Consider the following 257576-nt stretch of genomic DNA (forward strand, 5'->3'; position numbering starts at 1 on the left):
TCTCTTTCTTCACCCTCCGTCTCTCAGTGCCTCCGTCTCTAGCCCCCTCCCGGTGTGTGTTGTCTCTCTCTCCCTTCTCTGTTTTTCTGTCCTTGGCTCGCTCTCCCTCTCTCCGTGGCTCCCTCCGCTCCCTCCCCCTGGAACTCTCTGTCTCTCTCTCATCCCTCGGACCCCCCTCTTCTCCATCTCTGTCTGCCCCCCTTCTCCCCCTCTCTGCCTTCTTGATCCACAGCCCTCCCTCTCCCCACCTCACAGTACCCACCCACCCCCCTTTTACCTCCTTTTGCAGGGCTCTGTCCAGGCCTTAGGCCCCCAGGCCTGGGCATCTCCAGGACCAGCTAGGCAGGGACACCACCCCCTCAGTCCCCAAGACCTGTGCCCCCATACCCCAGCCCCATAAAAGGGGTTTTATAAGTGGCAGGACAGAGGGACAGAGCTCAAGGGTGAGACAGACAAATCAGGAAAATGGAGAGAGGAACTGTTTCAAGCATGTGCCAGGCTGTGGGGCAGCCTGGTCTGCACTGGCCACACCCAGTGAGGCCTTGGTGCTTAGGGTGAATAGGCTCCTGTGGAGACCCAGCCCTGTAGACTGCTGCTCTCCTGCCCGCTACAGTTCACCAGGAGGCACTTCCCCTTTGCAGGGGAACTCTGGAAGGACCTAAAATCCTCTCAGATTTAGTGGGAGATCAGCCCCTTTAGTTAGCCCTGGGCCACTTTCACCTGGAAGGAGCAGGTAGGCACTGGGTTGGGAGGCAGGCAGCCATGATTCCCAGGTCACGGAGCCCATAAGAAGGGCCTCCGTGGCACCTCGCAATGGTGGGTGCTCCAACAGGGCTGTCCTGTGCCAGGCCCTGTGCCAAGAGCTCTATATGAATAGATTCACTTCCTCCTCCTCACAGCTGCCCTCTGAGGCTGGTACTGTAATGATCCCACTTTGCAGATACAGCACCTGAGGCTTCAGAGGTGAAGGGACTGGCCAGAGAGGCACAGCTCATAAGGAGCAGGACTGCAATGTTTGAAAGGCAAAATCTGTTGGCTTTGAAACCACCCCAACCACCCCCAGTCCCAGGCCAGCACTAGCCTCTCAGAAGAGGAAGGAAGGCCCCTATCAGACCTCTGGCTGCCACATTGTACCATGTGGCCCTTGCTCTGAGGGGGGCCAGGCCTCACCTCACTTGTTCGCACCTAGCCAGGAAGGACAGGGCATTTCTCTGGGCCCCACAGGGTAGGCAGGAAAAGCCAGGCCCACAGCAGTCCCCTACTTCCCTAGCTCAACACCCTCGCCTTCCTGCCTTCCTGCCATCAGTGTTTGCCCATCACTCCTGCCTTTCCAACCCTCTTCTTTCCCCCTCCCCCATGCCCGGTTCCTGCCATTGCTTTGATAGCCTGGAGTGTTCAGCTGTAGGAAATCAGAGGCTCTGCTTCTGGCCCCACCCCCCTGGGCTCAAGGCCACTCAGGGGACAGCCGGGAAGGACCCATGTCCCCACCTCCAGGGCTCATGTTGAACCACCTGTGGAAGCAGACTAGGGAGCCCAGCAGAGGTGCAGGAGGCTGCCTGCTCCAATGCACCTCACCCCACCCCACCCCCTCCTCCTCGCCCTCCCAGTTTAGTCTGTCTGTCTGTCTCCTTTCAGTCTTATCTTTCTCTAGCCTTCCCCACCCCATCTGTTTCTGTCTTCTTGCTCCACCCAGTTTGTTTCTCTCTTTGTCTGTCTCTTCCCAACCCCCTCTCTTTTCACTCTCTGTCTCTTTGTGTGTATCTCTCTATCTCTCTGTGTTTCTCTCTCTGTTCTCCCTCCCTATCCCCCGTTCCTCTCTCCCTCTTTTGCCCCTCCTAGCTTCCTTCCTTTCTCCAGCTCATCTTGCAGAATCCTGCAGCTCCCCCCACTGAGCCCTGAGGATAATGCTCTGTGTCCTCGAAGCTCAGCCTGGCACACAGTGGAAGATAGTTCTGGGCACTTAGAACACAAATCTACCTGCCAAACTAAGCACTAGGACTGGAGCCACCCCAGGCTGGGGGAATGCAGGACCAATTTAGTTTACAAAGAGCTCAGCCAGGGTCCAAGTATCCTGGCATAAGCTGGAAGTTGAAGGGCTATGTGGCCTAGGACAAGGCACTTGCCCTCTCTGAGCCTCAGTTTCCTCATCCGCAATATAAGGACAATCATAATAGCACACTGGTCCCTGGGAGATTGTAAGGCGTGAGGAATATAATGTACCAGGAAGCACAGTGCCAGGCACATCACAGGCACTGGGCAAATGCCAGTTTCTCTCCCCTTGCACTGAGCAATGGCACACCAGGGCTCCACTTCCTGCCATGAGTCTTCTCAGCAGTTAATGGAGTCCAGTACTGCCCTGTGCAATCTCATGCCATCCTCACAGCCAGCTGACAAAACTGGGATTATTGAACCCATTTTAGAGATGGAGAAACTGAGGGGCATTAGCAAGGTGCGGATTTAAACTCAGATCTGTCTCTAGATCCCGTGCTTTCTTCTCTCTGTCCATTAGCTGGGAGCTTCTTTTTTTTTTTTTTAAATATATCTTTATTGATTTCAGAGAGAGGAAAGGAGAGGGATAGAGAGATAGAAACATCAATGATGAGAGAGCCATTGATCGGCTGCAGCCCACAACCTGGGCATGTGCCCCGACCGGGAATCGAACCCAGATCGCCTGGATCCTAGGTCGACGCTCAACCGCTGAGCCACGCCCGGCTGGGCGCTGGGAGCTTCTTCAGACTAGGATGGATCATGGTGGCAGCACCTTGTACCCCTGGCTGGGCAGAGGAGGTGCTGATAATTCTTGGAGGGAGGGAGGGAGGGAGGGAGGGAGGGAGGGAGGGAGGAAGGAAGGAAGGAAGGAAGGAAGGAAGGAAGGAAGGAAGGAAGGAAGGAAGGAAGGAAGGAACCCACATCTTCCCTGGCTAAGATGCAGTGGGGTGTCCTCTCAGAAAGAATTTAAGAGGGAACCAAGAAGAGATGGAGGGTACTGGGGAGGTGGGGTTAGATGGCACCCAGCATTAACTAATTCTGAATTAACTCAGATTATCCAACCCTGGATTATCTACTAGCTAACCTTGGATCACACTGTGATTCAGGCCATTTTCAGTTTTTGTTCAGGCCTTCTGATTATATCAAGGAGAAGGTCTCTGTCTGGAGCTAATGTGTCTTTAATGCCTCTCTAACATTTGTCATTGTCCATTTTTAATAGAAGGAAGGTCTGAAGCTCATCGATGTCAACATCAGATTTCTAGAATTTACTCGTAGATTCTTGTTTTCTTTATATTTGCAGTTATTTTCTGGTTTTGGCAAGTATAGTACCGCTCTAAAGTTTGCTTAATAAATGCATGTATTGAAGTTTTTAAAATGTGTGTTAATTTAAAGACAAATATGAAGTAGGTCATAATCCAGGTGGTATGAAAAGCCTGAAAGTTGGGAAACACTGATTCAATATAGTGCCTTTGAAGATGAGGACCTGGCGGCTCAGATGGGGCAGGACCTTGCCTGGGCACTGAAGGGTCAGTGGCCACACTGGCCCAGAGAAGACAGGCCTGGGCCTTTGCCCCAGCCTGCATGGGGGCTCCCCATCCTGCCCTGTCCATCCTCAGCTCTCTGGCTGCCCAGAGCAGAGCTGTGAGGAGGAGGAAATGTTTTTCTTCTACAACTGGAAAAAGTAACAGCGGGGCCAGGGCTGTGCTGGAAGGAGGAGACTCCTGCCCTTAGGCCTGGCATCAGAGAATGCTTTTCCTGCAGAAAATGCTCCTGACACACTGACTGTTCTGAGCACCACCTCGGTGACAGGAAGGTGCTAGAAACAGAATCCTCCCAGACAGCTCAGCACCCCGGCCTGGGCTTCTACAGTGCCAGGAGCCATCACAGAGGCTTCTTCAAGGTTTTACTCCTGTTGTTTCCTCCTGGGAGCAGCCTGAGAGGTGGGTTTTATCAGCCCATTTTACAGATGGGGACATTGAGTATCAGGGAAGTGCCACTATTTAGCTGCAGGGACACAGCTCACTGGCCTCCAAACCCTGCTCTTGACCACTGCATCCCTCTACTCCTTGCCTTGGAGTTGAAACCTGAGCTCCAGGCCCAGCTCTGCCTCTGGCCACCTGTGTGGCCTTGGTGACCCCCCACCTCTCTTTGAGCCTCAGTTTCCTTATCTGGAAAAAAGGGAGTATAATTCACCTTACAAGGCTGCTGTGAGGGGAAAACATACACATGTCACAGCACCCAGCATGTCAGGAAGTGTGGTATCCACTGTCTTTCCAGCTCTGAAACACTGCTCCTCTCCCCGACACTCCTGAAATTCATCATCTGCACCCCCTCAGGAGAGCCCCCGGACACAGATAATGATATCATCTTCATGGCAGCTGCCACTGGGGCAAGTTGTCAGTGCCGCCCCCATTAAGGGTTCAGACGCACAAGATTACCTGTTTAATTAACCCTCCACTGGATCTCCCTCCTCTCTTCTTGTAAGCATGGACATCCAGGTTCAGAGGGGCCTAGAGGTCTGCCTGAGTTCACACAGCAAATAAGTGGCCCAAAGTCACTCCTACTCCCTCTCTAGCCCACCTTGCTCCTTCACACCAGATATCCTGTCATTGCCACCGCATCCCACTGAGTGGCCCAGGAGGAGCCAGGGTGACCCTCAAGTAGAAGCACTGACAGGAGACATGGCACCCATCACACTAATGTGTTTAAATTACAGACAATTGGTGCTGCTAGTATGGCTCTGTTGGCATTTCCCCACTGCATATGCCACAGGAAGCTAGGGGGTTTTGCCTCCTCTAGAGTTCTGGAGTGTTCTCTCCCCTGCCTCTGTTGGATTCCCCCCAGGGGTGAGGAGGGAGTAGTGGCCTCTTAGGTCTGCTTTCAGGGCTCAGGAGGAGTGGCCTGCCCTTGCCTGAGGGGACGAGTCCCCTGGTCATTTCTCTGTCTTTGTCTCCCCCAAGGCTGGAGGAAATGGTTCTCATTCTTGCGTGTGAGAGCTGCCCTCTGGACTCTGGGCACATCCTTGCCCTCTATGGTGGGGAACCAGAGGCCCCGTGCACCCATCCCAGGCGCCTGGCCTGCCAAGCCCCCGCGTGGCCCCTTTGTGCTCTGTGAGTTGGATAATGGGAGGCATTCTCAGACATCCAGTCATGGGTCTGGGCCCAGGAAAGGACCCCGCAGCTCCACACTGAGGCCTCTGTCCAGCAGCCTCCGCCCCAGGGATCCCCACCCACATTCCCAGGCTGCCGCCATCTCCAGGGGACAGCACCCAGGGCGGGCTGAGGGGCAGGCGATCCCTAAGCAGACAGTAGGTGCTCCATGAATGTGTCCCTGATGATGGGAGCCACAGGGAGACAGGAAAGCCAGAGTTGAGGAGGATGGGGAGTCACGTGGGCTGAGCACCCATTGTGCCCCAGACACTCCCCAGCCAATCCTTGCGAAAGCCCCACCCCCTTTATGTCCCAATAAACTTTTGAGAACTTTTTCCCCACCTTTGATGCTCCCTGGGACACCGTGGTGGGGATGAAGCCATTTCTGAAAGCATCAGAGCTGTTGATGGACAGGCAGCTAAGGGCTGAAATCCAAGCAAGCCCGTTTCCCCACCAGGCCTTCCAGCTGCTTCCAAACCTCACCACTTGGTTGGCAGGGATGCCCGTCTTCTGAAAACACTGCTGGGTCTGAAAAGGGAAAGGGCTTCCCTACAAGGGAGTGAGTACACATCACTGGAGGTATGCAAACAAGAGGCCCAAAAGAGGGCCATGGCCTGAAACTGAATCATTTCTGAGGTTTGCCCCCCACTCTGGCTGAGTACTTGCTATATGCTGAGCACACACATGAACTGGGTCAATCTTCACCCCTCTAGGACAGGGCAACTGAGACACTGTCCCATTCAGTCACACACAGGTCATGTGGGAGAGGCTGGCATGGATGCGCAGGGCCTAGGTCTTACTAGGCCTACACAAGTCCCTAAAAATAACCCAGTACCCAGAGAAGTTTCCTCTCTTGTTTTCTTGGTAAACTTATATGCATCCCTCAAGACCCAGACCAAATGTCACCTCCTCTGTAAAGTCTTTCCTAGTGAACTTCTAGGCATCCCTCAAAGCCCAGTCTAAAGGGCCCTATTTCTAACAAGTTTTCTTTGAGCCCTGAAGCAGTATTAGAAGCTTCTCCCATCAAACTGCTTACCACACAGTATGAGGGTGTATGTATGGGTGGGACACGTAGTGACTACCAATAAATGCTGGGATGGACAGATGTATCAAAACCCCAGGACATCTGTCAAGTAGACAGGACGGTCATATTGGCTACCAGAGGTCTCCTTCCTCGGCAATGTCAGACAACTCTGCCAAAGCTGCCTTACTGACCCCCATTTTGTCTATAGAGCCAACCTGACCAACCACCTTCACAAGACTAGGCCACATCAGGCCATCTTACTCTGTTTAGGCTTGAGAGACCCATTGACCCCCAAGGTGACCCCTCACACCTAATTCTTGGTGCAGTTCTGAGGGTCTGCCCTATCCAGGCACAACCTCAGGCAGAATAAAACACTAGAACAGAGTTCTTCCTTCTTTCTTCCTTTCCTTCCTCCCTTCCTTCAACAACCATTGACTAAGCACCTACTATGTGCCAGGAATGGGATATTATGGGAACTCCACAGGCATGGTCCCTTTTCTCAGCCCAACCTCATGGAGGAGACAGTCTTTAATCAAATAACTCCATAACTGCGAAGGGCCACCTGTTCCACGAAGGGGTGATGCCAGGTGGTTTGAGGAGAGTTTGCAGAGGGGAGCTTGAGCCCATCTTGGTGTCAGTGAGGACTTCCCTGAGGCAGCGAGGGTGGGGCCAGGGAGAGCTTTCTAATCACTGTGAGCTTAAGACACTGTAAATGGCTTTCAGAGAGAAGGGGCAGGATCAGAATGGATTGAGGAGGCCAGGCAGGTGATGACTGGGGCCTGGACAGGTGGTGGCAAAAGCAGAGAGGAAAGAAGACCTGCCAGAGAGCTATTTAGGAGGTAGGCTCATCAGGACTGGGGTGTTGGGTGTGGGGTGGGAGTGAAGAGAGGGAGGCTCCAGGTGGGGAGTTCCCAAGTCTTGGGCTTCACCAACCTAGGGGGTCTCTTTCCGAGTCAGAGAGCACTGAGGGGCAAGCAGGTTGGGGGGATCCAGAGCTCGCTTTGTAGGTGTTGAGTTCAAGGGGCCTACATGGTCACTGCACGCAGACTCCCCCCCCCCCCCCCAAGCCTGCCACACAGACTCTCTACCTGGTTTGTACACTCTTAGAGGGTGGAGCCTACCCCCTGGCCCAGGGCTCCGATGGGGGAGGGCCTCGTCACAGCTGCCAGAGAGGGCAGGGCTGAGCCACAGGCTCTAACTCGGCAGCCAGGGGCCCGATGGAACCACCCTGGCAATAGGCTTTCCCCAAAGCACCAGACTGTAGGAGCCCCTGTCTAGGGGTTGTCCCCAGTGTGTGTGCATTAGGGGCAGGTGAGGTATGGGAAAATGAGCATGGATGTGAGACGCGCACATAGTAGGGGTGTGAATGTGTATTTGTGTGTATGGAGTGCATGTCAGGGTCATGTGTACACAGACGGGGATCCAGGTACATGTGTGGGGGGGTGATGAGTGTACAAGCAAAAGCCTGCAGGTACCATAGGCTGATGTGAGGGGTTGTACACAAAGGCTGCCATGGACCAACAGTTTGCCAGGGGTTCATGCTGGGATTCAGGCCATTAGAGGCCGGCAAGACCTTCTCTGTCAAGGCCATTGGTCCTGGTCCTGCTGCCCCCAGGGTTGATAGGGGCTTTCCTCATGAAATTCCATGACTTTTATGATCAACCTTCAAGAGAATGATCTCTGCTTTGTAGGGTTCAGCCTGGCCTTGGATGGCCAGCTTCTGATGTTGGATGGTCTAGCTCTTAACCTTGGGCAGCCCAGACTATGAGTAATTAGTCAGCCTACCCAAAAGCCCCTTCTGTTGAGGAACTTGGAAGCAGTTCTCTAGGGACTTTTGGGTGACGCCATCCCTCATCTTACTCAAGAGTAGCCTTCACTGACCACAGGATGAGCATATCCATCTCCCCCTCAGATTTCCCACACCTAGTTGGAATCTTGAGTCCCAAAGGCCCAGCAGCTCCCAAAGGCCCAGCAGGCAGATTAGGTCTCACCACAACCCTGAACTTCCCCTCCCTGCCCTGTCCCTCTGGCTATGTCTCCAGGACTCGGCTCTAGCCTCTCTTCTTTTTTTGTTTCCCCACCTTTTTTAAAAAAATTATATTTATTGATTTGAAAGAGAGAGATTTTTTTGTTCCACTTATTTACACATTCATTGGTTGCTTCTTGTATGTGCCCTGACGAGGGGTTGAACCCACAACCTTGGCATATTGGGACAATACTGTAACCAGCTAAGCTACCTGGCTAGGGCTTATGGCCTCTCTTCTTACAGGCAACCTTCCCAAACCTTCGAGGCTGGGTTAGACCCCTCCTCTGGACTTCCATGGCAACCCATAATGCCACCAATAGAGCACCCATCAGGTCACAATGTGTCTGTTGCTCTGGCTCTGCCGCCAGGCAGAAGGCATCTCAGGAGCTGGCTCTTACTGGGGGCATATCTATGTCCTCTACACCACCAGGCAGAAGGTTGGACTCAAAGCAGCTCATAAGGGAGAATGAATGAATGAATGAATGAATGAATGAATGAATGGGAGAGGAGATGAATGAATGCTCTCCATCATTTTCTTGACTGCTACCCACTCTATACAGCTCCAGGGCAGCCTTGACCCTCCCTCCCACCATCTGTTGTGGCTGTCCTCACCTGCCAGGGAAGGTCAACATCTCCTGCCCTGGCCTGGGGAGGGTTCGTGTGTCTAAAATACAGGTTTTCCTATGAGGACGTGACTTGGCTTGGTTGACATTTACAGGCCCACCGTGCCAGCCTCCCCTCTATTCCCCCAGCTAGGGCCTGGACAGGGGAGGGGCGCTTCAGGGCCCCTGTGCAGCGTGATAGGCTGTGGGGCCAGAGAGATTCTGGTTCACATCCTACTTCACCACTTTCCAACTGTGGAAACTTGGACAGAGCCCTTCTCTCTCCCGGCCTGTTGCCAAGCTGCACCTCTCCAACTCATGAAAGGCTCATCACTCCTTGCAGAAGGTGAAGACCTAGAAGACCTGAGGTAGAAAAATACTTTTGGAATAACAGCAGGTAATGTTTATTGAGGCTGTCCAGAAGCAGGCACCCTTCTGAGAGCTTCGCATAGATTTTTGTATTTATCCCTCACAGCAACCACCTAAGAGGGAGGTTCTTTTATTATACCCATTTTACAGATGGGAGAAGCAAGGCATGACAGTTAAGTGATTTGTCCAAAGTCACAGAGTAAATGACTGGCATATCCTGGACTCAACCCCGGGCCCCCACTGCAATGTGCTCAAGGCAAAACATGGGAGGCACCTGGATGCCCTGTCCCCTTTCCCTACCTGTCTAGAAGTCACCCCCTAATCACCCCCATCAGTCGGAGAGAACTGTATAGGTCCGAGCCCCACCCCTTCTTGCCTGGACAGGCCCTCCTGCTGCCCTCCTGCCTCTCCTGAGTCATTTCTCCATCAGGTAGCCCGAGGGATAGCTTCAAGTTGCAAATCTGATGGCAAATCATGCTGTTTTTCTGCAACTTGAAACCCTGCGAACGCTCCTGGGATAGAGCCCTGTCCCTTTTGCTTCACTCACAGTCTCTGTGTGCGCCGTGGCCATGCTCTAGGCACACATGCACTCCTGCCGGTCCCACCAGTGGTTGGCTGTCCCTCTTGCTTCCCAGCTAAGCTCTGTGGCCAGACACCCTCACATCCTCTTTGCACAGTCCTCTGGGCGCACTAGTTGTATGATTATTTGGTTAATGCCCACAGATGCCTTGAAGGCAGGTCCTTCTTTCTCCTGTTCACTGCTGCTGCCCCAGGACAGACCCCCAGCAGGTGCTCCTACATCCCTAAATGAGCAACCAGTGAATTCTCAGGCTGGTTTGGTGTCCAAGAGAACACACACTTGGGTAGTCAACGGTGAAGGCACAGGCCTGGGCGGGGGCACGCTGGTGGAGACTTTGAGCAGCTGTCCAGGGAGGGAGCCCCCAGTGCCTGCCCAGCATCCAGGGGAAACTATTTCTAGCTCCCGGAAACAGGAAGTGAGTCATGGCCTGAGAAGGCCGGCCGGATGCTTGGCATCTCGGGTGCAATTGATGAACACTTGGACGGAAGGGCCCAGCCTCAAACCAGGGAAACAGGAAGGAGGCCTGGAGGAAGAGGAAAGGAGGGGAGACCCTCTCCCCAGCAAAACAGGCAGCCCTGTGGGCCCCAGCGGAAGGTGATGAGATCAGCACAGATTTGGCCACCCAGGTCATTATCCAGCCACACCTGGGCCTGGCCAGTGGGGCAGGGCAGGAGTGGCCACATACCTAAACCCTCCAGCCCAACTGACACTCCCATCCCTGGCCCTCCAGGCTGGGCCTGCACTTATCTCATTTACTCTCCACGTGAGCACAAGGTCTCACTGGCCCCATTTTGCAGAAGGCCAAGAAGAAGCAGGGGCTTTCCAAGGCGACACTGGCCAAGGATAGCACAAGATAGGAACACAGCTCTGTGGGACTGTGGAGATCTCTCAGGGAGTACAGGAGACTCAGGGGACTCCACATTGGCCCAGGGACAGCTGCCAAGAAAGTCTGGAGCAGGTGTCTGAATTCCTGGCTGGAACAGGTCAGGGTTCTAATCCCGGTTTAGTCTATATCTGAAAACAGGGCTAATGTGGTGCCCCTCCTCTAGCCTCAATGTCCCTGAACCCACTCAAGGGGTGTGGCTGGCCAAGCCAGGGTCAAAGCCAGGGGTCTGCAGCTGGGAAGATGCCCCCAAGCTGAAGGGCTTCCTGGGCAGGAAGCCAGGGAACCCCCTTCCTTACTGCATCATAGCCCAGGGCTGCAGGAACCCCATGGATGGTATAGGCTGGGTGGTGGGTGCACTACTCTGGGAGCCCACAGTCCAAACAAGGGGCTGTCTTGGTCCACTGTGGGCAAGCCTGTCAGAGGAGGGGGGGACTTGGGTTACTTTCACTTCTTCTACTGGACCTGCGTGACCCCATCCCTGCCCCTCCATTCTCACTTCCCCCTTGGTACCCATGGGCAGACTTGGGCACCCTCTGCCTCAAAAGGAACCAAGAACTTCTGTGGCCTGAGCTCTAGCCCCAGGTCTTGGGCTTCCATAGGCTGTGCAGCTGCAGATGGGCTCCCTGAGGCCCAAGGCCTAGCCACCTCGAGGTGTGCATCCCCAGTGACAAGGGCAAGGAGAGGCAGAATTAGGCAGCATGCACCCTTTGGTTGGAATGAGGATTGAAGTTTTTCTTTGTGTCTGAATTTTTCCCTTTCAAAGAATGTGTACTATTTGTGTTAAAGATAAACATGGGACAAAAGCCATGGGTTGGGGGATGTGGGTTCTGGTGGAGTTTTGCAGGGAATCAGAGGCCAAAGGGAATCAGCTTGCACCTGTACCTGCCAGGGGAAGCGGTGGGGCCCAGGGGCTTGGATGGGGACACTCAGACTGCCATCCACCCATGATCTGTCACCTCCCCATAGCTCCATTCTGCAGATGGGAGATGGAGGCACAGAGCAGCCAGCTACTTGTCTGAGGTCATCCGCTTGAGAAGAGTTGCCCATCCCAGACTCTCCCCTCCATCACATCTTTGGCTGGACTCACTTGGGAGGTCCACAGGCACCCCTTTGAAAACATCGGTGGAATCCCAGCTCTACAACTTCTGGGCAAGTCACTGCCCTACTCTGTTCCTCAGTTTCTCACAGTTGTTGTGGAGCATTAACATGGGGCAGAACCAGGCACACAACAAGCGCTGTGTAAAGATGTGCTGCTATCTGAGGGATGTGGGGCTTCCGGCCGCGCCTGTGTGTAGGGGAGGGTGGGATGCCCCACGTGAGTGTTGCTGGCGGCAGGCAGGCAAGCCCTCCTATTTCTTACCCAGCCAGAAGGGGGCAGGTGTTTCTCCAGGAGGTGCTTCCCTCTGCCTCCTCTTCCCCTATTCCAGTCCCTCTCACCAGCCCTCAAGGCCACCAAATGGGTCTTGGGCATGGGGAGCCTAAGTCAGAGCCCTGACCCCCTGGACCTCTTCATGTGCATGCAACACTGGTCCCTGTGTGATTGTCGAGGGGTCGAAAGTTAAGTGAGGAGCCTCAGAAAAGGCTCTTAAATGTTGCAGCCGCAGAGTGATTTACAGCAGGTTTGAGTACCCCCCTGCCTATAATTCACTTCCATTTGCAGGACCCTTGGCCCTTGTGTGGGATGCTGGGGGAAGGCAGGAGGGGGGTGGTCGTACTAATTTTAGCATTAGTAGCTGAGTAGCTAGAGGTGATTTATGGGTCCAGGGCTCCGCTTCTGCCTCCATGCACTGTACCCTTCCAGGCAAGAGACCTTACCACCTCAGTACCAACTCCAGCTCCCACCCTTGCTAATCTGGTTAAAACACCTGCAGGGCACCCCCTAGACCTTGTGCTGGGGCCATTCAAATTAATTCCGCCAGGGGGTGCTGTTGCTGTTATTCCCATATTACAGAGAGGGAACTGAGCTTAAAGAATTCACCTCCCAAAACTCACACAGCCTTTGTGTGCTGTCCCATCTGCATCTGCTCTGTGCCTATACCCCATCCCCACCCCCAACCCCCCCTCCCCCTGCCCATACCGACCCCCTGGCTCTCCCCTCTGAATCGGACTCTCCCCTCCTGCCTTCCCCCTCCCAGATCAAGGCCCTTGGACAATCAGTGAGGACTATGGTGCAGGGACTGGGTCCCTGTTTTCATGCTCTATTCAGCTGGTTCCCTCTGAGGGCCGTCTTTAGGCCCCGTGCTGAGCTCAGAATCTCATGCAGAGGAGATGGCCCTACACCAATACAACCAGGCCACAGTGGAAGAGTGATTATAACTTAATAAGAGCAGGAAGGTGCTGCTGACACCAATTCTGTCCTGGTGGGGGTGGTCAGGGAGGGCTTCCTGGAGGTGGTGATGCCTCAAGGAGGCACAGAAGCTACCGACGGGAGCAGGCGTTGGAGGTGGGGGAGACAACACATGCAATGACCCACAGGCAGAAAGGAGCACATCAGGTCTTTTCCTAATGCTTGCCCTGCCTAGACCACCCCCACCCTCCACCTCCTACCCAGGCCCCCCCATCTTCCCCGCCCACACCCATCCTCTCCTGGCAGCTCCTCAGGACAGCAGCACAGGAAGGCGAGGTGGGAATCCAGCCCCACAGCTCTCAGATGAGGAGAAACTGCTAGGAAGGGAAAAAAATTAATTCCATTGTTTCCGCTCCCAGATCCTGCCTGAAAAACAAAAACAAAATCAAACCCCAGCTGGGAGGCTTTATCCTGGCAAAGCTTTCAAGTAGGGAGCTTGAACTGTGGGCCAGCCAGGACTCCCTGTGAGGTGGAGCAGGGAGACCAGGTGTCCCTCAGCCACCGGAGGGGGGGGGGGGGAGTACCTCCCTGCACCTCCCCACAGCTCCACAGTGCTGGTGCTCCTCCCTAAGGGGTTCACTTGCTCCCCACGCAGCTGAGGAGGCAAAGCAGCGTCTCCTCATAGAACTGAGGGCCTGGTCACACAGCAGAGTTGGGTTTGAACCCAAGTCTTTCTCAACCCAGAACCTGATAGCTTGTCTACTTCACAGGGTTCTCGGAGCAATTGAGAAAATGTTGGTGAGGTCACCTCCCCCACACCTAGCTGCCTCTGCTCACACTTCAGGGACAGGGAGCTCACTCCTCAAAGTCCATTTTCACATATTTCACATTGTCAGGAATGTCCACTGCTGCCCCCATCCTTGGCCTGGTTCCTAATCTCTGACAAGGACACCAGGAGGATTTGAAGTGACAGGAACAGGACTGGGGAGGTGCAGTCCCATGGAATGCTTCAGAAAATGGGAACAAGAATGGGAGACCACAGGAGGGAAGGTAAAATCAGGCCCCTCAGCACTATGGTCCCTTGGGCTGGTCCCTTGGAGCTGTACTCCCCCAGGCCTCTCACAACCCTGTGGGGGGCCAGGCCAGTGAGGTGCTTTCTATCTATCTCCCTACAGTCGTCTGAGGTGGGTATAATTAGGCCCATTTTATGGATGGGGAAGCTGAAGCCCAAGCACTGTGCTGGTGGCTTCAGAAGCAGGAGGAGGCCCCCAGGACAGGACAGGCAGACCTCTATGCAGGGGCCTGGGGGCCTCCTCCTTCCCGCTCCCCTCCAGGGTTGACCTGAACAGCCCCCGGTCGGGCTTTTCCCAGAGCTGAGGCCAGAAGCACAGGTCCCGAGTGTTTGTTCAGGCCAGGCTGGGGCTCCGGGCAGGCGAGGCGGAAACGGCCACAAGATGTTTGTCCAAGTGGGGGTCAGGCTCCGCGGCCAGGAGGAAGGGCCGGAGGAGTGGGAGCCTGAGTCAGCACGCCTTGTGGCCTGGATTCTCAGCCCCAGGCCTCTCCTTCCTCACCCACAGGGGCAAGCTGCACACAACAGGCATTTAGTGGATTGGGGATCAGGCTGGAAGGAAGGAGAAGCAGGCACCTCCCCAGGCTCCAACCCTAATCCCCCTCATTTTCTCTTCTCTCTCCCCTCACATCCATCCTTCCTTTCTTTGGGAAACCTGCTGGTTCCACCTCTCAAACAAGAGCCTGCTCCCTGCTCCCCACCCATCCTACCGCCCACGTCTAGCTAGGAGCTTCCAGCCTGGACTATTGCAGTAGCTTCACTCCTCTCCCTCACCCTCGCAGACTATTCCTCCTGGCTTTGGCTTTAGAGGGATCCTATTAACATGCAAATCACATCTCTTCTCTTCTCCCTAACACTCAGGCCCCCACCTCCCAGGCAAAAGCCATCTATTATGAGCTGAGCTGTGCCACACCCCCAATTCATATGGTGAAGTCCTAACCCGTAGTACCTCAGAATGTGGCTGTATTTGGAGACAGGGTCCCAAGAGGTGATTAAATTAAAAAGAGGTAATATGGATGGGCCCTAATCCGATAGGACTAGTGTCCTTATAAGAAGCGATTAGGACACAGACATGTGCAGACACAGGAAAGACCATGTGAGAACACAGCGAGAAGGTGGCTAGCTCCAGGCCAAGGAGAGAGACCTCAGAAGAAACCAAACCTGCTGACACCTTGATTTTGGACTTCTGGACTCCAGAACTGTGAGGAAAGAAATTTCGGTGGTTAAGCCACGGTGCTTTGTTATGGCAGCTGAAGCCGACTAAGCAGCATCTGACCCCATGGCCTCACCAACTTCCTACTCTTCCCTTTGCTCTCCGCTCCAGCATCACTGGCCTTCTGGCTGTTGCCTTTGTGTACTAAGCATGCTTCCCCCTCCAGCCCTTTGCTGTTGCTGTGTCCTCTCTTTGCCTGTTATGTCCTTTCCCTAGGGCTGCCCCCTTGTCATCACTCGAGTCCCTACTCAAACATCCCCCTTCAAAAAGGCGCTCCCCAACAGAGCAGCTAGGACCCAGGTTGAAACCCAGCCCCATCACTTTTGACCTGGGGACTCAGTGCCAGCTCCTTCCCTTGAAGGCTGAGCATCTGGGAAGGACTGGAGCTTAGGAAGGCTCGTGGCCCCCCAGGCATGATGGGGACGGAAATTTAAACACAGCACCAAGTGTTGGCAAGGAAGTGGAGCCATGGGAGCTCATACACTGCTGTGGGGGAGGGGGGTTGTGTGTGTGTGATATGGTGCAGCCACTCTGGAAAACCATTTAGCAGTTTCTTTTATAAGTCATATGTAGCCCGGCCGGGTGTGGCTCAGCGGTTGAGTGTCGACCTAGGATCCAGGCGATCGGGGTTCAATTCCCGGCCAGGGCACATGCCTGGTTTGTGGGCTCGATCAATGACTCGCTCATCATCGATGTTTCTATCTCTCCCTCTCCTTTCCTCTTTCTAAATCAATAAAGATATATTTTAAAAAAATAAAATAAATAAAAGTCATGTGTAGACTTATGCAACCCAGCAATCCCACTCCTAGGTATTGAAATGTAATGAAAACACACCACCGCACAAAAACCCTTACACAAATGTTTACAGTAGCTCTATTAATAGTTGCCCTAAACTGGAAACAACCCAATGTCCCACAGCTGGTGACTAGACAAATAAATGGAGGTACATACAGCCATACAATGGGGTAAAAAAAAAAGAATTATGAATACACAAAACAACATGGATGGATCTCAAAGTCACATTCAAAAGTCTTCATACTGTGCGGCTCCAGTTAGATATTCTGGAGAAGGCAAGGCTGCAGAGAGAAAAAGCGATTAGCGGCGGTGAGGAGCTGGGGTGGGCGCGGGCACCGGCGGGGAAGGGGCGCCAGGCATTCTCGGGCCGGGCAGGAGCGCTGGCCGCGGTCTGAGAGTCGGCTACGGGTATCCGCGGGCGAAAACGCGTCGTGCTTCACCAGGAGATCCGTCCGTTCCCTCTTTGTAAATTACACCTCAGATGAAAGAAAAAGTTTTTAAAAGCAAACACTGCGCTTGCCAGGCCACCTGGGGACAGAGCTGGGTCGGGGGTGGCCCCTGGCCTCCAGGACAGCGGCTGCAGGAGGAGAGGGGGCGCAGCCCGGGGGGGGGGGCGCCCGGGCGGCTCGGGCTCGGCTTCCCGGGGGCGGAGAAAGGCCGGAAGCTGGCGGGGCAGGTGGGCGGGGGGCTATTGTTCGCGCGTCCGCTCCCCCCCCCCCCCGCTCCTGCCATTGTCCCGGGGGTGGGACCCGCGGCGGAGCGGGGTGGGCGTGTAGGGGCGGGGGGGGGGGAAGGGGGGGAGGAGGCTGAGTGGGGTCGGGGGTGTCTCTAGATTGCACGCCGGGAATCTCCAGCCCGCGCAGCCTCCCCTTGTTTGGAAAGGCGAGGCCGGCGCCCTGGGCGGGACCGACGGTCCTGGGGTTGTCCCGAGCCTCGGCGTCCGTGTCCCACGAGCCCCTCAGCGCCCCAGCCCCGCAGTGTCGCACTCCTTTCCCCGACGGTGCACGCTGTCCCCTGCGAGAAGGGCCACCATTGGCACCCCCAATACACACCCATTTCCCCCCTTGGGGCCTTGAGCCCCTCCGAAGCTACTGATGCCCCTGGAGGGGACACTCCCTGGTGGGTGGTGGCCTAGGAGCAAAGCTAGGGGACAAAGGAACCGGGGACAAACATTCCCGCCCTTGCCAAAGCCCCTGCTCTGCCAGGCTCTGTGGACACCCGGGAAACCAGACAGACGGGTACTGTCCACGGGGCCCCCGTTCCCGCGGGGGAAGAGGGGCGCGGCAAAAAGTCAGCGACCTCTAAGTGAATGCACCAGGGAAAACTAGCAGATAGCTTCACGGAGCGCGGCGGGCATCCAAGGCCTCCGGGAGCTGGAGAGTGGGGCAAAGGAGCCGCGTGGGCGAGGCCGGGAGGTGGGAGAAGGTGCCGGGTGGGTGCAGGCGCTTGGGGAGCGGGAGGTGAGGTCAGAGGGAGGGGGGCCCGGTGGGAGCCCAGACTCTAGCCGGATGTGAGAGTCTACAACCAGCTGCTTTTTGAGGAAAAAAGGGAGGCAGGGAAGACTTGGTTTTAGTCATGCTCGAGCACTGGCCCTCTCTGGGCCTCAGTTTCCCTCGTACAAAGCTTCTGGGTTGGAAGCCCTGAAACTCACTTCTCTTAAACCAAGATTAATGTGCCTTCACTTTGGTTGCATGAAAAAATGCGTCTGCAGTGGCTCACGAAGTCAGACAGACCTAAACACGAAGGGAAACCAAACCCGGCCGGCCAGGGGCGCTGCGGAGCGAGGCTCTCGTCCCACCCCGGCTGGACCGCGGGAAATCGTAGCCGCTTTCCAAGGCGGGGAGTTTGAGAGTCTCGGACCCGAGGGTGCACTCCCTGCAGTAGCCACCAGGAGGCGACAGAGACCAGGTTTGCCGTGGCAGTTTGTTCTGAAATAATTTCAGTTAACAAAGTTGTGAGAATAGTTCAGAGAACCCTTTCTTAACATATTTCACCAAGTTTTAGCATTTTGACCCCCTCTCTGCATGTTCAAGTCCCCCTCCAAGCATCGAAGAGTAAATTGCAGATGTGATGCGCCTTGAACCCTAAGCCATTCAGTGGGTATTTCCCAAGAACAAGGACATTCCATTACACAACCGCAGTAGAGTTTCCAAGATCAAGTGATTTAATAATGACACAACACCATTACTTAATCTGCAAAACTTTATCCAAATATTGCCAGTTGTCCCGAGGAGTTCTTTTATAGTGTTCCTCCTACCCAACCCCCCCAGTATCACATTTAATTGTTCCCTTTTATTTTAATTGAAATTAATTCCTGCCCTGGCCAGGCGGCTCAGTTGGTTGGAGTGTGATCTTGTACCCCAAGAGGTTTTGGGTTTGATTTCTGGTCAGAGCACATATCTCAGTTGTGGGTTTGATTCCTGATCAGGGCGTGTACAGGAGGCAACCAATGGATGTTCCTCTCTCTCCTTCCTCTCCCCCTAAAATCAATTTTTTAAAAAAACACCAAAAATATATCTTTTAGTGAGGATTAAAAAATGGGAAAAAAAGAAATTAATTTGCTAAACTTTCCTGGGCTGAAGTATGTTGCAAAAGACAGATGTAGAGAGTTCCAGCCTCTCCCTTCTTCAGCATATGTCCCTGGGCAGGTTCCTTGTTTTCTCCACCAAGAGGTGCCAGGTTCTGGGCAGGGAGCATGGGAGAGGCTGGAGGGGACAGAGAAGGCACTTGCATTCTGAGATAGAGTCTTTCTTTCCTTCTTGGCCTGACCCATTTCCCCAGGCCCTTGGCCAAGGGGTCCATTACACTCACCCACCACAGTCTTCAAATGGACCCACTCCTTGAGAAAGCAGCTTCTTGCTTTGGGAAAGAAAGGCAAATGCCCCAGCCTGCCTGAGGCTGACAAAAGGCCAGTTGGAAGTCTTGCTCTGGTCTGGAGAGGAAGAAAGGCTCTAAGGGCTGCAAAGACTGGGAGATAAATCCTTTAGCCAGTCAAGTAGTTTCCATTTTTTACTTGCAACAAAATTGTAAAAGAGGGCCCAATCCTCTTGTTAACTAATTAGAGATTAACCATAATTTCTTCAACTTTTACTATGTAAAATACAAACAAACACAAAAGCAGGGGAACTAGTATAATGAACCCTCTTTTACCTGTCACCCAGTTGCAACAAAAAAGAATTCTTGATGGTAGATTACTATTGACTATTGATTTTTGGCATAAAACTCAAAAGAGAGTTAAAATTCTTGAATGACACGGCTTCATACTCCCTCCATTCTTTTCCGTTGCTTATTCGTGTGACAGGACTTCTGAGTGCTGTGCCTGCAAGAACGAGAGCTAGGAAGAGAGGAAGCTGTACACTGTCTTGTCATGGAAATAAGATATTTATCTACTGGTACACATCCAATCAACTCAAAATACATTCTAATATTTTGCTGAATAAGTATCGACATTTGTAATATATTTATGATGTTTCAACCAATTGCATACTCACATTTGTAATTAAAACTTTCCAGAATAACATTTTTAAACACTTATGACTTACGCTCACAGAAAATTTTACATTTTTAAAATTTCAGTTTACATCCCTAGTTTTTGCTGCAGAGAAGCAGGACGGTATGATCAATAGAGTCTTTCAGGCATAAGGATATATTACATTAGGCTAAACTTTGTAGGGACAGTAGAACTGAACACAAGTTCCAAGAGAAAGAAACAAGGTAAAACCTCATTCATATAGAAGAGCTCGTTTGTGTACTTTCCATTTGGGTGACAGTGGGTATCCAATCACTATCTTTAGATTCACTGGCTGTGTTATAGTCATGAAACAGTTTAACCTTACAATGTCGATGTTTCAAATATCCTGGACAAGTACATCCGTTGCAACCATTTAAACTTTTATATTGTAGATGTCAATTTTAAAATGTGAGAGAGGGTACACGGTTTTCCCAAATTCTTTGCTGGTGGTGGTGGGGTGCCCATCAGTAAAAGTTTGCGGTTCTCCAACAGGTGGCACCAGAGAGCTAGATCTGAAGTGTGGGGAATCCTTGGACTGCTGGCCTCCCTCTAGACTCAGGTTCTTCTGGGTACTTGTCCCATAAACCAGATTTCTACCTCAGTCACTGATTGTTTCACACTTGGTATCTCTCTCTCCAAAGCTGGAAGCATCGTGAGGTGCCCTTGTGGGATAGGTGCCCCACAGTCCCTGCCATTGCCTATCTGTTGAGACTGTGGTGTCCCTGAGGAGAGGAGCCCCACCTTCCCTGAGCTCCCCTCCCAGCCCAGCAGGGCTGCACCACCACAACTCACCATGTAGTTGTTATAAAGGCCCAGCAGAGCTGAGAAGCTGCTTTGCTGTTCTGTTTGGGGATCATGGTGAGGGGAGGAAGGTTAGGTGAAGAAGACTTCTGAGAAGAGAGGGTCTCTGAAGGAAGAATAGAAACCCAAAGTGGACAGAGGGGCAGTGGGAACAGCATGTGCAAAGGTCTGAAGGTGACAGCAAGCATGGGAATGGCAACATTTTGTCACAGCTATAGCGAAGGACATATACATGGGAGCAGGACTTCCAAATAATAGCCACACCAGTTTATGTTAATTGAGCATTTATTACGTGTCAGGTACTCTTCTAGGTACTTTACCTGGATTCACTCATGAAACCCTCATAAGAACCCCATGAATCTCATGAGACTGGTGCTAGTATTATTCCCATTGCTCAGCCGAATTAGAGAGGGAGTGAGAGGTGAACTGATTTGCCTCAGGTCACAGGACATCAAACTTGGGCAGAAGGCAGGATGCCTGCTCTGACCACTCTGAGGGACTTCACAGACACACTGCCCTTCTCTACCCTGACCAACAGGGCTTTGCAGGACAAACCAGGGCCCCAGTGAGCTCTGCCCTTCATGTGTACTGGGTTCCACGGAGTGGCAGAGATGCTGTTACCCTGCTGTGGCTGGTCAGGGCCAAGCCCTTGCAGAAAGCAGCAGGTGGCCCTACTGTAAGCCTGCAGCAATTCTGCTCCCCCCTGGTCTATCTGCTGCACCCCTGGGCCCTCAGCCTACTCTGCTGTCACTGTTCACTGAGCAGAGGGCAGGCTGGCAGGGACTAAGGCTCTGTCTCAAAGTCACAGAGTCTGAAATCCACAAATCTGATTCCCTGTCCAGCCAATGGAATAGAAACAGCATGGGCCTTAAGGCAAACTCAGTCGAATTCAAAAGCTGACTTTGCATTTACTAGTGAAATGTATTATCCACAGGATGGAATCCAAGCACCTGAGCTCGTTTTCATCTGCAACATGAAATTTATGCCACCTCTTCTTCAGGGGAGTTGTAAGAATTAGAAGTGAAACAAGTGGCACTGTGTCTGGCACACAATCAGGATCCAATAAACAACATTTTAAAATTCCACTTTTTAACAAGCACCTATTAGGTGCCAGGCACTATTCCAGGCACTGAGGACACAGCCATGAACATAACAATGTCCTTGTTAAGAAAGCACCAGTAAAACCTATCATTAGCCAATTGCACGTGTGTCCCATTTGCAAGATTGTTCTCAATGGCTGTGATCTCTTTTGTTGTTTCTGTTGTCAGTGTGTACAGTGGTATCGGTTTTCGAATGTACTCCGTTCCAGAAGACCGTTCAAGTTCTGAAATGTTTGAAAACCGAGAGATCAACAGCCGACAGCTGGGCCTCAGGATCTTGCCCTCAGCGGAAGCCGCGTGGCATGTTCGAAAACCGAAGCATTTACCTCCAGTTTACGGCGTTCATAACCTGAAATGTTCGTCAACAGAGATGTTCGAAAACCGAGGCACTCCTGTATTTGACACAGACTGATTTGTTTGGTTTCTCAAACCAACTCAAGAGCCAGGGCTGGCCAGGGGCAGCTCAAATTCTGGCTACTGGGCCCCTCCTCAGGTAAGAATGGGAGACATGATACATTCTGAAGGGACCCAGATGAGTGAGACAAATCTCTGTCCTCAAGGAATTCTATTAATAATATTAATAATCAAGACTATATGCGAAACACTCTAGGTCAGGTGCTGGGCAAAGTACTATATAATTATTTCATTTAAGCCTCAGAAACTTCTAAGGTATAGTGTTTATCATTTATTTTCATTATGGTTTGCTGGACATTTAATAGGAGTCTCAATAACTATTGAAATTAAGTCTTCTAAAAGCATATTCCTTTGGACAGTTTAAGCATTAAGGCAGAAACCTGTGTCCTTTTGCTCTAGCTTTTAAGAATTTTAATGCCAAAGGTGACAGGGATTTTTATTTTTTTTATTTTTTAAATTCTTATCTGAGGATATTTTTTCCATTGCTTTTCGGAGAGAGTGGAAGGGACACAGAGAAACATCGATGTGAGAGAAACATGTTGATTGGTTGCCTCCCGCACGCACCCCGACCTGGGCCAGGGATCGAGCCTGCAACCAAGGTAGGAGCCGTTGGCCGGAATTTAACCCAGGAGGGACCCTTTAGTCTGCAGGCCAACACTCTAGCCACTGAGGCAAACTGGCTAGGGCTGGTTTGTTTTTATAAGAATTGAACTCTGAGCTTCCTATACCCTCACTTCCTAGATATCAAAGAAAAATTTTCAGCTCCCCCCATTATAGGATCAAAAGAGCGTCAGCCCTTGGACCAAAGGGTCCCAGGTTTGATTCTGGTGAAGGGCACGTACCTTAGTTGCAGGCTTGGCCCTGGTTGGGGTGTTTGAGGGAAGCAACCAATCGGTGTGTTTCTCTCACAATGATCTCTCTCTCTCTCTCTCTCTCTAGCCCTTCTACTCTCTGAAACAAAAAAAACAACCAATGGGAAATATATCCTTGGGTGAGCATTAAAAAAACAAAACCCCAAAACCAAAAAAACCAAAAGGCAAAAGACCAAATACCTTGGACAGCATTTCTCAACCAGCTAATTGATTTAAATGACACAAAAAAGGCTACAGATTCCTTTCTAAAGGATTATAATTATCTTTAAACACAAGGCGAGGTCATTACACCTCCCAGCACCTTTAATGGCTTCTCTTGCAGCGTAGGGTAAACAGCTCAGCATTCAAGATTTCTTGAAACCTGCTGTGCCTCCCCTATAATCTTTAACTTCGTTATTGATTCACACATTCTTCCAGGCAGCCTACCAGCCACCCAAGGCTCACGTCCATTGCTTGAACCACTCACCTTGGCCTTTCTCAGCTCCATGTTCTGCTGCTATTGTTCCTTCGATGTGGAATGCACTCCTCATTCACATCCACTCATCAAAAACCCATGGTCTCCCAGCCCAGATACCACTCCCTCCTCCCACCAGCCCAACTGCCCTGTCGGAATTGCTTCTGCCTCTTCACTCCTACACACGGTTCCGGCTCTATTTCAACATGTATCTCCTCCTGCCACGTTTTTCCCCTTGGTTTAGCACATCCCCACAGCGCAGTCTTGTATAAGGAGTGGCTCTCAAACGCTGCTGGATGAAGGGCCCAACAGGCCATCCCGGCGGCGGCCAGCACGCCTCCTTCACCTGTGCCCTCTGGCAGCAGGACGGCCAGTTGACCACCAAGCCCGGAAATCCAGGGCTGTAAGAAAGCCCAATGGGTGGTCCAAACTTGGCCCAGAGTCCCTTCTAAAACAATCCTAAAGCAAAAAGATAGTATATTATAATCTGGCATTAGGAACACTATCAACCCCTTTTCACCTCTCCTCAATGGACTTATTATTTTCTTTAAAATTTTGATTATTTTAATTTAAAAATACACAAATACATTCATATTAAGAGATTCATATTTTACAGGAGTCAAGCATGAAAGTCCGGTTTCACCACCATTATTCCCACTCCCTTTCCCACAAGTAACTATCGGGGACAGTTTACTATGCAGACTTGTTTCTGCACATTTACATATAAATATTTATTTATACAAACAAAAATATTTTAAACTTAAATAGGAGACAATTCCACAACTGGCTTTTTTCCCATTTAATGCACTGATTTACACATGAGGCTGAACATTCTTTTGAATGCTTATTGGTAATTCATTTCTTTTTCTGTGAACTATTTCTTCATAACCTTTGCCTATTTTCTATCGAGTTGACTTTTCTTCTTGGTTTGTATTAACTCTTATATACATTGTGGACACCCATCGTTTGTTACATATCCTGCACAGACCTATTTTCCATCACATTCATTTACCATTTCCTATCAGTGTAACTTTGAGCAAGCCATTTAACTCACACTTCAGTGTCCTTCCCTCCACAATGAGGGTGACATGCCTGTGGGAAGTTATGGGGGAATTAAGTGAGACCTGCATGTCAAGTACAAGCATTATGCCTGGCATTCAGTAAGTACTCAACAAATGACAGCTACTCTTCTTCACCTAGACTTGAGGTCACAAGTTGGCGAGGTGTTTAGTTTAGTCCACAGCGTTTCAAAGTTGAATCCTTTAGGTGAGGGATACATTTTCTAGTTGGCCACACCCTCCCCTCTGCCTCCCCAGTCTGTTTTCCACACCACAGTTTCTCAGATTTGTTACCAGCCTTCCAGTCTCCTAAGTTTTTAATGAATGAAAATAAAGCAGGCTTTGAAATGATATATCATCCTATATCAGGGCTCCTCTGTGTCCCCATTATGCACTGTACAAAACTAGAATATATCCTCTACAGTGTAGTTTACTTACCAAGCCTCTTGGGATTAGGCAATGTACAGCCTGCACATCTATTTCAAGACGCTTAAGGGCATTCTCACAGCAATTTTAAAAGCTTTCTCAAGAAGCCTCTCTTATTTTCACAACATTTACTAGGTAGGATCAAGATGGGTGTAATATTCCTAGTTTATAGATGTGGTAGGAGGCACAGAGCTACTAAGCCAGGAGTATGGCCCCAAATATCTTGAAATGCAGATTGGGGCTGTGAAGGTCTAGGATATCAGGTCCCTGCTTGGTACCCTGACAAAGGCAAGATTAAGCTTCTGGATTTCCAGAGGCCTCCCTGAGATCATCAAGGAAAAGCTGCAGTAGAAATTACTACCTCTACAACAAAACCATCAATGGAATTAGGCTAGATTACCCCTTACATGTATATAGAACTCCAAATGTTAAATGTTTACAAAGTATGTTTATACACCCACTTAACATTTGTTTATTAATGAAGCCTTGTAAGAATGGACAGGAATTATTATACCCACTGTGGGGTCTTCAGATGTTGAACTGGGGAGTACTGCCTCTAAAGAACTCCCTTCAAAGGATTAAAAGGTAGACTTACTTATCAGTCTAAAGGAATTATGGCAAAGTGCCACATCTGAAGTGATGTGTGTAAAATCCAGGGAGACAGTGATAGCCACCCACTATCAGTTATAGTTTCAAGATACTGGGTAAACATACACATGTGCATGCACATACTCACACAAGCAGAACACACACACACACACACACACACACACACACACACATAAGAGGTTCTAATGCACTAACTAGTGGAAAGTTTTCAGACTGACAAACTTGTCACTGGAAACCGAATATGCAAAAATAAAGAGCAAAACAAACCCGAGTCCAACCACCTCGTTAATAGCTGAGGTCTTTATTTCAATTTGTATGTACAGTAAAAGTGCTGCTGAGAATGTGCAGCAACCAGACAAAACATGAATGTAATTCTCTCTCAACAATTAGCAGCTTAAGATCTATCAACTACAGTGTTAACGTTCACACGTTCACAAGTGTCATTTCTTTACTTTTCAATTCGTGCGAGTTTTTATTCTTACACACTTTGATAAAACACACTTACAGTCTAGTAGTCAGTCCTACTGGGAGTATCACCTAGCATACATAACACACAGACAGAAATGTTAACTCTTAGAGCCACATTCAAAATCCCCAGTCTCATTTGGGGGTGGGAACCATAATTTTGCCTTTGTGAATTTGTTGACTATAATATTTGGTTTTGTTTTGGATGCATATTTTCCAAAGCTGAAAGGCAGCTCTGTACTGGAACTCACTCAGAATTCAGCATTTCATCTGACTGTACCTCAAAGGAATATGAAATTAGAAACAAAACCAAATGCAGTGAAAACCACATGAAAATATGCTCATTGTTAGGACATGGCTAGCGAGGAAGGCTTAATTCCAGTATTTTTCTTGGCATCAGATTTTTGCCTCAAATGGGTACAGGGGCTTCAGGGGCAAGAGAGAGCCCCCATCAGTGAAGTGTAAAATTTAACCTACTTTTGCTTAAGAAGCCAGTGGAGTAGAAAGCCTTCCTTGCTAGGATGCACTGAGTATATATACCAAGGAACTGAAATTGGAGCAGACAGACATGTCCTTCAATTATCATAAAAAAGGTAAAATATTAGTCATTCTATAACCTGAACAGATCACCCAGGCTACCACAGCCAGACTCAGGCACCATCACTAACAAGTAACCCAGGAATGCTCCATTTCAAAGGGAATGCATGTAGTCTTTAAAAGAGAAGAAGCATTAAAATGATGGGAATTTTCTACCCACAGAACAATTGTTAAACCATTAGAGCGAGGTTACAGAAGAGCTTTGAACAGACAAGAGAATACAAGAACAGTCATAATGCAAAGAAACTCAAAGTAATAGGTATGGGGAGCAGAAAATGGGGAAAGGCATCAAACCAGATGCATAGTTACAAATAGCATTAAATGCAGACAACTGCTGGGCCTGGTGAAAATCAAGAGACGAGAGCTAGAAGGCCATTACTGTGCCTGACCCAGCCTGAAGTTCCTTCCTAAGACAGCTTGAGAGAAGATGGAAAGTTAGCACAGGCATGTTTGGCTGGGAGCTTAGGGGGCTTTCCAGAGGTGAAAACATTCCTTAGATAGAAACCATCCCAGGGCAAAAGGAACAATTTCAATTCATCTATCACAGTGGCTTCCAGCACCTACAAAACTTAGTAGCCTCTGCAAAGTTTAGGGGACTCAAAGGTTCCATCTCAGAAAAACTAGAGGACTGTGGCTACAGCATCTATTCAATAACTTTGTGGGACTCTCTACTCTGAGCCTTAAGCTAAAGCAGAAAGGACAAACTGTGCTAGTTCAACTAGGTCATGGTATCCTTTGGCACTCCTGTCTAAAATCACTGCAATATTTTTAGACAAAGTTAACATTTTAAATACATAGGCTTGGGAACAATTTGTTTTTGGCCTGAACATGAATTGGTTCCAATTATTTTTTTAAAGAAAAATCACCCCTGTGATTAAAAAAAACAAAACGACTCAACCCTGGTCCCTGCTCTGGGCACTAATTCTGAGAGGTCAACAGAGCTAACAGGTGTGCTACAATAATCTGTGGATAGAATGAAGATTGGGGTACCTGAGTTAAAAATATCAAAATGATTATGGTAACAACATGCTGACTCTGAGAAGGCCAGCCTGCCAAAGCCATAAGAGGCTGGAGCTGTCATGTAAACCATGCTCTCAGACAGACAAGGCAATGCTAATCTAGTTTCAAAGGAATTTCCCAGGGTGGGGGAAACAGGCAAAGCATGTTTTCTTTTGGGGGCACATCATGTGCCCCTTGCTTATTACTTGGTTGCACAGAGCTGAGGCTAAGAGGGAACAACATTTTTGTGATTCAAAATGAAAACATTAGCCAAGCTTTCTAGATAAGCTCTAAAAGCCCAAGTTCCGTCAAGATGATGGGTCTGGTTATAAGATGGGGAAGAAGTCTCAGTCCATTTTTCTAAACAGTCTATAAAAGTCCACTGAGCATAGTTATGTTAATAAGTTGGTCTATATGAATAGGAAGCTGACAACATTTTATAACCCAAATGTGGGTACTAACCTGATATCTCCTTCTCTGCTCTTCAGGGAGAATCACCTTCAGTCAATTCTCTCAGGCAGATAAAATAAAGCTTTGAAATTAAGGATGCGGAGGCCAAAATGCAGACAGAAGATTCAAAATCACTTTGGTTTCAGTAATTACGGGGTGTTAAAAAATAAATTAAGGAAAAAACAAGGAATTATTTATGCCTCTCATAGTCTCAATTTTTCCTAAAGACAGCCTCAGCCCAAAGTCACTCAGTGAACATTTTCTTGGGGCAAAAAATCTCTATCTTATCATGCTTGTTTGTGGAAACAGCTTCTCCCTGCATACCCCCTTTCCTCTCCAACCAAGCCAAGCCCATGAAGTGGTGGTGGTGGTGGGGGGCAGCAAACACCAAAAAGCAGCAGCAGCAGCCAGATGAGGGAGTTTAAGCTGCATCACAAAACAAGGGTGTCAGAGGGCAGCATTTATAGCAGGTCTTCCTTTACTCAAACTATTTCAAGACAACAGGGAGCAGCACACTTAAATATCCACACATTTCTTCATTTAAAAGCATCACTTCTTTATTTCAAAGGAAAAGTAAAAGACCCTCCCAACCCTTTCAAAAAAAACCACCCAATAATAATAACAATAAAAATCCTATTAGAAACCATAAGGAAGCACTGAGAGTTTGAGTATTACATTCTTCAAGTATGCTGTTTGGGTTTTTTGTTTTTTTTAAATTGGTGACTATGCACAGATGTTTTTTAAAAAAGAACTTAAAAGTGCGGCCATGGGATTTTGCTTAAAATTAAGTATTTGGAGGGCTACTTCAAAATACTGTAGCAGGACTGTGCAGTGATCCTGTGGGGCATGATGCTCTCACACTTGTATCCTATCAAAAGTTAAGGGACCAGGTTCAAAAGCGATCATACTTCCAGCATTAGCATGAGTGGCCAACTTGGGTGAGAAAGCCAGGGAGATCCATGTGTTCTTTCACGGACAAGAAAAATCCACCCTGAATCTAAAAATTCAGACATGGAATGTGGTAGGATTTCACAGTAAAGTTAGTCTGGGAGGGGGAGAGGCGGTGAACCCAGACAAGGCAGGGTGTTAGGTTTAACTGGTTTCCCTAATCAGGTTTTCGCATCTTTTTAGTGGGTTTTAGTGTAGTCCTTCAAGCCACAATATAGATGCCCTTCAGTGTGCTCCAGATTGTTGGTTCATGTTAAAGGACTGTTTAAGATTTGCATCCCAAGGAAAATCATGCTACATAAAAATGATCCAAGATTTTTGCCCAAAAAACTTCTTGGATAAAATCTAAAAAATACTATTGCAATTGCGTCTCTTGAAGAAAAAAACATTATTCTAAATGTAAACAGATTCACTCAACTCTTGTTGTTGTAGAAAACTTCAGAGTAGGTAAGTTGCTGTCTAATTCGTTGCTGCATGCACTCGCCAGAGGGTAGGGGAGCACTGCCTTCTTTTGCCAGCATCATCTAGGGGATGAAAAGAACCGTTCCACATAGCTGAAGAGGGCATCCCAGTGCTTCCAGAGAAAGGCAATGAAAACCACAAGAAATAAAGTGCTGAACGTCCTGTTGCGAGTCTTCATAAGAGGAACGACGCAGTTAGCTACTGTGGAGACAAAGACCAAAAGAACTGCCATGACAGCCAGAAGAATGTTGATGAGTTTGCCCAGAAGGTTCCGGGCAGTGGCATTCTCCAGCCCTTCTAGCTGTACCACCTGCTGCTGCTGCTGCTGCAGCTCCATCTTGGAGATGCGGGTCTGGCACGCCTCCAGGGCCTCCTGTGGGCCAGAACAGGGAATAAGTAGTTAAGCCTTTTGCTCACAAGTAATCTAAGTAACTGACTTGCCCCTTGGGCAAGCCAGATGCATCTTGAGTTATGCCAATGATTTTAAATATTCTAGAGAGTGACCACAGCATCATGGCGTGGCTCAGCAGTTGAACATCGACCTATGATCGAGATCGAGGTTCGATTCCCAGTCAGGGCACATGCCCAGGTTGTGGGCTCGATCCCCAGCAGGAGGCAGCCGATCAGTGACTCTCATCATTGATGTTTCTATCTCTCTCTCCCTCTCCCTTCCTCTCTCTGAAATCAATAAAGACATATTTAAAAAATAAACATATCCTCGGGTGAGGATAAAAAAAAGGGACTGAATGTGCACAGGCAACTAGAGATAAGATGCAATCAGAATAAAAAGGAGTATTGTACGTATGATACTTTTTTTTATATAAACCTAACAGTAACTACACATACAAAAAAACCCTAGAGCTGAGACATGTGACATAAAAAAAGGAAACAGAAGGAAAAAGTCATAGAAAACTATCAAACTAAAACAGCAGACAGAAACACAAAGAAAAAGAAACAACGGAGAGACAGAGCAACCAGAAAACAAAAGATAAAATGGCGGTAGTAAGTCCTCATATATCAATAATCACCCCAAATATAAATAGATGAAACTTACTAATCAAAAGGCACAGAGTAGCAGGATGGATTAAAAAACAAGACCCAACTATATGTTCCCTCAGGAGACCTATCTCAGGTACAAAGACAAACATAGGCTTAAACAAAGGAGTGGAAGACAATACTCCAAGCAAACAGCATTCAGAGAAAAGTGGGTGTAGCCATACTTACATCAGACAAAATAGATTTCCAGATAAAAAAGGTTAATAACAAGAGACAAAGATGGACATTTTATAATAATAAGGGGAACAATTCATCAACAGACATAACACTTATCAATATATATGTACCTAACCTGGGAGCACCAAAATACATTAAACAGTTAAGGGAGAAACTGACAAAAAACAATTATAGTAGGGGACCTGAATACCCCATTGACAGCAATGGGTAGATCATCCAAATAGAAGGTCAACAAGGAAATATCAACCTTAAATGACACGTTAGGATAAAGGACATATTTGATATTTATATAAATTTCCATCCCAAAATGACAGACTCTACATTCTTCTCAAGTGCACATGAAACATTCTCAAGGATAAACCATGTTGTAGCACAAAACCAGTCTCAATAAATTTTAGAAGACAGAAATCATACCAAAGCATATTATCTGATCACAATGGTATGAAATTGGAAATTAACTACAAGAAGAAAGCTGGTAAAAACATGAATATGTGAAGATAAAACGACATGCTGTTGAACAACTATTGGGGTGGGTCAAAGTAGAAATGAAGCAAAGAGGTGGCCCTTTGATAAGAAATAAAACTGACAAACTTCTGGCTAGACTTGCTAAGGAAAAATGAGAAAAAGGCTCAAATAAATAAAATCAAAAACAAAAGAGATGTTAAAATGAACACCAGAGAAATACAAAGGATTATACAAGAATACTATGAAAGGCTATATGCCACCAGATTTGATAACCTAGAAAAAACAGCCTAATTCTTAGAAATATATAACCTTCCTAGACTGAGACATGAAAACTGGAAAACCTAGAGTCTGATCCCTAGTAAGAAAACTGAAACTGTCATTAAAAGCTCCCAAAAAACAAAAGTCCAAGACCAGATGGATTCACTGGTGAATTCCACCAAACATTCAAAGACGATTTAATACCTATCATTCTCATCATTCTCACACTCTTTCAAATAATTGAAAGGAGGGAATACTTCCTAACTCATTTTACAAGACCAACATTACCCTGATACCAAAACCAGACAAGAACAACACAAAAAATGAAAATTACAGGCCAATATCTCTGATGAACACAGATGTAAAAATCCTAAACAAAATACTAGCAAACTGAAAACAATGATACATTAAAAAGATAAAACATCATGATCAAGTGGGGTTCATTCCAGGGATGCAAGGATGGTTCAATGTACACAAATCAATCAATACGCCAAAGTAACTAAATAAAAGATAAAAATCATATGATCCTATCAATAGATGCAGAAAAAGTATCTGACAAAATACAACATCCATTTATGATAAAATACTTAATACAATAGGTATAGAAGAAAAGTACCTCAATACAATAAAGGCCATATACAGCAAATCCTCAGCTAACATCATACTCAGTGGTGAAAAACTTTTCCTCTAGGATCAGGAACAAGACAAGGATACCCACTCTCACCACTGCTATTCCATATAGTACTGGAAGTCCTGGCCAGAGCAATCAGGCAAGAGAAAAAATAAAAGGCATCCAAATTGGGAATGAAGAAGTAAAACTGTCATTATCTGCAGATGACATGATTCTCTATATAGAAAATCCTAAAGATTCCATGATAAAACTATTAGAAACAATAAATACAGTGAAGTTACAAAGTATCAGAAAGAGAAATGAAAAAAATTCCATTTACAATTCCAACAAAAAGGATAAAGCGTAACAATAGTAGTGAAGGACCTGTACAGTGAAAACTCTAAGACATTGTTGAAAGAAATTGAAGAAGACAGAGAAATGGAAAGATAAACTGTGTTCATGGATTGGAAGAATTAACTGTCAAAATGACCTTATTATCTAAAGCAATCTATAGATTTAATGTAATCCCTATCATAATCCCAGTGGCACTTCTCATAGAAATAAAACAAAAAAAATCCTCAAATTGTATGGAATCACATAAGACCCCAAATAGCCAAAGCAATCTTGGAAAAAAAAGAACAAAGCTACAGGTATCATATTGCCTGACTTCAAACTATACTATAAAACTATGGTAATCAACACACAGACAAATGGAACAGAATTGAAAGCCCAGAGATAAACCCACACATATATAGGCAACTAATTTTCAACAAAGAAGCCAAAAACATACAATGGAGAAAGGAAAGTCTTCAATAGTGCTGGGAAAACTCGGAAGTCCCATGCAAAAGAATGAAACTAGACTGCTATCTGACACCATACACAAAAATGAACTCAATGTAGATTACAGGCTTGAATATAAGACCTGAAACAATAAGATACATAGAAGAAAACATAGATATTAAACTTTGGGATCTTGATTTCAGAGGAGCGTTTGTGAACTTCACACCAAAGGCAAGGGAAGTAAAAGCAAAAATAAATGAATGGGACTACATCAAACTAAAAGCTTCTGCAAAGCAAAAGAAACCACTAACAAAACAAAAAGGCAACCAACCAAATGGGAGAAGATATTTGCAAAGTATACCTTTGATATGGGGATAAAATCCAAAATATACAAAGAACAACTCAACAAGAAAAAAAACGAACAATCCAATTAAGTAATGGGCACAGGACCTGAAGAGACATTTTCCTAAGGAAGATGTACAGATGACCATCAGATATATGAAAAAATGCTCAACATCACTAGCTATAAGGAAATGCAAATCAAAACTATAACGAGGTACCATCTCACACCTGTTGGAAAGGCTATTATCAATAAGACAAGAAATAAATGTTGGAAAGGATGTGAAGAGGGAACTCTCATACGCTGCTGGTAGGAATGTAAACTGGTGCAGCCACTATGGAATACAGTATGGAGGTTCCATATGACCTAGCAATCCCTCTTCTGGGTATCTACTCGAAAAATTTGAAAACACTTATTTGTAAAGCTGTAAAGACCCCTATGTTCACTGCAGCATTATTTACAATAGATGAGACATGCAAACAACACAAGTGTCTGACAGATGACTGAATAAAGAAGATATGGAGTATATACATACAATGAAATACTACTACTCAGCTAATAAAAGATGAAATATTGCCATTTATGACAAGATGGATAGATCTTGAAAGTCTTAGTCTAAGTAAAATAACTCCGACAGAAAAGAACAAGAACCATATAATTTCATTCATATGTGGGATATAAAACAAAAAGCAAACAAACAAAAAGAAAAACAAAACAAACTCACAGATACAGACAACAAAATGGGGGTTACCAGAGAGGAGGGGGTGGGGGGAGGTCAAAGAGGGTAAAGGGGGGTCAAAGACAAAGTGACCAAAGGAGTCCAGATCATTATTCACCTAAACTGTCCTCCACTGCACTCCTGTGGGATGGCTCACAAGCAGCAGTGGCTACAATTAGATTTGGCCGAACATTTCATTGACAACATCTCAAATATATAATTTTGTCTCTTTTTCATTTAAAAATTATTAATTTAAGTTGCACAAGACACATCTACTTGTTCAGCATAAAAAATTTCACTTAGGACACATACTCTCTCTTAATATTTTCAATTCCAGCCCCTGCCCTTGAAGTAACACTGCCAGTTTAGTTTGTGTTTATCCTTTCACCTATGTTTAAGTATATACATATATGTGTCTAGGGAAATGTATGGAATTATTTTTTCATTTTCTATCTTAATATAGGAACTGGTTCACAACTTGCCTTTTTCACTCAATAGAGTCTTGGCGATCTCTCCATGTCAATACACAGAGATCCACCTCATTCTTTTTAACTGCTACATAGTAATTTTATAGTATAAATATGTCAGCCAGTTCCATATTGAAGAGATTTAGGTTCTTTCCAATGCTTCCACTTTAACAATGGAGATACACCCTACCTGGTGTGTTTTTTTAAGTCAAGTAAATCCTTGACATCAGTGAAAAAGGCTCTCTGCACTGTCTTTTAAGTACACTCCCCTTTTTAAGGTTGATTGATCTCTGTAAAGAGGACACTATGCTCAAATACTAGACCAAACATTACAAGAGATCTTCTCCTCTTAAGGCCATGACCTTCACCCATGAACTTCTATGAAATTTACCATAACACTCAGGGGACAGAACCTATTCCCTTAGCTATGGTCAGATATCCTCCAAAGTTCAGCAGTGGTAGAACCCTAGGTTTTTCGGATCTTGGTTTCTATGGGTCCTGGTTTACTAGGATTTGAAGTGAAGGCCAGGCAACTTCAGACTGAAGCTAGCTGGAGAATGGACAGATAATGGATTCTTCCTAGTCCACTATGATCTTGGGGGGAAAAAACTAAAAAATAAACAGAATTCCAGGAGTCTGGAGAAAATGGTAGCTAGGCAAATAATGTAGACATTTTATTGATTCTTTTAGGTACTGTAATACAACAAGTTTCCTGGACTTTCTCTAAGACTAATTTCAAGATGCCTTCATATGATATCACCAACTGTTCCCTTAGAAACACCTCCCAACTTGGATAAGCAAAAGTTAAATATTCTATTTTCCCACAAAATAAACTAGAAGGCTACTGACTAGCCTTGAACATAGTACTGCCTTGTGGTATTCTTGCAAATTGCCTGGCAATATGCCTGTAAAAGGTTTTGACTTGGCAGCTAGGACTGAAAGCCCCCTTTGCCATAGAAGAAGATCGGCAAGATGGCCATGAGACTTGTCAGCACAGCTCTTGAAGCAGTAACTAAGAGATTTAATGCTTGTGGTTTTCCATAGATTAAGACTACTGCGATCCTTAGAAACATTTCCTAAGAACCCAAATAAGCGTACCACCTCCAAATGGTATAGATTTTTGAGAAATGCACCTCATTTGAAGAGCAGGTATATTACAGTTGGTAATGGCTTCTTTTGATACTCTACCCTCCCTATTTTTTCCCCCTAAACTTCTTTTTGTGGTGGTACAATACACATGACATAAAATTTACCATTTTAAAGTGTACAATTTAATGACATTTAGTAAACTCACAATGCTGTGCAACCGTCACTACTATAAAAATTCCAGAACATTCTCATCATCCCAAAAAGAAACCTCCTACTCCTTAGCTATCACTCCCCGTTCCCCTTTCCCACAGCTTCAGGCAACCACTAATCTAGTTTCTGTCTCCATAGATTGGCCTACTTTGGACATTTCATATAAATGGAATCATATAATATGTGGCCTTTTGTGGTTGGTTTCTTTCACTGAACACAATGTTTTTCAGATTCCTCCAAGTTGTAAAATTATCAGTACTTCATTCCTTTTTTTTTTTAAAATTATTATGGTAAAATACACATAACAAAATTTATCATTTTAACCATTTTTAAGTGTAAAGTGCAGTGGTATTAAATACATTCATACTGCTGTACAACCATCACCCCCATCCACATTATAGTTCTTTTCATCTTGTAAAACTGAAACTCTGCACCCATTAAACAACAATCCACCCAAGTCTACTACCCCCTAGCCCTTCTCAACAACCAATCTACTTTCTTTTAATCTTTTACTTTTACACCTGGATCCTTCATGCTAACCTGGATGTCCCGGGCCCGTTCATACGATTGATATGCAATTTTCTCTTCCATGCTGGCCAATTCCTGCTTCAAGTTCAAGATTTCATTCTGGTGGAGCTCTGTTAGGTCATTTAGTTGTTCTTCTAATCGTTCACATCTAAGAAGGGGAGGGGGAAGTTAAAATTTAGGCATTCTGTATTTTCCTGGTATTATTCACATCCAATGCCCCAAACTCATTCTGCAAAGGAAGAAAATAGAAGCACAAAGAAATTGAGTGTCCTGGTAACAGGGCATCCTCCTGGGTACAGCATGTCCCTGGAATGGGCAGCTTATCACAAGGCCATATCACAGTGGCAACACCGCTCTTCTACCTTCTTCACACACAGTATTTGCAGTGATGCCAGCAGCCCTGGTCAGCTTTGAGCATACCTATAATAAATGAGGCAGCTCATATTCTGTTCTGAGCAGCATATGGGAGAGGCAAAAACTAGAGTACAATTAAGCAAGTCTCATCAAAAGATAAATAGCACATAAATAGCCCATAAATGGAAACTGACCAAGCAGTCACCAGTAGCTTATTCTGACACTGGACATGTCATTCACCTGGATGTTCATGATTCAGAGCCCCATGGTCAAGCACAGTGTCTGGGACATCTGTCAACAAATATTTACTGAAAGCCTGCTGTGTGTCAGGTATGTTCAAAGTACTCGGAATACTGTAGTAACAAGATAGAAACCCTGCCCTTAGGAGTTTACGTTCTAAAGTGGGAAGAGATGTGGGAGAGGCAGAAAAACCACGATGACTTGCAGAGATGGATAGTGAATCAAGTAAGGTCACCAGGGGTATGTGGCAGAGTGCCTGGTGGCTGGTTAAGCTGCAGTAGTCAGGGAAGGCCTCTTCCCTGTTCAACAGTGAGAACTGAAACTTGAATGGCGATAAGAATAAGTGCTGTAGAGATGGCAGAGGGCATCTTAAAGCAGGTGGAACAGCAAGTATAAAGGTCTCAAGATGTGAAACAAGCCTGGCAGGTTTGAGGAGCAGAACGCAGGCCTGTGTGACTACAGCTGAGGGAAAATGAAGACAGATGAGGTTCTTTGGGAGCAGGGATAATTTTAATTTACCTTGTATCTCTGGCACTTAGGACTACATATAAGAAAGTTTATTCTACATAAAGATGGAACCTGGGTAGGGCATCTAAGGACCAACAGGACTGGAACAGGTTTAAAGGACAAGTTTAGAGATTCCAGGTAGAAAAGAACATGGGCAAAGGACAAGAGGTAGAAATGTATGAGGATAACTGGAATAGTGGATCTATGTTGAAGAAAAAAAGGGAAATTTGGTCTTAAAAGGTAGGTGGGTGAGCTGGGATTCTGGAATAGACAGTAGATAGGTCCAATGCAGACTGCTGGAGGGGGATAGGGTGGCATGGTGAATACCACGTGTTAGGAAAATAGGAGATACGGTAGAGGTGACAAGGACAGACTGGGGTGGGTTGTGTGGAGTCCCAGGCATCAAACAAAGAGCTACACAGGTAGGAGAAAGAGTGAAGGCTACACATTTAAAAAGACTACATAGGAAAGAATAAACACAGCCCCAGCTTATGGCGACTGGAATGGAAGCCTCTCGGTCAGACAGAGGGCTCATTCCCAGCAGAAGACTATACTACCACTGCGCCCTGCTCAGGCAAGCGCACATCTACCACTAGCCTGTGAGCCTCAGAGGACTTTGTATTAAAAAAATAAAAACGCCGGAACTCAAACATTTAAAACTACCCTCCCCTTTCCACAAACTTTTAACAAATACATGGAAGATTTTTGTTTAAGAAAATTTTTCTGTTGTGGCATCACCAACATTCTCTCTTCCAATAATTACATGATAAATAACTATATCTTAAACTTCACTCCTTCTGTAAGAAACAAGGATTTTTTAAAAGGCATAGTCTGCCACGTTGAAACTCTGTTACTAAAGTGAACAGAATGATAAAAAAGCATCCCACCCTTTGTAACTGTGGCCAGTTTTGTGACTCTGCCTTTTTAATTCATATGCAGCCCAGGGCATGTGCTTGAAAACAGGTACCACCCCTGGAATGGATTTTCTACCAAATTTTAATTTCGCCAAATGCCATAAGATTAACATATTGTCTTTTTATGAAATTAAGCCCACTGTTTTATGGTGTTTTTAGTGTTTGATGATTTTCATCATTCTCTCTTCTCAACAGAGAGGGGCTTTTTAAAACAGGTGTTCCAATGCATCAGACCCTTGGGATTTAAGAGAAAGACTGGTCATGTCAGCAAATAACTCTCCTAAGCTAAAGATTAATGTTGGTGGCAGAGAGGGGAGCATGATGGTAGTGACCGGCCTGCATCCTGATGAAAGCAGACCCATGTGACACCTTTGGCATGTGTTCCATAGACTACTGCCCCAACCTCTTGGCCCACAAATTGTACAGTCTTTCAGGAATGCTGGAGAATCTTTATTTTATATTAAAGATGGCTCACATATACCATTAGAACAGACTAAAAAGTAACAGCAACAGCAGTAGCAGAGCTACCATTTATTCAGTGCTTTCTATGCAAATTCATTTCCACTACAACAGATGAGGTAAAGTGACTTGCCCAAGGCACACAGAAATTAAGCAGGGGAGCAAGGATTTGAATCCAGGTTTGACTTTAAAACCCAAGTTTTTAACCTCTACACTGTGATGCCACTTTGAAACTACTCAAGCAGCTCATATAAACTAACTCCCTTTATAAGTAAGAAATCTGAATCAGGTTTATAGCTGATCCAAATCACAGAGCTACAAACAGAGATGGACAATACTGACATAATGGGTAAGAGCTTGATGGCAAGGTAGAGTCAATGGGAGGAGGGGTGTAATAAAAAGATTATGAATCTAGAATAAAAAAGAAGATAATAACAACTGTTGGTGAGGATGTGGAGAAATTCGAACCCTGATATATTGCTGGTGGAAATGTAAAATGGTGCGACTGCTCTGGGAAACAGTTTGGCAGTTCCTCAAAGAGCTAAACTTCTGAACCAGAAATTCCACTTTATGTATACACCAAAAAGAAATGAAATCTTATTTCCTCACAAAAGCTTGTACACAAATGTTCATGGCAGCACTGTTCATAATTGCCAAAGAGTGGAAACAACCCAATGTCTATCAACTGATGGATGAATGGGTAAACAAAATGTGTTTTACTCATAAAATGAATTATCATTTGGAAAGAAAAAGAAATGAGCCCTGGCTGGGTAGCTCAGTTGGTTAGAGCGTTGTCCTGATATGCCAACGTTGCAAGTTTTGATCCCCAGTAAGAGTACATACAAGAATCAACCAATGAATGCATAAATAAGTGGAACAAATAGATGTTTCTCTCCCTCTCCCTTCCTCTCTGTAAAAATCAATTAAAAAATGCATACACACACACATAAATGAAGAAATGAAGCCTGGCCAGGTGTGGCTCAGTGGTTGAGCACTGACCTAGGATCCAGGTGATCGGGGTTCGATTCCTCATTGGGGCACATGCCCAGGTTGCGAGCTCCATCCCCAGTTGGGGGCTTGCAGGAGGCAGCCGATCAATGACTCTTTCATCATTGATGTTTCTATCTCTCTCTCTCTCCCTCTCCTTTCCTCTCTCTGAAATCAATAAAAAAAATATTAAAAAGAAAGAAAAAAAAGAAATGAAGTAATGATGCATGGTACAGTATGGATGAGCCTTGAAAATACTATGCTAAGTGAAAAATGCCAGTCAGAAAGGACCAAAAATTGTATGATTTCATGTATATAAAATGTTCAGAACAGGCAAATCTATAGAGACAAAAAAATTTGTCCCTGAGGCAGGGTTGGGAAGATTGGAGATTGATGAAAATGTCCTAAAATTGATTATGGTGATGGTTGCTATATCTGTGAATACTAAAAACCACTGATCTGTATATTTTAAATGGGTGAATTGTATTGTATGTGAATTATATCTCATATACCTCAATAATTCATATACAATACAATGTTAAGAAAGATTAGGGATATCTGTAATATACTTTGAAATGTATTAAAAAATAAGACAGATGTGGGATGGATAGATGGAAAGATGTGATAAAACAATATAGTGAAATGTAGAATCTAAGGGGTAAGTAAGTGTATGAGCATTCACTATACAATTTTTTTTCCCAAGTCTGTAGTGTGCTTGAAAGTAAAAAAATAATAAACATTGGGAAAAAATGATTATAGATGTTACAGCCAGGAATACTTGCGTTTTAGTCCTGGTTCCCGCTCATAAACTGCAGAACTCAAGGGTGAAGCAAGACCTACAATGGGTCCAGTTGAAACAGCCCCATGAATTCATTAATAACTATCAGCATTTGTTTTCCTCTTCAAGTCATAAGAATTATCTAGAGAATGATGACTTTCTGAAAAAGTTACAGCTGTTATTACACAAACAGCTGTGTTTGGGTTACCATAGTAAACACCTCCAATCTTCAGGAAACACCAGGGAGGAAATTTGAGAAAGCAATAAACTTTGAGTTTTTTGCAAAATATCAACAGAGAAGTTGGTAAGATATTCTTGGTGTCTTGGAATGCAAGTTGCCTCAATACCTTGAAAACATTACTGGGCTGTCATTATTAAAATATTTTCCCTATTTTGTTCACCCAGGTCATGGAAGTTTGTTCCTCAGCTCTTTTTACAACCACACAAACCTGATTATGCTTAGCAATTCCAGTCAAACAGTTTTTCAGTGCTATTAGCCTCGGAGTGGCTTACATAACCCACATGTGAAATTATGGTCCAAAAACAGGCTAACACAAAGAGCCCAGTAAAAATGATGTGGTATTATTTTGGGTGGAGGAGTGCATGTGGGGAGGAATCTAGGGTTCAATCTAATTTACTTAATCACTATAAGCATCAAAACATCAAAACATTAGCACCAATAACAAGAACAACAAGAAGCACCTTTCCCGTTTTATGTGTAGCGTCTGCCTCCGAGGAACTTAGATTCATGAGGATATTTCTACATTAATCCTTACCTCCTTCTTCCTCAGGAGTACCTTCAATTTATAAGTAAGACATGGGAGCCCAAGAAAGATGCAGTAAATTATGTAGTTAGGATCTGAACCACTTGGCTTATGCTTTTTGTTTAAAAAACATTTTCCTGTACTATTAATCAAATGCAAAATCTGAAGAACAACAAAAAGGAAGAAAATACCCATACTCCAGTTCCCACGAACTTTCTACTATTCCCATTAATATTGTAATCTCTTTTACTTAATTTACTTGCTATTATTTATTTCCAATAGGAATTCTAAAATGGAGAAGCCAGATACCTAGGGAATTCATATAAAGAACACTTCCATCTTCTCATTAAATATTAACACCAAAGACCGGGGGGGGGGGGGGGGGGGTCCAATTGTGTACAGCCTTTCATATGTGATTTTTTTTTAAACCAAGAACTCCCTGTAAGAGATTCTAATTTTAACCCCTTCATCTGACAATAATTAAAGCTCTTTGGACATGAAAAGGGGTATTCTTTTTTTTTAAACTTTTATTATTATTTATTTTATGCTGAATTTACTCCAGGGCCATATGTTTTTATTTCTTCAGTTTCTTCTGGGATATCTTTTTCTTCTGTGCAACCTCCTCTTCTGGTTTAGGAACAATCTACTCTTTTTCAGTAGAACCACCTCAGTGTGGCAAGAAGTGCTCATTTATGGGTTAATCTGCCCAAGAGCTCTGTAAATTTTATGCCACATCTTGGGAGCTTTGTTCACCTGGATGTGCTCAATGACCAGACAATCTACATCTAAACCTTAAGTTCAGCATTACCCTCTGTGTTTTTAAGCATGTGCAGCAAAAATTCAGCACTCTTTTTGGGTAACTGACCCTGTGTCCAGTCCCACTGTTTGGCTGGGGCACACCTACCAACTCTACTATTGTTAAGGACAGAATGGCACACATTGCTTCTGTAAAGTGATATCCTTCAGATACTTGGTGGCTTTTTGAATATGCATACCCTTAATGGCCTGGGCAATTTCACAAATGTTCTTCAAGTGAACACGAAGATTTGGACCTCTGGATTTGCATGATTTTGTGGGGTTTTCTGGGTCAAGTGAATAGGGAACTATTTTCAGAGGTTACCTCTGGCCACTTTCGGGATGAGAGTAGAGCGAAAAGGGGGATTTTTGATCCTACTAGCATATGATTTTGATTAGCACATACTTTTCATGGGACTCCTTCTGGAACACAAAGTAGTGTTCATCTCATTTTAATACTTTTTCCTTAAAGATCCTTTTAAATCATTACAACTCAAAGGGAACGTAGACATCTCAATATGGTCTGAATGTAACTATTAGCAAACAGAAGCCTTAACAATGTAGGATCTTTTTTAAAGAAGTAGGTTATGTCGTATTTGGGCAGGTGAAATCCTCCCCCCCAGTAGCAAAACCTGCTTTATCTACAAAGTACAAAAACACATCTAGATTTTTTTTGGTGGTGAACAATCCATACATGAATACTGATCTTGGAAAAGTGCTTCATCCACTGGATTAATCAACACAATAGTCATCTTCCTAGATCAAAGATAAGCCAGGGCTCTTTTGGGTCAAATTCCTGAAAATGAGAAACTGGGTGAGTGACAGGTTGGGAATGCTTCACCTAATGCATCACTCTTTGGGTGTGGCTCAATAGTTTTGAGTCATCTCTGAGAGCCAGTGGTGCTTCTCTAGTTGGGCAACAGGTCACTAGGACAGGATGGCTGAAGAATCTTGTAGAGCAGGTATTGAGAGAAACAGCAAGAACTAGGTCCCAGGGCTGACCCAGATAGGTAGCTATGGAAGCAAACTAATGCATTATTTCCCAAATGTGTGCCAGGGATCTGAGGTAGCTTCTGCTAGAGTTTTGACCAGAATAAAGAGACATAGTTGGTGTAGGGGATATGACGATGTGGTGGAGCTCGAATACATTCTTGGCTGAGTTGCAGGAAGGGATTATGCCTCCTTAACTGTTTTTGCTGTTTGCTTGTTTTTAATGCTCACCCAAGGATATTTTTTCCACAATTTTTTTTAGAGAGAGTGGAAGGGAGAGAGAGACAGACAGAGAAACATCGATTCGAGAGATACATCAATTGGTTGCCTCCCGCACACCCCCCAAATGGGGCCAGGGATGGAGCCTCCAACTGAGGTACATGCCCTTGACCAGAATCGAACCTCAGACCTTTCAGTCCGTGGGAAACGCTCCAACCACTGAGCCAAACTGGCCAGGGCTTGCCTCCCTCACTTTTACCTCATTTGTGTTGAAGACCGAAAGAGGCTCAGAAACACTGAACTAGCCTTCTGTTGAAAGGGAAGAGGTTAGCCGAAGAACATATATGCATGGCCCATGGACACGATGTTGTGGTGAGGGGAGAGGGGAGAGGGGGAGGGTTGGCAAAGGGGGGGAAATGGGGGACATCTGTAGCAGTGTCAACAATAAATTTTAAAAAAGAAAAGGAAAAGTACAGAACTAGTCCCCACTGACAATTAGTCCTCCAAACTTTCAGGGCAGTGCATTCATTATCTTAAAGACAGGACACAGCAGATACCTAAAGCATATAAGGAACAAATAAAAGCTAGAGGGGTTTTCTGGGCAATTCAGAGACTTGGTAATGACAGCTTTCTAACATCCTGGCACACCCCAGACCATACTAGTTGCTTCCACATCCATTATCTCATTTAATAATCTCAACAACCCTGTACAATAGATATCATCTTGTTTTTATAGAGGAAACTGAGGCTTAGACGAGTTACATAAGGTCACACAGCTAATTAGTGTCAGAACTAGCAAGCAAATTCAGGCTCCTCCAACCTCAATTAATTAATGAAGTAATTTCTTTTCTCTCCCTTTTTTCCCTACTCTAACCTTCCTCACTCCTTCCTTCCCATTTTTCCCTCCATTACCTCTACAGTGGCTAAACTGCGAGGAGCTCATCTATAAATTTCTTTTATGAAAGGTCTTACCCTTCCTATGAGCAACTCCTAATTGGGCTTTTTTTCTCTTAGAAAAAAAGCTAATTTCTCTTAGAAACAATTTTCTCAGTTTCTATTTCAAACTTGTTGGCCAAATCTAGTCTACATACCCTCTGGAGATTCTCTGATCAGTTTACTAGATGACAAACAGGGCTAAAATCTGGAATAAAGCAGCTAACATAGCTATATCTGTCTTATGTCCAGTGATAATTAATTTTAAGTAAAATTATATTTAAATGACAATTTGTTTAAATTGTTAGAACTCCAATGGCCAGTGACTAATTGGGTTAACCTAGTTACTGACCTACTGCATGTGATGACTGCTCATGGTGACTGCCTCCTTCTATATTTTTGCTCTTATGATTCAGTGCAATTTAAAATATCTCTCAGCTTAATACAATCTCAGAAGCCAATTTCTAAAGGACAGTAATCCCCTTAAAATAGAAGCTTTCATCAACAACAGGAGGGTTTTTTAACCTGCCCTACATGATACTGCTTTATACAGGCAGTAGCTGAGTAGGATTCTGGGCCAGATCCCCTAGGGGGAAAAACACAAAAGGAACCTTTAAAACTGTCCATAAATTATTTTCCTAGTTCTCTCCTATTTTCAACGCATTTTGCCACAGCTGAATTTTTTTCTGACAGTAACTCATTAATATACTATACTCACTATGAAAACAGGACTAGTTCTCCAGTTTTTAAACAGCAAATTAAATATATGTTAAACCCTTTTACTGTGTGACCTGGCAAAAGTCACTTTATCTTTCTAGGCCTCAGTGTACTCATTTGTAGAACAAGATTAAATTAGATATCTAAGGGCTCCTTTTATCTCTGAAGTACTAAGTGAACTCCACTGACACTAACAAATCTATAATAATACTTTAATGGGATGAAGAGGCTAGCAAGACAGAAAGAATCTGAAGTCAATGTACAGATCCCATCACTAAAAAAAATTTCTAAACCTTGCCTCCTACCTTTCCAAAATATATAATCTCACTCATATCTCAGTGCCCAATGCAAAGCTCAAAGTTTAAACTCCTAGTTACTAACCCTAGTTGGGGTGGAGTTTAGATCCAAACTCTGCTACAGTGGCTTCCAGGACTAAGTGCATGTGGGTGACTGAAGTACTATTCGGTCATGGCACAATTAAGTGGCTTTTTGTCTAGGAAGGAAGCAGACTAGGGATGGAGCTAAAGTTGTGTCCTGTCTCTGAATTATTTTAAATGGATACAAAGATGGGCTTTGGGAGACCTGTTTTTCCTCTCTGATTTTCTCACATTGGCCTACATATGACTTGAAGACATAACAACTCTGTATGAATTTTAAACTCTGGAAGAATTTAAAAACTGGAATGTTTTGCTATCCATTTAAAATAAAAGGATCAAAGCAGGCAGTTGTTTTTTTGAGCAAATGGAACACCCAGGTCCCCATGGTTTAGAGGAGTATATTTTAATAGCAGCAGTAGTAGTTGCTACTTAACATCAACAGAGAACTTAATGGGTCAGGCACCAAGCTATGTGCTTTACATAAATTATGCTATTTAAATGTCTCAGTAACCTTATAAAGAATTATAATTTTTCCTATGTTAGAGATGTGGAAACCAGGACTTAGAGACGTTAAGAAATTTGCCCAATTTTCAAGATTAGTAAGTGGCAGAACAAGATTTGAACGTAAGACTTAGGTATAATATGGTACAAAGGACGAGGTGTTTTATTCTGAATATTTGTTAGATTGCTCATAGCTTTAGATCGCCTTCTAAGAATATTAAAGAATATATAAAACACTGAATTAAGAATAGTAATGTATTTACTTTTAGAACTTCATTTCTCTCTCCCACACTCACTTCTCTTTTCTTTTCCCATAAAGTCTTAAGTTAGAATTAAAGGACAGAAGAGTGAAGATAACAGACAGGGCTGAATTACTGATTAGCATTTTCACCATATGAAAGCTTGTTGCTGTAACTCCTCGCACAGCTTATTGTTACATGTGAATAATTTATTCAGACCCTGAGAATATCTCATAAAGCAAACTTAAAAAAAAAAATCACTTAAAGAAAAAAAAGAGGTGAAAGAGACCTTAAAAGATGGTCTGTTCAAACCTTGATATAGAGTTACTGAGGATACCCTCTTGTTAGTAATTGGCACAAGACCAGAACTCACATCTTTCAAGGCCTAACCCAACCTGTGGTTCCCATAAGACTACTCCTTAATCTGTATCAGTGAGATGGTCTGTCTCTTGCTGACAAAGTTTGGATCTGAATAAGTACTCAACGGGGAATATTATTTCCTATCTGCACGTGACGGAAACAAAGGGAAAAGACACACATTTGGAGATCAACTAAGAGTGGTCTAATACGAATATGGAGTATAATATGAAACAAAAAAGATATTAGCTTCTACCTTTAGTACAGACTATAACTCAAAGTATTTAGCCCTCTGAGAATTCTCTAACTACTGTAGAACCATTTCACATGTTTAAATCCACTTCCATTATTCAAATATTTGCCAATTCATAGTAAAGATAAAACACGTGCTTATCTGGATTTATTTCCAGTCTAATCTTTCTACACCAACTACCTAGATAGCTGTGCTTAAGGCCAAATATCTATAGGTTCATTACATTTTGGCTGGTCTAAATCTCTGATTTATACAGAATTCAGAGGGTTATAACAAATCTTTTGAATTCAATGTAATATAGCTATAGGCTACAATTATTTGTGATTCTGTGATTATAAATAAATAGGTGAAACACCTCAGAAAGCTTGGGATTCATTTGAAAGTCTTAAACTGGAATGGAAGACTGGAGAGCTACAGTAATTGTTACCCCTTAACTACAGTGTTTCATTGGTGTGTAACCTTGGGAGTCCTTTAATTTTGCTGTGTCTGTCTTTTGTACTCTATGATAGGAACTCAGGCAGCCATCATGTTACATATCTAAAGTGCTCTGGACATTTCAGAGAGAGACACTCTACTAAGATCTTTAAAAGCCAGCACCCTCCCCCACCCTAGCCAAAGGGAAGGGAACCCCAAATATAAGTAATTTAGGATTTTAATTCCATATAACTTACCTATATCGCTCTTCCTGTAAGGCCTGCATTATTAATGAATAGTCCCTCTGATAATGTTCCTTGAGGGTCTCAAAGGATTCCTCTAGTCTGGCCTGGGTTTCCCTGATCTCCTGGATCTCATGTAGTAGTGCATCAAATCCTGAGCTCTGCATGTCCAGAGTGTTTGTTTTGGAGCTAGATGCTCCTACAGCGATGCCTCCAGTGGTGCTGTTGGCTCCTACTGAGCCTGAAGTAGCACTAGAACAATCTTCTTCACTACCATATTTTGGGCTGGACTGAAAGTTTGAAATTACTCCCAAAGCCTTCCCCCCATCATCCACCTGCCCTTCTTCTAAAGAGTCCTTCAGGTTAGGGATGTTGTCTGCACTGCCAAATTTATTCCGAATGAGTGAGGCGATCTCTCTGGGCTTTGAGACCACAGCCCCTGCTGCTGAATGGGTTGCCTGGGAGAAGCTGGAAAGTCCACCTTTAACACTATCTACCACACCTTCACTGAAGCCAGTCACCTTCGCTCCCACATCCTTCAAACCCTGGTGCATGTCCCTGAAGACATCCTTTGGCTGCCGGGGGATCCCATTCTGCTCCACCTCTCGGAGCTTCCTGTGGTAGTGCTCAAGCTTCTTTTGTAGCTGGAGGATGGTTTGGGCAGATTTCTGGTTCTTCTTTTCAAAGACCTGCTTGATGCGAGCAGCCTGCTGCTTATCTGCACTGTTGGCAAGCTTCAAGTACTCAGCAACGTTGTCATCCCGGGCTGTTTGTGCAATCTTGATCTGTTCAGTGAGCTTCAGGATCTTCTGCTGCAGGTGAGCAATAGCAGCCTTTGTACGCTGAGGGTCTGGTGTTCCATCCACAGAATCTGTGTGGATGCTGCCATCAGTGCTGGAGGCCACTGCACTGGAAGTCTGGGCGAGGCTGCTTACTTCTAACCGCTCGATCTAGCAAAAAAGCAAGAGATGGATGTTAAAAGGAGCCCAAGAAGACTACTTTTCCAGAATCAATAGGCCAATCATGTATACTTTGCTTTAAGCAAAACAGATATATGAAAAAAGATTTGCACAAGATGTAAACTGGGGTATTTTTCCTTTGTTTGAGGATTTAGTACAGTATATCTTGAAATAACAAAGCTCCTCCAGTGGGTTTAAAGCATAAATTAATTTGCATTCTTCACACATACTTTTGTTTACAAGCATATCTATGTAAAACAAGATACGTCTGCATTTCAATTTAATTATATAAAAATCATTTTAGTATTCAGACATCACTGTAATTCCAACCCATGTTCTCAGATTATGGTCATCTAAAAATGTTGGTGAGAATAGGTATTTTACTGGCTAGATGTAAAAATCCAATTTTTATCACAGTATTTTTTTGTCCAAATCATGTCAAGGGCAATGGCATCATTCTCTCTATTCTAGTAGCAACATTTATTGGTAGCTGGAGACAGGTGCAGGTAAGAACAAGGAAGTACTGCTGAAAGTGGTAAGGATTAATGTGGTACACTTTTGAGAGTTAAAATTCTAAAATGCAAGTAACTGTGATAAACTTGGGAAACATTACGTGAATGTTAGGGACAAGGGCAGTAAAGATAAGTAATTACACAAGTCAGTAACTAAGTTCAGACCTTTTGGAGGCCAAATTTTGTGAGTTCTAACCAGGAAACATTTATTATTAGGCAAGGGACTCCAAAACACACACAATGACTATCTTCTCATATGGGTAAGCAACCATTCAAGAGATGAAGAAAAAGACATGTTGCTCATATCTGAAAACTTAAACAATCATACTTCAAAACGGTTAGCCAAAGCAGGAGACAGGTTAGTTTACCTAACTCAGGAGAAAAAAGTCCCTCAAGAAGGTGCAACTGGGTGTGGCTTCTGGTGGTGAATTAGAGTAGGGGGGGGTCTATGCAAAATGGCTTTAGAAACTGTTCTCTATTGAGCAGTAACAGAAATAAATAATGAAATAACCATCCCAGGTCATAAAAATTCCCAGTGTGTTAAGTTACAAATTTACCATCCTGGAGACTTAAGAGCACACCCTTTTCCTTGCTTCCTATCCCTAATCTGTCATCAGCAGCAATTTGCTAGAACTGTATATAGGTTACTCTCATATTTAAAAAGTTTGAATTACAGCCCTACTGGGCATGGCTCAGCGATTGAGCGTCAACCTAGGATCCAGGCGATCAGGGTTCGATTCCTGGTCAGAGCACATGCCCGGGTTGTGGGCTCGATCAATGACTCTCTCATCATTGATGTTTCTATCTCTCTCTCCCTCTCCTTTCCTCTCTCTGAGATCAATAAAGATATATTTAAAAAAATAATAAATTTAAAAATAAAAAATAAAAAGTTTGAATTACATTTTTGTAATGACAATAATATACCAATTCTGAAATGTTCATGAAATGCTAATAATTAACTTGCCAGTCTAGACATGCATTCTCTTTTTTTCATCTTGGTTGTACCTCCTCAGTTTGCCATCTGAACAGAAATTATGCTGATCCCTAATTCTAAAACACATTTAGTTCATTACTGAATTCAATATGTTACTGTTGATGTGAATAAAAACAATATTGTTTTCTTTCTAGAAGAACACATAAGAAATATTGTGCCTTTAAATAAAATCAAAAGATGATTTAAAACCAAAATGAACAATAAAATGAAATTATGCTCCACTAATAAAAAAGGATATCCAGAATAGTTAGGGCCTAGTGCAGTAACTGTTTTGCATCACTTCTTCCGTCTGCACCATTCATCTTTAGGCACATGCTAACTACCAGGGAAAGGACCAGAGGAAGGCAGCAGAAGGGAGGATGAGACAACGTTCCAGATAATCAAGTTGCCAAGAGTTTCAACAGAAGCTCCTAGAAAACTATTCTCTTCAGTGCCTTAGGTTCAATCTCTTAGGTTGTATAGGGTTCCTACTGTGTGACTTTCTTTCTGAATGGGATTTCAGATCCTATAACTACAGTATGTAATATAGATACTACTGTAATTAACTAGTTATTAATAATAGGAAAGGAACAAAGGGAAGGCCAGACATCATAGGCATGTTCCCTACAAAACATTGGGAGACAACAATAAAGATAAATTTTAAAAAAACAACAAAAAACGTTGGGAGAAGGGGACTGCACACAGGAAAGAGATTCATGCTCAGTACAGCTGGGATGACATAGGGAAGATACCTGCCTGTCAATCACACCTGGGACCGAGTTGGTTGGCCAGAATGGGTGTGGCCACTGCAAGCAAGATTCAGAATACTTAATTCCCTGAATTAAGAAACTTGCTCTCTTGTGCTCTTGGCTCTCTTGGGACTTGTATGACTCTGGGCTTGTGGGGCTCTTTTGCTCATGCTCTCCTGCATTTGTCATGGGCCATGTGGATCCCCCACACAGTGAACTAATGGACCCGGCTCCAACATGGAAAAGAAACTCTGACACTGGCTTTGATTCTAGATTTACTGAAACCCCAGCTATACTTCTTCTATGACTGGACTAAGAGAAATGGGACTTTGGGAACCCAGGGGTGTAATTCCACAGAAATAAAGCTTTCTACCATCTCTCTCCTCCTGTGAGGGCCTTCAAAAATGCTTATTTCAGCAGTACCCCAAGAACCCCACTGTCACCGATAACAACAACATGACCCTGTGTACTTATGTTTAATAGATCAAAATCTACCACAGAATAAAAGGAAAGCAAATATGAAATTCTATTAGATCCAAGACTACCAGCTTATGCATGGTATAGTTGCTTAGGTCGTTATTCATTTGAATATCAACTTACATGCATCCGTTGTCCAGAAATATAGATACGGAAATTAAGCTCAACTATTACTCTGGGAGGAAAAAAGTTGACCATACTGGTGAAAAGACGGTTTTGACACTAGAATCAAAGTTTGATTACATCTCTAGAATTAAAAAACACTAACAAACTTTCAATATAATTATTTACAAATGATCAGTTTAGATGTGAGTAAATTTCTCTACACAATAACTAAAGAAATAAACCAGACTGTCTTTAATCTGACTTCTCTCCTACCTGGGCTATGTCCTTCCAGTGCATGGCTCCCCTGCAAGAGCTCAGCTGACAGAACCTACTGTCCTCAGCTTCCAAAGAAAACTAACCCACAGCTTCACCGGAGGGTAGTTTAACACCTAAAACCATGAGTCACTGGATTACTCAGTAACTACTCCTAATTTTGGCAGGCACTATCCTCAAAAAGGAAGGAGAGAGAGAAGGGAGAAATGGTGAGAGGAAGGGAGTGGAGGGGAAGAGAGAAGAGGAGGAGGGAAGAGAAGTGAAGGAAGAAAGAGGAAGATATATTGAACTATAGAATTACAGGTCAGCTATGAATAAAGCGCTTAGAAGTACAAATACTTAGCACTGGGAGGGCCTGACTTAGCCATGAGTTATGAATACACCAGCTGAAAAGTGGTTCATTTTTCCAACAGCCTTTGCTAGCATATTAGGTTATCTATATTGTGGGGGCTAAAAAAATAATTTTCTTCTCACCTAAATTCTTCTAGCTGGGCTAATAAACAAATTAACACAGATTAAGAGAAGAAAAAGTCCAAGATTTATTATTACGTATATCGGAGTGTCATAATAATGAGTCCTGAAACACTTTGGGCTTTAGAGACTTACATACCATACAGACAAAGAAGAAAAGGGTGCAGGGGTCTGGGATTTTGAAGCGGAGATAGACAAGTCACAGGTAGCTGAGAAAGAGTGAAACACACTGCTGCACAAACAAATTCTTGTTAGGCAACCCAGAAATAATGGAATTCAGGGGAATCTAGCTAATAGGCTCCTGCTTGGATCTTTCCTACCAAATTTAATTCAGATAGGTTAAAGTGAAAATCTTTAAGGTGAATATGCTAAGAATCCCTCTCCAAAGCAGATTTTTCTATCTGAATTCCCTTAGGCAGAAAAGGGGGATGGTCAAAGGTTCTTTCTGAGCCTTTTGTATCTTAATAACCAGCTTAAAATCAATATCCCAAAAGGCACATTTGAGGTGGTAAAACTTTGGTCCCCTTCAATATATAACATAAAATTAGATTCCTACCTCACTCCAGACAAACAACTAAATTGCAAATGTGAAAAGCAAAATTTAAACCTTTTAGAAGGCAGTACTGGAAAATAGAAGATTTTCTTAAAACATACACAAAAAGGCACAGGTCAGAAAAACAAGAATATTGAATCTGACTCCATGTAGTGTAGTAGTGAAGCATGGATTCTGGCATAAACCACTTGGGTTCAAATCTGGCTTTGCTACTTACTAACCATGTGACTTTGGGCAAGTTACTTAACTTCTGTATTCATTTTATCAACTGTAAAATGGGGATAATATTAATGCCCACTCCAGAGGGCTGCTGTGAGGATAAAATGGGTCAATAAACATAACTGTGCTCAAAACAGTACCAGGCACAAAGTAAGCCGTTATTACTGGCTATTACTTTTGTATCATTTAAGTGGTTCTTTTAAAAAATTCAAATATTAAAAGATTCCAGAAATATACTTCCTCCCAAGATCTTTCACATTTCAGGCACAAACAAGGGATATATATGTAGAAAGTCTGAACCAAAGGAATAATAAAATTAAACACTATAGTAAAATAATAAGCCACATTTCTGAATAGTTGGTCTTGTGGCTAGGCAGCTGGTTAGCTTATCTTCCAGTCCTCACAACAACCCCAAGAAGCAGACATTTTTATCACAAATTTACAAATGAATTGACTGCTGAGGTGCCTCCTACTACCTTACTACAAGGCAGTTTGATAACAGCAGCAGGAGTATCACCTACTCAATAGGGCTGTCCCAATAACCTGAGGGCCTAAAAGTCTAATAATATCCATCAGTGTGGCAAGTCAAAGGCGCTTATGGCTGAGGTTAGAATTAATTTGTATAGAAAAGGCTAGGGCCAAAATTTAGTCAGTTAAATATATTTTGACTACCTATAAGCTAGGCAATGTGCTACAAAGCTATGATTCATATCTAACAGTTGCTATAACAAGCAGACAATAATGCTTTGTTTGCACTTTGTCTCTTACTATTAAGAATTCATTTGCCAAGCTTAAATTACCTATTAACTGATCTAAATTAATTGATCAGAAAAACAGCCCAAGGGAGCATTTAAACAGATACCTCAAAACATCAATTAATCAGGGACAGAGTAGAACCATCTAGGTCAGAGTATTAGACAGGCTTTATAATGGCTTACAATTTTCACTTGCAAACATATTAAAAATCTATCTACTTTCTCTAAGTGAATGAAAGTGTCAGAACATGGTAGCACCTGGCTTTGAGAATCATGTATAAAGGCAATATGGTGCAAAAAGCACAGACAAGAGCCAAAGGACCTAGGTTCAAACCTGTCTTTGTGCCACCTTACTAGGTGCGTATCTTTGGGCTACCTATTTGTTCACTTTGAGTCTAAGTTTTCTCATCTATTGAATGGAGTTAACATTGTCTCATGAGATTATCTGAAAAGATGTTAAATGTATGTTAAAAGAGATCATGCCTGCCAAACATATTCCTTACCTTGCTCATTACTCAAAATCCAAATTTGTAACTAGGAAAGATTCAGAAATCCCTGACTTGACATTACTATCTTCAAAAGATGACAACCCCTACTTAGTGTGACAAAGTCATCTTATCTATGCTTTACAGAGTATTAGCTCTCTTTCAGGAAATTTCATACTCTGCATACTAAATAATCTACATAATTTCTGAGAAAATGAAGAAGGCATTTTAGAGTAAAAGAAGGGGCTGGAGAGTGGAGAAATCTTTGTAATTAAACTAAAACAAATAGAAGCTTGACTATTTTGGTTTTTCTGAAAGTGGATGTTTTCCAGGGTCTATTCCATAGAATAAGAGATGCAAACAGATGCTGCAGACACAGTCCATTGTTCTGCTAAAAGTTTTATCTCACAGATACAATGATCACGTTTTTGAATCAAAATTGGAGTGTGTGGTTCAATTCAAGTGCACTTAGTGGGGGCAATAGGATAGAATATTTTATTTTGGGAAGACCACCCTCCAAATCCAAAACAAATAGTAATCCCTAGAGATTCATAATCTTGGCCTTAAGAACCACACAGGAATCTTCTTCTAATCAATAATAAACCTGAAGATGCTCTGGTTGGTCTTATCAACCTTTCTTTTTCTGCCAGGCCGATTGTGTTGAGAAAGTAACACAGAGGAAAGAGTCTTGCCTTAGGAGTTTGAATTTTGTGTTATCTCCTTGAGGCATCCCTAACAAAAAGAAAAGAAATCTCACAGTCTATTAGCATTTTGTGCAGAAAGTATATCTTAATCATTACAGTATTTTTCACCTGTCTCCACTGTCTCATTGTAGAAATGACATGCCCTTCCCTTCTCACTCAGTTGAGCAATTTTTTTTCATGTAAAATTCTGACTGACATTTAGTTTGCTGTGCTGTAGAATAGAGATCACAAGTGGGGTTAGTAGAAAATGAAAATGAACTAAGTCCCACTAGTCTACAGACAGCAAGCTTTTTCTCTAAGTATTCCATTTTTTACTTTGGAGCTAAAATCAAGATTCAGCTTATAGTCTAAAAAATAGACCTTTTCAGTTGTCACAAAATTTTTTTCTCACTTGATAAATAATTCTTGTACAGACTGGAGTGTTTCCTATAAGTCCCAGGAATCACTTTTTCACAGAACTTTGGTACATGGAACAACACTAAGTTCTATGGAGATGTGTTCCTGGAACCCTGATTATCTCTGTTTTCAACTATTTTATTTGGGTATGCTGGGAAATTTTTGCTTGGAAAAATAAAACAAAGTTTTATTGCTTAATTTTTGAAAAGTTTAAAAAAACACTGATACACAAATACTCCTCATAATTACTCCAATAATCCTGGTCACTTTTGAATCTGGAACTATAGTCTAGTTTGTCTCAAACTTCCTTTTTCTACTAAGAATCACTTCAGGCCCTGCTCTCTTTTCTACCACCAGCACTTTCCAGGTCTATCTTCAAAAAAACCAGTTTTAAAATCATTTCATGGTTCTGGGGCATGCATAAATTTTTTACCTGCATTAAAAGAAAATTTTCTTTGTGATAAGAGCAAAACTGTGTTTAGAAGAAAGCTTTATTAAAGCCTTTTCTGTGAACACTTTCCAAACCAGAACTATAATAATGAATTGAGGAAATAAGGAAAAAGCAAAATCTCTTGATTTCAGGTGTGCAGAGCGTGTGTGGGCAGATGAACAGTTCCCTATGTGCAGCGCTTCTGAAAAACTGGACCTTAATTTACATGTAAATAACAATGCTGTGTTCACATCCTTCTTCTACCTATTAAGTTGTCTTTATTAGTCTATATTAAGAAATAAAAATAAATAAAATCTTTTCATGGGTGATATTGAATATGTGATAATGAATAGAGGACATGCTTGCTGAAATGTGAATTCTGGTGGGGTTTGCTCACCAGCTTTGTAGCTAAAGATCCTACATATCATATGCTTCAGCAAAATGACAAAAACAAAACAAAACAAAAAATAACCCCATACACAAAAAACAAAACTCTATCATGGTGTAGCCAGCTTCCTCAGTGGTTAGCACATCAGCCTTTGGACTGAAGGGTCCTGTGTTCGAGTCTGGCCAAGGGCACATGTGGGAGGCAGGCAACCAATTGATGTGTCTCTCTCACCACCACCCCCTCGAAAAGCAACAGAAAAAAAATATCCTTGGGTGAGGAATAAAGGAAAAAAAATTAATAAATGATGCACCTGAGTAGAAGGCCACAAACCTGAGTGGAAGCATGGTTTTCAAATTATAGTTCTTAGATTCCTCCCACGGGGGTGGGGATTTAGTAGTTGTCCTAGTAGCTCCAGGACAGCCAACACCCCCCACCTTTAACCAGAGCAGTTTTATCTGTTAAAAAAAAAAAAGAAAAGAAAAAAAAGAAAAGAAAAAACCCCACACACCTCTATCATGGATCACTTGGGAATAATGGAAACCTTAAATTTAAATCCATATATTCTAAGAGTCACAACTGTAATTTGGTTCTTCTGATTTGGCATGCTGTTTCACATCTCCGGGCTTTTGCCATACAGTTCCCTCAGCCAGTCCAGGGCATGTTCTCCTTCCCTTTTCCGGTTAATTACTATTCGTCTTTTAAGACCCAGTTCAGATGTAACCTCTTCCAGGAAGTCTTTCCTGACAACCTCTCTCCCAGCTGGATTAAGAGCTCTTCCTTTATATTTCCATATATCTGTATATACATCTCTATCACTATTCTTATCATAGTATGTTGAAATGACTGTTTCTGTGTCTTGCCTCCACTGACAGTTCCTGAGGGGAGGGGTCATGTCACATTCATCTTTGACCCCAAGAAGCTAACACAGTGCCTTGTACAAAGAAGACACACAGTGAATGTCTATTTAATATAAATGTTCACCAGCATCTCCTTAACATAATCCTTCTAGATCTCATATGCCATGCAGCAACTGAGCCTATGTTACCATGAATGGAACAAAGGCCAGAATTTTTGTAAGTAAAAGCAACTTCCAATAGATGATATTCACCCTTCCAAAGCTGCTGAGTAAAAACTACTGACTGGGTTGAATATCAGTTTAGATGATTAACACCCTATCTGGCCCAGACTGCTCCAATCCAACAGCAAAATATCCATTATGGGATCTAGAGCTGCTGCTAAGAATTGCTTTGTCACTAGAGGACTGATTTTCCAGTTTACGTGAAAGACATCATTGAGGATTACCACTGCCAGATACACTTCAGGCCTGATGTTTGAACTTAATGGATCCATGTGAGCCTGGCCAGATGATTTATTGTTCTTTTAACAAAATTTTGCACAACACCTCCTATGGACATGACCTACATTAGGAATTTGAGGTACCCCTCCCCCAAAGCTCTTTAGGAGCCTGCAATCCTAGTAGTGATGGTGTAAGACAATAAGATGCTTATGCCTATCACTAAAAGCTAGAGTGTGAGGTTTGTTATAGTTCAACGTGATTTTTATAAGCTCAGGTTCTCTGAGCTTATAGGAAAGAAACTAAGGTCATTCAGTTGAGAAAGACCTCTCCCTAATACCTAAAAGAAAAAGTGACATATACTGAAATGAGGAAATAACAATTTCTGTATGCCACTGGAAGTTTCAAGTGCATACTTCATGCCTGCATGTTAAGAAAGTCATATGAGAATATACTGATTGATGGCTGGAACAGATAGATGATCCAAGTTTCCTTTTAATGTTAAGATTTTAACTTTTGTTTTTAAAAAAATAGTGACTCAGGCTATGGATTATTAAAAAATCATGACTTCAAAATGAAGAATGATAGTCTGAAGTACATATATCTGCTAATGCTAAAATTAGCTTATATTTTCTGGCACGTGCTCACCAGTAAAACGAGGTGACACAGAAATATGTTTTCACTGCTGAGGATTTAAAAATAGATATAAAATGCCCTGGCCAATGTGGCTCAGTTGGTTGGAGCATCATCTGGTGCACAGAAGGGTAGCTGGTTTGAGTCCTGATCAGGGCACATACCCAGGTTTGATCCCCAGTGCAGGGAGCATACAGGAAGCAGCCAATCAATGTTGCTATTTTAAAAAAAATTTACTATGTACAAAACTGAGTTCCTGTATCCCCCAAACCTGCTTTTTCCCATCTCAGCTAATGGCTATTTCACTGATTCCTGTGCTCAGATCCAAAGCCTTGGAGCCATCTTTCTCTCACATACCCTATCCAGTTAGCAAAAACATTAATAATTCATAGCTGCTAATACATATAGTACAGCATTTGTTATGTGCCAGACATTGTTCTAAATTCTTTGTATGTTTACTAACTTGTTTAATTCTTACAACAATACTACAAGATGGGTATCATTATCATTTCTATTTTATAGCTAAGAAAACTGAAGCATAAAGAATTTATGTTGTCCAAGACCACAAAGTAAAGAAGTGGCAAAGACAACAATTTAACCCGGACAGTCTGGCTACAGGGTCTGCACTGTTCCTCATAATGAACACGGTATCGCCTCAACAAATGTTTGGGGCTCTACTTGCTAAGGAAGAAGCAGAGTATCTGACCACTTCTCACTGAATCTCCACTGATGCTACCCTGGTATAAGCCACTGTCAGCTCTCACCTGGACTACTGCAATAGTCTCCTAACTATTAATGCAATAATATTTATAATCAATTATCTGCAGAGCAGCCAGGACAGTCCTTTTAAAATATAAGTCAGATCACAACAGTCTTTTACCCTTAAAACTTTCCAGTGGCTCCCTATTCCAGTCAGTTTTAAAACAGCCAAAGTCCTTACTATGGCTTTTAAATGACCATGATCTGGTACCTGTACCATATCCATTACCTTTCTGACTGTATCGCCTACTGCTAATCCCTTTACTCCACTGCCACCAGCTACAATGGCTTCCTTGCTATTCCTGGAATGTGCCAGGCATGCACCCACCTCAGGGCTGTTTTACTTGGTGTTCTTTTTTTTCTTTTTTTTTTAATTTTATGTATAAAGAGAGAGCATTCTGTGGTAAGGTAGATGTTTTGAACAACCCACTCATGAAAATTCACTTAGTTCAACTTAATGGAACCTATATCCTTCATGTACTAACAGAAACACTGGCAGCACATTGAGGCTGTATTTCCAGATTAGACTGTGCTGGTTTGAGCACATGTGGCAAGAACGAGAACCCTGGCCAAATTTTCTCAATGGCTCCAGTAGAGTTCTGGTGACCCATCTTGCTCACTCTGAAGCAATGAGGCAAAAGGCTACTTACTTAGTGTTCTTTGTGCCTGGAATGCTCTTTCCCAGACACCATGGCTTAGGCCATCATCTCTGCTCCAATATCACCTTAGTAGCAAGGACTTCTCTGACACCCTATTTAAAATTGAAACCTCTGCTTCCATTATGAATTCCCTATTCTCCTTCCTGGCTTTATTTTTCTACATAGACCTTTTAACCCTCTGACATATATTCTTATGTCTATCACTAAAAGCTAGAATGTGAGGTCCATGAAAGTATTGATTTGTGTTTTGCCTAACACCTAAAAACTTCTAACAATTGTGTTAAAATTGTGTTAAAATATTTGTTGAATGAATAAAAGTATTTCCTATTTACTTATCTATTCAGAGGATATTTTGGCATCTGGCCATTTGCAAATCTTTTTCATTACAATCTAAAGTGTTTGTTTAGTGTACTACCAAGAGATCTTAACAAGGTTATTTATAACTTTATCTGTGTTATACTAGGATATTATTAAATCAGAGACTGACTTCTAGTGATCTTTGAAATATCTTACCTTCATACGTTAAAAATATCTGGCTCAAAAATCAGATAGTTCTTAATTTTAAAAAAGCTTAGAGTTGGTTTCTACTCTAAGCTGATTTATGTGCATCGCCCTCATACACATTAGTATCCCCTCTCTTGTTTTATTCAAAATGTGAGTTAAATGCCCAACATTATTGCTTTCCTATGAGAACTATTTGAATATTTCTAGAATTGTCTTACTAGGCTTACTCTTCCGATGGACATCTTTTGAGGCTATGAAAGCTCAAGGATCAATCTGGTTTATATGTAAATCTGATGATGATGATGATGATGATGATGATGATGATGATGGCAGTAGCAAAAGTAGTAGTAACTGAGTGTTTACTATGTACCTGGTACTACTGTAAGTGCTTTCCTTATATTTTCTTAGTTAACCCTCAAAACAACCTTAGGAAATATATACTATTATGATCCTCATTTTACATCTGAGAAAATTGAGTCAGTAGAAGTTAAGAAACTTGCCCAAGGTCACAAAATCAGTAAGTAGCAGAGCCAGGATTTAGACCCATAGGATTTGGCTTCAGAGTCCTTGCTCTTAAATAATTCACTATAATGCTTCTCAAAACGAACACGACCATCACCACTTGGAGCAACAAAAAAAAGGAAGCATTGATGATTTCTACAAAGTTAGATTCTGGGAAGCTACTAAAAGAATTTAAGCATTGGGTGATTTAGGACTTCTTTTTTAAACAAATTCTCCAGTTTAACTGAGAGCTTAAGGGAATACAGATAGATTGCTCAGAGTGAGATATATATGGAGCAGGAAGTGAGGTACTACAGGAGATATGAAGGTGGTAATAGTATGGCACTGTCCAAAAGCAGCTTATATAACGAAAACTATAGGCAAAAAGTAATTTAACCTTTTCAGGATCTTTAAAACCTCATGACTCTTCAGTATTAGAGAAAGAGTATACACAGCAGGCATTTACACCAACTTTATAGGTGTTTCTGCTTTGTTCTATTGTACAAAAAAGCAGCTATGTTCTCAAAATCACAGATTCTAAGACAGATGATAGCCTGTAGTATCACTTGTCCAAGATTTTATATATTTTTTAATGAACAGACACTTGATCTATTGAGAAGAGTTTATCAAGTGTACAATAATGGCCCGCCAGTGTGGCTCAGTGGTTGAACATCCACTTATGAACCAGGAGGTCAGGGCACCTGCCCGGTTTTGGGCTCAATCCCCAGTAGGGGGCGTGTAGGTGGCAGCCAATCGATGATTCTCTCTCGTCATTGATGTTTTTCTCTCTCCCTCTCCCGGAAATCAATAAAAACACATATATTTTTTAAAAAGAGTACAATAATAATCTGTCCCCTCTGTTTAAATAAATTTCTCTTTATTCTTTTGAAATTATCATGTTCAGATTTGCTTAGATTTTTCTCACTCAAGATCTATGACAAAGTATGTATATAAATCAATTTGCTCAAATAGAATGTAAAGGATATAAACTAGTTTATACTTGCAAGTTACAATGCGACAACCTGTGACCAAAAAAAGGACTAAATTAAACACATCTACAAATAATTAGCATAAATATGTGACTGGTATGGATTTCAGATATAGGCCAACTGTTTCTTAGGAATCAATGCATACCAATATTAGCTGAGATAATAAGAAGGAAATTCAACTGTTCAAAGAGTTCTGGGAAGGGAAAATGAATGCTTAAGCCTCTGTGAAGTAGTCACTTAAATGGGAAAGAACCAACCTTCATAACTTGTTTCTGCATTTCTACACTCTATTGGGATATAGGGGGAGGCTCCACTAGGGGCAGTTCTATCCTATTAGGGAACACTAGGAAATGCGTGAGGCATTCCTCCTGCAACACACAGTCTTAGCCACCCTTAACAATTATCCAGTCTTAAATGTCAATAGTGACCTTACTGGAAAACTACTGCATGGATTCTGGAATTATTCCAGAAAATTGGGAAAGAGGAGACACAGAGAATAAGATCAGCTACCGATGCTGGTCCTTTCTATCTTGGCCAATTCTTTCAGATGTGGTGAGCAATAGCAAGATTTCAGTTTTTACTGATAAATTACAAATAAACTAAAGGTATAAAAGTATCTGATGAAAATGATTAGTTCAGGGATTTTGCATATGAAAGGAAGAACATTTCTACTATGTATCTAGGTATCTGCAGGTAAAATGTAGGCTTAGCCTAGAGAAAATTAGGAGCAGAGAGGGTGCTATAATAGCATCACAGTGCTATTATATTAAGGAAGCAGGTTGTAGAAAAGATCGAGGCTTGTACTATAACTCATTGTGCATTTATTCTGTTTTCCATATATAAAGCACTGAATTAAGGTAGAACCCCTGCTCTCAAGAAACATATGACTTAGTGAGAAATGGAAATGATCAACTGAAATATGGGTCCAATTAAGTAAATGATATAGTAGATGTGAAGGCAAAGTACTTCTTGAACACAGAAAGGAGTTATGTATTCAGAAGAAGTAAGAAAAGGCATTTCAGGTGACGACCTAATATGAGAAAAGGTCTGGAAGAGGAAATGTAATAACATCTTCATGGTAACTGAATGGTTCGTGAGGCTGTAAAAGTATGGCATAGGAGAGTGCTTTGTTGGGAGACAAGCTCTGAAGGTTGGTCTAACTACTATTTTGGACTTTATTCCAAGAATATCACTGAAGGCTTCCCAATAGTAAGAGTTGTATAATCTGCTTTGGAATCCAGACTTATAGACCCAAAAGGTTACTTGACTATATAAAAATCTACAAGTCCACCCCAAACACCATGATCCTCCTCTAACACTGGTTTTCTTATTGTGTTCTATATCTCAGGAAAAACACCACAATCCATCAGGTTACACAAGCCAAAACCAAACCAAAGCCCAGGAGTCATTCCTGACATATGCCTTCTACCTCTATCAAATCTAACACCAAGTCCTGTCTATTTTACTTTCCTAATTTCCATCAAATTATGATACTTTCCATCTATTTCTATTTATCTCAACTGCCACCACCTTTGGACAAACCTGTCATCTCTCTCCTGGATCACTCACTCTGAACAATCTACCTGCATTCACTTAGGCTCTCAGTTAAGCTGGTGAATTTGTTTAAAAAAAGAAACCCTAAATCACCCAATGCTTAAATTCTTTCAGTAACTTCCCACAACTCTTAAAATATTAAGTACAAGAATCTGAACAGGGTCTATAAAGTCAGCCCTACATGGTTAGGCTTTGGATCTCTCTCTAGCTTCATCTTAGCACATGCTTCCTTTACTCTGGTCACAATGGCCTTTTTCAGCGTGTCCTGCTCATCCTGTCTCTTCTCACCACAGGGCCTTTGCACATGCAATACTGCCTACTTGTCCTTTTTTCAACTTTCAGCCAGGCATTTTGCTAGGTGCTTGGGCATATACTGATGAACAAAATAAAGTATCTGTTTTCACGAGGTTTATGGCTGAGTGGGGAAAAGTGGTAGAGATAGAAAAACCAATAATCAAATAATAAAAATTGTTGAAAAGTGAGATGATGAAAAAGAACAAAGTGCTGTAAGAAAAGGAATAAAGTAAGGGAGGGAGATCTACTTTAGATTGGGAGGTCATAGAAGAATTCTTTGAGCAGGGGCATTTGAACTGAGCTCTCAAAGACAGACAAGAAAGTTAACTTTAACTAGGTCATAAATGAAGAAAAGTATTATTACTGTATGTTACATGAGTGAAGAGAATACAGAATTTACAGAATTTGGAATTTTATCATAATCAAGATGAAAATACACAGTTAACACAACAATTCAAGAATAGATAAAAGAAAAGGATTTGTCTGTTCACTCCTTCTGAGAATTCACTTGGTAAAAGTGTTATCAAAAAAGGTTAAGGAGGGAGCAGAAGGATTCTGAGAGTGCAAAAGGTCAGTAATCAGGGAGGGGACCACCTGCCCGGTAACCTATTGGAGTATATGGAGTGTATTTACAAGGCTTACATAACCAATGAGTCAGCAAAAAGTCAGGGCACAGGATCTCTTCTGTGCCTAAACATCTAGGAAGCTTGGCTCTCTCTACTAGTGAGACGAGGGGCCTGAGAACAAGATCTGAGGCAGGCTATAAAAGTTACCATACCTTCCAGCAATACTTGCCTAAGTTAGCATGAGGAAAAGTTAACCTTCATGCTTAGCAAAACATATGAAACAGGATCCAACTTAAAGCAAATTAGAGCAAGGTGATTCTGGTAAGATTTCACAGATCTAATGTTATGCATTTCTTGAACTTGTAATAAAATGTCTATTAAAAATTCTAAAATCAAGGCTCCAAGAGGTGCTGAAAGCAAAATTAGATTTTAAAGAGAATATGTCTTTATATTTTTGGGGGTCCATAAATATTTCAGGGCTACTTTCTACAACTATCTTTACTCTAATAAAAGCTAATATGTATTAACAGTAACAGAAAAAGGCTTCATAATGATAAACCTGGGTCTAGTAAACAACAATATACAAAATAGTACATAAAAGGGATTAAGTGCAGGAAAAGAAATACAGCACTAACAACCACTTGATATTGAACTGCAGTGATGATGAATCCAAGACAAACACCCATAAACGCAAGCTATGAAAATAATAGACTCCTCATCCTGCCTTCCTCTGTCTCCTTACTTATGTTCTCAGCCTATTACTGTTCCAGTGACAACAACTAAGTAAGAGCAGAAAGCCTTTATTTTTTCTTCTCTACTTCAGGCCATAAGAAAAAGCTGGTGCGTGTGTGTGGGGGAAGGGTGTAAGCATGACTGTTCAAAGAAGGGAAATAATATCTGTTAGACAGCATTCTTTGCTCTGTAAATTCTTGGCTTCTGTCCGTTCGTGGATATTTGAGAAAACTTGATAATTATCTTTGAAAGTCACAACTGAATGACCAGAAATAATGTTTTCCTTTCTGGTTCCCTTAACCATCCCTTTCAATCAAATATGAATCTGCAAAACGTTTTAATTATTGCCAAGAAGCAATTCTATGTAGCTGATACAGAAAAGTAAAACAAGCAAGCAAACAAAAACAAGAAAAAACAAAACCAAAACACAAGCAACACATTTATCTTACCAAAACCCCCTGTCAGGCAGTCTGCTGATTTTGCTTGCCACAAAGCTCATCCTTCATTTGTGCACTGCCAGCGCAAGCTTGGATCGTGAAAACAAATCACAATCTCTTATGGCTACAAGCTCTTTCCATTTGTCCCAGCTTCCAAACTGCAGAGGAGCTGTGGCATAGTCTGTCACGGCTGCACGTACTTGGTTTCCAAGAATAACGCTGTAAATGAGGACAGCTACCACTGGGAATGCATTCCCCTACCAAAGCGCCAGCCGAAATGAAGCTTCTAGCAGATCCCTGGGCCTCTCACCTTCACAGCCTCAGAGAAAGGCCTTTCACAGAACAGGCAGGTACAGCCGCACCACATCAACATCCCGCATAGCCAATCCTCCGCAGTGCCCACTTCAGCCTATGTACAGTTCCGGTTCTGTCTGCAGCACCAATTCTTAGAGCCTTCTACATCTGGGAGCCTGGGAAGACTCTGTGCCGAATAAACAGAAGGCTTCTGCCAAACAAGTGTGTGTGTGTGTGTGTGTGTGTGTGTGTGTAGTCTGCTATAGCTGCTAATGCAAATGAAGTTTGTGAGAATGGAGATCACAGACAGTATCTGTCTCTCTTCTCAAGCTCTGAGCATCTTTTATAAAAGAGAAAGGCATCAAACTGGTTGAATTTAAAGCTACAGGACATGAATTCAACATTATTTGTCTTCTCATTTAAAACCAGGTAAGATTTAGAGAATAACTTAAAGAAGGTTAAAAACATTCTAAATAAAGTAACACGGATTTGGTAGCTTGGCTTAATAAATACAAAGAAAAAACAATCTACCCATGCTTTGATAAAGGATTAATAAAAGATTGCCAGAACTGATTTCTTCCATGCTTTCCTAATGTTTTTCCTCTTACTTTCACATTAGGTTCACAAAATAATTTAAATGATTGAGCAAGAAAAAGAAAATTGAGCATGAGACCCTAAAGTCTTATTCATTACGGACAAAGAGAAAAAAAACAAACCCTCTTATGAATGAAAGGCACTGGAATTCTGTGAAGTTTAAGCAATAGATTAAAACACCACAATTGTATGCCCAGGCTCAGTCCCTGTACCATCACATACTATTTACTGAATACTTAACAATATTGCATGAAAGAACTGAACATCTTAAAGATACTATTCCTGCCCTGAAAATGTCACTTTGGCATTTAGGCAAGCTATCAGATCTGAGCTTTATTTCTTCAATTGTAAAAACAGCTTTGGGGAATGCACATAGGAAGAATTTTAATGATTATAAAATACAGGGTAACATGTAAAATGTATAATATCTAGTAACATTTTTCTCTGGTTAATATGCAGAACGGAATTGGACATGAAGGCAAAGTTTGATACAGTATAGTACAGTCCTTTCTATGAACCTAAAGCTGTGATCATTTCTGGCCTAGTTAAGTATGGAGCTGGAAGCTCAGGCCATCACAGTACTGAAAGGTCAAAGAAGGTCTTTCCAAATAGCACTCACCAGCTTCATATAGCATTCTTTCATTTAAATCAGATAAAGCGCTCTGAATGGAATCTAAAGACCCTTAAATGAATTTGAAGAAAATTCTGGGTTGAAACCATGGCTCCAGAAATTCCTCTTCTGTCTCTAGAGGGACAGAACTCTGACCATGACTCTCAAGAACAAATTAATACAAAATTTAATGACTTAATACAAGTTTTGTCTTTGCTTTCAACAGAGTAAATATTTGTGTCTATAAAAATGACCAAAAAAATCCACTAGCATCAACACTAGCTGATGTTTGCTTAATTCTGTTTATTATGTTCTTTTAAGACAATCATGTTCACTGTAAAAAACTTCGAAAACATGAATGGGCATAAAAGAAAGTAAAAATTATTTGTAATCTCACTGCTCAAGGAAAGCCAAAGCAGACACTGTTATTCTTTTCTCCTCTTTCCTAACCATTAAGATCACTGAAGTATGTGTTGAGACAAAGTGCCATAAGATCAAAATTGCCTTGACTGGATGAGCTGCCATATATATGGAAGAAAGCAGCCCTGAAGAGTTGGGAGGGTCTCAAGTAGACACTGTGTATGAGAAGTGTTCATTGTATATTTGTATGAGAGTCATGATTTTACCTTTAAAAATCATCCTAAAACAGTTTTTGGGTACCACCAAGATGCCAATGGATTTACGGTTGCGAGAGAAGTGCCCCCTCATTGGTTGCATTAGCCTGGGTATATCTCCTCTTGGCTACCTGTGATTGCTAGGCATTGTTTGTAATGAATTTACATTAATCCTCCAAGGATTGAGTTAGTTTCTGAGTTAGATTCTGCAATTATATAAAAAGTAGAATTACCAAAAACAAACAAACAAAAAAAACTTCAGAGAATTCCAAATTAGAGTTGCAAGAGTCCTAAAAAGATAGTCCACCCTATGATTAAGCAAATTTATTAGAAATGTCTGAGGGGAAAAAATCATTCACAATTAAAATTAGGAGACAAATTTCTCATATCGGACTAAGAAGCAATAAATATGAAAGACCTATGTTTATAAGCCATTATTTAGAAAATCAGTATGGAACTCTCATTTGTTCCTGACTTCAGCAGCCATTCAGGAAATAAACATTTTCTATCTTCCCACAAATATGTTCTGACAAAATTACTTTTATGTTCATATGATTTGATAAAAATTAATTTGCAAAACATTTTAAAGTTAAAATTGGGATGACAGAATTTGTAGACCACTAAGCCAGGGAGTTGGAAAGAAAAAGCCCTAATTAAAATTTCTAACTTAGTGCTTTGTCTTGCAAATTAAGGGGAAAGTTTAATAAGATAAATTTGTCCATGATCAACTGATAACAGATGTTCTTTTAGTCTTTCTGCAAACAAAACTGAGATGGGGTATTGTTAGGCATTTCATTTATCCTTTTCATTTACTAGAAACTGTTTTCTCCTTGGGTGTTTTATGTTTTAATTACATTAACAACAATGTTCCTAGCATAATATCCTAATATTAAAGTAATATTAATAATGCTTCCTTTCTAGAATTTTAATTTCAAAAAATGACTAAGACATCCTAATTTTTAAAATGTACTGCAATGTAACAAGAGCTCTGTCTGATACAGGTTAATTAAGATCTCACCAGGCAGACTCTTAGATACTCAGGTACAGTATCTAAATCACTTTTTGTTAAGAGTTAGAGATTTGCTAGAGAAACTAGCAAATTAAACAGCATTTAATATACTTCCTGTGTTTGCTTTCTCTTTCACTGAAAATGATGTTAACAATAGTTGCCCTTCAGGGGAAACGAAAGAAAAAAATGAACAAATGGGACTACATCAAACTAAAAAGTTTTTGCATAGCAAAAGAAACCATTGATAAAACAAAAAAACAACCTACCTACCGAACGGGAGAAGATATTTGCCAACGATACATTCCATAAAAGGTTAATATCCAAAATACATAAAGAACTCATACAACATAACATCAAAAAAACAATCCAATTAAAAAATGGGCAGAAGATCCGAATAGACATTTCTCCATACAGGACATAGAGAAGGCCAATAGATATGAAAAGATGCTCAAGATCACTATCAGCAGAGAAATGCAAATTAAAATCACACCTATCAGAATGGCTATCATTGACAAATCAACAAATAAGTGTTGGGGAGAATGTGGAAAAAAGGGAACCCTCCTACACTGTTGGTGGGATTGCAAATTGGTGCAACCACTGTGGAAATAGTATGGAGGTTCCTCAAAAAATTAAAAATAGTCAACTACTTTATGACTCAGCAATTCTACTTCTGGGCATTTTTCCAAAGAAATCCAAAACACTAACTCAAAAAGATATATACATCCCTATGTTCACTGCAGCATTATTTACAATAGCTGAGATATGGAAGCAATCTAAGTGCCCATCAAAATATGATTGGAAAAAGATATTATGGTACACATATACAATGGAATATTACTTGACCATTATAAAGAATGAAATCTTTACCATTTGTGACAACATAGATGGACCTAGAGGGTATTATGCTAAGTGAAATAAGTCAGAGAGAGAAAGATAAATAGCATGTGATTTCACTTACATATGCAATCTAAAAAACAAAATAAATGAACAAACGAAACATAAATAAGGCTCATAGATACAGAGAATAAACTGATGGTTGCCAGAGGCGAGGGCAGTTGGGTGACTGGGTGAAAAAGGTGAAGGGATTAAGAAGTACAAATTGGCAGTTAAAAAAGAGTCACAGGGATGTAAAGAACAGCATGGGATACATAGTCAATAATATTATAATAACTATGTATGGCACCAGGTAGCTACTATACTTACTGGGGGGACCACAAATGTCCAACCACTATGCTGTATACCAGAACTCATATAATATTAGATGTCAACTGTAATTAAAAAAAAAAAAATAGAAGAACAGTTGCCCTTTCCATAAATCACATAAATGTGGTACAGCTTAATCACATAATGTGCTGACTTCTGCTTTTCATTTGAGAACACCACTGGATTCCAATTCTATGGCTCAAATTTTTAATTATTCTTTTTAGTTGCTTGATATCTTCAATTCTGTTTAAGCATAGCAATGTCTTTTTTTAAATAAAAAACTTTTAAATTCTGATCGCCAAATTATTTAAGGCAGGTATAGAAAAGGAAAGCATTCATTATACATTTTATATACAATAAACTAGATTACAACATTAAAACAAGTAACCAGGCAATGGCATTAAAGTCTCTCTTCTAAAACTGGATAATTGTAAATATTAAAAAAAAAAAAAAAAGACAAAGAAGACTGTAGTACTATTCAGGTACTAGAACAATCACAGATGTCTCTGGTATGCAGGGTATTGGGTTATTTCCCATTCAAAATTGTCATAAAATGTTACCTCATTAATCACAGATGCTCATTATTCCCCTACTTTAATCTTTACATTATGTACAGCAGTTTTTGTGGCACTGGCAACCCCAAGCATACCAACGTCTTTAGCAAAGGAATTAATGAAGAGGTTGAAAAGGACAGGAAGTATCTTGCAGTAAATCATTTGAGACCTTGTTCCAGGCTGATATTTATCTGAGTTAGTACTCTTTTCACTCATTTCATTCACTTACTCAGTTATGAATAACCACTTATAATTTTCCCCCAAAGATAAAAAGGAAATGAGTGTAGTCTGGAATAACTTAAATTTAGAAAAATCTACCTAACACTTAATTAAGGCTTCTTTTATAAAGTACTTATTTATGTACTCCTAACACCACTGGTCTTTAATGGTAACAATTTATTGCTAAGGAGACTGAAAATGTGTCTCTTTTCCAAAGAATTTACAGTACCTAGAAAATACCCTTCTGCACCTAATTTTAACAATAAAAAAACTTAAGCATCACAGTATTACCTTAAGACTCGATGTTTCAGAAAGTTTAGATCATCAAGTAAATGTTAAAAGTACACATATATACAATATAGTAATATCCATTTCACTGTACATTTTTTTAATGACTTCAAATTCCAATATATTAATTGGTTGGCCATAGAGAGTAATCTCATGCACATTAAGATAGGCTATTTTCACTTAAAGCACATTTTGTTTCTGTAAAATAGTATGTAAATTAAAGATTTACATATGAATAATTTATTATATTTAATAATATCATACCAGACTTAAAAATGGTTACTTACGAAAAAAATTCTGAGATGTTGTAAATTAAAATTATACTGGCTAGACAGTGAGAGAAAGAGACAGAACAGTTAACCTGTTAATAGCTGTGGACCAACTCTCACAAAAGACTGCTCACATTCTTGTATATCTGTTGGAATTTAGAATTAATTTCCAGGTAGCTATTTCTGCAATTACTCAAAAGAGAGAATAGCCAGGTGCTATAGAACCCCAGGAGCCTCAGCTTATTTACACATGAACTTTCCAATGTGCTACTGCCAATCCACAGGAGTGGGCACTTCTTCCTTGGGGACTCTGATGCCTGATGCACCTAAACCAGAACTAGCCCCTCTTCACCTTATCCCATCCCCTATAGCTAACATAAATCCTTTCAGAGTGGCTTAAATCTTTCTCCCCACTGCTTAATGTATAAAAATGCTTGCTAAACTCTAGGACAACAAACATGTCTTTCCTACCTAGCCACACTCAACCACTGAGCTACACTGGCGGGGCAACCCTTTCTTTTAAAAAGACTTTCAGCTGTAAAAATTAAATTTTTTTGTTTAACACAGCCTACCAAAAATTATAAGACTTTGTATAAACCCATATTTTCCTACACACTAGGAGCTCCAGTTTAAGTAAGGCAAAATCCCTCATTTACCTTCTGTAAGGTAAATTACCTTCTGTAAGTTTGTAATTAAAGAATTATGATTAGGCCCGGTAGGGCATGGCTCAGCGGTTGAGCATCGACCTAGGATCCAGGCGATCGGAGGTTCGCCTGGTCAGGGCACATGCCCGGGTTGTGGGCTAGCCGATCAACGACTCTCTCATCATTGATGTTTCTCTCTCTCTCTCCCCCTCCCTCTCCTTTCCTCTCTCTGAAATCAATAAAGATATATTAAAAAAAAAAAAAGAATTATGATTAGTTAAGAAATTGCTTTTTTAAATTTAATAACTTACTAGAAACACAGGATATATGCAAAGTTTAAGATGTTAGTCTCTGTCCATTTCTGAGAGCCCTAGGAAAATGTATTTTATTTTTTTTATTTCTACTTTTTTAAAGTATAGAGTTTATTTTTTAGAGTTTTAGGTTCACAGCAAAACTGAGCAGAAAGTATAGAGTTCCCATTATTTCCTGCCCTGTAACATGCAGTCTCTGTGACTATCAACGTCCCCACTATGTGCATACGTTATAACTGATGAACACTGACACATTATTATCATCAACAAAATCCAAAGGTTATATAAGCATTTATGGTTTTGACAAATGTACGATGATATGTATCTGCTATCACAAAGATACTCTGTGCTCCATCCATTCATATAGAAAGAAGGGGAACTTGGAGGAGACACAGAAGAGACAAAGGCTCCTAAACGGATTGGAGTCAGGGATGGACTGGAAGATGACCAAAAGAAAAGGGTGAATTAGATTACTTCATTCCTGAGAGGAGAAATCTGAGACACAATGGTCAACACCTTTAGAAAGCCTTTCAGAATGGTGGGTGACAGGATAGGATGATCAAATTTAGATTTGGAGGACAGAGATTTTTATCTGTTTAGTTCACTTTTAAATTCCCAGTGTCTGGCCCATAACAGGTGCTCAATAAACTAGTGTTGCATGAACGAGCAAGACATAACCTAAAAAGTAAGGAATTTAAGTTGAGTGTGATGAAGGAGTTCCCAAACAATCAGCCTCTGAAATTGATTACAAAATCCTACCTCTGGAGGAAATCAAGTTTCTGAAGGTGGGTAAATCAACACACATTTCTTTTTTTTCTTTTTTTAAAATATATCTTTATTGATTTCACAGAGAGGAACGGAGAGGGAGAGAGAGACAGACAGAAACATCAATGATGAGAGAGTCATTGGAGATTGAGCCCGCAGCCCGGGTATGTGCCCTGACTGGGAATCAAACCTCGATCTCCTGGGTCCTAGGTAGATGCTCAACTGCTGAGCCAAGGCCGGCCGGGCAACACACATTTCTTGAATGCTATAAGTGTGTGTGTGTGTTCAAAAGTGAGTAACAGTTTCTTACATATTATCCGATCTAGGAGAGCAGCACATGTACAGTTAGCTATAACAATAAAATGGCAAAGCTCAGAAACAAATAAATACTACAGCAGTGATTCCTCAGGCTCCCTGAGCATGAGGCTTTCCATGAGAGAAATGCACAGGCTCAGTCCTAAATCTTCTAAATCAGACTCTTCAGGGATGACTCTGGAATCCACTTTCTTCCCCGTCTTTTTTATTTTTATTTTTTAATTTTCAAACAGTTGACATCCAATATTATATTAGCTTCAAGTGTACAACATAGTGGTTAGACATTTATATAACTTATGAAGTGACCCTACATAGAAAATGTATTTTATTTTTAAAACTAATCTATACATCTCTGTACATGTACATGATACTTACCTGAGCCTCCTAAAAGCTAAAGATCTTGAGAGGTTACCTTGTGAAACAGTCCTATTTTGTAGATGAGAAATAAAAGCTCTGGCATGTTAACTGAATTTCCCAAGTTCCTATCTAGTTGTGGTAAAGCTGGGACAATAAACCAGGTCTCTTGAGCCTCAGTCTCTCGCTAAATATTATTCTCCTTTTTAGAGACAACTGAGGCCCTATTGGCAATGTAATCTAGAGCCCTTGCCTCCAAGGTGAAAATTTTCACTCAGGTCAGTTGAAACCACAACTTGCATCTGGTCAGTGAGGATCAATAACATTTTGCTTACTCTAATGCTTTCATGCCCTAAATGAAGTAATTAATTAAGTGTAGTTTTCTAGATCTTGTTCATTGTTTGAGGTATGTACAGATGCCCCTTTGGATGTCCTGCCTTGGGTTTCCTTTCTACTTCTCCTTATCCAGCTCAAAAATTCAGAGGTAATCAGGCATGTAATTAATTCAGTGGAGAACAACATGGAGCCAAATGGTGCAAGCAGTCTACCATAGCTTGTACAGGGTGAATGTAAGATTAAACAAGTCAAAATTGAATTGTTTCATAAAAGAACCTAATTTGATAAAAATATATATGCTAAAATGTATGATAAATGTAAATACAATGATGCAGAATGTAAAAGCAGCTTTAGTTTAGGAAGAAGTATGTAATAAAAAATTTCATTTTCTTCTGCTGCTCTCTTAAATTTTGTGACCTAGTTGGCAGTTCTGTTCTTCATAATGAAAATGGAGCTTTTAGAAATTAGAAGAATTATCTGAAGACACGGAGTGATGGTAAACTCCCTCTAGACTATCGATTCCTCATTCCATTCTCACATACTAATCCAGGTAGTCTTTACTTCCTAAAGATTTGTTTTCAAATGAACAGCTTCCTACTGTTGCCCATTCTGTTCCTAATAGCTCTTTTGTGAGAATCATCATGGAGTATTAGATCTTTCATTCTGAACACCTCATCTCCAGTGACGGCCATTGAGAGACTAAATGAAAATCTTTTATCTTTAGAAAAGATAAAAAATTTCTAGAAAACCCACCTGATAATAATAAAATAGGATAATATGGGATCCAGTTCCTCAACAAGAAAAAAGGTTCCACCATCTTTGGGGAGAGAGGGGGACGTCAAAGATATTTAATGTTGAACTTCAATTGGGCATCAAAACAAATTCTTCCTGTTTTAAAAATTACAAACAATGCTATAACACACTTATGTATACAGTATCTTAGTGAATGTCTGTAAATATACTGACACTGTAAATTCCTAACAGTGTATCAGAGAGTGTGTATGCTTTACGCTTTGATAGAGTACCAAATTGCGCTCCAGAAATTACAGCAATTTATATTACTATCAACAGTGCAGGTACTGTGCCAGTACTAGGTATCAAACTTTTGCATTATAATTTATCTGATAAATGAAAATAAAATATCATTTTAATTATCAATCACATTCCTTTAATTATGAGTAAACTTGACCATTGTTTGATATGTACCTTGACCATACATATTCCTGTGAGCTTCTTTGGACCTCCATAAAAATCTCTTCTCTGAACTTAGAATCAGAGCATAATAAAACATGCCTTGATTTTTCAAATTAGACAATATACATGAGGAACCACCAGGAAAAAGAAAAGCCAATTTGAATTAGGCTTCTACATTCCCTAGAAATGATTCTTTATAAACTTTCCCTCACAAGTTTACACTGAACATAAAATACCTTCTTCCACTCAAATACCAGCCTAAACAGTGTACTCTCCTTATCCTCAGACTTCAAACAATAACTACATTTTTCATTAAGAGCAAGTGAGAATTAAAGGACATATTCTAACCGTATTTCCTGGGCTTATACATTTCAAATTTTCCTATTTTGTCTTTCAAGCCCTTCCTCAAATGTTTCTTTTTTATGAGGCTTACAATTACTATCGCATTAAAAATGGCAGTCTACCCCTAGCACTTCCCTAATCTCCACTACCCACCTTTGTTATTTTTATAGCTCATCCTTCTCCAACAGATTCCACAGTTTATTAGGCTTATATTTGTTGTCATCTTCCCTAACTACAATGTTAGCTGCATGAGGGCAGAGAATATGTCTGTATTGTTCACTGATATTTTCCAAGCCTATCTCAAACTCTAAACCCTGATGCATAGCAGACTCAATAACTGTTCATTGAACAAATGATTTGTTTACATTCCCCTCTGCTCCAGAGAGAATACAATGGAACTGACATTTAATCATTTCTGGTATAAAATAAAATAATTTATGACAAATGTTGTTAAGCTTTAAGTTGGAGTTCTTGACCTTTTCCCCTCCATCAGTCTTTAGGGATACAATACATTCACATGAGTTCACTAATTTTGAGAGTGTACAGGCATTTTGAGCACTGAAGTAGGGAAACACTACAACTTGAAACAGTCTCTTGATGTAGTGTTGTATAATTCTCATTAAATCACTCTTCTACCTATTTCTTTTTAATGGAATTCAATTAAAAAGAAACCCTGCGATTACCAAATAATGTGGGTAGGCCTTTGCATTGTTCCCCTGGGATTTGACCTTTATGTGGCACTCTGAGCACTATAGAATGATGAGATTTAGGTCAAGCAGCAGTTTGAAGGTTTAGATGTGAGGGAAGTTTTATTTTATCTTTCAAAAAGTTCATTGTTTAATATAGTGACAACCTAATATAAATAACATTTATTCAAAAAGCATAGCATCTATATATGACCAAGTGACTACACATGAATGTTCTAAATTGCCACTGTAAATTCTGGGCACTTGTATAGAAAACAGAGGCAATGTTAGCATTGCCAAGAAACTGTCTGGAACATCTGTATTACATACATGACTTTAACATGTGTAGTGTTGCAGGGTTATTAAGAAAGAAAAAAGGGGATTACTAATCTTTAGAACTGGTCAACATCTGGGGATTTTATACTCTTATGTATTTAAAACATAGATATGCTCAACATTTACAGAGTAGGTTCTATAGTGTCCCACTTTTCTAAAACTCTCATTTCCTAGAATCAAATACATTTTCTCTTCTTGAGTGTTCCTTCAAAATGTCCATTCTGTAGTTTAGAATAAACTCTTCATAAAACATGTTGCAATTTCATACAAAGAGGTCGTAGTTGAACACCAATCTACAGTAGTTTGATATACCAGATAGTCTTAAGAATTCCAGATGTTGGAGCAAGTACCTCATTTCTGAACATTTTAAAGATTGTTTCAATGAGAGTATTTTAGTTCATCAGAGTTAACAATAGTTTGAGCAAGAAAGAGAGATGTGGGTAGGGAAGCAAGGGAACAGTTTAATCTATAATTATTTACTCAGGTACTAAGTATTTTTTTAAAGCAAACTTTTTCTTCTCATGAATTAATGCAATCAATGAGAAAATAAAATCAACTAAGAATGCTTAAAGAATGATGTACATTTCCCTCCTCCCTTCGGGCTGTCAATAATGGAGAAAAAGGAGTTAACTTCTGTTTTATAATCATTCTCCACCCCCTATCCTTTTAGGGCTCTCCTAAGAATTCTTTTCTTCTGATCACTCCATTTGAACTGGGCTAGCATTCTTAATAAAACATAGATATAAGTAAATTGATCTTTTTAACCTCAGAATAAGCAAAGATGTGCCAGGGTTTTAAAATCCAAGATATAGAACAAACAATGGGGGGGGGGGAGATACAGATCAGAGGCACAAATCTGTTAACAAAGTTAACAGCAAATTTCAGAGTGAAAAATCTGTTTGGATCTTAAGTTCAATGGCTCAACAGCAAACAATATTAATGTACACTAACTTTAGAAACTATAAAGAATCTTCTTTACTATAGCATTTATCTCTTAGAAATATCCATGCATCATTTATAAAACCAAGTCAAAAAAGCATGGCAAAATTAAGCTTTAGGCTGTTTTCTACTCAAGAATATGGATGAAATGTGAAAATGGTGGCTGTGTTGCATAAAGCTGGATCCTCCTATCCAGTTTTATCTCAGGGACCTGTTCTGCTGATCTGGAGACATGAACTTAGCACTGAGATATGTGCATACTGCTTTGCAATTCATAAAATTGCCAAGTCTTTGGGAAAAATACACTGAAAACAAGTAGCTCAGTAGTAATAACCTTTTTTTAATGTGAGAAATATTTCAAATAGCTCTAATCCATATTCTTCTGTTATGCATACCTACACCTTCAAATTTAACCCAAGCTTTCCCAAGCTGCAAAAGGCAAACCAAATTCTTATTCATTGAAGAAAACTTATTTTCTGGTAACTATTTAGCCTGACTGAGGATAACACTGACTCTGCACTGAAGCAGCCCATCATACAAGAGAGTCGGGACACTCCAGTATGATCTGAGCATTCCCACACAGCCAAAGAGCACTCTGTACTTTCTGCCCAAATAGCTATGGGTAAAATGAACGGCTAGGAAACATGTAACACAATTCTCAATTATTGCGACTTCACACAAGTCGGTCCAAAAATAGCAAATGCCACGGCTGAAATCTATTGCTGAAAAATGCTAAGTTTCAGCAGCTCAAAGCATTTCCTGTGTCTGTCTATTCAACCAGCCCCCACTTAAAGCTGTAGAATTATAGAATTAAGGGAGAGATTTAAAAAAAAGACAGATACACACACATACACAACATACGGTTTCCGAGGAGAGTGAGGGTTCCATGCTTGTGGAGGAGGAGGAGGAATATGCCAAATAACCCTCGGGTTTCTCCCAGATTTGAACATGCTGTACTGTGGCATGAGGTCAGCAGAGACTGACTCCAGTCCGTGAGGCTGAGTTCTGCCCTGACAAAGCAGTATCACTGTAATATGAAGCAGGAGGATCCAAGGCATGTTGGCCGCTGTACAGAGTGGCTGTTCTAGAAAGTAATGGCAATTCCAAAACAAGGGATCTCTGCTGTCACATGAGATAATCTTCAGCCCAGTTAAGCAATAAGCACCAAAAATACTTTGAATCCCAAACATAGGCAGCTCAAAATATTAAAAGTTAGGAAAGAATTTTTTTTCCCCTGAACGCATTTTTGTGTCTAGAGGAAATAAAAAATTTGAAGAACTTTTGGCTGATTTGTATCATAAATAATATACTAATTCTAATCTGAGATGAGACACAGTCCTCCAGACACTATAATCTAACTAAAGAACCCCAAACCTTCTTTGTGTCTTTACAATGGAATAGGGAGAGTATTCTGAAAAAATATTTTTGGTTAACAGATATATGCCAGAACTGAAGATATGGTAAGTACTCGCATTTCTCACATGTGCCCAAAAGGCAAAGGTTGCTACAAACCTAATACACATTATTGTTTCTCTTTAGGTCACCGAGAAAGTACACGAGTGTCCTACTAGAAATTCTTCCTTGAAATAAGGGAAAAACTAAAAAGGTCTTAAATAGGAAAAGGAGCCAGAACATGGAATTTCTGTCAAGAAAAACATAGGGCAATGTAGATAATCCTTGACATTTGTGGTTTCCCTTGCATTATGAAAGTTCGACTCCATACCAAAAGTGACCCAATCTTTTTTTTCCCTTAAATTTATTTTCTGTTGTTAATCCTCACCCAAGGATATTTTTTTCCAGTGATTTTTAGAGAGAGTGGAAGGGAGGGAGGAAGGGGAGAGAGAGAGAGAGATAAAGAGAGAGAAACATCTATGTGGGAAACACACTGATTGGTTGCCTCCCACACACGCCCTGATCAGGGCCAAGGATCAAACCTGCAACCCAGCTACATGCACTTGACTGGGAATTGAATCCATGACCCTTTGGTGTGCGGGCTAATGTTCTACCCACTGAGCCACACTGGTCAGGGCCCCAATCTTTTTAACAAATAAAATTTAGCCAGGTTACAGCAGTAAACACAGGACATGGAGATAAAACAAAAACTGCATGACAGCACAAACAGGAAGGTAAATTTGTAATAAGTTTTTCAATAGTTAAGTATTAGCAATTCTACTACTGACTCCTCTGCATCTGTAACTGGCAGGACATTTGTATCTACTTGGTAGCCTACCAGAATGCTATGCTATACCGTCATTCAGGACAGAAAAGACTGCAGCAGTAATTTTAGCACAGTGTTGTCTAATACTTTACTTATCCCTTATGCTAGTAGCATACTGTTAGGCAAAAACAAGTCTATGCAGTTGAATCATTGCAATGAAACTTCTCCTCCTTTAAAAAATGAAGGCTGGAATAAGTACTGATAATCATTCTTTTCAATTATGAGCACCCTTTCTGTCTTTTAACTTTCAAATATAAAAAATTTCAAATATACAGAAACCCCCCAGAAAGAATGCTATAATGAACACCCATATATCTACCACCTAGATTCAACAACTGTTAGCCTTCTACCATATTTGCTTCACCTTTTTACACACACATACACACACACCACCTAAAGTAAATTACGTATGATATTCCACACCAAAATATTCAGCATACATCTCCAAAATTTGAGGCCATTCTCCTAAATAACTGTGATACCATCATTATGTCTAAGTTTGCCTTAATTGCCTAGTATCATCTAATAACTAGTGATATTAAAAGGTTAAAAAAATGTACAAACCTCCAAATGATAGAGAATACAGTTTTAATAAATATTTTTTGAAAAATACATATAGGACATATGAACTACTCACAACAGTTCCACTGTTGCAAGGGTCTAAGCCCATAGGCTGGAAACCATAGGTCTATGATTCATATGTCTTAAGCAAAAAAACAAAACAAAACAAAACAAAAAACTCAGAACTATACTTCTTTCTCAAAAGAGTTTTAATTTTCACATTTGGCTCCTCAGTTCTAATGCTATACATTTCAAAAGGCACATCTCTGCTCAGGTGATATGTTCATTAGGAAAACTGAGGCCTGTAATGGACTTCTGTAATTATTATTACTCGATTTTGTTATGCCAGTTACTAATTAATAATCTACCTTACTTCCAAAAAAGAACTTGTAAAATGTATGTATGCATTTTTCATAAATTCAATGAAAATTATAATTCAAGTACAAAAAATATATTGGAGGACAGAGAGACATAACTGAATCAGAAACATAAACTAAGACTAGTTACTGCAATTGAATTATTTTCAATTTTCTGGAACCAAAGCAAAAATTGAAATACTTTGTACTTTTTCATTAGCTATTTAAAAAGTCTTAAGAATTTATTGGCACACTTAACTGGAGAAGAAATTTGCATGTGGATTTTTATATAACAAAATCTTAAAAAAAAAGTTTTTATTGATTTCAGAGAGAGGAAAGGGAGAGGGAGACAGACAGAAACATCAATGATGAGTGCCACTGATTTGCTGCCTCCTACACGTCTCATACTGGGGATTGAGCCTCCAACCTAGGTATGTGCCCCGACCAGGACTGGAACTTTTATCTCCTGGTTCATGGGTCGACGCCCAACTACTGAGCCACACCGGCTGGGCTAACAAATGAAATCTTTAACAATGATTTCTACAAAAGATGTAAAAACACTCTTCATAGATGATTCTTATATCCATCTATAGCAAAACTCAAGGGCTTATTATAAAATCATAGTTCAGTGAATGAGTTTCTACAAGAGCTAAATGAACACAGTTCAGGCCTGCAGCTTTCTGGTAATCTGATTTAATATTGAAAGAGCGCTGGGTTAGTCTAAGAGACAGAGGAGTAGCATATCCCTTAGTATATTGTTGCCAAATATCAAGGATCTGATCTGGGTTTTTGACAGAAGTTGGTCAGCACACACTACAAGGTTCAGGTCATTGGCGAGTGGTCTGGCAATCAGCTTATAATCTCTAGGTACTAACAGCCTAAAAATATTTTTTCCAATTCCAGTTTCCCTTCACACCAAATAGTTTCAATGCGCGTGTTCACAAGGGGTGAGAAGTCTGGCATCACCTTGTAGAAAGTAGTGAAAGGAAGATGCTGAAAACCTAGGCAGTCTAAGTTTATATTCCCCGCTCTTGAACACAACATAGGAGAGGGGTAAGCTAGATTCAAGATTCGTATGTTTGGTTTCCTCGTTTCTTATTCCCCACCATTTATTAAATACACATGTACACACATGTTCATGCAAAATTAGCACACAGCATTGCCTTTCTCTCAAATAATGTTTCTCAACTCAACTGTCCTTTCTTCTGAAAACCAGTTCTGCCATTTCCGAGAAGCAGGACAGTATAAACAAAAAAAGCTCAGGCCTTTATGACCTCTGAAACTCTTATTTCATCTTCAAGTGCTTCAAACTGCCTCACATAAAGCATGGGCTCAATATATAGGGTGGGGCAAAAATACGTTTACAGTTGTTCAAACGGAAAATAATACATTAATAAATAATCCAAGAATAAATTCTGCATTTCACATACAACTGTAAATCTACTTTTGCCCATCCTGTATATTAGTTACCTTTCCTATAAATATTTCCATCATGGATCTATTTTCATAGACACCAATCATCATGGATTTCTATGCAGAAACTGAAAGTTTACAAATCAGAATTAGAGCTCAAAGTTCTTTGCTTCCCTTGTGCCAGGTGACGACATCTCCAACAGCTAAACTCCATAAAAAAAGAAGCATGTCTACTGTTTGATAATCTAGCAGCAGCAGCAAGATAACAACTAAAGCTTGAACTTTATACCAGTCATTAAGAAGATAATGGCACAGGATAAATCAAGGAATAAAAATTGTTCTGCTCCTTTCTTGTACTCTTTTTTGTACTCTTTTTCTGCTCTATTGGTTTTATATTCCCAAATAATAATGTTTCTCAACTCGACCACAGAAAAGATGAGATGAAAAGGTTCTTCAAAGGATATAAATATGAGAATTAATTCTAAGAAGTGACTGCCTCATGGTTCAAGGCAAAGTCTACCCATCTCCACAAGCTGTAGTATTATTTTGCCTCTTGTACTTACCTCTGCTTTCCGTCTTGACTTCATTACCTCACTGGTGTTGTCTTCCCCCGTCCCCTGAACAAAATTTTCAAGATTCCAGCAGACACAAGGATAAACTATTATAAGACTGTGCTTCATAACATCTAGCTCTTTCTGGGACTCACAAGTTAATCAAGTGGGAAATACCTTTGACCTTAACGTATGACACTGTTCCACCTCACCTCTGAGATCACCAATCTCAGGACTCGTCAACCCTTTGGAACTACATCTTAAGCTTATTTAAGCTTATATATGTCTAATAATTTAAATATCATTGGTGCTACCCTATTCCCTCCCCAATCCCTCCTTCACACATTAGGATCTTTCAAGCCAAAGTCAAGGAAGGTGGTACAAAGAAATCATGCAGAAGTGGATTAGAATAACTGCTCTACTTGATACAACCACTAATCCCTATGTGAGCTAGAATTGCTTAGTAGGTCCGAGAGTAGACTGATACAAAGGTAAGGAGAAAGCAATGCCCTGATGAGTTGAGATGCCAAGCCAGAATGCTAAATTCATTCACTCATACACACATTCATTCATTCAAATATTTTGAATTTTTGGCATATGGAAGGCTAGTATGGTTGGAGAATACAAAGATGATTGTGTTGCTGAAAAGCTTCATGGAAACTAATGCCTAATGTGAGAAAATATAGCCTTTAAAGGATTTAGCATAATGCCTGGCACATAATAAGCAATTAACAAATGTTAGCCACTATTACCAAAAAATCAAACAGTAATTTAGATGACATAACAATGTTCATTAAACAATTCTTATGATAAATGCTTTTTAAAAACAGCTTTATTGAGATATAATTCACATTTCACATAGTTCACCTGTTTAAAAGTATACAATTCAATAGTTTTTAATACAGTCACAGAAATGTGCAACCACCACCACAATCAACATCGTCATTATCTCAAAAAGGAACCTTGTACCCCTTAGCCGTCACCCTCCTATTCCCCCATACCTTCCTGGCCCTAAGTAACCACTAATCTACAGACTTACCTATTTTGGATACTTCATATAAATGGAATCATATAACATGTGGTCTTTTGTGATTGGCTGTTTTCACTTAACATATTTTTAAGACTCTTTCTTGTAGCATGTATAAATACTCCATTTGCATGCTTTTTAAAAGTGAAGCCTTCTTTTGAAAAGCAATTAATCACTTCCTAATTTTAAAAATAAGTATTTCAGGTTGTTTAAGGTATATTATATTTATAAGAGTTGCGAGGACACAGCTCTCCCTCATAAACCAGTTTGAAAATACTTTATTACAAAATAGAAATATTAAAGTCTCCACATCCAAACTACTTCTGAAAATCAATTTTTTTAATGCCCACATATTTAGGTAAGGACTTTAATGTATCCATGAGTTTATTATAAAACAAAAGCTAGTTTAGTGAGAAGTGCCTGGTCAGAAAGAAATTATTTAAGCAACTCAATCTATGAACTTTCTTTCTATTTATCATAAATCCCACTGATTAGATGTTTCTCCCTCCTACTGAAATCTGCCATGAGAAACTTAGACCATCTATTCTTTTTTAGCTCATGAATAAGATTTGAGAACTAAATTGCAATGAAAAACATGGATCTGGTTTAAGATTTTACACTGGAGTTCCAAATGAAATTATTTATCCTATAGGAGAAAATATAACATTGCTATTTATTTAGTTCAAAGTATTTCTAGTCTCACTTTAGAAGAGCCAGGCAAGCAGGGTTTCTTCATCAGTAAAATAAGGGGTTGTATTATGTAATTTTTAAGGTCTCTTCCATCTCTAAGAGACTCTGACTTTCTCTTCAATCCTTTCGAAAAGTGGAATAAAGAACTGTACTATGAGTTGCCCGAGGCTAAAAGAGAAGCTTGTCAGCATGACTAGCGTTAGACTCCTGATTTATCCCTGTATTCACTGGGGACATAGAGATAAGTCAAACTCAGCTCTGACCTCATAGAGTTCACAGTCTAGTGGGGGAGGAAAGATAAGTGAACAGTAATGGATGTGACAGAGTTTTAGACACAGAGCCAGGATAAGGTAAGGGGTTAAGAGCTGGGAATTTTTTCCTTTCTTCTTTCAAGTCCTTCTTATTTGTCAAATCTGATTATTTCATAAAGCAATTTGGGTTAGACTTCATACGTTTATGTTCTTACACTAACATCTGGAAATGACATGAAGTTTTGTTTTTATTCTTGACCAGGGGTAAACATGAACCAACAATTAAACCACTTTTTTTTTTCTTATGGCACATAAGTTATACTGATTTTAAAAGGAGTAAAAATTACAAAATTTATTTTTTAAATGCTCTTCATTATTAATTACAAACTCTCCCTGGATCAGTAGCAATGAAGAATATTTTGACTACCTTTTCCTTTAGCAATTAAAGGTCTTTCTAAAGTGATAATTGCCAAAGGATTATTTTAGCCAACATACTCTTTTACCTTCTCATTTTATTATGTTCGTCATGAATTCAAATGGGCCTATCCTGCATTGCATTTTTAGTGCAAATGGAACTGTTATTTCCCTTATATTATATTATATTTCCCTCCAAAAGAGGAACATTCTTTCACTGACAAGCACACAATTTTGTCTGAGGTTGTAACTATTTGGGGCTACAAGGAATTCTGTAATTACCAGAATTCAGATCCAATTAAATGAAAAACCAAAAAATTAAAACTGTAGATGTATTTATTTAGGCATTAAGAACATAGGTTTGATACAATACGGCTGATCCTTGAACAGTATAGGATGGGTTAGGGGCACCAACCCCTCCCATGCAGTTAAAAATCCATGTATAACTTTTTGACTTCTCAAAAACTTAACTACTAATAGCCTGCTGCGAACTGGAAGCCTTACCAATAACATAAACAATTAACATATATTTTGTATATGTATTATATACTGTATTTTTACAACAAAGTAAGCTAGAGAAAAGAAAATGTTATTAAGAAAATCATAAGGAAGAGAAACTACATTTATAGGACTTATTGAAAAAAAAATCTGCAGTCCAGCCGGGCGTGGCTCAGCGGTTGAGCATCGACCTAGGATCCAGGCGATCCGGGTTCGATTCCCGGTCAGGGCACATGCCCAGGTTGCGGGCTCGATGCCCAATGACTCTCTCATCATTGGTATTTCTATCTCTCTCTCCCTCTGCTGCCCTCTCTCTGAAATCAATAAAGATATATAAAAAAATAAAATAAAATAAAAAATCTGCATAAGTGGACCTACCCAGTTCAAACCTGTGGTGTTCAAGGGTCAACTGTACTTTTAAACACTAACAAGCCCTAGTCAGTTTGGCTCAGTGGTTAGAGTGTCAGCCCAAGGACTGAAGGGTCCCGGGTTTGATTCCAGTCAAGGGCACAAACCTTGGTTGCAGGCTTGTTCCCTGACCTGGGTCAGGGTAGGTGTGGGAGGTAACCAATTGATATGTCTCTCTCACATCGATGTTTCTCTCTCTCCCTTCCACTCTATCTGAAAAGCAACGGAAAAAAAATCCTCAGGTGAGGATTTAAAAAAACACACACAAAAAACTATCAAAACACTCCTAGGTTACAGATTTTAATTTTAAAAATTCATCAATTTAGAGAATATAGAGTGAAAATTTTCCCACAGTCATAGGATACACTCTGAATTTGGGTTCTGGGATACTACATAATAAAATTCAATTTGCAAATGCAATTTGTACAATTGAAGAAAAAGGGGAAGTATAGTTAGGTTAAAACTGAAGTTAAATTTCTGGCCCTGGCTGGTGTGTTTCAGTGGTTGGACAGTCTCCAGTATGCCAAAAGGTAGTGGGTTCGATTCCCGGTCAAGGGCACGTACCTGCGTTGCAGGTTCGAACCTCAGCCCCAGTCAAGGAGCATGCAGGAGGCAACCAATTGATGTGTCTCTCTCACATAGATGTTTTTTTTCCTCTCCCTTTCCCTCCCTACCCCCCTTTTTCCCCTCTTCCTCCCTCCCTTCCACTCTCTCTAAAAAAATTAATAGGAAAAATATCCTCAGATGAGGATTAACAAAAAACAAACAAAAAAGTGTATATTAAGAATCTAGAAGATGAAAGTATAATAGAAGATAGAGTGAAGCTTACAGTCTAGTGGAAAACAATGACAATTCAAAATATTGAGACAGTGCCCTAGTGGGAGGCAGTTCAGGGTGCTAAGAGAACACAAAAATGGGGCAATAACTTAGGGCTGGTGTGTCAGAAAGTCTCTCTAGAGAAATGACTTCTAAGCTGAAACCCAAGGACATTCAGGAGTTTTTGTATGTTAGCTTGTTTGTTGGGGATGGATAGTGGGGAATGGGCAGCAAGAGGGTTAGGAAAAGGGAACAAGTGCAAAAATAGCTAGAGCATGACTCACTGAGGAACAAATAGTAATTTAGTGTGGGTGGTGGATAGAAATGGTGGGAAGGGTGAAAGATGAGGCTAAAGAGGGAAGCAGAGCCCAGGCCATAAAGGCTTTCTTCAGATCATGTTAGGGGAGTTTCAACTTTATCCTGAGGGAGCCAAAAAAGAATTTTCAGGAGAGAAAAGCCTTAATTAAATCAGTTTACTGGGTAGATAGATAGAGGGAATGATACAGGAGGCAAGGAGACCAGTTAGAACATTGCTAAAGGAATCCAGGTATGACACTGGGGGGGGGGGGGGAGACATGTGCAATCAAATACCTGCTATTTGAGAGATATTGAGGAAATAGAATTAATGACTTTTATTGGTGGGGTAGGATTATAAAAGGAAAAAGGAAAGAAACTGAAGATAATGCCTAGGCTTACGTCTTAAGCAACTGGGTAAATGGGGGTGACATTTAATAAGAAACACTGGGAAAAAGAAGGTTTAGGAAAAGAAAAGTGGGGGGAGAGATGAGTTCAGTTTTAACCATGTTAAATATTGGGCAGCTGTGATACATCCCAGAAGTGGGGAACTGGCTCTTTTTCTCATTTCCCATATTCAATCTATCACCAAATCTTGTCAAGTCCACCTTCAAAATATAGCACATTATCTGTCCATCTCTCCACTGTTAATCACCCTATTGCAAAACACCATTATGTTCCTCCATGGTCTCCATGTATTCATTTCTATTACCTAGTTTCCATACTATAGTCAGAGTGATCTTTTAAAAATACATAAATCAGATGTTAATCCTTAAAGTGCTTCCTATTGAATTTTAGAATTAAATGGAAGTCCTTACCATAGCCAAAAACTTCCTCCATGATATGCACCTTTATTTATATTTATCAACCACCTTACCTGCACTGGCCAAGTTCAGCCCTGCTTTTGGAACTTTTGGACTAGGGAACTATTCCCAATTCCCTTTATTCCCTTATCCTCCTTCAACACACAAGTCTCGTTCTTTGCCTTAAGATCTCATCTCAAGTATCACCTCAGAGAGTATTTTTCTAACCACTTTTATCATATTACCTTGATTTACTGTCTTTATAGCACTTACTACAATCTGTAATCTTGTTTATCTATTCCCTACACTATAAGCTCCATGAGAATTGAAACCTTGTTTATCTTTTCCATTGCTATATGCTGTATAAAACATACAGAGTTGATCTTCAATAAATGTTTACTGAATGAATTAACAAATAAGTAAATGAATAAAACTAATGGAACTGAAGCTCAGCTCAGAAGGAAAATCTCAGCTGGAGATATTGATTTGGGCTTCTTCCACATGTGAATAACAAATGATGCCAAGGAAACAGATATTACCCAGGGGAAGTATAGTGAGAGAATAAAAGGGCTTAAAACAGTGCCGAGAGGAACATCAACATTAAAAGGACGAGCAGAAGGGGGGCACCCAAAAAGGAAGGGCTAGTGAAAAAGGAGGAAAACCAGAAAATATTCCCAAAGTGCTGAATGCTATAGAAGAGCATTCTTTATTAGAAAAGAATGGCGTGGCTCAGCTGGTTGGGTGTCCTCCCATGCACCTGAAGGTTGCTGGTTCAATTCCCTGTTAGGGAGTATGCCCAAGTTTTGGGGTCGATCTCTGGTAGGAGATGTGCAGGAGGCAGCCAAATGATGTTCAGTTCTCACATCAATGTTGCCTTCTCTCTCTCTCTCTCTCTCTCTCACTTCCTCTCTCTCTAAAAATAAAAAAAATATATATTTTTAAAAAATTAGAAAGCTTAGCATTACGGAAAAGTATGTAGTCAAAGAAGTCAGATATATGTCCAACAAACATTTATTAAGTACCTACCAGTGCCAGGAACTATGTTAGGAGATGGGACATAAAATTAAACAAGAAAACAGATCAAACACTAATAACTGGTCAAAGATTATTACAATCTCCTTTAAGTATGCTATGAGCAAGTCTCAATCTGAATCTTAATTATCACAGCTGAGAGGATTAAATGAAATCTTATTTATCAAGTGCTGAGTACAATATCTGTAACACAATAGGCACCCAATAAATCACAGCTACTACTTCAAAATGATCTTCCCCTCACTGATGAAAAAAATGTACAAAAAATAACAGCAAGTTATAAAGCAATTTACAGTAATCTTCCTAGGTGAATCATTTAATTTTTAAAATCCGTATCTATTGTGAGAATACTAAAACAAGCAGAGGGACAAAATTTGTTATGGGGAAAGTACTGAAAGGTACCATCTCAAGGTTTGCCCCCCCAGATTCCAGTTTCGTTTCAGCATAGGCACACTTCAACAGACTCACTTCAGTGCAAAGCTCTTTATTTAGTTCTCCACCCCCAAATTTGACACAGAGAAAAGACCACATACCTGCTTCTCCCTCAAAACACAAGCTCCTTGGCTTATCTTATTCCAGAACAAGACTTCCTGACTTTTCTAAAACTAGACAGGTTAGAAGGAAAAGTACAGTACCACAGGCCAGTTACATCTCATTTTTTGTGTGCTTTTATTCTGTCAGATTATATTCTTTCGTTATCCCCATGAGTTAAGAGGTTTGCCTGTTTTAAAATAAAGAACAAAAGTAAATAGAGCTGAAAGAACATTGATTTGTCAGAAATGCTAAGCAAGAGAAAAATGCCAGAATATTTCTCACTTAAATTCCAGTTGGGAACATGAGACTGAAATAGCATTAACCAATAGGAACCTTTATTTTGCATGCCATGCAATCCAAACCCCAACCAAATGCCTCTTCCTACCAGCACACACTACTTTCCATTAATTTCCCTCTACTTAAGATGTTGTCTAAACCCTAACCATCAAGGCTCCAGTGATATCTTCTAGCTAAAGGAAAATTATTTTTCTTGCCTTTTTTTTGTTCTTCTCTAACAGACTAGCTAGTTCTTTTGTCTAGACCATGTGGGCAGCAGGCCAGTCACACATGCTTAGCAAGCTAAAAGTAAACAAGACACATTCTTTTAAGCTGAACTATTCTAAAAATGAACTATAACATTTAAATTTTTTAATATCCTTAGGTAAACAATCTATTTATTAGAATATATGAATAGATGAGGGACTATAATAAAAACTAACCAATTCAAAATTTAAACATGGAACAACGTTTTCATTTAATATTATGGCCAAAAGAACATAACTTGGAAAGCAGGAGACAGATATCCTAATCATTATTTTTATCACTATGCAATTGTGCTTGTGCCTTGGTTTATTCTTTGATGAAATAAGGCTAAAGATACTCTTCCCTTTTCTGCCTTCAATATAGGTTGAATTTCATAATATCTGATCTCCATGTAGTATATAGCATAATTGTCAGAAGTACACTACTTTCTCAAGGTAATATGCTCTATTAAAAAAAAAAAATTTGAACAGCCTAACACTATCCTAACAGGGTTTTGTTTTATAATTTGTGGATTTTTTTTTCTTCTGAAAATCTTGCATCAGACAACTGTTATCTTGATTTGGCAATTCATTTGGAATTCAATGACTTACAGCAGAAGCACAACATTCTCCATCATAATATACAAAGATTACCTAGTAGCAGTAAATCAACTAAGAGTGCTCATGTGCTCTCAGAAATGAATTAGTTGGCAGCAGAAATTAAACACCAAGATATAATTTCCAGCTTTAAACTTAAACTCCCTTGTCCAATTTTACTTCTAAGGAATCATTGCAAAATTAAAAGATCTCTTTATTTTATTATTTTATTTTAAATATATCTTTATTGATTTCAGAGAGAGGAAAGGAGAGGGAGACAGACAGAAACGTCAATGATGAGAGTCATTGATCGGCTGCAGCCCGCAACCCAGGCATGTGCCCTGACCGGGAATCGAACCCCGATAGCCTGGATCCTAGGTCGACGCTCAACCGCTGAGCCACGCCCGGCCGGGCGATCTCTTATATTATAACACTTATTTTTCCACATAGTCAAGGAAGTCTCTTAAGATAATTTTTTCCTAATAACAACCATAATATAAAACAATCTTCTGGGTCTTTAACAATCTTAATTTTTTTTCTCTTTCTCCAGTTTGAATTCTCATCACTTGTACTCACCATTTCATTAAAAATCTCTTTCCAATATCACATTATATTTTAAAGATGTAAAAAAGTATCATTTCTGGTACCTTTTTGGGGGAATAGGGGGGAATCAGGGACTTCTCCCTCCCCCATCCTAGCTTTACTGATATTAAAGAACCATCTACTTTGTAAGTTAATATCATGATAACTGTCCTCACATAATGGTGGGCAGGTAACTAAAAGTTACAAAAAGAACATACTGAAAGTGTTCCTGCTAAAGATTTGCCTCTCTGAATTCCTTTTAGATCTTAGCATATCAAGTGGCCTGAAGAACAGGAAATATTATAGAGTCATATCTTTTCAAGTAAAATGCCAATCACACCAACATTCTACATCTTAAACCAAGATAGAAAAATATGACGCCTTCTGTATAAGCACAATCAGAAGGTTTGGTTATTAAATAGTTTCAGTAGATCTAAGGACTATTTCTGGCTCCACTAATGATACATCCTATAATCTTGAGTCAATTACTTCATCTTCCTAGGCAGCACTAAAAGGAAGATAATAACACTTTGTCACTTTTATCCCTGCCTATCATGCCAGAATACTTTATTCAATGATATTTCTGGAACCAAAAAAAACTCCTTTGGCTTGGGTATCCCATTTCAATCCCCTCTTTTCACTGCCAGGCTTCTCGAAAGGAAGCTGCCCACACTTCACATTTCCACTTCTCCATTGCATATATATAGTATTCCACTTTCTAATCACTCTGCTATCTAGATTCCACCTTACTCTACTGAAATTATATTTCTCAATTGTTTTGTCAACATAATGGGAAAAGCAGTAAGTTGAAGGGGTCAGCAGAGAATTTAGGTTCAAACCCTCAATCTGACATTTTTAAAACTTTGTCTTTGTCTTTATTTTTCTCCCCTGACCCCTTCTACCCCGTACCCACCCCTACCCCAGGCCTTCACCACACTATTTTTTATGTCCATGGGTTATGCATAATATGCATATAAGTTCTTTGATTAATCTCTTCCCTCCCACCCACGCCTTCCTCTAAGATTGGTCAGTCTGTTCCATGCTTCTGAGTCTCTGTATCTATTCTGTTCATCAGTTTATTTTGTTCATTAGACTTCACATGAGTGAGAGCATGTAAAACCAATTCAGGAAGAATTGGAAAATCCGAATAGGCCAACAACTGATGAAATCAAACCAGCAATAAAAAACTCCCAGCAAACAAAAGCCCTGATCTGGACAGTCCCACAGGGGAACCCACCAAGCATTCTACTTTTTATTACTGCAGTCCCTTTAACATTTCTTGCAGTGCTAGTTTGGTGGTGATAAACTCCTTTAGCCTTTTTTTGGTCTGGGAAACTCTTTATTTCACTATCTATTTTGAATGATAGTTTTGCTGGATAGAGTAGTCTTGGTTTCAGATCCTTGCTTTTCATTTCCTTGAATACTTCATGCCATTCCTCCTGGTCCATAGAGTTTCTGATGAGAAATCAACTGAGAGCCTTATATAGGAGCTTCTTTGTAGGTAACAATTTGCTTTTCTCTTGCTGCCTTTAAGATTCTCTTTGTCTTTAATTTTTGGCATTTTAATTATGATGTGTCTGGGCGTGGGCTTCTTTGAGTTCTTCTTGCTTGGGATTCTCTGTGTGACTTTTTGTGAACTTGTGTGACTTTTTCCTTCACCAGGTTAGGAAAGTTTTCTGCCATTATTTCTTTTTATTTTTGTTCAAAATATTACAGATGTCCCTTTTTCTCCCCAATGACCCATTCCACCCTGTCCTACCCCCCCCCCCCAGTCCCTCTCCACACCATTGTCATTGTTCTTGGGTTGTGTCTGCCATTATTTCTTCAAACAGGTTCTCTAGCCCTTGGTCACTTTCTTTACCCTAAGATCTCCTATGATGAGAATATTGTTACATTCCATTTTGTCCCACAGTTCCCTTAAGCTGTCCTCCTGTTTTTTAATTGTTTTCTTTTTGGTTCTCTGATTGATTTTTTTCTACCCAGTCTTCTAATTCACTGATCCAATCCTTAGCTTCCTCTAATCTGCTGTTTATTCCTTCGAATGTGTTATTACAGCTATGTCATTCTTAATTTCCTTCATAGTTTCCAAATCTTTTCTCATGCTGTTGAGCATCCTTACAGTCAGTATTCTGAATTCCATAGCTGATACATTTCTTATCTCCATTTCATTTAGCTCTTCTGGAGAAGTCTCTTGTTCTTTCACTTGGGGCTTGGTTTTTTGTCTCCCCATTTTGGCTGCCTGTTTGGATTTGTTTCTATGTATTAGATAGATCTGCTACATCTCTCAGTCTTTTTGGAGGACCTCTGGTGCAGGGCAATGTCAGATGCTGTTTGTGACTGGCCCTGAGTACCCTTTTTGGAAATTTCAGCAATCCACAGCTTGTGGCTCCCTCTGCCGAGCTGGGTGCATTTGGAAAGGACTGAGACGCGTACCAATATCTGTTTTTCAAACCCTGGGTCAAGAAGCAGATCAGGCAAAGACTCAAAGTATCCAGAGATCTACCTCTGCCTGCAGGCTGATTGTTATTCTCAGACACTTAATGAACCTCAGGCTGTAGACCACAGCAAGGTGTAAACTTCACGGAGTGGGGGCAATTGTTGTCCCCCCCAGGCAAAAGCTGCCCGGACAGTAAAGGTCTGCCTGAGAAAGATGTCCTCTGCCATATGGGGGAATGACTCAGCACAGAAATCCAAGCTCTATCCCCAGAGCCCCAACCCTTGATTCTCCTCACAAAGCTCTAGTCCACTACTGCCCTGCCCTCTGCCAGAGCTCAAGGTGAGTGGCACCCGAAATTTTTTATGTTGGCCTTTTAAGAGGGTGCCTGCATTTCTGGCCATCTCTCCCTGGTGGACAGAAACTCTGCTGCTTTTCACAGCCAGATGTTATGTAGGCACCTTTCTCAGTTCTGGTGCTGTGGAACCCAGCTTGGGGTTTAAACCCCAGAGTTCTCAGTGGGAACCCCCCACAGCTGAGATATATCTCTGGAACTTCAGCTGCTGTCTATGGGAGCCCAGCCAGCCCTCTTTCATCTCTGCACTTCCTACCAGCCTCTCTGCAGTCTCCACTTTTTGTCCTTGATTATAAGGGTTCTCTCCAACTAGTCTTCAGTTGATTACTCAGGATGGTTTTTCTGTATTTTTTCTCAATCTGACATTTAAAAGTTGCGTATATTTAAGCATTTCATTTCACATGACTGAGCAACTCTTTCCTCATTTGTAAAATGAATGGATTAGATGACAGTCCTCTACTAAATCTACAGCTATAAATTCAGTCTTCTTTAATTTTTCTTTGGCATTTGACACTAACCACCACCTTCACTCCTCTATTACTTGCTCAAAACTCTTCCACTCATGACTTCAAGGACTATCTCTAAACTAATATTACCACCATAGCTAACCCCAAATTCTGTATTTCCAAATACAAAATCTCTCTACTTAGCCATTCTGACTTCACCAAAGACATAATATACCCCAAACTGAACTTACATCCAAACCAATAAACCACCCTTCAGCTTGCTCCAAATATTCCATTTCCTTAACAATTCTTTTCCTTGTTACCCACAGTCTTGGCTTAAAATACAAATATTTCATCTTATTTTTATTAAATTCTGTTGATTCCTTCTAAATAATGGATAGTCTTCATTTTTAAATTTTATCATTCATGGCTGGTTTACTCTAAAACCCTACTATTTGTTCTCTCAGTCCTGCTCTGTTCACTCTCCAAACCATCCAATATTATCTTGCACTGTTCAATATGGTAGCCACTAACTACAGGTGGCTATTTAAATTAAATAAAATTTAATTTAATTTAAAATTCAGTTTCTTAGTCACACTAGCTACAGTTCAAGTGCTCAACAGCCACATGTGGCCTGTAACTATTATACTAGACAGATAGTACAGATGCAGATACATTCTCATCCTTGCATAAAGTTCTATTGGAAGGAGCTATAATCTTAAAACAAAACTTCTTAGCACATTATTTATATCATGAGTTTCCTTCTATTTAAAAACATGAGCTGGCCTACAAACACTTAACCAAACTAGTCCGAAATCTCCATCCTGGCATTGAAACCCTCCAAAGTTGGTTTCACTAAACATCTTTGTATATTTTCTTTGCCAACACATACTCTGTTGTCCTGACCGTCATCACGATCATGTAGGGCACTATGTTCTCATTATCATATTCATTCATTCTATAAATAAACTATGTGTGAAATACTTCCTTGTTCTATGGATACTGCTGAAAAAAAAACAGGCAATTTTAGCTGTTTGTTTCCTCTCCTCTCACTAGCTCTCTGCCCACCTATCTTTCAAAGCCCAGCTCCTTCATGCTCTCCTAGCTTACCTTCCCCTCTTTAAGTTCTCAGAGGACTAGTATATAGCCTACATTTAAATACAATTAAATAGAACTTAGTTTTGTCCTCTTTTGTGCTTTCCTTCCCAACTAAAATTTAAACTACTTAAGGAGCCCGGCCAGGCGTGGCTCAGCGGTGGAGCGTCAACCTAGGATCCAGGTGATCAGGGTTCGATTCCCGGTCAGGGCACATGCCCGCGTTGTGGACTCGATCAATGACTCTCTCACCATTGATGTTTCTATCTCTCTCTCCCTCGCCTTTCCTCTCTCTGAAATCAATAAAGATATATTTAAAAATAAAAATATATAAAAATAAACTACTTAAGGAATTGGTACTTGCTACCAAAACAGGAGATACTTGCATTGTCTATTAAATTTAACTAAAATCAAAGTTATAAGAAATACTGAAATTTTATACAAACTGGAACAATAACATTTGTTCTATCTATTTCATAGGATCAAACTGAATAAGAGATGTGAATAACTTTGATTTTTCTTGTTGGTAAGAGGAAATCCCCATGGATTTATTATTTATAAAAAAGCTAAAAATAAAGACTAGGCAAAAGATTTGGGTTTTCTTTTTTGGTCTGTTTGTTTTTACATACAAGGGAAATGATGAAATCACTTCAAAATAGTTAAACACTAAGATTCCTATTTGATAATAAAATATGTTCCATGGAATATTATAGTCTTAATTCAGGATGGCTCTTTTATTTCCTTCCATTTTTTTTCAAATAAGTGATTCATTCATGTGTTCAATAAGTAGGAACTAAGCATCCACTATATTCCAGGTTCTGGAGATACATTAATAAGCAAAACAGACAAAAACACTCCAAGGGCTTACATTCTTGGGCTGGGATATGAAGAATGAACAAACAATATAAATTAGTAAATTATAATATATTAGACTTATAGTATATTAGAAGGTAATAAATGCTGGGGATAAAAATAAAAAAAAAGCAAGGGGATACTGTAATTTTATATTTTAGAGTGCTCAGGGAAAGTCTCACTGAAAAGATCTGAGAAGATGACGTTTAAGCAAAGACTTGAAAGCAATGAGCAAACGAGTGATAGGGTTATCTAGAGGAAGAGCATTCCAGGCAAAGGGCAAAGGTTCTGAGAGAGGAAGAAATATGCTTGGTATGTTCCAGAAACAGTAAGGGGGGTAATATGGCTGGAGTAGAACGAGCAAGGGGGAGACTAGAATATGAGGTTAGAACAGTTCATGGAGAAACAGATTGTGTAGGGCCCTAAAGACCACGTAAGAGTGAGTGGAAAAGGAAAACACTGGAGGGTTTTGATCATAGGAATGTCATTATCTGGCTTCTGTTTCTTGTGATAAGGATAAACTTTAGTGGGCTAAGAGTGGATACTAAGAGACTAGTTAGGAGGTTAATGCAAAAATCAAGGTGAAGGAGGATGGTAGTGGAGACCAGAAATAGGCAAATTTAAGATATATTTAACAGTGGACCAAGAGGACCTGTAGATACATTGGGAGTAAGAAAGAGGCATCAAAGACGGCTCAAAAGGTTTGGGGCCTGAAGGATGGAGGTGCCATTAATTGAGAAAGGGAAAACCAAGAGAACCAGGGAGGGGAGAGGATACTAGAAACTTAGTGTTTCACTGAGGACAAAGTGACAACATGCTAAATGTTGCTGAAAATCAAGACAAGAACTAAGAACTCATAATTGGATTTAGCAATATAGAGGACACTGGAGACCTTGGCAAAGCACATGCAGGGCAGTTCCATAGATGAAATTAGCAACAACACTACCAAAGTGATGGTCTATATTTTGAAGTATCCAAAGCGGTAGAATTAGAGTGGTACTCACAGACATAAGTCTCTCTCGCTGCTTACTCCTTCTTGACTCTTATGGGGAACACTTTTACTGGATTAGAAGGAACTGGAAAACAGGAAGGGGCATCTCTTGGGCATGTGTGCCATTATCTTTTCTATGACTTTTCAGGTGGTTGCTGGGTACTATTTGTTTATTATATGACTTGCAATATGTTATTTCCTTTTTTTGTTTTATTTGGGGATAGACACAGGAAATAGAAGCTAGTGGTAGAAAGAGCTTACTTATATTTATCAGCTAAAGCACTATTCCTGACAACTATAATGGTAGAAGATGAAAAGTTGTTTAAATACTCAGCTAATTTAGTAACCAGAATGGGAAATTCAACTTAGACTATCCATTAAGATAAGCTATTTTAGAGCAGTCTTTTGCCCTTTCCTTGAAAAATAGGCAAGGTGGCTCTTGAAGCCACTATATGTATTTAAATCTTTACCAAGTCAAACACAAACATGTTTTTGTTGTTAATATATAATAGCTGGGTTAGGTTTGTCAAATCCAGTGACAACTCAAGTATTATGTCACTATTCTCTTCAGATGAATGAAGTATGAGTCTTTTTCCCGGTTTAGCAAGATTCTGAAAGATGTCAGATCCCTAGTAGTCTCGACATTATCTAAGTATCTAAATGTATTTTCTCACTGAATAACAGGGAAAGGAAGTTTATCAGGATATTTTTTTAAGAGAGAGAGAAAGGGGGAGAGAGGGAGAGAGGGGAAAGAGAGAGTAATTTATTGTTCCATTTATGTATTCATCCATTGGTTAATTCTTTTTTAATGTTTTTTTATTATTTTTTTAAATATGTATTTATTGATTTCAGAGAGAGGAAGGGAAAGGGGGAGAGAGATAGAAACATCAATGATGAGAGAGAGTAATTGATCAGCTGTCTCCTGCACACCTCCTACTGGGGATTGAGCTGGCAACCCAGGCATGTGCCCTGACTAGGAATCAAACCATGACCTCCTGATTCATAGGTCGATGCTCAGTCACTGAGCTACGCCAGCCAGCTGGGCTCATTGGTTGATTCTTGTATGTGCCCTGAACAGGGATCAAAACCGCAACCTTGGCATATCAGAATGATGCTCTAAACAACTGGGATACCCAGCCAGGGCAATTATCAGGATGTTTCTAAGCAATGATGTTTATGCAGGAATCTAAGTGACAAAATCAATATAGAAACAACTTCCCAAATCTCCAAGTTTAGGAAAAATGCAGTCAGAATACAGAAAACTTTCCAAGTTATTACAGCTCTAGCATTTATTTTGTGATAATTTTTTCATATGACATAGCACTTATTAAAAGTGGTAGGTTATCACCTCTTAACACAGAGCTTTATTTAATTGGAGTGTGTGTGTGTGTGTGTGTGTGTGTGAAACTCTACTTTCAAACATGCATCCAAACAGAAAAAAGTACTGAAAGCCACTTAGTGGCCTTAAACTATTTAAAAGTACTTGATAGTTGCAAAATGTGATCTGGAATATTACCTCATATTTAAGACTTTTAAATACCATTCCAAACATATTCACACCTATTGTTTACTTGTTCCTTTGTGATAATAAGAGTAAATATCATTATGTCATTTTAAGATTCAGGAACTGAAACTCAGGAATATTTGTCTAAAATCACACAGAATAGAAAAATTCTGGGTTTCTACTACTGGGTTCTTTTCATCACATCGAAAAGATTAATTTAGAAATGTGGGTATCTATAATTCAAGAACCAGAATGAGGTTGCCAATTTATTGCTATTTCTGATTTTTAGATTTATCTGATATCTGGGAAAGAAGATAATATTAGCAGAAATTCAACAATTATTTATTTGGTGTCTACTAAGTGGCAAGTTTTACCAGACATAAAATTACTCTGCAGCAGAAAGGAGGCTGGATTAGAAGTAGCCAGACGTGAGGATGGTGGCAGTAAGTAGTATGGGAACAGATGGAAGAAAGTAGACAAAGAGATTAGCCACTTTTTTATTATTCTTTATATTCAAATTCATCCATGAAACAAATATTTATTTAGCACTTACCAGGTACCAGACACTATTCTATGTTCTTGTCTATAGGAATTAACAAACTAGAAAAATGTCCTTTTCGTAAGGTTGACATGGGGGCAGGGGCAGGGGACAAAAAAGTAAAAAAATATATATATAGTATATCAGATGATAATAAATACATTGGAGGGGAAAAAGAAAAGAAACTGAGATGAGAGATAATGGATGCTAGGGGAAGTATGTGTAGGGAGTGGTTCCGTTACTTTAAAGTAAACAGTCAGTCAAAAGCTTAATAAAAAGGTGACCTCTGAGCTGGGATCTTGAGGATATATGAGAGCAATCCATGCAGATACTTGGAGAAAAAGGCAGAGGAAGAACAAGTGCAAAAGACCTGAGGCAGAACTGTGGTGCACTTGAAAAACAGCAAGGAAGGGGTCCAGCTTGAGTGGTAAGACAAAGGAAAAGAGTGGTAAGAAATAAAGTAGATGCTGTACTTATCTTCATACACGACCTACTACCTCCATTTACTATGTTCTAACTTCTTTCCAAGTTAGAATATACATAGACTATATTATATGCTCTAAAATGTCTTGAAGTCCCAAAGATTGGGTGTTATTTGAAACAGTGATCAATAACATCACTTCATAGGACTCAAAATTCAAATAATCATTCACCACTGAATAGATACTGAACAGACTGGGTCAGATTTCCAACTGTGTCCAAAGCGAATTTGTTAAACGAGACCAAACTTTGTGACTAGCTTCTTAAGTCTCAACATATACACAAATACTACACCAAAAAGAGAACAGGGCAATTACACTCAGATGTTGTTTATATCATTTCCACATCTAGCTTCAAATGATTAGAAAACAGGGAAAGAATGTTAGACAAGTATTTTTAAAACTTTGCATTAAAATTCCATATAGTAAGAAGTGATATTAAACAACCCACATATACTATCTAGAAGAGTGTTTCCTAGATTTACCCCTCTGTTCACCCCACAGACGTTAAGGCATTTAGTTTTGCAACTCCATCACCTTGTTGAATTTCACCACAGAACATATAAACCAACTTTTAGATTAGATTTTTGAAAGGATGTTCATTATTAGGACTCTCTAAGTGTGATATTAAATGTGACATGCTTCTCCCTCTCAACAAGATCATATCTGGTGATCTGGTCCCTTTCATAGAATATTTTCCTTGTCTTCCATCTATATTGATGATTTGCAAAAGAATGGAGTTCCTCCAGAAGTATACATCAAGACTGTGAGGGGCTGTTCAAGTAACCTCCCAAATGATCACTACCTTGAGACTAGGTCACATTCTTGAGGTATACTGGGGATATCAGGGGAAGGAAAAATTCAGAACCACTGACCCAAATCCTTTAGGTCCAGCTAAAATCCCACTTCCTCTACAATGCTTTTCAAGCCCATCTCAGGTTCAAAGGATAAGTTAATTCCCTCTTCAAAAAGTGTATTACTTAGTATTAATTTCATAAAAACAAAAAGTTTATTTTAGTTTTTATCTGTCTTATCTGCTCAGTTATGATGACCTTTTCCTTAAGAGTAAGAGGAATGCTTTTTGTCTAAGAAAAAGGACTTGAGTTCCAATATAATATCGCATGAAGAAAAACTTATACATAAGGTAAATTTCCATTTGAATGTCTGTTTTCATAAAGAAATTTCAAAATTTCTCCTGAAAAGGAGGTAGAAGAAATATATATCTTTTTAGTGCCTGGACTCTAACATGTAGGTGTATGACTAACTCACTAAGTTCACTTGCTATTCTCAAATTAGAATTATTAGAACTGGCTAGAGACTAAACTCTAAGCCTGTCTATTAAAGTCATGAATTTATTTATTTACTTTTGCTAAGAACAACTGTATAAAATTAGATCCCTCCTGGTATAATATGGAAGTTTTCTCTGGTGTTTGCTATCTAAAGTCATTTTTCTTAGAATTGTAACCTGGCCCGCACACAACAGATCATTACACTTTTTTACATTTCAAAGGGATCCTAGCGATACCATTGTAATGAGCTAGTTATTAGTAATAAAAAGAAGTAAAAGGAAGGCCAGACATTGTAGGCATGTCATTTGGGCAGCTACACCAGGAAGCTGTAGCTCTGCACTCCCCAGGGAACTGCCCGGCCTATTTGCTGCAAAACACTGGGAGCAGGGGACTGGACAAAGGGGGAATACACGTATGCCCAATAAAGTTGGGGTGACATAGGGAAGGTATTTGCCTATTAATCACACCTGGGAACAGAGCTCATTGGCCAGAATGAGCATGGCCACTGCAAGCACAGGAAAATTTGGGAATACATAATGTCCTAAACAAAGGAGTTCTCTCTCTTGGCTCATTTGGCTTTGACTCTTGCTCATGTGGCTCTTGACTCTTGGCTCTCTTGCATTCTCCTGTATGGCCCACGGCGATGGGAACCCCACATGCAATGGATGAATGGAGTGCAGTGGGAACAAGCTAAGCTAGTCTGATGCTGAACTGGACCTAGCTCCAAAATGGAAAACAAATTCTGGCCACCGGCTCTGATTTTAGTTCTGCTAAAGCCCCAGTTACACTTCTTCTAGGACTGGGCAAAAAGAAATGGGGTTTTGAAAACTCAGGGATTTAATTCCACAAAAATAAAGCTTTCTACTATATCTCATCCTCCTGTGGGAGTCTCAGAAAATTCCTTTTCTTGGGATACCACAAAAAATTCACCCCCACTAGCAACTAGGGGAGATGAGGCCCTCTATCCTCCATTAACACTAGATTAACTTTTCAATTGAGGAGCAAGCTTCAGAAAGGTCAAATTACTTGTTTAAAGGCATATCCAGCCATAGTTTAATCAATTTCAGTGACAAACACCTTCGAGATAAATTTTATTAAATGAAGAGGAAAGCTATGAAATGTTCATTACATGTGCTACCTTTGGATTTTAGATACCAATGCCTTTAAGATGGATTGTTTTCAAACACTAAACTTCCAGTAAAGACAAAGCGATCTGCTTCTTACAAAACATTTAATGGAACAGATGGAGATTTAATGTAAATTTCTTGTGCTACCACAAGACAAGTTCCACCTGCATTGTTTTATTTATTTATTTATTTATTTATTTATTTATTTATTTATTTATAAATATATCTTTATTGATTTCAGAGAGAGGAAGGGAGAAGGAGAGAGATAGATAGAAACATCAATGATGAGAGAGAGTCACTGATGGGCTGCCTCCTGCATGCCCCTGACTGGGGATAGAGCCCACAACCCCAGCATGTGTCCTGACCAGGAATCAAACTGCAATCTCCTGGATCCTAGGTTGATGCTCAACTGCTGAGCCACGCCCGGCCAGGCTGCATTGTTTTATTCTTATTCAACATGTTTTGCAGGATTCTGTCAAATGTACATGTATATCGGGGAGATTAAGTCCTAACTAACCTACGATGTCCAAAAGAGCAAATTCTTTTCATTTTCTTATATAAGCCAAGATGATTAAGAACAAATAAGAATATTTCATATTAGTATTACATACAACTTCTATATATAGGTATAACAAGTGAAATGTGTTCCTGCTTTTATACACCATTCCCAAAATGTGCTCTCAGAGTAGTAGTGTTAACTTGCTGCAAAGAGGTTCATTTAAGGACTTTTTAAAGAATTAATAATTCTATACCACAAACTTATGTGTTACACACAAAGGTTATCTTCAATCTGTGAATAATATGGATGGTTGGGAGAAAGTACCAAGCCCAGAACAATAGCATCTTGCAGTCATTAACCTTTAAGTAAATTATTGGTGATGGTTTCTACTGAATAATAATGAGCCTAAAATTCACTCCTACATTGTGAAGTTTTAATAAAAAGCAAGACTCCCTCACACATCCAAACCAGGTCTCCCAGATCCTCTTTCCAGAGGCAATTACTGTTACCTATCCAAAGACAGCCTATGTATGTGTGTGTGTTTCATAGTATAGTTTTAAAAACAATCCCTTCTTTTCAAAAGTACTTATAGAATGGCCTAATAATGAAAATATCATCACTAAATTCTTAAATTAATATGGTGCCTTTTAGTTTTCAAAGCATTTTCAAGTATATAAGCTCATTTACCTTCAAAACTAATGACCCTTGGTAAACATATTTCAACTTCAAAAAAATCACCTAATTGAGTTATTTTATAAAGTCATCTCTCTCAAGAAAATGCTACTCAAATCAACACCAAATATTAGTTGTGTACTGTCAGAATGACTACCATCAACAAATCAAGTAATGACAAGTGTTGGCAAGGGTGTGGAGAAAAGGAAACCCTAGTATACTGCTGGTGGGAATGTAGACTGGTGCAACCACTATGGAAAGCAATATGGAGTTTCCTCAAAAATTAAAAACTAAACTGCCATTTGATCCAGTGATCCCATGTCTAGGAATATATCCTAAGAAACCCGAAGCACCAGTTAGAAAGAATTTATGCACCTCTATGTTCATAGCAGTGCAATTTACAATAGCTAAGATCTGGAAACATCCCAAGTGCCCATCAGTAGATGAGTGGATTAAAAAGCTGTACATTTATACCATGGAATACTATGCAGCTATAAAAAAAGAAGGATCCCTTTGGGGCAGCATGGAGGGAACTGGAGAGTATTATGCTAAGTGAAATAAGCCAGTCAGAGAAAGACAAGTACCACATGATCTCACTTATATGTGGAATGTAATAAACAAAATAAAGTGATGAGCAAAATGGATCCAGAGACATAGAAGCATGGAACAGACTGAGGGATCTCAGAAGGAAGGTGGGGATGGAGGAATGGGGGGGAGAGATTAATCAAAAAACTTATATGTTTATAAGCATAACCCATGGACACAGACATTCGTATGGGGAAGGCCTGGGGCTGTGCTGGATATGGGGTGGAGAGGATCAATGGGGGTAAAAGGGAGACATCTGTAATATTTTCAACAATAAGATTAAAAAAAAAAGTTGAGTAGTTAAAAAACAAAAGAGCAACACACTTCCAAGGAAATATAACTATCTTCTCTGAGTAGCATATTCCACTCTCAGATCTACAGTAACTTATTATTTTTAAAATTTAAACTGGAATAAATATTGCAAAAATATTTCAGAGTTATAATACACATATTTCTAAATTAGTTTCTCTATTTTAACCTATTATTGCCAATATATCTGAATAGGAAAGCTATTCTCTATTCCTTACCTATTCCCACCACATCTACAATATATGCTGATCTTATTAAGGGTCTCATTTCATATAAAAAAAGAGCATCAGTCTTCCTATATTGGTTATTTAATATATCAGAATGACCCTATATAATGCTGATGACACCACTACCTAATTTAAGCCTCCTAAAAGTGGGTTAATGATCAACAGGAAGATGTAACATTTAATTGCTAGCAAAATATAAATATAAAACATTATATTTCCAAGTATGAAGCTAGTCAATGTCTGAAGTAACTTCGAGAAAATTAATTAAATAAAAACAGCATTAAAAAAGAGATGATATATACATTTAAATATATATATATCTTTATTAATTTCAGAGAGAAGAAAGGAGAGGGAGAAAGAAAAACATCAATGATGAGAATCATATATCTACTGCCTCCTGCACACCTCCCACTGAGGATGGCGCCCGAAACCCTGGAATGTGTCCTGACCAGGAATCGAACCTTTATCTCCTGGATCATAGGTCAATGCTCAACCGCTGAGCCATGTAGGCTGGGCACATTTTTATTATTTAAAAGTATCAATCCAGTACTGACTCCCTTGACTATGTATTTGAGTTAATTATGTATACTATTACTTCCCTGTACCCATACAGTACTTACCATTAAAATGATTCAAAATATATTTTTTAATTGTAAAATATACATAAATTTACTATCTTAGCCATCAAAATACTTTTAAAAGACCCTAATTAATTTACTTAAGATGGAAATGAGATCCCTCTTCCTTTTACTAATATGAATACAGGGTAAAAAGTAGGTTTACAGTTGTGAGTATATAAAACACAGAGTTTATTCTTGTTATTATTTATTAATTGTGTTATTTTCCATATGAACAACTGTAAACCTATTTTTGCCCCACCCTGAATATTCACAAAAAGGATTAAGCCAGTCACGTATATTATCACAGGTCATAAACCCAAAAGAAATCAGGTAGAAATGAAAAGAAAACTATTTTTCGAAAAATAGCAATTTTTATTAAGATTCAAATTATGATGAAACACTTCTCTAAATCTTAAGTTTCTTAAGCTGATATCAAATTGCTACCAAATATAGACACTATCAAATATAGAAAGGGGAAGAATAACATTTTTAAACAAAAATATTTTCAAGTGTTCTACAAGTCTGGATTAAATGATTTCAATAAATCAATAGCAGAACTACAGGGAAAACCTCGTAATTCCTATTTCTTGGCCATTAATCTCTTCAAAGCCCAACTCAGGATACACAAGTATGATTTTTATCTTGTATGCTTTTTTACCATATTAAAAATTTTAATATAGCAAAACTGAGTAGGAAAGAAAATGTGGGATAACTGAAAATGAATTAAGTTATCATTGACTTGCTGTTATTTTAATTACCTTTGATACAGAAAGTGAATTCTGGGTAGCTATACCTGTCCTAAAGAAAATAAGCCTCCCAAGAAAATGTGAAAATACATGTGAACCCCAAACTGAGATAACTATTCAGATCCATATCTGGAAAATTAAAGTTCAAGCTATTTTCTTAGAACACACTGTATAGTATTTATCTTTCATTTTAGAAAGGTCAGAAAATTTCTGTTCACATTTTCTTACATATGCATAAACAAACAATGGAAGGATAAACAAGAAACTGATTACTTATGGAGTGAGGGATATGAACTAGTTGAAAAGGCATGGTTGGAAGCAAGCTTTCAGTTATGTAATTTTAAATTTTTGAACTATGGAAATGACTGCCATTCAACAGTAAAATAAAAGAATATAATATTTTAATGACATAATCACTTTTAAAACCATTTCTCCAAAGCCTCCTCAGCTTTTATCATACCTCTAAAAAACTCAAGTTCCTGGACAAGAAGGAAAAATTACTGGTTTTCTATTATTACCCATTTAAAAAACTTTGGGGTGGGGGTGGGTAGAGCTAGAGTGAGTAAAGACAATACTTTCTGAGTGTCTAACTTACTGTATTTCATCCCTTAAACAGAAACCCAAGAGTAAATTTTCCTCCTTAAGAGTGTTTTAATAGGCAGTACAGTTTAAAGTTTCATACAAGTGCATGCAGTTAAGCTTCAATTAAATTTAATATGGCTTTATTAAATCAATTATCTTATTCCAATCAATGTTTCTCTGACCAAAGAAAACAACTTTAATTGCTAGAAACGAGTTCGACTAAAAAAATTTAAATCTTATCAGACACTAATTTCAACTCTCTGGGAAAGGGCTGCTCTAAGGAAGTTACCCAAGTTATTTACTATATTGTTTTCTATAAGTATGGATAAACATATGGAGCAGTATCAGAGAATGATTAATATACCAGAAGTTTACAGAGGCAACTGATGTGGGGAAAAAAAATAGGGTTGGAGTTAGACCTAAGTTTGAACCTGACTCTATACCTTCTGCTGATCTTGGGGAAAAACTTTATTCTTCTGAAACTGTTTAATGACAAAATGAAGCTGATACCCATTTAACTTGAAGGATCATTAGGAGAATTAAATGAAATGTCCACATGATCAGGTTTCTAACTATATTGGCTGGCTCATACAGAGGCCTTAGGACAGGAAGAAAAAGCTTTCCATAGTGAATATTTTTGAAGTCACATGTAAGAAAACAATAAAGGAAGAAAATAATTTAAAATGACAAGGAAAAGAGAACACTTTTCTGGGAGTCAGGTAACTGGGATCTAGTCAAAGAGAATAAGCATCTCTCTTTAAAAGTGAGTTTTACTTCATTTATTTCTTAATTTGCGTCCCCCTTTTCACTTATTTCAGATGTGACTCTCCATTAGCCTAGGAGAGTGATTTTCAACCTTTTCCACCTCATGGCACATATAAACTAATTATTAAAATTCTGTGGCGAACCACAAAATATATTTTTTGCCAATCTGACAAAAAATAAAAAGGTATAATTTTGATTTGTTCACACCAGACGACTATTGTTGTGTTGGCTGTTGTCATTTTTTAATTTGACAATTTAAAGGAAAAGAGGTCAGTAACCCTGACTAAACAGTCAGATAGTGCATATTTTAAAAATTCTTGCAGCACACTGGTTGAAAATCGTTGGCCTAAAAGAATCATTAGACTATTCCAGGGAAAATATCCAGTGTAAGTAAACATGACTTATCAAATTTAAGATTAAAATATCTAAATTAGATAATAGGTGTAAAATCACTGGAAGCATTTATAAATATTTTCTTTCAAAAAGTTTCCAACAGAATTTAAAGATGACCACATGAGTACCTTTTTGTTAAAAGAGGCCATTTCCTTTTGAAATATGAGATCATCTTAAGACTGCTCTATACTTGTGGAAGATTTATTTCATTGGCAAAAATACTTGTTACTAAAGTTGGAATCATATGAAATTGCCATTGTTCAACTGTTACTGATCTACAAAACACCAATTTCACCTTGAGTGTTCAATGTGTGTCAGAAATACCATACACTGGGATACAACAGGTCTTCTGTTTTCAGGTAACATGGATTTAGCTGAAAAGACAGAATAGAGGCATGGTGCATTCACTGCAATTAAAAAAACTTACTGACATAACTTTTGGGTTTCTTATTCATATTTCAGTGCCATACGGACTGAAACAATAATATTTTTTTAAATTCACTACTGAACATATACTTTGTTAAGGGCATTTGACAGAAAACAAATTTCCTTAGATTTGGTCCTGACCATCCAGTATGGGACCTGGAAATTACCTTTAAATGGAGGAGAGAGGATGTTATAAAAAGAAACTAAAAAGAGGTTACCTGTCTTTGAGAGTTGTTGTGTGTGTGTTTTTAAATATATCTTTATATAGAGAGAGGAAAGGAGAGGGAGAAAGAGCGATAGAAACATCAATGATGAGAGAGTCATTGATTGGCTGCAGCCCGCAACCCGGGCATTGCCCTGACTGGGAATCGAACCCCGATCTCCTGGATCCTAGGTCAACACTCAACCGCTGAGCCACACCCGGCCGGGCGTCTTTGAGAGTTTTTATGTAATGTACCTTTTATTTCTTCATGTTATAGAGAAGACATGCTCCTAACTCCCCCAAAAGTGTCTTCACAATAATACACAGAGTACAGAGTGAAGAGTAGTTAAAGTTCAAAAAATAATTGGGACAGAAATATTGGTAGTAAAATATCTAGAATGCAGTTATTTTCTAATTAGAAAATTATCATCTGGTTCTCAACTATTTCAGACACTCTTGTGCAGAAATGTCATTGCCCTGATGACAATCTACACATCAGCTTTTTAAATGTACTGCATACTTGACAACAGATGAATTAGAGGTTGTTGAAGGAGAAACAAAAATCATTATTTTTACTGTTTAGGAGAAATCTGGGGTATTCCTATCTCCCTCCCTCCCCACCTGGAAAGGGGAGAAGAAGGGAAATTTATTTTAATGCACCTAACTAAGAAGTCCCTGCTAGGGTTGGAGACCCAAGAAACGAGATGCAATTAGGCACGGAGACAGAGGGGCAAGAGCTTTGTTCATTTTCGCTTGAATGCACACATTCTACATTGAGGTCACCTGCGACGAACTACAGGTTTTTCCCTTAGAATTAGATAACAACACATTTCAGGACTTAACAATTTTGACTAATAACCAAGGAAGTGACGAATGCCTACTGATTTTACTATTTGTTTAAGCTTCTGTCTGCAGGGAATGAACTGTGACACAATTTAGCCATCAACTGCTACATTTTTAAAATAGAGCTTTTAAGGAACAAAATTGTTTTTGAAATAAATCTCAATTCTCAGCATACCTCTTTCCAAACTAGTTTCTGCACTTGCTAAAAAGAGAGCTCAATCATTGAGTCAAGAGAAGGCTGGGTACTGCCAGGGCTGATTCATAAAGGGCTTCCCCCCCCTTTTTTAAAAAAATTTTACATTTGATTTTCTTAGATTAAAAGAACTCCCCCTCCCCAAAGGTGCACACAGGAAACCTGTTTTTCAAGCAGAACTCTGTAAAAACTGATTTCTGAGCATCTGGTTCCTGCTTTTCACACACTCTTTTATTAAGTATGCAAGTTTCTTAACACAACCACTTATTTTAACATTTTTAAGCGGGTCTTGCTTATTAAACTATTTATGGTAGCTCTCCCTAGTTCAATACTAAATTTTGTATGAAAACACTGATTCCACAGATCAATAAGGTTTTCTCATCTTGGTCAACAAGCTACTTAGATTAATTGCTAATTAAATGTGCACTTTTTACCCACTATTCACTTTTTCACACATACCCTCTGGAAATTGTATCTGAGAAGCAAACTACAACTTCCTACATATTCAAACATGAAAGTTCTAGTACTAGGGGAACACAATTTGGGGCTGCCAGTGCAGTCAGCCTTAAACCTTTGTGTCTGTCAGAGGAAAGAACAAAAGGCAGCGCTTCCTCCCTCAGCCCCTCCTTAGCGCTGGAGGGAGGCAGGCTTGACAGAACAGTTCCTGAGAAAAAGGAAGCCATGCCGAAGGTAGTGAGTTTCCCCTTAAACACACACACAAAGCTACCCAAGCTACCCACCTTGGATAGCTGCCTCCTCAGGCTAAAGCGCTGGACCATCGTCACCCTGAGCAATCTTCAGACAAAGCAATCCACGAAGGGACGAGTTTTTTAAAAAACAGCTTCTTGGGAAAATCGGTGGCAAAACATTTTGAAGACTGTCATAGTAGTCCAAAGAATTTCCTTGGGAGTCTTAGCAAACTTGAAACCACTTCATTGTTCTATGGGGAAATACTGCAAAGCCTCTGTCAGACAGGGCGGGTGGACCGAGGCAGGGAGGGGCAGAATGCTGGAGTGGCTTCGCCCAGTGCCAAGCTCTGCTAGCACTTCCTGTGAGTCAGCCGTGAGGGGTCCAGACCGAAGGACCACCCCTTCCCTTTCCACCAAAACATTAGCCCAGGATGTCGCTGTGGTGCCACCTGAGACTCGGGGACGACGGACCTGATGTTCTGGTCTGTGTGGGAGGAGGAGTACTGCACTAGGCTCGGAAAGCTTCTACCTCTAGCAGAAAACTGGCAACTGCAACAATTCCTCCCACAAGAAAGCCCTCCCAGTGGAGGAGGGGGTCCCCTGCAAAGAGTAATACCCCTTCTCAACCTTCAACTCAGGTAATCCACTGGGTGAGATGGTGTGAATAGAGGACGTGGCAACAGGCCCCCCAACTACCAGCTCTGCTTAGAGAAGGAAACTCCTCCCAGCCGGCTCGGCAGCTGTCCGGCTTTGTCTATGGTAATTGGCCAAGCCTTTCCTCTTATTCACAGGGAGGGGTCCTGCCCAAGGAAGGAATGTCAGGTGCAGAGAGGCATACTCCAAGGGTGACTTCAACTTCATTAGGAAGTTCAACATATTAAAGCTGCCCTTTCTCATAAGAACAATGTAATTTTTTAAAAAATCTACACAAAAGGAACAGCTCAGAGTGAATTATGCAGGTAAAGAGGTATGAAAAATGGCAACTTTGAGGGCAGTTCCAAAGATAAAGCTTCATTTTAATGAAACTTTTCACTCTACATGCTCCTCTCTGAATTATTACTTCCGAATGAATTTAATAACTGATTAGGGAAGAACATGTTGGCATTTATTAATTTTTCCCTGCTACAGTGACTCTCAATTCCCTGGAAACATGATTACATCTTATGCTGCACACAGCCTTTGGTGAAATGAACCTACTATGTGCAGTAGCTGTGTTAGGCATTTCACATCTGTTATCCCATTGATTTCTCAAACCACCCCGTGAAATGTGTACCGATACCCCACTGTTCATATAAGTAAAGCAATAATCTTCTCTCTAAAACCTCAATGTTATTATGAGTAAACCAGTGTTACAAAAAAGTTTTTTTAGGCAAGAAAAGTGAAAAGAGAATTGGGAAAAAAAATCCTTATTCAATAGTTATTCTCAACTATGTTTATATCACACACTACTAGTTTCCAATTATCAGCAAACATGATGTACAATTTTTTTTTAATTCACCTAAATTATGACACACGTATTTCACACTTAGGAAGATAGAGAAGATATACCAAATTCAAACAAATAGGATGCCAAGACTCCAAAAAATTACTCTAATCAAAATGAATATATAAAATTTTTATCCCAAAAACCTTCACTGGAAAAAGATTTAACGTATTTAACTAAACTTTTAAATGAAATTCTAACGCTAAAAAAACTTTTAAATCAAAAACTATAACTTAAAGTGAAGACTCCTTCACATCTAGGTTCAGAGTAAGAGATGTAACCTAATATTTAAACTTATTGAAATTTATCCCAAGTGAAAAGTAGGTTGGCAGAAAATCTGAGTTCTGTTGGGTTTTTTGTTTGTTTGCTTTTTAAATGGTAAAGGTATTTTCTCCTACACAGAATAAAACCAAGTACTCAGAAAACTTCACCTGCAAATGCAGAAAGAATTAATGAGATGCTGTTGTGGAAATAATGAAATTCCTTATAGAAAGGCATGCCATCTTTAAACATAAACATGAGGTGTTTCTGATACAAGCAACTAGAATCCCAGATCATTGGTGATTCTTTCTAACTGCACTTCCCTCAAAAGGAAAGAGGAAGATAAAAGGAATTAGAAAAAAAATGTCAAAAGTCTACCCACTCAGTACACATTTAAATATCAATCATGAACTAAACAGGGTATAAATCCTTAAAGTTCCAGACACACAAAGAAAGACTTATAGATTAAAATGACGGTGTTTTCATTCTAGAAGGAATATACTCATTTTTTGCATGTTAAAATAAAAATAAAACTCTAATTTTCATTTAAATGATACAAAACCTGTTAATAATCATTTGATAAAAAAACTGAAAAGATTCTCTTTTCCCTATTTTGTGGAGTATGGCAGCTTTTTGGATGAAAATAGTAGACCAAGATCAAAGGTTTCAAAAGAGTAGCAGGGAAGACAGAAATGCATAACCTAGAGAAAAATCAGCAACTCTGAAATCATTCCCTTAGGCTGTGACTGGAAATCCACATCATATTCTTATATTCTATGTGGAGGAGGCAAGCAAGAACTGTCTGTGGGGTTCTTTAGTCCTTCTTAGATCATGCGCTCTTTGTGAATTTGTTAAAAGCTATGGACTCAGTCACTGGAGTGAAATGCATGAATAGCCATATACAATATTTTTAATATAATTCCAAATAATCCATGGATTCCCCTAAAACTCATCCATAGACACCATATGAAGAATCTTGTTCTGGTCATGACTACAGAAGAACTGTCTTCTGCTTTCCATCATAGGTAATAGTTCTTAGTAAAACTGGGAAACAAAAAAAAGCCTGTCTTTGGTATGTTGGCTCCAACCCCAATATATTTTCTTTACTTGTATATAAAATAATAATCTACTTCCAAAGCTACAAATGGTATTTATGAAGTGGTATTTTAAGTGGTTTTAGTTTTTCTTCATTGTGTAGGAAAAAAAGAAAATACTACTTTATTCTTGTTTTATCCATGACATATAACCCCACACTAGAGACGACATTAATATTTCATCTTACTGTATGGTTTCCTGCACGTTTGTTTCACAAAACTAGGACAATACTATTTTTTGATTTATCACTAAAAAAACAGGTCACAAGTACCCTGGGTGAATACTTATAAAATTTAAACAATCATCCCAATTTAGCTGGTTTCTATACACAAAACTCCCTTTGTTCTAGCTTTTCTTAAAATTCTCTATAAACACATTTTTAAAATAAACTGACATTAAAGTTTTGTATTTCTTTTTAAATCCTCACCCGAGGATATGTTTTCATTGATTTGAAAGAGAGACAGAGAGAGAGAGAGAGAGAAACATCAATGTGAGAGAGAAACATCAATCAGTTACCTCCTGCACACACCCCAACTGGGGATCGAACCCGCAACCTAGGTATGTGCTCTTACTGGGAACGGAACCTGCAACCTTTTGGTGTATGGGATGACATTCCAACCAACTGAGCCACCAGGCCAGGGCTAAAGTTTTGCATTATTAAATATCATGTACTACGAACTACATTTTCACGGAGAAGGAAAACAAATCACAGAGTTGGTATTTGAGTTGGGGCTAGAACCTCAAATACCCAGATTTTACTACATTGCTTTTTCCATTACATCATACTTCCTGTTTTTTAATAATTTAAAATGCACTAAAAAAAGAACACTACTTAAAATACTTGTGGTAAATTTTTCTCTAAATTGAATAATTATTCCATTTTAAGAACTTGAGTTTCCCTATAGCCTGGCATACCTAAAGTAGTAATATGCTTATAGTTCCTCCCTTATCTCTTTGGTATTCAGTCTTGTAACAGATTTATACTAAATAAATCTTACTGTTCAAACACCCCTGTGGGTTTTAACCAGTTTCCTGTGATAACCCAGTAGAAATAACTGTGTGGTGCCAGCTACCAGTCAATCAATAAAGCTGTAAGCCTTTACCCTTTAATAGGCTTTTTAAAAAAATCCTCATCTGAAGATACTTTTTCCATTGCTTTTCAGGGAGTAGAAGGGAGACAGAGAGAGGAAGAGAGAGAGAGAGAGAAACATTGATATGAGAGAGAGCTATTGATTGGTTGCCGACCATACCCCAACCCATGCTGGGGATGAGGCCTGTAACCTTTGGCCACAGCTGAACTCAGGACCCTTCAGTCTGCGGGCTGATGCTCTAACCACTGAGCCAAACTGGCTAGGGCCCTTTAATAGTCTTTCATTATGCAACACCACATCACTTCAGAAAGCCCCCTTTCATTCATGCTTAACAAGGACTTTTGACACCAGACACTCAGTATGGAATGAAACATTCCCTTTACTTAAGGATGTCACAATCTAGTATAGAAAAAGAAAACAACTGCCATAATGTGGCAAGTGCTGTAACAGCAGAGACAGTAGTGGCATGAAGAAAGGAGTGACGAACTTTCTGTGGGACAAGAAAAGTCTTATAGTTGTTGTCTTTAAGGTTGAATAGGAATTCTGCAAATGGATAAAAAAAGGGAAAGGGCATTCCATGAAGTGGGGGAAAAATACAAATTAAAGACAGAGGTGTGGTAAGTAAAATTTAGTTTTTTTCACATTATTGAGACAACATGTCATAAGCCTGGAATGTTCGGAATATTATTTTGCTTGTGGAATGGGAATGTAGATTGTAACAAAATTCATTTATTCCTCCTTTCTAAATTGCACCTGTTAACTATTTTTCTACAAACTGTCCAAAGGGAAATAGCCCATCATTTATAAATAATAATGTGATAGATTCTCTCTTTACAGAAGTTTTGATTCTTTTCATTACTGTCTACCTTTAAAATCAAGATGAAGGAAATCCATTTTCAAAAAGTTTAGTAAATAGTGTGCCAGCTTCAAGATTCCCTGCGGCAATTCAGATCCCTTAAATGATATGAGATTTCTGTCTTGCAAAAATGAATTTCTTTTAGGAATCCCACAACAGATAACATTAAAGATACCACATTTTATCTACTGTAAGATGAAATAACTTACACAGTTCTCCAAAGATGACATACAAATGGCCAACAAGCATATGAAAATATGCTCAATATCACTAATCATCAGATAAATGCAAATCAAAACCACAATGAGGTCTGTCAAGGTGGTGAAGTAGGTAAATTTGGTACTTGCATCCTCCCATACCACATCAAAATTACAACTAAACTACAGAACCATAATTCAGAACCACCTGAAATCCAGTTGAACAGAAGTGTTTAAGAATATTCAGAAGGCATATCAAGACTGGTAGGAGGGGCAGACACTCAGAGAGGGCTGGTCACACCCACATATGGTGGTTAAATATTAGGTGGGATATCTCAAGCTATGGAGGTCTCCCCTGAGGAGCCAGTGGTCCTAGCTCCACACCAGGCCCTGAAGCCCAGGGCTCCAGTGCTAGGAAGAGAAGTCCCCAAAACTTCTGGATATTAAAACCAACAGGGACTGTGGATGAGTGAGAGAGCACTGCTGGAGTCCCAGGCATTACTTGCTCTGAGCTCCAGCACTGGGGCAGCAGCTCAAAAGGCTCCAGGATGTACAGGGAGGAACTGAATTGTCCAGTGAAGCCTGGAGGGGCAGCTTTCTCCCAGACAAAAGTGCTAACAGAGGCTACTGTTCTTTTACTGAGCCCTCCTCCTACAGCTGGACAGGTGGGCGCCATATCTGAGTCCCCATCAACCTGGCTAATGCTGTTTGCCCCACCCTGGTGATTTCCTGAGACCTCGCCCTGTCCAACTTGTAGGCCCACCCAAGCCACTTCCAATGGCTTTTCCATACAAACGGCCTATCTTGGCCCATGCTGTGGACTTTCCTAAAATCTTTCAAAGGTTCACCAACCCCAAACACACAGCATCTGGCCTCAGTGTGCTCTGTATATCTTGCTAAGTGGACCTAGGCGCAGCACTAGTGGCAGCCCAAACTTGGTTCACAGCTTGGCCTCTCCCAGGCACCTCAGGCCCAGCACAAGTAAAAGCCATCTGCAGTTCACTTTGTAGCTCATGCTGGGGTAGGCCTGGGCAGGCACAGGCAGTGGCTAACCTTGGCCTGCAACTCCCAGAGGACCCCAAAGCCAGCATACCCAGTAGACAGCTTCATCGCACTAAAGCACCACCCAACCACTTCCATGAGCAGCACACTCAAGGGGCAAACTCATCAGGCACCAGAGCCCCACTAAAGCAAGTCCTGCTCTGTGGGCTCAGCTCCTAAACAGCAGATCCTCTGCTGTGGTTGCAGCCAGTCCTTGCATCCAATCGGCCTGGGGTTAAATCCCTCCTATTGAAATGCCAACAGCAATCAGGCTCAACTACAACAGGAGAGTGCACACAGCCCACATGGGAGGGTCAGGGTGAGGAGCACACCTGAAGCATCCAGGTCTGGTGTCTGGGGAGGCTACACCATTAGGCCCTACAGGACACCTACTGCATAAGGCCACTCTACCAAGACTGGGAGACATGTGTTTCTAATACACAGAAACAAACACAGGGAGGCAGGCAAAATGAGGAGACAAAGAAACAGGTCCAAAATGGAAAAAAAGAACAAAAACTCCAGAATATGAACTAAACAAAAATCAATCTACTAGATGCAGAGTTCAAAACACTGGTTATAAGGATGCTCAAGGAACTTAGGGGAAGAGTAAATGAACTTAGTAAGAACTTCAACAAAGAGACAGGAAACATAAAAATGGAGAGAAAAGAGAACCAGTCAGTAATGAAGAATACAATAACTGAAATGAAAAATACATCAAAGGGAATCAACAGTAGAGCAGATGAAGTAGGGGGTCAAATCAACGATTTGGAAGATAAAGAGCAGAAAACACCCAATCAGTACAGCAAAAAGAAAACAGAATCCAAAAAATGGAGGATGCTTTAAGGGGCCTCTGGGACAACTTCAGTCTTACCAACATTCACATCATGGGGGTACTGGAAGGAGAAGAGAGAGAACAGAAGTTGAAAACCTATTGGAAAAAATGACAGGAAACTTCCCTAACCTAGTGAAGGACACAGACATAGAAATCTAAGAAGCACAGATACCCAAACAAGATGAACCAAAGAGATGCACACCAAGACACATCATAATTAAAATGCTAAAGGTTAAAGACAAAGAGATACTCTTAAAAGCAGCAGGAGAAAAGCAATTAGTTATCTACAAAAGAGCTCCCATAAGACTGTCAGCTGATTTCTCAAGAGAAACTTCACAACCCAGAACAAACTGGCACAAAATATTCATAGTGATGAAAAGCAAGGATCTAAAACCAAGATTCATCTACCCAGCAAAGCTATCACTTAGAATCAAAGAACAGATAAAGAGCATCTCAGACAAGAAAAAGCTAAATGAGTTCATCACCACCAAACCAGTATTACAAGAAATGTTAAAGGGTGTCCTTTAAGAAGAAAACATAATAACAGTATGAATAATAAAATGGCAATAAATACCTATCAACAACTTTAAATACAAATGGATTAAAGGTTTCAATCAAAAGACACAGGGGACAGAATGGATAAGAAAACAGGACCGTTACATATGTTGTCTACAAGACACTCATTTTGGATCAAAAGACTCACAGAGACTGAAAGTAAAAGAATGGAAAAGATATTTCATGAAAATGAAAAGGAAACAAAAAAGGCTGGGGTACAATACTTATACCAGACAAAATAGATTTTAAAACAAAGGCTATAACAGGAGACAATGAAGGACCCAGCAATTCCACTTCTGGGTATTTATCTGAAGAAACTCAGAACAGTAAATTGAAGAGACATATGAATCCCTACGTTCATTGCAACATTATTTACAACAGCTAAGATATGGAAGCAACTTAAGTATCCATCAATATATGAATGCATAAAGAAGCACTACATATATACAATGGAATATAACACAGTCATTTTAAAAAAATGAATGAGCCCTGGACAGTGTGTTCAGTAGTTAGAGTGTCAGCCCCACTCACTGAAGGGTTGGGGGTTCGATTTCTGGTCAAGGGCACGTACCTGGGTGGCAGGTTCGATCCCAGGCCCCGGTCAGAGAGTGCAGAAGGCAATCAATTGATGTCTCTCTCTCTCTCTCTCTCTCCCTCCCCCCATCTCTCCCTCTTGCTCTAAAAAGCAATGGAAAAAATATCCTCAGGTGAGGATTAACAAAACAAAAAACAAAACAAAACAAAACAATGAAATCCTGCCATCTGCAACAACATGGATGGACCTAGAGGGTACTGTGTTGAGTGAAAGAAGTCAAAAAGAAAAAGACAAAATGCCATATGATTTCACTTATATGTGGAATGTAAATCACAAAATAAATGAACAAGTAGAACAGAAACTGACTCATAGACACAGAGAACATTTTGATGGTTGCCAGGTGGGAGGGGGTTGGGGGATGGGTGAAAAAGATGAAGAGATTAAGAAGTACAAGTTGGCAGTTACAGAACAGTCATGGGGATGTAAAGTAAAGCACAGGGAATATAGTCAATAATACTGCAATAGCTATGTATGGTGTGAGATGGGTACTAGATTTATCGGGGTGACCACTTCTTAAGGTGTATAAATGTCTAATCACTGGGGAGTACACTTAAAACTAATATAATGTAGTACGTCAACTGTAATTGAAAAATAAAATTATTTTTTTTAAATATATCTTTATTGATTTCAGAGAGAGGAAAGGAGAGGGAGAGAGAGATAGAAACATCAGTGATGAGAGAGTCATTGATCAGCTGCAGCCCACAACCCGGGCATGTGCCCTGACCGGGAATTGAACCCCGATCACCTAGGATCCTAGGTCGACGATCAACCGCTGAGCCACGCCCGGCCAGGCGAAAAACAATTTTTTTAAAATATGATGTCAATATGAAAACCCCCCACAATGAGCTATTATCTCATACCCATTAGAATAGCTACTATTAAAAAACAATCATAGCCCAGCCGGCGTGGCTTAGCAGTTGAGCATCAACCTAGGATTCAGAAGATCGTGGTTCGATTCCTGGTCAGGGGACATGCCCGAGTTGCGGGCTCGATCCCTAGTCAGGGGTGCGCAGGAGGCAGTCAATCAATGACAACTCTCTCATCATTGATGGTTCTATCTCTCTCCTTCTCCCTTCCTCTCTCTGAAATCAATAAAGATATATATTTTTTAAAAATCCAATAACAAAAACAAAAAACAGAAAATAAGTGTTGGCAAGGATGTGGGAAAATTAAAACCTTTGCATACTGTTCATTGGATTGTAAACAGTGCAACTGCTGTGGGAAAATGGTATGAAAGTTCTTCAAAAAATTAAACAGAAGTGCCATATGATCCAGCAATCTCACTTGTGGGGTACAGATCCAAAAGAATTAAAAGCAGGGTCTCAAAGAGATGCCTGCACACCCATGTTCATAGCAGCATTATTCACAATAGCCAAGAGGTGGAAGGAAACCAAGTATCCATCAACAAATAAATGGATAAACAAAATGTTATATATACATAAAAGGAAATATTACTCAGTCTTAAAAAGGAATTCCTTGCTACAAATTGGATAAACCTTGAGGACATTATGCTAAATGAATTAAGCCACTCAGAAAAAGACAAATATTGTATAATTCCACTTATATGAGGTAGCTAGGGTAGTCAAAATCTCAGAAACAGAAAGCAGAATGAATGGTGGTTACCAGCGGCTGGGGGAGAGGGAAAAAGGGAGAGATTTTTAATGGTTATAGAGTTTCAGATTTGTAAGATGAAAAAGTGTGAAGATCTGTTTCATAACATTATGAATATACTTAACACTAATATATGTGTACATTTAATATGGTTAAATGGTAAATTTTATGTGTATTTTAATACAATTTTTTAAACAGTTAAACGAATTCTCTCTCTCTCTCTCTCTTCCCTAATCCTCACCCATGGATATTTTTCCATTGATTTAGAGGGAGAGAAAGGGGGGAGAGAGAGAGAGAGAGAGACAGACAGACAGACATTGATGTGAGAGAGAAACATCAATCGGTTGCCTTTCAAACACCCCCACCAGGGACTGAACCCGCAACCTAGGTATGTGCTCTGATGGGAATAGAACCTGCAACCTTTTGGTGTACAGGACAATGGTCCAATCAACTGACCCATGTATTTCTATTTCCAAGTATGCCCCTTGATTTGGCACTCTGTTTCCTTAAACTACTTTTTCCTTGTCTTGCATTTAGATATGCAGATCAACCAACAGATGTCTTTTTCCAGAAAAAAATAAAATATTCTCAAAATAATAGAGCATTCTCTCCAGAGAGAAATGAATAGTTTGACAATGACACATCACTGCAGAGCTTTAAAGACCTAGTACCAAAAAAATGGCTTATTGCCAAGAACCCTTATAAATGAACAAAGAGCTGCTCCTTTCCAATTTGTCCTTTATAATACCTCATTGCTCATGATCACATAATGTTAAAAAATTATCCTTTAAAATATAATCAACTTCTTTAGTCCTCATCTAAATTCTATTCCTCATACATGGCTTTTTAAAAAGGAAAATAATTACATAAAAATAACTACAACATTAAATGAAATAACTGTAAGTCTGAGGTTTTGTTCTCTCAAGTGGTACCCCATGCAGTTGCTTACAATACCGAGTATGTTGAACATGAACATCACCACAGTCAGAGAGACAAAGGAACAACTTTTCCTCCCAACTACAGAAACATCTCTAGCAGTAAAAAAGGACATCAAATGATAACACTGGTCAAAAAGCCCAAAGACCACACATCACATATGGTGAGCAAACCAAGCAACAAGAGGAGGTTGTTTAGGATTGTCAGGTCTTCCTATTGAGAGAACCATTTTAGCATTATGAAATGCCATTCTCTCACCTTTAGTATCTTACCTTAACATCTAATGTATCTGATATTAACACAGCTTTATCATCTTTCTTTGGGTTAATGGCTGCACAGTACTGCCGTTTCCTATCTTTTTACTTCCATCTTGCGTGTTGGGAGATACAATTCTTTTACCCATGTTTTCTTTATTCCTTTATTCCTTTCTTGTTTCTTTTCTATTAATCCAGTATTTTTAATATTCCATTTTATCTCTTATGTTAGTTTGTTATACATTTTTCTCTTTTTCTTTTGGTTACCTTGCAAATTATTATATATTGCTAACTTATTACAGTCTACTCGTAAGCACATTCCAAACAAACTAAGACCTTAACAACAATTTAACTTCATTAACTCTTCCTCCATTCTTTATGCTATTGTTGTATATTTTATTTCTACAATGTTTTAAACCTCAGGGACAGTAATATTATCACTTTAAAGCTCAACTATTTACTAACCTAAGGAAATACACATGAAAACTGTATTCAGAGTAAACAAAATTAAGTAATACTATTCCAGCTAAATTGATAGTTGCTGAATCCTCCACAGATATATATACTCCAGCAGTCAGTGCTCAGAGTATGTTTTAGTGTCCAAATTCACAGGCATCCTGTATCTTAGTGGCACTCCACGGAATTTATAGCCTCCAGCCTCAGTAGTGTGTAGCTTCTAGAATATCACAGGAACCCTGATATAGCTCTAGGACCTAGTGGTTATAATAGGAACCTCAACTCTCCCACTTACTTAGCATGACAATGTCATTTTACCTCATCCACCCTTTCTACTGAAACGTTTCCAAGTACGCTATAGCATGGATTCTTTCACTGGGCAGAAGGATCTGTTATCACATAGTTAAGGTCCTTTAACTCTGTTATGTTAAATCACATAAAATTACCATTTTTGTAGTCTAAATCTGCTCAAATATTGGCAATTTCATATGTTATGTTTAAGTATAAGTCTAATAAAAACCAGGATTTAATAAAACTTAATCCAGGTTTCCTTCACCCAAATCAAGATTTGGAAGACTAAGCTTTAACATCTAAAATCAAATTTTAAAAAGATTATTCTGTCCATGATAATCTAGGCCAATGAAAAGAGAATAAAGTTCATGTTTAGCTATTCAGTAAAGAGAATTTGAGACAGAAGATAATTACAAAAGTGATTTTGCTATAGAAACGCTATTATTTTAGCAGCTACAGGAAGAAACAAATGGATTCTAGTCTTTGTCTTTTAACCTTCACAACAGTGGCTCCCTATATTTCAAGAAGTTCTATTATGTGCTGGAGAGAAAAGAAACAGAAATGAAATTTTCTGTGATTTCCACTTGGGGGCAAAGGAGACTTTGGAGGGCAAGTTTATATCAAAGTCCCCCAATTTTCTATTCTAATAAAAGCTTCCTTAGAGGGCAATTAATGGATTAAAGGACTGAACATATTTATCTTGGCTTTCTACTAAAATTGAATAATAAAAGGTATACACCCACAAAGGCATAGAGAACTGGAAATAGCAGTAGGTAGATGTCAATAAAATTCTGGAAAGTGAGAAAAAAAAAGGTCCAGTAATAAATGACTTACCTTTCTATTTTTCTCCAGTCAGATAAGTACCTGGCAAGTAATGGATGGTGTGGGAAAATCAACAAGAAGCAAGGCAGTTTATGGCAGAACTACAGAAAGGTCAGGACTTGGAATTATCAAGGGCTACTCTAAAAAAAAAACAGGGGCATAAGGCTGGGCCTGAAAACAGAAGGAATGGATAAAAGTATTTATAATGAGCAGTTAGATCAGCAGGTCATTCTCCTAACACAGAGTAAAGCAATCAGTCCAGAGGTTTACTTTCTGGTGAGACTGAAACAAAGGACCAGAAGGATTCTAGACTGAGGTACGCAGTTGAGGGCTGCGGTGAGGTCCCATTCTGAGGGCAGAGGATTAAACTGACAAATGAGAATTTCAGTCCTTTCCTCCTAGTCTTCCAGAACACAGGCAGCCAGGTTTATTACCAACGTCATCCACCAACCCCCAAGGCAAGACTTTGAACAATTCCTCTGGAAAAATAAAAAAAAGACCTACAAATACTTACAATTTGAGGGGCCTGCAATAAAAAGGGTCTCTGCTCGATTACTCTATGGTAAAAACCAACAGGCAACAAGCCCTCACAAAGGAGAGCTTCCTAGAGCATTTTTTAAAAATTCTTTTTTATTTAAATTGATTTGAGAGAGGAAGGGAGAGGGAGAGAGAGGGAAACATCAATGTGAGAGAGAAATATCAATTGGTTGTCTCCCATACACGTCCTGACCAGGAATGGAACCTGTAACCTCTTGTGTACGGAACAACGCTCCAACCAACTGAGCCACACTGGCAGGGCTTCCTACAGCATTTTACTGCATCTCTCAAATATGAAAAGAAAGCCATAGATGAGCGGACACTTGAGAAAAGCCTCTAACAAAAAAGAGAGAGACTAAAACAAAAATCCAGGAAAAAAGAAACTCCAAAGAGACAGAGACAATATAGGAAGCATATATGTATATATATAAAGATATATATAAAGAGATATATATACACACACACACACACACACATATGTATATATCCTCAGAGAAAAAAGAAAACAAAATCTATAAAATAAGAACAGGATGTCATAAAATTCACAGAACAGGGAAAGAAAAAGTACTTAAAAATTTAAAATAGAAATAAAATATTTAATAGAATGATTGGAAAATAAGTTTTAAGAAAATTTCCCAGAAATTAGAATAAAAAACAGAGACAAAAAAAAAAAAAGAAAACTAAACTAAACTAAAGGTTATGTACCAGAATATCCAAACTCTGACTAACAAGAGAATAGAAATATAAATGGGGGAATTGTATGTCATCTGTAAATAAAATTTAAAAACAAGAAATACAAGTGGCGGAGGAAGATAATTAAATAATATAAATGAATTACAGCTATGTAGAATAAACTGGATCAATGTTAGGAACATATTTTTGCATAAAAAAGAAAGTCATAGAAGACTATATAAACTATATATAATACCATTTTCTAAAGCTCCCAAACAAGTAAAACTCAACAATATAGTGTCACATACATATATAATCAACTGTTTTTAAAAAGTGAACAGAAGAAGAAAAAGTGAACAAAACACAAAATTTTGTACATTGGGAGACCACATGCAGGGGTGGGCTAAAGTAAGTTAACAGTTGTTCGTATGAAAAATAATACAATAATTAATAAGTGATAATACAAGAATAAACTCTGTGTTTTGTATACTCACAACTGTAAATCTACTTTGGCCCACCCTTGTATATTTTCAAGGGCATGGAGATAGTAATGTTCCCATTCTTAAGTTGTATGGTAGGTTCACAGGTCATTTGTTTATCATTGTGTCAGAGTTTATATAAGTAAAATTTATTTTTACATAAATAAAATATTACATAATAAAAAATTTAAAACAAAATCGGTTTTTCGCCAGTCAGGTAAGTGCTTGACAGGTTAGTGGGAGGTGTGGCAAAAACAAATTTTTTGAGTTTGATAGAATAAAAATTAATATTATAATAGTTTCCTAAAATTAATGTTTCCAGCCCTGGCTGGTGTGGCTCAGGTTGTTGAGCGTTGTCCCTTGGACCGAAAGGTTGCCAGTTTGATTCCCAGTCAGGGCACATTCTGAGGTTGTGGGTTTGATTCCCAGTCGGGGTACTAATGAGAGGCAACCAATCCATGTTTCTCTCTCTCATCAATGTTTCTCTCTGCCTCTCTCTTCTTTCCTCTCTCTCCAAAATCAATAAAAACGTATTTTTTATTAAAAAAACAAAACACTAATGTTTCCAGGTCAAGTCTTGAAGTGTTCCAGATTGAAAGGACCCACAAGTATCCAGCCCTACAGATGCCAACAAGACTCATACCAAGGCACGTAATTGTAAAACCTCAGAACAGAAGATAAGGAGAACACTTTTTTAAATTCTTGAGAGAAAAACAGGTGCTACCCAGAAGATCAACAATCAGTATGGCACCAAATTTTTCAATAACAATATTAGCAGCTAGAAATTAAAGATAAAATGCTTTACAAAATTCTATGGGAAAATTATTTCCAACCTAAAACTTCACACTCAGCCAATGAAGTATTAAAATAAATGAAGCATCAGAACAGAAAAAAGAAATTTAGAAATGGGAATTATCTCCCATGCATCCTTTTTCATAAGCTTCCAGAGAGTGCTTCATGAAAAGAAAGGAATAAACGAAATAAACAAGATGACGTGAAATCAAGGAAACAGGAGATCTGATATTTATTAACAGTTGAAGGACTCCCAGGACAAACGGTGTGTAATAGTCTTGGAGAGTAATCAATTCAGACCAGAGGAAAAGTGAGGGATCCATGAAATATATCACTAAGAAAAAGATGAAACAGAAGACTATGTGATGTTTCTGAAAGTCTTGCGAGAAGATCTGGAGTTCCTTCAGAATATGGACATGACCCAATTATAGCTATAAAGAACAATAAAAATTGAAGCAATTAACTCCAGAGATGAAATAATGTATAAAACAGGAAATGTAATTATAATATACTATAAGGTACAAGAATTTACATTGGCATAATATAAACAGTATATTGAAATTTAACTAAAATTTTAATAAGATGTCGGCAGGAGAGATAATAAGAGATCCAAATCATCACTTTCATTGTAAGAAATCAACAGATATCTAAAACAGAAAAAAAATGGCATAAGCATATTATTAGAAAATATTTAGATAAATTCCAGAATAAAAAGTTAAAAGTTTAAATGTCTGCTTGTGAGAAGGGGGAAATAGGATAGTATTCAGGTTATTAGAACCCTACTATAGTTTAAAAAAAAAAATGTTTTATACCATGTGATGAAAATAAAAATTAAAATAAAATTTCCTTGGTTTAGATATGCTGACAGCTTTGAAAACCTGGAAGATGGTAGGTGGCATGAGTCTATGAAAACTTCACAAAAACTTTAAAATAGTAGATTCACAAACAAGTAGAATGTTTTATACTTCCAGTTGTGTTGAAAAGAGATGACTTTTAAATTCTTAGTTTCAACAATTCTCTGAAGGACTAAGGAAACAGACACATATCTGAAATAGTATTAATTTCTTAACTTCTTTGTTCTTGTAGCTTACTGTTGGCCTAAAGTCACAATTCAGTCTTCCTTTGTCAGAATGCTTTTCAGAGCTTCCAGCTGTGATTTCAAAAATGGTACTAGGACAATACAGAATTGTGAAGCCACAGACAGTGAATGATAAGAGATACAAACAGGAAGAAAAAAAATCACAAGGGTACAACTCTTTAAGGAGAATGATAAACACAGTATCTATAAAAAAATATATGTTTAAAATATTCAAATTACACACCAAAAAAATGGTTTTTGATATTTGGAGGCCACTACACTAGATAGTGACTTTTATTTTAAAAAAAAATTAGGTCATAGGGGGCCTACCTATATAATTAGGGATCCTCAATAGATATTAAATACTCATAATCAGTGTACCATCAACCAGCTATAAGTAGTTACTTAGCATCAGAACTTAATGGAATGTAAATAGTCTTTCAAAATAATAAAGTGATTTTCTTGGTATGAAAGTACAGAGCTAGTGGCAGAGAAATGGATTATCCAGCTCTCCATCTAGTTTACAAACACACACATTCATACACACTCCCAGAGGGAAATAAAAATCTATGAGGACATCTTTAATTAACCCTCCAAACTAAATCTAAATTTAAAAGCCTAAGCTGGAGTTTTCAGAATATTAACATTGGAAGTGATCTCAAGAAGATATCAATGGGAATGCAGACTGCTGCAGCCACTATGAAAAACAGTATGGAGTTTCCTCAAAAATTAAAAATGGAACTGTCATTGGACCCAATGATCCTACTTCTAGGAATAGAGCCTAAGAATCCTAAAGCACCAATCAGAAAGAATATAAGCACCTCTATGTTCAAAGCAGCACTATTTACAATAACTAAGATCTGGAAACAGCCCAAGTGCCCATTAGAAGATGAGTGGGTTAAAAAACTGGTGATACATTTACACAATGGAATACTATGCAGCTGTAAAAAAGAAGGATAGCTTAACCTTTGAGACAGCATGGAGTGACCTGGAAAGTATTATGCTAATCAAAATAAACCAGTCAGAGAAAGCCAAGTATCACATGATCTCACTTATACGTAGAATCTAATGAACAAAATAAACTGACAAACAAAATAGAACCAGGACATGGAAGCATGCACTAGAATGATGAATGTCAGAGGGAAGTGGGGGCGGAAGGAGATTAACCAAAGAACTTATATGCATGTATGTATAACCCTTGCACAGAGGCAACAGTACAGTGAAGGCATGGGGAGAGGGGAGAGCAGAGTGGAGGTGGTCAATTGGGGGAGGGGCACATCTGTAATATTTTCAACAATAAAAATAAATTTAGCCCCAGCCAGTCTTGCTCAGTGGTAAGAGCATTGGCCTGTGGACTGAAGGGTCCCAAGTTCGATTCCGGCCAAGGGCATGTACATTGGCTACAGGCTCAATCCCTGACATATGTTGAGGCACGTACAGAAGGCAACCAATCGATGTTTCTCTCTCACATCAGTTTCTCTTTCTCTCCCCCTTCCATTCTCTCTGAAAAGCAACAGAAAAAATATCCTCTAGTGAGGATTAAAAAAAAAAAATTATCTAACAGTTTCAACAAAAGTGTCAGCACTTCAGAATACTACTTTATTAAAAAATCCTACGTGACGACTGAATAAAGATGTGGTTTTCCTTTCCCTTTCCTTCCACCATCTCCTTCAAGCCTAAGCTCAAGCTAGGTGCCCACCGGCTTAGTACTGCTTTTGTCATGGCCCTCAGTGATGCTGATGCGCAAAATCAGATTAAGCATATAACGGCTTTTATTGAACAAGAAGCCAATGAAAAAGCAGAAGAAATAGATGCAAAAGCAGAATAGTTCAACATTGAGAAAGGTCATCTTGGGCAAACCTACAGACTGAAGATTATGGAATACTGGAAGAAAGAAAAGCAGAGAGAGCAGCAGAAAAATATTCAGATGTCCAATTTGATGAATCAAGCAAGACTCAAAGTCCTCAAAGCAAGAGATGACCTTATTACAGGCCTACTAAGTGAAGCAAAACAGAGACTCGTCAAAGTGGTAATAGATACAACGAGGTACCAAGTGCTGCTGGACAGACCGGCCCTCCAGGGTCTGTACCAGTTATTGAAACACCAATAACTGTTCCAATAAGTGTTCCTTATTTGTTGCTGGAAACAGGATTTCCCTCTGGTAAAGGCTGCAGTGCAAAAAGCAATCCCTATGTACAAAATAGCCATCAAAAAAGATTGATGATCAGGAGGCCTACCTGCCTGAGACAGCTGGTGGAGTTGAGATCTATAATGGGAATGGTAAAGTAAAGGTTCCAATACCCTAGAGAGCCAAATGGATCTCATAGCTAAGCAGATGATGCCAGAAGTATGGGGAGCCTTGTTTGGTGCAAATGCCAAGAGGAAGTTTTTGGACTAAGCCCTTGAGAGGTGGAGTTCATGTACTGCTATGATGTCGATTTTTCTGATATTTGAACAAACAAGATTATCTATGTAGCTTCCTCTTTGCTGTTCTAATATTCTGTATCTATTAGTAGATATCCATCTGTACTAATGCCCTTAGCCTAACTGTTAACAATGGGAGAAAGTTTCATTTAATATGATCAGGAAACCTAACTCTAGTTTATCTAAAAGTAACACAACTTTCAGCTGGTTCTGCAACATAAAGGTGAAAAAATCAGGTGGTGGTTGCATGGACTTTACCCAGTCTTCTGCTCTTCCTCTGCTTCTAGTTATCTAGTCTAGAGGTTATGTGTATGGTGTCCTCTGCCAGTAAGTCTCTGCTCTTTAGGCTTAACATGCACGTGGTACATGCATTCCTTCCAGCAGTAGTAGCTTCCCTATTATCTGTCTGGGCCTAGAAGTGTTCCTTATCTGTAAATGTGATCTAAAATATAAGCCATGATGCTTTATTAAAACAAAAGGTTTACGTTAAAAAAAAGAAAAAAAGTGGTGTGTGTGCGTGCGTGTGTGTGTGTATATGTGCACACAATGGAATATTACTTGGCCATAAAAAAAGAATGAAATCTTACCATTTGCAACAACATGGATAAACCTAGAAGGTATTATGCTAAGTGAAATAAGTCAGAAAGAAAAATACCCTATGATTTCACTTATATGTGGAATCTAAAGAACAAAATAAACAAACAATACAGAAACAGACTGTAGACAAAAAAATAACAAACTGACAGTTGCCAAATGTGAGGGGGAAAGGGAGCTGGGTGAAAAAGGTGAAGGTATTAAGAAGTGCAAACTGATAGTTACAAAATAGTCATGGGGTGTAACATATAGCACAGGGAATATAGTCAATAATACTGTAATAACTGTGTGTGGTACCAGGTGGCTACTATACTTATTGGGGAGATCACTTTGTAAGTTATATAAATGTCCAACCACTACACTGTACAAGTGAAACTAATATAAATATTGAGTGTAAAAAAAGTCGATGTGAGGTCTAAGAAGATCCTGAAACCACAAATATGACGGACAAGCAACATTTGCTATCTTACTATACTAAAAAGAAAGAACTTGCTAATAAGAATTTCTTCCTGTTAGGTCTCAATAGACCAGACCATTCCACATCACCATATCTGATTCCCTGAGAGATGCTGAATTATAATTTCAGAGGCTTTTTTTACCCCAGTAGGATAAAATTTCTATTATTTTGAGCTGGGAAAATTTTTTTTAAAGACAAAATTTCTTTGGATTTTAGAGATCACAAACATTCATTAAAGAAGACAATGCTTTGCAAAATAAATAAATAAAAATTGAGCACTGATTAAAAAACAAAAGTACCTGAAGATCTAAATGTAATAAATGACTGGATTCTTAAACATGCTGCAAAATTTCTTCTAATTACTCATGTAGTGTTGGAGGTAGGAAATGTTAAGTGACATTTTGCTTCATCTTTAACACCATATCAAAAGAAGGCAGAAGTTGAAAGCATCTCACTCTTAAAAGCAAATATTTTAGAAATAAGAGATAAGTTCTCTAGAAAAGTCTTTTCTAACATTTTCAAATTACTAAGAATCTTTTCGTTGTTAATCCTTACCTGAGGATATTTTTTCCATTGATTTTTTTAGAGAGTGGAAGGGAGGGGGAGAGAGCGAGAGAGAGAACCATCAATGTGATAGAGACACATCGATTGGTTGCCTCCTGCACGTGCCCCAACCTCGGCCAGGAATAGAGCCTGCACCGAGGTACATGCCCTTGACAGGGAATCAAACTCAAGACCCTTCAGTCAGAGGGGCCGACACTCTAAACACTGAGCCAAACTAGCTAGGGCTAAGAATCTATATTTTAAAGCACTATCTATAAAAATTTCAATTACTCCAAATTAAATTCTATGACTTCCACCAAATAAAATTAAAGATATGGAAAATAAGTCAGATTGCAAAAAGGAAAAACAACTTTATAATGAAGTTGTGCATATTAAAAGCATATAGTACTTTAGAATAAGAAAAGTGAGACTTCAGCTCTAGTTACCACTCTAACCATATCTGGGCATTGTAGTCTATTTTGGAGACCACAATTTAAGAGGAATACTGAAGAACTGGAACAATCAAGAGTTGATGTACCAGTATGACTAAATATTCAAAACTGTGATATGAAAGAACATACCACTGCTTGCTTCAGCAGCATATATACTAAAATTGGAACAAGACAGAGATTAGCTTGGCCTCTGCATGAGGATGATATTCAAATTTGTGAAACGTTCCGTATTTTTCATGGACCTCTGGCATCCTTAGTGAATTGCTGAAACCACAAGTTTAAATCTGTGACTGCCAACAATCTACTTGATTTGGAGTTTCCCGGTGGAACCCAGGCTCCTAATTCATTTAGTGTCCCAAGGAACCCCAGAATCTTACAGCTGGAATGTAATTTAAGGCATTCTTTAGGTCAGCTTTCTCCTTGAGCTATCTACTCCAAGCCTTATTGATGGCTACAAGATTAATTCTTGGCAAGACTCACAGTAGCAAAGAACAGTGGTCAAAAGCACTGTTCTGGAGTTACAAAGGCTTGGTTCTGACATCCAATAAACTTCTTACCAATTGGGTGAACTTGAAAAGTCACTTCAACCTCAATTTTCTGTTTCCTCACTTATTAACTAATTTATGAGATAGTAATACTTCACAGTACAGTGTAGTGAGGATTCACTACTGCATTCTAACACACAGAATGCTTGGATCAATAAATATTTGCTGAATTAAAAATAAAAAAGAATATCCCAAGGTCTAGGTATTATTAGCCTAGAGAAGGAACTATTCAGAGATACACATTGTGAAAGCTATTCATGCCTGCAGAGGGATTACATACATTCTGATTGACTTTTACTGGAGAAATACAGGGAACCAGATTTCAGTTTAATATGTTGAATTTGCCTAATAGAGAGATCCACAAATAGAATGGCCTTCTCTGAGAGATTCTGAGAGACCAGACAACCACGTGGGGAAAATGTTATAGAGCTCAATAAAATGATTACAGAAGTCCCTCCCAACCTAAGATGTTATGTTAATGAAAGCCTCAAAAACATAAGTGGAACTTTCTTTCGACAATGCTCTAGCACTCTTGTCTTACCCCTCCAGGTGGCTATATCAACTTGGCAGGGGAAAAATAACTAAAAACACAGAATTAAAAATAATCATTGCTACTAACTGCCAGATTACCTGAAAGCAAGGATAAATCTGCCAATTACCTAATTACCTCTTTTTTCCTACTTTAAAGTACTGTTGGAGGTTAGGAAGACTATGGTGACTTCTGGACTTCTAGCAATTTTGTTGCAGCCTTTTTTAACAATAGATATAAAAAGCAATGGGAAACTTACTTCTTTCTTTTATCTAAACTTCTACTTTATTCATTTCTACTACAAGAGTTAGTTTTGGCCCAGCCGGGAGTGGCTCAGCGGTTGAGCGTCAACCTAGGATCTAGGCGGTCGGGGTTCGATTAGCAGTCAGGGCACATGCCCGGGTTGTGGGCTCGATCAATGACTCTCTCATCATTGATGTTTCTATCTCTCTCTCTCCCCCTCTCCTTTCCTCTCTCTGAAATCAATAAAAAGATATATTTAAAAAAAAAAAAAGTTAGTTTTGGGGCTTCAAATCTTGCTTTAACTGTTATGGCAGATAGTTTAATTTTTTTTAGGTGTTTTAGAAAAATTAGTCTAGTTAGGTGTACCTTCCAACTAGTTGGCAGGTTACCAACTTTTTGGCAGTATAGATCCTTCTAAGATATCCTACGTTCTCTGCTTTTATATTACACTTTTCCCACTAAATACATGATAAAAACTTACAATATTGAGGCATCTGTGCTGTAATAGAATGACCAAAGACCTTAAGACTCAGCCATGTACTAGCTCTCTGGTCTTAGGGAAATTTTTAAATTTTTAAATTTCCCTAAGCCCCAATTACCTTGTTTGTAAAAATGAAGATCAGACCTACCTCAAACAGCTAACATGCAACTTAAATTATACTATATATATATATATATATATATATATATATATATATATATAAAGGTCTTGCACACATTTTTATAGTCAACAAGCTGAGTATGAGCCCCATATAATGACATTAAAACAAATTCACTTCCACAAAACATTCTTGCAAAGATTACTACCAAGTACATGGAAAAGATTCTCTATTATCAAATGAGTCATTAAAATTCAGTATTCTCGCCCAGCTGGGCGTGGCTCAGTGGTTGGGCATCGACCTGGGATCCAGGCAACTGGAGTTCGATTCCCGGGTCAGGGCACATGCCCGGGTTGCGGGCTCAATCAATGACTCTCTCATCATTGATGTTTTTATCTCTCTCTCTCCCTCTTTTTTCCTCTCTCTGAAATCAATATAAGATTTTAAAAAATAATAATAAAAAAATAATAAAATAATAAAATTCAGTATTCTCAAGGCAGGTTTCTTGGTGTTTTATGGCAATCAGAAAGATGATACAGGGATAGTTCTCACTGTCATCCACCTTTCTTAACTATAATTATGCAACATTATGTTGTGGTTAATGTGAGACTTTAATCTGAGCTCTCTTTTCCAACCCCCCCGCCCTCAACCTTACAATGCAGAAACAGTTCCAGGAAACTGTTTATTTAACTGGCTATCGCATTAAACAGAAGAGGCCTTATATTAGATAACTGTAAATAATTATTCTTTTTTCTTATTCTGTTTAGGTATCTGAGAATACAGAATGTCATTGCTACATTTTAATGAACAGTATTAAATAACTCTAGAGAATTATTATAGTATTTTATTTCCACTGCTACTCACTGGAAAAAGAGTAAGAAGTAATATAAGAAACAACAAAAAAGAAACCAAACAGGGGTAGTGATGAAATCAGCCTTTGTCACTGCTCTTAGATTTCTGCCTTCATTCAAATGAGTTGATCTAGTTACCAATATTTGTAAATATTATCCCCAGCTTGACAAAAATGGTGTTCTTTGCTTCTCTGAAATGGTCAACAGGGTAAAGAAGCAAGAATGCTGAACACAGAATCAGAGATAACCCAGGGACCTGTGGTATCCCTCAAAATTAGCGTATAACCTCAGGCAGGTTTTAACGTCTTTAAACCTGTAAAATGAGGAATTTGATTAGGATTATCCCTATGAGTTTTTGCTAATCACTTGGCAACAACCAGTGATCTATTGCTAAAAATCATTTGCGCTGCAAGGGACTCATTTTGTAACCCAAGGTTTCTTAATTCTTAGCTTCCTCATTATTATAATTTTGACATCTGTGTCAGGGCTCCTTATGCCAGCAAGATGTTACTATGATAAAATGTACTTGTCAGTTCTTAATAAATATTTGACTTGATCTTCGGGAGGAAATATGAATATTTTTATAATCTGTAAACCAACAAATCCTTATTAATTCTCTTTACAAAGCAAGTTGTCATAAGATTACTCTTAAACATCAAACACCTTTTATATATGTAAAATGATTCTATTAAAGAAAAAGATATTTCCAAAAATCTACCTATATATAAAAGGAGAGACATAAATTAATGCATACACACACACACACACATTGACTCTGAAGTATGAAAGTTTGAAAGTGAAATCTAGTCTGCTCCCACTGACTGACAAGATCACAGGTCATGATGATGTAACATCAAAATAAGTCAATTTTTAACAGATAGTTACTAAGCCCAACATTGTGCAAACTTACCAAAGTTGCCTCTCGAGATAAAATGCTGTACTATGATCTCTGAAGAAAAACCAATCCTCTCTAGTGATTACCTCATATAGTACATAATCCTGGTATGTCCTCCTGTCTGTCTGTATATCTACCTACCTACCTATGAGTTTCTGGAAGCTAACAGTCACAAGGCAAGACCCTGTAACAGTGTTCTGGATAAACAAAAGAGTAGTAGACTTTGGATGAGAAAATTCTCCTCCCTCACTCCTAAGAGTCAAGGCTACTGATGAAGTACCCAATCTCTTGTGAATAAAAGGGGAAAGCAGAACTTAGGTCACATACTATATTCCTTTAAAGTTCTAATTACTCTAAAGTCTGTATTTTTACAATATAAAGGAAAAGGAGGTTAAATTTAAATAGTAAACCTGACTTTGCATTATGTTCAGCCTTCATCATAAAAGCCACTGGTTGGAACAAAAGGAATGTAACTCAGATTTTTTAAAGTTTTTTTTTTTTTTTTTTAATGTCTTTATTGATTTCAGAAAGAGGAATGGAGAGGGAGAGAGAGAGATAGAAACATCAATGATGAGTCATTGATCGGCTGCCTCCTGCACATCCACCACTGTGGACAGAGCCCGAAACCCGGGCATGTGCCCTGACCGAGAATCGAACCTTGATCTCCTAGATCATAGGTCAATGCTCAACCGCTGAGCCACACCAGCTGGGCTCAATTTTTTTTTAAAAAAAAAACAACAACCCAAAAACTTTAAGAAGCATCCCTATGATGATCAACTTTACATGACAAATTTACCAAGGTCAGGAAGCCCCTAGTTATACCTTCAATTTTACTCATAAGACAACCATATTAAATGTCTACATAAGATAATTAAGGATAATCATAATATCTTTTGGACCACAACATAAATATACTGTATTAAAGGAAATATGCATTCTAGACCTCTGAGCTAGAAAAGTTACATGCTCTATAAAAAACTAAAAAACCAAAAATACATCCTCATCTCTGACTTATTCCCACTTTGCCGGTCTCATATTATTTCCTTGACAGTGAATAAAATAGTCCCTTGACATTGTCAGCTACCTGGCACTAAATATACAGAAAATAAAGATATCTTTTGGTTTGCATCAAAAAATATAATTTTTCAACTGCTTTGTGAGAAAATAAACATTATCTTACTAGATCTCCCAAGCAAATCTGTAGGTTTTAAACTTTATTTTTTATTCTTACATTGCCATTAATTCCTACCTACTCTTCTATTTTCTACTCCATATCAATTCAGTTACAAGAGCACCTAATGTCTGGCCGGCGTGGCTCAGTGGTTAAGCGTCGAGCCAAGAACCAGGAGGTCATGGTTGGATTCCTGGTCAGGGCCTGGGTTGCAGGCTTGATCCCCAGTCGAGGGCATGCAGGAGGCAGCCAATCAGTAACTCTCTCTCATCACTGATGTCTCTATCTCCCTCTACCTTCCTCTCTCTGAAATCAATAAAAACATGTATTTTTTTTTTTTTAAAAGCACCTACTACTACTACTGCTACTATTACTACAATTTTCAACCAGTGTGCTGCAATAATTTTTAAAATATGAAATATCTGACTATTTACTCAGCGGTACTGACATCTTTTCCCTTAGACTATCAAATAAAAAAATGACAACAGCCAACACAACAAGCCATTGTGTTGGTGTGAATGAATCAAACTTATACCCTATTTTTTTTGGTCAGATCAGCAAAAAATATATTATTTGGTGCGCCACAGAACGTTAGTAATTAGTTTATGTGTGCCATGAGATTAAAAAGGTTGAAAATAGATGTACTACTATGTCATGGTCACTGTACTCAATTCAATCCAGCCCATATCCTAATGATCTCCTGTACGAGTTACTTCTCAAGTTATAATCCTCCATTTATCAATGTCCTGTCAGTAGGACAGTCATACCCTCTCTTCCACCTACTGATCCTAGCCTGGTGCACCACCTGGTGGTCAGCAACAGGACTTACCCTTCCCACCACCTCATTTCTTCCCCCTTGGGAGAACAGTACACCTGGGCTTTCTGGTTTTGCTCAGTTCAACTAATTCAATCTTAGAACTTTCTGTTTTCCTTCCTTCCTTCCTTCCTTCCTTCCTTCCTTCCTTCCTTCCTTCCTTCCTTCCTTCCTTCCTTCCTTCCTTCCTTCCTTCCTTCCTTCCTTCCTTCCTCCCTCCCTCCCTCCCTCTTTCTTTCTCTCTCTCTCTCTCTCTCTCTCTCTCTCTCTCTCTCTCCCCCCCTTCCTCCCTTCCTCCCTTTCTCTCTTTCTCTCTTCTGATTGCCTCCCTTACACACCCCACCAGGTTCAAACCCACAACCTGAGCATGCGCCCTGACTGGTTAGGCTCTAGGGTTCCATGTGAGATATAAATAAAGATAAATAGCACTTGGTCCTAGCTCTCCAGAGGCTCACAACTGGGTTTTCTTTTGTTTTGTTTCCTTCTACCTTTTTAATGCAAATATAAGCTATTTTGAAACTTGAAATTTGCATGTACTGTGTTATCTTTCAGTGTAGAGGATCTCTATTGACTGTGCCTCATACTCCTAAGACATCCTCCACGGAGCATATTCTCTATAAAGCCCGTCAATACTTGACCTACTCAGTTCTCCCTTTTCTGAACTTCTGTCCTTAATTTCAGTAACAAGTGATTTTATATATTGTTCTCTATCCAAGCTTTTAACTGCTAAGAATGCATTATAAGTGTGCTGTAATATTGATCTTAGCCCTCCAGGTAGCTGAGCAGAGCCTAGGATCAACTACCTCACGGTGAACATAACATCACTTTACCCTGCTGTGCTGTACAGATATTTTAATTTTCTATGTGTGCCATGAAAAAGACTGGAAAGTACAGCAGGTTTAATCTGTAGCAGTTTCATATTAGAAGTAACATTAAATATTATTTAGTACAATAACCTCATCGTGATGGAAATGAAATCTAGAAATTTTATTTTGTGTGAGGTAACCCTGATACTTAATAACAGATATTAGACATTCTAAGAATCTAAAACCGGAGGCTCCTAGATTCTGTGCTTCATTATACCACATTGCTTCTTTTAATTGCCACTTATGTAAATCCTGCCACCCCAACAAGACTGTAAGGTCTTTGAGAATAAGGATTTAACATGATTTATATGTAGCTCTCACTTAAAACTGAGGTGGGCAAAGTACGGGCAATGGCTCAGATGGTATCTACCAGAGAGAAACCCAAGCATGCCCATTCATTTACATATTGTGGGTAACTGCTTTCATGCTTCTGCTGCAGAGTTGGGAGCTGCAAGAGATCATATGGTTAAAAATATTACTATTTACAGAAAAGGTTTACAGACCCTGACCTAAAACAATGCTAAACACTCAATATACATTATTAAACAAATGTGTGAACAAACACTGGGGGAAAACATTTCTGATCCCATGGTAATTTATAAAAGATAAAAGAACATGTAAACTGAGATATCACCATGAGAGCTTTCATTTGGCTTAACCAGGTTTGCACTTTCGTCTGTACCAATTTTTCATATTCCACATCATAGACTCAAAGAACAAAGTTGGCAGGGACCTAAAGATCAGGTAGGTAGTTAATTGGCAAATAAACTCAGCTGATAAATGACAAATCCAAAACAGAAGGCTTTTTAAAAAGAATTGTTTTCTATTATAATCAAACAATTTTTTTTTAATCCTCACCCCGGGATATGTTTTCATTGATTTTGTTTCTGTTGTTTTTTTAGAGAGAGAGAAAGGGAGGGAGGGAGAGAGAGAGAGACCATATTATGAACTGCCCGCAGGGCTTGCAAGACAGGTGTCATGTATTAAAGTTATATCCTTCCCAACACATAGCAGGACATTTTGACACAAATACCTCATGGAAAAATAGCATTTTAGTGTATTTACTGAATGATGAGCAAATCATTTTCTTGTCCACACCCTAAGTGTTGTGTCCCCTGGAGTTTTAACCATAGCCCATACCACTCTTTTCACTCCTATGTGAGTTTAAATGTCATACTTTCAGCTTCCACCAAATTTTGATCTCCAACTTGACCAATCCTATGATTCTCAGAATTGGCTGTCTATCTGTTGGTTGTCTGCACAGGCAATTCAAACTCATCATTTCCTAATTTAAACTCATTATCATCTCTCATAAACCTTTTGTCTTCTAATATGTTTTCTGTCTCCTTTATTTTTTAATCCTCACCCAAGGATATTTTTTCCATCAATGTAAGAGACACATCAACTGGTTGCCTCCCGCACTCACCCTGTCTGGGGCTGGGGATTGAGCCTGCAACCAAGGTACATGACACTTGGCCAGAATCGAACCCGGGACCCTTCGGTCCATGGGCCAATGCTCTAACCACTGAGCTGGACCAGCTAGGGCTCTCTCAATTATTTTTAAACTTGAGTGAATGCAGCAGAAATCACTTAGGACACTAGTTGAAAATAAGCTTTCCATGCCCCAGAATTCCTGATTTAGGTCTGACATGGAGCCTAGAAATGTTATTATTTATTTATTTATTTATTTATTTACTTATTTATTTATTTACTTTATCCTCATCCAAAGATGTGTTTATTGATTTTGGAGAAAGAGGGGTAGGGGTAGGGTTAGATTTTGGAGATTCGAGCTAATCACCAATGGTCAATGATTTACTCAACCAGGCCTCTGTAAAGAAGTTGCCACATAAAACTTCTACAATGGCAGGGTTCCGAGGTTCCAAGGGCTTCCGGGTTGGTGAGAACGTGCCTGGAGAGGACAGGAAACCTCTGCACCACGAAAACTCCCCCTCACACCCCACTCAAGCTCCTTGCCCTAAGCATCTCTTCCATTTGGCTGTTCCTGAGTTCTAGCCTTTATAGCAGGGGTGGGGAATCTTTTTCCTGCCAAGGGCCATTTGGATATTTATAACATCATTCACGGGCCATACAAAATTATCAACTTAAAAAATTAGCTATGAAAAAAGCTCCTAGCCCGGCCGGGCGTGGCTCAGCGGTTGAGCGTCAACCTAGGATCCAGGCGATCAGGGTTTGATTCCCAGTCAGGGCACATGCCCGGGTTTCAGGCTCGATCAATGACTCTCTCATCATTGATGTTTCTATCTCTCTCTCTCCCTCGTCTTTCCTCTTTCTGAAATCAATAAAGATATATTTTTTAAAAAAACCACAAAAACATTAGTTAAAAAAAGCTCCTATTTTCTGAATTTCTAGTCCCGCCTGCGATTGCCTTGGCAAGGCCAAATCAAATGATTTCTCAGGCCGGACGTTCCCCACCCCTGCTTTATAATAAACCAGAAAACATAAGTAAAGTGCTTCCCTGAGTTCTGTGAGCCATTCTAGCAGATCACCCTACCTGAGAAGGAAGTCGTGGGAACACCAGAATTTATATAGCTGGTTGGTAGAAGTACAGGTGGCAACCTGGGACTTGTGATTGATGTCTGAAGTGGAGGAAGTATTGTGGTACTGAGTCCTTAACCTGTGGGGTCTATGTTAACTCCAGGTCATTACTGTCAGAACTGAACTGAATTCTAAAACACCAAGTTGGTGTCACAACTGGTTGTTGGTGTGGGGAAAACCCACACAGTTGGTGGCAAAAGTATTGTGAGTAAAAACAGGGCAGATACATTTACCATATAATTCAGAGAAACAGAAATGTCTATAAGAACTATATACAAAACTTCACAGCAGTTTAATTCCTATCAGCCAGAAACAAAAATAATCCAAACATCCATCAATTGGTGAATGGATAAACAAATAGATGCACAATGGAATACTACTTGGTAATAAAAAGGAACAATACAACAACACAGGTGAACAACACAAATGACTATTCTGTGTAATCCTGTTTACATTAAATTCTACAAAAGGCAAAACAATAGTGATAGAAAAGCCAATAACTGGTTGCCAGAGGCCTAGGGTTCGAGAAGAGGACTGACTGCAGTAAAGGGGCATAAGAAATAATTCTGGGGTGATGGATATGTTCTATATCATAATTACTTCACATGACTATACATTTTTCAACTAATCAAATAGTACATTTAAAATTGGTGAGTTTTATTTTAAGTATATGTCAGAAAAGTTGACAAAGAACATTAAAGAAACAATTTTATGAAAAAAATGTTCTCCCCTGGCTCTCTTTCCATAAAGTTTTCCAAAACAAAAAACATAAATGCACAAAATATGCTTTACTTTCCCTGGGTGGTATGGCTCAGTTGGTTGAGCATCATCCTGTGCACCAAAAGGTCTCTGGTTCAATTCCCAGTCAGGGCATATGCCCAGGTTTTGGGTTCAGTCCCCAGTGGGGGTGGATACAGGAGGCAATCAACTGATGTTTTTCTCTCTCTCTCTCTTGCTCCCTTCTTCTCTCTCTAAAATCAATAAAAACATATTTTTAAAAATATGCTTTACTTATATTTTTTATTTTTAACATAGAAGTCTATAATCCCAAACTCACTCAATGTTCTCTGGCATAGATTAAGACAAATTACATAGTTGCGATGTTAGTTTTTATTACCAACTAGATTGTATAATCCATGACCAAATGTTCTTTTTATTTCAAAGATAACTATTATGCACATAAATACATGCTACTTTTCCTCATTTATACTTTTAATTTTTAATGATGTGAATGATTCTGTTAATCTGATGATTCTGTTATTCTGATGAATGTTATTCTGACAGGTTTAACTTCTTAAAGTGATTTACTGTCCCTTACATTTTTATTTTTAAAGTTACAATTACATAGAAGTTTAAAGGTTAAAGTTCTAGGCTAAATATCCAGTAAAATAAACTTACCTGAGACAGAAGCAACACAGAATGAAAATGATGGAGTTTAATAAAAACCTTAAGGAATACATAAAAGTAAAGCCAAAAGATAGAAAAATGGTGACTTATGGGACAGACCTGGCCCACATATGTGCTCTGTGTGGCTTGCATAATATGTTAAAAATCAAGAGTACTCATTTAGGCTTTCTAGTTTCTCTAAGACTGGGCTCACAAACTTGAATTACAAAAATCTGCTAAAGCTAAGAAGATACTGTCCCTTTAGACAAGGCATGTAATCTTCCGCTTCTCCAAGCCCCATAACACTTGAGTTTACTCATTTTCACTATCTGCCTGGCTACATGTACCTGAGTTTTCAAACCCTAACAGAAGTATCTCTTCTATGTACCTCAACTAACAATAATTAAGAAGTGAAGTGAAAATCATATGAAAGGAGTTCCCCCTAAATTTGTTATGCCTAATTCTCCCTTTCAGGCAGACGCCTCAAAAAGCTGTTTATTAAGAGTAAATTATAAGAATGCATATGCTCTGCCTGGCTGGTGTGACTCAGCTGGTTGAGCATCGCCGCATGCACCAAGAGGTCACTGGTTTGATTCCCAGTCAGGGCACATGCCCAGGTTTTGGCCTCCAACCCTGGTAGGGGGCCTTGCAGGAGGCAGCCGGTAGATGTGTTTCTCTCATCATCGATGTTTCTCTATCTCTCTCTCTCTCCCTCTCCCTTCCTCTCTCTCTAAAATCAATAAAAACATTTTTTTTTAAATAACGTGTGAAAACCACTATTTAAAAAGAAAAAAGAATTCATATGCTCTACTGCAGAAAGCAAAATGTATATTGAATGGCACAGTGTATATGAAAATTATAAACAATTTATATTTCCAAACTAAGCACAGACACACCCAAATTCTAAAACTTTATTACCTTCATTAATGTAAGAAAGCCAATTCACATGCAACAACAAAGCAACAACAACAAAGCATCTTTGTTCCTCTACCATAAAACTGAGACTTAAAGAGCACATAAAGTATACTGAAGATTTTAGCAAAAGGGTAAAATAAACAAAATAGAGCAATAGGCTAGGAAGCAAACAGGAATATAATTATAAGCATGCATTCATTAGCTGTAATAATTATTTGTCCCCTTAATTTAACAAAAACGGAAACTATCTTTTACCACAATTTTGAGGTATCTCTTGCTGAGATATCTCTTTTTAGTTACCAAAGAAAAGTTTGAAGAACCCTAGATAGAAAGAATAATACGTTAACAGAAAAAAAGAAACTCTAACAGACTTACCCGCTCTACAGTTGCCTCATCCCCTGGTTGACATGCAGCAGCAGCAGCAGCAGCACAAGCTATTTCCATCACAGCAGAGCTGGTAGGAGCATCAGTAGTGGATGAAGACCTGGGTCGGCCAGACTGCATAACAGTTGCCATCTCCTGGCCAGATTTCCTGTTGATTTGGGGACTTCCCTTTGGGGCTTCTGGTTTGCCCCGCCTACTATGCAAGCTTGTCCCTCTCTTCATCTTGGGTGGCACTCGGATCTGTTGCAGGACACGATTCAGAGCTGTGGGGTGGGTGGGGACACCATCAATCTCTGCACATGCGTTCTGGTTTTCCAGATCCATTTCAGGCTCTGCATCTGCCTGAATTTGCTGCACATCGTGTGGAGACACAGATGACCTCCTGCGCTGGTGCTGGAAGAGATGCTTCAAGCCTTGGCCAATCACATTAATGTTCTCCAAAGCATTGTGGGTCATTTTAGACAACTTTTGTTCTGATTCTGTCTGCTTTCTGGCTTCTGCATCTTGGGATTTGCCTCCAGGATCAGGGTCGTCATATAACTGTTCACTGCCCGAAGGCTCCATCAGTAGACTTAATATGCTTATTTGCAAACTCAAAAAATTTTAAACACACCAAGACTGTCAAATTAGGTAGGCATTTGCTTCAACAGTAACTACACATGCAGCTGTGAGATGAAGGCTTCATGCCTATCTAATGTTTAAAAACAAGAAAGAAAGAAAAAAGAACCTATTATAAATCCATGCAGAAACTCCAGTGTTAAACCAAAGAAAAGCATGCCACTAGCCAAACAAATGGGCACTATCATTAAGCAATCTTTAATCAGAAGATTAAAAGACAGTTTTTTAGATAGTGGGTAATGATTATTTTCTAGAAGAGAAAAAGCTCAGAAACAAGTGCATAGGAAATGAAAATAGCAATGTTTAAAAAAAACACACAACCCTACAAGTTTTAATATATGAAGAATTGAATACTAGAGTAGTCATCTTGGAATGGAAACCACAATAGCTGACAAACAGCCATTGCTTGAGAAATCAAGAGAGGACAGAACATTCAATATGTATATATAGTCTTACTGAGGCAATTTAATTCCTCTCATTCATAACCACAGTTAATTATTTATATGCTGAAACTCAGTAAATTCAAACAGTAATAAGAAGTAGATATCCCAACCAAATTGTGTGTGGATTTTAATGGAAAAGAGGAATTTGTTATTATTCACATTGATCAAGGTCACTGGTAACTAGGGGTGACAGGTTTGCCCTTTTAAGAAGAAAATAGAAATAAAAATCCTGTAAGTTGAATTATCTGTTGAAACACAAATGACGTTGGGGTACCACATGAGTGAATGATCCAGAAAGAGTCTGTCTTCACAGAGACTAGAGCTTTGCTCAGTACCAGCTATCAAGAAAAGACATTCTAGCCCTGGCTGGGTAGTGCAATTGGTTAGAGCATTGTCCTGATACGCCAAGGTTACGGGTTCGACCTCCAGTCAGGGCATACCAGAAGCAACCAGTGGATGCATAAATAAGTGGAACAATAAATCAATGTTTCTCTCTCTCTCCTCCTTCCTTTCACTCTCTAAAATCAATAAATGAAAGTATTTTAAAGTAAAATAAAAGATATTCTAAGAACTCCCTTTCTCTGCATAGTATCATCGCTGACAGAAGCTTCCCATATATGCACAAAAATTCAAAATCAAAGAATACAGTAACTGGGGTATAACAAAAGAGTGGAGAAAAAGAAAGGTCAAATAGCAACCACACACCAATATTAAACACAGGAAATTAAAAGGAAGCTGAAACTAAGAAATGTAAGGTCAGCACAACTGCCACGTTTACAGAAATCACATGCACAAAAAGAGAAGGGGAGATGGTAGGCATGGGATTTTTCATAACAGAAAGTGTTTATTTTTATACTGAGTTTCTGCAAATATATAAAACACAATTTCATTAATGCACAGAACCTGCTAGAGAGAACAAAATATGGTGTAGGAAGAAGTTCTGTATGTTCATATCTTCCCTCAATTTTTTGTTCAAAGGACTTTAAAACTCCCTACACTACCAAGTACTTTGAACAGTCTAAGTCACTGTCAATGAAGCACTATGGTGGTCTTTGTTGTACTATGTTCTGGGGAAATGAGGACTCCCTGCCACCAAGTAGTAATAATCTAGAAGGCATAAATTAGCTGGATGTAATAAGAGTTCACTATGAACTCAAGGCTATTAGAGTTCAGAGGGACAGGAATGTAAACCCACTACAGTTTTCTTCCTGGTAGCTACTCACAGAAAACCTTCTTACCATGTATATGGGCACTGTCATTGGGGCTCTGCTGTCCATATTCTTTCATGCCTATTTCCCCATCTCCTGACCTCTTCATGAAGCATAAATAATGTGACAAGGTAAAAGACGTTGTCTCTCACTAGTATTTTCCTCTTTCTAAATAACACAAAATTCTTTGCCCCCAACTAATCAAATGAGTAGCCACCACGAGAATGGGAAATTTCAGTGCCTTTCACTAAAATTCTTTGTGGTCACACTAAAATCCTGTCACACCCTTTTCCTGACTGTACATTGCGCTTCTGTTAAAAAAGAAACCCTGAATCTTTATTAGATTAATGACTGTCTTGGCTTCTACTGGAGTTTTCTGGGGCTCCTTGTGGGTAAAAATGTTGCTATAGTATATGTATTTAACTATCCTCACCTTCCCTCATGAGTTTGTAGGGCAGACTAATAGTTACTGAATTATTTCCATTCTGCAAAGCATTGAGCTTCTCAGAGAAAATTTACCAAAATAATCCAGTAACACTGTCCGTCAACTAATCTTTCTTCTTGCACTGGGCTATTTAGACCCTGAGAAGATAGGAGGATGTGAAAGCAGCAGGCTGATAATGAAGAAGTAATTTACTTTTTTCCTTATTTGTATTTCATTACCTAAATAATACAAATTATTTTCTTGTTGGTTTAGAAAGTAAAATATATAAAATAAATTTATCCCATGAGAGTAAAAGATACCATGAATAAAGAAACAATGCCAAGGTTAGCTGGAAAACCTACTTGTTTCATACATAAAGGTATAAAGAATTATAAGAAATTTATCATTAAGCAAATCTATTCCTTTGGGCACTGTTATAAACTAATCAAGTGGCCATCTGCTTCTCTTTTTTTATTAAATGAAAAATATGATACATTTTATTTATTTATTTAATTTTTTAAAAATATGTATTGATTTCAGAGAGAGGAAGGGAGGGAGAGAGAGAGAAAGAGACAGAAACATCAATGATGAGAGAGTCATTGATCGGCTACCTCCTGCATCCCCCCTACTGGGGATTGAGCCCACAACCCAGGCATGTGCTCTGACCTGGAATCGAACCTTGATTTCCTGGATCATAGATCAATGCTCAACCGCTGAGCCACGGAGGCAGGGCAAATAGGGTACATTTTATATGTCAGTAACTTCATTTGAGATTTCACTAGCATTTATTTTCATATAATTCAAAGTTGATGATTGAATGATTACAAGAAAATGCCAGCAATCCTAGGAAAATCTAGAAATAGGATGTTAATCTCCAAGCCAAAGCTTGCACAGGCTATCTACACAAATGCAATGATTATGTAACAGTACAGTAATAAATTCTGGAATTTTTAAAGGCAAGACATAACCATATTAACCGGCAGAGGCTTACCTAATATGGCAACCTAAGTTGAGCTTTAAATATCGAGTAGTAAGATAAGCATTTTGAAAAACAACCTATTGCACTGATGATAAAATGTAATCTGGTACTTATACTAGTAGCTATCATCTGCATTACTGCTGTTACATCAACAAGAAATATGGTCAAAATTTTGATGCTTGCTAAAATTTTCTGTAGGCCAACAGAAAATCTTTAAGGCCACCTTCCAATATAAGCCAAATATTAAGGAAGGTCAAATGCTGTAGCAAAAATACCAAAGACAGAAATGTTGCAATAATTAACTCTATAAAATAGCTGAAAGTAAGAATGAAAGCACTAAAGAAATGCAACAATAGCAGAGTTTTTTAGGAATCCCTTATTTTCTTCTATAAAATTCAAATTAATAATAACTGTTGCTCAGTTTATAAAATTTCCCAAATAATTATATTGAGACCCCTGGTTTAACACAAGTTCAACTGCAAAATATGTGTACTATTGTAAGAAGGAAATGTTGGCTTCTCTTTTATTCACTCAGCTTCTCTGAAAAGTAGAGTTCTTATAAATAAACCAGAGGAAGTAGGGGAAGAAAAAGGAACAGAAGGACATGGCTGAAAGGGGGTGGGGTGAAGGAGTGAAAAGCAGGAAAGAGGAGAAAAAGCCACCTACAGACCAGGCATTTAAGATAATTTTGTTAAATTGTCACAATTTTTAACAATTTTTATACAACAGTTTTGCCAGACACAATACGTCATTAGTTCACATTCAAGAAACAAGTTGTTCTGAATATCAGAAATAAGTTAAAAAATTCTGTTTTATAAATCTGTCAAATATTTATGAGGGTGCTCTAAAAAAACCATTTCAAATGATATACAAATTCTTCTTCTTTTTTCCCCTTCCATTTTTTTTTTTTTTGGAGCCAAAGCTTTTTGGTTTGGTGATGAACCAAGATTTCAATGACTATAAAGAGTTGGATACTTGCCTTTATCACTCTTCCTCAAGTACTTCTAATGTATACAGGAATCCTTTTAGGAAAAGCTGAAAAGCAAACATTAAGAATTACAAAGTGAGAAACTTAGAGGGAGAACTTATCTATTATATATACACAGAAAAAAACTGAGTATATACATAAAATGTTAACATTTATCTCTCACTGGTAGAAATAGGGTACTTTTTTCCAGTATTTTACATTATTTTCTAATTATTAAAAATGTAATCAAGAAAAATTATAATCAAAAAAGATATTTTTGGGGGGAAATAACTTGTCAATACTTAAAAGAAAGTGGCACATGTCATAAGTAGCAATGAATATTTTTACACTATGATATGGAATTATAAATGGACATTCCATTAATTCTAATCTTAATGTAACATGAAGTGCAAGTACATGAAAAAATACAACTTTATAAGCAAATATTTTTCAAGTAGCTTCCAATTATGTATCTGTAACTTTGCATTTGAAAGCAATTCTAAAAACTATATCTACCATACACAATAGAGATTCAAGTTGCACCAAAACTGAATTTTCCTGAAAAACCAGCTTCTGACAGCCATTACCAAGAAGCAATTTAATTAGACAAGAATTTTGGGGACATCTGCTGTGCACTCAGCATTATATAGACTAAGTCAGACATATTATCCTGCCCTCAAGGAACACACAATCTAGCACTGAAAGTAAGAGTCACATACTTCAAACTTAAAAAAAACACACAACCCAAAACAACATAATTAAGTGCTAAAATGTGTGAGGAAAACTGCAATTACCATCAGAAGTCCAGAAAACCAGTTAGAATTAGATTTGTTTGGGAAAACTCCATGAAAGAGAAAGAGACTTTAACTGAGCTTTAAAGAATAACATGAATAAGCAAGAAGATGTAAACCAAGACTTCCAGCTTAGAGAGCAGTATATACAGTATGTCTGGGGGCCAGGAAAGAAGCCAGGTGACTGTGCTGGTGGATACACATGTGAGTCGTCTGGAGAACTGAGCAGCTGGTGGGGAGGTGTGAGAGAGGACTTTCTATCATATAACCTTCGGAATATTTTGAATTTTATACCTTATAACTATATTATGTATTGAAAAAATAAACTTCCATACTTCAAAAAAGAAAGAAAATACATGTTTTAATTTCTAGGATAAACATTTAGTAAATAGTAAAAGAGTATATAACTGCTATGAGTATATTTCTGTTAACAGAAAGAAAAAACAGAATTAAAATACCCAAGTAAATGCAAAAAAAGGAGCACAATCACAAAAAAGCAGAACATATAAATAGCAAAATGTATGATGTCAAATGTAAGCCCAAATATTCCAGTAATTATATGAAATGTAACTGGACCAAAAGATAAAAAATTATTATACTAAATTTTTTAAAAGGTGGGTATCAGAAATATCATGGGGAACACTTTGTAAAGTATATGATCATCTAAGCACTATGCTGTACACCTGAAACTAATACAAAATAATATTATATGTAAACTGTAATTGAAAACAATGAAAAGTAAACAACCAAAAATAAACAAACAAAATTCAACTAGAATGGTGCTTATAAGAATCACATCTAAAAATAAAAAGTATAGAAAAGGTCATACAAACATAAACTAAAAGAAAGTTGGTCTAGTTATATTAATAGTACACAAAGTACACTTTAATGCAAAAGCATTAAGAGTTATAATTCATAGGATAAAATGTATATTTCATTAGGAATATATAAGAATTTAAAATATGTATTCATATAATAATATAGTCTCCAAAACTTAGCAGAATTACAAGTGAAAAATATCCGTAAGCATTTTGAGGAAATTATTATCAGTAGTTGAGAGAACAAATGACCCGAAAAAAGGGGGGAAACAGAGAAAAATATATATCTAAATAGCATGATTAACAAACTGGACCTAAACAGACATTCATATGACAAAGCACCCAGTAATTGCAGAATACTCTATCAATTACAAAAAGATCATTTATAAAAATTGATCATATGCTGAGTTCTAAGGCAAGCCTCACAAGTTATTCTCTGACAATATGTATTCCTAAGGTTTAGAGAGTGGAGGAAATCACTCTCCCCTCCCCCCCCATTTTCTCCTAACCCAACCTCTAGGCAATACAGTCTGGATGGAACTACACAGAGAACCAGACAAGCACCTAAAACCCTGAAGGAGGAAAAGCCTTCCCTCTGACTAAAGGAAATACTGTCGTAAGAGCATTGATGAATCCCACTGCAGTTAGAAAGATTAAACCACAATGTTGACAAATTGCTTAAGACTGAATCTGAGCTAACATGAGAATGTGAAGTCCCTGGGGGATGCAATCATAGGAGAGTTCCCGCCCTATTACAGGCCTCTCCTCCAGGAACCTCAAAAGGCTTTCTAACGGGGGGATGGGATGGGCTGTGGGAGAAATCAAAGAAAATTCCTCATTCTCGCCCTCATACACCCCTGTGGAGCTTGGAGAGTAGAACAGCAGCCAATGCCAATCAGCCCAAACCTATTTCCCTTTCTCCCCCTATGGAATAAAAGGCTTAATCTGCAAGGAAAAATTAATCAAGGCCTGTACCCTCAGAACACAGGTAAGAATCCTACTATAGCAAGAGGAAAGAAAAAAAAGGAGACTGGCATACCCAGTCTTCACTATCTCTCTAAAGAAAGAATAACCTTAATGCAGATGGGGGAAAGGGCTTTTAAAATCTTAGCTAAAAAATGGCTTAAAAAAAAACTATTTTAGACACTGCAGTTGGGGAAAAAGGAAGAACAATAGAAGCTCCACCCCTGGAAGTGAAGTGGAAAGTCTTGTGAAGGCTACACTTCCAAGACCCAGGTTCTAACACCTGCCTAAATCTGAGGCTTAATAGATCATCACAGCACTCCCCTCACTCTCCATTACCAGGTTAACAAGCTTTGAGCAAAAATAACAGTGGAACACAGCTGCAAGAGACTCACTCTGAGAAATAGCACAAAGGAAAACCCAAAGCCAAACAGGGAGATAAGAGAGATTAAGGAAATTTAAAGTCTCTGGTTCTGATGGCAATTACAAATGTCAACTCTGATAACCATAGCAATAATAAACTTCAAACACAGCCCAGCCCCTAACAGAGTAACACAAATTCCACACTAAAGGAGTAGAGAAAACCTGTGGTCTCCTACAAGCATATCAAATATTTATCTCATTATTTCCTGTGCTATATAACATGTTCAACTTTCAACAAAAAATTATGAAGCATACCAAAGGCAGTAATAAAAACACAGCTTGAAGAAGCAATCATCAGAACTAGACTCAGATTTTGGAACTATGAGACAGGGAATTTAAAACATGATTAGTATAGTAAAGACTAATGGAAAAGGTAGACAACATGCAAAATCAGACAGGCAATTTCACAGAGACATGGAAATTATAAGACTCAAGTGGAAATGCTAGAAATAAAAAGAGTAACAAATAACAAATGATTTTTTAAATTGATTTTAGAGTGAGAGGAAGGGCGGGGGGGGAGAGAAGGGGGAAGGGGAGGAGGAGAGAGACAGACAGACAGAAACATCAATAGGTTGCCTCCTGTACTCAAACCAACCAGGAATCAAACCTGCAACCTAGGTATGCGCTCTGACTGGAAACTGAACCCACAACCTTTTGGTGTACAGGGACGACGCTCCAACCAACTGAGCCACCGACCAGGATATAAAAAATGATTTTGACAAGTTTATTAGTAGACTTGAAACAGCTGGAGGGAAAAAGTGAACTGAAGATAGGCTAATAGATATTACCCAAACTGAAATGTAAAGAAAAAAAAGTAGGAAAATAAAACAAGAGAGAACATCCAAGAAATGTGGTAAAATATAAACAGTGCAACATACACATAATGCCAGAAGTAGAAAAGAGAATGAAGCAGAAATATGTGAATGGCTGAGAACTTAACAAAATTAGTGACAAGACACCTCACTACAGATTTAAGAAGCTCAAAAACACCAAAAAAGACTGAATACCAAAACAAAACAAAAACATACCTAGGCATATCATATTCAAGTTGCTGAAAAGCAAAGAGTTAATCTTGAAGGCAGCAAGAGAGGGGAGAATATTATATAGAGAGGGGCAAGGTAAATACCACAACAAACTTTCTGTGAGAAAGTTTGCAAGTAATAAGACAGTGAGTGGAGTGACAGTTTTAAAATGTTGAAAGAAGGAAAAAAAACCTGCATGCCCTAGCCGATTTGGCTCAGTGGTTATAGCATCAGCCCAAGGACTGAAGGGTCCTGGGTTCGATTCTGACCAAGGGCATGTACCTTAGTAGCAGGCTTGATCCCCAGCCCCGGTTGCGAGAGGCAACCAATCGGTGTCTCTCTCTCTCTCACATCAGTGTTTTTCCCTCTCTCTGCCCCTTCCACTCTCTCTGAAAAACAATGGAAAAAATATCCTCAGGTGAGGATTAAAAAAAAACCCAAAAGTATAAGGAGATACCACCCCATACCAGTGAGAATGGCTATCAAAAACAGAAAATAACAAATGTTGATGAGAATGTGGAGAAATTGAAACCCTTGTGCACTACTGGTGATCATGTTAAAACAGTACAGCCACTGTGAAAAACAGAATGGCAGTTCCTAAAAAAAATTAAAATTAGAATTACCTTATAATCCAGCAATTCCACTTTTAGGTGTATACCCAAAAGAACTGAAAGTAGAGTCTCGAAGATAATATTTGTACACCCATGTTCATAAGAGCATTATTCACAATAGCTAAAATGTAGAAGCAACCCAAATATCTACTGACCAATGAGTGGATAAGCAAAATGTGGTATATACACAACAATGGAATATTATCTGGCCTTAAGAAAGGAAATTCTGACACATACTACAACATGAATGAATCTTGAGGACATTAGGCTAAGTAAAATAAGCCAATCACAAACTCAAATATTGCATGATTCTAATATGAGGTACCTAAAGTAATCAAAATCAGAGAGACAAAAAGTAGAATTACTACTAGGGGCTGAAGAAGGTAAAATAGGGAGTTATTATTACTGTTGAATAGGTATAGTGTTTTTTAGTTTTATAAGATGCATAGAGTTCTCGAGATTGATGATGGTAATGATTGCAATGGTATTATTGTACTTAAAACCACTGAAATGTACAGTTAAAAATAGTTAAGATAGTAAATTTTATGTTTATTTTACCACCATAAAAATAAATTTAAATCGTTTTTAAAAAACCCAAAAGAGTTGGTTGGAGCATCATCCTGTACACCGAAAGGCCATGGGTTCGAATCCAGAACAGGGCACATGCCTGGTGGGTGGGTTCAATCCCCGGTTGGGGTGCGTACGGGAGGCAACTGATTGATGTTTCTCTCTCACACTGATGTTTCTCTCTCTCCCTCTCCCTTCCTCTCTCTCTAAAATCAATGAAAACATGTCCTTGAGTGAGGATTAAAAAAAACACACAAAAAAACCTAAAAAACCCAAGTCTCCTGACTCCCAACCAGTGCTCTTTCCACTCTACCATCCTATCTCACAGCTTATAAGTCAAAAAAGCAAACATGGACATCAGCTCTAAGAAGCATTGTGCTTACTGCCTTACACTAAAAATACACAATAAATCTGATGCCAGGCAGAAGTACTTGCAAATACAAATGCCCTAAGATAGGAGAGAGGCTTATGTCTTCAAAGAACAGAAAAAATATCAAGATAGTCCTTGATTACGTAGATTTTATAAAGCAAAAGGAAAGGATAAAAGAGTTCAACAAAATATTCCATCTAAAATTCAAGATGCACAATTAGATCTTTTCAAATACACTATGTAAAATTATATACTTATGGCACTGGATCCAAAGCCCACAGTACTATATGGTGTGCAGTTAACAGTAACAGAGATTTAATCAAATCAGGAGCAGGTTCTTTCAAAGAGCCCAATACCTGAAAGCAGAAACAAATAAAGAGGAGTCTTTCCTGACAAAGACAAAATGCCTATTTGAAAAGAAGTTCTCACTAGACATACTGATTCCACATAGACACATCCCAAAGTGAGAATAACCAGAAAAAAACTAGAGATTGAGGAAGAACCTAGTTGTATCAGATATTGAAAACTATTATAAAGTCTCAATAATTAAGATAGTGTGGTACTAGTACATAACTAGAAAGAAAAATCAATAGAACAAAATTTAAAGTTCAGAAATACACCCAACACATTGAAAATTTAATATAAATGTGGCATCTCATAACACTGGGGGAAAAGTAATTACTCAATTGAGTTGGGGACAACAAGTAACTAGCTAGAAAAATAAAGCTGAATCCATATCTTGTACATTACACAAGGATAAATTATAAATGGATAAAAGATTTAAATGTGGTGGGAAAATACCTTAAAAGTATTAGAATAGAATTTTTTTGTTATCACAAAGTGGGGAAGGCCTTTCAAACTGATATATATATTTTTAAATTATATATAAATATATGTATTTCCATTTAAGTTATACACACACACATATATGTATACGGTATGTGCACGTGTGTGCGCATATATCAAGGCAAAAATCACCATAAGCAAAGTCAAAAGACAAATTAGGAAGAACTATCTGCACTTCATTTACAAAGAGCTAACTTCCCTAATGGAGTTTAAAAAGCAACAAGTTAGTAAGAAAAAGTAACACTAATCAACAAAAATAAACAAAGAAAATGCAGTTTTATCAAAAGTGAACCAGCCCGGCAGGCCGTGGTTCAGTGGTTGAGCATCGACCTAGGATCCAGGTGATCGGGGTTCGATTCCCGGTCAGGGCACAGCCTGGGTTGCAGGCTCAATCAATGACTCTCTCATCATTGACATTTCTATCTCTCTCTCTCTCCTTTCCTCTCTCTGAAATCAATAAAGATATATTAAAAAAAAAAAAAGTGAACCATAAATACCTCTTAGTATATGAAGAGATGCTTAATACCACTCATAAGAAATGCAAATTAAAACTATATTGAAATATCATTTTTCTTCCAAATTGGGGGGAGGGGGGAGTTTGGTAATACTGTTTTGGTAAGGATATGGGAAATAGCACCCTCTGATGGGAGTATAAAATAATACACTCTATGGATGGTCGTTTGGCAGCATCCAAGATTATTCATGGCAGCCATACTTGTTTAAAAAATGGGAACTATATAAATGTCCAACAATGGGGATATGATTAATGAGCATATAATTAAATGATATGCAATCATTATAAAGAACAAGTAATCTATTTAAGAACTTATATGGGTGCCAGCCCCTTGGTCTCAAAAAGGCTGGGTGATGCTCCAGAATGGGAGACAAGCCAATTTGGGAGCAGACTGGATCCAGCTTCATTCAACATTATTACCAGTTATTCGACAACTGGTGCAATTTACATTGATGCTTCATGCCATATGTGGGAAGGACAGCAATTCCAAGGGAAAGTTGCCATTGTGAAGTTGTCTAGCCTTTTGTTCCAGAAAATCCAGCACAGCATCATGGTGCAGGACCATCAGCCCACACCAAATAGCTGCATCATCAGCATGGTTGTGGGCCAGCTTAAGGCTGGTGACAACCCCATCATGGGGTTCCACCAGATGTTCCTATTAAAGAACATCAACAATGCTTGGGTTTGGACCAATGACGTTCACGCTTGCCCTGCACAACTTCGGCTGACCTCCTCCCAACCAGACACTCATGCTGTTTCCTCCTCCCTTCTCTTCCCAATACCATTTGCACTCCTCCAGATGCTCCAAATATCATACACAAACGAGCAGAGCAGAAGTGGGAGTGGGGGCAGTGCACTGCTACTACCTAGGTATTGTGCATGATGTCTGGATGCTAGACTAGTTATATCTGAAAGGAGAAGTTTGTGTTATATCAGCGCATGCCTTGGAAAGACTTAAGTAATGCAAAAAGTTGTTGTTGGTTTTTTTAAATCTACTGACAAGTTGCTCTAGTAACCCAAAGTAAAGGAAAAAGCAGCTGCCTCACCGCCCAGATATTGATTTGTTTAGATGTTTCAATGTCTCATGATACAATAAAACCACAAAAATTTTCTCAAGAAAAAAAAAAAAAAAAAAGACCGTTTATGGAATAATCTCCAAGATACATCACCAAGTTAAAGAGACAAATGTAAAACATTTTGTAGAGTATGCTGCCTTTTGTGTAAATGGGAAAGGGAGAATATACAGGTGTCCCCCAAAAATGTATACATACTTTAACAGCTGATTTCTATTACATTTTGAAAATGAAATGTATTTTAATAAACATAGCCTTTATAATTATTCAAACTGTTTATACATTTTTTTGGGACACCCTCTCTATATATATAAACTTTGTACATGTATAAGTATATTTAAACAGGTTTATTAAAACCTACTAACATTGATTGTTTCTAGGGTGGAAAACTAGGGTAGGAGGTATTTTACCATATAACCTTTGGCACGTTAAAAATACAATTTTTCATGATAATTCTAAGACTTTTTTTTTTTTGCCTTTTTCACTTTCAGTCTCTCATGAGGGTAATAACATGATATTGTCATTGGTCTTGGGACTAATGAGATATAAGAATCTAGCTGTCTTCTATTAAACCAGACATTAAAAATATTTGCAAAAAAAGTAAAATAATCCCTCTTCTCATTAAATATTATTTTAGAAAATGTAGTTGTGTTATTTATGTTAACATGTAATGGCTTTATTATTTCTTAAATATTTTTTTTAATCTCAGTTTTAACTAATACAATAAATATCAATAGATATATATCAACAGATATAACCCAAATAAACAAAAGCTTTTTGGGGTCCTCAACAATCTGAATATAAAGGAGTTCTAACACCAGTTTAAGAACCACTGGTTTAACTCATGAATGACAAAGACTGAGGAATGGTCCCAGATTAAAGGAGACATAAGGCGACATGACAACTAAATGCATGTGTGACTCTACACTGAATCTTGGACCAGGAAAAAGAAAGTGAAATCACTGGCAAAATCTGAACAGGATCTACAGGTAACAGTATTGTACAGTGGTGGGCAAAAGTAGGTTAATAATAAATAATACAAGAATTAATAATACAAGAATAAACTTACGTACGCACAACTATAAGCCTACTTTTGCCCACCCCTGTACTGACGTTCTTTCCTGACTTTGATCACTGTACTGTAATAAAATGTGTACTTTTGGGAATCTGGGTGCAGAATATGGGGAATTCTTTGTACTAGTTTTGCAACTTTGTAAATCTGAAATTATTTCAAAACAAAAGTTAAAATTCTTTTAATTAAAAAAACTGATTTAAGATTGATCAAACTAAGTATTGAAGAGAATGTGGAGCAACTGGAGCTCTCAAACACTGCCAATGAGAATGCAAAAGGGTACAACCACTTTGGAAAATAGTACAGCACTGTAACAGATGCCAACCCTCACCCCCACCCCAAGATGTCCCTAGCCTATGCATATGTTGCCTTAAATGACAAAACAGACTTTGCAGATGTGATCAAGTCAATGATTTTGAGACCGGGAGACTATCCTGCATTATCCAGGTAGGCTCGATGTGATCACAAGGGTCCTTATCAATGAAGGAAGAAGGCAAAAGAAGTGAGAGTCCGAGAAGATGGAATAACAGAAGCAGAGGTAGGTGTGATGTGATTATGGCTCTGAAGATGGAAAAGGATCAAACTCGGAGTGTGGGCAGACTCCAGAAGCTGCAGCAGGCAAGGAAATGGGGTTCTCCCCTAGTCCCAACCAGAAATACACTTACCAACATCTCACTGTTAGCATCGTGACACCCATTTCAGAATTCTGATCCCCAGAAATGTAAGAGAATAAATGAGTGCTGTTTTAAGCCACCAAGTTTATGGTCATTTGTTACAGCCACAGAAACCTAATACAGCAGTTTCTTTTAAAATGTGCACTGGCTGGTGTGGCTTAGTTGGTTAAGCACCACCCCATGCACTGAAAGGTCGCCAGTTTGACTCCTAGTCAGGGCACATGCCCAGGTTTCGAGTTCATTCCTAGGTTTTTACCCAAAAGAAATGAAAACATGAACCCACGCAAAGACTTGTATAGATTTTATAGAAGCTTTATTTGTAATAGCTCCAAAACTAGAAATATCCCAAATATCTATTAAAATAGGTAAATGGATAAACAAATCCATACAATGGAATACCGCTCAGCAATAAAAAGAAAAAAATCCCAAACAATACATGTAATAATATGAATGGACTTCAAAACCATTATGCTGAGTGAAAAAAGCCAATAAAATTATTTACATAATATATATATATAGATGTGTGTATTCATATAAAACTAACCTATAGTGGTTACCTGTGGATGGAACTAGAGTGAAGACTGGATTACAAGGGTTACAAGAGACAGGAGGAAATTTTGTGGGGTGATGAAAATGTTTGATTATGGAGATGATTTCAAAAGTATATACCCAGTTGGCACTCCATATCCACGGGTTCCTCATTCACAGATTCAACCAATCCCAGATCAAAAATATTGGGAGAAAAATGTTATATTGTTGTTGATAATGTACTATGTAGTTAGGCCTACTTTGGTTACATCTGTACTGAACACATAAAAAACACACACACATTATTTTTTCTCATTATTCCCTAAATAATAAGAATAACAACTATTTATATAGCATTTACATTGTATGAGGTATTATAAGTATTTTAGAAGTGATTTAAAAGTATACAGGAGGATGTGCATGTTATATGTAAATACTACACCATTTTATATAAAGGACTTGAGCACCCTCAGATATTGGTATCCATGGGGGGATGTGGAACCAATCTCCCTCAGGTATCAAGGGATAACTGTATTTATGTCAAAACTCATTAAACACTTTAAATATGTGCAATTTATTGCATGTTAATTATACTTCATTAAAATTGTAAAAAAAAAATTTAATAAGGTGATCAAGAAATAAACATTAGTTTTAAACACCTACATATTCAACACTGGGCCAGGAGCTGTGAAACAAACAGGAAAAAAAATACAAGCAGTGCAGAATTGTAGATAAGAATCTAAGCCTTAGAATCAATTTGATAATCCTAAATTTGAATATGTTTCAATAATTATTAGCAAAGACTGTCTTGGCTCTCATTTTCTATAACAATGGGATAATAATATCTACCTCATATGGTTGTTATAAGGATGAAAAAAAATAACATGAAAATCATGTCTGCTACTTAAGAATACACAATTAATAGTAGCTACAATAATATCTTTTTTCTAAATCTGGTGAATTTCATGCTTCTTTATAGGTGAGTCCTATTTAACTCTTGATTTACATATAACTGACAAGTTTAATTATTTAAATAAAGAGAGGATTATAAGCAGCAGTGTAGACAAATAATATAGCTTAAAGCAAGGAAGGAAAAAAATACTGCATTACAGAATAAATTGACTGATGGTCCTAATGAAAGCCCTGAGTTATCAAGAGCGAAAATACTATCTTTAAGAGGGTTAAAAAAAAAATTTTCTTACAAAGCTACAAACACACATTTCAGAAAATTTACTATTCTAAAATGGTTAATTTCTTTGAAAGTTGCACTTCTTCAAGAGGTATACTTTACTAATCTGGAAACATTTGCAACACTTTAATCCCCTTTAATATTGAACAAATGAAATGTAAATTACCATATAAGACAAAATAGATTTTCTGTAGCTCTTAAGAATTTACTTTGTATGATTCTCAATAATCCTAAAGATATAAATTCCTTCAAAGCTGAAACAAAATGGTGTACTGATACAGCAGTACATTCTGCAATTATGGCTTACTTGCCTACTAATATGGGCACTAAGCAAATTACAGCAGGTCCTCAAGTAACATCCTTTTGTTATACCATTGATGGGGGTGGGGAGTGAGTAAATCAGTTCCCAGCCAGGGCCATTGTATGTGGAGTTTGCTCATTTTCCCCATGTCTGCATGGTTATTCAGGTTTCCTCCCACATCCCAAAGATGTGCATGTGTCTAAACCTACCAGTGTCTAAACTGTCCCAGTCTGACTGTAGAGGTGTGTGTGTATGAGAGCAAACTGCAATGGAAGGGCATCATGTTCAGGGTGGGTTCCAGCCTTGCTCCCAGAACTGCCAGGATAGGCTCCTGCCACCAGACCTTGAACAGGAAGAACGGGTTAGAAAATAATTATTTTATTTGTTTTTATTTGTCTTTCTTAAATACACGTATAGCTCACACTTATTTTAATGTTTAATATTAGAAGTGATTGGGGTCTTTACTTAGATTTGGTGATGTTTTTGTGACCAGAAATATACTGCAGGAACCTAACTCTTGTTTATATCAATTAGTCTATGGTAAAATTGGTTTCATTACACATCATTTCACATAAAGTCAAAGCTGCAGTTTCTAAGAACCTATCCACAATATTAAGTGAGAACTTACTGTGCTTACCTTGATCTCTAAAGGGTAGATAAAAATATTTCCCATTCCACAAGATTATTGAAAAGAATGAGACACTGTATGCATAGAAAGCACTTCATATAGTGCCTGGCACAAAGCAAGGCAACACTCAACAAGTGTTAGCTATTTTTTTCTATTATTAAACATGCACCATATAATGATCATAAAATAAATTCAACAGAGTAAGATTTAGAAAAGATTATATTTAATACATACACACACACAAATATATATCCATTAAAAAAAATTACATTTCATGCAAAATTATAAATTCTATTCTAATTAACACCCAGATTAGATATCATTTGAAAGCTGCTAGTACTTTACTGAAATGTCTGTCTATCTGTTACAGATGCAAAAATCAGTAAAAAGTCTAGATTCTGATAGAAAAAAAAATGTGGAAGTATACTATACCTCATCAACTCATGTTCTTCTACTTACACTGTTCAAATATGGAAAGTCTTATTCTTTTGTCTACCTGTTACAAATTCAACTAACAAATGTTTGAGTGCTTTAAAAACATAAGACATTGTAATATCCTAGCTGGATCAATAGAAATTAGAAAATGATCCTACTTTTTCTCCCCCTATACTTCCCTGAAACCAGGAGAGCTTATTTTATGCTAACATACTGACGTTAACAATATCTTCTTAGGAAAAAAACAATCTATTTAGGCTAGAGTTAAGATGTAGATATTTAATTTCACATTTTGTCTATCATACAAAGTCCCTTCCATGAAATAATTTGCATCCAAAATAGTGGCATTTGCTACTGAGATGAAGCAAAGGTTTAATCACTGGAGAGCATTCACAGAAAATTAAACCAGTGAACCTAAGACCTGTTCAACAGTGGGGTTTCTCAGTGTTTTTTTCCTTCCCCAAGCAAATCTATACAACAATTTTCCAAACTGTACTTATATTACACTCATTCCCATGAATCACTACTCAGAAGCACAAAAATAAACCATTTTACAGCCAGAGTTGACCAAACATGCTTTGATAGATCCAGGCCAACCAACTGCAAAGCTTCTAAATATGTACCCCCAAAGACCTATATAGCACCAGCCTGTGGCTCCAGCATATTCCTTTCCTTCCTATAGGCCTACTTCTGGCTTTTGAGGAAAGACAAACAAAGCTGTCAGTTGAGTGGATCAAACTCCCAGCAGGGTAAATTTTAAAAGATTGTCATATAAATACCTTCAAACAAACATCTGATGAATAGAAATGAAGGCAATTTAGTTATAAAAGACAATACAACAAAAATTCAATATATTTTAATTTTTTAAAGATCAAAAGAATAAGAAAATACTCAGATGTGCTCCTTTCATCAATTATAAAACAGCTAGCCTAAATAGAGAATATAGCTCAAAGCCAAACAATACCATGCAGAGGGCTGTTTTTAATTTTCTGTCTCATGTTGATTCTATTAAATAACATGCTTCTGAATCCTTGCCGTGAGGCTCAGTTGGTTGGAGCATCGTCCTGTGCTCCAAAGAGATGCAGGTTCAATTCCTGGTCAGGGCACATACCCAGGTTGCTGGTTCGATCCCCAGTTGGGGGAGGCAACTGATAAATGTTTCTCACATGGATGTTTGTCTCTCCCTTCCTCTCTCTCTAAAAATCGATTTAAAAAATCGATTAAAAAAACAAAAAACTTGTACACAAATGTCCATAGCTGTATTACTGGTAATACCCCATACTGGAAACAACACATATGTCCCTCAATAGGAGAATAAACAAACTCTAGTACATCCATACCATAGAATACTACTCAGCAATAAAAAGGAACTACTAATATTGATATATGTAACAACATGAATAGATCTGAAGGGCATTATGCTTACTTAGCAAATCTCAAAAGGTTATATATTATATAATTCCATTTATATAAAGCATCCTCAAAATGACAAAACTAGAGATGGAAAACTGATCACTGGTTGCCAGGGGGCAGGGAAAAGGATAGGGATTCAGGTGTGTTCCCAAAATAAATCAATATTTTTTAATTTATCCAGTAAACATTAACTGCCCTTGGATTTTCAAATTTTAACCCTGTCTCCAGTGAATTATCTAACTTTCCCCCTAACTAGTTGATTCACTAAATTAGTAGCAGCTAGTAAGGCAAAACATGAAGATGAGGTACTTCTGTCTGAGACATCAAGATATTCTTACAGGAACTCTGAAAAGAAGAGTAAGTATACAAAGTTAAGTTAACCCATAGCAACTCCAATCTTAGCTGGCTAAAAGAAAACCTAGCTGTCAGTATCCAACATACAAAGACTATGTATAGGAGCGAAAAATGGCACACTGATAGTGGATGTTAGCTAAAAATAGTCAAATGGACTAAACATTACTGTATTTTCTTGATTCTAAAGCTCATCAATTGATTAAAAAAAAAAAAAAGCACACCTTTACTTGCATAATAGCTTTTTGAGAAATATTACCCTATTAAATGGACACAACTTCAAAACATTAAAAGCAAAAAAAGCATTTCTCTTAGAATTGACAAAATAGGGGTTTTATGAAATACCACCAGTGTGCCTAACCAACACCTATCATTTGGTCCAAATTTTTCTAACTCAGGTTGGACCAAAATATTCCTCCTGGACCTTAACGTATCCTCAAATCTGCCATGACTTCTAGAGGTAGTCAAAGATAAAATTTACAAAAACCAATTGCTGAAAGCTAATAGTAATAATTTGCAAAGATGTGGTCAGAATACAAATGTGCGACTTGCAACCATAACAAGCCTGAGCTCTATCCAAAAGAAAAGGCTTCAAAGATATTGCAGGGCCAACAACCACAGAAACAATTTGCTAACCTTCAGTTCCTCGTGGGTTATAATAGTACCTACCCTTATAGAGTTATTGTAAAGATTAAATATAAAACATTCAGAACAGGGCCCGGGATGCAATAAGGACAACATAAAACACATATTTTAGGAAATACCTATGTAGGTAGTGGTGGCAGCATCTTGGTTCCCACTCAGAATGCTGCAGCAGATGTTTCTCATTAACCTGGTATAACAACTTCTATGAGAGGTTCTTGCCACTCACCGTTTTTGGCTCAAACTGGTAAGAAAAGGAAACCACCAATTGAGCCAAATTATAAACAAATTTATAAGAAGCAGGAAGAGTCAATAAATTTAAGACAAAGGCCAATACTAATATGAAACTACTGTTCTTTATAGATTTAGAGACCTCTAATAGCACCACCTCACATCTGTACAGTATGTTATAGTTTTAAAGTACTTAACACATCTCATTTGATCCTCACAACACTCCTATGAGGTCCTTGCTATTATTTCACATTTTATAGATGAGGGAAATGAGGCTTAAGTGACATGCTGAAGGTCACACAGCCAGCAAGCAGAAGAGCTGAAACTTAAAACCTCCCAAGTACTCTACCACAGCTGCCTCTCCAAATGGGGACAAGTTTTAAAATGCTAAAACTACAACTTTCTGAAAGCCATCCTCCATATCTCAGCAAACCATTAAAACAGCTTCAAGACATATTAAAAGATTAGAATAAATCCAACAATTACAGGACCTTAAGGACCATTTATAATTGTAATCTCTCATTTTACATACACTCTTATGTAAAGGAAATGTTTTTAGTACTCAAGATATGTCTGGTAGCATTTGTAATAGATAGGAAAGGAAGTAAAGGCTAAGTGAGTGTTAGAAAGTTTTGGCTATACTTTTTTTTTAATCTAGAGAAATGATATCAAATTTATGAGTGGTACCTGGTGGATGAAAAAATCAGAAGTCTCCCATTTTCGGTGTTATACATTTAGCACTGAAATGTTATACATTTAACAAGGGTTATTATACAATAATCCCTGCACTTCTTAAAATAAGTATGTATTATAATTATAACCAGAAAAAATAAGAAAGGCTATCACAATAACTCAAAGGGGATGCAGGGGAAATGATAAAAGCTTGGATTACAAACTCTACAGGAGCAGGAATCTGACCTTATTTACCATTATATCCCTAGTACCTTGTGCAGTGCCTAGCACATATTAAGTGTTCAATAACTGTGTCAGAATAAATGAAAGAATGAATGAGTGAACAAATGAACATCCTAAAAGCTCAATGAAGAAGAAACATTTAGAAGTAAAATATGTATTTGCTGATTAACATAAAGGCCAGGAACATGAAGAAATCAAAGACAACCTTGAGTTTCATGGACTAGTTGGCTAAGTGAATGATAAGCCGTTAATCAAGATAAGTAAAACTAGAGTAAGAATAGGAATATGGAAATGCAAAGAGATCATGGCAAAATGCTAAAGAATCTGGTGGAAATCATTAAGTTTCAAGAACCAGTAGGGAGTCTAGGCTGAAGATGCAGATTTGGAAGTCAACATATGAAGCATATATCAGAGATCAGAGCTACTACACACTAGTTTATGGACTCTCATGCTCTTAATAGCAGAATAGGATATGCATATCAAAATGAAATAAACCCCCTATTCTGGTGTCCTGATGCCCAACCTGATCTTTGCCCCACTAATTCTTAAACAGATTATGAAATACACTTTATGCTTTAGAGTCATCTTTCATTTGCTTTCTAATAGGATACAAAGGCCCACAGTTTTATTTTCACTATATGCTACAGACAGAATTCTGGGCTCACAGATCCAAGGAAGATCAGAAATTCAATACATGTTGCATTATTTACTATAAACATACAAAATTTATATACTTGTTTTATTCAATATTATTCACTGGGGAAAAATCATAAAATAATGGTTTGCCACATTCTACTGACTTTTTAAAGTTTCAGTTTGAAACTTGAAATATTTTTGATAAAACAAATGTTTGATAGAGCGCTCTTTATCAATAGACAGTGTTTTTACAGATGTTTATTCTCATAATAGGACAGGAAAAGTTATTTTGGGACACTTCTTTCCTCTTATTCCAGAATTACAACATGATACTTCCAACAGTCCTTACCTATGCAAGTCTCTTTCCCCCTCCAATTCATTCTACCTATGAATTGGGGAAACTTGGGGGGAGGGGGGACCCTTCCTATTTTGTTTCAACTCTACCTCTCTAAATTCATCTGTGATATCTTAAACTGACCTTACTCAAAACTAAGCTGGAAATGTTAACAAATGGATTAGGCTAGTCTCATAAATGCAGAAACATACAACATAAGGTTAATTTGTTTCCATGCTTTCATTCACGTTATTTTTCATACCTTCAGTGTTATCCTTTTTTCCCAACATTTATCCAAATAGAGGTCACAGATCAAATCCTCCTCTAACCACATCACTACTCATCTATTGTCTCCTTTCTTTGAATTTACATACTACAAATTGAGTGGCCTTCAAAAGTTAAATGTTTTCCTCCATGTTGGAAAGTTTCCTGAACAGAGGTGTCATATCAAAGTCTGTAACAATAATGAGCACACAATTGGCATTCAATAAATACTTACTAACTCAATGGTAGGTCTGAATATGTGTATCTTAGATTTTTGGCTTCCTAATCGTCCTTTGCCTCCACATTGTTGTATACCAGGAAAAAAATGTTATTTTGCTTTTCATTTTACTAGCAAATATTAGACCATCTAGAAAAATTGGGGGGCCAGGAAACATTGACATCAACCTTAAACTTAAATTTATTTTACTTTTTAAATGGCCACGTCTATCATCTCATTTCAGGAAGAAACACCTAATTATTAAAACAATGGAAAAGAAACACTTATTTTTGCTAAGTAAAAGAGAAAAAGGCAATTGTTACTTCAGAATTCTTGAAAGAGCAATGCAAATTCTCTAGGTACAGAAAAAAATTAAGCAAACTCTAAATAAAATTAGATTACAAAATTAACAATCATAACAGTATACTTACATTCACTGTCGAAATGTGACACACTACTTAAAACATAGGGAAGAATATATGAACATTTTGAAAAAGTCTGGTCACCCAGCCAGATTTTTCTAAACCTACTTCAAGAAAACAATTTAAAAACAACAACGAAAAGCTTAAATAGTATTTCTCTGAACCTAAACTATACTGCACATGGTACCATTTAGGGATATATATGGAAAAATTATCAGTCATTCCATGAAGCTCCTAATGGGGGACCTCAAGAAGTTAAAGAATTTTAGCTTTAGTTATATAGTTAATAGACTTGGCAGTTAAGTTAATGCATGTAGAAAGCTATTGTTCCAGGAACCTCTGTGCCCCAGAAGGACTGTAAGTGATCAAGATGGTATCTGAGCCATTGTGCTCCAGGGAGAGAACCGCTGTCTACTGCCAGGACACAGCCAAAACATCACCCCTCAGCAGATGAAGGGATGCTAGAAAGAAAAAAAAAATCACTGAACTGCCGCTTTTATCTGATTAACTTTTTCCCTGAATTCCAAACCCCTTACCTACTTTTCCCTGAATTCCAAACCCTTTATTTACACTTTTCTTCTCCTTATAATATGATATGTAAGATGGTATTTAGGGTATATAACCCACCATCTTCTCAGATCACCAGCCATCTGAATATAGCACCCATAAAGATTCAATCCCTGTCTCTACTTATTGGTTCTGGTAGTGACAAGTAGCACAAACGTCAGCATTTCCAGTTTCACTCCCACTCTGTCCTCTCCTCTTTCAGTAGATGCTAAGAAATGTGCTTGTTGATAAGTATCTACTCCCAACCTAGTATGAATAGAAAAATCTCATGTAACTCTACCAGAGTAAAGAAAGAGCACATGACCAAGCAAATTAACTGAAGCCAGAAAGTGGGTTATTTCACAACACTTGCCATTCAGCCTATCTGGTGATTTTGTGTTTGTTTTCAAGAAACTGACTCCAAGGCCACACTGAAACTAAACTTTAAAAAAAAAAAAAAAAAAGGCTAAGAATGAACTAAATTATTGAATCAGAGTTAGAAGAGATTCTAATGATTTTAAAGATGAGAAATGAGATTTGAATTAGGTCACACAGGTATTGGTAGCAAAGGCTAGAACTAAAGCTTCTAATTCCTAAAAAAGCAACACGTATATTTACTGAGTGGTAGGCACTATGTTAGACTAGTGCCCACTCTTGCATACTATGATACTTCCCACAGATGTTCAAAAACATTTAAAACATTAATTTAAAACTTACATTTACTCTAAGGAAACTTCTGTATTAGGACAAGACAGTATATACATCTCTAACAAGCATGTTAAAATAATCAGGCAGAGAGAAAAAATTTTAAGTAGGAAAGAATTTGGAATTCCAAATAATTTATCCTTCCTATCTTGGCTATAAAAATGTGCATGTTGTTGTTTACAATTAAAAAAAGTAAGACCATCAAAAGACATCTCTACCCAAGTTTCATGAGCCTATAGTTTCAGAAAAATGAGCTTTAACCTGTTGGGAAAATGATCTCTTTTTGTCACATCACACTAAAGAATTAGCTCTGTCACAGGGTTCAAGTAGAGCCATCTGAGGACAAAAGTCTAGGCAGAAAAAGAAACAATACTGAAATTTGATAAAGACCCCTCAGGAATAAGGCATTTAGCTGTTTCAATGGCACCTTTCATCTAAGGATCTCAAAACAAATGTTATTTACATTACCAAGAATCAAAACCATGGCCATGATACCCAGTAAAAAAACATATCAATGACCTAGAGGGAATTCAATACTGTAGTTCTGAATCAGTCCTCTGCTCTAAAAAACTAGATCTAGTTTTATGTAATAGTAGTGTGGTATAATAAGAAATATATATTTGGTCTTTGTCCCTAGTTCCTGGTACAGAGCTCCTAAAACCCTTGGAATTTCCTGAGGGATAAGTCCCTTTTGTTATTCATAAAAAAAAAATCCCTTTCAACCATACCTGAGTTTATGCTAATGTGGTGACTCTTGGTGGGCTCCAAGATAGTTTCAGAATGGAAGCTGGTTGCCTTAGGAACCACGCACATGAGTAGAAGGTTGGAATTTTTATACCCAGTCTCCAATCTGGGAAAGGGAGAGAGGCTGGAGACTGAGTTAATCACCAATGCCAGTGATTTAACCAATCATTCCAAGGTAATGGAACCTCCAGAAAATCCCCTAACAAAGCAGTTCAGAGAGCTCTGGGTGATGAGCACTCCAAGGTACTGGAGGTTGGTGGCCCAGAGAGGGCATGGAAGCTTCCCATACCTTGCCCTATGCATTTCTTACATTTGACTGTTTGTGAGTTGTATCCTTTATAATAAACCTGTAAACATAAGTAAAGTGTTTTTCCCAATTTTTGTAGTCATCCCAGGGAATTATTAAATCTGAGGGGGGGGGTGAGAACCCCCCAAATTTGTAGCAAAGCCAGAATTTGTTGCAAAGTACAGGTGGCCCAGAACTTGCACCTGGCACCTACAATGGAGACAGTCTTGCAGAACTGAGCCTTTTAATTTGTAGGATCTGAAACTAACTGCAGGTAATCAGAACTGAATTGTTGGACACTCAGTGATACAGAATTGGACAACTGGACAATTGTGTTATTGGTGGAGGTGGAGTTCTTGCGACATCACAAGGAAAAGAATTTCCTGAGACTTGAAAAGGGAGGGTGAGTAATAAACCCCGGGGTTTTCAATGTCCCATTTCCCTCCATCCTGCCATCGAACATGTCTTCAGCAGGGCCAGAATAAAGACCACTAACCATAGTTTCCGCTTTATATTAAAGTTCAGTCCAGTCCAGCATCCTGCATGTGAAGTCCGCCAGCCATGGGCCATGCACCTGCTAAGGCCACATGGTTACGGAGAGAGAATGTGCGAACCCACGGGCAGGTGCGGGTTACAGAGCAAGAGAAAAAAAAGAAAGGGGGAATTCTTTGTCTGAGGATTTTAACCAGGAGCTTCTTCAAACTAACCAATTAACTTTCCAGGATTTCCCGGGGTTCTGGGTCCACCCCTTAACCAATCCACAGTTCCCCAGGCTAGTTTGAGGACAGGTAAGCACCTCTCCTGCACCACCCTGACTTCTACTGTGCATGTGCTTATCTCCCCCTCTTCACCCCCAACAATCCAGTACTGGATGGGGGAAGGGAGGGGTATTAATCCCCTTGGAGGAACAATGCTGTGTGAAGCTGTAGCTTCCTTGTGAAACTTCCCAGGTGACCATGCTTACAATGTCTGACTTTCCTTCCTTCATTAATATTAACTAGCTAATTACAACGATAAGAATGGTGGTGTGGAAAAAAACACACACACCAGTTCATTCCTAGTCTATATTTAGAAAGCTTGGAGATACAGATGGATTTGTTGACATAATGGCATATCATTATGAAGACCCAAAAATTTAAGCAATGTTGTCAGAATAGTTACTATTAATAATAATTACCATTAATTTTATGAAATCTATGTGCCACCTTTGTGCCAGGCATTAAACTTAAGATAAGTTATTTCTAGTATATACAATTCTAAAATGTAGATACTGCCCCCAATAGATGTGAAAATTAAATCACATTAAATTTGCCATTGCATATGACAAGTGGCAGAGCTGAAGACTAAACCTAGTTTTAACACACAAATTCCTGTCCTTGATATTATAGCAAGCTTTACTTTTTATTAATTATATAAAATTATAAACTCTCTAACAATCCTTGAGGATAACAATCCCAAATTATGCCCTTGAAAGACTTTTCTTAAGAGATGCTCTGTTGAAAAAATAATAATATAAAACCTCTAAATTTGGATCTGCTCCAGAGTTAACTAAGTTCTTCAACTTCTTTCCTCTGTTTCTACTCACTCCCTTAGTGATCTCATCCAGGCTCCTGGCTTTAGATACAATCTATGACAACAACACCTACAGGTATATCTCCAGTAGATCCTTTCTTCTGAATTCTAGATTCATAAACCCAGCTACCTATTTAGCACCTCTACTAAATCTAATAGGTATCTATAATGTAGTATGTCCAAAACTGAACTACTGTACTTTCCCTCCCCATTTATTCCTCTTTCAAGCTTCTGCATCTCAATAAATGGCAAAAGCATTCCTTCCAGGAACTCAGAGCAAAAACTCTGGAGTAGTCCTGAACTCCTTCCTTTCTTTCCAAGCACACATCCAATCTATCAGCAAACCTAGTTGTCTTTACTTGAAAAATATATCCAGCCCAGCCAGGCGTGGCTCAGTGGTTGAGCATCTACCTAGGATCCAGGAGATGCAGTTCGATTCCCAGTCAGGGCACATGCCCGGGTTGTGGGCTTAATCCCCAGTCGGGGGCATGCAGGAGGCGACCCACAGGAGGCGACCCATCAATGACTCTCTCATCACTGATGTTTCTATCTCTCTCTCGCCCTCTCCCTTCCTCTCTCTGCAATCAATAAAGATATGTTTAATATATATATATATATATATATGTGTATATATATATATATCCAGAATCAGACCATGTGTCACCATTTTCACTGCTACCCTTAATGTAAACTGTGACCTTCTCTCACTTGGATTACAGCAATAGCCTCCTGCCTAACTGCTATTTCTACTTTTGCCCTTGCCCAATCCACCACCAGCCTATTACCAACACAGCAGCCAGAGTAATGATAATGTCAAATTGGAAATCAGATCATATCACACCACTGCCAAAACCCTCCAAGGCTTCCCATTTCACTCAGTGTAAAAGCTAAAGTCCTGCAAAACACCAACAGGACAAGCAGCAACTGGGAGCTTATTAGAAATGGGCCCCACCTCAGACCTACAAAAATACAACCTGAATTTTAACAAGAACAACCTAGGTTATTCGTGTGAACATTAGTTTGAAAAGTATTTGCATAAAGCACCACAATATAAGCACCCACCCTCCCCAACCCTTGGCATTCCTCAGGCAAGCTTCTGTCTCAGGACATTTGCACTTGCCATTTGTTACTGCTGGAATGCTCTTTTCTTATATCCTTTCACCTCTTTCAAGCCTTTATTGAAATGTCACCTTATCTGTAAGGGTGTCTGTGAATATTCAGTCCCTCCCCTCAATATGTCCTATTCCTCTTTCCTGCTCTTACTTTTCCATTAGAACTTGAGCTGCATTTTTACTTATTTATCTTGTCTAGTCTATCTCCCCATATAATATATAATATAAGCTCTATGAAGGCAGAGATTTCTGTCAGTTTTCTTCCCCAGTGCCCAAAACACAGTACCACTCAATATTTTTAAAGGCATAAAACAATAAACAAATAAGGTTTCTTTTCAAAACACTACCTAATAGGTTGTGTAAAATGGCCCCTTACCACGGAAACTGACGTTTTCTCAGCATCACATATGACAAATCTACTTTTTAAAATATACTGCGCCCCTACTATGTAATTAGACACTGTAAACACTACTGTTTATCCATGATTAAGCACAGAAATTTAAAAATCTGATTCACAATTCATGACAGGACTGTATCATCAAAAAGTTGCAGAAATAGCCCAGTCGGCATGGCTCAGCGGTTGAGCACTGGCCTAGAATCCAGAAGATTGTGGTTCAATTCCTGGTGAGGGCACAAGCCCGGGTTTTGGGCTCCATCCCCAGTGGGGGGCATGCAGGAGGCAGCCAATCAATGACTCATCATTGATATTTCTATCTCCCTCTCTCCCTCTCCTTTTCTTACTCTGAAATCAATACAGATACATTAAAAAAAAAAGGTTGCAGAAATAAAAAACGAGTCTTTGAGTGAAAAGAAGAGATATGCCTACAGCTCTCCACAGTGCAATAACAATCCTTTATATCAGCGATTTTCAAACTTTTCCATCTCATGGCACACATAAACTAATTACTAAAATTCTGCAGCACACCAAATGATATATTTTTTGCTGATCTGACAAAACAAACAGGTATAATTTTGATGTACCAAAAAAAACAGTAATAGTAATTACCTACTCTTTTTGCTCCAAAGTAACTTTATAAAAAATCAGGTGCCTATACTTGTATATAAGGATTTCTGGTACCAAGAATTAACCAATCAGATGCAACCTTATTATGCGACATGACCAATAAGATGCAACTCTATTATATGACCTATATATTTATGGTTCAAGACAGGTCATTTATACCAGATGGCTATTGTGCTGGCTGTTGTCATTTTTTTATTTGACAATCTAAAGGGAAAGAGATCAGTGCCCCTGACTATATAGTCAGGTATTGCATGTTTTAAAAATTCTTGCAGAATCCTGAAACATTAATCAGAAAGAATATATGCACCCCTATGTTCATAGCAGCGCAATCTGGAAACAGCCCAAGTGCCCATCAGCAGATGAGTGGGTAAAAAGCTGTGGGACATTTACACCATGCACTACAACACAACTATAAAGAAGGATATCGTACCATTTGGGACAGTATGGAAGGACCTGGAGAATATTATGCTAAGCGAAATAAGCCAGGCAGAGAAAGACAAACATCACATGATCTCACTTATATGTGGAATCTAAAGAACTTAAACTGATGAATAGAAATGATTCAATGATATGGAAGAATGGATGGGAATGACAAATCTCAGAGGGATGGAGGGGGAGATTTACCAAAGAATTTATATGCATATATGCACAACCCAAGGACACGGACAATAGTGTGGAGAGGGACTGGGGAGGAGGGTGGGACAGAGTGGAATGGGTCATAGGGGAGAAAAAGGGACATCTGTAATATTTTGAACAAAAATTTTAAAAATTTTTAAAAATTCTTGCAGCACACCAGTTGAAAACTACTGCTTTTTAATCAACAAAACAGTCCTCCATACAAATTTTCTTATCTGATCCTCAACAATCCTTTGAGGTCTGTGTAAAGCAAATAACAAGAAGCCCATTTTAGAGGTGAGAAACATACTTTAACCTTCAAAACATGACAGTAATAATGTCAAAACTGGGAATGAAGGCTGGATTTCTATGATATCACACCTCCTCTTGCAAATGATACTGAAAAAGACTACAAAATCACACAGCCATATATTATGCTGACGATACTAAGCTTTCCCAAACCATTCAATGTCTATGCAGAATGGGAACAAACGAATTCAGTTCAACAAAGTCACAATCTCAACTTGAGGAATAAGAATTCAAACTGCTTCCTATGGCTTGTAAATCTAACCCAGAGTCCAACGACATTTAGGAAGAATTTAAGAAATTAGTTGTTATAAGGCACATCAAGAAAGTTCTTATTAAGCTGTGACAATGGCTAGAAAAAAGAGAATAGCAGAAAGGAAGATAGAACAAGTGAATTGAGAACTGAACTCTACAGAGGAAGGAGTCAGGTTATATCATTATTTTATACTGCTCTGAGTGCCTAACTGATGCGATTTCGCAATAAAGAAAAAAGACATACCTCCTCAAAATCCCAGCACAACAGCTTTCCTTTCTTTGCATAGATGAGGATGAAAAGTTGTAATCCAAAATGTTTCCCAAAAAGTTAATTTTTTAAAAAGACATAGAAATAGAAGATCCATATGAAAAGAGATCCAATCTGGGAGGATGGAGACTGTGTCTTCTAAATCTTGTGATCAAGAGCAGCTGTTCACCAAGTGTCAGCATCTGAAGAAAGTGCTAACTGTGGCTGTGTCTTCTGGAGAGAGTAATACCTGCTGGGACAAAGGAGCAAGAGAGGGAGAAAGAAATACTACTGAATGCAAATGGCTGGCTGGCAAACAATTACCAGTCGTTAGTCTCAAAATTTTTCAAGTTGATATTAGTGAACATTAAAAGATCAAATGGAGGCAAATACAAGCGGGCAAGCCAACTTCAATGGGGTTATCAATGACAGCAGCAATCAAAGATACACTTCAGCCCTAGCTGGTTTGGCTCAGTGGTTAGAGTGTCAGTCTGCAGACGGAAGGGTCGCAGGTTCAATTCCCACCAAGGGCACATACCTCCACTGCAGGTTTGATCCCGGGCCTCAGTCGGGGTGTGTGCAGGAGGCAACCAATAGCTGTGTGTCTCTCACATTGACGTTTGTCTCTCTCCTTCCCCCCACCCACTCTCTCTAAAAAGCAATGGAAAAAATATCGAGTAAGGATTAAAAAAAAAAAAAAAAAAGGTGCAGTTCAGCCCTGGCTGGGTAGCTCAGTCTGTTAGAGTGTAGTCCCGATAAGCCAAAGTTCCGGGTTCAGTCCCTGGTAAGGGCACATACAAGAAGCAACCAATGAATGCATAAATAAGTGGAACAACAAATCTATGTTTCTCTCTCTCTCTCTAATCAATAAATAAAATTTTAAAAAACAAACAAAGGTAAACTTCAGCAGGTGATCCAGGTCTCTGATTAATAATAAAGAAGCAGTATAGTAAACAAAATATAAAAATCTATCTCATGTTTTTTACAGCAAGATGATGATCATATCATACAACCAAACAGACAAATAATATTAGGTAGTCTGGCAAAAAGACCAAAACAAAGATTGTATAATGACTAAAGAGGATGACTATATCAGCAGAATATATAGAATAATCATACAAAAATATATATGTAGGTCTGGCAGAAAAACAAAGTTAATGTGGAAAGGGAAGGACATCAAAGTTAATTTGACACATTAGGTGGTTTTGTGTACCCTTGTTAAATATCTTACAGAATTAGGAATCTATTATATTTTGGCAACAAATTAAGGCAATGTTTCTTAGTACCTGCATAATCACTGCATTTCCATCAAACTACAAATTACAGAATACAGAGTGGGGCAAAAGAAGGTTTACAGTTGTTCATATGGAAAATAGCCAGGCTGGGTGTGGCTCAGTGGTTGAGCATCAACCTAGGATCCAGGAGACTGAGGTTCGATTCCCAGTCAGGGGCATGCCAGAAGTGGCCAATCAATGACTCTCTCATCACTGATGTTTCTCTTTCTCTCTCTCTCTCTCTCTCTCATTCCCTCCCTCCCTCCCTCCCTCCCTCCCTCCCTTCCGCTCTCTGAAATCAATAAAGACATATTTTTAAAAAAAGAAAATAATAAATTAATAAACAATATAAGAATAAACTCTCATACTCACAACTATGTAAACCTACTTTTGCCCAACATTGTATAGAGTGGGTTGAAATGAAATACAATGAATGGGATTAATAGCAGATAAGACCATGCAGAAGATTAGTGCATGTAAAGACGTAAGAAGAGAAACTATCCAAAATAAAATCTGGAATACAAGAAGTCTGAGAAAAAAGAGCAGAGCATCAGCAAGCTATGGAACAATCCAAGGAGCTAATAATACATGTGTAACTGGAATGTCGAGGGGAGGGGGACAGGATTTGAAAAAATAATATCCAAAAAATTTCCAAACTTGATGAAAACTACAAACCTATAGATCCAAGAAATTCAAAAAACACCAAGCACAAAAACCTGAAGAAAATTAAAACTCCATCAAGGAGTAATCAAAATCAAATTGCTAAAACCAGAGACAAGAAAAAAAAAATCTTAAAAGCAGCCAGAGGAATACAGAATGGGAGAAAATATTTAAAATCATATATTTGATAAGTAATTATTATCCAGAATATTGAAATAATAATTGAACCACACACAAAAAAACAAGCCAATAAAAAATGGGCAAAAGACAAATCGACATTGGTCCAAAGAAGATATATGAATGGTCAGTTAGAACATGAAAGATGCTCAACATAAGTATTTATTAAGAAAATGCATGTCAAAGCCACAATGAGATACCAACCTCATACTCATAAGGATGACTACTATTAAAAAATAAATAACAATGTTGGCAAGAATGTGGGGAAACGAACCCTTATGCACTGTTGGTAGAAATGTAAAATGGTACAGCTGCTGTGGAAAACAGTATGGCGGTTCCTCAAAATTTAAACAATGAATTACCATACAATCCAGCAATTCCACTTCTGGGTAGATAGCAAAAAGAAATGAAAGCAGGACCTTTAACAGATATTTGTACACCTTTGTTTATAGCAGCATTATTTACAATACCTAAAATGTGGAAACAAACCAAATGTCCATCAACAGATGAATGGATAAGCAAAATATGGTATATGCATATAGTGGAATATTATTCAGCCTTTAAAAGGAAGGAAATGACATATGCTACAACATGGATGAACCTTAACAACACCTGTTAAGTGAAATAAGCCAGTCTCTAAAAGACAAATACTGTATGATTCCACTTATATGAAGTGCCTAGAGTAGTCAATTCATAGAGCCAGAAAGTAGAATGGTGGTTACCAAGGGCTGGGGGGAAGGGAGAATGGCCAGTTATTGTTTAATAGAAACAGAATGTCAGTTCTGCAATATGAAAAGAGTTCTAGAGATAGATGGTTGTGATGGTTGCACAATGATATGAATGTACTTAATACCACTGAACAGTACAATTAAAAATGGTCAAGACGATAAATGTTATGTTGTATGTTTACCAGAATTTTTATAAATTAAAAGAAAAATAAAAGTCAGCCAGAAGAAAAGAACCACACATTATGTACAGAGATAAAGATGACAGCCAACTTCTCATTGGAAACAATGAGAAGACAGAAGACAGAGAACTGAAAGAAAAATATTGTCAACTTAGAATTCTATAACCAGTAAAATCAGCTTCTATAAATCAAGACAAATTAAACACTTCTTCAGGCATACAAAAGCTGAAAGGATTTATCGCCAGTAAACCTGCACCACAAGAAATGTTAAAAGAAGTCCTTCATTCAGAAGGAAAATGTACCAGGTAGAAATCTGGAACTATAAGGAAAAATGAAGAGCACTGAAAATAATAAGTACGCATACCATACTTCACAGAGGCTATTATTATAATAAGATAGCACATACATCTGCATTATTAAAATAAAGAAAAAAAGCACTAACAAGAATTTTCATAATACAGACAGCTTCCCAAATGCCTGTCTTAAAAAACAAACAAACAAACAAAAAACACCTTAAAGGGATTTCCCATCACAATATTCTTATAAATTACAGTCACTATTATCTTTTAATAAAAAGAAGTCCCAGCCCAGCCGGGTGTGGCTCAGCGGTTGAGCATCAACCTAGGATCCAGGAGATCGAGGTTTGATTCCTGGTCATGGCACATGCCCTGGTTGCCGGCTCGTTCCCCAGTCGAGGGTGTGCAGGAGGCAGCCAATCAATGGTGACTCTCTCATCATGATGTTTCTCTCTCTTTCTCTCCCTCTCCTTTCCTCTCTCTGAAATCAGTAAAGATATATTTTTTTAAAAATTAAATAAATAAAAATAAGTCCCAATCTACAAACTATTTGACCAGTAATAGAGATCTTTTTGGTTCCAGCCCAGTGTTTATTACACAAACCCCTTTAAAGGGCTAACCTACAATGAAGTTGCTTGGGATGAAGTATGATGGTGGCTAATATATAATATATTATCTATTTTCCATTACCTCCAGGGAACCCCAAAGTTACTTAGAAGTAAGCTATAAAGACAGCAAAGACTGTTCCTTGATTTCAAGAAGTCTGAAAAACATTAGGTTTCAACGGATTGGGTCAGGTTACCCCAAACTGGCAAAAGAAGAAAACTTTTGCCAATTCTGCCTGAGGAAAATGAATTTATCAAAGTAAAGGTGTCAAACAAATAACTGTAAAACAAAGCTTCAGGGTTGGATGCCAAAATAAGAAAAAGAAAACACTAATATTTAATGCCATTCTATTACAGTCTAAATCTCAGAGGGAATGTGGTAAGAATAAAACCTCTGTAATATCACTGATGCCAAACAGATTACAGAATGGGAATTCTGCCTACTATCCCTCTGAACACATGTAAACATAATTCAGACACTCAGAGATTCCTTAAGACCACAAGCAGATCTTATAATCCAACTTCACGGTGAAAGATAACTTGCAACTCTCAAAAAGGTAACCAAATGGTACACAACATAATTCAAGGTATTTCTCTAACAGAATTCTAGGAGAAGGCTACTTACTATTACCCCATCTGGAACAAAATTCTTTACTCCTTAATGACAACAGGAAATTTATGTGACTTCAGTCTTCACTGATGAATACTATGTCAAGACAAAGCAGCATTCTTTCAGCACTTAACCCCAAATAAGCCACTGGATAACTTTCAACATAAAATAAAACTTATTGAAAAGAAAACATATTAGTTATATACCCAAGAGAATTTAAAACATGTTCAACAAAAACTGATACACGAATATTCACAGCAGCATTATGCATAATAGCCAAAAAGTGAAAACAACTCAAATGTTCATCAACTGATGAATGGATAAACAAACAAAATGGATTATTATTCAGCCATAAGAAAGGAATTAAGTACTGAAACACACTACAATATGGAGGAACCTTAAAAACACTTAAGTTAAAAAAGCCAGAAGCAAAGGCCATGTATTATGTGACTCCATTTAAATTAAATGTCCAGAATAGGTAAATCCACAGGAACAAAAATCATACTAGGGTTTGCCAGGGTTTTAGAAGAACTGCTTAATGGACACCAGGTTTCTTTCTGGAGTGATGAAGATCTTCTGCAATTAGATAGTCGTGAATGAACTAAAAGCCTCTAAATTGTACATTTCAAATGATTATGAATTTTGTGTTATGTGAATTTTACCTCAATACAAAAAAAGAAATGTTTCCAAGTATTAGTTATCTAATGCCTGTAACTCCCACTACCTAACGAAACACTATGTTCATAAAAATCATTCAAAAATACTTTTAAAAATTTAACATTCTGGGCCCTGGCCAGCTAGATCGGTTGGTTAAAGTACTGTCCTGATACACCAAGGTTGTGGGTTCGATCCCCGGTCAGGGCACATACAAGAAACCACCAGTGAATACATGAATGAGTGGAACAACAAAGTGATGTTTCTCTCTATATATCTTTCTCTCCCTTCCTCTCTGTCTCACTCTCTAAAATAAATAAATTTTTAAAAATAAAGTAAAATTTAATGTTCTGGAAAAGACAAAATTGTAGATATGGTAAACAGATCAGTGGTTGCCAGTGATCTTTTAGATCAGTGCTCTTTTAGATCAGTGAAACTATTCTATGTTATACTGTAATGGCAAATATATTAAAAGTTTGTCAAAGCCCATATAACTCTGAAGCACAAAAAAAACACAATGTATGCAAATTTTAAAATAAATCATTTAAGAAGTAAAGGAATCTCAGCATGGAATGTAGAATGTTACAAAACAATCTAATTTACTGCAAATATGAAACAACCTCACAAAGGAGGTGGAAGAATATAGTGCTGACCTAGGTAATGCTGGAAATGAGTGGAGTCTGTAAGACTAAGGAGAAAATGAAGGATCCACAGGCACTGTACTCAAGTTAATATACTTGTTTCTCACAGGGGCACAGACTAACCATTCTAAAACCACTGCATATGTATACTGGAACTGAAGAATTAAATGAAAGGCCAAATTTCTTACTGGTAAAGTGGAGGAGGCTAAAATGATCAATGTGTTAAGGAATCAGAGTTGGAGATATCAGTATGAATTCATGTTTAGCTTAATGTAAAGACAAATGGTTACATACAGAACTATTTATGGATATATGTATACACATAGGTTAATATATACACATATATCTCTTTGCTACCTCACTCAGAGGGCCTAAAAGCAACAAAACTCTAGTAGCAATTAGCACACTTAGCTAGCACCCAGATCTTGGTTTCTTTTTTTTAATGTTTTTATTGATTTTTTTTTTGAGAGAGAGGGGAAGGGAGAGGAATAGAGAGATAGAAACATTGATGTGAGAGAAACATCATCGATGGGCTGCCTCTTGCACATCCCTACTAAGGATCCAGCCCACAACCCGAGCATGTGCCCTGACTGGGAATCAAACCGTGACTGCTTGGTTCCTGGGTAGACACTCAACCACTGAGACACACCTGGCAGGGCCCCACATCTTGGTTTCTAATACCATTTCCAATAAAAGGAACTAGGGCTCCTTGGAAAAATTACCAATTATAGGATTGGAGCATGATACATAAAAGATAAACCTGAAGCATTTTGTGTTGTCAGAAAGAAAAGTGCTCTCACACACACATAATCATCAGAGTATGTTAAAGGAAAGGGATACGGGAACCAACTGAAAAAGCTCCCAAGCCCTAGCCGGTTTGGCTCAGCGGTTGGAGCGTCGGCCCGTGGGCTGAAGGGTCCCAGGTTAAATGCTGGCAGGGGCACGTACCTCAGCTGCAGGCTCGATTTGGGGAACGTGCGGGAGGCAGACAACCAATGTCTGTCTCCCACATCGATGTCTCTCTCTCTCTTTCTCTCTCTCTCCCTTCCACTCTCTCTGAAAAAGCAATGGAAAAAGTATCCTCAGTCTGGCCGGCATGGCTCAGTGGCTGAGCATCAACCTATGATCCAGGAGACTGAGATTCAATCCCCGGTGAGGGCGCATGCCTGGGTTTCGGGCTCAATCCCCAATAGGGGGCATGCAGGAGGGAGCCGATCAATAACTCTCTCATCATTGATGTTTCTATCTCTCTCTCTCTCCCTCTCCCTTCCTTCTCTGAAATTGATAAGATTTTTTTTTTTTTAAAGTGCCCTCAGGTGAGGATTAAAAAAAAAAAGAAAAAGCTCCCAATGATCAAAGCTGGAAAAATTTGAGCAAAGAAATTTATGTAGATACTCCACCCTTAAGGAGGTGAATCAGAACTCATCACTCATTAAATGTGGGCTATGCACAGTGATTTTCTTCTAGTGTACAGAAAGGGAAGAGCAAAGGGGTAACTTTACAGTGAAGAAAACACACACTACCTCAACCTAGGTGATAAAGGTTAACATTAACACTGATAAGTCATATCAATAATATGTACTCTTGATATGCAGTAAGAATGACACTTTACCTCTGTGGTCTTCCTTTTAAAATCACATTATATCAATCTAACCCTTAGAAAAACATCAGACAAATCCCAATTGAAGGACACTGTACAAAAATGCCCGATCAGTTATTTTCAAAATTGCCAATGTCATTAAAATCAATGAAAAATCTGAGAAATTGTCACAACCAAGAGGAGCTAAGGAGACATGATTATTAAATGTACTGTGGCATCCTGAATGGGACCCTGGAACACAAAAAAGGACATTAAGGAAAAAACTGTGGAAATCTGAATTAAGTACAGGCTTAGTAATAATATCAATATTGGTTCATTAATTATGACAAATGTACCACACTAATGTAAGATGTTAATAAGGGCAACTGAGTGTAAGAGAAACAGGAACTCTGTACTATCTTCACAATAATTCAGTAAATCTAACACTGTTCCAAATTTAAAAGTTTATTTTTAATTATAAAATACTTATGATCTATTGCATGCCTGAAATTTCACTCAGTGTATCTGGGACATAAAAGATGCCTAAAACATGGTCTTGGCACTCAAGAAGCTTGTCGTCTCATTGTGAGGTAAGACAAACACTCATGAAACAAGTATAAAATACAAAAATAAGAAAATATGAGGGAAGGCTTCATGAAGGGGATAAAACTTGAGTTGTGTACCTTAAATACACTTCAGAGTAAAAAGAACAATAAATTGGTACAGTTACAACAACCAGAAGGGTGAAGAAATAAGAAAAAAAACTAAAACAAATGAAAATATTTAGCCCTGAAAAAAGTGAAGACTTAAATGGGAGACATAATAGCAGTGTTCAAATACTTGAAGGATCAAGTAGCACTACTAAGAGTTACATCATATACCCATTTAATTTACTAGCTGAACTCTGGTAAAATGTGACCAACACTCAAGGACATAGAGAGTGACAACTGTTCAGTAGAGCCACAACAGGAAATGCCAATTTGGAAAGAGGAAGCAGGTGGCTTAGTTGTTCTCTATAACTTTTCACAGGACAGTGTGCATATGACCCTAATGAAGCAAAAATTTAGATTCAAATACTGCATTTATTAGCCATTTATTAGCACATGTGCCAGGTGCTTCCTTATATATTATCTCATATAATATCCACAATATATCTATAAACACTTATTAATGTAAGAGAGGCTTAATGTAAAAATACAATAAACCCTGCAAGGACGCAGGAACACATTAAAATTATCCACCCTCTCCATTCTGATAGGGATTTGACAGCTGTTTTAAAAAGCAAAAATAGCAAAGCAGGGCATGGCTCAGCGGTTGAGCGTTGACCTAGGATCCAGGCGATCGGAGTTGGATTCCCGATCAGGGCGCATGCCCGGGTTGCGGGCTCAATCCCCAGTCGGAGGCATGCGGGAGGCAGCCGATCAATGACTCTTATCATTGATGTTTCTATCTCTCTCCCTCTCCTTTCCTCTCTCTGAAATCAATAAAGACATATTTAAAAATATATATATATATTTGAGGGTCTGCATATCTACATAGTAATTTCTTTCCTCTTGCTCCTTCCTTCAGTCAAGCTCAGTGGCTCAGTCTGTAGGGTACATAAGAATGACAATACAATTATATATACAAAAACATGCACACTATTTAAGCAATGTAAGGGATTTTCAAGTATAGCTTTCATCTTATGTGATTTACGTCTCATGCACTACCTTTAGAACCGAATCCTGGGAATGAGGTACAACCCCAGTGCAGGCTTACTCCATATAAGACAGCACCATGGAAAGGAGGTAGAGGGGCTGAATTCTATTACAACATGAAGAACACTCTAACAATTAGAGCTATCTAAAAATGGCATAGGCTACCTCAAAGTAATGAATTTTCCGTCATCAAAGATGTTTAAACAGAGGCTGAAAAATCACTGAGAACACTTTAGGAGAGCAACTGGGTAAGAAGTTAAGATCTCTTCCAAGTCTTAGATTCTATAATGGGTGGACTTTAAAAACCTGACAGAAAGAGGACAACCTAGTTAAGAACAACACAATGAAAAAAGACAAAGGCAAGAATGACATCGTATGTGGGAAAGTTCAATGCAGGAGAACATAGGAACTTAGAAGCTCATTTCCACCTGCCGATCTTTGCACTTTCTGTTTCATCTGCCAGGAAACCTCTTGCATCTTTCAGGCCACAACTCAAATATCCTCTCCACAGTGAGGCCTCCCCACCACCCCAATGAATCACTCACTTGTTGTATCAGCTTGTTTTATTTTCTTCATAGTTCATGTCAGGAATCAGCAAACTTTTTCTTTTCTTTTTTTAATATATATTATTATTAATTTTAGAGAGAAAGGAAGGGAGAGGGAGAGAGAAACATCGATGTGAGAGAGAAACATTGGCCGGTTGCCTCCTATACGAACCCTGACCAGGGATCAAACCCGCAACCTGGATATGTGCCCTGACCAGGAATCGAACAGGTGACCTTTCGATGCATAGGACGACACTCAACCAACTGAGCCACACTGGCCAGGGCAGAAAATTTTTTCTACAAAGGGTTAGCCTACAGCCCACAGGCCAAATTCAGCTTGCCCCATGTTTTTGTATGGCCTATAAGAATGGTTTTTACATTTTTAAATGGTTGAAAAAAATCAAAAGGAATATTTTGTGTGTGGGAAAAATACATGAAATTCAAATTTCAGTGTACAAAGTTTAAGTAGGATATAGACAACCTTGTTTATGTACTACTGTCTGTGGCCTTTCTGCACTAAAAGCAACAGAGTTTAGTAGTTACAACAGACACTGTGTAGCCTATAAATATTTACTTTCTGGTCCTTTACCTAAAAAGTTTGCTAATTGCTGATTTTTAGCATTACCTGAAATTATCTTGTCTATTTGCTCATTGTTATCCTCATTCTCACATATACAGAATTTTAAAGCTCAATGAGGGCCAGGGACCTTTGTCTGCTTTGTTACCCCACTGTAGCCTAGTACTTTTAAGAAATCCTGGAACAAAGTAAGGTCTTAATAAATATTTGATGATTAAATTAATGAGTGATCCATAAATGCCACGCCGATGAGTTCAAACTTAAGTCCTCAGCCATGACAGGTTTTGTACATACAAGACAGGCATAAAAAACTCTAGTGCAGAAATGGGGAAATATTCTTGTACAAAACAGCTTAGAATAATGATGGTCATCAACTAGTCCAGATCACTGGGTTTCTTCATCAAATTGTAGTTTTTGTTTGCTCATATAAGATTCTCTCAACTACTTCAAGGTGTCACAACATCTGTCAGCTGACTGTGCTTCTGTTTACTTTATGATGCAAATACTCTGAGAAACTTCATTTCCTACTCATAGTACATGGTACCAACACCATACTAAATCTTAATAAATGTTCATAATTATAACAAATCTAGATCATGTACTAATGAATTTTTAATATCTAAAATTTTCCTATGTTGCTGATCAGCAATCTACTCTGTAAACAGCTGAAAACTCTTTAGAAATTAAAAGGTTACCGCCCACAGACCAGAAGCAGCTTTTTAATCTTTCTATACTAGCCAGAGAGTGGGTATGTGATTTCAAAAAACACAAGCCAACTCTGTTGGTAGATCACAAGGTATTGTTAAGTTAAAATCATACCTATGAGCATCTTTTATTACGACGCTAGTAAAACTACCGCCTACTCACAAGTGGAGTCTCACTTTTTAAAAATTCTATTTTTCAATTACGGTTGACAATATTATTTTATATTAGTTCCAGGTATACAGCATAGTAGTTAGACAATTATATAATTTACAAAGTGATCCCCCCATAATTCAATCATCCACCTGGCACCACACATGTTACAATATTATTGACTGTATTCCCTATGCTGAACTTTACATCCCCATAACTATTTTGTAACTACCACTTTGTACTTCTTATCCCTTCACCTTTTTCACCCACTGGAGTCTCATTCTTCTAATATACAGTGGAGAAAAAACTGTATCTACCTCCTGGAAGAATCTTGTCTGTAACACATTAACATTTTCATAAGGGTCTTTCCTCCAGGCTTTGCAACAATTTCTATACACCGGTATTTCAAAGACAAGGACTTAGTTAACCAATCACTTCCAAAATTTAAGATATTGGTCAGAAAGCATAAACAAATCAAAGCTTCATTTTATTTTAAAGCAGCCACCTGCTATTTAAGCCCTGAATGCCTTTTCTTTCTTTAATAATTAACTAATTTAGGAATTCAGACCTTTCATAGACATGCTTATGGTACAGGTACCTCTGATGAATATGTCAGATTTACAGCATCCATTTTGGATTAGTATCCGTGTGTTCATCTTCCTTTCCTCTATGACAAGTCAGGTTGAAAAGGCAGCCTACAAAAGCATTGGGTAGGATCTACCAAAACTATGTAAGGTGTCACCAAAAAAAGGGGGGGCGGTTGATTAGCCAACAGCTCAAGTGGGCTGCTTCAAGAAACTCTGCTGCAGATTCACCTAAGGGATCCTCACCATCAATGCTGTTAAGATATGAACCAAACCAACCTCTGGCTAAGATTACACACACTTTTGCTTAGGCTGAAAATGGGGGTGTTGCAAGCTGTAAACGGATTCCTGGCGCTTTAGGGAAGATGCGCCCATTTTCCTTTCTGGAAGGACTCATAAAAGGCACTCCGAACCCAGCCAGCCTAGCTCCCCACCTTGCACCACCTATTCTCCCGATCCCAGTCCAAGAGGTTCCCTCCTCCCCTTAAACGACAAGTTCAAAATCAAAACAAAAGGTGCAAAACTGGTTTCAGGTGGCAATGGCTGAGCCCTAGTGGCCAACTTCTGGGGACGCCAGGGCGAGCGAGGACTCATAGGACCTTAGATGCCCCCCCTCACCACCACCGCCACCACCACCAGAGCTGACTCCCAAACAGTCCCTCGGGCCTCAGCCTAACTCCTCACACGCCCCTCCCTTCCCTCAGCCCTGGAGACCGGTGCTGGGAACGGAGAGAGAGACAAGGGGTGTGGGGAGAGAAACCCCAGGGTCAAAATGACAGCAGGATCAGCCGGGGGAAAAAAAGACCCGGCGGGATCCTGGGGGTCGATCCTAGGCCCGGGGCTTAAGCCCCGAACGGGGGCGATCGAGGGTCCGAGTCGCGCCAGGGCGTGAGGGGGAGGCCTGGCCCGCGTCTGCAGCGCTGCCAGGCCACGCTCCCCGCACTACTCTCACCCCGGGCGAAGGGGCCGTGAGGGGCCGCGGCCGCAACCAGAGTCCGGGGCGGGGGCACTCACTCACCGGCACGGAGGGGAGGAGCAGCCGGTGTCTCCGCCAGCGCGGTCGCTCAAGCTCAGGCACCGGCTCCTGCCGCTGCGGCCGGTGCACCCGGTCCATCCCCCCCAGCCAACCCCCCTCCCGACCCTCCCCCCACGCCACCTCAGCCGCCTCTGCCGCCGCAGCCGCCGCTGCAGCCGCCACCGCCGCTTCAGCCCCTGCGCGGGAGCGCGAAGCGGCTAGAGTAGGCGAGAGCGCGTGCGCCCGCCGCTGCCGCCCACAACCTCCGCCCCCGGCCCGCGGCGCACGCGCGAGGCAGTAGCGGACGCGCGCACGCAGCAGGGGGCGGGAACTTGTCCCCCCCCCCCAGGCGTGGCCCCGCCCCCAGCCCGCGCGCCCACCCACGCGGTGGCCAGGCTGGGGAGCTCGGCCGCTGTGGGTGTCGCTGGGCGGCCCAGGTGGGTTCGTCTCGGCCAAAGCTCCAGAAACCGTGCTCCAGAAACCGAGCTCCTCTGGCCTGGCCCCACTTTCTGGACAGAGAGGGCCCGAAGCAATGCATGTTTGAGCGGATTTCTGGCCGCCGCTCTGGATCATACACCTGTTCTTCGTACCTTGAATCCAAACGCCTCCCTTCCTTCTCCAATCTGGCACGTTTTCGTCTGCTGCTAGGAAAAGCGCAAAGGCTGTTATTACTGCTTCGCGTCTGGTATTACCACGGAAGGGACCACAGCAGCCATCAGCCTAACCCTTTATTATTTCATTTTCCAAATTTATTTATACATTCATCACTTACGTATTGAGGCTTCCTTCCTGTGCTAGGTAGGCCCTGTTCGAGTTGCTGCGAGTACAAGGTGGGGATCAAACCGAATCCCTGACCTCATGAAAAGTTAGATCTGGTGGAGAAGAAAAACGTTAAAGGAAGAATCACACAAAATTAAAAATTGCAATTAGTAAAATCTTTTCTGAGAGGTACGTGGTGCTTAGAGAACCTGTATGGAGGTGGGGGTGGGGCGGTGAAGTTTGATTTAGTCAGGGTTGTTTATGCTGGAATCTGAAGGCTGACTTGGAAGGAATTAGTTAGATCCAAGGCATGAGAGCTTGGCATAACCAGAACGGGGCGCTGGAAGACCACTGAATGTAGGGTAGAGTGTGGGGAGAGGTAGGCAAAATTGAGGTAAGGATTTGAGACTTAGGCAAAGTAAACTGGTGGTGGTAGAGAAGAGCACTTTTTAGGGAGTGAAATGTGCAGAACGATGATCTATTGGATGAAGTGTGAAGGCCAAGGAAGTGGCAGTTTTGACCTTAAGTTAGAGGTTGGTGGGGGATGCAGTTATAGATCTCAGGAGCACTGAAGAAGGCCCCTGAGGAAAGTAACTAAAAATGGATGATAAACTTAAAAATTAAAAACTGTAAGTAAAGTTCTAGAAGAAAAGGTAGAAAAACATTTTGTGATCTTGAAATAGGCAAAGATTTTATAAGACACAAAAAGTATGAACCATAAATGAAATGATTCCTAAGGTTAACTTCATAAAAATTTAAAACTCTTGCTCTTTGAAAAACACCATTAGGAAAATAAAAAGGCAAGGTGCAGAGAGGAGGAAGAAATTTGCAAAACAATATATCTGACAAAAGACTTGTATCCAGAATATATAAAGAACTCTTATAACTGAAAAATAAAAAAAAACAATCCAATAAAACAATGGGCAAAAGGTTTTAGTAAACACTATATCAAAGAAGATACAAAAATTGCCAGTAAGCAAGAAAAAGATGCTCAACATATTTAGTCATCCAAAGATTTGCAAATTAAAACCACAATGACACACCACTGCACCCTCATTAGGATAGCTAAACTGAAAAAGACTGATGATCCAGCAGTCCCACTCCTACACATCTCCTTAACTGTACTTAAGCTCCAATTAAAGACAGTAACAAAGTCATACTTCCAACTAACATGATACAACTAACAAAAACACAACCAAAAGCTTAACACTTTCCCCAAAAGAAGATACAAAGTCCTTGGGTGATGTTCCCTTTCCAATTTTGACATCCTATAACTTAATACTGTGCTATGAAGTTACCTATTATTAATACATTCCCATTCTGTAGCAGCAATTGAATTTCCCCCTTGGTAATTAAGGTCAGTCCTACCAGTCAGTACAGTAACTCCTTTCTTTGCCTTTTCAAAGGCATGAGATGCCCCCAAGTGACCAGGTGACAGTCTCAACTTCCAATTCAACAGGAACAGTGTTGTGTCTCCTGTTGGAAGCATTCCTCCCGTTTGAACTAAGACCTCTAGACCAGCAGAGCTTCTGGCCATTTCTCCTTCAAGGCAAAATAAAGAACTAGGTGCACTGCTTGAAGTTCTGCCAACAGGAGGGCTTTTCCTTCACTATTTTTCTTCAAGGATATCCCAGAAACGGGCAATAGTGCTGCAACAGTCTGTTTTCACCCAGTGCCTGCATACTGTGTAGAACCATCATAAACCATGCTGTTAACCAAGACTGGATTTCCTCTTCCCCAGTCATAGGGAATGCCCCATTAGATTATAGGTGTGGGCCATTTCCTCATACAGCTTACTTACACCTTCAGGGGCCATTCAAGCCCAATCTCATAAATACAGTTTCATTGATAATGGAGTGCCGCTGTGAGTGCACAGCTTTATAGCTTAGTGGAGCGGACAACACCCAGTTCATGATGGGTAGGTAGCTCGGTTAACATGGTAACTTGATGACCTATAGTTCAGTATCCACTAGAGCTCAGCAGTAAGCCAAAAGCTGTTTCTCAAGAGGAGAGTAGTTATCACAGAGAATGGCATGGCTTTGCTCCAAAATCTTAAGTGTCTTTGCTGTAATTCACCTATAGGGGCCTGCCAAAGACTTGAAATAGAATCCCTATTAGCCACTTGCAGAATGAGGCTCTGGGTTTTGTTTTCAGAAATCATGGCACTGAAGGTTTCTTGCATGTCAGAAATAGAATCTTTCAGGTCATCTATGCATAGCTTGAGCTGGGAATTTGAAGCCCCTGAGCTCATTCTTTTCTTTCCCTACTTTCTTCAGTGCAGTTAGGGGCAACCAACCAATCCCATTATATTCCTTATAGTTGGACTAAAATATTCAAATATATGGGCACTCAGGATCTTGCTATCTACGGCATTTGATTAGGAGTATCCAATGCCTCATCATGCCATGGATTACCAGTGCCCTCTTTACTACTGGAAATGGAGTCATTAGTGACTTTAAACCACGTTAGAGAACCAATTCAAGAAAACCCAGAGCCAATTCAAATAACTCATTCTTAAGATTTGTTCCTCTAGAACCACTTCCAGTATCAAAATCAGTATTAGTTGGGGTTCAAACAGAGAAGCAGAACCAGTAGGAGATATATAATAAAAGGTTACTTTAAGGAATTGATTTATGCAATAATGAGTAGGGAGGAGAGTGGATTAAACAAATTTGAAATCCATAGGATAGGCTCTAGGAAGGGTAAGCTATAGGAAAGGCAGGCTGGAACTCTCAGGCAGGGTCTGACACTGCTCACCCAGGGCAGAATTTCTTCAAGAGAGCCTCAACTCTGCTTTTAAGGACTTTCCACTAATTGAATCATGTCCAGCTGGATTAACTAAAATAATCCCTTATTAAAGTCAACTGATTATGGACTTTAATCATATCTACAAAATGCTTTCATAGGCTACACTTAGATTAGTTTCAAATAGTGTAGAATAACTGGGGGCTATAGTTTAGCCAAGTTGACACCTCAAAAAGACTATCACATAAGTGTTTACCCAAGAGAAATGAAAACATGACCACACCGAGACTTATGCAAGAATATCTATAGCAGCTTTATGCACAGTATCAAAATACTAGCAACAACTCAAGCGGGTGAATGGATAAACAAAATATGTTAAATCCATACAATGTAATGCTACTCAGCAATTAAAGGGAACAAACACTCAACAATGTGGATGAATCTCAAAATCATTTTACTGAGCAACAGAAGCTGAAAACAAAAGAATATATATTGTATAACTCTATATAAAATTCTAGAAAATGCAAACTAATATATCATGACAATAGATCAGTGGTTGCCTGGGACCAGATATGGAAGGAGAGATAAGAGGTAAAGGGGCACAAAGAAACTCTTAAGGGTGATGAGAATGATCTAGATCTTGATTATGGTGGTGGAGGGAGAGAGAGAGAAACATGGATCAATTGCCTCCCGAATGTGCCCCATCCAGGGACTGAAGCCACAACCAGAACATGTACCCTGACTGGAGATCAAACAGAGACCTCTTAGTGTAGGGAGGACACTCCAACCAGGGCTTTTTAAGCATTCTTTAAACTTGACAGTGAACAATGCGGTCAAAATCTCCTTTGACATTATAGAATTTAAAAAATATCTTCCAAGAACTATGTGACTGCTTTTCAGCTTCAGTTAGACGTTTGGGTGTATTGAAAAACACTGAATATAAATTTGAAACCACTGTTAAATATGTGATGGGAAAATCGAGATGATACTTTTATGCCTGTAAAAATAGTTACAAACAGTATGCAATGATCTTTTAAAGATGATATTAATAAAGAATATGGGTTCTAGCCCTGGCTGGTGTGACCCAGTGGTTAGAGAGTCAGCCCCTATACCGAAGGATTACGGGTGCGATTCCCAGTCAAGGGCATGTACCTGGGTTGCGGGTTCTCTCCCCACCCCCAGTCTGGGCCCATGTAGGAAGTAACCAGTTGATGTGTCTCTCTCACATTGATGTTTCCATCTTTCCCTCCCTCCCTTCCACTCTCTCTGAAAAGCAATGGAAAAAATATCCTCAGCTGAGAATTTAAAAACCCCCACAAACAAACAAAAACACTAGCCCTAGCAGGTTGGCTCAGTGGTTAGAGCATTGGCCTATGAACTGAAGGGTCCCTGATTCCATTCTGGCCAAGGCCACGTACCTCAGTTGCACACTCAGCCCTGGTCAGGGTGTGTGCAGGAGGCAACCAACTGATGTGCCTCTCTCATCTCTCTCTCTCTCTCTGTTTCTCTCTCTCTGCCCCTTCCACTCTCTCTGAAAAAGCGATGGAAAAAATATTCTCAGGTGAGGATTTAAAAAAAAACACAAAAACAAAATGTGGTGCCTAGACCAGCATCACCTAGGAGTTTGTTAAAAATGAAGAATCTCAGCCCTGTGCCAGATTACCTTAATCAAAGTCTTTATTATATAACATAACCTCCAGGTGATTCATATGCATATTAGCACTGGACAAGATGACATATGTAATTTTAAGAATTACAATGAACATGAACTGCAACAACTGTTAAAATTTACATTTAAAATTAATTAATGAATATTAGTGATAATATTGATGGAAAATGAATACAGAGGAACAAAAAACCTTAAGTAGTTTGGTAAAATCTAGCACAACTTCTGTTAAAGTATCGCGATATCTTTGTAGCAATAAATTATCACATTTCCAAATAATCCCTCTCTCTCAGTATGTGTTTAACTTTGCTAATATAAATAACCAGCAAAAAATATAGATTCGCAAAATTAAAATTTAATAAAAACTGGTTAAGGTCTAGAGTGAACAAAAAAGACTCTCATGTAATGACAATGACATATTAGAGCAAGTAAGCATTGAAACTGTCATAGGGAATTTTATCTCCATGAAAGCAAGACAAGCAATTCTTGTACAACAAATTATCATGTGCTAATGACTTTGAATTTCTAATTATTGTGCTAGTTCTCTTTGTTTCCTCAGGACCTTTGTTTTTAGTGCCTGGTGCACCTTCTTTTCTAACTCTGCTGACCTTTGTCTCAGCTGAAATGCCATTTCCTCAGTGAGGCTTTCTGTGACCCCACAGACAAGGTCAGCTTCTCTCTTCAAACACTCAGAACATCCTGAGGTTTCCGTTTCTTAGCCCAACATACATGTAACTTCCCCCTTAAACATCTGCCTTCCTCCCTGGCCTGTGAGTGCCATGGTGCAAGGGGTTTGTCGTTCTGAAACCACTCACCTTTTTAGGGTTCTCATTACAGGCATACCTCGCAGACAGTGCGAGCTCTGTTCCAGACCACCACAGTAAAGCAAGTTGTAATCTTTTTGCTGGGGGAGGGTTTGTGGAGCAACATCTGTGAAGCCCAATAAAATGAGGTATGGCTGTAAGTGTTTATTGGATTAAGAAATGAATAAATGGTGATTCTATTCATATTACACGAAGCATGACCCTGCCTTATATTTGTACAACACTTTATTCTTTTTTTTTTAATTCTCACCCCTATGATATTTTTTCCATTGATTTTTTAGAGAGAGTTGAGGTGGGGGGAGGAGGGAGAGAGAACATCGATATGAGAGAGACACATCAATTAGGTGCCTCCTGCACGGGCCCCGACGGGGGCTGGGGATTGCAGGTACGGGCCCTTGACTGGGAATCGAACCCATGACCCTTTGGTGTGCTGGTTGACACTGTAACCACTGAACAATACCGGCCAGGGCCACTTTATTCCTTTTAACACCTTTTTACTTCTGTTATCCTGTTTGAGCTTTCAAAGACCCAGATCTACCTAGTTAGCCTCTCTCAGCCCTTAAAATGTATATGAGATCTCCTACGCCTTAGATTAAAAACATGGGCTACAGATGGCTTGCCTGCCTTCTGGTCCTAAGTGTGCCACTTCAGACCTGTGTGTGGGCAAGTTACCTCACTCCTCTGTGCCAGAACAGTCATGCCAGAGGAACCGCTTTGCACATCTTATGCCTCAAATCTTGGAATGTTAAAACAGGGCAAAATAGCCTTTGGGCTTGGCCTAAGCAACCTCATTTCCTAAAGCACTGTTTGCAAAGATAACAAGAAAGCAGTTCTTATGTCTATGGGACTAATGACTACTGGACTGAAAATTCAAAACATTATTTAGAATTAGCATCACTATGCTATGTTATCTGCACCAATAGAAATGCCTTCCTCCTATTGATGTAATTGAACCCCTTCCCTTTGTTTCCTAACCAGAACATTATTTGGGTTTAGGCCTGAATTAATAATTCTGGAATAGCTATTCTTATTGATCTCAAACAAATGTTTCTTTGTCTCTCACTTTGAAAGACTTTTTTTATTTTTAGGTTAGTAGTTGTCAGGTGTCTTTAGCCTCCTTTAGTCTGGAACAGTTCCTCAGCCTTTCCTTATCTCTCATGACATTGTCATTGCTGAAGAATACAGGCCAACTGTTTTATAGAAAGTCTTTCAATGTGGGTCTGTCTGATGTTTCCTCATGATTAAATTTAGGTAATGCATCCTCAACCAGGATATTATGTGTTGTATCCATTTCAGGGTAAAAGTGAATGAATAAACAGTGGTACATCTAGACAATGGAATATTTTTCAAGGCAAACAAACAAACAAACAAAAAAGAGCTATCAAGCCACAAAAAGACATAGAGGAAACTTAAATGTATATTATTAATTGAAAGAAGCCAATCTGAATAAGCCATATAATTGTATGATTCCAACTATACGACTTTCTGAAAAAGGCGAAACTATGGAGAAAGTAAAAGATCAGTGGTTGTTGGGGGTTAAGGGCAGGAAGGGACGAATCTGCAGAATACAGGATTTTTAGGGCAGTGAAAATATATCATACTATAATGTGGATCCATGTCATTATACATTTGTCAAAACCCATAGATTGGACAACCCCAAGAGTGAACCTTAATGTGAACTATAGACTTTGGGCGATAACTATGTGTCAATGTAGGCTAATCGATTGTAATAAGAAGTGTGCCACTCTAGTGGGGGAATGCTGATGGTGGTGTTGGTTTGGTGGGGGTAGAGGTAGAAAGTATATGGTAAATTTCTGTAACATTTGCTCAGTTGTACTGCGAACCTAAAACTGCTTTAAAAAATAAAATCTGCCTGGCAGGCGTATCTCAGCAGTTGAGCATTGACCTATGATCCTGGAGATCGAAGTTCGATTCCTGGTCAGGGCTCATGCCCAGGTTTCGGGCTCGATCTCCAGTGGGGGGCATGCAGGAAGCAGCCGATCAATGACTCTCTCATCATTGATGTTTCTGTCTCTCTCTCTCTCCCTCTCCCTTCCTCTCTCTGAAGTCAATAAAGATATATATATATATATATATATATATATATATATATATATATATATATATTTAAATCTATTTTTAATTTATTTTAATTTTTAAATTGATTTTAGAGAGAGAGGAAGGTGGGGGAGGAAGGGAGGGAAGGAGGAAAGGAGAGAGAAGAACATCAATTTGTTGTTACACTTATTTATGCAGTCATTGGTTAATTCTTGTATGTGCCCTGACTGGCGATCAAACCCACAACCTTGGCATATTGTGATGACGCTCTAACCAGCTGGGATACCCAGCCAAGGCAAAAATAAAATCTATTTAAAAACTGCATTAGCACAATGACACATAATAAATATTCATCTTAAGTGCTTATTCTAATAATTATTATAATTATTTCATATGTCTTATCCAGGTCTCACATGGAATTATCCTGTGATAGTAAATGGGACAGCACAATAAGAAAAAAAACTATAAAAATATGCCTTGTTTCTAGTTTAAATCCCTAGGTTTAAATCTCTAAGCATAGACTGACAGAGGAGAAGGTAATGAACATTTATTGAGTACTGACTATAGGGTGGGCAAAAGTAGCTTTACAGTTGTGAGTATGCTGAAATACAGTTTATTCTTGCATTATCATTTATTAATTATTGTATTATTTTCCATACAAACAACTGTAAACCTATTTTTGCCCCACCCTGTATGTGTTAAGGAACTTTTCATGTATTTTACTTATTTCACTTTCGCAACACCCTCTGAAGTAGGTAGCTTCAGGGAGGCAGTAGGATCTCTCTGCATTTGGACTATATGGTTTGAATATTGGCCTTTCCACTTACAAGCTATGTGACTTTGGGCAAGTTATTTAACCTCTTTGTGCCTCAGTTTTCTCATTAAAAAGAAAAATAAAATAAATGGTTTTTGTACCAATCTCAGAAATGTTGTGTGGAATAAATGAGTAAACACAAAAGACTGGCACATAGCAAGCATTTTGTGTTTGCTGATACTATTTTAGAGATGTGGAAACTGAAACACAGAGAGGTTAAGTGACTTGCCCAGTGTCGCACAGCTGGGAAGTGGCAGATTTGGGATTTAAATTTGAGTATTCTCTTATAATAAACAGACAAGTATATAGGCAGTTACAAAGGGACTAAGTGCTATGATAGGAGATATTCTGGAATCTGTGGCAGCCCTTAGGCAGGTCTGAGGCAGGTCTGGAAGGCTTTCAGAAGGAGGTGGTACCTGACCTGTGGCTTGAAGGATGAGCAGAAGTTTGCTAGGTGAGCAGGTGAAAAAAGTGGAGGAGAGCAGGGATCGTGTGAAAAAGCCTGGGGATGAGACACGCTGGGGGGAACAGCAAGTTGTTTAGAGCAGAGGATCATAGAGTGTGACTTGGCGTGTGACAGCACTTGAAGCTTATCACAGACCAGAAGGAACCTTCACTCCCTCGAAACCTCTCCCTCTGTTTTAGTAAGAACTCTTTTTCAGACAAAATCTAGAATAGAAAATAGGTGAAAGCAGAGGAGCTTTAGGTGAAGTGGGGATAGTTCTCAGGAGGACTAGATCCCTCCGCCCCACATTTCTTGCCACCCTCCCTCACATCTTTACAGAACCTCTCAGGGCTGCATCCCTCAATTTTACAGACAAGGAACTGAGGCCCAGAGGGAAGTGACTAGGTGACTAGAGCCAGGACTTGGAACTCCCGGCCCAGAGCCTTTCCTCCTCAGGATCGTTGGAAGCTTTTCTTCAAGATAAGAGCTTTGAATAGGGTTGGGAAGGAGAGAAGGGGGCAGGTAGTTCAGATCAGAAAACCACAAAGCCCCCACTTTCTGGACTCAGTGTTCCCATCTGCACAAACGGGAGTGCCGGGCAAGGTGACCTCAGAGAGGCTGTCCATCCCTACATTCTGAGGCCGTCGGCTGGGCCTCACCCTCTCTTAGGGGACCCCTGCACTGAGCCCCATATCTTAGGCCCTTTCCCTCCAAATCCCACCCCTAGTCTCAGAAGGGAGATGGGAATGCCCAAGAGCTGCTAGTGAGTGAAGCCCAAGGACAGAGTGCTGAGCGAGGGACAGGCAGCCTGCTGGCCAGAGGCTGAAGTGATCTAACCTGGCGGCTCAGGGTATTTTTAGGCCTCTGTGCTCTTGCCCCTGGGCTGGAAGCAGATTAGAAAAAAACAAAAATGAAATGACCTCTGCTTGGCTTGACAACTCCACCAAAGGGAAGAAAAGACTTTGAGAAAAAGCTAAACAGCCTTTGGTCTATTTCGCTCTTTCTTCTCTCAGTGGGTAGGAGCAAAGCCAGGACTCCCGACAGGGTTGGCACTCCTGCAAATACCTCATTTGGGACCAGAAATTTCCTCCCATCTACCCTCTCAAACTCGCTGGCCACACTGCCCAAATCTACCCTAACTCACCACTGATTTACTTAACAAACATTTACATTCCAGGCTCTACTCTCTCAGCATTTTCTAATATCGATTCATTTAATTCTCAAATAGCCTCAGTTTCACAGATGAGCAAATTGAGGTCACAGAGATTGATTAACCTGTCTGTGGCCACGGGAAGCAGAGTCAGGACTCAAAACAGGCAGTCTGGCTCCAGAGAACAAACTTAACCTCCATGCTATGCCAGTTCTCCAAAGTCTGGCACCCTTTGGTGCTGCAGAACACCCTTAGGTGCTACAGGGGGGCACCACCCCTCTGAAATAGCCCTGACAGCTCCCCAGCCCCCCACAACAGTTAAGGTTGCCTGTTTACATTGGAAACCTGTTGGCCCAGAGTAATTATTAATAGAGGAATTGCTTGTCCACCCCCTCACCAGTTGCCTCTGACCTGCTGCTCTGTGTTGCCCTGCCAGAGGCTCTGGGACCTTCTCACACCTTCTCACCTAATTCCTCCAAGTAACTTGAGTCCATGCTGAAGTTCTTACACAATTTTGCTGAAAGTCTGAGAGAGTGAAAGGAAAAGTGAAACCCAGTCAGCAGCTATCTCTGCACTGGCGAGGCTCCTGCCTGGGGTGCCTTCTGGCTGCTTCTCTCCTCAGCCCTTTGCCTCTCATTTTAGTCAGAGGCCCTGACATGGAACCTCTTGTTCTCTCCCCAGAGTCTGGGAGTCCTCACTTCCTAGGCCATGCCCCAGCCAGGGAAAGTAAACCCAAGGAACAGCCGGCAGTCTCTTCACAGATGCCTTTTCCTTGCTCCCTCAGAACACAGCAATTAATATTTGGTTCCTCTAGGGCCAAGGTTTCCTCCTTCTAGAAGAGGGTTTTTGCTTTATCTTAGATTGAGGGCCCTGTGAAGTGCTTTTCCAAATAAAAGAACAATCTTTGCCCAAAGGGTAACTCTAGTGCCACCAAAGAAATTGTCTCCTATTATTATTTTTTAAATCATCACCAGAGGATATGCTTTTTATTGATTTTAGAGAGAGGAAAGGAGGGAGAAATATTGATGTGAGAGAGAAACATCAATAGGTTGCCTCCCACACACGCCCCAACTAGGGATCAAACCTGCAACCTAGATTTGTGCCCTGACCAGGAATCAAACCTGCAACCTTTTGGTGTACAGGGACGCTCCAACCAACTGAGCACCCGGCCAGGGTGAAATGGGCTCCTATGGAGACAAACAGCTCTCCTTCTTCATTTCCTGACAAAAACACAAACAACAGCTGTATACTGAGCGATATACTCCTGTGTTATGAGGAATAGAGTGAAGACATAAAATGGAGTCACTATAATCAAGCTGCTAAGTTACTAAAATCAAGTAGGTTGAGGCATAAGGAAACGATTCTATTCTTGTTTTAACTAGCCTGGGAACTTAAACCTTTGAACTTTCTAATCCTACATCAATGCTTGGATATACATCAAACCTCCAGATAACCCTCTGATTATCCCCAAAGGACTAAGGAAAGAATGCTCACAGAATGCTCACATATCCAGATCACCTGACATCCATTCATTATCCAGGCCACTGGCCATCTAGAGGATTACCATCTGGGACTATCCATAGGCTGAGTGCAGGACTGATTCTTATCAAGAATGCACTTTTGCTATAAGAACTGTCAGCTTTCCTTTCTTCTTAAGAACAGTCTGGGTATCACCTACTTGTGTTAGCAGTTTGCAAACCCTAAGACCCTTGAATAAATAATTTTTATTTATTTGTTTGTTTGTTTGTTTGTTTAGTTAGTTAGTTAGTTAGTTAAATCTTTACCAGAGGACATGCTTAGAGAGAGGAAAAGGGAAGACAGAGAGAGAGAAACACTGATGTGAAAGAGAAACATCAATCTGTACTTGGCCCCACTGGGGACTGAACTCACAACCCAGGTATGTGCCCTGACTGGAAATGGAACCAGCAACCCTTTGGTTCACAGGATGATGCTCAGCTAACTGAGCCACCCTGGCCAGGTGAAATCTTTTTCATATATTTCTAGCCAAAGCCTCCAGACTGGTTTTGAGTTTGTTTGACAAGTATACTCACAAAAGCTTATTTTGTCTCCCATTATCTTTTTAAAAATGCATTCAGTGAAGGAAGCTCTACTTCTATCCTGGGTGAAAACTTGGATCTGATTATCCCCAGGTGCGATGGTTCATTTTATCTGTCAACCTTGGCTGGGCCACAGGGTGTCCAGATATTTGGTTAAACACTATTCTGGGTCTTTCTGTGAGAGTGCTTTTGGGTGAGATTAACATTTAAGTTGGTGGCTTTGATGAAAGCAGATTGCCCTCATAAGGTGGTTGGGCCTCACACAATCAGCTGAAGGCTTGAGTAGAACAAAAAGACCAGCTTCCCCCGAACAGGAGAAAGTTTTCCAGCAGATGGCCTTTGGACTTCATCTGCAACATTAGCTCTTCCTGGTTCTACAGCAGATGGCCTTTGGACTGAAACTGAAACTTTAATTCTCCTGGGTCTCCAGGCTGCCAGCCCAGCTTATAGATTTTAGCCTTGCCAGCTTCCATGATTGCATGAGCCAATTACTTATGATAAATACCCCTCTCTCATACACACACACACACACACACACACACACACACACACACACACATATTACATTTATACATACATATATATGTATACATGTATACACACACACACACATATATATACATACACACAGTCATATGCCACATACCAATGTTTTGGTCAATGACGGACTGCATATATGACAGTAGTCGCATAAGATTATAATGAATTACAAACAAAAAACTTGTTTGCATTGTTAAAAGAAAAGTCTGGACCTGACTATGTTGTTGAACTTACTGCTAGTTCTGGGTGACTTTAAACTAAAGCATGTGTCTGTCCACCGTGCACGCTCCTGTATGCCTGCACGTGTACACACACTCATGAGCACAAACTCATTTTCCTTACTTCACTTACTCCCTCCCCCCTCCTGACCTCTGCTCTCTCTCCAACTGGCACTTCCTTCCACAGCCCCCTCCTTGCCCCCGCAATGCACATGAATACACACACTTTACCTTTTATACTGTATTTTTATTGTACCTTTTCTGTGTTTAGATACACAAATACTTACCACTGTGTTATAATTGCCTGCAGCACTCAGTACAGTAACATGGTGTACAGAATCAATAGGCTATGCCATGTAGCCTAGGTGTGTAGTAGGCTATACCATCTAGGTTTGTGTAAGTGCACTTTATAATGTCTGCACAATGATGAATTCACCTAAGGATACATTTCTCAGAATGTAGCCCTGTCGTTAGGAGACATATGACACATTATATATATGTATAGTATATATATATAATGTAAATCCTATCGGTTCTTTTTCTCTGGAGAGCCCTGACAGATATACCAGGTTAATAGCAAACAAACAAACAAAAACTCTATTTTAGATTATGAAACACAGTCTCCGTCCAGAAGTTAAAATATCCAGTCTGGGGAGCAGCTAAAGCTTCTAACTTTTAAAAAAGTTACAGATGGCGCCTCCCCCTACTAGAGTGAGAAAGGATCCTTCTTTTTCTTTCCCCACCTTAAAGCCTCCCCCTCCATCGCACTCAGGTGGTTTCTAACAACCTCAGGGAGGGAGGCCTCCTTCCTATTCAGCCACCTCTCTGAGACTCCTTTCTCCCATCCTTTAGATTGCTGAAGTGGGAATCAGAGACTATGTCCCGCATCCCCCATCCTGCAAGGAGCCCATATTTAGCTTCCAAGTGGTCCTGTTGGGGCTCCTCACCTGGCCTCAGCTAAGGATACTCTCAATTCTCCCAATGGGTGGGGTGGGACTGCGGGTAGGGAAAGTCAAAGTCCTCCTTTCTCTGAAGAAGTTCTCCTCACAGTTTTTAAAATCTCCAATAACTAGAGCATTAGGCCCTCAATGCAGGTGAGACAGTTTAGGGTCTTATAACAAGTTTTTATTTCCTTTGAACATTTGCAACTTGGTCTGGAATGTCTTACCTATTTTATTTTGGTGAATCATTAGGAAGTTGCAATTTAACATCCTGTTACACACACAGTTACATGTGCAAAGAGATGGAGAACACATTATACCACTGACTTTTTGTGAGGAGAGCTTTGCATCTGGACAGGGAGCAGACTGGAGAGTTGGCTTGTGGGTAGATGTTGAGGGCTCTGGGCTCTCTCATTCTGGTTCCCTCTCCTTTCCCACTCCATCATTTTGTAATTTTCCAGCCCTGCTCCCCCTACCTAATCCCTTTGCTCCCAGGTAACTGACAGAAAAGGTTAGAGAAGCTGCTTTGTATAATAAAGAATTTGAAAGGCAATGGTGGGGGAGGGAGAATAGACAATGCAAAAGATGGTGAAAGATAGCCTGACACCTTAAAACTGTCTCCCTACCACCAAAACCTGACAAAATTCTAAAACTCACAAGCAGATTCCAGACCTGTGAGCAGATGCTGAGCCACGCCATTTCATCCCCTCTGTGGCTCTTCAAGCTCTGCAAAGGCAAGGACAGCTGGGTCTGCCTTGGCCACCACTTGATCCCCCAGATTAGGTGACTAATACAGCTCAAATGATTGAATAGGGAGGGAGCCAGGGCCTCAGTAAGGCTCTGGGGTTGGCTGGGCTTGCCAACCTATGTACTCAGGACTCCTGTACAGCTCTGTTCTCTCCCCTTGTTGGCCCAGTATTGGCATACAAATTACATCTTTACACATTATAAGCCCATCAACACAGGTTTTTAGTTCTTTGAATATATTTTAAATAGCCGATTTAAAGCCTTTGTTTAGTAAGTCCAAGGTCTGGTCTAACTCAAGGACAGCATCTATTAGTTGCTTTTTCTCCCTGCGTGTGGGTCATACTTTCCCAATTCTTTGTGTGTTGTGATTTAGTTGAAAATTTAACATTTTAAATAATATAGTGTGGCAATTCTAGAAACCAGATTTCCCCCATCTCCAGGACTTGTTGTTTCTATTCACTGTTTTGCTGCTGCTGCTGTTTGTTTAGTGACTTTCCCAAACAAATTCTGTCAAGTCTGTAGTCTTTATCCTATGTCTAAAGGATAGACTTTAAACTTTATCTAAAGTCTCTGCCTAGTTAGCTCAATGGTCAGCTAATGATTGGACAGAGGTTTCTTTAAATGCCTTGAATCATAAGTCTCCTAGCCTTTTTTTTTTAAGAGAGAGAAACATAGATTTGTTGTTCCACTTATTTATACATTCAATGGCTGATTCTTATGTGCGCCCTGACTGGGGATTGAGCCTGCCACCTTGGCATATTGGGAGGATGCTCTAACCAACCGAGCTACTTGGCCAAAGTATAAGTCTGCCAGCCTGTAACGAGAGGCTCTGTGTGTGCTGGGGCATGCTTTTAATGTTCCATCAGGCAGTTCACAACACTAGCTTAGCCTTCACTTTCTGTTAACCAGAGCCTCATGGTCAGCAGAGGTGAGAGATTAGGACTTTCTTAGGCATTTCCTGGGCAAGTGCACAGCTCTGCCCATGTGTATGGCCTTCTAGATCCCCTGAAATGTGCAGGAGCTTTTCAAAACTCTCTGTGGACACTTCATTCCCCAGCTTTTCTTTTAAAATTTGTAGTCAACTTCATTTTTGTCCCATCTGTTATCGCTGCCTCAGGCAGCTCTAGGCAGCTGATTGTTTTTGACAAATGCCCCCAGGGGGAAGGCTGTTCTCTCTGAGCTGAGTCAGGTCAAATAAAGACAAACTCTGGGAGTGGATATTTCCAAAGACTTTCCAGAAAGGTCAAATAATGACAACTCTCTGAAGATAGAACTTTTTAGGGAGCTCCAAACCCTTCTTCCCTCTCCAGTGGCTGCTAAGTTGCTGGTTTTCATGGCAATCATAACTGTAAAACTGTTGGTTTTCAAGGCTGCTGCAGAGCTGGGACAACGGGAATGGGATAGGATAAGTTAAAATGACACAAAGCTAGAAGTTCTGAGAGTCTATCTTTTTTTGTCCTTTAAAATAAATGTTCCTTGGATGTTATAAGCCTTTGGTTAATTTTCAGACTACATAAAAAGTTAATTTGATGATTTTTCCAGTGTTCTCATTGGATTTATGGAGGAGTGGATTTTCAGAGGTCTTTAACTCCACCATTCTGGAAGTGCTCTCCCCTACCCTAAAGATTTCGAAATTCAAAATCTAAAAATGTGTAGCCCAGCCCTGGCCAGTGTAGCTCAGTTGGTTTGGTTAGTGTCTTCTTATGCACCAAAGGGTCTTGGGTTCGATTCCCAGTCAGGGCACATACCCAGGTTGTGGATTGAATTCCAGGTCAGGGTGTGTATGGGAGGCAACTGATCAATATTTCTCTCTCTTTCTCTCCTCCCTCTGTCTCTAGAATCAATAAAAAACACATCCTTGGGTAAGGATTAAAAAAAGAAAAGTGCAGCCCAAAGAAGAGTCTGTAGATTGAGCCCTGGCTGCATAGCCCAGTTGGTTGGAGTGTTGTCCCAATATACCAAGGCAGCAGGTTCAATCCCTAGTCAGGGCACATACGAGAAGCAACTAATGAATGCTTAAATAAATGGAACAACAAATCAATTTTTTTTTCTCTCTCTCTCTCACCTTTCCTCCCTCTGTCTCTAAAATCAATCAATCAATCAATCAATCAATCAGGTTTTTTTAAAAAGTGTAGATTAAGATGGTCTGTGGCCCATCAGATTTATGGTCTTTGACCCCAAAAAGAAGCCCTCTAAAAATGTTCATTTATTTGAACAAAGTTGTAACAATTGTGGATGAGCATTAAAAATGATTTCATGGAGTGTGGTCTCAAGATTCCCTACGATATTTTGGTTGTGACTTGCTCTTCTCCTGTCTCTTCCTACTTATCAGACCATATGCCCAGCCCTTGGCTGGGATCCATGACCATTATGGCCATTTCCAGTGGGTCTGGTTCCTGCTCCATGACCTCTCAGCCAAGGTTTTCCTCAGGTCCCCTGAGGTGGGCAGTGAGGGGGCTGCTCCCTGAGGAGAACAGTGTTTCAGGGAGATGGAGTAGATACGGAGCCCTGCAGAGTCCAGCAGCCTTCCTTGAGCAGTTTCTCATAATTTGAGCATTTGAGCAGTGCACTAACCCTGTGATAGAGGTGGCACAGAAATGAACACAAAAGGAGATGTCTTTTGGATACTACTGATTGCTTAGACTAGTGATTTTCAACCAGTGTCCCATGGCACACCAACGTGCCATAAGAACGCGATGCCTGACTATTTGGTAGGGGCACTGACCTCTTTTCCCTTAGATTGTCAAATAAAAAAATGACAACATGCTCAGCAGGCATGGCTCAGCGGTTGAGCATCGACCTATGATCCAGGAGATCGAGGTTCGATTCCCAATCAGGGCACATGCCGAGGTTGTGGGCTCGATCCTCAGTAGGGGGCGTGCAGAAGGCAGCTGATCAATGACTCTCATCATTGATGTTTCTATCTCTCTCTCCCTCTCCCTTCCTCTCTCTGAAATCAATAAAGATATATTTTTTAAAAATGGCAACAGCTAACACAATAATAGCCACCTGAAGTAAATGAATCAAAATTATACCTTTTTTTTTTTTTTGTCAGATTGGCAAAAACATATTTTTTGGTGTGCCACAGAATTTTAGCAATTACTTTATGTGTGCTACGAGATGAAAAAGGTTGAGAATTGCTGGCTTAGACAATTGAGCACATTTCCCTGATCTATGAGTGAATATATGACTGTATAAATGCTTGAGTGTGTGAGCGTGAATGAGTGTATGTGGGTAGGAGTAACTAAAAGTTTGGGTATATGAGCCTAGGTTTGTGAGCATGTGTAAATATGTGAGTTTGAATACAAGCATGTGTGAATGTCTGAGTGTATATAGGTGTATGGCTGTGTGTAAGAAAACATGCTGGTGAGTGTGTGTGAATGTGTGTATGAATATTTGTGCATGTGTATGAAATATATGTATGTAAGGCAATTCTATTGTGAACAAAAAAGGGGCTATGCAGTAAATCTGACAAGCTCAGTGACCAAACGTAACCTCACAGCGTGACCGGTTCATAAATTCCTGACTGGGCAGGTCATAGTGGGAAGTCAAGTCTCAGGCCTATAACTCCCTTAGTAAAAGGTTTATCTTTGCCTTAAGCAAGCCCTGTCCATAGTTTTTGTGCATCTAGGTTAACACACCTTTGAAATGGCAGAGTAATCCTCTTTTTCAGACCCCTTAGACTCATAACCACCATCAAAGGAGCAAATGATCTTGGTGCCTGTAAACCATCCCTATTGTTGAATGTTACATGTTAACTATCCTGTGGCCAATGTATGTATCTCTCCAGTTTACTTTTTACCCAATCATAGCGATTTATCCGTCTTTCTCCTGCCTTCTTAATTTACCGCCAATGGAGTTCATGTAATCCTCCTTACTCCCCCCCTTTGAGTCCAAATGCACAAGAATAACTGCAAAACTGCTATTCTCCAGAGCATTTTCTCAGTCCCTTGAGATATTGCTTCTGGACACGCCCTCTGCTTGGCTCAGATAAACTCATAAAATTTTCAATAAGTTTGGACTTTCTTATATTAACACAGAGTGGATGTGTGAATGCATGTGAAAGTATAAGTGTGTTGTGAGTATGAATGTGTGTGAATATTTGAGTGTATGTATAAGTGTATGAGTGTGAATTAAATGTATGTCAGTGTGCACAAATATATCAGCATGTGTAAATGCTTGAGTTTGGGCATGTTAAGTATATGGGTATGAATGAATATCGGCATATGTGGGAATATATATAAATGTTTGAGTGTATATGTGTGTAAGCAGACTTAATATATGTATGTCTGAGTGTATGAGGTGTGTGAGTGTGTGACTACATTATTGGATGTGCATTTAAATACATGAGTGTATAAGAATAACTGTGACTGTATGAGTGCTTATGTTTGCATGTGTAACTATATGTGGATGAGTAAATGAGTGAATGTATGAGTATGTGGATATAAATGTTTGTGTAAGATATGAGCACATGTATATGTGTATGAGTACATGAGTCTGAGTGTTTACATGTATGAGTGTGTATGCGAGTATGTGAGTGTATGTGCAGAGGTTTAGAGAGGCAAGTGAGTGCTCAGTCACAGCTTGTAGAGAAAGTCCTTGTTCTCCCCTGGGATGTGGAGGGCAGGTGTCCCCATGCAGGGATTATGTCACAGATGTCAGAAGTTCACCTGGTGCCAGTACCTCTCTTGGACCCTAAAGGCCCTGGCTTCCTGCTCCCCCATCGCTCACACTCTTGGGGGCACGGCAGGGCTCCCAGGCATTGGTCTCTTAGCTGTGGCTTTGTCTTCCCCTGAGAGTCAAAGAAACCTGGAGTTTATAGCTCACCTTTGCCCCCAAGTTTGCTATCTTGGTGATTGATGTAGGTAGAGCGTATCTTATTGGCCCCATTAAATGTTCCCCGTTGGCCTCGTTGCAAAGCTATGAGGCAGGAAAAGCAGGTATGTTCTGGAGGTTGCTTTTAAAAACCCTGCTCCTATTTGGGAAATGATAGGGTAGCTCCCATGTTTTAGAACCAGACACTATGCTGAGGGCTTTGCATATATATTACCTCCCCCACTCCTCCCCCAAACCAGTAGTAAGCCCCATTCAGAGTCAGACAGACCTGACTTCAAATAGTGAACCTGGGAGCGGTTAGCTGTGCGACCATGGAAACTAAGAGAGCCCCCCCTCAATCCCAGTTGGAAGGGTGGCAGCCCTGTCCTCACCTTCAGGCCTCCACGCAAACTTCACTGGGTTCTCCCCCTCCATTATCTTCATCACATAATCCTGTGTATTTCCTTGATAACACAACCTGTAATTATCTTATCTTTTATTAGTTTGTTTTGTTTCCACCTCTGAACTCCTCTGAGGCAGGTACTAAGTGTTCTGGTCTCACCTGAATTCACAGCATGTAACACAGCTCATGGCATGTGACATGTAGTAGATGTTCAATGAATAACTTAAACTGACAATGAATGAACTCATGTACATGCCACAGAAGTAAATACCTCTTAGAACCAGCTACCCACTGGGATTTCCTCTTTGCAAAACTCAAGTGTGGTGTCTGCTGTCTTGAATTTTTAAATCCACTAGTGCTCAGATTTTGGAACTGTACACAATTCAATGATTTGAAAACTCCAATTCTTGGACCTGGGTCCCCAGTCCACCCAATCACAGGGTTCTGACTATTTCTGGACCTACAATGTCACCTACAGGCTATAGATGGATCTGCACCCTAGTAACAAGCAAGGAATGGGATTAAGGGGACTCCAGCTGATCAGGAATTTATAAAATGAAGGAGTGACCACAGAGGATTCTGACAAGCAATCTGGTGATAAACGGTAGGAAGCCTCTCTTTATCTCCTTCTGCCCACTTTCTTGAAACATTAAATTCCTCCCAAGGTTTCAATTCTCAAGTTCCGAGGGTCTCAGAATCCAACGAAACTCCCCTCCCTCCCTTTAAGCCTGCTTCTCCTGAAGCCTTCCCCATCTCAGTAATTGCTCCAGCCCTAAACACTGGAGTCACCCCGGAGAAGTCCTTGACTTCACCTCTCTCCCATGTCTAGTCCATCAGCAAACCTCGTCTGCTCCATCTTTGAAAGCTATCTGGAATCTGACCACTGCGCACTACCCTCCCTGCTCTTACTCTGGTCTGAGCCGACATCACCTCTCAACTAGGAATGACTCCTCCCTGACCATTTCTCCAAAAAAGATATACAAATGGCCAGCAAATACATGAAAAGATTATCAACATTGTTAGTCATTAGGGAAATACAAATCAAAGCCACAACGAGGCACTACTTCATATTCACTATGATAGCTTTTATTTTAAAAAAAACAAAAAACAAAACCGAAAAAGAACAAGTTTTGGTGAGAATGTGGAGAATTTGGGACTCATTGCTGGTGGGACTATAAAATGGTGCAGGCACTGTGGAAAATAGTTTGGCAGTTTCTCAAAATGTTAAATATAGAATTTCCATATAATCCAGGAATTCTGCTTCTGGGTATATACACAAAAGAATTAAAGCAGGGACTCAAACAGATACCCATGTCAGCATTCATAGCAGCATTATTCATAACAGTCAAAAGAAAAACCCAAATGTCATCAACAGATGACTGGATAAACAAAGTGTAACGGATGCATGCAAGGGAATTTTATTCAGCCTTAAAGGAAAGGAGTGCTGACAGCTGCTGCGACGAGGATGAACCTCGACAGCATTATACTGAGTGAAATAAGCCAGGTACAAAAGGACAAGTGTTGTGTGAGTCTGCCAGTATGAAATATCTGGAACAGGCAAATTCGTAGGGACAGAGAGATTAGCGGTTACCAGGGACAGGGAGGGGAAAGAGAACAGAGGCCATTGCTTAATAAATACGGAATTTTGGCTTGGGATGAAGAGATTTCTGGAGTTAGTGGTGATGACTACACACATTGTAAATGTACTTAACGCCACTGACTGTACACTTTTCAATGGTTAAGATGGATCATCAGAAAGACAAGAGAGCCCTGACCCGGTGGCTCAGCCGGTTGGAGCATCGCCCCACACACCAAAAGGTTTCGGGTTCGATCCCTGGTCGGGCATGTATGGGAGGCAACCAATCGATGTCTTTCTGCCTGTCTGTCTGTCTCCTCTCTCAAATCAATAAAAACATATCCTTGGGTAAGGATTAAAAAAAAAAAAAGGCAAGATACAACAAATGCTGGCCAGAATGTGGAGAAAGGGAAACTGTGCACTGTTAGCAAGAATGTAAATTGGCATAACCCCTATGGAAAACAGTATGGAGGGTCCTCAAAAAATTAAAAATTGAACTACCATATGGGCTAGCAATCCCAATTCTAGGCATACATCCAAAGGAAATGAAATCACTATGTTGAAGAGATATCTTCACCCCTATGTTCATTGCAGCATTATTTAGAACAGCCAAGACATGGAAACAACCTAGGTATCCACCAACCAGGTAAATGGATAATGTGATATATATATATAGTGGAATATCATTCAGCCATAACAAAGAAGGAAATCCTGCTACTTGCAACGTGGATGGATTTTGAGGGTATTATGCTAAGTGAAATAAGCCTGACAGAGAATGACAAATATTGTATGATCTCGCTTATATGTAGAATCTAAAAAAAACCTACAAAACATAGAAGAAGAGATTAATTTATGGTTACCAGAGGTAGGGGTCGGGGAAGTGGGGGAATTGGAGGAAGGCAGTCAAAAGATAGATCTGCAATGATCCTATTTCCAAATCAGGTCACATTCTGCAGTACTGCAGGTTAGGACTGCAACATGAATTTGGGGGAAGGTGACACAATTCAATCCATACCCCCCAACATAGACACCCCACTATCACACAGACTTTGCCCCTGTTCTCCTCTATCTTCCCCACACCACCTCTCAACCTTCTCTTTATCTGGAAAGCTCCAGTTCCTTCCTTCTCAACACCAGGCACAGACATGCCCCCCTCCGGGAAGCCTTCCCGGATTCCCTTCTCCCTTTTTGGTGCCCCCATAGCTCCCTGGGCTTCTCTAATTATAGTGACTTCTCTTTGCCACTAGGCTATGAGCACAAAGTGATTTGTTTGGTTCATTGTTAAAAATTGTGAACAGGGGAAGAGACTTCAGGGGAGGCTGATTTTAGGATTGGTAAGGTCTGAGTCTATTGTGGGACTGAGAGAAAGAGCCTGTGAAGGGGAGTAGATTGAGGAAGCTTCTATGAAAATTATTGCAGAAGGTGGTGTACGGTTCCCAGATTTAACAAATAAATATATAGCAACCCCAGACTAGACTGGGCATTTGCTTCTCCCAGGAACCTGACCTCAAGGACCACAAGTTTAATGATCATTCTGATTTTTATCACCAGGGGGCAGCAAAACTGCAGAGTTGACCTGAGTCTTCCAGGTCCAGGATCAGTCCTCTGCTGGGACCTAGGGGTCTGAGGGGCCTAAGAGGTCCTGGAGCTGAGGAGGGGAAGGAAGCTGAAAGGAGATGGAGGAGTGAGGAGCTGGGAACTGTGCCCTACTCAGTGTCCAACAACAAGGGGAGGCCAGAGGGGGAGAGGTCGTAGTGTGTGTGATCAGAGAAGGCTTCTGGAAAAGGAGACCCTTGAATCCGGTCTTAAAGCCAGGCAGTATTTGGCAGTAAAGGAGAAGAGGCCTCCAGGAAGGAGGCAGGGCTTGAGCAAAGACATAGAGGGAGGAATGAATTTGCACAGGGGATGTAATGTAGCCTGGCTTGAGTAAGTATGACAATGTCAGAAATTCTGAAATATCTCAAGCCGCTGTTTTAGTCATGATTCATGGATACAAGCAACAGAAACCCACCTGAGATTGACTTAAGAAAACAAAAATAAAATAGGATTTGAGGATAGATTGGTCATGGGGTGTGAGAGAAAGTGAGGAGTCAAGAGTCACCCCAAAGTGTTTTTTTGCCTGAGCAACTGTTAGGATAGAGTTGTCTTTTCAGAGACAGAAAGACTGCAAGAGGAGCAGTCAGTAAATATTGAGAACCTACTATGTGCCAGGGGTTACGCCTGTGACCAAGCCAACCTTGTCCTGGAGAGTGGCAAGAGAGACAGACAATAGCCATTAAACAAGCAAGTAAAAGAGAAGATAGACACCAGGTGGTAGGAAGGCCATGCAGAAGATTAGAGCAGGGTCATGGGAGGCTGCGTGTTATTCTAGGAGCGACCAGAAACCCCTGGACGGTTTTCAGCAGAGAATGAAAGGATCTACTTTAGAAGGACAGACTGTCAGGGACAGAGGAAACGGGGAAGCCAGCGAGGAGGCTGCTGAAGGCTGCCAGGTGGGAAACAGTGATGTTCACGTGGAAGAGCTTGAACAGGGGATTAGGGGCCGGGAACCAACCTTTACTTCACCCTCTGTGAGAGGCGCTTTAGGACACAGCGGCATCACCGTCCCTCTCCAGGGCCTTGGACAGGCACTGCGCCCAGGGACTCCAGCCCCTGCGGCTTCATCAGTGACTGTCACTCTGCCATTAATTGCCATATCACCCTCATTTCCCTACAATCAGCTCCATCTCCGGGTTTTTTATTTCCTCAGGAGCCACCCTCTTTTGCTCATATCCTGCTGCTCCAGACCTCTCGCCTACAGTGCAACCTGTCCCTCTGGTTGTGACTTTCCAAAGCTTTTCCTGGGGTGGCAGAGAGGGGCTCCCACCCTCACCTCATCCTGCAGTCCCATGTCTACTTTTTACCACTCCATCCTCAAAACAAAACAAAACAAACACACAAAACTCCTGGTCATCTCAGTCCTTCTCCCTAAATCTTAGAGTGAAATCACACCCAATGTGTGCACTGCACTTTACAGTTGGCACCATCCATCTTCCCATTTCACAACCCAGAAAAGTGGATCCTTTAGGGGAAGACCCACTAGGGCAGAAGCCTTGTCTTAACACTTCCTAACTCTCTTACTCTGGGCAAGACCTGTCACCATTCAATGCCTCAGTTTCCTCAGCTGTGAAATGGGCATCACAATCATTGTGGCACATGTGAAGGGTCTAACATAGTCCCTTCACGTGTGCCACATGAGGAATTTCTCAGGAGGTGAGAATTCCCTTCTTAGGAGTTACAAACCCATAGCCCTTCAGCTAAGGCCAGCCCACAGACTTGTTTTATTTAGTGGACATTGTGGCTTCTCTAATCTGAATGTTTGTAGAAGGGGGCACACATCTCCAGGGGGGCCAGAGACCTCACCACTGCTCACATTAAAAAGAAAATACCACATAGCTTTCCACATTTCTCTTTATAGCTTAGCTCCTAAAGGCATTGTGGCAGAATATATTTTCTGAGGTGACCACAGCAACACCTCTCATTCCATGTCCTCTTCTTGCAGTGTGACACACACAGACAAGATTCCCATGGAGGGGTAGGGTCTATGTCTTCCGCCCTTGAATCAGGGTTGACATGTGACTACAGCACAAGGGGCGCTATGTGATTTCCAAGGCTAGGTTATAGGTGACACAGTTTCTGCCTGGTTCTCTCAGGACACTCATCCTTGGAACTCAGCCTCCATGCTGTGAGGAAGCCCAAGCCACATGGAGAGGACACGTGTGGGTTTTCCACCCCATGTTCCAGCTGAGTTCTCAGGCAACAGCCAACAACAACCACCAGGTATATAAGCATATGTATGAATAAGGGCGCTTTTGGAATAACTCATGCTCTCAGATAGCAGCTACATGAGGAACCTCAAGCAAGACCCCCTTTGCTGAGCTCAGTCAACCTTCAGGAGAAAACAATAAAATGGCCATTTTTGTTTTAAGCCAGGAAGCTTGAGGGGATTTGTTACTCAGGAATAGATAACTTTACCACAGACCCCTTTACCACAGCCAACAAAGGGCAGGGTTAGAAATAAAATCCGGGGCTATCAATTTCCAGAACTTTTCAGAACTCATAGGACCCACTTCTCTGGCAGTGTCTGTGTCTTCTGTCTCATTTAAGGAAGCAGATAGTGAGGAGAAGCGGCCGAGGCATGCACTTCTGAAGAGGAAGGAACTCAGCCAACTACAGCGACATGGAGCCTCATCTGCATGGAGAGCATGTATTGAGCCCCTGCAGTGTTCTCCGGTGGGGTACTAGACATGTACACAAAGTTGTGAAAGTGATCCAAGGACACAGTATTGTGATCTGATTACATCACTAGCGATCAGTAAGGCCTTGTATCCAGCAGGTGCTTAATGCATGCTTGTTATTCAGGATGAAGGTAACAATCGAGCTAGGACCAAGAAGCCTTGCCAGTGGCAATTAACAGTGTTAGTAGTGATAGGTGCTGTGAAGAAAAATAAAGCCAGGTAAGGGGAGAGCGAGTGATGGAGGCTGCTATTATTGTTTTTGGGTGACCCAGGAAGGCCTCTCTAGGGCTGTGACATCTGAGCTGAGGTTAGAGTGAACAGAGGGAGGGAGCCATGGAGCTCTCTCGACGGTGTCTGGGGGGAGGGAATAGCAGGCGTGATGGTTCTGAGATGGGAGCCGGAGGTGGTGTGCTGGAGAAAAGCGAGTGAGAAGCGGGAGGAGCAGAGGTAGAGAGGTGGAGTTGGATTCTTGTTGTCCTGGTAAAGACTTTGCCTTTTACTCTGGGGAGCCGCAGAAGGAAGGCAGAGGAGTCCAGTGACCTAAACTGGTGGCTTTGACAGACTCTGAGAAGTAACAGGGTTCAATCTCAGCTCACAGATTGGTCCCTACTCATCCTTCTGGCTTACTCCAAAAACCCCCAGAAGAGTTCATTTACCATCAACAAAAACGTAAAATTAGCCCTTTAAGATCATCCAATCCAGCCCTCCATGACCATTTCATAGACGGGGAAACTGAGGCCCAGTAAGGAACTTACCCAAGTAATAAATGGTAGGCATTATAGTGATGGTTAAGAGAAAGATTTTGGAATAAGACAGACTTGGGCTTGAATCTCAGCAGAGTGACCTTCTGTCAGTACCTCTGCCTTTCTGGGCCTCAGTTCCTTGTCTATAAAATGGGTCGTCATTGCATCTATGGTTGAACATTAAGTGATGCTCTCTAACTGATTATTAAATGTGAGCTCCTGTGTTGCACCAACATAATCATAAACCTGGGCATGTATGTAGCCAGGTGGAGGGAGGGGGACTTCTTTGCCCAGGCCTCTAGGATACCCTGGCTTGGGAGGTTTCCACTGCAGCCCCTCCCCCGTCCCAGTTCTGCACACTTTTCCCATCTCAGCGGAAGCCTCTGTGTGGCCTGGGCTGTGGTCCCACCAGGAAATCGATACCAGTCGGTGAGCTGTCATCCACCTCCCCAGCACCATCACGATGCTTAATTGTATGGATGTTGGTGCCGCCGCCAAGGCCTTGTTTGTCAGAGCTGTGTGGTCATAGTCGTGCTTGGCTGAGAGGTACATTCATTATGGAGACAGCTTTTATTGGGACTTTCAGAGGGATTGGGGAAGAAGAGCGAAGCAAGCAGGCACTCCTCATCCCCAGGGTGCAACAGGCTTCTCATCCAGGCTGCTGATAATAACAGCCAACAGTCGCTGAGGGCTCACTCTGTGCCAGGCACCATCCTACGAGCTTTACCAATATCAGCTCACAACAGCTCTATGAAGTAGGCATGGTTATTATCCTAGTCCCCATTTTACAGATAGTGCAGCCGAGGCCCGGAGAAGTAAAGTGACTTGTCCAAGTTCACTCAGATAAGCGGGGCCAGTAGCTCCAGGGCCTGTGTGTTTAGTCCCTGCTGTGGGGCTTCTCAGTGATAAAGATGTTGATACTATGGTATCCATAATAACAATAGCAGCTTTCATGTATTGCAAGCTAGCAGAGGCCAGGTGTGGTGCAAACTGCCTTTCCATATCTACTTAATTTCGCTCCAACTCTCTGAGATAGGGATGAATGCTTCAGTTTTATAAATGGACCAATAGAGGGAAGGGCTTTCCCCCCTCCCCCAGGGCATGTCTGGCTCTAAGTCATCTTCCTCTGCTATCTCCCATTTGCTTGCTGTGTGGCTTTAGGGAGGTCACTGCCCCTCTCTGGGCCTCAATGCACTTTAATTTATCAATGAGTTTTTTCTGAGTTCCCATGTGTCTAGACTGGAGTTGGGGGCTGGAGCAGGTACAAAAGAGGGAAGGGATGCCATGTCTCTGCCCTCAGAGTGTTAGATACCTGCTTTCAGCCCTGAGGCAGCATTTGTGGGCATGGACCACCTGCAACACAATGGCCGGGGAGCTTGTTAGCAAGGCCAGTGCCAGCCCCAGAAATTCTGATTCAGGAGGCCTAGGGTGGGGCTCAGGAACCTGCATTTAAAGAAACTCCCAGGGGCCCTGGTGTAGCTCAGTTGGTTGAGCATTGTCGTCCCCTCTACCAGGAGGTTGCTAGTTCGGGTTTGATTCCTGGTCAGGGCACATGCCTGGGTTTCAGGCTCAGTCCCCAGTAAGGGGCATGCAGGAGGCAGCCAATTGATGTTTCTCTTTCACATCAATGTTTCTATTTTCCTCTCCATTCCTCTCTCTCTAAAAGCAATAAAAACATATTTTTTAAATAACAACTATTAAATAGTGTTTAAACTTTAAAAACAATTAAAAAATGGAAGAAACTCCCAGGGGATGGTGGTGCATAGCATACACAGGCCTCTTGGAATTAGATTTTGCACTCTCTGTTCTTAATTCAAAAGCCTTATGAAGAGAACACTTTCTCTATCCAAATCTTCAAGAAGGTTATTTTGGTCATTTAAAAAATTAATGCAAAACTAAACAAAAATTTTTTTAAAGATATCTTTATTGATTTTAGAGAGAGGAAGAGACAGATAGAAACTTCACTTATGAGAGAATCATTGATTGGCTGCCTCCTGCACAGCCCCCACTGGGAACCAAGCCCTCGACCTGGGCATGTGCCCTGACCTCAATCTCCTGGATCATAGATCGATGCTCAACCGCTGAGCTATGCCGGCCAAGCTTAAGCATATTTTTTAAATGATAAAAGATAGTACTTTTCAGGCTCATGTTAAAACAGTCAAACAGTATAGGAAGGTGAGGTAATAACTTTCAGCTTCTCTTCCACGTTGCCTCTTGGAGCGGCCTAAAGAAAACCATGTTCCAAATGCTTATTGATCACTCGCTTGGAGCCAGGCATTGAGGACAGCAGGGGCCAGACAGACATGGTCCTGCAGAACCAGCAACAATGACCTTGGCAGCTAATGTTTATTGAATGTAACAGTGGACAGACCCTGATCTTGATCCTTATAATGGGCTATGGGGTGGTACTATGATTATTCCTGTTTTATAAAAGAGGAGAATTTATTGTCCAAATTATGATTTCCCAAAGTTTGTTCAAGTTTGACATGTATCAGAAGCACTTGGACCAGCCAAATGCAGATTCCTGGGCTCCCACTCACCCGCTTCCTAGAGCAAGGCCAGGAGCCTGCATTTTTGAGGACACACCCCCGGTGTCTCTGGCCCCTGCTCAGTTATGAGAACCACTGCCCCAGGTTTCCTTGTGGGAGTTTAAGAGGAGGGAAAGCAGCTCCAAAGAAGGGTACGCCAGGGGAAAGGTGCAGAGTGGGCTGAGCTTGCCCTACTGGGTTTCTCCCCAGCGGTATGACTGAGCCCCCATCCACAGCTAACCTCCCCACCGTAGGCTGCCAGGTCCTGAAAGCTCTCCCCTCCTTCCTAAGATGTGCAATTGTCCCAGCCCCCAGCCTCCCGGCAATCCCAGCTGCTTCTGTTATATCTTATTAGTCAAGTGGAACATTAATTAAATGTGAGAATAATAGAGCCAGAGATGGAAAAAAATTGTGAAGCCCAAGGAAGAAAAGAAGTCCCTTCCCATGGCTCTGCAGTAGCTGGAACGCTTAATTGTCTGACAATGAGAAATCTGTCACCCTAATATTCCCATTCCGCCCAGTGACTCAAGGCAGCAGGCCTTTGAATGTGTGTGTGTGAGGGGGGGGCATGACAATGGTGAGCCCAGGGAGCCAGGAGAAAACAGTCCCTGCGCCACCCTGGGGCTCTGTGAGGCAGGGGCACTAGGAGGGCCATCATCCTGGGATGAGCCATACCCTGTGGGGGGGAAATAAAGTCCCAACTGCCTCCCTCCACCCCATCTTCACCCCCCCTGTTGGCTTTCCTGGTGAACTCTCATTTATTCCTCAAGGTCTAGCCTGAAAGGCCCCACGTCTCAGAAGCAAAGTTAATCCTTGCATTTCCAAGCCTGTGGCAGCACTGAGAGCAGCTCTGTCACAGTTCAGGTTCCCATTTCCATGTCTGTCCCGCTCAGGGTTCTTAGAACAAGGCCTGGCCCTGAGCAGGTGTTGATGAAGAACATTAGTTGGAAGAACCAACTGTGTTTTGCCAAGACAAACCCCCACATCCAGCCAGTGCAAATCAAGTAGACTAGAGTTAGACAAGTAGAACTTCTTTAAGTGACATTAAAGGTCTTTTAAGACCTCACCCTAACCTATCTCGTCATCAGTGCTTCTCAAGTATGTTTCTGAGCCACCTGCATCAGAATCACCCTAATGAGTCAGAATCTCAGGGAGTTTGAGGAGCCCCAGTCTGCAGACAGTGCAGAGAGTGGGAGGAGTTGGTGATGGTCAGGGAGTGTACTGGCGCCCAGATATCGAACTCTGTGGAAACTGAATAGACATGCCTCTCACCAAGCCCCAGGGCAGAAGTTTTCTCCTCTGCCAAGCAGTCAAGTTATCTAAATTTAACACAGTGCTCCTAACGGAACAATAGAGTCGTTACATGCTCCATTACTTCCTAGCAAAGCCTTTAATTGACTCAGCCAACCTGTGAAGGCACCAGCGACACTCTCTGTGGTCCACCCCCACCTGCCAGAAGGGCTCGGAAGAGTGCCTACCTGCTTCATTTTGCCAAGGCCCTAGAGCTTCGAATGCCCGCCTTGAGAGAGCTGGGGTGGTGGCAGGGTGTGGGGTCAAAATGGACCTGCACAAAGAGCTCCTTCTCCAGCCTGCCTTTCTTTGTTCCCTGCTTTGTGCTCACATGCCTGTGTTAACTTGGCAGGTGGGGCTTCCCAACCAGCCCCAGCCTGCAGGCTGTGGCCCCTCCGGGGCTGAGTTTCATAAATGGGAGCTCTGTGCACCCTCATATCCCATACCTTTTGCACTTTCAGTCCCCTGTCCTTTCCTCTCATTTCTCCAGCTGACAAAATCCAATCCATGCCACCTCCTCTGTAAGACTTACCCTAACTATTCCCACACTGGGCAGAAGTAGTTTCTCCCTCCTGTGTCCCACAATAACTTATCATAATTATATGAATAGAAGGTAACATTTGCTGAGCACTTGTTGTATGCTGGGCCATGTGTTTCCTGTCTGAACCTTCATTGCTCTAGGTCCCATATCCCATTCTTTCCAGCCTGATGAGGAAGTGGAAGAAATGAAGGTAGGGTGGGGTGGGCTCTGAGGTGGCCTTATGAGGTCCCTGGGTGCTCAGTTTGGTGTAAGAAGCAGCAAAATGATCCTCATATTCCTAGAGTCTTAGTTGTGGCTCAAGAGGCCCAGGCAAGGGGATGTTGCAGTGAGGGCCCAGGGTTCATAGACCGAGTAGACCAATGACTGCAGAGCATGCAGGGACAAGGCCTGCTCTGGGGAGAGTGTGGCAGATTGTATTTGCAGGGTGGCCACAAACTGTCCCATTACCCAGGCTCATATTGCAAAGATGCTGACACTCCTTTCACTGAGAGGTAGGACTTAAGTTCTCTCCCATTGAGTGTGGCAGGTGACTATAGCACAAAGATGTTATGTGACTACCAAGGCCATTGTAAAAGGTAACACAACTTTGGCCTTGTTCTTTTGGGTCACTTGCTCTTGGAACCCAGCCACCATTCTGTAAGGCACTGATTTTCAACCTTTTTCATCTCATGCACACATAAACTAATTACTAAAATTCTGCAGCAACACCAAATAATATATTTTTTGCAGATCTGACCAAAAAAAAAAAAAAAAGGTACAATTTTGATTGATTTACCAAAAATAAATTAAAAAATAGTAATTGCCTACCATTTTTGCTCCAGAATGACTTTTTAAAAAATCAGGTGCCTATACTTGTATATAAGGATTTCTTGTACCAAGAATTAACCAATCAGATGCAACCTTATTATATGATGTGAACAAAAAGATGCAACTTTATTATATGACCTATATCTTTATGGTTCAAGACAGGGTATTCAGCATGCCCAGTATTGCTCAGTGGTTGAGTGTTGACCCATAAACCAAAAGGTCACTAGTACAATTCCAGGTTAGGGCACCTGACCAGGTGGGTTTAGGGCTTGATCCCCAGTAGGGGGCATGCAGGAGGTAGCCGATTGATGATGTTTCTCTCTCATCAATGTTTCTCTTTCTCCATCTCTCTCCCTATCTCTCTAAAAATCAATAAAAACATATATATATATATAAAAGACAGGGCATTCACACCAGATGGCTATGGTTGTATTGGCTGTGGTCGTTTCTTAATTTTGACAATCTAAGGGAAAAGAGGTCAGTGCCCCTGACTAAACAGGTATTGCATGTTTAAAATTTTTTTTGCAGCACATCAGTTGAAAACTCACTGCAGTAAGGAAGATGAGGTGACTTGGAAAGGCCACATATAGGTAGGTGTTCTAGGCCCCAGCCACAGCTAAGGTCCTAACCAACAGCCAGCATCAGCTGCTCACTAAGGGAACCTTCAAGATACCTCCAACCTTAGCTGCTGACTGCAATAGCACAGCACCCTGAGCAAGAACCACCTAGCTGAACCCTGTCAAACCCCAGAACTGTCCAAGAGAATAACAGATTGTTATTGTTTTAAGGCATTAAGTTTTATGCAACAATAGAAAACCACCACAGATGGGGACTCCAGATGGGGACTGAGCAGTAGGGATGGGGAGATTCTGAAGTGATCAAGTTAAGTTTCCACTTCTTGGCAGAAAGGGAGCTTGGGATAGAAATGAAAATTTAATCCAGAAAGCTACAATTTTGCATATTTGGCTTTTAGACTGGAAGTCATATCTTTTATGCCAGTTGTGTGACTTGAGCAAGTTACATTCCCTCTCTGAGCTTCAGTTTTGGTAAGGGTAAGGCTCCCCCCTTGCAGGGCAGTGCTCCTTATGTGTTAACTTCTGCCCTCCCTCATGACTGAGCACAGAGGGGAGCGCCCTGGCCTTCTCTTTTGCCACTGTCCATCTCCACCCCAGGGTCTTCCTGACACCTGACCACTTGTATGCAGCTCCTGAGGGCACATATGCTCCCTCTCCCTCCTTCCTTGGAGCTGGAGTGAGCCAGAAGCCAGGTGATCAATGGCCAGTCCTGCCTGGATGAGCTCTCTGCTCACTATAAGTGTCTGCCACCTCTGCCTCCCTTCTTTCCCAGGACAGGTCAGCAGGTACTTAATTCAGGGAAGGAATAAAACAACTAGAAATCTGTTCTCATCCCCCACCCCATTTACCCAGAGCAGGACACCTGGCTGCTCACGCTGCCCCTGTGACAGGGCAAGGCCTGGATGGATACACAGACCTTCCCCTCCAGGGGCTTTTGAGGCCTCTGGTCAATCACCTCTTTTGCTGGTCGGTTAGCCTAAACATTTACCATCAGTCCAGATAACAACGACCTGTTTATTGAGCACTGATTGTGCAATGACCAGACACTTTACACATACGACTCAGCTGATACCCATCAAATTCCTGAGATAGGCACTATAATAAGGTCAATTTGATGGAGAAGAAACTTGATTTCAATTTGCTAGAGGAGCAATTAAATCACTTTTCCTGGGACTCAGTTGGGCTGGAATCAGACCAGTCTGACTCCCAGGTGTCCCTACGCTCAAGGGCTATCAAAATAGCCTCCAAATTCAAGCACCGTCTTGCCCAGTGCTCCATGGAAAATATCCTGTGGTTCTGATGAAGAGATAGGCAAACAGACCTATTTAATCATTCACTGAGCACCTATTAAGTGCCAAGCTTTATCGGGTGAAGGGATAAAGCAATAAGCAAAAGGAAGTCCCTGCCCTCAAAGAGGTTACAATCTGGTGGCCCAGAGAGGCGCTGTCACTTACCTGAAGTCACACAGCCAGTAAGTAGCCATATCTGTGGGCCAACCAGAAGCAGAAGGGGTGGTCATGGGTAAAGGTCCCACCTGACAAGCCAGGGTCAGGCCAGCCAAGGCGTGGAGGGCAAGAACTACTTTGGCAACACTCCAGCCAGTGTTCTAATCCCACTGCTGCCACATCCTCACCTTGCAACCCTGCGTAAGTCGCCTGCACCTCTCTGAGCCTCTGTTTCCTTCTGAGTGAATGGGGATGGTGAGGCACGTAGTGAGATATTTGGGAGGGTAAAATGAGATCTGGCAAGTGCTGGGGACTGACTCACCCTCTTCCCCTTTCGGTGAGGGTTTCAGCTTCTTCTGCTTCCTCCTGTGGGCCACGTTGGCCATGGTCAACCCTGATGAACTTGGAAGAGATCCGGGCATACTGTGGTCAGATTAGCCACCCCCTCATCCTGTGCTCTCAGTTCATTCTTGGGGTACAGGTGCACAGAGTGGCAAGGCTTTGGTGTAGATAGGCAGATTAATGGTAAAAGGTTATAGCACACAAAGCACAAATTATATAAAAGAAAAGATTAAAAAGAACTCTGGCAGTGTACAGAGGATAGATTAGAAGGGGGGATATCTGTTAGCTATTGCCACAATAACGCTGCATAACAAACCACCCCCAAAACTCAGTGGCTTAAAACAGGATTATTCTCACAGGTGTGAAGTTGAGGTGGTTCTGATCCACATGCCTCTCATCCTTTGCCCAGGAGGAGTGGCTGAGTTGAGATATGTTCTCATGGCACAAGAAGGCAAGTCTCAGGCCCATTTCTGCTCTATTCCATTGGCCAAAGCAAGTCAATGGCCAAGGCCAAAGTTAAGGGGCAGGGAAATCCATTCCATCCAGGATGAAGTCTTGGCAAGGGTGTGGCTACAGGAAAGGATGAAGAATTGGGACCAATTCTCAATTACCACGGGGAAGTGGGAAGGTAGTATATCCAGTTAAGAGATCTCTGCAGACATCCAGGTGTGCAATAATGATGGCATGGACCAGGCTGGTAGCAGTGGAAGTGATGAGAAATATCTGTTAGATGAATGAACACTCAGACTCCCTGGTATGGTCTGAATGTTTGTGTGTGTGTGTCCCCCACCCCCAATTCTTATGCTGAAATACTAATGCTCAGTGTAACGGTATTAGATGGTGGGACCTTTGGGACGTAATTAGGTCATGAGGGTGGAGCTCTCATGAATGGGATTAGTGCCCTTATAAAAGTGCCCCCCCCCGCCCTGAAGAGTTCCATTGCCCCTTCCATCATGTGCAGACCCAATGAGAAATCTGCAATCTGGAAGAGCACTCTCACCTGACCATACTGGCACCATGATCTCAGACTTCCAGCCTCCAGAACTGTGTGAAATAAATTTCTGTTGTTTATAAGCTACCCAGTCTATGGCATTTTTTAAAAAAGTCTTTATTGATTTCAGAGAGAGGAAGGGAGAGGGAGAGAGAGAGATAGAAACATCAATGATCAGAGTCATTGATTGGCTGTCTCCTGCACAACCCCTACTGGGGATCAAGCCTGCAACCTGGGCATGTACCCTGACCAGGAATTGAACCAAGATCTCCTGGATCACAAGTTGATGCTCAACTGCTGAGCCATGCTGGCCAGGCAGTGGTATTTTGTTATAGCAGTCTGAAAGGACTAAGGCACACCTTGACCATTAATTTCACTCCTGAGAATTTATGCTAAAGACATAATCTAAAAAGTAAAGATGTTCATTGCAGGATTGCTTATAACAAAGAAACATTGGAAACCATTTAAATATGCATGAAGTGTAACCCCACTCTCTCAGGCCTTAGAGAGTATAGCAGAAAGAGACCAGGCTTTGGATTCAAATCCCAGCTCTACTACTTTTGAGATGTGTGATCCTAGGCAAGTCACTTCACCTCTCTGAGCCTCAGGTGTGAAGGAAAACAGGAAAACTCATAACTTTATAAAGCAGGACAGAGAGAGGCCACTGGTGTCAGAAGGGCTTCCTAGACAAGTAGGACTCAAGTGGTAGAAGGAGTGATATGATTTGTAGGGGCAGAGCCAGAGGGTAGGCATCCTCAATGGAAGGGATGGCACAGATGAAGGCTTGGTGGCAGGAACAACATGCATGTCTAGGAAAGTGGGCAAACTGTAGGACTGGAGCTGAGATATTGGGAAGAGGAGCATTAGAAATGAAGTGGGGTGGAGTTTAGGGGCTTGACCACAAAAGACTAAATTCTGGGCCTGGAGACAGAGGAATGGGAGGGATCAGCAAGTTGTAAGTGTGGCCCCACTTTGGGCTTGACCCTTGTTTAATTGGCTGACCTGGGGTAGTCTTTTCTGGACCACTAGACATCCTTTTGTTTAAAATATAGTTCATTATATAGTTAATGGACTTCCTTTTCTTTTTGGTTTTAGAGAAGCAACAGACAGTGGATGTCTTGCCCATAAACCCCTTACCTGGCACTTGATATCATTGTCCCATTCAGTCCTCATGTGTGTGTTTGAATGAATTTATCTCTGTATCTAGGACTCTGTGTGTCCATGTGTATCTATATGGTATGTTTCTGTGTGTCTGTGTTTCTGTATGTCCTCATGTGTATTTATATATCTTTGATATATTTATATGTGTTCTTGTATGTATCCTTGTATGTATCTGAGTCCCCATATTAGTCTCCACATGTGTACATCTGTATGTGCTGAATGTGTGACATTTTCACTACCTTCTCAGCACCCCATGTCTTACTCACTACATTCCATCTTAGGACATGGCAACCCTGGCTTCCGTCCAGCATGGACCAGCCTGGTGGCTATGACCTGGTCAAAGCAACTCAGCACTCAGCCCTCCATCCCAAGGCCAGAGTGAGCATGTCAGGACTTTGTAAAGGGTGCTCAAAACCCACGCTCCCATCATCCTAACAGCTGCAGTGAATCCATTTGTGACTTCTCTGGATACAAACTGAAAAATGACTGTCAGTAATAGTGTAGGGAGTGCTTCTTTCTCTGCATGACTCTAGCCAGAATTTATTAAACTTTCTTTTTTAAATTTCTTTTAATTTCCCTGTTGAATTCATTGACTCATCAATCATGGGCACCTTCAAAGTGAAGTGCATCCTCAGTATTGTCACACGTCATCCAGCCACACCTGTTCCCTTAGAGCAGGCAGCGTCTCAATGTCCCATACCCACCCCAGGCTGCGTGCCCGAAGAGATCAAGCTTATTTTTCATCCAAATGTTGTCATGACTGCATTCCTCTCTTGACGTTGTGGAACATTGGTTGTAATTGCTGGGCCTAGATTATGGCAGAGGGGGCTTGAGAGCCTGTTTATGAGGAATGGTCTTCAAGTTTATTATGAACAGGGCATTTAGAAACTCCTTGTGCTGGATCTATCTGACCTTCTAGACCCACTCTCCCACCTTCTCCACCCTGCTGCGGGCCTGGGAAGACAACCTTTATTGATGGCTCCCTTAGCCCCTGGTTTCTGCGGGGTTCGGCCAATGGTGATTCTCAGAGGAGATCAGAGGGTGGGAGAAAAAAAGAGGTGATAGTATTTAATCCCCTGGTTCATTCTCTGTGGGGTCCCTCAACTGAAGGTTACAGCTTCTGTCAAGACCCTTTCCATCCAGCCCCCTCTTACTCTGGGTTCTGGTAACTGCTGCCTCCTCTTGCCCCTTTAGGCTGAGGGGTGCTAACAGGTCTCCTCTCACCTTCCCTGGGTATTGCAATCCCTGTGCACCCTGCCCATACTTTTATAATTGGTCCTTTTTATTAAATTATCCTCAAACTATCCAATTTGAGGATGCCATGTATTTCCTGACTCTTACCAATACACTTTCTCCCCAGACCATAAACAGACAAGCTTTTGCTGTTTTAATTATTTTTAATTAACTGTATTTGTTTCTGATGACCAAAGTGCCCATTGGAGAAAAGTCAGACAATGAAATACTGTCATTTACCAAGTACCTACTCTGTTTTAGGGAAGCATAATGTGAGGCACATTTCACCACAACACCCTGTGAGGTACCTTTTACTGTCCCTGTGGTTCAGAGGTGACATTACTTGCCCACAGTCGCATATCAAGGTAGCGGTGGGCCTAGGAGTGGAAACCAGGTCTGTGAGATTCCAGAGTCCTTGCTGTGGCCCCGCTCCCATCCTCAGAAGCCCTCGCTTATCCTTATCTGAGCATCATTCATGACTGTCCTGAATAACTCTCTGGCCCCAAAACCAATAAAGGAAAATCTATTTGCTGAGGCCAGCTGGGCCCTCAGAGTAGCCCTGGAGATGTGCCCAGTTTCGGCCTTTGGCATGGCCAGACCCAGGATGCTTGTGATAGATGGCTCTGGCCCACCTCTCTGCCCCAGCTGTGGGCTAGACCTAAGAGGAGTCCTTACTTGTGATTTCTCCCCCCAGAATCTATGCCCTAGATCTGTGCCCACAAGTGAATCCTGGCTAAGTGATGATGGAGGCATCAGAAATGGTGAGTGTTAGGTGGCCTTGCAGGGAGGGAGTGAATCTTTTTTTTTTTTTTAAATATATCTTTATTGATTTCAGAGAGGAAAGGAGAGGGAGAGCGAGAGATAGAAACATCAATGATGAGAGAGTCATTGATCGAGCCCACAACCCGGGCATGTGCCCTGACAGGGAATCGAACCCCGATCGCCTGGATCCTAGGTCGATGCTTAACCACTGAGCCACGCCCGGCCGGGCGGGAGTGAATCTTATACTTGGGCAGCTCCACTCCTCCACGGGCACATGGTGTCTCCTCCTGAGGACCCTACCCACCCCTCTTCTCCAGCTTTTTTAACATTACCCATTATTTAGGGACCTGATCAGCCCCACATGTTAAGTAATGCCCCCAGTGAATTAGTGGCTAAACTGGTCACACACGGACCTTCAGAGTTTGAGGCATAGGCTAAAGCAGGGGAATTTGCTTTGTTATGTGGCCCTCTTCTCCACCCTGGCACGGGATGAGCCATAACCTAACCCTGGGATCCCTTCACCTTTTTGAGTTTCACCTATTAGTCATTAGGTTGCAAGTGACAGAAAGAACAGTCCAAACTGACTTAAACAAAAAAGGAACTTAGCTCGGTTCAGTGATATGTCCAAACAGTGCCATGAAAGACCAGTGACTTTCCACATCCTGGTTCAGTTAACTTTGTGGTGACAACATGCACAAGCTGAATCTTCCCATGAGGTGGCAAAAATGTCCCCAGTGGTTCTGGGCTTGCACCTCACAACCACAGCATAAAAAGTACACCTCTTCCCACGTAGTTTCAATAAAAGTTTCATGTTTGAGTCTCATTGGTCCTGCTTGGCCAGACAGCTGTCCTTGAACCAGTCCCTGTAGCTGGGGAGATTCACACCCTGACTGGCCAGGCCTTGGTCCAAAGGCGGTGCCAGCCCCACACGCACCAACAGGTTCGAGGGCAGGGCAGGGTGGTTCTTCTGTGTAAACACAGCTTCCTGTTATAGGAAGAAAGGGGACTGGAGGCTGACCAGACGGAAATAATAGCTGCCTATACAAACAGGAATAAAAAGACTTTCTTCCAAGTTTTGTGTGTGAATAATTTGTGATCCCATAGAGAACATTTCTGGTACCTTTCGCCCCTAAGTGGGTTTTTGTCTTTGACATCCATCTGACCCAATTGTATCCCCTCCCCCTTTCCAGTCTTAAGGATTCCTCTTTCAACCCCTTCCCTCCCTCCATCTCTCTTTCCTGAAATCACAGCCAGGATCTCATGAGATCCCAATACAAAGGAGGAAGCCTTATCAGTCAGGATTGCAAACAACAGAACCCAACTCTAGCTAACCTAGCTGAAAGGGGATTTACTGCTCTGTAGGAAGACCAAAGGCTCGAGGCCAATAGGAGGCCTTTCAAGGGTCCAGGCAGCAGGGACTTTTCAACCATCTTGTCCCAGTGCTGTCACTGCTACTGGCATAAATGTCCTCCCAACAACTCTGGCATCTCTCCACCCAAGAGTCTAAGCCCCAGGAGAGAGTGGATTCCATAAGCCAAACTTGGGCCACATACTGATCCCTTGTACTGGGATGTGGGGCACTGTGACTGGCATCCCATCAAGGCCACACAGGGCAGAGATAAGGTTACTCCCCATAAAGAAAGAGGGGTCCTTCTGCTGACTGGAATTCAAAAGGTGGATTCAGGCAGCCAAAGGACTATGGCGTCCACTCCCGACCCAAAAGTGGGTTCTCATGGGACATGAGAAGGGACATTTGGATTCTCAGGAGGGGTAGTGGGCATCTTGTTGGATCAAACTGAAGGTCCCCATCAGCACCCACTGGACCCCTCCTCCTCCACCTGCTGTCACCCTGACTCATGGCCCAATGTTAGCAGATTAATACCTACGCCCCCACTTGCAATATGCAGGGTGTGGACTCCATGTATTCTGAGAACAAGCTCTAATTAGCTCAGAACATTAGGATAGAGCCTGCTTGTGGCTGACAACGAGATAAATACACTTAAATGAGCAAGGTGATTTGGAGTTGGTTTTCATTTTTCTCCTGTAATAAGAGAGGCGACGGCAGGGGTGGGGACTTGTTATCTCTAGTGGGCCTGATGGATGAGGAGGTGTCTTATCCGCCAGTGACTGTAGCTCACAGACAGCAAGCAGCCTGTCACCCACCCCTACCCCAGCCCACCCAAAGCACTTCCGTCCTCACCAGAATTAGCAGACATCCTCCGGAGATGATCCAAAGATAAGCTTCATGATATTTCAAAAGCCAGAGTCTCACTTTCTCTATTACGGGCTTAGGGACATGAGGTACTGGGTTGAAAGGTGGCTTCAGATATTTATTCCTTCAAAATACTTTCTATTAAAAAGACAAGTTCCTTTAATTTAGTGAGGAGAAGATGTAACCGAAAGATAAAGAGAACTTTACAAAAGGAAAAAAATTCCCTGTATTCATCCTGTTCCTAATGCGTTGGCTGTTTTTATCTGCACATATTCCCTTCCAGGGGGGAGAGTGGAAAAAGCTCTGGAATAACACATACTTGAGTTCAAATCCAAGCAAGTTCCTCTATTTCCTGGCTGCGTGACTTTGAATAAGTCACTTCACCTCTCTGAGCCTTCATTTCTTTATTTTACTCATTTATTTTTTGTAATTGAAAAATAAAATTTATTTATTTTTTATTATTTTTAAATTAAATCAATTGGGGTGACATTGGTTAAAAATATTATATAGATTTCAAGTGTACAATTCTATGATATGTGCCTTCGTTCCTTTAAATAGACAGAGTCATTTTCACTTCATAGGGCTGTGTGAATTGAGAATGTGTTTAGGGCACCCAGGAGTTTGTTTTAAAACACCAGTCCTTCTCTGTTGTCCCTCTCCAGTGTCCATCTTCTCCTCAGCACCCACCATGTGCTAAGCTCTGTGGGAGACGAACACACATGGAAGGAGATTCCTTCCCATTGTGGTAACACATACTAATTTACCAAAATTGCAGAGTACAGAAAATGGAAGAGTAAACAGGTAAGTTTTGAAGGAGGCAGTGAGGATGTCTTATTCATGGGTGGAACATTAGATCTAGAGCCATGTTTCCTTACCAGTAACCAACTAGACTGAAGATGATCACTAGACCCTGCCCCAAACTAAGACACAGATACATGTGCCACACATGTACACATTGACCAGTATACCTGGGCACAAACACACATGCGCATGTGCACACCAAAGCATAGTTATGTATGAATGTATACACACCATACACATGTATGTATATGTGCACATGTATATGTGCACATGTCCATGTCAGCTGAATACATCACACTCCAGAAATCGCTCCTTGTATTCAGCTCCATGCCAGCCCGGTCGGATAGTGGCGTCCCTCAACCCCTAGTGCCCTCCCTGAGCATGAGCTGCTCTCAGCAATTTCCAGCTGGGCAGAAAATTGTTCTTTGGAAGCAATCTGGACCACACAGGCCTGCAATTGGCCTCTCAGCATGAATGTAAGACCTCATAGTGGGCATAGGGTCTGGGTTGGTGGGGGCTCATGGCTTCAGCTTGTCAGTCTAGACTGTGAGTGTGGAAGCCTGGCCTGGTCGTGAGCCCAGACAGGGGCAGACTCTGCCTGGCATCTCACAGTGAGTGAGCAGCCTCAACAGCCTGGACATTGTCCATCTCTGGACCATGTTGCTCTGGGGAGTGGCAGGGAGGGCAGGAGACCAGGCAGTTCTGCTTAGGAAGGGGACAGGAAGCAGGTCTTCGATCAGCTTGAGCTCATCTGCTTCCAATTCTGCTTCTCTGGACTCTCCCATGCTATAGGGCCCGGCTTCTGTCTTTCTGCCTTCAGGAAGTTTTCTCTTGATTGCTCTGGCCTTCAGATCTCTCCTTGCACACCTCCAAGACTGCTCCCTAGTTTGTCTGTTTCTCCTTCTGGTAAATATCTTGACTCTCTAATGTGTTGTCCAGCAGTGATAGAGGGAGGCTACCCTTGTGCTCTCTCACCTCAAAAGACAGGCCCAGGCAGCTCTAGGCTAAATGCATTTATTCATGTAGTCATTCATTTAGCAAATATTTACCAAGTGTCATCTATGTGTCAGGAACTGGATAAACAGTAGGGAACAAGTAGCTGTCCACATGAAGCTGGTGTGGAAGGCAGACAATAAAGAATGAAGAAATACTTAATTTTACTTGATAAAGGCTGGGGAAGAAGAGAAAGTATGATGGGCACCTGTTCCAGCCAGGGTGGTCAGAGAAAGCTTTCTGGCATGCCCTTGCATCCAAAGTAACTCCAAGATGGGTCCAACAAGCTATCCCTGACCCTACAGGTTGGACCTATGCCCACTCTCTTGGAGCCTTTGAGCACATGGTACACGGTAATGTAATTTATGTGGCCACAGCCTTCCCCTCCCAGGCTGCTAACATCTTTAGAGGAGCATTCCTGCCTGGATCCTCTTAGTGACTCTAAAACTCACCATATTACCTGCTAAGGGAATGTTTATTAAATGAACAAATGAAAGGGTAAATGAATAGATTAATTAATGGACATTTGCAATAGGCTTTTAAGAATGAGTAAGTGGCCCAAAGGTAGTGGGGGTAAGGAAAGGGGCAAAAACAAGGTGTGGAATTGCACAGAATGTCCCTAAAATGGGTTTCTTTGGTTGATGTTGGGGAGTGGGGGTGGGATCTGGACACGGAGTCAGGGGAGTGCTGTCAGGAGAGAAGCTTAGATTAGATCCATATCCAAATTATAAAAGGTCTTGAACGCCAGGCTAAGGAGTTGATCCTATAAGCAGCATGGAACCGGGCAAGGTTTGCTCTCCCCTGTATTCCTGGACACCTATCGCATGGCCTACACACAGTTGGCACTTAATAAACATGTATGGAATTGAAGGGTCCTGGAGGGAATAAACTGAGTTGGCTCTTCTTTGCTGGCAGCTGGGCGGTGACCAAGGGTGGCCTGCATGGAATCAAAGAGCACACCCTGCCCTCCATGGTGTCTGAAATCCCTCCATTAGAGGGTCATTTCTCAGAGGCTTAATGCTATTTGGAGGCAGGTTTCTCCAAAGTTGCCATAAAAGATGATACTTTATGAATGGCAATTTAAGGCCACCAAGACCAGAATAAGATCCTGAGGGTGGGGCTGGGATGTGGGGTGAAAGGTAAAACCCAGTCTTCCAGCCAGAGTTTAGTTACTTTTAGTTCCTTTAGAGAAAACCCTGACCCAGGCAGTGTGAAGAAAAGACATTGGATAGGGCACTGGTCTTGAGGGTGTTGCTAATTTACTGAGGGATGCAGGCAAGACTTTCCCTTCTCTGAGTCTTGGTTTCCTCACGCATGCAATGGGTACGTAGGAGACCTGTGTTGTTTTTGACTGGCTCGGCATTCAGCTCCTCTTCTAGTAGGTGAACCCCAGTATGTCTTTGGAGAAGCCCCTCAGTCCATGCTGTTCAGATAAGATTGACTGCACCCCCCAGCCCTAGGGTTGGCCAATCTGAATTATAGGGACCAGTCCAGGAATGATCATGTGACCCAAGCTGAGCCAAGGAGAGCTGACCCCTGGAACTTTTAGGAAAGAGAGGACTTTTTTGCTTTTAGGGTAACTGTGCTGAGAAAATTTGATCCTGAGGATGCCTATGGCCATTTCTCCACCTTTGAGGACAGTCAGCCTGAGAATGAAACCATGTAGAGGCAAGTAGAGTAACAAATGGAGTAAAAGGACAGACCCCTCATGGCACCATTCGAGCCTTGGGAGTCTGCCATACCTGCAGCTGGTCCTAAATCTCTGCTGTTGGTTACAAGCAGCATTACATCCCCTTTTCATTTTGCTTATGCCAGTTTAGGTTGTGTTTTCTCTCACTTGGCAGGTGGTAAGGGGGATCACCCAGGGATGGGGCTCTTTCTGAGGACTGTGCAGTTTTCTATGGAGAAGCTGACTTGGGAGGCATCTGCATATGGCCAGGCAGAGTGCAGGGGACAAAGAGACGTGGGAAGGTGCATGGGGTGAGAGCAGGCTCATGTTGAGCCTGGAGGAGCACATTCACTTCCCTGGCAGGCAGAGCAGGAGGACAACCCGAGAGGAGAGGTGGGCAGAACGGGTGAGGGAGGCAGGGGCAAGGGTTTCCTGGAGGCTTCTCACTTGGCTTGGATATTTCCCTCTTGCCTCTGTACACTCATCATTCACCAAGCAGCCAGAGGGATGGATGGTCTGAGAGATTAAATCAGATCACACCTCACCTCTGCCTTAAACCCTCTATTTTCCCATTCTCTTGAGAATAAACCCAAATTTCTTACTCTCCAATGGCAGCAAGGCCCCATAATAGCTGACCCCTTCTCACCTTTTTCTTGTCTTGTACACCAACCCAAACCCAGATCCATTGTGTGCCCCGGGTCTAGAACCATGCTCGACACCTGTGAATATACTGGAAATGTTTGTTGAGTAGAGAAATAAATCAGAGATGAAAATGAGAACTGCAAAGTTTCCAGTGGATTTGGCATCAACAAAGTTGATAGGTAAGGGGGAATCTGGATTAGAGAAATTTCTGGAGCAGGTTTCTGTGGAGAAAAGGCAGGCACGAAATGGACTCATCATCCTGAATTCCTGAGATAGTTTTATGATTTTGGAGAAAAGAAGACCTTCATTATTTTGACAATAAAAGCAGACTATAAAGGAAAGAACTGAGTACATAAAAAGTACCACTTTTTTTAAAAAAAACCCACCATGTGGTATACACACAAACCTACACATGATAAAGTTGCATAGAACAAACTGCACGCACACACACACACACACACACACACACACACACAAATGAGTGCAAGTAAAACTGGGGTGCTCGGAATAAGATCAGAGGATTGTATCAGTGTCAATATCCTGGTTGTGATATTGCACTAGTATACAGTTTTGTAAGATGTAACCATTAGGAGAAGCTGGGTGAAAGGTACTTATAATATCTTTGAATTATTTCTTACAATTGCATGTGACTCTACAATGATCTCAAAATTAAAAGTTTAATTTAAAAAACACCATAAAAAAAAACGGTGCCTTAGCAGGTGTGGCTCAGTTGTTTGGCATCCTCCAATGCACGCGGGGGGGGGGGGGGGATCACCATGCCTGGGTTTTGTGTTCGTCCCCAGTCGGGGTGCATATGAGAGGTGGTCTATCGATTTTTCTCACATCGATGTTTTTCTCTCTCTCCTCCCTTCCTCTCTCTCTAAAATCAATAAAAACATATTTTTAAAATATTAAAAGATAAGCTGGGAGGGGCAACTCAGGCCCTTCTGTAGCTCAGGGTTGATGAAGACCCTAAAATATCTGAACAGGGAGCAGAGGGGCTGTGAGAGGGAACTTAGGGAGGCTGGGTCTGGAACATCAGAACCCACCCAGAAACTCAACAGACCTCCTGTAGGAAGGGGTGTGTGCGTGTGTGTGTGTGTGTGTGTTGCGGTGGGGTGGGCACTGGGAGTTAGAAATAGCGCACAAATTCACCATTAAATTATCCCATTATTCATTTTCAAAAGCATAGCTGTATTAATCTGATAAGCAACTAAAGTACAAACACATTTGTATTGTCAGAGGAAAAAAGAAATTAAAAAATATACGCAACATTATGACTGAACTCTCAGCTCCTAGTTTTTGTTTTTTTAAAAAATCCTTACCGAGGATATGTATTTATTGATTTTTTTTAGAGAGAGAGGAAGGGGGGCAAGAGAGAGAGAGAGGGAGAAAGAGAGAGAAAAATATCGATGTGAGAGAAAAACATTGATCAGTTGCCTCCTGTATGTGCCTGGACTGGGGATTGAACCTGCAACCTAGGTATGTGCCCTGATGACTGGGAATCGAACCTGCAACCTTTTGTTGCTTGGGGCGATGCTCCAATCAACTGAGCCACCCAGCCAGGGCTCAGCTCCCTGTTTTAAATGTAGGTTTGGGGCCCGACCGGGCGTGGCTCAGTGGTTGAGCATCGACCTAGGATCCAGGCGATCGGAGTTCGATTCCCGGTCAGGGCACATGCCCAGGTTGCAGGCTGCAGCCGATCAATGACTCTCTCATCATTGATGTTTCTGTCTCTCTCTCTCCCTCTCCTTTCCTCTCTCTGAAATCAATAAAGATATATTTTAAAAAATAAAATAAAATAAAAAAATAAATGTAGGTTTTGGGCATGGTGAGGCCAGTTGATCAGGAGATGACTACTTTTAGAAAGGCAGTTTATTACTCACAGTTCTTAAGAGGAGAGGGCAAACCACACCATGCAAGGCCACATGGGGAAGCACCAGGGTCCATCAGGAGGCAGAAGGAGCCGGAAGAACGGGAAAACGGGCAAGAGCCTTTACTGCGGTTTCTGCAGGAAGGAAGGGCCAGGTGAGTCAGAAGGTTTCGGATCAGCTAGTTTCAATAATTTCAGTGAGCTCTGGGGCATAGGGGCTGTGTCCCTAGTTGCCTGCTACCTGGCACTGGATGATCAGGGGGAGAAGATAGTAATCTAAAGAGTGATAGGGCTGTGGGCTCTGGATTGGTTTGTTTGCATATGAAAGGTACTTCCAGGTGAGTTCTTTACTTATCTCTAGGAATTAGTTAACTTTGGGAGAGGCAGTCTCTCCAGAGTCATCAAGATCCTAGAGGTCAGAGCAACAGAAACACATAGTTAATACAGTGCCCAAGGTCTAGAACAGTTCCTGTTACATACTAGGGGTTCAGTGAGTATTTGCTGAGGAAAAGAAGGAAGAGAGGGAAAAAGAGAGAAAGGAGGGAGGGAGGGAGGGAGAGAGCTGGTTTGCTGAGGACACTTCAGATGCCTGTATCACCCTCTTTCCACCCTTTCCTCCTCCCCAGCTGTCTAGGACTCTCCTCCTAACAGGCGACTCAATTCCCTGGTTATAGAAATGCATCCAATGGGCGCACCAGGGGGTGATGTTCCAGCTTCCTCACCCTCCACCAGGCAACTTTTCTGTCTATCCACACTTATACTCCTGAGCCCCAGACTCAGAGAGATTTTGTTTTGTTTTTTAACGCTGTTTGTTAGTTTGTGGTTAGGTAATGCCGCACAGAGAAAAAATTCAAACAGCACTAAGCAAGCCCCCCTGCACTGTTCTCCCCTGCCTAGGCTCCCCAGCTCCCCTTCTGCACTGTACTTGTGCACCCCAACAGAGAGTCTCTGCATTACCAGTGCATCTCCCATGCCGTCACACAGATGTACATGATGTACACATTGTTCTTTGCTCTGCTTTTTTCACTTTTTTTCCTGGAGTTTGTTCTGTATCTGTACAAATGGAACAGCCTCAATCTTCTAAAGCTGCAATAGTATCCCATAGTTTTGAATGGGCCCTAGTTGATTTAAGAGAGCGCCTCCTGGTGGACAGACATGCAGGCTGTTTCCAGTTCTGGCTTCTATAAACCGCGCTGCACTGAATACACTGTGTATACATCCTCATGCACAAGTGTGGGTATCTGTACGATGCATTCTGAGAAATGGAATTGTCTTGTGGAAGGTACATATGTGTTAAATTTTCAGGTTGCCACCTAAAGAGGTTGTATCAATTTACACCTCCACCATTGTATGTGAAAAATAATAGGTCTGTCTGATTAAATGCTTAGCTAGGTTGGCATCTCTTCAAATTCTGGAGTCTGGCTGAAAGACCAAGTCTGGGGTTTCAGGTTTGCAATCTACCCCACCAACCATCTAAACTTGGTGGCACGAAGTGTGTCTGGGAGTTGGGAAGCCGATCAGCCCATCTTTCCAGGCCTCATTTCGTCATCTAAAAATGAAAAGAGGACCCTTTAGCTGGTGATCTGAAAGTTCCCTTCCACCTCTGCCCTTCAAAGTCCTTCTGCCTCCCCAGGCCTCTGTGTCTCTATCTGTAAAGTGGGACTAACAGGCTTTACCTTGTTTATCTTGCCGGGTGATGTGAAGACGCAATGAGATGGTGGATCTGCCAGGAAGGTTGGGTGCTCTGCCAAGGGAAGGAATAATAATTAAACACTTTGGCATCCCTTGCCAAACTACTAGCATGGTCTGAGCATACAACAGATACTCAAAGCATTAGGCTGAAGAAATTTTGAATGTGGAGGCAGAATAATGTTAGGATTGTCCAGAGAAAGGAGATGCCTTCACAAATGTTCTGTCAAAAATATGGTTCCCTTTAAGTTGGCCTGGCTAACTTCTGTAGCTCCAAAACTGACAAGGGAGCCATTAACTGCTTCAGGTTGGAGGCCGTGCCCAGGATTAGATGTGGCAGGGTTCTCTTCCAAGTTATCATATGACTTTGGGGAGGGATTGGGGGACAAGCTCCTTGGCATCTGTGCTTTTCTCCTCCCAACAATCCCTCCACTCCTTTGCTTGGGTAGGGTAGACCCCAACAGATTTCTGGTCTAGAGTCTACCACAAACTCCAATGTCCCTTCTTGGTGACTGGGGCAACATGCTGGAAGACAGTAGGGAGTAGTGGAGTGTGGTGATCAGGGGCAACCAGATTCAGCTCTAGCTGGCTGTTGTCAGGAGGAAGGGGTAGGTCCACTCTTTTCCAAGAGATTTTCAAGAGAAATCACAAATCCACATTTTATCTGAACTATCCTGGTTTTTAAATGTTGGTTATTCTGTTTTTGTTTTGTTTTGTTTTTTTAAAATAAAATAAAAAAAACTTCGGGAGTCACACAAAACAGTCTGTAAACTGGTGGTGGCCCATATATTCTGAAAACTGTCCCCTTCCCACACTGTACAGATAAGAAAGTCGAGGCCCAGAGAGTGGGAGGCATTTGCCAGAGGTCAAGATCAAAGTCCAGATCCCACGTGTCCCCTAATTTCTCCCTCTCCCACTCTACCCTTTCTTCCTCCTTTCCCTCTCTGTCTCTGTCTCTGTCTCTGTCTCTGTCTCTGTCTCTGTCTCTGTCTCTGTCTGTCTCTTTGGTGTGTGCGTCTGCTCTGTTTCTCTCTGTTTGCATCTCTCGGTCTTTGTATCTCCTGTCCTCTTGTATCTCCTGTCCTCTCCCATGTATCTCTTTTTAATTGTGTGATTCTCTGTGTCTCTCTGTCTCTTTGTCCCCCACACAGGGTGCTTTCTTAGACAACCGACCTTCAGAGCCGGGCGCGGGAAGGACTCGGCGCGCACCAGCACCGCACCCTGCGCTCGCTCTCCCCCCGCCCCGCTGCCCCCGCCCCAGATTTCCAGCGGAGCTCGCAGGCGGGCGGGCGGGGTACCCGCGGGGCCCGCTGCCGTCAGCGCCCCTTCCCGGCGGCCGCGACCCCTCCCCGCTGACCTCACCCGCTCCGCCGCCGCGCGGGGATATAAGCCGCGGTCCGGCGTCGCGGCGGGCGCCGGCGTCCGGGGTCCTGCGAGCTCTCCCGGACTCCTGACCCGCCGCCTCCAGACCCCGAAACTCAGGACCTGCAGCCCCAGGCGGATCCCGCGGAGCTCGGCCCCCCAGGTAACCGCCCCCACCCCTCTCCCCCGGCAGGCGGCGTCCGGGAAGGGGGCCCCCTCCGCCCAGCCTCCAGCGCGCCCCGGGAGAAGCCGCGGCATCTGTGCACAGGTGGGGCGCCGCGCTCGTCCCCCCCCCCCCCGGTCTTCCACGGGCGCGGGCACACTGGTGGCGGTCACTGCGGTGCACTCTCGCCCGGCACCTGGCCGTCGCCTGGAGGACTCGCCACGCCACCCCGCGGGGCCGCCAGCCGCAGGTCCGCGCCCGGAGGCTGCCGCGCACCCAGACGGTCGGGGCGTCGGCTGAGCGCCTGGGAGTGAGCGCCCGAGGCCCGACGTTTTCGCGTGGGATCGAATTTGGCCTCAGAATCTCAGTCTCAGCTCTAGGAATAGAGGTTTAGCGTTGGAATTAAAGTTGACATTAAGACCCTAGCGTCAGAAGTCGATTCCTAGCTTAGTCGTGGAATCTTAGCCTGAGAAACGGGGTCTTAGGTCTGGAATTAGCGCGCCGGCGAGGGGGCTGGGGCTGGTCAGGCCGCGGCGCTGGGCCCTTGGGGGAGCCTCGCCCGCGGCGCGGGCAGCCTCCTGGCCGTCGGGCCGGCGCTGCCGTCTCGGTGGCACCCCTGCCGAGCCTGCCCCAGCTCCGCCGGGCCCTGAGCGGTGGCGACGGGGCTCCCACGGCCTCCTCGCGGGCAGGACAGGGCGCGGGGAGGCGCCCCAAGCGCCTCCATGGCTGAGGACCCCTAGAGCTCCAGGCAGAGCCTCCGGCTCCCTCCGCGCCCCCGCGCCCCTCCCAGGTGGCAGGTGGTCCTGCCCTCTGAAGGGTGTTTAAATGGTTTGTTCCTCAGGCCTCAGGAACCCTCTGGGACTGGAAAGGGGATCCAGCGGATTGGGGGGAGCTCCGCTCGCTTATGCTCTCGCTCTGCCCTCCAGACCCCAGACGCCACGATGCCTGGCCCTTGGTTGCTGCTCGCCATGGCTTTGACCCTGCTCCTGACCGACGTCCCCGGAGGCCGCGCACAGCCCGAGGTGGACCCGCAGGAGGCGGCGGCGGCCGCGGAGCACCCGGCCCTGGACCCCCTCCTGCGCCGGGCGGAGCGCCTCCTGCTGCTCCAGCAGGACCTGGAGCGGCTGCGCGGGGACCTGGGAAGCCGCGAGTCAGGTGAGAGGCGGGTGCGGCCCGGCGAGGCTGAGGCCAGGGCTGCGGGGGAAGAAACCCCGAGCAGAGCCCAGGGAGCGACCTGGTCAGCCGGCCTGCTGCTCAGAAACTCTCGTTGCCCACGCCCTGGGCAGGGGGGTGCGCTGACCCTTTCCTGGGACCAGATTCCTCTTGCATCAGGACTGGGAGTCTTTCACCGAAAGCGTACCTGCGGTGGGGAAGATTCTGTGCTGGGGAGAGCGAGAGAGCCTGAGTGTTTACTGCTTGTGAGACGTATGCATGCCGGGCACTCGCTGCTCTAAGCACTTCAGACGCCTTGTCACACTATGTGACCTTCCTAACAGCCTCGGAGTTAGGCACTGTTATTACCCCTCATTGCAGAAGAAAACTGAGGCTCAGGGAGGCTGAGCGAGTTGCTATGGTCACACAGTTAGGGTGTGGCAGAGCTGGGCCTGGACCCAGAGGTCATGCCTTTGACCGTCTGGGTGAGTGTGTGTGTCTGTGAGTCCCAGGACTCAGGTGCGAGGCCATCGCTCCAGGTGAGGGCTGCAGGAATTCTCACCTTGACTGGGAGAAGGCTAGGGTGGGCACTCGGGGGCCGGAGGGTCCCTCACCGGCCTCTCCCCTTCCACAGAGTCCCAGATCTTTCAGCCCGACTGGCTCTCGAAGCGCCAGCATCCAGGCAAGAGGGAGGAGGCAGAAGAGGGAGTTGAAGAGGAGGAAGGATGGGCTGTGGGGCCCCACAAACGGCAGCACCCAGGCCGGCAGGCCGAGGCAGCTGTGTGGTCCGAGGACGGGACCCAACAGAAGCGGCAGCACCCTGGCCGGCGCTCCCCCTGGCTGGGCTATGCTTTCACCAAGAGGCAGCACCCAGGCAGACGGCTGGTGGACCCCAAAGCCCAGGCGCGCTGGGAGGAAGAGGAAGAGGAGATGGAGGGGGAGCTGATGCCTGAGAAACGCCAGCATCCCGGCAAGAGAGCCTTGGGGGGCCCGTGTGGGCTCCAGGGAGACTGTGGTCAAGCCAGCCTCCTGCTGGGGCTCCTGGGTGACCTGAGCAGGGGCCAGGGGCCTGAGGACAAGCGGCAGCACCCTGGGCGGCGGGCAGCCTGGATCAGGGAGCCCCTGGAGGAGTGAGCCCAGTTTCCTGTGAAGTCAAGTTTGGGGTCTAGGAATGTCTTCAACCCTGTGTGCCCTAACCCTTCGTGACCCTTCTTTCCCTACTCCTTAGATCCCTGATCATAAACCTGAGCCCTCTGTATGCACACACCCAAACCCCTGGCCTTGCCCCCCTCTTTTAGGGACATGAGAAAGCCATCCTATGAGTTAAAACCCCATATTACTCCACTTCGCATGGCTGGCAAGGGGGCAGATCCCAGAGGCCCTCCCCCACCCCACAGGCCTGCTCCCCTGCCTTAGCCCTGGCTAAGATGATCCTTCTGTGTCTTCTAAGGTATTCCCAGAGAAGGGCAGAGCACCTCTGGGGCAAGCAGCCAGTGAGGGTGGGGTGCAGTTGAAGTGGTAATGTCCAAATCTAGCTTCCATCCCCTGCCCCACGTATCAGGATTCGCCACATGTAAACTTTACTTTGTCCCCTGAACCCAGGGTCCCCTCCCCTTCTTGTGTTTCTTGGGTGTTTTGTGGGGGGGGGGGAGCACCTGACCCATAGCTGTGTTCTGCTTGCGGAAAGCATGTTAGGTCGAGACCCCCTGTGGTGCTGTGTTGTGTGGTAGCTGTGGAATAAATGTGCGTGGGGATATGTAAACATCTCCCTGAAAGTTGTGGGATAAACATGTATGTGGGAATATGTAAACATCATCCTGGATGTTGTGGCTTGTATATAACCTGCTAGGCACCTTCTCCTTGTCAATGATAACCATCCTAATGATAATAAAACACACATCTAGATAATCATGGAGCTCTGTGGTTGCGGTTCTGTCTCAGCTGATGTGGGGTGTCTCTTTTTATCATTGAGAGGGGACAGGACTAGAGCTCCCTGGCTCTGCTGAGAAGGGAATCAGGGATCCTGGGGGATGAAAAGTCCCCCCCATTGCTCCCATCTCAGAACAAGCTTGGGAGGTGAACCAGGACTCTGGAGCCCATTTGACACCTCAGGAAACTGAGACCTGGAGAAGAGGAAGGGCTTTCTGGAAGACACAAAGCTGCTGAGGTGGAGCCATGGGCCTTAGAGACCAGCTCAGGACCCTGCCTTGAGTTTGCCTATGTTGGTGAAAGGGGTGGTCTGGCTCAGGTTTGTAATCAACATAGCTCTGTGGTAGGAATCAACAGGCTGTGTCATCTGGCAGGCAAAATGAGGACAAAGGCTAAGGCTGGGGACTCAAACCAGGGGCCTTCTGGGGCCAGGCAGGGAGGCAGGCTGAGTACAGGACAAGAGAGAGTCATGGGGACTGGGGCAAACTGAATAGGCCATCTAAAGACACTTAAATCCAATCACACACACACACACACACACACACAAAATCCAGTCACTGGGGCTTTATTGTAAGTCCATGCCAGGCATGTGGCTTTATCCTTAAATCTATATGCTACTCCCCAAATCCCCTCTCACACACATAACTTTCGCTCAACCTAAGATGCTGAGATGGCAGAGATAGTCCACGTGTTTCCCTACATTTTCCAGTCTCCCTTGAAGTTGGGGTGGAGTCATATGATAAGCCCGAGCCAACGGGCTGTGAAGAGAAGGGTGTCACTCCTGGGCTGAGGCAGTTAGAGTCCATGAACCTCCTTTACCCCTTTCTTGCTGCCACAGAAGCCTGGGAGGCCACATGCTGAAATGGTAGAGCATGTGACAGAGGGATTCCAGACCCTGGCATCACCAGATGGAAGTTAGATACTGCTCACCCACATTAGACTTCTCATGTGTAGGAAATGAACTTGTGCCCGGCAGGGCGTGGCTCAGCGGTAGAGCGTCAACCTAGGATCCAGGCGATTGGGGTTCGATTCCCGGTCAGGGCACATGCCCGGGTTGTGGGCTCGATCAATGACTCTCTCATCATTGATGTTTCTATCTCTCTCTCTCCCTTTCCTTTCCTCTCTCTGAAATCAATAAAGATATATTTTAAAAAAGAAAAAAAAGAAATGAACTTGTGTTGTATTAAGTCACTGAGATTTCAGGGTTTATTTGTTACTTCAGCTAAACTTAGCCAATTCTGACTAATACAAATGCCTCTCCCTTGTTCTTTCTCCACTAAGATCTGTCTCATCTTTCCCTTCTCATATGTGTCTGCCTTCATCAAAGCTGCCTAGGTCAGGGCCTGGCATGAAATAGGTGCTCCATAAATATTTGTTGAATGGATGTCAAAAGCTTCAAGTCACTTCTATGTTAATTCCCCAGCCTGAATTTCCCAGGCTCTCTGCCCTTAAGGAAGTCGCCATCCAGTGGGGAGACAGGCAAGCAAACAGATGATGACCACTTAGTGTTTTGGACCCTCGCTTCCCACCACCTCCTCCCATCCCATTGTTTAGCCCAGGCCTTGTGTCTTATCCAGTTCTCCCCCTCTCCCTGGTTCAGTCCAGTCCCCACACAGGCACTTTGATTGCCATAATTCAGAAGTGTTAAAAACAGTGTGGTTTGGGGTAGAATTGAGGAAGCCTTCCTGGGGAAAGGGACACTTGGGTTGAGCTTTCAAGGGTAAAAGAAAAATAAAAAAATTTCTGAGCATTTCCTCTGGGGCCAGACATTGGGAAAAGCACTTTGACATCCACTGCACATGATAGGTGATTTGTGAATATCTGTTGAATGAATGAATTACTCATCATAGTCACCCTGATTTAGAGAAAAGATAACTAAGAAAGAAGTAAAGTGACTTATCTCAGCACATGAGTCTGAAACTTGGGGGTGGTCTCCATGCCTCTAGTCCTCTATCATCCAGTTTTTACCATGTCCTAGACATGTCTCAAATCCCATTTCCTTTTGGCTCCTCTGCCACCACCATCTCAAGACTACAGTTGCCTCTTCACTTGTCTCTGGCTTCCACTGTTGTCCCCTAAGCTCATTCTCTATACATAGCCAGAGGGACCTTCTTGAGGTAGAAATCTGATCGTGGCAACCACCCTGCTTAAGACCTCTCAGTGGCTTCCATTTCACCTAAGATAAAATCTAAATTATTTACCATGGCCCACCCAATTGACCTCCTTTTTGTTTCCTGAACAGACCTTAGGGTTTGCGTTCATGTTATTCCCTCTGTCTAGAGACCTCTTTTCTCCTACTTCTCGTATTCCTCACATTACCTCCTAGAGTGCCTTTCTGTATTGTGGAGGCTGGAAAGCAAAGACTGCATTTCCCAGACTCCCTTGCAGCTAGATGCTCTCATGTGAGATTTAGAAATCTGCTGTGACTATTTCTGCTGGAAAGCAAGGCAATAGTGATGTGTGGTGTTTCTGCAGCAGCTTTCTGGTGTCCAAAGTCCAGCTCTGGGAATATCTAGAGTCACTTTCTGATAGCAGCTTTCTGGCCAGCTTCACAGTTACTGTAGTATGTTCCTTTTTTTGTTTGTTTAGTTTTTAAACAAGTTCTTTTTACTATTTAAAAACTTTATTTTATGTATCATAATATTTAGTAATTTCAGGCATATAATTCAATGATTTTCAGTAAATTTACCTAGTGGTACAACCATCACCATAAATCAGTTTTAGAACATTTTCAGACCCCCAATAAGATCCCTTTGCCCACTTATAATTAATCTTCCTCCCCATCATCAGCCTCAGGCAACCACTAACTACTTTCTATAAATTTGCCTTTTTTAGTTGTTTTATACAAATAGAATCATATAATATGTGTTTCTTTTGTCCTGGCTTCTGCCAATTAGCATAATGTCTTGAAGTTCATTCTCGATGTAGCAGTGTGCTTTAGTAGTTTATTCCTTTTTATTACTGTACTCCAACCAGTGAGGTTTTGTTTTTGTTTTTGTTTTTCTTTTTTTATTGATTTCAGAGAGAGGAAGGGGGAGAGAGAGAGATAGAAACATCAATGATGAGAGAGAGTCATTGATCGGCTGCCTCCTGCACAACCCAGCTGGGGATCGAGCCCGCAACCCGGGCATGTGCCCTGACCGGCAATCGAACCTTGATCTCCTGAATCCTAGGTCAATGCTCAACCGCTGAGCCACTCTGGCTGGGCCAAGCAGTGAGTTTTTGAACTCAATAATCCCTATGGCAGCCTCCTCACATCCTGCCTTCCGAATTAGAAACAGAGAAACAGCTTCCCTGGCAGGTTGCTTCTGTGGTATCATTCTACAGGTTTGCTCCCCAAGCCCTTTGATGATTTCCTAAGTGTCTAATTCCAAGAGCAACAGTCAAAATATTCAACAACTGGTACAACATAGGCACCAGCCAGTCAGGTCACGTGCCTGTCAGGATAGGTGGAGTCTGACACACCTGTGAGGCCACAGCAGTACAAGGAGCTGAACGCTTGCTGTGTTCATCTTCTTCACTTAACGTTTCCAAAATGGTTCCTGTTTGCTCTGCGGAATCCTGATGATTCACACTAGGTAACTCTTCCTCCTCCTTAGATGTCACTTCAGACAACACCTTGTGGGATGTGGCACTGCATCCCACTCCTTCCTTGCAGCTATCACAGTTTGTAATTGTACCTGTCTTAGGTTGGAATCCCCAAGCAACAGGCCCTGAGATAGGATTTGAGTGCAAGTAGTTTACTCGGAGGGTGATCCCAGGAAACACTGGCTTGGGAATGGGGGAGTGATCCAGGGAAGGAAAATAAATGAATGGGGCATGAGTTAGAGGGCAGTTTTTCCTTGGGAAACTGTGGAATAGGCCTCAGAATTGTCCCACTCCACAGGTTGAGGAAGTTGGAAATATTCTTCTGATTTCCAGTCGATCAGGAGTTGAGGGCTGCTCCTGGAGATGTTAACTCCCTGGTACTTACAGTTTGCCCTGTGCCCTGATCTCAAGAAGGCCCTTCGGTGAAGAATCTCAGGATAACATTGTATCTACCGCAAAGGTGAGAGCTGAGGGGACAGAGTGAGGTCCCAGAAGCATCTGCCACAGTCTTCTTTAGTTATTTTTTCATAAATGGCTCCTCCTTCACCAAACTCTGTGCTCCGTGAAGCAAGGACCACTCCTACCCATAGCACTGAGGACAGTAAGCAGGGCTGAGTGTATGAATGAAGGCCACACGAGAAAAGTGGAGCTGAGATTTGCCACCAGGTCTGCCTGATTCCTGGGCCCAAGAGGGAGGTGGTGTGGCAAACCCAAATGTTGTAGGATACTATGCAGTCACTACAAACCTGTGAAGCTGGCCCCAAAGAGGGCCACAGAGCTGACAGCTTATGTTGCAACCCAGTGTAACATGTACCCAATTACTCGACCTTTTAAAACATTTCAGAGGACACCAAACGGCCCTCTTCAGGCGCCAGTTTTCACCTCTGCACTGTGTGACCTAGAACCTACTATGTGTAGGGCCCTGTGCAAGGGGGTACCAGCATTGGAACCCCCACTTTATGGCTCAGGGAGGTGAAGAGACTTGCCTAAGGCCTCTTGCCTTGTATGGATAGCACCACTGGGCTCACCCTGATTCTGTAAGTCTCCAAGTCCGGTGGTCTTTTCTCTACCCCTGCTGTTCCTGACTAGGCAGCTTTGAAAAGCTGGGGAACATTTCTTCAAGGAGCTGCTACTCATGAATTCAGCGAAGCAGCCTGTCCTGCTTTGCTGTAAAACATCCCAATATCATGACTTCCTTTAATAGGTTCTTTAATTAATCCTTTCTACAAACCTTATTTTGATTAATTAAATGCAATCAGAGGACTAGTTTGCTGAGAGACTCAGTTCCTGCTTGGGCCTCTTGGGTGGCATGAGAACATGTGGAGCTTCTTACCTGAAGGATGTTGGCAATTAGAGCCCATTTTGATTGGCCGGTATGAGCTGACTGCCTTGGAGAACATCAATTAGCTGAGCGGTGAAATTGTGCTGAGAGTTACAGGTTACCAAGGGGACCCGTGGTCAATGCCAGAATTTAAGTGACTCTTGTCTTCCGGGATCAGCTTTCCTGAATCGTGGCCACGTTCTGAGCCTGGTAATTATTGGCAGGCTGATTAGGTCTCGTCCATTATGAAGAGTGACTCCCTAATCGCCAGCTGCTGGGGAGGAGAGCTTCCCGGCACCGACGCAGGTACACCCAGCTGAGGTGCCAGAGGCTGGCAGGCACACTTGGGCACAGCTGCTTTGGGCCTGCGGCCAGAGAGATGGCACAGGGCACATGCTGGGCTCAGCCCAGTCTCCCTTGGGAGATGCACAGGGTCTCAGGGCAGCTCTGGGGAGCATGGAACCCAGGCCATTCTTGAGTGGATGAACATTATCTCCGAAAGGATGCCTGGTCTAGGAAGAAAAAGGAGCCCTTACCACTGCCAGACTCAGAACTAATCATCATAATAGTGAATGTTTACTGAGCACTTACTGTGTGCCAAGAACTGTCCTAACCACTCTACAGACAGCAAGTCATTCAGCCCTCTCTAGGAGGAAGCTGAGGCACAGAGAGGTTAGGTGATTTGCCCACACATTTGAGGTTTACATCTAGACAGTTGAACAGCTATAGAATGCGGGCTCTCATGTTTTATATACAAGAGGTCCTGAGGTCAAGATTGAGAAGCACTGCTATACACTATCATAATGCTTCTCAAGTGCTCTGAAGACACCTAGGATCCTAAGACCCTTTTAGAGGATCTACAGGGTTTTCACTTTAGTAACTACATATCTGTGTGAGGCCAGGTTTCTTCCTCTATTTCAACCAAAATTGAATCTGTTGATTAAATGCAGAAGCAGATAAAGAGAGTCCAGGTGTCTTCTATTGTCAGATATTTCAAAAATTTATAAACATGTAAACTAATTCTACTCTTCTCTCTAAATTGTTCTTTTTTAAACTATATTTTCCATAAAAAGATTTTATTTATCTTAGCACATAATGGATTAATTAGTTATGTTTTAATGAACAAATAAACATTTTAAAAATTCTTATTTTAATTTCTAATATGGGAAATATCAATAGATATAATCCACATAATCAAAAGTTCTTTGGGGGTCCTCAATACTTTTTAAGAGTGTTAAGGGGCCCTGAGGTCAAGATTGAGATGCACTGCTATACACTATCATAAGAACTGACAGCATTCCTGTGTGCTTGGCACTCTTCTAAATGCTTTATGTAGTTGGACTTATTTAGTCTTTACACCAGGAGGTAACCATTATAATTATACCCACAAGGAAACTAAGGCATTAAGAGGTTAAGTCTCTTGCCCAAGGCCATACACCTGGGACATGGCAGAGCTCAGCCACCAACCCATGCCTCCAGGTTCCGGGGCCTGTGCTCTTAGCCAAGGTTCTACACCCTCCTTCCAGGCAGCATTGCTTACACTTACTGGGAGGCACCTGAGCTAATGGCTTACCTGTTTTGATGGCACCATCTCAAGTTCCCCATGATAAGGTCATTTCTGCAAAGATAGACGTAGTGCTTTGCCCAGATCGCACAGACAGGATGGGGGCTCCTTACTCCCCAGCTCTGAGTTGGACCCAGGCCCCACCTCCCCACCTCTGCCACAGTTATTGGCTCAGGTGTGAGCCAAGCCAGGCCAATGAGTGCCAACTTCAGGACTTCTGCTGGAATTTTTGACAAGGGGCTCTCCCTTTCCCTTTACTGGTAAGATGCTAAACTGGTAGGATGTTAGCCTGGAGCTGCTAGAGGTCATTGTAGGTGCTAGTGCAGGGAGAGAAGCTGGTGGAAAATGAAACCAACCAGAAGACAGTCAAGAGATGGAAAGAGAGAGACAGATGACTTTGAGCATATGGATCCAGTCATATGTTATACCCTCAGCCTTTCAGTTACATGAGCCAACACACTCCAGATTTCTGGTTGAAGATGGCTGATTGATCATACATGGTTAGCTCCTCTTCTTTCTGAATGAACAATCAGGGTGATCCCAACATTTTGGGAAAACTTGCAACCCAACAAGAGGCTAAGACAAAGAAAATACAGTGGCCCCAGAGGAAAAAGAGATAATTCTGAAAGCAGAAAAAGATGTTAAAAGAAAGAAAATACCTTCTAATTGGTATCCTCAGACAGATTAGATAAAATATAGCATCTATAAAACAAGTGCAAGATGATAGAGAAATGAATCAGTCAGGGAACAAGAAAAAATTTGGAAATAAAAACAGGAATGACAAACACCTTAGAAATTTACTTACCTTTTCCTTTCCATCCCACTACTCCAGCCTTAAATCTAGGGCAGTTTTTCTCCTCCCTTACCTGGTCTATTGCTGCTTTTATTTTCCAATCACGTCTCCTGACCTCTGAGTATCCTTCTTTTTGGCCATCAGGATGATTTTTATGATTTTAAAAAATATATATATATATTTATTGATTTTTTTTAGAGAAAGAGGAATGGAGAGGGAGAAAGAGAAACATTGATGTGAGAACAAAACATCAATCCGTTGTCTCCTGCATGCCCCCCACCGGAGATTAAGTCTGAAACCAGGGCATGTGCCCTGACCAGGAATTGAACCGGCAACCTCTCAGTTCATGGGACGACGCCCAACCAACTGAACCACACCGGCCAGGGCTCAGGGTGATTTTTTAAAAACATGCACTTCTGCCTGGCCAGTGTTGGTCAGTGGTTGACCCATTCACCAAGAGGTCACCGGTTCAATCCTGGTCAGGGCACACGCCTGGGTTTCGGGCTCCATCCCCAGTGGGGGGGGGGCTGTAGGAGGCAGCCAATCAATGTTTTTCTTTCATTGACATCTCTCCCTCTCCCTTTCTCTCTCTCTAAAATCAATAAAAACATGTTTAAAAACAACAACAAAACCCACCATGAACTTCACTATGTTTCCCTGGTTAAAACCCCTGATGACTCCTCATTTCCTTTAAAATAAGAGCTTCTCATGTTAAGGGCCCGTGGCAGACACCGTTAGTTGCCTTCTTAACAAACATTGTTCCCATTTCTTCTTGGTTTTGTTTAGTATCAAGCAGCCACCCATCTCTGAAAAGGTGAATCTCAATGGGTCTAAGCCAATCATGAAAATTCCATTCTCTTGCCAGTGATCTGTTCAGAGGTGTTTGTGTCACTCAGTGAAATATGGGATGTCAGTGTCAATGAGGGAAAGACGGAGACTTTGGAGAAAGGTTTCTTCCTGATAAAACAGAAGCACCATGGAAAAAATAATCCCTCCTCTTCTGCTTAAATGTCATAATATTCTCAAGCGATACCTGGAACTCTGGCAGCTATTTTGTGACCATGAGGGCACAAGCCTGAGATAGAAGTCAACCCACTGTGGATGGCAAAGGAGAAAGATAGATGCACCTGAGTGAGTCCTTGACAATGTCATTGTGACACACAGAATTAATCAACCCTGAAGCCACCCCACCTCTGGGCATCTTGTTATGTGGGAAAATAAAACTGATTTATTGTTTAAACCACTTCTAGTTAGGTTTCTGTTACTTGTGGCCAGAAGCATCCTGACTGCTATAGAACGTGACATTTCAGCTTTGTTATCTGTCACCTCTCAGCTCTTGTGCTCCCCATCCTTTGCTGTCACTTCTCTTAGCTGTGCACTGTCCCCAAACATGTCACACTCTTTCTGGCCTCTACCATTTTTGCCCCCACCATTCTGTCTACTAAGAATGCCCTTTCCCACTTATCCTTTAAAACCCTGTGACTTAATGATATTAGTCCCTCTGGGATATCCTTCCCAGCACTCCCAGTTGGGTTGGATGACCCTTCTCTATGCGTCCAGCTCCCCCTCTACAACACCAAACATCAGGGTGTCAGTCCCCCCTGAACTGTGAGGTCTTTGGGGGGGCAGGGGGTAGTTATGTCCCTAGCACTCAGGAAGGATGCTTCTCAAGTCCTTTGTGAGTATGTCATGTCCCAAAATTGCCTCCAAAGTTCTGTTCCTGTGGTAAAGTGAGCTGGTTAAAAGCAGGTTTGGGAATCCAATAGACTCGGTTCTGAGTCTGAGCTCAACCACTGATTAGCTGTGTGGCCTCCAACAGCTAACAACCTCTCCTTGTCTCAGTCCCTCACCCACAAAGTAGAGATAGCTAAATTTAGGACGTCATGAAGATTAAATGAGGCATGTGAACCATTTAACTCAATGCCAGACACATAGTAAATTATTTATAAATGCCCTCTCTTGAGATTATTACTTTATTAGTTTGCATTTAATTCTTGTTGGGGGAAGGGTGTGGAGCTTTCATCAAATTCTCAAAGGGCTCTATGATCCGGGAAGGCCAACAACCACAGCTTTCAAAGTAAAAGGAGTGGTGGGCCTGCCCGCTGGGGTGGGGATATCATGATAAGTGTGTACATCTTGCTTTTGTAAAGTCTGCCAGGAGAGTACCAGGTACTTGACTCCTCTGTGGGGTCAGGGTGCCTGCTGCCTGGATCTTACCATAATGAGTCCCTCCTTTGTCATCCCTCTCTCAAGGCCCTGGGTCCCGGTGACCTCAGGACTCTCCAAATGCCTCATTAGCACCCACTGACAGCAGAGTCAGCAAGTGGGGTTCCGGCCGCCTCTGCCAAGAATGCCCTTCACTGGGGCAGAGGGAAGCAGCAGCTCTGACAGGGGCGGGCAGGGGCTGCAGCTCCTTTGTGTCTGGGCCTGATGACCCAGGGAACATCACACTTTTGAAGACAGTGCAAAGCTGTGGCTTTGGTCCTCAGAGATGAGGCTGTTCCCCCCCACCTCCATGATCCCCCTAGCCCCAAGCCCCAGCCCTTTTCTTGAGCTGCATTTATAATAAATTATTGTAATGCTTTATTAGTTGATCTTCCTAGTGGCCAAGAGAGGGAGGATCAGAACATGAAGCCCCAGTGAGCTTGGGCAGAGCCAGGATTAGGACCCCCGAGTCTCTGTGCACACTTGTTGTCAGGCAAACTAGGTGGGTCCTGGCTCTGCCATTTTCAAGCCATGGTATTAGGCAAATTATTTCTACTCTCTGCATTCTAGTTTCCTCACCTGTAAGGAGGCAATAGATAATCATACCTGAATCCCTACTCCCCTACCTTGCAGAGAAATAATTTCAAAAGTCAGCTCTGATCATGTTACCCTCAGGCTGACATTCCTCAGCAACACTTGGACAAAGGCCAAGTTCTTTGGTGTGCCATTCAATGCCCTTTGTAAAATGGATGCCGCCCATTGCTCCTGGCTCAGCTCCCACCATCCACCCCATCCAGTCACACTGTGCAGACCAGACTATTTCTCTTCTTAGCCCACACAATATTACTTCTTTGCCTGGAGTTCTTATTGCCTCTCTTTTGAACCTAGAAAATCCCAGCTTCAGACTTAACTTAGGGACCTCCTCCTTCGGGAAGTCTTCTGTGATCTCCCACGTATCAGGCAACTCCTCTGGGCTCCCACTCACAAGAGCTGGGAGGACCTGGCCCCAGAATCCTGGGGTTCATCTAAAGCCGTGAATCTCAAAGTGTGGTTGAGCATCATCTGGATACTTGTGAGAAATGTAAATTCTTGGGCCTCACCCCCAGACCTTCTGAATCAGAAACTGGGACTGGGACTCAGTGATTTGTGTTATGCAAAAGCCCTCCATGGAGTTCTGACACTCAAGTTTGAGAACCACCGGTCTAATCCGGTCCTCTGGAACCATGCTAGATTTCTGAGTTTGAAATTGCTCATTACATCAACTGCCACATGGTCCTAGCTCCAGCACCTGCTGCAGAAGGAAGAGTTGGGGATGAATGGTTGGCACCCCTGGGTGCCTGCAACTAATGGAGTTGTATAGTTGAGAGTTTTCCCTGTCACATCCCCTTCTCCCACTTCCTGGAGACACTCAACCAATTTCAAATTGTAACTTTCTTTTATTGGCAAAGAAGATTTTCAGCACCTGTCTCATTTATTTCTCATCAACCTCTCATCTATCCCAGTCCTGTCAGGCTGGGAGCCTGCTGGGCTTGAGAATCAAACTATGGGTTATCTGCCTCTTCAGCAAAGTTGTAAATTTCATGTGGCTCCTCTCAGACACGCAAAATGTTGTCTGGAAAAATACTCTTTTTCTCCCCTTCTCTTGCCCAGCACCCCGCAGATCTCAGTAGTCCAAATGTTTTCTGAACCAGGTTCTCCTCTCATTAGAAGAGTCGTGTCCCTCGGTCCCCCACCCTCCACTTCTGAAATCTACTAACCTTTCATACTGGGAAGTTCTTGCTGTCACTGGCTCCAAACCAGCCTGCGACATACAACGAACAAGTGGTGTAATCTCTGTTTTACAGCTCTAGCAAAGGGCCAGGCAAACAGTAGGCACTCAATAAGTGTTAGTTTAGAAAATGAGTGAAGAGGGTGATTAATAATAACAAAATTTGACCTTTGAAAATGAACATTTGCTTTGAGGATTATGTTAAGTGTCTCAAATATAGTCAAACATCTAACAACCTTTATGGGATATATCCTGTTTTATTCCCATTTTCTATCTGAGGACACTAAAACTCAGAGAGATGAAGCAATTCACCTAAGATCCCGTGGCAAATACGTGACAGAACCAGTATTTGAACCCATGTGAACTGATTGGATAGTTGGGTGCTTGCTTCCTGGATAGTCCCTTGAGTGTTGCTTTTTGAGGGGGCAGCTGTCGCAGGAATCACTGAGCTCCTAAAGATTCATGATGAGTGGGGGCAAGGCATGAGGCGGAGACAAATGATCCCCGAAACTGTGCTTTGAGCAGGCCCCTGAAGGCCTCTGGAGAGGGGGAGGAGGGAACTGACAGGAGCTGAGCTCGCTGGAGAGACGTTGGCGTCCAAGGCAATAGCTGCCAACAGGTCTGAGTAAGAGGCCCCTTTCCCACACCGGGCTGGGGCTTCTATTAGAGCAGAGCTTCAAAACACCAACGACAAGCCAGCAAAAGACAGCCCTCGCCTTCCCCTGCTGTCAAAACAGTTGCTGACTTAGTATGCCTCACTCTTTGTTTGTTCCCCTTAAGCCTATCATTATTTTTAGTATTTTAAATTTACCCAAGTAATAAATTAATAGAGCATCCTTAAAAATTTATGTAATATACAGCTATGTAGAGCAAAAATTAGTCTCTTTTTGTAACTCCCACCTCCCAGAGTCCCTCTGAAGTGGTAGCCACAGTCCACACTTTGAAAGTGGTTAGCCCCGGACAGTGCCAGTAAGGACAAGGAAGGGAGTAGGAAGGTGACGGAGGGCTGTGTCCCCACTGGCCATTACTTCATAATCATCCTCGCAGGCTGCTCATGTGGTGTGTCCACTCCACACAGTACAGCTCTGGATGGGTGAGTGTGAGGAGGAATCTGGACTCTCAGGTCTCCACATCCCCCACACACTGAGGAGTGGTGTTTCAATTATGGAAATGGGGCAGTGTTTTATTTTTTTTTAATTTATTTTTATTATTATTTTAAATATATCTTTTTTGATTTCAGAGAGGGGAAGGGAGAGGGAGAGAGAGAGAGAGAGAAACATCAATGGTGAGAGAGTCGTCATTGACCACCTGCCTCCTGCACGCCCCCGACTGGGGATCGAGCCTGCAACCTGGGCATGTGCCCTGACTGGAATCGAACCCCGATCTCCTGGATCCTAGGTCGATGCTCAACTGCCGAGCCATGCCGGGCCGGGCTGGGGCAGTGTTTTAAAATGCAGATTTCATTATTCAGATTTGGTGAGACCAACAGATGGAGAGACTGCCATTGAAAAGATAGTCTGTGCCCAGCGGGGTGCGGCTCAGCGGTTGAGCATCGACCTAGGATCCAGGAGATCATGGTTCGATTCCCGGTCAGGGCACATGCCCAGGTTGCGGGCTTGATCCCCAGTCGGGGGTGTGCAGGAGGCAGCTGATCAATGACTACTCTCTCATTATTGATGTTTCTATCTCTCTCTCTCCCTCTCCCTTCCTCCTCTGAAATCAATAAAGATATTTTAAAAAATAAGAAAAGAAGAAAAGATAGTCTGTTACTCAGGGGACTCAGAGTTCCCAAGAAGAAGGCCACACAGGGAAGCACCAGGGGGACAGGATCTGACCTCTGGCTTCTGTGTTGAAGAGATGCAGAGAGCAAAAATACCAAGTGTGCTTGGCACATAGTAAAACCTTAGTATCAGTTGAAAGAATGCATGTTGAGTGTCTAGAGGTAAATACAAATTCCAAGAGTAGTTGCCTCTACATTTGCATATTTGCATACATTCACACTCACACACATTCTCATACTGTTGTTTCCTATTGTTTTACATAAATGTCTTGTCCCTCTGCTCTGCTCTTTGTCCTAAGATTCTTTTAATACCACAGCATGACATGGCACTCTCCTCAAGTTAGTCATCAGAGCCTTCCCTTGTTCTTTTTTAATCAGTGCAATGGTTGAATCATATGAATGCATCATAATCATTTTGCATTCCCCTATTGATGGATATTCAGGTTATTTTCAGTGCTTCCCCATTACAAACAATACCATGATGAGCAGTCTTGCTCCTATCTTTGTGCAGATTTGAGAGTTTCTGTGGGATAAAACACATAAAAGTTACTAGGCAAAAGGCATGGGCAGTTAAAATTGTAAATACTGCCAATTGCTCTATAAAAGGCTGTACTCAATTTATATTCTCCCTATAGTGCATGAGATTTGAGAGTACTCATTTCCCTCCATCATTTCTAATACCGGATATTGTCAGTCTATAATATTTTTTTTAAATTAACCTATTTCTAAAATACACTCTTCTTGATTCCAAAAGTGGTTTGAGGCAGATTTTATTCAAAGGCACGTGAAGAAAGCATTCTAAAATGGTGGTTAAACTGTGTGGGCTCTAGAGTCAGGCTACTTAGATTCAAATCCCAGAAACAATTCTTAAAGGCCCTGTGACATTGGCAAAGTTTCTTAACTTCTATGTGTTTCTTCGTGATAGAATGAGAATAATAAGGTTGTAGCCATAAAAACGTGCCACTGAGGTTTTCAAGAATGGAGAGTGTCATTGACTGGCTCAGCTGCTGTGCTCTGAAGGAAACACAACATTCGCCTGGAAACCAGGATCCCGCAGGCTGCCGCTCCCAGGCAGGCTGAGCAACTGAGCAACTGAGTGCAACAGGCCCCTTTCTGTGAAACAGAACTCTCCACGGCCCTCCTCTTATACCTTTCACTTCCTTCTTTGACTTTCTTGCCTCTCTTTATAAGGCTCCTTGCAATTACATTTAGGGTCCACGTGTATAATCCAGGATAATTTCCCCGTCTCAAGAACCTCAATTTAATCACATCCGCAGAGTCCCTTTTGCCATATAAGGTAACATTTACAGGTCCTGGGGATTGGGTTGTGAGCATTTGGGGGGGCCTTTATCAGCCTGCCACGCTATCCACCTTTCCTCTTTTCTTCCAGGGGTCAGACCTGCATCATGGTCTGGTGACTCAGTTGCCTCCAGATAAAATACATGATATTCAGTTAAATCTGAATGATGGGTAAACAACGAATACTTTTTTAATGTAAGTATGCATGGGATATTTTGCACAGGATATACTTATAGTAAAAAATTATTCACTGTTTATCTAACATTCTAATTTACTAGGTGCCTTATATTTTTGTTTGCTAAGTCTGGTGATTTTACTTTAGTTCCTTCCCCATTTTCCTTCAAGGGTATTTTTCCCAATAAGTGTCTTTCATGTCTAACCCCATATTGGTGTCTGCTTCTCAGAGGACCCTGAGTGAGAATTAAATGAGAAAATGCACAGAAAGATCACAAAACAGTGATCTGGTCCCCAGGAAGCAAAGATTTGCTCTTAGCAGGTAGACATGGCCAAATATTACCGGCTGATATGTGAACCTAGGCCTGTCTAACTCCCTAGCCTGTGGGCCTACACCTCCACCCCTATACTTATTAGGTGCTCAAACCCCATTTCATGAGAGATGTATGTATTTGTTTGCATGTTTACAGACTATTTCTGGAGGACACCAAGGATTGGTTGTTGCCATGGAGAGCAAGTATGAAAGGGAGATGCACTTTTCACTAAATGATCTTGCCTACCTTTTGAATTTGTGCCACATGAATGTTATCACATACCAAAAAATGACAAAATTTTAAACATATTTTAGATTAAACTAAATTCATGGCAGTTTTTATATCTTGGAGACCAAAATTGTGCAGAAGGCCTGAGTTGGAGGCCACTGTACTGCCCAAGGCCACACATACTCTTGAGGTGCATTTGCTCGTAGGCAGCAAGGGCTCCCACCGTCTCCTCTGTTCCTGAAGGCACTTTTGCAAAACCAAGTTCCTATGTCAATGACCTTTGATGCTGAGGACCTCCCCAATCATTCCAGTGCGGGTTCTCCTCCCATCTAGGTTCTTCTTTGGGAGGCAAGGAGATCGGCATGGAGGCAAGAGAATACCTCCCACCTTCTCTCACATTTTGCCAACCAGCAGGGGAGGAGGAAGCAGGACTTATGTCAGGGAGTTGGAATCACAGAAGCTCAGAATTCAAAGAGCCTTAAAGGCGAGGGAGGGTAGGAAAATTCCCCCTGACATATTTCCTCAGTCCATGCTTGCACACCTCCAGGGATGGGGATCTTACTCCCTCAGGAATGGCCTTCCAAACCAGCACAACTCTGTAGGGAAGAAAGCATTTGCTCTCTCTGAGCTGAGACCTGGTGCCCTGTGATTGTCCCATGATGTCCTGTGGGTCCTTGCTCTGTCCTCTGGGCTCCTAGACCATGTGAGCTTGCTGCAAAGTTGCCTCCATGAGGCCTCCTCCAGCTCCTTTGGATACTTTGTGGCCTCCTACTTGCTTGCCCTGGGCACACTCAGCCTGGCTCTCTCACAGGGTCCAGCACCTAGGGATGGGGTGGACAGCCAGTACATCTTCAGAAAGCACCTTCTGGGCTAAAACTCAGAGAAAAGGTTGTTTTCTGGGTCTACCCTGGCTGACGCCCTAGGAAGCCTAAGTGTCCCACACAGAAGGCAGTGGGTCTCCGGTGACCCAAACACTGGGTGCCCCTACCCCAATTTTGCACCTCTCCTCCTTGAACAGGGTTGGACACTCTCAGCCAAAGTTAGAGCTCTAGCACTGGTGTCTTCAGCTTGGACACTTCTCTTAATCTGTTCTTTCTCCTTTAAAAAAATAATTTATTTTTAAAAGTCAAAAAAGACCTGGAAGACCCAGAGGTAGCTACTTTTACTAGTTTCTTGGGCATTCCCTGAGAAATATTCTAAGCATTTCCAGCATATATATGCTTTCCTTGGCTTGGGAGAGGATCCCCTTGCCTCCCTTTATATGCAACCCAGAAGGCAATCTCTATACCCTGATCCCACATACCCACAGGTGGCCCCTCTCTGCTCCCTCCCAGGTGTGGTGAATGTACCCTTGGCTCTGCAAAGAATGATTCTGAGTGGCACATGGATCTAAGTTTTAATAGTTTAGCATTTATTTAAATACATATTGAAGAAAACAGACAAGCACATCCAACCCATAATTTCATGTCTGCCTAGAATGTGGTTAAAATTTAAAAGTGAGTTGTGTTCAAGGTAAATAAAATGCAGTTTGAAGATAGGGGGAAATTGTACAGGAAATACAAGGACAACTCAGAAGCTTGGAAATGCTACCACCTGTAAGACGTGGATCAGGAAGGGGAAACTGGTGCTTAGTGCATAGAAAGAGCCCAACAGCAGTTGGTGGAGGAAGACAGAGACTCTGGGGCTGTGATTCTCAGTCTTGGCTGAACATCAGAATCACATGGGGAGCGTTAAACATCTTGATGTCTAGATTGGTTCCAGATCAATCTGAGGGTGTGGGACCAGCATCATAAATCCCACCAGGGACAGCTGAGTGGTTCCCAGAGCTCCCCCAGCCCTCTCCGGAGAAGACAAATGTTGGCACCCCCTGCTGGCAGGAGGAGTCACATACTCCCACTCTGGTGAGACCTGCTGGGGGACTTTGGGGTCTCTCAGCTAAATGGGGTAAGAGGTTGGCCAGCTTACATAAGCTCTGCTCCAGGCTTCATATTAACAGTAAGAGGAGGCTATTTAAAACAGGCGGCTGGGAGGCATGTTGAAGGCCACTAGGTCCGGCGCAGGGGCTCAGGATGCAGGCAGAAGATGATGCCCCAAGTGCTGACCCTCCAAGACCAAACAAAAATAGGAGCCAAAGACAGCACCAAGGCACAGAGGAGGCTCTAATTAAAATGCTTAATGCACTTGGTGATATTCCTATTTTTTGTCTTAGTTAATTTTACCCATCCTCAGGCACTAATCTTCTGCTCATGAACTTGAAGGTCATTCATAATTTATCAGTTTATTCATTCAGCAAATAATCCCTGGGCCAGGTCTTATGTAAGGCCCTAGGGGATAATAACAAAAATAATAATAGCTCACATTTATTGAGCACTGACTTTGTGCCAGATACTGTTCTAGGTATTTTGCATATATTAACTCCTTCAATCCTCACACAATCCTTTGAGGAGGGTCCTTATTGCCCCTACTTGACAGGTTAGGAAACTGATGCACAGAGAGGTTAAATAGCAACTTGTCCAAGATCTCACAGCTAGGACGTGACTGGTACATGACTAGTGACAGATTCAGGAAACATATATGTAACTAGGGACTCACAATAGATGAAGTTCCACCTCTGTCTGGGAGGGGTCCCAGAGGAGAGATAATGCACCTGGCATCCTGAATTCAAGGGTCACAGTTCCAAGAAATAACCAGAATGTTTCCAGGGCAAGAGAAGGGAAACCTGGGTGTTCTCTGTTTGCTCCACCATGAGGCAGGGTGGAAGGAAGGGGCCTGAAGGCACCAGATGTTTGGCTCCCTCCCTGTTTCTCACATCAGCTTGTTCAAGAGGAACAACTGTGGAGGTAGAAGAGGGCATAGAGGGGATAAATGGTGATGGAAAAAATAAAATAAAATATATATTTTTAAAAGAGGAACAACTGGTTTTCCAGATAACTTGTATCCAGCCTGGGGTCTGCTGCAGTACACACCCTTCATGGGGTAAAGAAAATATGGTCCTCCTCAGTCAGAAGGACCAAGTTTCCCATACTGGCTCCACAAGTCACTTACCCTCTCAGAGCCTCAGCTCCTGATGTGCAAATTGGTGATTAACACCCACCTTCAAAGGTCATATTTTATTCAGAATATAGCTAGGTAGGTGTATGTGGTAGATTGAGCACAAAAATGGTTGCTGTCTCTACCTACTATGGGCTGAACTGTGTTCCCCAAAAGTTCATATGTTAAAATCCTGACCCCTGAGATATCAGAATGTGACTGACTGTATTTGGAAATACAGTGTTTAAAGAGGTAATTAAATTAAAATGAAGTAATTACAGTGGGCCCTAACACAATATGGTGTCTCTATGGGAAGAGAAAATTTAGACACAGACATACACAGAAGGAAGACCATGTGAAGATACAGGGAGAAAACAGTTGTCTGCAAGTCATGCAAAGAGGCCTCAGAAGAAACCAACCCTGCTAATACCTTGTCTTGGACTTCCAGCCTCCAGAACTCTGAGGAAATAAGTTTCTGTTGTTTAAGTCACCCAGTCTGTGGTATTTTGTTGTGGTAGCCTGCAAACTGATACCTACCTATATGGTTCCTCCCAGAGAGAGGTGGGTCTATTTCCCCATCCTTGGATCTGGGCTGGTCTTGCGACTTGCTTTAGCCAACAGAAGGCTGGAAGGCACTAGAAGTTACAGTGTGATAGTTGAGTTTAGGCTTCAAGAGATTGTGCAGGCTTCTGCTTGCTATCTTTTTGTAAACAAATCTAGGTTGGCCTGCTGGAAAATGAGAGACCACATGGAGGAGAGAGAGTTCATTTAATTTATTCCGGACCAGTCAACTTCCAAACATGTGAGAAAGCCCAGCTCTGGCCTGCCTAGGATGTGTAATTTTGATAGGTGACATTTGTGCAGAGGCCTGAGGAGATGAGGGAGAGAGGCATTTAGGAATCTGGGAGAAGTCTGTTCCGTGCACTGGACCAGAAGATGATGCCAGAGATGGAGCATCCACCTGTGGGAGCAGGAGCAGAAGGCCACTGTGCCTGCATACTGGGCCTGGGGATGGTGCTGAGAGATCAGTGTGTGTGTGTGGGGGGGGGGGGGGGGACAGGGGACAGATTATGCAAAATCCTGTGGGCTATTGTGAGGACTTTGGTGGGAACCACGGAAGAGTGTTTAGTAGAGGAGGGACATGAGGAACACAGGGTGTGTGTGTGTGTGTGTGTGTGTGTGTGTGTGTGTGTGTGTGTGTAGAGGCAGGGATTACAGGGAGGAGGCTAAGGCAGCCATCCAGGTGAGAGATAGTTGGGTAGCAGTGAGGTGAGGAGAAGTGGGCATATTCTAGAGCCATTTCAGAGCAAAAGCTGACAGGACTTGCTGATGGATTAGAAGTGAGATGTGAGAGAGGGGTCAAAGATGACCTCAAGGATTTTGGCTGGAGCACCTGCGGTTTACTCCAATGAAAGCACTGTGGAAAAAGCAGATTTGGGGGTGGGGTCCCCAAGAGAAAAGAACCCATGAGCTCTGTTGAAGGCACAAGGTCATTCCAGTTCCGTGCCACCTGAGCTCCATACTCATTGACTGTTTAGTTGAGCTCCTCCCTGCCAGAGCAAGGGGCATCGATTCAGCAGTGCAGGGGCTTGGTAGGGGGAACTGACTCTCCCACCCCAGGCCGCTGGGGTGCTCACCCTTCTCTGCTAGACAGCAGGTGGGAGCCTCTGAAGCCATTAGCCATGAATGGGCAGAACCACGTTGGCTTTGAAAACCTAGGTTGTCTGCATGGTTTTTGTGTGGCTACATGTCGCCCCCTGATGGCTAGTTCTTTTTTTCACAGCCCTTTGTTCACCCTTCATACACAGCCCGCAAAAGTATAGCCTGTGCAGTGGAAAAGAGGTCTCCCTCCTGCACCAGCTCTCCTCCCCAGAGGCGACTATTAGAGTTTGTGTCTCCTTCCAGGCACTCAACATGATACTTCACTAAGGATTTACTACGTGCTAAGCATTCTTGGCATTTTTGCCCTTTCCATTTCTTCTCAACACAGAAGCCAGAAGTGAGATCCTGTTCTTCCCCTACTCTGAACTCTCCCCTGACCCCCCCCTCACTCAGAGTAAAGGCCAAAGTCCTACAATATGCAGGACCTGCCCTCTCCCCTTGAGCTCTCAGGCCTTCCTTTAACTCCCTCACTCTCTCTGTTCCAGCTACATTGGCCTCATTACCATTTATTATTGTGGTAAAATAGACTCAACATGATATTTATTATATTAACCATTAGCAAGTGTACAATTCAGTGGCATTAAATAAATTCACACTGTGGTGTAACCAGCACCACTTTCTATACCCCAAATTTTTTCTTCATATCCCAAAAAACTCTGTACCCATTAAACACCAACTTCCCCTTCTCCCCTTCCCTCAGCCCCTGGTAACCTCTATTCAACTCTCTCTTTCTCTATGAACTTGCCTATTCTAGGTACCTCATGTGAGTGGAATCATACAGTATTTGTCCTTCTGTGTCTGTCTGATTTCACTAAGCATGCTGAAAAAGGCCCACCCATGTAGTAGTGTATGCCCAAGTTTCATGCCTTTTATGGCCAAATAATATTTCATTGCATGGACAGACACACGTTTTGTTTATCCATTAATCCACTGGTGGACACTGGCATTGTTCCCACCCTTTGGCTATTGTGAAAATGCTGCTGTGCACAGGGGTGTTGGCCTCATTATTTGTTCTTCACCCTGCCAGGCACACCTCTGCCTTGAGGACTTTGCACTGGCTATTCCCTCTGCATGGAATGTCTTTCCCCAAGAGGTCAACATGGCTTATTCTTCTCTTTCAGATCTTTGTTCAAATGGTGCCTTCTCAGTGGGGCCTACTCTGACCACCTCATTAATACTGTGACCTGGCACTCCCCATCCCCTTTACTCA

At 41.1% G+C, this 257576-nt stretch overlaps 2 protein-coding genes and 3 pseudogenes across 12 annotated transcripts; 3 read left to right on the forward strand and 2 right to left on the reverse strand.

Annotated features, from left to right (window-relative positions):
• Window positions 1-25501: 25501 nt before the first annotated feature.
• Window positions 25502-183973, reverse strand: TMCC1 (transmembrane and coiled-coil domain family 1). Of its 5 annotated transcripts, XM_081160045.1 has the most exons (7): window positions 183706-183973; window positions 171024-171276; window positions 145377-145432; window positions 140717-141416; window positions 46909-47843; window positions 35866-36001; window positions 25502-29528 (listed from the first exon to the last, which is right to left on the reverse strand). In XM_081160045.1, exons 4-7 carry the CDS (start codon window positions 141287-141289, stop codon window positions 29214-29216), a joined length of 1959 nt encoding a protein of 652 aa, XP_081016171.1. In that variant the 5' UTR covers window positions 141290-141416; window positions 145377-145432; window positions 171024-171276; window positions 183706-183973; the 3' UTR covers window positions 25502-29213. The 5 variants fall into 5 exon arrangements, with proteins under 5 accessions (XP_081016171.1, XP_081016173.1, XP_081016174.1 ...); XM_081160047.1 differs by lacking the exons at window positions 140717-141416; window positions 145377-145432; window positions 171024-171276; window positions 183706-183973 and adding an exon at window positions 108619-109323; XM_081160048.1 differs by lacking the exons at window positions 140717-141416; window positions 145377-145432; window positions 171024-171276; window positions 183706-183973 and adding an exon at window positions 77002-77147.
• Window positions 41431-42403, reverse strand: LOC308568083 (large ribosomal subunit protein uL22 pseudogene; annotated as a pseudogene). Its single transcript has 2 exons — window positions 42346-42403; window positions 41431-41959 (listed from the first exon to the last, which is right to left on the reverse strand). The product of its transcript is annotated as a large ribosomal subunit protein uL22 pseudogene (transcript).
• Window positions 126222-126899, forward strand: LOC308567919 (V-type proton ATPase subunit E 1 pseudogene; annotated as a pseudogene). Its single transcript has one exon. The product of its transcript is annotated as a V-type proton ATPase subunit E 1 pseudogene (transcript).
• On the forward strand, window positions 152653-153017 carry LOC308567924 (nuclear transport factor 2 pseudogene; annotated as a pseudogene). The gene has a single exon. The product of its transcript is annotated as a nuclear transport factor 2 pseudogene (transcript).
• Window positions 183974-233088: 49115 nt separating the features above from the next.
• Window positions 233089-236624, forward strand: TRH (thyrotropin releasing hormone). Of its 4 annotated transcripts, none has more exons than XM_081159613.1 (3): window positions 233089-233559; window positions 234486-234714; window positions 235346-236624. In XM_081159613.1, exons 2-3 carry the CDS (start codon window positions 234501-234503, stop codon window positions 235843-235845), a joined length of 714 nt encoding a protein of 237 aa, XP_081015739.1. In that variant the 5' UTR covers window positions 233089-233559; window positions 234486-234500; the 3' UTR covers window positions 235846-236624. The 4 variants fall into 4 exon arrangements, with proteins under 4 accessions (XP_081015739.1, XP_081015741.1, XP_081015742.1 ...); XM_081159615.1 differs by having other exon boundaries at window positions 233180-233559; window positions 234401-234714; window positions 235346-236623; XM_081159616.1 differs by lacking the exon at window positions 233089-233559 and adding an exon at window positions 233663-233809 and having other exon boundaries at window positions 235346-236623.
• Window positions 236625-257576: the final 20952 nt, after the last annotated feature.

Source organism: Miniopterus schreibersii (assembly GCF_964146895.1).
Source record: "Miniopterus schreibersii genome assembly, chromosome: 15".
Lineage (NCBI taxonomy): Eukaryota > Metazoa > Chordata > Mammalia > Chiroptera > Miniopteridae > Miniopterus > Miniopterus schreibersii.

What these genes read in the sequence shown, in the direction of transcription:
- TMCC1 (XM_081160045.1), bottom strand. Translation starts at nt 141,289, where the DNA reads ATGGAGCCTTCGGGCAGTGAACAGTTATATGACGACCCTGATCCTGGA. An exon ending in ATGAGGCAACTGTAGAGCGG is followed by an intron (nt 47,844 to 140,716) that starts GTAAGTCTGTTA and finishes CTTTTTTGCTAG; the next exon opens with ATCGAGCGGTTAGAAGTAAG. An exon ending in TTACAGGAAGAGCGATATAG is followed by an intron (nt 36,002 to 46,908) that starts GTAAGTTATATG and finishes TCCCCTTCTTAG; the next exon opens with ATGTGAACGATTAGAAGAAC.
- TRH (XM_081159613.1), top strand. Translation starts at nt 234,501, where the DNA reads ATGCCTGGCCCTTGGTTGCTGCTCGCCATGGCTTTGACCCTGCTCCTG. An exon ending in CCTGGGAAGCCGCGAGTCAG is followed by an intron (nt 234,715 to 235,345) that starts GTGAGAGGCGGG and finishes CCCCTTCCACAG; the next exon opens with AGTCCCAGATCTTTCAGCCC.